The sequence below is a fragment of the Paroedura picta genome, chromosome 3 (assembly GCF_049243985.1).
Source record: "Paroedura picta isolate Pp20150507F chromosome 3, Ppicta_v3.0, whole genome shotgun sequence".
Lineage (NCBI taxonomy): Eukaryota > Metazoa > Chordata > Lepidosauria > Squamata > Gekkonidae > Paroedura > Paroedura picta.
Genome location: NC_135371.1, coordinates 146556226 through 146841478, shown reverse-complemented (window position 1 = coordinate 146841478; position 285253 = coordinate 146556226). Strand labels below are relative to the sequence as shown.

The 285253-nt window shown below is 46.9% G+C and overlaps 8 protein-coding genes and 2 long non-coding RNA genes across 21 annotated transcripts; 6 read left to right on the top strand and 4 right to left on the bottom strand.

The window, feature by feature from the left end:
- Positions 1 to 23855: 23855 nt before the first annotated feature.
- On the bottom strand, positions 23856 to 45539 carry WNT1 (Wnt family member 1). The gene is made up of 4 exons (XM_077328506.1): positions 44738 to 45539; positions 39074 to 39327; positions 28890 to 29155; positions 23856 to 25676 (listed from the first exon to the last, which is right to left on the bottom strand). Exons 1-4 carry the CDS (start codon positions 44836 to 44838, stop codon positions 25188 to 25190), a joined length of 1110 nt encoding a protein of 369 aa, XP_077184621.1. The 5' UTR covers positions 44839 to 45539; the 3' UTR covers positions 23856 to 25187.
- Positions 45540 to 69404: 23865 nt separating this feature from the next.
- Positions 69405 to 99303, top strand: WNT10B (Wnt family member 10B). 2 transcript variants are annotated; one of them, XM_077328504.1, is made up of 5 exons: positions 69405 to 69648; positions 70342 to 70527; positions 81484 to 81746; positions 91512 to 91864; positions 97521 to 99303. In XM_077328504.1, exons 2-5 carry the CDS (start codon positions 70463 to 70465, stop codon positions 97977 to 97979), a joined length of 1140 nt encoding a protein of 379 aa, XP_077184619.1. In that variant the 5' UTR covers positions 69405 to 69648; positions 70342 to 70462; the 3' UTR covers positions 97980 to 99303. The 2 variants fall into 2 exon arrangements, with proteins under 2 accessions (XP_077184619.1, XP_077184620.1); XM_077328505.1 differs by lacking the exon at positions 69405 to 69648 and adding an exon at positions 69959 to 70084.
- A 9564-nt stretch (positions 99304 to 108867) lies between these two features.
- ARF3 (ARF GTPase 3) lies at positions 108868 to 126814 on the top strand. 2 transcript variants are annotated; one of them, XM_077328502.1, is made up of 5 exons: positions 108868 to 109041; positions 112815 to 113024; positions 115127 to 115237; positions 120800 to 120924; positions 125012 to 126814. In XM_077328502.1, the coding sequence occupies exons 2-5, from the start codon at positions 112877 to 112879 to the stop codon at positions 125171 to 125173; spliced, it is 546 nt and encodes a 181-aa protein (XP_077184617.1). In that variant the 5' UTR covers positions 108868 to 109041; positions 112815 to 112876; the 3' UTR covers positions 125174 to 126814. The 2 variants fall into 2 exon arrangements, with proteins under 2 accessions (XP_077184617.1, XP_077184616.1); XM_077328501.1 differs by lacking the exon at positions 108868 to 109041 and adding an exon at positions 109114 to 109209.
- An 18924-nt stretch (positions 126815 to 145738) lies between these two features.
- On the top strand, positions 145739 to 153230 carry FKBP11 (FKBP prolyl isomerase 11). The gene is made up of 6 exons (XM_077328500.1): positions 145739 to 146041; positions 146404 to 146469; positions 148266 to 148353; positions 149375 to 149408; positions 151415 to 151485; positions 152992 to 153230. Exons 1-6 carry the CDS (start codon positions 145901 to 145903, stop codon positions 153207 to 153209), a joined length of 618 nt encoding a protein of 205 aa, XP_077184615.1. The 5' UTR covers positions 145739 to 145900; the 3' UTR covers positions 153210 to 153230.
- Positions 153231 to 154586: 1356 nt separating this feature from the next.
- Positions 154587 to 169004, bottom strand: DRC2 (dynein regulatory complex subunit 2). Of its 5 annotated transcripts, none has more exons than XM_077328496.1 (10): positions 168885 to 169004; positions 166967 to 167051; positions 166071 to 166207; positions 164672 to 164839; positions 162543 to 162712; positions 162309 to 162447; positions 159567 to 159764; positions 157627 to 157845; positions 155685 to 155837; positions 154587 to 155005 (listed from the first exon to the last, which is right to left on the bottom strand). In XM_077328496.1, the coding sequence occupies exons 3-10, from the start codon at positions 166197 to 166199 to the stop codon at positions 154691 to 154693; spliced, it is 1491 nt and encodes a 496-aa protein (XP_077184611.1). In that variant the 5' UTR covers positions 166200 to 166207; positions 166967 to 167051; positions 168885 to 169004; the 3' UTR covers positions 154587 to 154690. The 5 variants fall into 5 exon arrangements, with proteins under 5 accessions (XP_077184611.1, XP_077184610.1, XP_077184612.1 ...); XM_077328495.1 differs by lacking the exon at positions 168885 to 169004 and adding an exon at positions 168200 to 168319; XM_077328497.1 differs by lacking the exon at positions 168885 to 169004 and adding an exon at positions 168063 to 168084.
- LOC143833101 (uncharacterized) lies at positions 168267 to 169132 on the top strand. Its single transcript, XR_013229526.1, has 2 exons — positions 168267 to 168388; positions 168897 to 169132. It is a non-coding gene; the product is annotated as an uncharacterized LOC143833101 (long non-coding RNA).
- A 3244-nt stretch (positions 169133 to 172376) lies between these two features.
- Positions 172377 to 200403, bottom strand: LOC143833098 (uncharacterized). 2 transcript variants are annotated; one of them, XR_013229525.1, is made up of 3 exons: positions 200355 to 200403; positions 178666 to 178747; positions 172377 to 173099 (listed from the first exon to the last, which is right to left on the bottom strand). It is a non-coding gene; the product is annotated as an uncharacterized LOC143833098 (long non-coding RNA). The 2 variants fall into 2 exon arrangements; XR_013229524.1 differs by lacking the exon at positions 200355 to 200403 and adding an exon at positions 180401 to 180431.
- Positions 180518 to 190870, top strand: RND1 (Rho family GTPase 1). Its single transcript, XM_077328494.1, has 5 exons — positions 180518 to 180771; positions 181431 to 181518; positions 183466 to 183575; positions 185027 to 185161; positions 187471 to 190870. Exons 1-5 carry the CDS (start codon positions 180652 to 180654, stop codon positions 187714 to 187716), a joined length of 699 nt encoding a protein of 232 aa, XP_077184609.1. The 5' UTR covers positions 180518 to 180651; the 3' UTR covers positions 187717 to 190870.
- A 13-nt stretch (positions 200404 to 200416) lies between the features above and the next one.
- DDX23 (DEAD-box helicase 23) lies at positions 200417 to 221107 on the top strand. The gene is made up of 17 exons (XM_077328487.1): positions 200417 to 200555; positions 202299 to 202507; positions 206343 to 206453; positions 209104 to 209200; positions 209860 to 209925; positions 210067 to 210205; positions 210308 to 210441; positions 212156 to 212268; positions 212840 to 212983; positions 213725 to 213950; positions 214198 to 214343; positions 215812 to 215989; positions 216256 to 216498; positions 217158 to 217309; positions 218412 to 218520; positions 219187 to 219361; positions 219916 to 221107. Exons 2-17 carry the CDS (start codon positions 202299 to 202301, stop codon positions 220137 to 220139), a joined length of 2466 nt encoding a protein of 821 aa, XP_077184602.1. The 5' UTR covers positions 200417 to 200555; the 3' UTR covers positions 220140 to 221107.
- A 1048-nt stretch (positions 221108 to 222155) lies between these two features.
- On the bottom strand, positions 222156 to 261403 carry CACNB3 (calcium voltage-gated channel auxiliary subunit beta 3). 5 transcript variants are annotated; one of them, XM_077328491.1, is made up of 13 exons: positions 261306 to 261403; positions 245846 to 245968; positions 243910 to 244032; positions 238837 to 238952; positions 236849 to 236904; positions 235805 to 235824; positions 235264 to 235344; positions 235096 to 235154; positions 234905 to 235014; positions 231684 to 231835; positions 229271 to 229366; positions 227868 to 228026; positions 222156 to 225381 (listed from the first exon to the last, which is right to left on the bottom strand). In XM_077328491.1, the coding sequence occupies exons 1-13, from the start codon at positions 261342 to 261344 to the stop codon at positions 225067 to 225069; spliced, it is 1449 nt and encodes a 482-aa protein (XP_077184606.1). In that variant the 5' UTR covers positions 261345 to 261403; the 3' UTR covers positions 222156 to 225066. The 5 variants fall into 5 exon arrangements, with proteins under 5 accessions (XP_077184606.1, XP_077184604.1, XP_077184605.1 ...); XM_077328489.1 differs by lacking the exon at positions 261306 to 261403 and adding an exon at positions 260106 to 260685; XM_077328490.1 differs by lacking the exon at positions 261306 to 261403 and adding an exon at positions 258504 to 258737 and having other exon boundaries at positions 236849 to 236901.
- Between the last annotated feature and the right edge of the window lie 23850 nt (positions 261404 to 285253).

Sequence of the window (285253 nt, the reverse complement as noted above, 5' to 3'; positions counted from 1 at the left end):
ACTACTCTTCTAAATGGCAGATTATCCCAGGAAAAACAGAATGCTCCTGTTTCCATCTCAATGACAATCTTGCCCACTGTGAACTGAATGTCTAACTCAATGGTGCCCAATTCACACACAACTATACAACTAATTACCTTGGCATTACCCTGGTCATGACCTTAAACAATAAACACCATCTTACCAATGCAGTAGCCAAAATGCACATGCAAAACAACATTCTCCAGACATTTTGTGGGACAACATGGACAACATGTGGTGTGTCCGCTACAGCACTGAGATACTCAACTTTTGAGGTTGGTGTATACTCCTGTGGAATATGGTGCTTCCCTGTGGATCAACAGCCCCCATATCCATAAACTATATTAATCCCATTAAACCTATTAGCTACCCAAGTTATGCTACATTGCTCCCCACATCTCCGAAGACAAGATGCTCTTCTTCAAGAATATAGAAAAGTCATTGAAAACAGAGTTGCCTGGCTGACAAAAGTCTATCCAGACTAAGGTCCCGATACCCAGCAATAAGATCTGGAAAATCCTGTAAGCACAATATTTTGACCTAGGGAATGAATGGTTGCAAGTATGGATGAAATCAGTTCTACCTGATGTCCATAACCTGATAAACACCAGTGCGAGTATTTGACTTGCCACATAAAGTATGGAGGATGGCTAATAGAATCTGAACAGACTTTGACAATTGTGCAGACTTGTTTTTAAATGGGGCAAAATACCAGGACCCAAATGCGATTGTGGTGTAGCTGGTCATACCATTTCCCATCTATCACAGGAATGTGAACATTGTGCTTTCCAGGGTGATGCGATGGAGCACTGTGTACTCTCCCCAGCTGCAACTGAGTGGAGTGAAAATTTAGATATTCGTATTTAGGGGAACTGCCCAATCTGACTGCATAACAATAAACTTGGTTACATATTATTATTATTAGCTTCCTCTGCCATAGAAAAAATAATCAATACAGAAATAATACCTAGTAGAAACACAGAAGCAGGGAATGGCAAAATGGAGAGGGCATGTTTCACTTATGAGTGTGCAGTCATGTCCGTGATGACAAGGCATATTTGTGATTGTGTGTTCAAGCATACATGTTAAGTCATAAGTACATGTCAATTCCTTTAAGACAGAACATTGTGGCGTTCCCTCATACTCCTTGCCCACATGCCGCAAACGCCACAGGTCCTGGCACAGCACAGACCACCCAGCCTTTGGAAGAGAGGTGAGCGGGCGGGTTGCCCAGAGCCTCCCCCACCTCGGAAGCTTTGCCGTCATCCTTGTGGCTTTGGCACTGGGCTCAACTTCGACCTCCCTGCTCACTGAAGCACTGGTTAGGGGAGGAAATCGAATGGGAAACGGGGAGTGTAACCAGTTGTGCAGCCAAGGCCTCCACCTCAGTCCTCCTTGGCCTGGCAGCCCTGTTATCTGTGGCTGGGTCACTGGGGGAACAGGAAATTTCTCCACCAGGCCTTCTCTGTCACTATAGCAACAGAAACATGTGCTACCTGACAGTGCTGGCTTCCTTCTCTACAGCTAGGCAGTCCTGTCTGAGCACGTGTGAGGGGAGATGATTTCACTCCTAGGCAAACAGGGATCTTGAGTAGGGATGAACGTTATCTATATTTCTTACCCCTACTGTCTTTCTTGGGGCACTTGAGGAAGAAGATGGGGGTGTTGCGTCCTGCCTCTTTGAGCCTAACCCAGAAGAACTTTGTGCGAGCAGGAAGGACACAATTTCATTTTCTTGTTCGTATCCTGCTGGAGTGCGGGGCCTAAACAAACTGTTCAGAGTCAGGCCAGGCCAATTATGGGCCTAGTAGGAAACAGCTTTTTATATTGTTATATGTCCTTTTTCTGCCAGGACGTTCCAGTGTTAACTGCTTAGAAGTTTCAATGTTAACAAATGAACCATTCAGTTATGAAAACTGGGTGTTTTTTGTTGCTGTATTCTGCAGTATTTGGCTATGATCACCTGTTTCCAAAACACCTAGAAGACTAAATCTTTCCATATTACTCTGGGGTCACTACAGAAATGGCTGTAGTGGCCGTACAGAGGCATTTGATGTTAGCTAACCGCCTTTGAGGCTGATATGCACAAAAGATATTTTACTTTGTGGAAGTTAATACAACTAAAGAGGTGGGGAGGGGGGAGAGAAGCATGCAGTTTTGCTTACTATCTGTGGAGCAAAAATTTCTGATATTGTCCATTTTCTAACAGCATCTGCTGAACTAAATACTAAAACCTAGGATAAATTGGTAGCTCGGTTGATGACATGTATCTGTCCATCTGCCTTTGAAAGGTTTCATTTTTAAAAGTATCATCAGACAGCCAGGAAAAATATAGCAGAGCTTGCTGAATATTGTGAATCTGGAGATGTCCTAGAGGGCTTGCTATGAGATGAACTCATCTGTGGATTTAAGGATGACTTTTATTACAGCATACCAACAAGCACTAGCGGCTGAAGGAGCTTCATATAATATCAGAGACATTTGCAGTGTTCGCATACCACTGATGTCCATGCACACCGACGAAACCTACAATCAACTCATGAGCATATACAAAGGAGCACACCTACATTAACTGGATAATGCAAGCCAAGTAATGCATCAACATGTTTAAGATTAAGAAGACAACAAAAACAAAGCAAGTGCAGATTTAGGAAAGCTGAACATCACACCTATGTAAGAATCACAAGGGTTTAAAGAACAAAGTTTTGAGTCCAGTGGCACCTTTAAGTCAAACAATTTTATTCAAGATATAAGCTTTCCTGTGCATGCCCACTTCCTCAGATACAATGAAATGGAAGTTACCAGTCCTTTCTTATAGGTAAAGAGTGAGCAGTAAATTAACATACAGCATAATGAAAATGTTTAGCACATCCCAGAACTAAACAGGAATTACAAGCTTAGTTTATTAATTTGCCATTTGTTTGGGTTTAATTCCAAGGGATAACATAGTGGCAGGAATAAATGTGTCAAAAATGGGAGAGTGATGAGCAGATTTATCTTTAATTGTGGGATGCTGAGAGCAATTAGCTGAGATCCTGCCATTGTGCTCCATTTATCTGCTCTCACGCAAAGAGGCAACTTTACAGTGTCTTCTTCTCTGAAGACCAGACCAGAAAAAAACATATCAATTTAACATTCCAAATTACATTATAATATTAACTAGGGGCCAAGCCTGTTGCCTTCATGAATAGAACAGGTGCTAGATTGGGGGTGGTGGTGGAAGAACTCTGTGGATGGCCTCTCCCTCCACCAGGACCTGGAAAGGCTTCAGGCCCCCGGGAAGGGAACTCACCGGCAGGTGCAGCTATCACGCAGCAGGTATCTGTAGCCTCTGAGCCTCGGAGGGAAGTGGAAGGAGGAGGGGGTAGTCAGGGATGGGGGACAGAAGGTGATTGGCTGGCCACTGTACAGACAGGCAGCCAGTTGGAGGAGGAGGCACTCAGGGGTGGGACAGCTGCCCTGAGTGGGTGTTAAGTGGCACTTAAGCCATGAGACATGCTCCTCCTTCAAGGCCTTACCAGAAATATATCATGTGGAATAGCTTATATTACATTGCAATCTAATATTAAAATTATTATTCCAAATAAGAGGTAACCTAATAAAGAGGACATATGGTTCTTCTGAAGAATTGTTAAGAATACAAATGGTAAAAAGGTTGGGGACCACTGTTCTAAGGAGCAACACATGGATCAACTCGGAAACATTCTGCAGAAGTTTGATATTTCAGGTATCTAGCTCAGAAAGTGGAAGGGCCAGCTGGGAATTTCTGGCATCAGTTTTCTGGGATACCAGACCGATACAATTGGTGTCTACCCAACAAAGACAATGCATAATGTTCCTAGACCAAAAGGTAGGTGAGATCTTTATATATTTCATGGACTCCTAAATTGAAGCACACTTTCTTTAAAAAAAAAAAGCCAAGGCATGCACCTGCTGGACGCAAGGGGAAGCTGCCTTAAACTTTCCCCATGTAAGGGTTGCCAACCTCCAGGTGAGGCTTGGAGAATTAAAAAATACTGATCTCTAGATGACAGCGATCTGTTCCCCTGGAGAAAACAGCTGCTTTTGAGGGTGGAATTGGTGGACCCTATGGCATTATATATCACGCTCATCCCTAAACACTGCCCTGCCCAATCTCCCAGAATTTCCTATTCTTGAGTTGGCAACCTTAACTGGAGTATTACAGAAAAAGGCTGCAGACTGGAGGCCCTCGGGCAGAGAACTTACTGGCAGGGGCGGCTCTCGTGCAGCAGGGATCTGCAGCCTCTAAGCCTGGGAAGGAAGTGGAAGGAGGATGGGGTGGTCGGAGTGGGGGGGGGGACAGAAGGCAATTGGCTGGCTGCTGGACTGACAGGCAAGCTGGTTGGAGGAGGAGGAGGCACTCAGGGGCGGGACAGCTGCCCTGAGTGGGTGTTAAGTGCTGAGTGTCACTTAAGTCATGAGACCAGCTCCTCCTCCTAGGCCTTACCAGAAATATTAAGTGGAACAAACTGCTGGAACTCACTTGCAAGCTCAATCTCTGGTTGCACAATAGTGAATGAGAAGTCATTATTATGAGAGGCTATGTGCTGCAATGTTACACACTGACATATGCCTGGAGAGACTAAGATTTAAATTCTAGTTCTGCTATGAAGTTATGGTTGTCTCAGCCTAACATTCCTCACAGGACTGCTGTAAAGATAAATAGGGAACACGGATCATTTAATAGAAATACGGTAGACATGTGTCATTACTCCCGACATGTGTCATTTCAGGCCAAGCACAGTATAAAAATAAGAATGGGCTTAGTCCTGATTTTTTGTTGGTCGCTACAGCATCTTGCAGAGCACAACTGCTTGAATCACAAGGGTTTGTCTGTACATTGTTAAAGTTCATCCTATGTAATTCAAAGAAGCATTGTATGCTAACTCAGATCTCATAATCTGTGCAGTTCCCCTTGTATCATGAACTGGTCCAGGATATTGCATTTGTGGCATATGCAACAGGTAATAAAGGACTAGTGGTATGAATATAAAAGTGTCACGTCAATTCACCTGAAGATATTTTTGGTTACTGCTGGGAAAGCTTTAATCCTGTTCATTGATTAAACTAGCCCTTAGCACTGATTCACACAAACCCACATATCCCTCAATTAATCTTGACTTGCAGCTAAATGTATGAAATTATTCTACTGCTGTTAATACTACTGGTGGAAAAGATCTAGATCAGCCTTTCTCAACTTTTTTGCTGTTAAGAAGCCCCTGAAAAATTCTTCAGGCTTTGAAAAACCCCAGAAATGGTGCAATTGTACAGAATATGGTTGGAAAGCAAAGCTATGTACACTCTCACCAGGGGCCCTCCCCTCCCCACCCCCTCCAGGCCCATCATTGGCAATTTTGGAAGGGGGACGGGTCAACATGGCCATATATCATGCTTTCTCAATTAGGGTTTCGTGAAACCCTGGGGTTTCTTGACAGCACTGGAAGGGTTTCCTGAATGGGTGGAGGTTAATTAATTTTCTATATATATATTTAAATTTGTTAAATTTGATGGGCCTGGAGGGGCTGGGAAAGGGCCCCAGGTGGATGTGTACACAGCTGTGCTTCCCATCCATATTCTGCATGATCATGTTACTTCTGGGGTTTCTCGAAGCTTGAAGAATGGTTGAGGGGGTTCTGAACAGTAAAAAGGTTGAGAAAGGCTGCCATAAACTGATAAATGTTTGACAATTTTTTAAAATATATATAAAAATTAACTCTCGCCCATTCAGGAATCCCTTCCAGGGACATCAGGACACTCCAGGGTTTCATGAAACTCTGGTTGAGAAAGCCTGCGCTAGGTGATCACCCCAGTTCATGATTAAAATTTCACACACAAAGAATAAAACAGCGTGGAATCGCTTCAAGAGGAAGTGGCTCTCACATGGCTGCAGTTGTGTGTGAAGGGGCCACAGCAGGTAATACCAGGTCCTGCATGAAGTTTCTAATGAATGCACCCAATCACTGTGTTCAGTCCTCTTGAGGTCCTCTTCAAGCAATAGAATTCTAATAATCTGTTCAACTTAATATTTCTGCTAAGGCCTTGGAGGAGGAGCATGTCTCATGGCTTAAGCGCCACTCAGCACTTAACACCCACTCAGGGTGGCTATCCTTCCCCTGAGTGCCTCCTCCTCCAACCAGCTTGCCTTCCTGCCCAGCAGCCAGCCAGTCACCTTCCATCCCCCACCCCTGACCACCCCCTCGTATCTCCACTTCCCTCTAAGGAGGTTGCAGATCCCTGCCGCGTGAGAGCTGCCCCTGCCTGTAAGTTCTCTAATAGCTGCCTGCAGCTTTTCCAGGTCCTGGGGAGAGGGGGAGGCCATCCATAGAGTTCTTCCACTCCACCCACCTAATCTAGTGTCTGTTGTACTCCTGAATGCAATGGGCTTGGCCCCTAGTTTACTATATTAGTCAGGACACATAGTAGGTAAATTCAGCTTTGAGTTCCCAACATTGTCACAATGAGAATATAAAGGATTAGAATAGATGGTTGAGGGTATGCTTGGGGCAGATTGTTATGCTTTGCAAAATGTAACATTCCACAGGATGTGGTGATAGCCACTAGTTTAGAATTGGCTTTTACAAAGGGAATTAGACACATTCATGGAGGATAGGTCCATCACTGGCTATTAGCTATGAAAACGAAATGGAGCTTCCAGTTCAAGAGACAATATGCCTTAATGACAGGAGGAGGTTTTGGTCTCCAAGCCCTCCTTGAAGGCCTTCTGGCTGGCCACTGTATGGATGCTGGACTTAGATGGACTATTCATTTGATCTAGCAGGGCAGACACTTCATTTTGCAAATCTCTGATGACTTGCCCTGCCCTTTGGAGAGCCTGATGCCAACTATGCCTGATGAAGGCACCTCAATCTGATCTGATTGGACTTGATGTGCTGTAGGCAAACCGTCGTTGCTGGGAGATGTCATTTTGGGGGGTGTTGTCCACTGAGCAAGGGACAGAATAACTGCACCTAGAAAGAGTTGAATTTCAACTCACAACAGCTTATCATGGTGTGATTTTGAATAAAGCTGAGTGACAGGGCAAACTAAGCTTTTGGCAAGACGAATCCTTCACAAAGGCCTGCAAAGAGAAAAATCTGCATGGTTTTAGATGGAGCCACATCTCCAGTTGAGTGAGAAAAATGGGAATCAGCATCACGGGATGCTTCTGCCATGGTTTGACCTTGTAATTTATCTGTTTATTCATTCCATCCATTTGCAGGGTCATTTCTACACTTCTGCACTGTATTTCCGTAAGCTGTTCACCATCTGCAGTGGGGATTTAGAACACACCTTTGCTACTCCAAGATGCGTTACCTGTGGTGGAAAGCATATAACATTTGCCTTTTGCCAACTATACCATTTGTACAGTAGAAAACAGTTACTATGTTGATTCCAGAGGACACAACATATGTGAAGTAATATGTAGAAGGGATGCAAGCTTTCAAGTTTTGCAGAACATTGTGGAGAATGCAAGCTAAATCAATGTCCATCTGGGGGAAAGACCAAAGGAATTGGGTGATTATCACTGACACAAGTTCCTAATGTGGTCATTTACCTCTTTTGGACTAGTGGGAGAAAAGGATATAGGATCAGGCTCACCAGTACAAGCTGAGACAAGGCTTGTGTGGGAAAGAGCTGGACTCTTCTTCCTAGATTATTCACCATCAGCTTTAGCTGAGCCTGTCCCATATTAATCCTCGGAAGTGATTTCGCCGTCGCTGCCTGCGGCCCCTTGCCTGGCTTCTAATTAACTCCTTGTGCCTCTGGTTTTGTGTTTGGCAAGTACCCCACCTTGTTGGAACGCCCCTCTGTTTCCCCCCACCCTCCCCGGGGGCATTCCTCTCCCAGCTGGCCAGCTCACCAAGGCAACGTGGCAAGCATCCCCCCTAATCCCCGGGCGCTTCAGTCCGTCACCTACTGGCTGTTAGGTGGCCCATGCCTGGGAGAGACAATTAGGGACAAAGCGCTGAGCCCCAGGGGTCTAACACAAACCTTCATGGGTAGGTTGTGTGGCATTTGGGGAGTTTAATGAATTGTCCATCATGTCTTTCAGTGTTGCTCGGCCGGGCTGGATTAATCTGAGAAGACCCAGTGGGGTAGAAGACACTAAGCCTGTATTTATTACTCTTCCATTGTAACTAATTGAGGTAATTATCTGTGACTCCAGCCCGGCGTGACAATGCGGCATTCACTCCACCAAAGCTGCCATGCCGGGAGAGCTCAGCCTCCACAACCTGCATGGGGAGACGGAGCCCATGGCATCATGGGAGAGTGGGCAGCTTCCCATAAACCCGTGTGTCCATCCAGAAGGGAAATCATTATTCAGAAGGATTCCATCACCGAGTGATTGAGAAGATAGATGAATAGATAGATGGATGGATGATCTGCAGATACTCCATTGAGCTCCCTTGACACAGGGTGAATGAATGCTAATGTTGGAATTAAGCACAATCATTCCCATAAAGACTGCTAACACCTGCTACTACCTTATGATCATTTTTAAAAGTTCTCACATTCCCACAGGAAACCCAAGAAGTGTAAATTATGTAGAAGCATCCATCCAAAGACCTGCAAGGAAGGCCAGCTGATATTTTCTGCATGCAACCCTTGTTCCATCTTAACTCAAAGAGCAGTTAGCCCTCCAGTGACGCATCATGTGCCATGGAAATCTGAGGCCAGGTTGTCTCCAATACGGGCCTGTTGTGCCAAGATAAATGACTGTAACAGGGCCTTATTTGCCCTCAACATCTCATACATACTAATCCCAACATTACATTCTTCTGCAGTTAAGAACATGGCTTCTTCTCCCTTGTCATGTGATTTGGATGAATTGCCAAACTGAAGAAGAAGAAGAGTTGGTTCTTATATGCCACTTTTCTCTTTACAATCTCCTTCCCTTTCTTCTCCCCACGGCACACACCCTGTGAGGTGAGTGAGGCTGAGAGAGCCCTGATATTACTGCTCAGTCAGAACAGCTATATCAGTGCTGTAGTAAGCTGGTTGCATGTGAGAGAGAAGTGGGGAATCAAACCCGGTTCGCCAGATTAGAAGTCCACACTCCTAACTACTACACCCAGTTGGCCAAGGCTTCTTATCTGATTATTATGCCTCAGAAGACTGTTGGAAAACTTCAGCTGGTACAAAATCCAGTGGCACATCCACTTTCAGGTGTTCAGTGTAATGAATTTACCACAAATTAACTTGCTTGCCTTCATTGGTTATCAATATGATTCCATCAATATTCATGGTTGTCATGACTTGTACAACTTTCCAGGGGTCTGAGCTCGATGTACTTGAATGAAGCACTAGGCCTTGGAAGTCAGCAGACTCTGTATCCTTCCCTATTTTGAAGGTGATTGGTATATACTGTGATAAGTGGGACCCTCCCCCTTTATGGATTTCTGTTCCAAAACAGACCCTTCCATGGATTTCTGTTCCAAAAGAGACCCTTCCATGTATTCAGAGGTTAGTGTTTCATCTATTTGTCTTATCTGGTGTTTGATGGGGGTTGCCCTTTACGGTGCAGTCTGAAACGGAAAATCCAGAGCTTTTTTTTTGTTTAAAAATGAGAGACAGACGGAGAGCCCTTCAAAAGGTGCCAGTACTCACTGAGTGTCACCATGAAAAACCCCATTGAAATCAGTGGGATTAGAACGGTTTGACTCTGTTTAGGATTGTATTGTTAATGACCAGAAAGCGATCAAGTTACTTCACATTCATTTTATGCTATTCCCTTCCTTTTTAAGTTGATAGTTATTTTTGTGTTTTAGGCTATTAATATTTTGTCTTTTGATTTTAAGTCTTTAAATCTTTGATAAATTAGTACATATCTGAAAGAAGGGACAATAAAATACATAATTCCATTCTTACTATGCAGCTTAATCCAGCCATATACCCATAATTTTAAATTAGCTCGATTTTATCTGAGTTTTAGCTTCAGTTTTTGGGCCCACTTATTTTCAGCTCCTTAGGATAAGGATGTTTTTGCCTTGATTTTGGCTTAGGTTATTGTTGTTCAAAAGTGGGTTCCCCTCCTCCCACCTCCCTGCAGCATTGTAGCACATTCATGTACCTCCTTGGATCCTGCCAGCTTACCTCGAATCTTTCTCCTACTTATTTTTCTCTGAAATTTTGGGGAAGAGGGCTGTTGTGAGGCTGGAAAAAATCAGGTTTTCGTGGTTCTACCCACACTACAGGGAAGTTACAGAAGTCTGTCCCTGCATGGAAGACACCAAGGTCTGATACTGGCTGACTCCTGAAAGTGTCAGCCAGCCCATAAAATCTGCCTATTCTTTGTGAGACATAATTGTAGAGTATATCGGAAAGAACTGCATTCTTGAGCACATCATTATATTTTTACGGGAGTACCTACAGCTTGTGTGAAACAAAACTCCAGTTTTCGGAGGGTAATATGGGGAGGGAACAATGTGACAATCCATCCCTAGTCCTCAAAATGCTCCATTCTGAGATTCTGTAGGTTCTTTGGGGTTTGAGCAGACAGATTTCCTTTTCTTCCTTTTAACTGATGTGCAGCTGTTATCGACATTAGGGCTAGATCCTAATGAAGCAACCCAAGGAAGTCATCTCATAAGATTTTGAATATTGGCAACGTTTTAGCCCAAGATACAGCCCAGTTACTTCTGTCAATCCAACTGCCTCACCTTGCTCCTCCAAGTCTCTGTAAAAGCAGCAAACCAAGCCAGTTTCCCACAAGACTCTTTCTTGAAGTGTGTACCTCTATTCCTAGTTACTTGTTGCCAGTGCAGCCAAATTGATGACTGTACTTTTGCAAGAGGAAGTAATCTTGCAAGAGTTTAAGATGCCCAATCCTGCATGCAGATGGCTGCACTGTTTTTAAAGAGGGCAGCGCAAAGGCAAGAAGAACTGTCTCCTCACGAGCCATTGAACAAAAAAGGCAATGATCTGGCCATTCATTTTTTTAAAAGCTTTGTTAGAGAATGATAATATGGCCAGTTATCTCCCAGTCTCCAATATGTCTTTTCTTGGCAAGATGCTAAGAGCAAGCAGTAACAGAACTACTTTCTAGATTATTCATCTGTCTAGATCCCTTTCAATCTCCTTTTAAACCAGGATCTGAGATGGTGGCTTTACTTGATGATCTCCATTCAGTCATAGACAAGGATCATGATTCTTTGTTGCGCTTATTGGATTTATCAGCAGCATTTGATACTGTGCACCATGCCATCTTATTGGAGCAAGAAGTAGGAATTAAAGGAGGTGTTTTGCATCATCAGTTTAAATAATTCCTTATGGATCAGGTTTAGAAGGTTGCCATTGGAAACCAGTTGTCATCACCATGGGATGTGTCCTGAGCAGTTCCACGGGGCTCAGTCTTAACCTCCATGCTATGGAATATCTATGTAAAGCCCTTAGGAGACAGTATTAATAGTTTTGAAGTAGTTTGTCTTCAATATGCTGATGACACCCAGCTCTATATTTCTTTATCCATATTCTGCAATGATACAGTAAAGGTCCTGGACCACTGCTTAACTGCTTAATTGCTAAGGGTGAGCAAGTTGAAACTGAATCCTAAAGACACTTGTAAAGGTTGAGCTCCTGAAGGACATTGAACTTCCTACATTTGATACGGCCCAGTTGATATGTGCTGATTCTGTTCAAAGCCATTGAGTTATACTGGACCCACTATTATTACTGGTGAAGCAATTTAACATATCTGTAAAAATACTTTCTTCCATTTTCATTTAGCCTGAAGGATGGTGCTGTACCCTATCCCAGCTGATCTGTTCATGTGGATCCATTTCATGGTAACCTCGGTGCAGGACTATTGTAATTCATTTTATCTGGGTTAAAAGTCAACTCAGAAACTTCAGTTAGTACAAAGTTTATTTATTAAGCAATTTATATACCACCTCTCTTGGACATTGCCATCTCAGGTTGATGAACAATGATTTGCAAAAGAATAAAATTGATTCCATAAAGTAAAAAAATAGATAAAACCACTGTCAGCATCAACAATAATTACTGAAATTGATAGCAATTTCAGTGAGCAAAGATGTTGAACATAGGGAAGAGTTGGAGAAAAGGGGGGGAGGTCCAGAATTTAGATGTATTTTCTGGCTGGCCTCATGCCTGGCAAAAGAGCATCTTAAAGGCCCTGCAGAACTCAGCAAGCTCAAACAGAACTCTGATCTCCCCAGGGAGCTCATTCCACCAGGCAGGAGCCAGGGCTGAAATGGCCCTGGCTCTGGTTGAAGCCAGATGTATTCTTTAAGGCCAGATATCCTTATCTGATTGGTATTACTAGATGGAAGAGCTCTCTGGGTAAGTATTAAGAGAGGCCATCCCTCACCTTGTTTACTATCCAGCAGTTTATTTACTGTAGCTTGTTCATTGTCCAGAGTTAGGTTGAGCGTGAACATCATATCCATTCCATTCCATTGGTTACTGATCAGGTACTGAGTTAAATTTTAAGTACTGGTTATCATCTGCAAAGCCCTTAATAACCTTGATCTCACATTCTTCACCAGGTATGTTCTACCACAGCAGCTTTGTTCATTTGAGAAAAGCCTTCTTTGGGGGCCACTCAGCAACCTGTCTGTTCTGGCTCTCACCTTATAGAAAGAAGCACTCATACTTCTATTGTTTTGAAAAATGGACAGAAATGTTCAAGAGGCAATTTTTATAAAAGGGATCAGAATTGCAGTATAGTAGACAGTCCAGTAGGGAACTTTTAAAAGAGAATTATTGTCTATTACTATGTTTGTTGTATGTATCTTGTTCGTTGTTGTTTGTTTTATGTTTGTTGTATGTATCTTGCATCTATCGTATCGATTTGTACCTTTATGAGTTATCATGCTTTAGACAGTTTTCTGTGTCCATTGTTTCCTAATATATGCTATCCTAATTCTGTTGCATAGTACTTCAGGTCTTGTGCTGAGTGAATTACTTTTCTGTATTTTGTAATCCAGTTTAAGTCTCAGTGAGAAAGGCAGGCTATAACTACTAAGTAAATAAATACATACATGGCACAATTATTGCCACTGTCCATATTGATTAAACGCTCTGATATTAATACTGCCATGCTTCTCTTACATATTGTGCTTTGGAGTCATTTTAAACTTGTACATTTCTGAGAATGTTTCCTTAAAGCATCCTTGTTTTATTTTCTAGTGAATAAAAGAATTCTGGTTTTGAGGGAGAAGTTCTAGAAAACTTTGTGATCTGCTGAAGAAATAAGAGCTAACCGTTTCAGTTGTTTATTATTATTGTTGTTGTTGTTGCTGCTGTTGTTGCTGTTGCTGCTGTTGTTACATTCCAAGATTAGCAGTTGAGAATATCAACAATACATAATCCATATTGGATATATATAACAGATATTCTATATAGAAAATCTACAATAAATAGTGATAATAAAATTATTAAAATACTAGACTATATTCTTCTGCCTTGTTAATCATGCAAGAGTGCATAATTTTGCTAGCATAAGGGTAGTTTTGTTTTAAAAGTTGGCAAAAAGAAGCATAAAAATCATTTGATCTACCTGGATATTTGGACATAATGGGGTAACAGAGCTAATAGTAAAACTGGAAGCGCTGCTTTCCATAGATCCATTACTAAGCCCAAGTCTGGAACAAGATCCCTAAATATTGTGGCCAGAATGAATCATAAAAATTAAACTGTGGGTATTTTGTATTATGTATTTTGGCTTCTGGTCTAAAATACTGATTCCTGTCGCTAGCTTATTTAAAAGGGTAGTGAAGAGTTAAATTCATGAACACAATTTAACAGGCTGAAAATTGGGAACTCCCCCCCTTCCGGATTCATCTTTCCCCCACCTCCCCTTAACCAATCTCCTCCTCAACCAGAAAAGTACAGTTTGTGGCTAAAGAATCCAGATGTTGCTCAGCTTCCCAGATGTGATGGGTCTTTCCATTCCAGGCGGGGCTAAGCATGCCTCTTATAATGAAGTGGGGGGGGGGAGGGGAGGGTTGAGCAGGACTATTTTTAAAAAGGCCTCTTCACTTATTTATAATTTGCACCCACTGTGTCTGCTTCTCACAGCAGGCAACTGTGCTGAAGGAGGAAGATCCCATTTTTGTCAGAGATCTGAGATATTTCAGCAACCCCACTGGAAAAGCTGCGTAGTGCAGTGACTTAGGAGAAAGTCATTATCTATATTCTTAACTCTCCACCACAGGAAAAAAAACACCACGTTATTTATTTTCCTGTCCGGGATTTCGTGATAGCTCCTGGCAGACAAAGGTGATACACTAGTTATTTTGAGTGCTTGTGATGTCTCTCTATTTCTAGGGAGTATTTTTCTTTTGCTTTCTCTGGTTCTATTTTACCACATGGGTGACTCCTTTGCACCGTGGCATGAAGGAGTGAGACTCAGCTTTTCCATGTGGTATTTCTGGATGCACAGAGCAAGGGTACTCAAGCATCCTAGATAAGGCTCATTGGCATTTCAGTTTTCCAAAATCTTGAGAAACCAAAAAACAGGCTTTTACTGCATTTTCCACTTTCTGTTTTCCAGAATGATGATTATTCTCTCAATTGCAGTTATCTGACTCCTCTCAACTCACAAATATTACCATCTTTATCCTACAAAGACATTTGAGTTCATTGTCCCCTCTATCCACACTGGGACACCTGCTTCACAGATGAAGGGCATGGCTTAGCCACAGAGGACAAAGAGTTAGGTAGAAAATGGGGTTGCCAAGTGATCAGGAAAAATGGCTGGTTTTGCTTTTGTACTTGTAGCAACTGCTTGATTTGCATAGATCATTACTTGGGTGTAAATCCCAGTATTGACTGCTAATGGCTACTAATCAAGCTGCTACTGAAAGCACTGATTAGTATTTCTAATTAGGAAATACTTGTTCATTTATTTAAAACATTTCTGTCCTACCCAGCCCTCCTAATATGGATTTCAGGGGGAGTCACTGTAAATGTAGAACTGATGTCTTGTGTGCATAGGGTTATATAGAAATCCAATGCATATCTTTAAACAGCACACAGCGCCACGGGCGCCGTGGACTGAATAAAGCTGTAAGGGCTTAGGGGGGGGGAGTTAGGGCGGGCTCTGTCCGGGATGAGGAAGGGTGCCGATTGGCCCCTTCCTCCGGACAGACCATCGGCCGGGCCAATCGGCAGGCGCAAAGCCGATTCCCGCCCTGCCGACAAGAGGGCTCCCTGTGGGGAAAGGCTAGCATACAATGCTAGCCCATTCCGCATACAATGGGCTTTGCCTCTAGTAATAAATAAAATAAGTAATAAATACTGTTTTATATCTCCCCTCACCCATTAAATATAGCAGTATGGAAATGGAGACACATTATTATTATTATTATTATTATTATTATTATTATTATTATTATTATTATTATTATTATTATTAGATTTGTTACCCACTGCTATCAGCAAGCCATATCACAGTGGGTTACATAATAAAATGCACCTAAATACATTTAATAACCCCCATTAAAATACAAACCCTGTATTAAAAAGTTTCTTGAAGTCTGAGGAATGTTTCAGAGGTTTCTCAATGGTAACGAAGTTGAGAAAGGCTGGTTTAATTTCATGAAGAATTCTGCACTCTTTGGTTTACCCTCTGTCAAAATGGCAGTTTTGGCATCCTCAGGGGCCTCAAATAATATTCCTTTAAAACATCCTTTGAGTTTTGGCAACAAAAGGAAGTCTGGAGGGGCAGGATCAGGGCTGTAGTGTGGATGGGATAAGATTTCCCAATTGAATTAGTACAGCCCATGCTGCCCTCTAAGAATGAGCGGATACATTGTCATGATGAAAAAAAATTGCTCAGTGCAATTTTCTCACCAATGCAATTTTTTAAGGTAACCTAACAAGAGAAAGAGACTGAGAGAAGTTGTCTGCAGCCATTCACTGATCACAGATACATGCTTAAACATGTTTTGTTTGGAATAAACCGATCCATGTATAACTGGAACCCTAGTAGAAATACTTTTTGACTTACCGTTATATTTTTTTTGTTGATGCGGAACATCTACTGGCACACTCCCTCAAACGGAAATGTAGATGGAAGTGATGTCCGTCATCCCACTTCAGGGTGCACGCCACTAGATGGACCGCAGCAGCGGCACCAGAACAGTGAGGCGCTCTCATTGCCAGAGATTTTTTTAAATTAGATTTCTTACCCGCCGCTCTCAAGGACATCTTGCAGCAGGTTACAAAAAAAAAACCCCTCACATCAATTAAAACATAAAACATTAAAATAGCATAATCTGGGAGTGACAGAATTAAACCCCATCCCATATGTTCTATGTAAATGTCCCAAAATGTTTTATGTAAACCGCCCAGAGCCGTAGGGAAGGGCGGTATAAAAATATAATTAAACAAACAAACAAACAAACAAACAAATAAATAAATAAATATCCACCCTCCTCCTCATCAACATGGCAGGGCCACAATGTAATTGGTTGAGAGAGCCAGTTTGGTGTAGTGGTTAGGAGTGCGAACTTCTAATCTGGCATGCCAGGTTCGATTCTGCACTCCCCCACATGCAGCCAGCTGGGTGACCTTGGGCTCACCACAGCACTGATAAAACTGTTCTGACCGAGCAGTGATATCAGGGCTCTCTCAGCCTCACCCACCCCACAGGGTGTCTGTTGTGGGGAGAGGAATGGGAAGGCGACTGTAAGCCGCTTTGAGCCTCCTTCGGGTAGGGAAAAGCAGCATATAAGAACCAACTCTTCTTCTTCTTCTTCTTCTTGACACATTTAGAAGAAGAAGAGTTGGTTCTTATATGCCACTTTTATCTACCCGAAGGAGTCTCAATCTGGTTTACAGTCGCCTTCCCTTTCCTCTCCCCACAACAGACATTCTGTCAGGTAGGTGAGGCTGAGAGAGCCCTGATATTACTGAATATTATTTAGAGTATTATTTACTCTATGATCTTATTTAGGAATTGCACATCTTCAAACATTGTCCAAAATACACTAGCAAGATTTTTGTGTCTATGTAATCTCCTAATTCCCATACCAAAGTTTTCTTCCTAAATCCTGTTTCAGTTCTTCCACTATTGCACACTCCTAAAAGTTCTTCTGTATCTGCTGATATTTTAAGTTCTTTACTTTGCTATGGCTTGTCTTGGTGTAAAAGTATAATGGTGGGGTGTTCTATTCCAATACCACATTAGGAAATCCCTGGGGCATTTCCGCACACTGGTAAAAATAGCATTACGGCAGCTGAATGGCATAGTGCTAAATATTATCATGCCTCCTGACCACTCCTCACCTTTTTGCAGTCTCACTCTAGTCTGCCGCCTTTTTGCGCTTCTCACCCTTCACAACTGCTGCTGGAAATGGCAGAAGAGAACAACACGCTTTATACGGGACTCTCTTCCGCCTGTCAATCAAGCCAGGCAACCAGTCCCCTTTCTCCATGTTTTAAAGGTCCCACAATGCCCACTAATTTTTAAAAAATTAATACTTCTCTGTTTAAACACCTATGCATAGATGCATAGTGCTTTTTGAACGCCACCCCTTATGGAATCATGAGTCTTTTGATACTTGTAAACATTAATCTCGTTCCTGAAAAAAAATACTTTTATTTAGAAGGTGAACTGTATGGCATTATACCCTATTGAAGTGCCTTCCCTTCTCAAACACCACCCTCTACCCCCAGTGTCTCCAGGTTTCTCCCACCCAGAGCTGGCAACCCTCCTTGCAGTACTTGGAGAGAAACATTTAAAGAGCAAATGTATAGACTCCAAGCCAAAAATGTTTTCTGATCATTGTGAATGGGGTTGGGCTAAGGCAGGGGACTTACCATGAGCCCACTGGGGAGAGCCACAATTTGGCCACCCCTGGCCTGAGGCGACTGGAGCCAAGGCCTGCAACAAATATTCTTTCAATGTTCCTTCAATGGAGGGAGGTGGGGGGAGATGTCTCCCTAATGGCCCAGGGTGTGTGTATGTGCAGGATCTGAAGTGGGATAGCAGATCTGATGCCTTGCAGAACTATATGTTTGGCTCCACCTGTACTCTTCTTGTGTATTTGTAAATAAAGCAAATGGGTCTCCAATGCACTCTCTTATAATAGAACTGTCAGATGCTGGAAGCCACAAAACAGGCTCGTCTGTTTGTAGATTCAACAGCACCACCAAATTACAGTTCTTTCAAGAGGAGTCCAATCCCAGCTCCTTAATTATCGATCCAAAGGCATTTTAGTCTTGCTTGGGTTGAGCTTTTATTGTCTCATCCCTGCCTGTAGGTAGGTGTTAAGCACAGAGAGCCCTTCAAGTCTCCAGATTATGTGTTCCTCTGGTTTCATATAATGTTACAGAAGCACCGGACAGAACCTGGAACAGTGCAGGATTCCATGGCATATATGTTGAAAAGTCAAGCACTTATCTTCTTATACTGCCTTCAGTTGTTCAGTGTGAGAAAGGAAAAGAATCACTGTTATTTAGTGCCTTTGTTGTTCAGATTGTTTGGGGCTGGGGTGTTTTTCCCCCCAGAAATCTGTCAGGATCCAAAGGACTGATCCAACTCCTATATGAATCCCTGTTCTGGAGGAGAGCTGAACCAGCTCCAGGATCCAGCTGCAAAACAGAACTGTTTACATTTGGAATAGTAGGACCACAGGAAGAATCCTTGTGCAGCATACAAGAACCAACTCTTCTATTGAATGTGTCATCTTGGGGTGGTTTACAGCATTAATGCAACAAACCAGTTAAAACCATTAAAACAATTAAACAGTTAAAATCAACCAAACATTACTAATGATGCTGTAATTGTGTGCCCGGTCTCATTAGCTAAACCAGTCAATAGTTTTAGGTACTTGTACGAGTGGGAATGAAGAGATATTCGTATTGCAGCAGGGGAAACCAGCTGCAGAGCCAGCGTGGTGAGCAGACTTCTAATCTGGTGAGCGGGGTTTGATTCCCCATTCCTCCCCCACATGCAGCCAGCTGGGTGACCTTGGGCTGGCCACAGCACTGATAAATCTGTTCTGACTGAGCAGTAATGTCAGGGCTCTCTCAGCCCCACCTCCCTCACAGGGTGTCTGTTGTGGGGAGAAGAAGGGAAGGCGACTGTAAAGCCTCTTTGAGACTTTGAGTGGCATATAAGAACCAACTCTTCTTCTTCATTGGTGTCTGGCTTATTTGCTTGTCCAAACTAGCCTCATCCATAAGCCTGGTGGAAATGCTCTGACTTGCAGACCCTGTGGAACTGAGGTTAATATAATCGGGATTGTTTCAGAATAAAGCTGCACTAGTGTGCAGCAGAAGAGCTAGTTTGAGTCCAGTAGCCCCTAGTGGCCAACAAGGTTGCTGAGGTCACTGTGAAACATGCAAAAGGCTTACAAAAGGCAGGACAGCTTTCCCATTTCAGGCACTGCATTCAGTCTGGCGATTTCTCCCGGTGCCATCTGAAAACTGTTGAGTGTCTGCATGTTATGTTAGTGTCCAGATTCATGCCTCTTGAGAATAATATTGCCACAGGAGAAGGATGAAAACCAGAGGCATATTTATAACATCAGCATGCAGGCCACCATCCAGCTACAACGCTATCTGTCACGTTTTTATTCTATGCTTCCTCCAAGGATTGAGGGTTCTCCATTTCCCCATCTTACAACACTCATGCGTAGAACCCCGAGAGTAACTATCCCAAATGCATCCACTGAGCTTCAGGACTGTGCAGGGGCTTGAATTCTGATCTTCTAAGTCCTATTCTTGCACTCTAACCACCACACTGTATTGGTGCTCATTGTTCAAACTTGCCTTTCGCATTCATTCCTATTATTCTTTTACTCAGCATATTCACTCAAGACAAGTTGCTTCTCCCTGTATACAAGTGCAAATTCTGGTCTTTTCTCTCTATCCCCTGAGCTCAAATTCTAGCCAACATCTGCCTGAAATGCTCTCTCTGGTCTTCCCTGCAACTTCGTGGCATTACTGTTCCAAGATACAACAGAAACTAGCAAATAAGAGGTCCAGTTACCCCAAACACCAAAGAGGTAAATCAATATGTGCTGGCAGCCAACCTTGATTACCAAATGAATTACCCCTGTGCCCCCCCCCCCCCAACTTTGCTTGTTGTACAGTTGGGAATGGACAGGTCTTGCCTGCAGTATCCACCAGAGATCCTGCTTAGATACAGATATGTATCCTTTCTCCCAGCCTTTAAAGGCACATCTCCATACCTGCAGTTTCCCTCTGCAGTATGTTCAGAACAAAGTAGAAGCTGCCATTGCAACCCAGCTTTTTAAATTTTTGGTTTTATCTGAATGAACCTAGTAATGGCCAAAATGCATGCAATCTTGTGATTCACAGAATCATAGAGTTGGAAGGGGCCATACAGGCCATCTAGTCCAACCCCCTGCTCAACGCAGGATCAGCCCTAAGCACCCTAAAGCATCCAAGAAAAGTGTGTATCCAACCTTTGCTTGAAGACTGCCAGTGAGGGGGAGCTCACCACCTCCTTAGGCAGCCTATTCCACTGCTGAACTAATTCTGATTCCATGATCAGAATTTCAGGTGTGTTATCTCGACAGCGATGTGGATCAGGACTCTGGCAGTGGGGAAGGTGGGGTTAACTCCCCACTTCACATGGGGATTCTGATTTTAAAACATAGCCCACCTGGGCTGCCTTAAGCCCTTGTAGGGAAAAACAATATTCATATTGTGCCTGTATCTGTCCCTCCAAAGGTTTAAAGAAACCCGGCCAGGGTGCTGGTGGTACATTTCCAATCAGAGAAAAAGCATGAGGGGAAGAATGAAACCCTTTCCCCCGGCACTGCAGCTGTAACCCTCGTCACACCCACCTCATGGCTGCTTCTTGGGGCCAAATAAATAATCTGGAGTTCCAGCCAAGGAGCTTCAGTGTCAATCATGGTTTGGGCATCTTGTCCAAAGGATGTGAACTTCCCTGGGCTGTTGCAAATATCCGCAAGAAACCAGGCAACCCAAGTGTGAGACGGTGAGGCAAACAAAAAAGGCAAAATGAAATGAAACAAAAAGGATGATAGTGTAGAATCCCCCCACATGTTTTCTCCATGGTCAGAAATTCCCAGGGCATCAAAGAAACTATGCAGATGGTTCTGAAGCTGAGAAAGGGAATGTTGATGATTTTGGAAACTTTCAATCAATGCCAATTATTGTCACTAAAATCTTGGCATTTTGCAAGGTTGAATGGACATTGTCAAAGTGAATCCTGGACTTGCATTAACTACTTTTAGATCACTGAAGTTCAGTGGCTGGTCAACTGTTGAAAGAGCAGAATACTGTAAGCAGTACAAGACAGCCTTAAGGACATTTGGTGAAAACTCTTTGAGCAGTATAGATAAAAAATGCTATGCTGTTATCCAGAGAGACAATTCAGTAGCTGACCACATGCTTTGCATGCCAAGGGTTCCACATGCAATTCCTGGCATCTTCAGTTAAACAATCATGCAGCTATGGGAAGGCCAATGCTGATAAGAACAGATATTACTAGACTAGCAGTGCAATCCTAAATGGAGTTACTTCAGTTGATTTCAATGGGAAATCTGGGTCACGGACAGAAGGTAGCTATTGGGGAGACACAGTCACAGCTATTAATCCTCCATTGTGGGGTACCTCAAGATGCAATTCTCTCCCCAATACTGTTTATGCACTCTCTTGACCAGCTGGTCTGGGGGTTCGGGCCTGGTTGTCACCAATATGCGGATGACACCCAGCTCTACCTCCTGATGGACAGCTGCTCAAACAACTTTGCCAGTTGCCTGGGAGTGGTGATGGCTCAAGCAGTCACCTGAAATTCAAGGGCCCAAGTGAGGAAGCACACTTGCCCTACTTGGACAGGGTTCAACTTCCAGTTGCTGCCTCAGCCAGGAACTTGGGCATGATCTTCAATGCCTCCTTATCTATGGAGGCACGTCTCAAGAATAGCATGGCTGGCATTCTTCCACCTCTGTGAAGCCAAACTATTAGTATACTACTTGGCCCTAGAACACCTAGCCACAGTCATCCATGTGACGGTCACCTATAGACTGGACTTCTGTAACTCGCTGTACATGGACGTACCCTTATCCTTGCTCTGGAACTTGCTACTGGTCCAGAATGCAGCAGCCAGGGGCCTTATGGGTATACCCTGAAGGGCCAAAATTCAGCCTGTGCTACACTGGCTCCCAGTTGAATTCGGGATCAAGTTTAAGGTTCTTGTACTTACCCACAAGGCCATTTGTAGTCTGGATCCTGTGCATCTGATAGGCAGCTTTCTATCTAGACCCCCCCCCCCCCGAAGAATGCACCACTCTACTAATTCCAACTAGTTGGTTATCCCTGGCCCCAAAGAGGTATGTCAAGACTAAACCAGGGCCATGGCATTTTCCATCCTGGCCCCTACCTGATGGAATGAGCTCCCGGAACACTTCCAGGCCTTGTCAGAACTAGTGCAGTTCCACAGAGCCTGCAAGATGGAGCTCTTCCTCCAGGCTTTTGGTTGGGGCTAATGTCATGGTAACATCTAACAGGCCCCACCCAACAATCATTCATTCCTTACTTACTAGTTTTATTTAACATCACCACAAGAAGCCCCAAAGTTTATCCTGACTCTGATGGGTTGTATTCACTGACTTAGTTGCACTGTTGTCAATTAATTTTTAAATAAATTTTAATCTATTTTACTTAATTTTATTGACTATATTATTATTACATCTGGTTGTACACCACCCTGAGCCAGCCTTGGTGGGAGGACAGTACAGAAATCAAGTAGGTAACTAAATAAGTAAATATTGTATTGTCCTGCCAAAGGACTAATGATCTGACTCAAGATAAAGTGACTATATTCAGAAATCAATATAATTTTTTAAAATGGCAATATGCTAATTTGTAGATGATTGACAGGTGAAGCTCACTGAGTGACCTTGGACCAATCACTAACTTGGATCCAACAGAATATTTCTATAGATGGAAGAATTTCCATCAATAGAGCATAGTTTTCTTGTCTCTCCACTCCAACTACAGCCCAGAATACCCCATAAAATGCCTCCATTCATGGAAATGTTCTGTTGGATTCAATCCACTTGGTGCTCCTTCATGGGGAGAACACTGGATGCCACTTTGAGCGCCTTGGAAGGAAGGATAAAAGTCTGGTAGACAGACAGACAGGCTCATTTGAGTGGCTTGCAATCTGTCTCCACCTTTTAAACAAAGCAAAGGTTGGCCTGCCCGTGAATTGTTGATTTGCATACTAGTAAATTCAATGCAAGTTGTTATTTCAACACCAGTTATGAATGATTAATTATGGATCATGGTCTCCAGGGAAATTCTTCTTTGTTTTCTGCTTTCATCAGAAAACCCTGTTGCTATTTCTTGGTGGGAGATGGCTTTTGAACATAGCAGACCAAGGCCTAACAAGTTCCAGCAGCTGGAAGTTTGCAGTGAGATGAATTCAAGCTGGGAAGTGAGATGCGGCTTTTTAATAGGGTGGGTAACATTGGAACAGATGAGTGAAGGATGTGGTAAATTATCCAACACTTGGAGACGTTAAATGGAGATTGGCTGACTTCCCAAAAGATATGTTGTCATTCAGCTGCAAATAATTGGGCTTAGTGTGTGGAGTGCCAAGCAAAACTCCATGACCTGTGCTAGACAGGTCAAGTGAGATGTTTAGGTATTCAGATCCATACCCTCCTCAATCACTTCTTTTGCAAAACTGACAATGGACACACCTCACCTGACCTCTGAATTAGACACCTGCACACTCAACTCTTCTGCGTAATGTAGTAAACCCACTATATTCTGATGACTTGATAAAATATATATTTTATTCTTCTCTGGAATGCTGAAAAATATGCTTTCTCAATCAAACAACTGCATCATCAAGGAGCAGGAACAGTGGGCCAGGTCTACAAGACTACGAAACAGGCAACAATAAATATTTTATTTACACACATATGCAAAATACTCAGCCACCCCCATCTACTTTTTCAGTGCATATTACTTACAGGATTCACCAAGTGAGCAGGTGAGAGAGGAGTAGAATGGGGGGGAAAATGTACAACTATAAAAAAATAAAAAAACTTATAATATTTCTATGGACACTGTTTTCTTGACAAAGTGATAAGGCCAAAAGGTATGCACACACACCCCCACACAAAGTACCCATGGGAATAGTTATAGACGTAACCTGTAATTTAGGGGGAGATACCAGCCACCCTGGGAACTTGACAAGCATTTGCCAAATTGACACCAGTGGCTGTGGATGGATCAAGTCACATTGTTGTGCACAGTGGAGGCAGCAAAGGACAGAACCAGGGGCCTTGCCCACTAACCAACATGGGGGTGCAACTGACTAGAATGATCTCCTGCTTATGAACAGGACCTGATCCAAAGCACAGTCATGTTCTTGTGAAACTTCCATTCATTTTGATTGGGTTTGCATGGAGAATATTGCTCATTATACGTCAACCATTTTTAAAAGTCAGTTATTAAAATCATGACTCCACAGATGGATTAGAATATTTGTTCCAGTGATTCTCCATTGAACTGATACCTAGGATTGCTTTCCTCAGGGATACAACCCGCCCCCCATAATAAAGCAGTATATAAAATATGTCCCCTCCAAGCTTTAGTGATCATCTCATCTCATCAGTGAAACAGACAGTCCATATAGGCAGTGCTATGGAAGATTCCTTCTCTGTTCCGGAAGATCCTAACTTTAAACGTGCATGGAAACTGGCAGTGGTGAGGGAAAGGCAATCCACACATGTTTCAAGGCACTACCTGTATCCCTGCCCCTCTGCAGGGATGGGGAACCAAAAGAGCAACTAATGCTACTCAGGCGGGAGAAGTTCTTAAGCTTTCACCTAGCAAATGAAGTATTTTCTCAGAATCTCAACAATCAGGCAGGAACTGAGAGATTGCCTGGCACAGAAAACAATACAGGCTGCTGAGGAGTCCATTTGCAAGTGTTGACACACAGCCATTCTTGCAGCCATGCCAACTCAGTTGAGTCTCCACACAGGCTACGGACTGAGCCCGAAGTCCTCCTTTCTGGGCCGCAGGGTGCTGTGCTCTTGCCAAGGGGCACAGGGAAGGCTGTGGGCTTGCCGGTGAGGCTGGTTTTGGGATCCTGACATTTGACGAAGAGCATTTGCTGTCTCCAGAGAGGATGCTCTTTGCTTCCCCTTCGTTGCTCACAAGCACTCATGCAAGATTTGCATGTTGGTGCAGTTCAAGCAGCTGACGTGGCAACACCAGTGGAACGTGCAGTTGCAGCGCTCTGTGACCTGTTGGGTCCGGGTCCTGTACCCCCGCCCGCAGCACAGCAGCTCACAGCCGTCCAGGGCCGGGGAGGAGCTGTTGCAGAAGCGGCCAGCTGTGCCTGATGTGCCTGTCTTGCCACTGTAGGTGCAGAAGTTGGGAGATTTCTCAAAGTAGACCAAGTCATGGGGGGAAGGAGGTTTGTGGGCAGGGTTTTCAGGCTCCAGGTGGTGCACCTCCACGCGGGAAGCTCGGTTGCTACCTTTGTTGCCATAGATGACCCGTGAGGCGCCATCAAAGCGATCCTTGAGGAAGTCCCCCACAGTTCGGAAAGTGGGCAGCCGCATCCAGCAGGTCTTGACAGTGCACGATCCCGACATCCCGTGACACTTACATTCCTGACGCATTTCAGTGAAGACTGTCTGAAAAACACAGAGAAAGACAGACCTGTTAAGAGACCAAAATGGCCTCTCAGCACTGCAGTGGCCTGCATTGTATGTTGCGTGCAATTCCTAAGATTGCTCAACTCATGTAGCCCAGTGGTTAAACTAAGTTCTCACGGTGAGGACAAGGCACCCCCCTGCCCATTCACAGTATAATTATAACCATAAAGGTAAAGGTAAAGGTATCCCCTGTGCAAGCACCGAGTCATGTCTGACCCTTGGGGTGACGCCCTCTATACTGACCTGCTATACAGGGCATTGTGAGGATCATACATGTGAAGCACTCTGGCCAATTGAAAATAATGAGCTTCACCCCGTGGGCCATGAGCCCTGCTGAGCTGCCATTTCTGCTGCCTTTTGGAAGGGCCTGCTGCATAGCTAGCAAGGGTACCTAGTTGCCGGCCTCTCTTTGCATGCGGCCTACAGCAGAACATGCATAGTGAGATCACTCAGTGTTGGAGAAGATTCTTCCATGTCTCTTGACTTGTGGCTTGCTGTTCACTATGTACATTTCCTAGTGTCTGGCTCTTCCTGTCATGGCAGGGTAGCAGCCTTCCAGGTCTGGAAAGGCCAAAGACTGCTGCTCTTAAGCACTGTCATTCCTCTTTTTCCTGGGGTTCTGGCTTTCTGTTATCAAATTTCATTTCCCCAAGCCTAGCAGGAGTGATTGGAGATGGTCATCTACTGTTGCTTCCCAATAGTCCTTTATGCTGCTTCTTTCTCTCCATGATCTGCTGGGACCCCCTTCCAGCCACCAGCAGGTCCATCTCTCTTTCTCTGTCTTTCTCTCCCTCACTTGCTAGTGAGAACTGTTCCCCTGGCGCACTGTGGGCCCCTCCCACCCATGGAATGTGGATGCATCTCTCCAAGCCCAGAGCCTTCCCTTCCAAAGGGGTTTTACTGCAATTAGAAGAATTGGAACCATTTCCTTCCAGATGTGTAGGAGCCCACATAGCAGCTCAGCTTGTGGTTCTGGGCTTGGCTAACATGCATACGTTCTGCCTGCTTCAGGGCTGCCTCCCCCCCTTTCTTCTGCCATCCCGTCCCCACAGCCTACCCCTCCCATACTGCCACCCTCATCGCCCATCTCACAGCCTACTCCTGCAAAAGCAAACGAGGGGACAGGTTTCCATTAACAGAAGTTCACATAGGCCGGGCTGCACAGATAAACATAAACATGTGTCTTCACGTGCCAGATATCTCTTTCAACACATATGTTTATAAAGCAGAAGCAACTCGGCCATAAATAAGGTAGCAGATTTGGGAAGCCGTTACGGGTATCTATGTGGGAAACAGGACGCCTGAAGTGCAAACCACCATTCTGGTATAGTTCCTGCTCATCTCAATAAGGCCTGTGCAGAGAATTTCTGGGGCACTGTGCCTCCATGCTAAGTGGTCCAGCAGGGAAGTGCATCAAGGTTTTCTGCCAGTCAGTATACTAAAGTCTGCAGACGAAGGGCTCCTGAGGGCAAAGTATGCTTTTCCTGAGTCTGGGTCCAGTTGACAGATGAGTCCTGGGACTTCCATGTTCAGAACGCAGTTCCCTGTCAAGTACTGGCTGGATTTGGATGGGAACCATAGCTACTGAGGTGCCTCGCCTCCTGAAACTCTATCATCCCCAAATCGCCAGGGATTTCCCAACCCAGAATTGCCACCCCTAATGGTACATGTGGTGAGAGGGCATAAGCCCTCCCCCTATATCATTTTCCTGATCAAAAATAGCCACAGTGAGCCACTATTTGTTCCACTGGGGAAATTTGCTGTGTACTGATGGGCTGCACGTGAATTGCAAGAGCCAGCTTGGGGTAGTGGTTAGGAGTGCGGACTTCTAATCCGGTGAGCTGGGTTTGATTCCCCGCTCCTGCTCCACATGCAACCAGCTGGGTGACCTTGGACTTGCCACAGCACTGATAGAGCTGTTCTGACCAAGCAGTCTTATCAGGGCTCTCTCAGCCTCACCTACCTCACAGGGTGTCTTTTGTGGGGAGAGGAAAGGGAAGGTGACTGTTAGCCGCTTTGAGACTCTTTCAGGTTGAGAAAAGCGGCCTATAAGAACCAACTCTTCCTCATCATCCCCAATGGGGAAACGGTGGCTCCCTAAGATTGTCCCAGGTTGGGAAAATGGTGCACAAGGGAGAAAGATATGAACCCCTCTCTATAAAACTAGAGTCCAATAGCACCTTTAAGACCAACAAAGATTTATTCACGGTGTGTGGTTGAAATGATTGAAAATAAAAGCAGTTGGGGATAAAGAGGCTTCATTTATGCATCGTTCGGGATACTGTGTATAAATCAGATCATTCCAGCTCTAAAAGGTTATCTCAGAACTGGAAAAGACTGAGAAAAAAAGCAGCAAAAATAACCAAGGAGTTAAAGCACCCTCTTTAGAAGGAAAGGAATATGGGGCTTTTTAGTTTACAAGAAAGATGATTCCATATGCTACTTCTGAGTAGACTTGTGTTGAATAGTCTACATTCACAAATAATTCCCAGTCACAAAGCCCTGACTTGGATCAGGATCTTAGTGTCTAGGGAGGCAGGAATTAAGCCTCCCACTCTTCTAACCTGAAATGGCCCCAGGGAGCTCACTGAGCAGGCTCATGACTAGGGGTAGTGCATTGTCTTTGCATGCCATTGATCCCAGGTTCAATCTCTGGCATCTCCATTTTTAGAAGGACCAGCCGGTAGATGACATGCAGACTCGCTATTGGAGACTCTGGGAAGTCGCTGTCAGTCAGAGTAGACCTTGCTAGATCAATGGTCTGATTTTCTATGTGGCATTTCCAAGTGCTTGCAATGGGGACAGTCCATACACTACAAAGTCCTTGTGGCCAACATGAGGACTTTTGTTCAGATGCATACTGGTAGTTCTGTGATACCTAAGTGTATGGGGGTTTGATTCAGCCTGGAACCATGGCATGCAAAGCTTAAGACTCCCCCTATGCCACTTTTCTGACCTCAAGTGGACTCCAGGGAGCCGCTAATCATCCCGTTTGGGGGTAATGGACATGGTTCGATGACTACAAAATCCTTTCTCCAGTGTAGCAGAAGTGGAGCCATTTCAAGTTAGGAAAATAGCACTAGGAAGGAGGAAGACTTGTGACATGTGAAGACATGTGAATCACACACACAATACCATGCACACAGATTCCTTTGCATACACTTCTTGGATCACCGTTTGCTCATATCCTACCAGACGTCCTGCCTCATTGTTGTGCAAATTCATCAGAAAACGCAGGTCTCGCCCTTTCTCGTTCGAGTCAACAAATTCTCGTCCAAAGACCCTGCCGAAGTCGACGTTGTCACTGCAGCCACCCCAGTGCCAATCAGGACCCCCTGGGCCCCGCCGACGGTAGTCACAAGTACACGATTCAATGGAGCCTTCGGAGCAAGAACGGGCCACGGAGTGGGTCACACCAGCACTAGTGATGGCAAAGATGAAAGCAGTCTCCCGGCAACCTGTAGTGTGGGGAAGGGGGAAGAATGTTATTGCAAGCCAATGAGTAGCATCCAGATCCATCCCTCAACAATCCCAAGCCCCCACTGAGCACAGAGCTGGGGTCACACCAAATGTTTGGTACAAACAACAGCAACGTCATTATTCATCAAGTTCCTTCTCCTTGTTCCCTGCTGGAAAAATTAAACTGTAGGGACATACCCAGGTGAAACCAGGACCCTGGGCATGAACAATACAACATGTAGGCTTGTAACATCCTGCTGCCTTCCATGACCAGAAGAGATCTCTGCCATTGCCCAGTGTTAATGACAAGAAACATAAGCTTACAAAGGCCCAAACTGCTTGGAACTCTTCCTCACAACACACACACGTATTCATCTATCTGCCAGCCTCTGTCTCAGCTGACCTTACACAATCTGAACACAGACTGCCACACGTTGACAGCTGGCACCCTGCATAAACAATAATCATGTGCTGATAGATCACCTCCCACAAGGAAGCCAAGCCAAAGTGAGGGACAACTCAAGATCACAAGTGAGGGGATGGGCAGGGGGAGATGTGCTTCACTGGTTCTTGTCCTACCCCAATCCTATTGTTTATGTTCCCCTAATTGCTTTTCATTTCCAATAGGCTCTGGCCTATAATGAATATATAAATTTCTATAGTATTTCAGATTAAGGGTAGCAATAACCATAGTGAAAATAAAGGCGGATCTGCTACATTATCTGATTGTTAGGGAGATGAGTTTAGTACACTATTGGGTTTGCCTGCTAAAATGGATACTATTTTCAACTTGGTGAAAGATCTCTGGTTAAACAAGAAGAATAAATCATGTGTTCTTATGCATGCTGTTATTAGCAGATTCTTGCTCTATGCAAGTACCAGAACTAGATAGCAGCCATCTGAATATGCAAATCTTTAGTTTTGCTCTTCACAGGTAAAGTATGGGAGGAAATATTGAGAGTTAAATCTTCTTCTGAAGCTCTCTGGCTCCCCTACTGGTGGGAACAAGAAGACATTCCCATCTTGACAGGCCCAACTGACATTTTGAAATAACCGTTTTATGTGAATCTGATATCTTAGATCAGGGGTAGTCAAACTATGGCCTTCCAGATGTCCATGGCCTACAATTTCCATGAGCCCCTGCCTGCGAATGCTGTCTTGTCTTAGATTAATCATGGGGGAAGGGGAATATGACTTGCCCTGTGAATTTAGGCTACAATGACTCTGCAGTCTCTCAACCCAGTCCCTAACACTGCTGTCCAAAGGGGCAGCCGAGCATCTGCATCTCTTAGGATTTGGGATTTGCTGAGTCACCTGCTGTGGTTTTCCTATCCATGATCTGTTATGTCAGACCTGGTTCTCACAGCATGGTTCAGGTCCCTTGGATCTGCAATTGCAAAACTCCCTCCCCATGCTATGAGTTTCCAATACTATTGATTGATGATTGACAACTGGGGCAAAGCCATTAGGAGAACTCGTCAGTGATTGAAGACGGGTGGGACTGTTGCCAGGGTCTCTATGGGACTGGCCTAGTTGCTGCCTTTGCTATGGCTACATTTGCAATTAAATTACTGTTGACAACAAAGGACACCAATTACATTTGCATTAGTGTAAGTCACAGTGTAGCCTGGGAGCCAGCTTAGTGCAGTGGTTAAGAGAAGCAGTTCTCTGATCCAGAGAACTGGGTTTGATCCCCTGCTACTCCACATGCAGCCAGCTGGGTGACCTTGGACATTACAGTTCTCTCAGAGCTCTCTCAGCACCATCTGCCTCACAAGTGTCTGCTGTGGACAGAGGAAGGGTAGGCGATTGTAAGCCTTTTAGAGATTCCTTTGGGTAATAAAAAGTGGGTACAAAAAGCCAGCTCTTATTCTCTTCTTTAAGCATCTCAGCTAGATCATTGGATCAGGCTATCTGGATCAGTCTTTTCATTGCCCTGTAACCTCCTTTAGCATGGTGTGCAATTTGCCTTTACGTTGTCTGCTTATGACATAGTAGTTTACTAATCTCAGTCAGTATCTCAGGTGACAGTGTGCGCTTTCCTTGGTGCAATGATCTAGGTGACCTTAGACTTTATTTCAACAGCCATGGTTTTATTATTTTTGTGAACAACTTATGCAGAGTTAGATATTTAAGATATCCTTTTACCCTTTTACACAAATCTGTATAAGACACAGATTAAATCCACTCATTCTACTTATTCTAACAAAACAAAAATAGCTTTACATGTGTATTACATTTTTTTCTGCCTCTCTTCCAAGGAGTTCATGGTGATGTCCATGGTCTGCCCTTCCCCCATCTTCATCACAAAGGCTTCTGTTCTTCAGAAGCCACACCATGTGAACTATAGGGCTTTAAGGCAAGATCTGAACTCCAAGTAGAAACCCTGGACTTTCTTGGTAGTTTCCCATCCAAGTACTAATCAAGTCCAGCCCCGCCTAGCTTCCAAGATCTGATGAGATCAGGCTAGCCTGAAACATACAGGTAGAAGTTATAACCGCATCAGATATTTAACATATGCAAAGGCCATCAATCTGTTAAAATCTCAGCATTCATTTTTCACTGATATGCATCCTAAGCTGTCAAGGGCTCAGTCACTGAATGGCCACTGAAACAATCAGAATAATAGTTCTGCTCCACAGTGTTGATAAAAACTCATTTGTGGGGTAGCGGTGGTGGGAATGTAGGGCTGAAGTCAATTATCAGTGCCATCCTGAACACATTTATACCCTTTTAAATCCACTGCCATCAGTGGGCCATAAATCCATTGCCATCAGTGATGCAAGGTTGGCTCTGCATCAGTATGAGTTTTTAATTAATGGAATCTGCATAAATTTGTATGCAAATAAAGCAATAGTTCTGAAAAATGCTCTCTGTTTTTAGACTGTGCATATACCTATCACAGAAAGACCCAATCTGGAAAATGGAGCTCTTCTGCCAGACATTTGGTTGTGGTTCAACAGAAGCAACAACATCTACTGGGCCCCAGAACCCCTCCCCTCACACAGATGTGCCCTTGGAGTAAACAAAAGGACTGGCCAACTTATGGGATCCAGTTAACTATTAATGTTACTGTTTCAATTCAGAAAAAAAATCATTAACACAAAATGTTCCTACTGTTATCATTATGTTGTTCTAGGGTTGGGTGCTTCGGATGCCAAAGCACCCAACCCTAGTTGTAATTGTACTAGGATTTCCAAGTTTTTTGTAAACTGCCCTGAGCTGCGAAGGGAGGGCGGTATATAAATATAATAAATAAATAAACAAGCAAAACATATTCCCTCCCTCCAGTGTGAGAGAGAAATAGAATACCTTTTCAAAGAGACTGCCTCCCATTTGCATTCTTTTTTAGCTTTGTAAATCTGCCACCTAATTAATCATGGGCATTAAAACATTAATCTAGCTAATATTGCTGCCCTTTATGATGAAGTCCATGATTATTTATGGGGATCAGAAGGGAAAAGGGAGTAAGAAGAGGACCTATTATGGCAACAGAATCTCAGAGTTTGTGGGAAAGGAATGTCTTTCCTCTTCACGTGGGGGGGGGGAATAATAATAACTGACTATAAAAACAAAAATAATACATGATGCCTAGTGTACAAATCCCATCTGTGAGTGTTTGGGCTTTATGTTTTGCTGTGTTACGTGCTGGCTGCAGAAATAAACCTCTTGCACATAGGAGTTGTCTGTACACGCTGCCTCTTCTGCACCATACAAGCAAGCCCAGCCCTTTCCAAGAGCTCCTCCTCCTTGTTTCTAAACACACAAAGCAGCCAGTTGCTTCTTCATTAGGAAGAGAGAGACAGGATGGACACAGCAAAGCTGTAACTAGTTGCGTCTATTTCCAGGGCAGGTGCCTAATGCTTTGTGGTGCTTCCCAAATCCTAACCTCCACAGGACACTTCTGGGACTTTGCAGAGCTTTGTATGCCCCTAGTTCCTTCAGCAGGAAGAAGTTCTGAAGCATTTGTTGCAAGATCATTCCTATGAGGAGAAAGTACCAGAGACTGTGTTTTTGTACTGCCTCGTCATTTCCACCGAGCATGGGGAAGCATACATACGCGCGCATGCACACACACACAGACAATGTTAGTCTGTATGGCAGCATCAGGTCCTCCAAAAGCAAAGAGAATTGCTGTGAAGCTTAGACTCATTTCTCCTCCCGCTTCCCTGACAAGTCCCAGCTGCCTCTACAGCTCAAGCTGGAGCATAAAGGAGATATCCTAGCTCAAGAGATACCAGTCGTCAGTGCTCAGTCCAGAAACATCTTTCACCCATTACCTATAAATACAGATAGAGCCTCTTGTGGTGCAGAGTGGTAAGGCAGCAGACATGCAGTCTGAAAGCTCTGCCCATGAGGCTGGGAGTTCAACCCCAGCAACTGGCTCAAGGTTGACTCAGCTTTCCATCCTTCCGAGGTCGGTAAAATGAGTACCCAGCTTGCTGGGGGGTAAACGGTGATGACTGGGGAAGACACTGGCAAACCGCCCCATATTGAGTCTGCCATGAAAACGCTAGAGGGCGTCACCCCAAGGGTCAGGCATGACTCGGTGCTTGTACAGGAGATACCTTTACCTATAAATACAGATAAACAGATAAAGAGTAGAATCAACAAGAGCAAGACCTGCAAGGACTCAAGGGAAAGGGAAATCCCATCCCTTTGACAGCCCCTGCTTTCTCCACTCTTGTTTCTGCCTTTATGAGAGCTGGTGTGGTGAAGTAGTTGGTGTCAGACAAAGATCTGGGAGACCAGATTTGAATTTCCACTCTGTCATGGAAGTGATCTTGGGCCAGTCACACAGTCTCAGCCTAACCTACCTCACAAGGTTGTTGTGATGATAAAATGGAAGAAGGGAGCATTATGTAAACTGCTTTGGGCCCCCTTTGGGGAGAAAGGTGTATTAAAGAAGTAAATATCCACCCCTTATGCCCAGCTTCCTAACATCCTGCCAACCCAACCCATTGCCTTATTTCTTCCCTCCTTCCAAACCACCTAACCAATCCATCTTCTACATCCTTATCCTTCCACCCAACTGGCTATTGAGCCAATGATTTTCCCCTCTTATACAATTGCTTTTTAAATTTTGTGCACAGTATTGTAAGTTACTATACATGCTAGGAATCTCAACTAAAGGCTGAGCTGCAAAAAACAGTTTTTGTTCAGAATACAAATATTTATTATAATTATGTGCACATAATAAAAGTTAAAAACACTGATAAAATCTCAGTTGTGTAATGCAATCAACAATAACACCTGAAACATAGGAGGAGCAAAGACCAGACTCGTTTTAATCGCTAAGGGTCTTCCTCAGTGGTCAAGTAATTTAAAATGCACTTATACAATAAAATAATATGACATGAAGGCTTGCTAGGTGGTAAAATGGCTATAAAGCAATGTTCCAACTGATACGTGTGGCATATAAAGCTATTATGGAGCCCACATTCTGAAATATTGTTCAAAGACCACCACTTTCAGTGTTGCCTGACTCTGATTCAAAGTGCATTCTCATGTGTTAAGCAGGAAAACGTGTTGGGCAAGTTTTTTTCATTTGTAACTTCTGGATGGTAGCAGTCAATCCCCACTAATTTTTACCCCAGGATTTAGAGGGGGGGGATCTGTAATGCTTTGTGGACTGCCCCTTGCAATTTTTTAAAATCTACATGGCAGCACCACCTATTGTTATCTGGCACATGTTGATAAGTGAACATTATTTTGATATCAGCAGGTGTGTTACCAACCTCTTGGTCCTATGCTGCATCCATTCACTTTTGAGGCCATGCCTGGACCAGGTACTCCTGGGTCTGCACCTTAGATATCTGCTTGGCATCTGTGGCCACAGCTTGTCAATTTAAATAAATTATTGAAAGATTCCTCATGGAAATGAAAAGACAGTGCCAGATCCTGTGGTTTACTATGGACGCTCAACAACAGAGTTTGAGGTCAAGGCCTTACCCCAGTATTACCTCCTGGCTTTTGTATTAAGAGGTTTTCTGATCTTAGAGGCTCCCTTCAGTCACCATGTCTAATAGCCATTAATGGAATTATCCACTATGAATGTGTTCAATTTGCTCTTATAGCCATCACTACATCTTCTGGCATGACCAACCATGATCTCCTGATTCCTTGCTACCACTCCTTAGGACAATGGAGGAGGGTGGGATGGCCACAGTGGCACGACAACATCACTTCCAGCACAAACTGGAAGTGACATCATAATGTTGATGCGATACTCTAGGATTTATCCAAAACTCTGTGGTTAAGCACTTTCGGTGAAGAGTGTTGCAGCATCATGATGCCATCACTTTTAGTTTTTTTCTGGAAGTGACATGGCAGCATGGGTGCAATACCAACCATGTAGGTCCCCACCCCTGCAATCTGCCACTGAGTGCCACTGTCAGGCTAGCAAACCTATCTGGCCATGAGTTCCACATTTCATTCTCTCATTGTGTGGAGAAGTACTTCCTTTTGCCTGCTCTGAACCTATTTCCCGCCAACTTCACTAGATGCCCTTGAGTTCCATTATAGCAGTGGTCCCCAACCTTTATTAGGCTGGGGACCGGCAGGGCATCGGACCGCGCCCGCGCGGGCCACGCCCACGATTCTGGCCGTGCCCACGGGCCGCGCCCGCGAGCCGCACCCGCGGATCGGGCCGCGCCCGCGAATCGGGCCGCGCCCGCGAGCCACGCCCGCGGATCGGGCCGCGCCCGCGGATTGGGCCGCGCGGGCGCAGCCCGGCCCTGATTCCCTCTTCCCGCCCTCCCGCAGTAAGTAGCTTCCCGGGCCACAAGCTTGCGGCCTGGGAAGTTTTTTACTGCGGGAGGGGGGCGGGGAGAGGGAGCTGCGGCCCGGCGCCATGGCCGGGCCGCGGCCCGCAGGTTGGGGACCACTGCATTATAGGACTGGAGAAAAACCTCTCCTTTCCTACTGTCTCTCCTCCATGTATAATGTTATAAACCTCTACCATGTCCCCAACTAAACTGTCTTTTTTCTAAACCCTTTCCTCATAAGAAAAGTATTCCAGCCTTAATCTCCTCATCCCAGTTCAAGATGATAAATTACAATAAAACTACCACTTTAACAATTTTATCATTTGAGGTTTGTTTTCTCCCTGTATGTTGAACACTTGTTAAAAGCAGGATATACAGTTTTAAAGTGTATATTTTCCATGCAAAGTCTGTCATCCTGTAAAAAGTGCTTAGATCCTAAGCATGTCTACTCAGAATCCTATTCAAATGTATTCAGTGAGACTTACAGGGAAAATGTTCTTAAGCCTGTACTCTGACACACTAGATTCAATTTTTGTTTTAAAAATGTGTATGCCACTTAAATATCCCACCAAATTTAATTTTAATGTTTACACTTTATATGCCATTTATTATATATCCCATTGCATTTAATCTTTAAATATTTCTATAAGATCATTCCCAAGCAGGTCTATTCAATAGATTTTACTCTGAGGAAAGCATCCTTGGAATGACACAGTATGTCACTTGCGTATCACAATGGAATTAAGCAGCTTATGTGTGCAGCTTTTATATTTAAGCAGACCAACAGGGTTCAAGATGAATGCATGTTTTCACTTTTAAATCAGCAAGTTCAGGTTCTTAACAAATACATTTTCTGCTTTAAACAAATAAATGGACAAATCGTAGACCTAATTTAATCTCACTCTTCTCCCAGAAAGTTCAAAATGATACCGTCTTGATTTTATTGTTCTCTAATGTTGTAATCCAGTTTTATCGCACCATTTATTTATTGTGCTGGCTTTACGGCATTGTTTTTATAACCCTGTAATCCATTTTGCATCTCAATGACAATAGCAGACTACAAATGAGGCAAGTAAATAAAATAGCTTACATGGGGCTTGCAGACAACCTCTCACCCAGAGATGGAATGCACTGAATTTTGCTTAACTTTGTCTTTTCAGAACTCGTTTCAGAACCAGAGTGAGGAGTAATAAGGGGATTAAGGTGGGAAACAGGATCATGCTATGTCAGACAGCAAGGCAGGAGGGGTTACATTTTAAAGTTCCTTTACATTAACAAGTCACTGTAAGGCCGTTTATGCCCTGAGAACTTCACTGCCCCAGTTCCCATGCAGGAGCACAAATTTGGGGGGGATGAGGCGTACCAGGCCAAATGCTCCCCCGTGTGGGTGCAGGAAGAGGTGGGGCAACCTGCCACAACTAAAACTCCAGCCTGCAGCCCGGCATGAAACCTCCAGTGCATAAACAGTCTAAATGAAAACTACTAGCACATACCAAGAACTGGTCTAGAACCTCTCTCCTTGATGTGACATTTTTCCTGTTTGCAAGATGTTGTTACAGGGGGAACTATTACAAATGTGACTTTGTTTACCTACAGTCTCAAGTGGTACATCCCATTCTACCACCTCAAAATTCTACCTCTTTAGTCTGTTGTATATGTGGGCTGGGCCTCAGTTGATTAGTTCCCAAGCCAGGTACCCGAGATGATTCATAGGCACAAATATCCAGGGGTACAAATCCAACACTGAATTCCTTGCCTAAACAAAAACGTACTCCACTAATTATTATTACCTAGAATAGTCTTATCCCGCCTTTCCACCAAATAGCTCAGAGCAGCATACAGCATTCACCCTTCTTCACTGTATCCTCACAACAACCCTGTGAAAGAACTTCAGCTAAGTATGAATGACTGGTCCAAGGTCAGCCAGTGGAAAGGGGATATGACCCTGACACTCCCAAATTCTCATCTGACCTTCTAGTCACTCTACCATATATCTGAGGTGTGTATAACTATGTATAATGGGGCCAAATAAAAATCCCAAGTAGGTCATCACTAAATATGTCACCAGGAGGGGCATGAAACAGCACAGGAAAACTGACTTCATAGAAATTGAGGAATATATGGATTAGCCAACAAAATGTATCATTTTTAATAATTTCTCAAGGTCAATGTGGCCCCAGTTTTTGGTTAAGCATCCCCCCTTCGCCCCCCCAAGGAAAAAAACAAAAATCATTCTAATCCTAAAAGAGGATTGTGAGATACTGGATAGGAAGAGGAATAATACAAGACTGCTTTTCAACAGTGCAAACAGTTGTATCCTTTTCTAAGTACACACTTATGCACCACAATGCAGTCTATCCTACCTCCACACATGATCTCTTCTACTGCAGACATAGCAAATCTCCTTGTCTGGAACTATCATTTGATTGTGAGATGGAACAGGCAACCTTTTTAGCCTGATTCAAATGGGTAGCCATGTTGGTCTGAAGTAGCACAATAAAATCAGAGTCCAATAGCACCTTTAAGACCAACAAAGATTTATTCAATGCGTGAGCTTTTGAGGGCAAGCACTTGAAAGTTTGAGGAAGAGTGCTTGCCCTTGAAAGCTCACACCTTGAATAAATCTTTGTTGGTCTTAAAGTTGCTACTGGACTCTGATTTTATTTTTTTAGCCTGAGTACCACTTACAAAGTGTGGGGGGGGGGGGAGGTGAGGACAGAGATTGTATATGGCCAGAAACACATTTCCAACACACAAAGGACCCACCACAAACCTGGCATGGATCTGGGCGTTGATGGTGGGCATAAGCCATGCATTCTGCTTGTCTGTTGGCCCCAACAGCACTGCCAGCACCTCAGAACCAGCCTTGCATGTTAAACAAAATGGGCTGGCATGCTACTGTTTGACATGTGCTCTAGAGCTTGCCTACTGCTGCTCTGGTGCAAAGGAGAAAATAGCCATTCATTGAACCCATCTGGGTCCTTTGGAATTTCAGCTAACCAATGAGGGCCAGGTGGCTGGGCTTCCTTATTCTCTTGTTACATTGCATGGACATGACCAAGGTCTCAGTTGTGATAGACTTCTCTTGGAGAACAGAAAGGGTCTCCAGCCCAGGGCCCCCTTTCCAGTCTCCTCTTCCTGCTTCCTTACCCCTGTTGACAATCTTGCCAAAAATGTTGGGCCCTGGCATGGTGGGGCAATTCCATCGGCGGTTGCGGAACTGCCACTTGCATTCCTTGATGGCACTTTGCAGACCGCTGCTGATGCTGTGCAGGATGCCTGGGTTCTGGCGGATGAGCTTGCGCTGCTTGCGGCTCAGCAGCTGCAGAGAAGGATCCAGCACCAGCTGCACATTCTTGGAGTCAGTCAGCAGGTTGGTGGAGGAGGCCACATTGATGATTCCCCTGCAGGCCGAGAAGTGCCGGAAGTTAAACACAGACAGAGACGAGAATTTGCATCAAATCTCAATTAAATATGATAATGCAATATAATTTTATATCACGTTGCCTTGCTATATGATTATAAAGTTTTTTTCTAATTTTGCCACACACGCTCCGGAATGTGCAGTTTCAAATTCAAAATGGGAACTTACAATTTAAATATGGAATTGTACGTCAAAATTAAAAATGTGGGTGCTTGAAACTTGTTAAGCATGTCTTCATTGCAGGCATGAGGCAGACAAGCAATAGGATGCCTCATTAGTTGTCCTCTCTGAATTGCCAGATCCCACTGAATTTCCATAGTTGCATGGCACAAGGAACTAAATGCTGCTGCTCTCAAATGCAGGCGTATATTGGATTTGATTGTATGGCAAGATGGAATGCTAGATGGGGGAGTCATGCTTCTCTTGAAGCATACAGATGAACAATTAAGAAACTGTATCAGCTCTTGAATCTCTGAAATATCCTGGTGGCATTTGGGCTCAGTCTAATTATTAATACAATACTTTCAGTGCTCAGGGCACTTCACAGGCATTATGTTGCTCCAGCCTTCACAACAGCCCTGTCAAGTGGGCCAGCTTTATTATCCCTACCTTATTGCAGGTGGTTTGCCTAAGGGGAATTCATGACAGAGATGGTAGTTGAACCAGACTGCCCAGCTCATTCGCTGCTGTACCACATTACCTCTTAAACAGAAGGAAATCAAAGTATTCCAATTCCAAGCCAAAACCATCCCCAAAATACCAAATAAAGTAAAGAAAATGTTATACATATTCAGATCCTAGTGAATTGGCATTTTTGAAAAACCAGATTTGTAAGGACTTTGAGATGGAATTTTTCTGGGGCAGGGCCACAATGTTGAATCAGTCTTTTGACTTGACCTGCCATCTTACTTCATTGTACAGTTTTAAAGTTCAGAACGTTTTTTGTTTGGTCAGTCAACATAATAAGCTGGGATCCAAAGGACAGGGCTGAATGTTTTGCACTCACATGTTGGTTTTTCAGCTTCTCATTCCTCTAAGGCTCTCCCTCCCCCAGACCAAGGGCCACGAGAACAGTGTCCTACAAACGATGCAAAGCTGCCAATGGGAATAACACAGGGTCCACTTGACCTCCACGTACAGAGCCCTCTGGGTCCTAGCCATGGCATTTATCTATACAATGTCTTCTATGGAATTTTTCAATAACTGTTTTATGTATCAGACAAGGCTGAAAACTCCCTTGTGCCAGGATTGGAGGAGCGAAGCACCAGAAGAGCATCAACAAATCTGGAACCTAAAACACCACAACCATCTTTAAAATTAATATAATATTTAAAAATTAATATTTCAACCACTGGACATTTGAGAACTGATTTCAACCTCCCACCCCCGATTTCTTCCCGCTCTTGAAGCAACAAACATTCTTGGTCAGAAAATTGCCGGGCTGTGCAAGTATAACCCCCTCCAAGGGGCTCATTGCTTGTTCTATTGGTTTCATTAAAGTTCCTTCATCCCCAAAAATATGCTTGGGAGTACTTATGTACAAAGAGCCTCTTGTGGCACAGAGTGGTAAGGCAGCAGACATGCAGTCTGAAGCTCTGCCCATGAGGCTAGGAGTTCAATCCCAGCAGCCGGCTCAAGGTTGACTCAGCCTTCCATCCTTCCGAGGTCGGTAAAATGAGTACCCAGCTTGCTGCTGGGGGGTAAACGATCATGACTGGGGAAGGCACTGGCAAACCACCCCGTATTGAGTCTGCCATGAAAACGCTGGAGGGCGTCACCCCAAGGGTCAGACATGACCTAGTGCTTGCACAGGGGATACCTTTACCTTTTTACTTATGTACAGCTTGAATATTGGCCTTATATAAATCTCTCTTCTTTGCGGGGTCCCCATTCTCCTGCTCTTCCAACTATAGTTTCTTCAGAGAACGTGTTAGGAGAGTCTCTAAGGCTCAAGGAAGAATTACCAACATTCAGCCTGCTCCTGATTCATCTCTATGTCTCAGTCTGTCATTACATGCTCTCTTTCTTCTATAAACATTACATTAGACACAAATAGAAATGATGCCTAAGATCAGCAGTAAACCACCTGTGATTTTAATCTCTCATATCTGAACAACACACCAGCTGTCTAGTGCTGGGAGCCACCTATACCAGGTAACTGGTGCAGGTGATTGGTTCTCGTGACATATGAATAGTCAAAAGCGGACATGGGAAGGTCTGATTTGCATCAGCTCTGGCGTATGGTTATTTATTCATTTGTTTACTTCATTTATACTCTGCTCTTTACCCCAGTGGCTCAGGTTGTTCTTCATATTATCCTCCTAACAACTGGTGAGATGATTTAGGCTGAGAGTATATGACTAGCCCAAAGTCATCCAGCAAGTTTCCATGAAAGGAGAGGGGGGGGGAGAGAATATAAAACAAACAGCTCTCCTATGTCATTTTCTCACCAGAATCCTCCCCACCTCACAACTTACTATTAGTAGGCAGAAAAGCCAGATATAATGAGGGTTACCTGTCTGTTTTTTCTTACAGTGACTAACAGCTCCTCTTCAAATGGGGGCAAGAGGGGAAAGACTTTGCACAGCACTGTGGTCTCCCCCTTCATGCCTTTGCTTTATCCCACTCCACACACATACATTTTAAGTCACTTGATCTAGTGGCCAGGGCTACATCCTGAGTCAGTCAGTCAGTTCCACACATTCCTTGGGAGTTCCTCCAACCCATCCTGGAACGGCGGCCTATCAACTTGCTCGGGTGACTATTATGAGGGGGGAAGCAAAAAGGACTCCCTTACTGCCATTTATCATTTCAATAAGCCATGAGTGTTTGATACTGAACATAAATAATATATTTCGTAAGAACTGTAGGATTGAAACCAGAATGATAACAGAGCCCGATCGAGTCTAAGCATTCTACCTGTGCCCACACTTCATGCCCCACCTAGTGGAGAATGCTGGGAACCGCACCTGTGTGGTGGCTTCTCCACACAGTGGCTGTAATGTGACTGGTGCCACTTCCAAGCCGCATTGTGTGGAGCGTCTCCACAGCAACACCACACATTTCTATCACCCGCTAGTCCTGGTCTAGATATTCTCTGCCCACAGGTTGAAGAACAGAAGAGAGGCAAGAAGTGCCACTCCTCACACAGAAAAAGACTATCGCAGACTTCAGCTATTTCAAGAGTGTCATTTTAACACGGTATTTTTAAAAATGGCTGTTAGCTACCTGGGGAAGGAGGCTGCCTGAAAGGTAGGACAGAAATAAAATGAAATAAGTGGCAATTGGTGCGGCTCGTCCTTTGCTGTGAATAAGTCTCTCTCTCATGCGGAGTCATTGCTCCCTTTTCCATTTCATTGGCTGACAGGCAGGCAAGTGGAGGTACCACAATTGTTAAGATGTTTTCTGAGGAGCTCTGAACTCACTACGCTCTAAGGACCCCCTCTAATTGCTAGAGAAATCTGCTCCGTTTTTCTCTCCCTCAAAACGGGGAATTCATACCACCCGAGGCATGCAGATTGACAGGAAAGTATTAAAGAGAGACACTTGCCAGTCTAGAAATGGAGTTAGTCAGATTAATCTGTCACCTACAGGCCACCAGAAACCTAGAATTTGATCCACAGGGAGCTTGGAGGAGGCTGATTCTTTTGAAAAGCCTGAAAAGGGGACATTTTTATGCCTCCCAGTCAAATTGTGAGGCATGACATTTACCTCATGCTAGAAGCTTGAATTCCAGCACGGAGCCAGCCAAGCCGCACGCTGGATGGAATGTTGGGCCATGCATCTTCCGATCTGGATTTGGGGAGGGGGGCACTTGCACCAAGAGGCACAGATCCAGGCATGCAGAAGGCAAGCTTTGTTGACTAATATTACTGAGCATGCTTGGACCCCTCCCCCACCGACTCATTCCTGGGGGGAGTGAATTGAAATTTCTGTGGCACTTTCTGACGAACCAGGCTCTTGATCTTTGTCACTATCATTTCTAGAAAATCTGAATTTGGTGCACTGTGTACACCTTGCTCCTAAAATGGGATGCCCAAGGTGAACCCCAGATGCTCCATTTCACACAGAAAGGTAAGAGTTGCCCAAAATATGCTGATTACTGGTAAAGGGAGAAATTTGCGGAGACACGTGGGTATCTCATAAAAGCAAAAGTTGCATCCCCAAACAGTCAAGGTATTATCAGGCTAGTCAGAAAGCAGAAATAAAAGTTACATTTTCACACCATCTCTCCATACTGAGATATATGCAACCCAATGGATTTTGCAGCACTAAGCCCCTGTCCCTTGGGGTCCCAGAGTACTTGCCCCTTACAACATTGCTGATGCTTTTAAGGCCATGTGCTATCCCATTAATACCTCCAAAACGACTGATGTCTCAAGTACTTAGTTGGTTAATTTGTGTGGTTAAGCCGGCCATACCAAGCTCATAGACTGACCAATTAATAGATATAGAGAAGCAATGAAATGGATTAGAGCACTGCACTTGGGTGTACCCACACACAAAACCATTTCAACCATGTCTATGAAGGGAATGTAAAGCTTCCCAGAATACTCTACTTCAGGGATAGTCAACCTGTGGCTCATGGACTACAATTCCCATGAGCCCCTGCCAGCAAATGCTCTACTTCACTTTCATTCACATAAAGATCATGGGGCATAGTGAAGGGGCGACTTAATGCCCTGAAGCGTCTTGCAGACCTGGGCTTCTATTGCCCTCCTCCCTCAAGGTCTCGCCGCGGGGAACCTTCCGCCAGCCTCTCAGTCCCGCAACACGGGAACCAAAGTCCCCTTCCCCCGAGGGTGCTCCTCAACGCCGTGGGTTAACAGGGTCCTAAAACAGGATTGTTTTAAGAAGGGGCAGGCTAAACATCTGTCTAAATGGGAATAAGGCAGAGGAACTGCTAAAAAAAAGTCCGTAAAAGTCTGCCCCAGTAATGCCGCAAGAAAGAACTCGCTAATATTAAACTGCCAAAAATAAAAATACCCTAGAAAGAGTCAAGACGTGCTGGTAATAATTAAGGTAGGCGTTCTGATTGGTCAGCAGCTGACTAGCGGCTTTTCTGCCGCAGGCTTGTCCCGCCGGCCGAGGGTCCCGGGCGCCCTGGCGGCTCCTGGCCCGGCGACGGCACCTGGGCAGAAGCAGCGGGCGAGCCCTCCGTGGCCCTTCCCAGGCGAGGCCCGCGGGACCGATGCATGCCGCCCGGGGCTGCCGGTGCCGGCGGGTGCGCCCCTTCCGCGCGCGCGCGCGGGGCTCCTGCCGCTGCTGGGCTGGCGGCGCGGCGCTGGAGGAGCGGCCACCTGAGGGCCGGCGCGGTGCCTTGGCGTCTCCCGCACTTCGCCGAGGCCAACCCCCCGCCCGCCCGCCCGCCCGCCCGAGAGCCCACTCACCACCATCGGCCGCTGTTGTTCACCGCCAGCGTGTTGGAAAGAGCGGAGCACGCCAGAAGCCACAAAGTCTTCAAGCCTAGCATTAATGCCACGGGGCTCATCGCGTCGCCGGCCCGGCCTGCCTGCTCGGCGGACCACAAGAAGGGGGGAAAAGGAAAAAGGCGGGCGGGGGGACGGGGACGGGCACGGAGCGGAGGAGAGGCGCGGGCGGGCGGGCGGGCCGGCTGGGTGGGGAGAGGTGGGGCGGCGACCTCGGAGGCGCTGGCCGGCGAGGCGCTCGGGGCAGAGGCTTCCTCCGCTTGTGGCGCGAAGCGGCGGCGGGCCGAGGGCGAGAGTCTCCCGAGGCGCGGCCCCTGGCGCGGCGCTCGTCTCCTGGCGTGGTGCGGCTGGCTGGCCCCTCGGCCGCTCTGCCCGTCCCTGGCCCCGGGCGCCCTCTTATAGCGGCGCGGTGGCGGCTGCGTCGAGGAGGGTCGCCACGGCCAGGACCCGGCGCGCCACGGCGCTCCCGCCAGCCACGCGCCCGCGCCCCAACGCAGAAGCGCATCACCGCCCGGCGGGCAGGGGCAGGCGACGGCGACGGCGCGGGGGGGACGGGGGGCGGCGGCCGCTCCCCTGCCCTGCCTTGTCCTGCCCGTCAGAGGGAATCCCCGGAGCCCCCAGCCTGCCAGCCAGCCAGCCAGCGCCTCTCACGCCCGCCCTCGTGACCCGGAGCAGCAGGGACCGGCTCCCCAAGGCCAGTGGCTGGCAGAGCCCGGGAGCAGCAGCAGCCGCCTTCGGCCCCAACGACCCCCGGCCGCGACTCTCGCCCAGCGGCGGCTCCTCCATGGCGCGCGCGGGGCCCGCCTCCGGCCCTGGCACTCCCGCCGCTGCCGCTTTTCTCTCCGGAGGCTTTGGGCGGCCGCCGCCCAGACGTCATCCCCTGGCTGGGGCTCGGCCCGCCCGGAGCGTCCCAGCGCCGCAGACGGAGCGCAGGCCAGTCCCTCGCCGGGCGATCCGCTCCGACGGCGCGCTCCCAGCGGCGGGCCGAAGGCGCGAGGGGGCGGCGCAGCACGGCCAGGCCCGGCCACCCGAGGGACCGCCAGCCAGCCGCGGAAGCGCTCTCTGCCCTCCGGCCGGCGCGGCACTCAGCCTGCCCGAGGAGCCTGGCTGGGACGAGCCGGGCCGCCGTCTGCATGGGCCGCCACGGGCCACACTCGCGCCTCTGCCGGCCCCGCCGAGCTGTCTTTGGGCCAGGCCACGGCCCGGGCGGGATCGAGGCTCGTCAGGGACCTGGAGCCTTGGGGCCCCGCGAAGACTTTTGCTTTGCGTTTCCATGCGCCGCAGCCCTCCCCTTCAGGCACAAGGAGTGGATCTTTGCTGTGTTTCATTTTACGTGGGAGGGGAGAACAGCACCGTTAGCGCCATGAAATACCCAAAGTACAGATAAATTGTCATTGTGTCAAATTCGAATCAAGACGATTTATCTTGATTTGTTATACTAAGCTAGTTTGCACTTGTAATGGATGAGGATTCCCCAGTTTTCTTTTTAAGTTGGCATCCTGTCCTTAACCCTGGCCTGCCCACCTGCCTGCTTCTGCTTCCCCAGGCTGTTCAGATGACCCTTGCCAAGTTCTTCCCAGGGATGAAAAATCAGCACATCCAGTAGACTTGGAGGTTTCAGACATGAAGCATTTATATCCATCTTCCACAAATGTCCAAAATTCTCTTAGAGACTGGTGCTCATTTGAAAACGGAGGTTGGTCTTCTTGAGTTTGTACAATTGTTTCTTCTCAACAAAACATAGAATCCAGTGGCACCTTTAAGACTAACAAAGATTTATTCAAGGTGTGAGCTTTTGTGTGCGTGCACACTTCCTCAGACAATGGAACAGGGAGTCCAAGGAAGTGTGCATGCACATGAAAGCTCACGTCTTGAATAAATCTTTGTTGATCTTAAAGGTGCCATTGGACTCAAATTTTGTTGTGTTACTTCATACCAACATCCAGTTGTTTTCTTCTGTACAGGACAGAAAGACAAGCACGGAGCTAAAATGTTATTTCATGGATACTCTCCAGTTTTAAGAAATAACTCTAATAGATACCGCCCCCACCCATTTTAAAATAGTGTCCTGTCGCTCTTTTAAATTAGTGCCATGCATTTTGCCTAATTAAAATATGAGAGCACTCTCTTACCTACGCATTTGAGAAAGTGCAAAGTTAACAAACACACAATCAAAAGTATACAATTTAAAAATAAGAAGCCATCTACTTCTTAAGAGCCTTTAACATGACAAGAGCCGTATAAACAAACTCTACGAGTGAATACTTCCCATTTTGCTTGCATCATGCATAAACTATGCTTAAGAACACTCCACCCACCACTTCTACTGTTACTAGCATCCATTTAGTTGGGACAGAACATAAGAGGTGCTGTATTGGATCAGAAGAGTAGTCTGTCTACTCTAGCATCCCTTTTTTTGCACAAGGTGGGCCAAAGGCTTCCTCCTGATGTTGCCTCCTAACACTGTTTTGCAGATGTGAAAGTTCCTTTCTCATCATCTTTATTATCTCAGCCTTTGATGGAGCCGTCTTCCATAAATCTGTCTAATTCCCTTTTAATACCATCTTTGCTAGTGGCCATCTCTAGTGGCAGTGAATTCAGGATGGACAAAATCCTGAATCTACTGTCCAACAACTTAATTAGGCACTTCTATAATCATTTTTATTTATTAGCTGCTTTTCTACCTTTCAGGAACTCAAGGCATCTTTCAATGTAAACAGCAACAAAACAGAGTAAAATACACACAGCCACTTATTTAAAGTCAATAATTCAAATCTACTGGTAGGCAGAAAAGCTAAAATTAACTGAATGCCATCCTGAATAAAAACCCTCTTCAGCTGCCTTCTAAAGGTTGAAAGGGAGAAGGCCAGGCACCCTTCCCTGGGGAAAGTTGAAAAGGCCATCTCTCATGTAGCCATCAGAGAAGCTTCTCTGGTTGATGGGACAGTCAAGAGGGCCTCTCCCTGTGATCTTAGTACCCAGACAGGAGCATATGGAAGAAGATGGACCTTCAGATACCCTGGTCCCAAGCAGCATGGGGTTTTAAAGGGTGAGACCAATACCTTGGGCCATTCCGCACCAGGATCTATGTAGCAAATTGGTTGCGGAACGAAAAAACGCCATTTTAAATAGTGGAATTCATCGTTATCCATACCTGCCTTTGTAGTGGAATCCAGTTGTGTTTCTATCGTTTCCCACAGGTTTCCGGTCTCGGCAAAAATCGCTAGCCAGGAAGCAATACTGCCGAGCTTTGTCCCACCCCTGGCCGTCAAGCAGCCAATGGGCAGCTGTTATCATGCTCCCAAAAAGCCCCTTTCCCTTTAAGGAAGGTTTAAAAAAAACCACACACACACGTTGCAACAAATCTGCGTTGATTCGTTGCAACTGAGAGACCCATCTAGCTAGCAGGCGGTGTTTGAGCTGCTGTTTCATTGTTGCCACGTTCCCCCCAGTGAAAAAAAAATCCCCCCGGCACGGGCGCGATTTTCGGCCGAAAATACAGTGAAAAATAAAGGTAAAATAAACCACCAAACGGGGCTGTGTGTTGCTTTGTGCTTGGTGACTTAAAAGAGCTCTGGGGAGGGACTGCAGCCAAGGAAGCCTCGCTGGGTAAACGACAGCTCGCCGGTGCATTGATCTCCCCTAGCTCCGAGAAAAAAAATGGCGATCGCTTCGCTGGAAGATCAGAGGAGAGAGCTAGGGGGAGGGACTTTGCAGAAACCGCAACAATGGTAACGCACAGAACTTTCCCGCTAGTGTTGCAGATTGGTTGCAAGAGTGTAGCACTTTCGGGAGGGTGAATCCACTTTTTGGGATTTCCCTGAAAGCGCTACAACAAAGCGCTTTTTGTGGATCGGTTTCAGGAGTGTTGCAGATTGTCAACGACGTTGTGCATAACAGCAAAACAATAGCGATTTCAATTTGCAACCATTGTGCAATTTTGAACGAGTGCGGAATGGCTCCTGGAAGTGGGCTCAGGAACAGACCAGAAGCCAGTGTACCTGTTATAATATTGAGGACACATGATCCTGATGCTGTTCCCAACCAGCACTCTAGTCAAAGCATTCTGCATTACCTGCAGCTTCAGAAAATTCTCCAAAGGTAGTCCCAAGCAGAGTACATCGCAGTAGTCAAGTTTAGATGTAATGAATAACTGACTAGATCAGACTGAAACAGGAACAAGAGTAGCACTCCTAACCATAGCAGCTACTAGTTGTACCAAGCAGTACTCCAAGTTCCAAGGTTGACTTTTCAAGGCGGGTGGAACCCCATCCAAGACTTTCTACTAACCCAGAGTACCTGCCCTGTCAGGATTAAATATAAGCCTTTTCACTCTCTATTGCTGATTTCAAACATGTTTTTAGAACATTCCTTAGAATTAGGTAGAAAAGAAAGGCAGACCACATGGGTATCATCCACATACTGGTGAGGATGCAGCCCAAACCTCCTGATGACCTCTCCCAGTGACTTCATGTAGAAAGTAAATAGCACACGGGATACTACTGAAGCCTGCAGAATTCCACAGGCCAAATTGGGTCTTGGGGTAGAGCATGAGTCCTCTAGCACTGCCTTCAGGGATCAACCTCCCAGATAGGACTCGAACCACTTAACACGACGGTCCTTAATCCCAAAGCCATGAGACAGCTCTGTAGTATACCATTAGTGCTACTAATCTCCAGGTGGGAAATGGTGTTCTCCCAGAATTTTAAGTAATTTCCAGACAACAGAACTCAGTTCCCCCAAAGAAAATGGCTTCGTTAATTGATGGACTTTATACTCTGCTGACATCCTTTCCCTCTCCAAATACCACTCTCCTCTGGCCCCACCACAATCAAATATCCCGGAATTTCCCAACTAAGATTTGGCAACCCTTGATTCCATCGTCAATAGTATTTATGCCAATAAAGGTACTCTGAATCTGAATCAGGGTCAATAGTACTGAAGGCTGCTGAGGGACCTGGGAGAACAGGTAGGGCCATACTCCCCCTGTCTAGTTCTCAGTAGAGCTCATCAACGAGGGCACTGCAGCCTCTGTTCCAAAATGGAACCAGAAAATCATTCTCTTCCAAGAGCCCCCAGAACTGAGCAGCAATCACCCCCTCAAGCCCTTGCCCAAGCATGGAAGACTGGAGACAGGCCAGAAGTTCTCCAGTACAATTGGGCTCAGGAAGAACAGGTCTAGTGACTGCCTCGTGAGCATGGGGGGGGGGGCACCACAATTCTTGCCCTCAGGGAAGCATTCACCATTCCTCTTACCCACTTGGCAACCCCCATATTACAAGAGGAGGAGTAAAAATCTTGTATGGTGCTATACAGCAGGGGTTTGCTGGCAGGGGCTCATGGGAATTGTAGTCCATGAACATCTGGAGGACCACAGGTTGACTACCCCTGCTATACAGGGTAAAGAACAGGCATAAGCCTGCACAGAAGATTCACAGTGCAACCCTACACGTGTCTATGTTCAATGAGGCTTATTCCGAAGTAATCGTGCCCTGTTGTGACACTGTCTATGCCCTTTCAATGACAGTAGTTACCGGAAGATGTGAAGAGCCAGGTTGCCAAGCTAGGCAGGCACTTAGGAGTCACCTTTTCCAGGATTGTCATCATTGTGAAACTACTCCTTCTCCTCCTCCGCTCCCTAAAGATGAGTAACTTCATTTTAAGGCACTGAGTTATCATTCCCAGAATATGCCCTTTTCCTTTTATGTTCAGCAAAGAAGGCGCCAAAGACTTTTTGAAATGAAAGCTGGGAACTCAGAGAACATTCTCAACCTATCATTACAATGCCATATTGATTAGTTCATGCAAGCATGTGCAAAACCTAAAAAGGGGGGTGCTGTGATGCCACCAATGACAAACCCCCCCCCCCTATGAAAAGCCTGGTTATTTAAGGCTTATGCCAGAAAAAAGCTAACTGACTCCACCACAGTGAAAAAGCAGGGGGAAGAGGCAGATTTGCAGAAGAATTCTGCCCGAACCAATTCTAATAGTTGTGGATGGACTGCCAAGAAAATCAGGAGTAAGTCAAGCATATGGGAAGGCCCATAGTTAAAAGTTGCTGCACTTTAGCAGAAGTGTATCAAAAGGAGACTTCAGCAAGAAGTTGCTGAGTAGGAATTTATTATGATCAGATTCAGCCTCAATAGGAATGTTTGGCTCACTACAGAAAGTAATTTCCTCTCCTTGCAAGCTTGTGATGTGCATTATTCATCCTGCTTTGCTAATTCATCAACAGTAATGGTCCACTCTGCACGGATCTGGATCTGGTTATAATCTGTTGTCTGCAATGTAATGTTACCCTCTTCAACCCGTGAAAATGGGCCTTCTCATCTTCTTTAACAACTCTCTTTCTCTGGGCCTCCTTGTTTGTAGGTCTGGGTACAAACACACACACATATCTAGCAGCGAAATAAAGTTCCTCATCTATCTCACAATTACGCTCTGCCCCAGGAAATCTGCTGTTATAAATTCAGATCAGTGTGGCGGAGATTTCAGGAACATCTTGTTGTCTCCCTCCCACCAAAAACATTACTGGTTTCTCTACTGATCTAAGTTCTTTGAGCCGTAACTCTACTTATGATAATTTCCTTGCTCACGAATCCCTCTTTCCCTAAACTCAAAGCCAAGCCTGAACTTTAAAAAAGCACTTTCTTCCTTCTCTGTCAGTCTTAGATGGTAAGGCTACAGTTTGGTTCAATTAAGCTGCCTAATCCTATTGATTTCAAAGGATTTAGTCCCAGAGATGTAGCCAAACGGAACTGCTGCAGCCAAAAGAAGCCCCACGGCACTTTAAAGACCAAGACATTTATTATGGCAGATGATTTCCTGAGACCCTCACCTCAGGCACTCAGAGTGCATTTCACACACCGCCTTCCACTGCAATGCGGAGTACTCATCTACCACGGAAGTTTGTTCTAGGAGTTACAAGATAATTATGCAAATCTGAACACTTGAGATTGCTGTACTAATGCTGAGTACTCTACGTAAAAAACACAATGTGAAAGGAGGACAAATTCCTCACATGTCCGTCATGGGCCAATTATTACCCTTTGGTTGCCACCTCCTGATCATCCACCCCCCTATATAAGAATACCCTGGGCTCAGCATTAGAGCACCTGCTTGACCTTGATGGAGCAAGGGTCTGGTTCGGCTTCATGTTTTCATTTGGAATTTACTAGAGGACATTCCTTCCTTACAGTAGCTTCAGCTTTTGGGAATGGGCTTCTATTTTGGAGGTTTAATAGCTCTGATCTGCAACAATTTCTTGGGTTTTAATTTTAGTTTTTTATTGAAATTGCATCGTTTGGATGACGCATTATAAATCACCCGTAGATTCAAGTACTGAATACAAATAAGAGATATAAATAAATATTTAAATATTGGGAATATTTAAATCAATCAACTGCATAAGCAAAATGCAGCAATGCTAGTGAGGAAGATTCCCAATCAAGTCCAGAGAACAAGATCCAGGACAGATGCCTTCCGAAGAACATTTGGGGCTGAACCTGACATCCAGACCATAAAACCCCAAGTTCAGAGACTGCAGTAAGGAAGTGGAATGGTAGATGGGGAAAGAAAGGGCATGGACTGATCGGTTCTACTTTCCCAAGTCAGTGAGGCCTCAGAGGTCATTGCTGGGTCCAGCCAGCAGGGGCTGTTGCAGGACTGGTTATTATGACAGTTCTGTTTTGCATGGGAAGGGTACTGGATGGTGTCCACTGCCAAACACAGGTTCAAAATGCATGCCTGTAACAGAAGTCCAAATGTCCTGCTTCAAGAGGGAAAGCCACTTCTCCTGAGGGAATTGGGAACACCCTCTTCAAGCATTTAAAAGTTGAAAGTGAAACTTGCCGTTTGCCCCAGACTCCCTGCTGTGCTATTACCTTCCCACCACAGTAGTGGGAGGCAACAGAATCTCCTAGGGGTTCTCCCTGAAGTTGCACTTAACAGCAGCCAAGAGGGTGGGCCGGCGGAGAAACTGCTCTCAGCTGCCTCCCTCAGCAGGTGGCAGCTGCAGTCCACAAGGGGCACTCTTCACTTTTGGTCTATATGTTTTCCACACAATGCAACAAATGCTGCCAGCCTAAACAGTATCCCACCTTTCTAAGCCCATTCAATGGGCTTGTCCATTTAGGATTGCCTCCTTTCTATCCATTCATTCTTTTGCACTTGAAAAAGTCTCTTTTAAGATAGAGTTTTATTAAGTACTAGGAATTAAGCCCGCTGTCGTCTAAATACAACGGGCGCTAGCTGGGGGAGAACGTGGCCACGGGCGGCTGGTTGATGGGGCCTGCCTTGGGGGGGGATGGTGCCTGTCGTTGTGTGCCCCCCCCCCTTCCCGTGCAGGAGACTCACCGGGGCTCGGGCGGGTGGCAACGTCCAGGAGCGGAGGTGGTCAGCGGGAGGGCAGGCGGCTCAGGGCGGCGTCCGATGGCTCGGCGGGGCTCGGGTGGGCGGCAGCGTCCAGGAGCCAAGTTGGGTGTCCGATGGCTTGGCGTGGTGGGTTCACAGCAGCAGCTCTGCGGCGGTCCCCAGTGCAGCGGCGCCAATTTAGGGTGGGCGTGGGAGGCTTCGGTGGGCCGGTGGGTCCGGAGCAGTTGGCTGGTGTTGTCTCAGTCAGCAGCGCCATCTTGTCTGTGTGAAATTGGCCGCAGCAGCGGCGGCCAATTCCGGGGGAAGCGGCGAAGTGGGGAAGCGTGGCTTGAAGCTTTGGTGTGGCCGCAGCAGTGGCAAATTCTGGGGCCGGTCGGCCAAGCGGCTGTGTGTAAGTGTGGGTTTGGGGGTGGGAAGAGCGCGAGCGTCAGCGGGCGGGGATGGACGTTGTAGATGAGGGTGGGAAGGGCGCGGTCTGGGGTGGGCGGGTATGGACGCTGGGGGTGGGGGTGAAGGGGTCGGGTGGCGGCTGGTGGGGTAGGCCATCATGGAGGTCCATTTGTGGAGAAGGGCAATCGCTGGGCGGAGGGAAAGAAGTTTCCCCGGAGCCCAGCGGCATGGGGCAAGGTTCCTGCCCGGTGGCCATCCGGCAAGGATAGTGGCTCGGGAGGAGTGTAGAGTTAGCGCCGGGCCGTTCAGGAGACGGGCCGGGAGACGGGCCAAGTGACCAATAGGGAGCCACTTGGCCCTGGATTGCCACTGGATTACTTCGCGGCTCCTGATTCGCTCCTCAGAGTTTTTATCCCGGACAGGGCCTGCCCTAACTCCTCCCCAACAGCCCTTAGCCTTTTAATTAATCCGCTCCGCAGGAGCGGATTAAAGACTAGAAATTAAGCTTGCTGTTGCTGAAATACAGCGGGCTCTAGAGGAGGGGTAGTCGACCTGTGGTCCTCCAGATGTTTATGGACTACAATTCCCATGAGGCCCTGCCAGCAAATGCTGGCAGGGGCTCATGGGAATTGCAGGCCATGGACATCTGGAGGACCACAGGTTGACTACCCCTGTGCTAGAGCATAGGGAAGCATAAGGGAGGAAAGGAAGGTCTAAGAGGGAAGGAGGGATGGGAGTGAGAAAGGAGGGAAAGGAGTGGGTGAAGGGATGAATAGAAGGAAGGCAGGAAGTTTGTTAGAGAGAAAGGGGGGAAGAGAGCAAGTGAGAGGGAGAAAGAGATAGGCAGGAAGTAGATGGAGAAGTAGAGGAAGTCAGGAAGGAAAGAAGGAAAGGAAGAAGGAAGGCAGGCAGGGAGGTAGGTTGACTTGGAGGGGAGTGGGGGGAAAGGAGGGGGTTATTTCAAGTGTCCATAGGGGGGAATCGCGAGGGGGGGCGAATTGGGAGGGGGAGTTGGGGGGAAGAGATCGTGAGACAGAGGAAGCAAGGGAGAAGGAAGGAAGGCAGCCAGGGAGGCAGGTGGACTTGGAGGGGAGTGGGGGAAAAGGTGGGGGGTATTTGAAGGGTCCGTGGAGGGGGAGTCACGAGGGGGAGCGAATTGAGAGAGGGATTGGGGGGCCGGGAGAAGGCTCTTGGCCGGGGGGGTGGCACGGCATTCTGCCTGCCCCAGTAGCTCCCTAGCAGCATCGAGGACGCTGTGAGGGAGTGCCCGGGCCCACCAGAAGGCTTGCTGCGGAGGCGGCAGGTGGCGCGGCCTTCTGCCAGGCCCAGGCGCTCCCCCGCTGCGTCGCAGAGGCTGAGAGGGAGTGGCTGGGGCTGGCAGAAGGCTTTTTGCGGTGGTGGGGGGTGGCGTGGCCTTCTGCCGGTCCCAGGTGCACCCATGCAGTGTCCTGGACGCTGCGAAGGTGGGCTGGGGCCGGCAGAAGGCTCCAGAGCAAGTGACCTGGGGAGGGAAAGGAGAAGGGAGGCTGTGTCTTCCCTGCTCCTTTCCCTAGTGGGAGGAGAACCCAGGCGGAGGTCTCACCGTGCAGCCATCCTTCTGTGTCTGTGCGGTGACTCCCTGGCCAGGCCAGGCGAGGCTGGGCTAAGTAGCGCGGCTCTCCATTGGCTGCTTGGCCCTGGATGGACACTCAGAGGGCCCAATCAGGAGTCGTTTCGTGGCTCCTGATTGGGCCCTCCGAGTTTTTATCCAGGACAGAGCCCGCCCTTTCTCCTCCCACATTGCCCTTACCCTTTTATTTAATACCGTGGGAACAGTTACAGATGTTTAATGCAGAAAAATAAAGATACAGAGAGAAGATTAAAAGAATGGAAGAAAAAGTCTAGCCATCTCTGAAAGTTCCAGCCTCTTTAAGAGCCAGCCTTCTGCCATAAGTATTCTTGCAGATTTCCAGTTCTGAGCATATAATAATCTCACAAAATTCCATGGCTGTTTTCAAGCTATCTATCTGTCCCAAAAGAAAAGCTTCTGGTTCCATTTGTATATTAATCTTCAACATCTTCTGCATCAATATATGTATTTATGTCCAAAACATTTTTGCTTTGCTGCAAGTCCACAACGTATGGCAAAAAGTATCTTTATGTTTTTCACATTTCCAACATTTGTTTGATGTGAATTTTACCTGATTTATCTGGAGTCACATACCACCTATACATACTTTTTCTTTAAGATTAGAATCTAAAGTAATCCCCTTCATATAGTTTCCTCACTGCTGCTTCAGCTGCAGGTATAGAGTAACAGCAATGGAGCTTCCACCTGGCAGGTTTCCCGTCATTTTTCCAGCCCCAGTTCCCTAGCAGTGCCCCTACCATGCACCACTTTATTACTTTTCAAGGTTTTTAAATTCAGCTGGTGAATACTGTTAAAATGCTATAACTAGCTGTCACCAGCCAGCTTGGTGTAGTGGTTAGGAGAGCCGATTTCTAATCTGGCAAACTGGGTTTGATTCCGCGCTCCCCCCCATGCAGCCAGCTGGGTGACCTTGGGCTCGCCACAGCACTGACCGAACAGTGATATCAGGGCTCTCTCAGCCTCACCCACCTCACAGGGTGTCTGTTGTGGGGAGAAGAAAGAGAACACAACTGTAAGCCACTTTGAGAGTCCGTCTAGTAGAGAAAAGTGGCATATAAGAACAACTCTTCTTCCTTTTCTATCATGTTCCCTGAATCCCCAGGTTTCATTCAGTATAGATCCTTTCATTGTGGAAATAAAAGTGAAAAGGCATACATCTGTAGTAAGAGACTTGCTTAAAAAAATGAAAGCAGGGAACATCAAAGAGTATAGACAGATTGGTATATGTTTATAACACTCAGTAGCTGAAGCGGCGGGGGGAGGGGGGAGCCCTCAACTGACAGAGGTAGGAATGTCTGCCATAGGGGACTGGGGCAGGAAGATGGTACAGATGTGGGTAGTGCAAGGAAGATATGAACTGTCCCATCCACATGGACTCCACCCTGGCTTTGCTGAAATCTTTTCCAAAGCACTATCACCAAATAGATAGGAGGGAAGACAGGGAAAGCCTGGGAAGAAATTTTCCACAATGCACCACAATGCTCTGGGGAAATGAGAAGAAAAACCCTACTTTCCAACCTGTATATTAGTGCTCATGGTGGAAAAAGAGACACATCTGTGGAAGAGGCAAAAAGCCTATGACAAGTACCATCTGCCAGTTTCAGGTCCCTGGAGCGTGGCTGTCATGTGTCATCAGAATACAAAACGTCTACCGACTGCAACAACATTTCCCGTGCAATGTGTGGACTGGGTGCAGGCCACGTATGAGGACATACAGGTCAGCATTCCCAGATTCTTGTACTTATCTAATAGCTCACTTAAAACCTACAGATTTATTATAACCCTTTATGGATGACAATTTACTTCTTCAGGTACACAAAGTGTAGTACCCAATTTATACAGCCACACATGCTGATTTTATGAACTTAGACAGATTGTGAGTGGGTGGGTAGGAAGGGATGCACTAGTGTTTGTCTCTGAAAGCCAGCTTGGTGTAGTGGTTAGGAGTGTGAACTTCTAATCATCCCGGGTTCGATTCTGCTCTCCCCCACATGCAGCCAGCTGGGTGGCCTTGGGCTCGCCACAGCACTGAGAAAACTGCTCTGACCTGGCAGTGATATCAGGGCTCTCTCAGCCTCCCCTACCTCAGAGTGTTTGTTGTGGGGAGAGGAAAGGGAAGGCGACTGTAAGCCGCTTTGAACCTCCTTGGGGATATAGAAAAGGGGCATGTAGAAACCAATTCTCTTCTTCTTCTTGCCCTTCCTTGTACACACAGGGAATTGCTAATTGCCACTGTGGGGTGGTAGGCGAATTTCCTCCAGGCCAGGCTGGATTCTGGAGATTTTTGGTGGAGGGATCATTTGGCAATGAAATTGGGGTTACAGTGGGTGGGCAGGTAGTTGTGAATTCCTGCATTGTGCAGGGGGTTGTACTAGATGACCCTGGAGGTCCATTCCAATTCTATGATTCTATACACAAGCATAATTTAAAAACAAAGAAATAATGGAGAGTGAGATCCAAGGGTCCCGAAATATAAGACATTTCTATGCAGCTCTAGCTGTACATCGAGTTCAGTGCCCATTCATGACAGCTGATGGTAACAGTCTTCCCAGCCTGCATCTGCACAGTGTTTGATATTCCACTATCATTTGCACCAAGACTGTTTTGTCTATGAAGTAACATCCAGTTACTAATGATAGTGCAGCAATGGCAGAAGATCTAACAATATCTGGATGGAGCCTAAGACTTGCCAAACTAATTTAACTCCTGTACTGTGAGAGGGAACCATTACTGCAATTGAGGCCATATTAGAGCTGTTTTTCTGGCAAAAACAGCAAGATTCTGATTTTAATTTTGCTGTAGAACATGGCCACCCATGTGAAGACAGCCTTGGGGCCTAACTGCACCAAGCATTTACAGGTCTGTCCAAATTCTGTTCCCCAGAGGTGAGCTAGGAGTTCCCTGTAGAAATTTAAGATTATCAGGAATGTGGGGACCCAATTCAAACTGGGACTATAGCATGTGTGGGGAGAGGGGTTTAAGACAGCATGCTTCCCCCCCACACACACACACACCCTGGTGTCCAGACTTGCAATGGGCCAAAGCAGCTGCTATTTTCCTCCTTGAGTTAAATAACATTTAGCCCAGCAATACATACATGTTTCTCCATGACAGCAAGCAATCGTTCCCTAGGTCTGTTTTAGGTTAGGAAAGCAGTATGGAAAGGAAGGTGTAAGCCCCACAAAGACAAGATGCCTGATGAACTGTAGCAGGAAATTTAGTCAACTGTTGTTGAAACAGCAGTTAAACACATACTGCAAAAGAAGCCAGAAAAAAGATCAGAAGACTCTAAGATAAAACTGTAAGAATAGCTGAAAGTAGAAAAGCAGCAAAAGCTGCAGGCAAAAGGGAGGAAGCAAGAAAATTAAATGAGGATTTTCAAAGGGGAGCAAGAATAGACAGTGATTATAAAAAGGGACACACAAGAAATGCTTTCATACAAGAGGATACAAATGCCACTTGCTGCTCAGAAAAACATTATCAAAGTTAAACAAGGGAAGGAACTGATTGATCAACAGAGCATCAAGAACAGGTAGCTGGAATACACAGAAGAAATGCATGCATGCAGAAAGGAAGTTTGCTCTCTTCAAAATGAAAAGGAAATAGAAATAGGGCTTGAACTGGCCACTTTTGAGAATGAAATTGAATAGGCCTTGAGTCAATTGTCAAACAATAAGATCCCAGGAATTGACATTATACCTATGGAACTGCTGATATGTGTACTAATCAAAACCATTATAAGTTTGTACCAGAAAATCTGGGAAACTAATAACTGGCCAGAGGAGTGGAAATCATCCCACCACCGAAAAAGGGTGACTTAAAAAACTGTTCCAATGAACGTACAATAGTCCTAATTTCTCATGCTAGTAAGATCCTGCTTAAAATCATACAACAACGCATCGCAACAACCATTGAAAGGGAATTACCAGATGTTCAAGCTGGCTTACAACAGGGGCATGGCACTCATGACCACATAGCAAATCTGAGCTGGGTTTTGGAAAAGTCATGGGAATATCAGAAAGATGTCTACATCTGTTTTATTGACTACAAGAATCTTTGGATTGTGTGGATCACAGCACATTGTGGAAAGCCCTGCAAAATTTGGGGGTGCCAGTGCATTTGATCAAACTGATGCAATCCCTCTATGCAAATCAAGAAGCCACTGTACATACAACATTTGGTGACATTAAGAAGAGTTGGTTCTTATATGCTGCTTTTCTCTACTCGAAGGAGGCTCAAAGCGGCTTACAGTTGCCTTCCCTCCCCTCTCCCCACAACAGACACCCTGTGGGGTGGGTGAGGCTGAGAGAGCCCTGATATCACTGCCCGGTCAGAACAGTTTTATCAGTGCCATGGCGAGTCCAAGGTCACCTAGCTGGCTGCATGTGGGGGAGTGCAGAATCGAATCCGGCATGCCAGATTAGAAGTCCGCACTCCTAACCACTACACTAAACTGGTTCAAAATAGAGAAAGGATTGCATCAAAGTTGTATTCTTTTCCCCTTCCTGTTTAATTTGTATGCTGAGATCATGAGAGAGACTGAACTCAAAGAATCAAATACTGGAATTAAGATTGGAGGAAGGAATATAAATACTCTTTGGTATGCTGATGACGCTACTCTCCTATCAGAAACTAAGGAAGGCCTAGAACAGTTGATTACAAAGGTCAATGAAGTAAGCAAGAAATCTGGCCTTGTCTTAAAGGCAAAAATAATGACCACTGCAAAAAACAGACATATCACAATAACAATTGATGGCAAAGAGATGGAATTGTAGTCCATGGACATCTGGAGGGCCGTAGTTTGACTACCCCTGGCTAAGATCGTCAAACCCCCCACTGCCTGTGGTCCTGATCAATGCACATGCATCCTTAACAGGATAGACCTGCAAGTTGTATAATGATCCCACAAGCAACTTTTCCTTGTGATCTGAGGGTTCAGTAAGATTCCTCCTAGTATCTTTTCTAGTCATCAAAGATGAACTAGCCTCAGGTAAAGGCTGCATTGGGGAGCAGATAAAACAAGAAAGAGAGCAAGTCTTGGTTGAGGCTTGCAACCATAACTGGGGTCCTTTGGCTCAGGAGAAGTCAAGGAGTTTAGTCAGCAATTTCTTTTTCTCAGAGGGATTCTCCCACGTGATCAGTGCAGCACTTCAGCTATTCCCTGTATCAAAGCTATTACACTTGATAATGATAATGGTAACAGAGGGCTCACCTTCAACATCCGGGAATTCTGGTCCTTACACAACAAAGCTTGCGGTGGTAAATATTCTGATTTGGCCCCAAGGGGCACCATCTGGTCACTCACCCATCTTCCTAACCCAGCCAACAGCACCTCTTCACACAGCCTGTTTCTTCCCCGGGTGGTTAAAGAGGGGAGTTCCTCACGGCTGCAGCAAGTTGAGGCACATCTGTTCCAGATGCCGAACCACATAAAACCTGGGAGAATGGCGGCAGGATGTCTTTGCATCCAGGGGGTTGTCTCAACATAAAAAGCTTCCCTGGTAGTTATGGAGTATGTTGCCAGAGGTGTTAGGGGCACATCTACAGCAACACTTTTGTCAAGAGGTAACCCTGCTTATGAGGCATAATGAGACAGTTACCGCAGGCTTCTGGGTTCTTCAAAGGGCTAACAGGATCCATGGAGCCAAACATACTGAGATGTACCAGTACAAATCCCAGCTGAAATGAGAGTTGCACAAATGTATTTAACAGGGCTTGAGGAGGATGTTGCAACTGTGTATTATACATTTTTAAAGCAATATTTGTTGACATATGTATCCCCTACTTTTTGACATATGTATACCCCAATAGGAACTGGAAACAGTTGGCAACAGTATTCTTCCGCTCTCCCTTTTAATTTCACAATCATGTGAGGTAGGTTAAGCTGAGACACAGTGACTGGCCCAACATCAGCAGCAGCGATTTGAATTCAGGTCTTCCAGACTGTTGTTCACAAACAAATCCATCTACTTACCAATACAGAAAAATCCTTTAAAATAAAAGAGCAGATTTTTTGTTACCTTTTCCTGGATTTTTTAGAGGAATCACAAGCTACTCTGCTGCAGCTGGAAAGCCAATGGCTTAATATCTACCTCTTACCAATACATTTTGCTTTTGGCAACCAAATTTGTTTGTTTTACTTCACAAACTCTTACAGTGCAAGGCAAGCAGACACAGAACTATGCATAGACTAATTGATTTCAATAGATTTGTTGTTGTTAGGTGCAAAGTTGTGTCCGATGCATCTTGACCCCATGGACAATGATCCCCCAGGCCTTCCTGTCCTCTACCATTCCCCAGAGTCCATTTATGTTTGCACCGACTGCTTCAGTGACTCCATCCAGCCACCTCATTCTCTGTCCTCCCCTTCTTCTTTTGCCCTCAATTGCTCCTAGCATTAGGCTCTTCTCCAGGGAGTCCTTCCTTCTCATGAGGTGGCCAAAGTATTTGAGTTTCATCTTCAGGATCTGGCCTTCTAAGGAGCAGGCAGGGCTGATCTCCTCTAGGACTGGCCGGTTTGTTCGCCTTGTGAGTTATCAGGGATGTTAAGCTCACTCTTGCATAGTTCTTCTGTATACTTTTGCCACCTTTTTAAATCTCTTCTGCTTCTGTTAGGTCCTTACCATTTTGGTCCTTTATCATACCCATCTTTGCATGAAATGTTCTCTTCATATCTCCAGTTTTTTTAAAGAGATCTCTAGTCTTCCCTATTCTATTGTTTTCTTCTATTAGTTTGCACTGTTCATTTAAGAAGGCATTCTTATCTCTTCTAGCTATTCTCTGGAATTCAGCATTCAGTTGGGTGTATCTTTCTCTTTCTCCCTTGCCTTGCATTTCCCTTCTCTCCTCAACTATTTGTAAAGCTTCCTCAGACAGCCATTTTGCTTTCTTGCATTTCTTTTTCTTTGGGATGATTTTAGTTGCTACCTCTCGTACAATGTTGCGAAACTAGAATCATAGAGTTGGAAGGGGCCATACAGGCCATCTAGTCCAACCCCCTGCTCAATGCAGGATCAGCCAAAGCATCCTAAAGCATCCATAGAACCTCTATAGAACCTACGTCCATAGTTCTTCTGGCACTCTTTCTATCAGATCTAATTCCTTAAATCTATTTGTCACCTCTACTGTATATTTGTCGGGGATATGATTTAGTTCATACCTGAGTGGCCTACTGCTTTTCTCTACTTTCTTCAATTTGAGCCTAAATTTTGCAACAAGAAGCTGATGATCTGGACTACAATCGACTCCTGGTCTTGTTTTTACTTACTGTATAGAACTTCTCCATCTTTGGCTGCAGAGCAAATAGTCAATCTGATTTCTGTGTTGACCATCTGATGTTGTCCATGTGTAAGTCATCTCTTGGGTGGTTGGAAAAGAGTGTTTGCTATGACCATTGTATTCTCTTGACAAAATTCTACTAGCCCGCGCCCTGCTTCATTTTGTACTCCAAGGCCAAACTTGCCTGTTATCCCGGTAATCTTTTGGCTTCCTACTTTAGCATTCCAATCACGCATGATGATAAGCACATCATTTTTTGGCGTTGCTTCTAGAAGGTGTTGTAGGGCCTTCATAGAACTGGTCAACTTCATCCTCTTCAGCAGCAGTGGTTGGGGTATAGACCTGGATTACTGTGATGTTGAATGGTTTGCCTTGGATTCGAACTGAGATCATTCTGTCATTTTGGGGATTGTATCCCAAAACTGCTTTTCCTACTCTCTTATTGATTATGAAGGCTACTCCATTTCTTCTGAGAGATTCTTGCCCACAGTAGTATACCCGATGGTCATCTAAATTAAATTCACCCATTCCTGTCCATTTTAGTTCACTGATTCCTAAAATGTAGATGTTCAGTCTTGTCATCTCTTGTTTAACCACGTCCAGCTTGCCTTGATTCATGGATCTGATGTTCCAGGTTCCTATGGAATAAAAGTCTTTACAGCATCGGACTGTCTTTTTGCTACCAGTTCCCTCCACAACTGAGCGTCATTTTGGCTTTGGCCCAGTTGCTTCATTCATTCTGGTGCTACTCATACTAGCCGTCTGCTCATCCCCAGTAGCATATTGGACACCTTCCAATCTGAGGGGCTCATCTTCTGGCGTCATATTGTTTTGCCTTTTGGAACTGTCCATAGAGTTTTCATAGCAAAGATACTGGAGTGGTTTGCCATTTCCTTCTCCCGTGTATCACCTTTTGTCAGAGCTCTCTGCTATGACCTGTCCGTCTTCAGTGGCTCTGCACGGCATAGCTCATAGCTTCACTGAGCTACGCAAGCCCCTTTGCCACGACAAGGCAGCGATCCTTGAAGGGGTAATGGTTTTAGACAGGGTTAATTCTGATTCTGCATAAGATTGAACTGTGAGTTTATCACCAAATAAAGTCCCTGTGACTGTTAAAGCAAAGAATAATCAATTACGATATTTTATTTTTAAAAATCATCCAAGTGCCTATGTAAACAAAAAGGACATATAGAACTGTTCAAACTGTGCCCTGAAGAAGCTGCTTTGAGTGAATGCCACAGTCAAGGTTCCACTATAGAAATAGCTGGTCCCGAGATAAGCACTCACTTCCACTTCAAAAGGGAGGCATGGAAAACAGGCCAGTTTTTCAATGGAAAGTAGGGCTGAATCTGCACGGAGCTTTTATTCCAATCCCAGGTCAATTCAATCCCTGGCATCTACACTGAATGTAATTTCCATTTTTTGGGGAGGGGGGGGACGATTTAAATTTTTCCTCTGCAATAAGCATGACTAATCTGGAGTGACCCTACCTTTCCCCCACAATATCCTGGGGTGAATATAACCCTCAATATTTGAAAAATCAGCATAAGTAAAGGTGCAGCAGCGTTCTGCTTTTCCCGAACTAACTTGCTGCCTTGAGCCTCCAATGCTGTAGAAAAGTCCTGATTGGCCAGGGTGTCAGTTCAAAGGCTTCCTCCTTCACATGTTGCAAGGCTTCCCTTAAAGGGGAAGCCTTAACTTCTCTCAGCAGAGGCTACAGAAGTCCTAACTTCTCTCGGCAGAGATTTGCCTCTTGGATTTATTCCCCCTCCTCTGCTGTCTCCAGTCCTCTTCCCCCCTCCCTGTTCAAGAAAAGAAAGTGGCTCTTGCTGCGCTTGGCTCCCCCTCCTTTTGAGCTCCCCTAATCACATGCAGAACACTTTTCTGTTTCAATGGGGGGGGGGGGATAGAGGAAGACCCAAGTTCAAATCGATCTGAATTCAGCAGGATCCACAATGGAATAAACAAAGTAAGTGCAGAATCAGCCTAGGTACACTTGGTAGCAAGCAAGCTGTTAATACCTGTAAATGTAAATAAGCAACACTTTGAACTGCACCTGGTAACAAAAAAGCAAATAGAGCAGGTATTTTTGTAAAGGGATGAGATGGGTTCCCAACAGCTAATACCAGACAGCAACTTCCTAGCATCATGTGTAATTTGCCAAATAACTCTCAGATTACACAGAATCTCTCCAAATGAATGAATGAAATCCTGAGACTACAATTAAAATTTAGGAAACTCATGCATGTACTCTCTTAATCCCATGAATTAACCTTATAAAGAAAATATATACATAAAATAAAGACAAAGAAGTTTCTATAATCTATTTCCAAATATCTGTAACATAAATAACATACGACTGGGGTTATGGGAGGAGTTGTGACTGACTCATCACTTACCTGATTGGCTGTCCATCCAACAAACAGCCAATAGGTTGTCCTGCCCCTGGCCGCCACCCCCCAACTTCTTGAGCAGGAAGAACTGCCAGCCCGCTGTACTGGCCTGACTGTAGAAGGTGAGCCAGCGAGAGAGATTGAGCAGGGAGGGAAGGAGGCCCAGGGATGCCAGTCGGCCCCTGCCATGGTACGGACCCACCATGGCCTCACCAGGCTTTGGCAGAGCCAGCCTGGGTGAGGGGAGAAGCAAGAATGCCCCGCCAGTGCTCCCCGCCCCGCCCCAAGCAGCCCCGCTGCGGCCTTGCCAGGCCTTGGTGGTGCCTGCTTGCGGAGGGAGTGGGTTAGAGCCCATTGTATTTTTTGTTTTGGCAATGGGCTTTTTTGTTAGTCTAAAAATTCAGCAGAAGGTGGATTACCTAGGCCTCAGCTCAGAAGATGGCAAAAACATCATCATAACCAGCGTTTCCTCTAAGCTGCACGCTCATTAACACAGGAAGTCCGTCTCAGTAGCAGTCATAATCGGGCACTTCCCATTGCCCATTTTAAGATTACAACAGTTATATATATCCTGCTCCACTCAATAGAGGGAAAAAAATCAGAGAGAACGTTTATCATAATTGGCCCAACATTAAAATCCTCCTACCAGTCCGAACTTTGAATAAAAAAGATCCCCCTCAATTTTTAGATCTGGATTGGCCCATAATATTAATTTAGCATTTGAAAATGGATCCAATTGGTATTTTCATGCCTTTATACAGCATTGTTTCTTTGTTGTAGAAGTTGAAGGAGAAATGGGCTCCACTCTAGCATACCTAAGTAGACCCTAATGCAGGGTTGGCCAAACTGTGGCCGTACAGAATTGTAGTCCATGGACATCTGGAGAGCCACAGTTTGGCTACCCTTGCCCTACTACATTCCACTCGTAGAGGGTCACCGAACAAGAAGCTTCCAAAAGACCCCAAGATCAACAGCTGAGGTGCAAGAAGCAATCCCAGGAATTAGTACAGATTAACAAATTTGCCTGATGGTATAAAGGTAAAGGTAAAGGTATCCCCTGTGCAAGCACCGAGTCATGTCTGACCCTTGGGGTGACGCCCTCTAGCGTTTTCATGGCAGACTCAATACGGGGTGGTTTGCCAGTGCCTTCCCCAGTCATGACCGTTTACCCCCCAGCAAGCTGGGTACTCATTTTACCGACCTCGGAAGGATGGTAGGCTGAGTCAACCTTGAGCCGGCTGCTAGGATTGAACTCCCAGCCTTATGGGCAAAGCTTTCAGACGGCTGCCTTACCACTCTGCGCCACAAGAGGCCTGATGGTATACATGGAGCCAAATACTCCTTCATTAAATGGCAGTTGCATCCTCTTTAAATCCAATTATTATTATTATTATTAGATTTATAGCCTGCTTGTGGCTTAGTGAGCAACTCCACATACATTTTGGAAACAAAGCATTAATTTTATGGATATATAGCTATATCTGCAAGGTATAGAGGAAGGAACAGCACATAAAATATAAATAATCCTAATCAATTCATCTTGAGTGTAATAAAATCAGAGTCCAGTAGCACCTTTAAGACCAACAAAGATTTATTCAGGCTGTGAGCTTTCGTCTGACGAAGAGTGCTTGCACTCGAAAGCTCACGCCCTGAATAAATCTTTGTTGGTCTTAAAGGTGCTACTGGACTCTGATTTTATTGTGCTACTTCAGACCAACACAGCTACCCAATTGTATCCATCTCGAGTGTGTTCACTTTGCCCCAACGAGACAAGTTTAAGTTGCCTATCTGACCAAACCCAAAGATTGGCTCCCTTATCTTGAGGTTCTTCCTAGCCACCTGCGGCCAGAGCAGCATAATTCATTTCCATCCAGATTCCAGGTGAAGTAGCATGGAATACAATTATGTGATGATGTGCATGCAAAGCAGACATCTTGAATCCCTGACTCTCTCCATCACACCATGGTGTTGTTCCCCTGCTCTCAGTGTGCATGACTGGTTCACATAGGCAGGAGAATGGGACATGAAAACAGAACGTACTCCTTCAAACTATGTGTGGCCAGCTTTAATTGTTCCTTGTCATAAAAACATCCAACAAAAACAGGCATGAGGGAGAAAGTTGCTTCCATCTCCTCTTTCCTTGCCGTGCTGGTTTTCTGCCTGCAGGGAGATTTCAGCACCAGGGAGAATGCTATACCATGATCTGCTTCCTGCAATCTAAAGTGGTATGATATATTTGGCCACCTCATCCTCCTGCAAGCATGAATCAGGTTGCAAAAATGAGAAGGCGGAACGGAGTAAACTAGCCTGGAAATGTTACCCCTATTCCTAATTCTAGATGTGCAGCAGCTATAGGGCTTTCTTCCCTGGCAGAAGGAAGTGAATTTCCCACCATTGTCTCCATCTTTTTATCTGATGTTTCTGGAGAAGGTCCTGCAATTACAGGCATCAAGACCTTTCCAGGGCCAAAAATAAAGCAACAAGTGGAAGAAGCAGAGGAGAGGCATTGAACATTCTCAAACACATGCTCTGTAAGGGAGGGGGGGGGGCTGCTACTTCTTTGGCTTTGAAAACAGGCTTTCTGTTCAACACTCTCTAACCCTGCCTCACATTCTACCGGCAAATGGAGGAAAAGGAGAACATTATTGTAGGTCTCTTTGGGGCCCAAGAAAAACATTGTATAAATGTCTAAATAAACAGATCTGGACATTCCACGGGATGTCCCCCAATGGAGAAAAAGTTTGTCTCTTTCCCAATCTCATACTCATGTGCTCACCCTCATTTTCCTCCCAGGGATGGAAATAGGCCTGACGCCCGAGGCCTGGCGGACACCCACCCACGGACCGAGGGATAGCCCGTCCGTCGCTCGATCCCACCCTCAGCTTCACCTTCCCCTCTGACTCATACATAATCGTCCCTTCCAGCCAAGATAAACGGGCGGGGAAAGGGGCGGCTGCGCGGCAGGAACCGCGGCGAGCTCCGCACTGGAGTCGAGCGGCCTCCTGCAAGCCTGGCTAGGGAAGGTCCCGGCTCCTGGGGAACGGGCACAGGCCAAGCCCACCAAGCCTGCGGTTCAGTCGACCCGCCCTGGAAAGTCCCTCTCGTGCCGGGCCGGGTAGCTCTCCCGGCAGGCGAGGGGCTTGGGTCGGGACTCATCGTGGGCCAGGCGAGCGCCTGCCGGTTGAGACAGGCAGCTGCGTCAGCTTTGCACTCGAGGAATAGAAACCGGCTTCAGGCGCCGCTTCCTCCCGCGCAATGCTGCGCAGAGTCGTTATTTGGCTCGCTAGCCTGAATCACCCAAGAGCTAGCTCTTCAGAGCCCTCCTCACTCCCCCCACCCCCCTTTAAGGTGCCTTTTGTAGCTCTTTTAGAAATTATTTTTGACGTCGATATGTGCGAGTTGTTGGAATACTCCCGTGCAGGAGGGGACAGAGGTGGGAGAAATCGCTTTTGGATTAGTTTCTCTCTGCAAACAACCGACGGACTGTGTTACACACAGTTACACACAGTCCGTGTAGTTACATTCTTCCTGCAATTACGGAATGCAAATGTATACTTTCTTTGCTCCAGCATGCATAAATGCGCCAAAGCGGTGCTGTGATATTTTGTGCAATTCTATCCATTGTCCAGCTCTTTGCCGTTCAGGGCGAGCCGGAGAGGTTTGCTCTCCCCAGTGCAATACTGCACCCGGATCCTGGGCATACTGCAGAGAGATTCCTTTGAAGGCGAGGCATTTCTGACCTCTGCGGCTACTAATGTTCTAATTTCCCAACAGGGCCTATGGTTGGACGCCAGTTAGCCTCGCGGTGGGTCGTGCAGGTTATTCTCATAGGAAAGTGCCCTCCAACTGCAGCACCCAACCCTTGTCTAAGTGGAGAAGCGGGCGCGGTAGGAGCGGATATTTGACGTTTAGAAATTCTAGGGCAACCCGCGCGATTATACCCGACTGATCCATGCAGTGGGAACATGGTGGGGAGAACGGCGGGGCGCGCCACTTCCGACTGCGAAGCACCCCCACCTCGCAAACAGGCAACATGCAGAGACGGAGAGGGAGAAGGGGGCAGAACCTTCCTGCTGGCTCTGCTACCTTTCTACGGGCACGGAGGGTTTCTTCCCGCACTCCACGTTGGGGCCCATCACCTAGCGCTGAAAACAGCGCCGCGCTTTCTGCCGCCTCAGTTCTCTGGCACCGACGAACCCGGGAAAGGCCAGAGCCCGAGTGCCTCTGCCCAGGTCTGGGTATTCAGCCAAACTCCCGCCTCGTTTGGGGAAGCGCACCTGCCACGTTCTCGGGGCCTACGGCGGCCACGTGCGGAGGGGAGGCGACGCGGGGCTCCTCTTCGGCCACTGCCTCACTTCTCCAGGCCGCCGCGCAGAAGGAGGAGGGGAAGCGAGGATGGCCGAGGCGAGCGTGAGGCTGGCGGCCGCCCCGGGCGGGAGGAACTGCGGAGGAGCCCAGGAAAGGGGCGCGCCGAGTCGGGGGGAGAGAGTGAGAGAGGCAAGCGCGAGGCAAGACGCCGGAGGGGGGGCGTAGGGGGCGTCTTCCTATGAGGGGAGCCGCCGCAGCAGGCAGGTGTAGCGGCCAGAAGGCGGAGGCGCCGTTTGGAGGGGAACGGATGAGGCGCTGGATGCTGCCCGTGGGACCCACGGCGGGATAGCGTTCCCGCCCGTGGGTGTGGGCACTGCAACCGCACCCGAGCTGAACAGCTGCTTCCCGGCTCCAGCTGCCCCCGGATGGGGAGGGGAAAACCTCGCCCGGGCGAGGCGCGAGCGGCCGCGGAGAGAGGGAGACGGCGCGAGAAGGGGCAGGTACACTGGGGAGGGGGCGAGGAGAGACGGGCCGGGGGTTCCCGGCCGGGAAGGAAAGCCCTTTGGTCTTGCAAACCGAGGAAGAGCGAGGGGGACGGGATGATTTCGCTTCACGGGGCAGAAAATGTGGGAGCTGGGCTGTGGGCACGGGAGGCTGAGGTGCTGTGGGGGGTAGGGGGCTCTGACCTGGCTTAAGCTGCGCAAAAGAGACTGGGCAGAGGGCGACCAAGGACTGCTGGGTTGGGTCTAGTGCCACTTGTCACCCGCACCTTGCATCGTGCTTGGAGAGGCAGACATTCAACAGGTAATGCCTTAAGGAGTTGCTGTCTGGCTCGGTACTGGAGTGCGCTGCACCGCCTAAGTTTCTGATCGTCAACACAATGTGCAAGTGGGCCAGGAAAGGAGCTGACAAGCCTAGTTTGACAGCCTGCTCTGTGTGAGTTTGGGTTCTGGCTGTGGGAGCCGGTTTCATGTCTAGTGGCGAGGAGAGCTTGGGGGCTCACTCAGGGCGAGTGCTTCATAGTTCTGTCTGATCTGTGTTATTCTCCTTTCCTGCATATACAACAAAATACATAATAATGGCTTGATACAGTGTGAGTTGGGTGGACTGTTGGGGGAGGGGGGTGCATCTGTTGGAGGAAAAGTGTTCTGCTGGGGAAGGGTTATTCAGTGGCCTCCCTTGACTCCCCACAGGTATATCCTTTCTCCTCTGCTGGCGTCTGTCCCTGTGCCTCCCTGGCAGGGACATGAGGAAGGAGGTGTCATCTAACCAAGCCCAAGGTCAGCCTGCTACCCACGCCAGCCGGAGCTCAGCATGGCTCCAAGGAGCCCCCGTGTGAACACTTGTCTCTTTGCTGCCTGCCTGTGTCTTTGGAGAGGGTAAGTGTGGGGAGGGGGCTAGAATGGGGGAACCGAGCCTGGCCTAGAAGGCACAGACCCCTATTGGATGGCATAGGCTGGGACGGTCCACAAAGAATGGCTTTGTTGTCATTGTGGGTGGGTGGGTATCGCTGGTGTTTGCTTTGCTTTGGAAGGCTATCCCACTACCCATTAGGCAAGTTCTCCATGGCTGCGTTGCCACCCCCACATTGCCTGCGATGTGCTTGGAACAGCTTGTACAGCTTCCGCCCATCCTTGCTTACCCGTGGATTGTCTCTGAGCACGAGGACGAGTTCTGAATTTCTTGGAAGGCACTGAGCTGTAAGGGTTGCAGCTGGGGATGCCAGGGAACAGGGCTCAGAAGGAGAGGACTCCTAAAGCACATCCTTTGCGTTTTCTCATGGATTCCCATGAGTAGCTGTGTTGGTCTGAAGTAGCACAATAAAATCAGAGTCCAGTAGCACCTTTAAGACCAACAAAGATTTATTCAAGGTGCAAGCACTCGAAAGCTCACACCTTGTATAAATCTTCGTTGGTCTTAAAGGTGCTACTGGACTCTGATTTTATTTTCTTTAGATATATTACCCGTTTGCGCACTTCAACGCATATTTGTGGATGGGGCAGGGATTGCAAATGATTCTGTATCAAACCCAGGGTGGCAGTTACTCCAGTCCTCTGCAGAAAAAGGGTGTGGGTCTTGTGTTTTGATGCACAAGATGATGCTCGCTGTTGCTAGGGATCATATTTGTGCTGGCAAAAACACATCTCACAAGAGCCTCCCATTTAATAATTTAGGGGGTGGTCATGCACCCTTTATTCCTCTCGCCTGCCTCATTGGCCTCTCCCTGTCCTCTCATCTTAATGGGAGGAGGGAGCTGGGATGTGGGGCTGCCCTGATCCATGTGCCATGGAAACACAGAGCAGCATGGAGGCAGGTGCCATTTTGTCTTTAAGCTGCAGACACTCATAGTTCTGAGACTACAAGCAAGAAAATGAGCACCCCCCCCACACACACACACACAAATGTTTTGGAGGTGGCTGTGAGGAGCTCTTCTCACTTTTATCTTCTGACCTGTATCTCCCCCCCCCCCCCGCTGCCATATTGGGGGGGGGGTTTATGTTCTATTTTGTGTGGTTTCATTGGGGTTATTGTTATGGGGCTTTTTGTATTATAACCCACCAGGAGCCAGTATGCCAAGAGTGGCGGGTAAGAAATATAATAATAATAATCTTCTGCTGACGGAAGAGCCCCTTCAAGTTGGAGGAGGCTTCTTAGGCTGGAGAAAGGCCTAAAGAGGATATGACCTAATAGCTCTTCTGCTGGCAGAAGGAACCAATGGTTGGAGGAAGCCTCCTTATAGTTTACACATTCCTGAGAACCCAAGCTGGGATAGGGGCCCCTGTGCTGTGTCTTGTGTAGCATGAATTGCTCAGTTACCACTCCTGTGTTGCATGATGAATGACTGCAGCACCCAAGGGATTTCAGCTTCTGGGAGACAGAGGACTGCTTGGTTTGTTGGGGAAACCCACAAATGTGTGAAGTCTTCAAACTTAGCTTAATGGAGTGATGTGGTACGTTTCATTGGTTCTTTAAAGCTAGAAAGAAGACGAAGAGAACCACCTGTTTACCTGCAGGCAGTTTTCATGTCAAACACATGATCTAGGGTCTGTAACCGGCCCATTACCAGGGCTCTTACTAGGCCTGCAAGCAACTGGGAGGAAACCAGTTCACATGTAGACTAGAGAGGCCTATATTAGGGTATGATACCCCCTTCCCCAAATGCAGGCCCTCCCCAGGGCCTTCTCCCAGATCTCCAGGGATTGCCAAATGAGGAGTAGGCAACCATAAGAGTTGAGGAGGGTTGGTTTGGCCCGAAGCTCTGTGCAGCAAGTTCCTTTGAGGTCTGCCTGTAGCCCTTGGTTGAAGTACCGGGCCAGGAAGTGTTGCCTAGTGGCCGCCTCCTGCTGTGTGCATTGGGCTCCTGCCTCTCCCGACTGTGCTGTTGGAAAGACTGCTGGTGGTTCATGTACAGCAGGCAGAATCTCCTTGGCCCCACCTCCCTGAGCCCAGCCAAGCAGCTTCCTACTTGCAGGCAGCCTGGGAAAGGCACTCATGGGCACAGGGGCAAAGCTGCTGGCTAGCTCACCAGACATGCCTGCTTAGGTAGGCATGTGAATGGAGAAACCGACCAGGCACACTGAGCTGCAGCCTAGATGAGAGAGAAAAGCCTGGCACTTATTGAGGGGTGCAGCACATGCTGAATGCCAAGGATTGGGGTGGAGGGGGGCCCTCTGCCTCAGATGGCTGGAGCCTGCTAACCCACTGACCCAGATGTGCACAGATCCTCTCTTGCTTCCCTCCCTCAGCAGCATGGGGAGGATTAAATAAGAGGAAAAGCTGAAGCATACGCATGCTCCGTGCTCTGTGGGCTCCCTGCATGCAAGCCCTCCCTTATGTAGCAGTCTGAATGGAAGTGGGGTGAGGCAAAGGTCAGGGACAGGAGCAAGCATTGAGAAAAGCATACCGGGGTTCACATGGCAGAGTCGGGTACTGGATGTGCATCTGTGCTTGCACATGGGGAGTAATGTTTTGGATGGTTGGATAATGCCCTGAAAGTCTACAAAAAGCAATTTAAGTGGAGCTGGCATATTTGGAGAATGACAGCGCTTGAAGATTGCTTGAGCATCGTATTTCCCCTTGTGGTTCAAGCTTGTTGCTGAATTTGGGATGATCATAGCAGTTTCTGTAAGGCAGGGCTTATTGGGTTCCCTTGGTTGATGCTGCTTGACTCCTTGTCCATGGCAACAAAATGCAGCACTTCTTGCTCTAGTTCAGGGGCTCATGGGAATTGTAGTCCATGGACATCTGGAGGGCCGCAGTTTGACTACCCTTGCTCTAGTTCATGCAAGGCTTCTGAAATGTGTTAGTCTTCAAAGACCTCAAGAGTCTCTGGTTGTAGCACCCTGATTGTCAGGCAGTCGCTCTCTGTGTTGTGCATATTGAGAGAAGGGTGGTTAGTTAGTTGCTGAGAAGGGATGTGGGTCACAGTCAATGGCAAAATATCTCTGGCACCTGGCATTGCATTTTATGGCACACACGGCCCAATTCAACAAAGTGATGTTTATGTCAGATCTGGCCTTCATAACAGATGCGAGTGACACCTCTGCTCTAGGTGATTGGGTGAAGCAACAGGGTGCTGGGTAGTGTCTCCCGTTTGGGCTGTCTGCGTACATGGCCGCTGTCCATGACATGAGAACTTATATGTTCTCACCCTTTAAGGCTCAGTTTGCTGCGTCTTCATGGGGCAAATACTCTGGAGATTTCTTTATGACAAGTTGTGACATTTTATGTTTCAGTGTCATCCAGTGTGTATGTTAGTAGGTGGAGTGTTGCTTTAACTGGAGCAGTGTGTTCAGGTTAATGTGCCAATATGTGTTCCTGATTTTCTCAGCAATGCCTGCCCTTTGGGAGGTTCATCATTGGTACATTAAGTGGGTAAGAGCTTAACACATTCCCAGGGTGGCATAGAGGCTGCAGCCAAGCCGTATTTACAGTTGTCATGAGAGTTCTGTGAGGAAATCGATATTTGCCTACAAAGGACCACTACAGGTCACAAATATTCAGTTTATTAATTCTGTTTCTTATATTTGTATACCGCCCTTCTCTGCAGCTCAGGGCAGTTTACATGGAACATGGGGGGAACAATAGAAGTTAACAAGAAGTGTAATGGTTAGAATTTAGATGCAGGGAGATCTAAATCCCTTTGCTGATATGAGGTCTATGGGGGGGGGGGAAAGAAAATAGATTTTGGGCCAGGCAGTCTGACATCATAGGATTGGTCCAAATGTAAAATGAGAAGGGAGGATCAGATTGGTGTGGAGAACCAGCTTGGTGTAGTGGTTAAGAGCAGCAGCCTCTGATCTGGAGAGCTGGGTTTGATTCCCCACTCCTCCACAGGCAGCCAGCTGGGTGACATTGGGCTAATCACAGTCCTGTTAGGGCTGTTCTCATAGCGCAGTTCTCATACCTCTCTCAGCCCTACCTACCTCATGTGATGTCTGTTTATAAGCTATTTTGAGGCTTTGGGTAGTGAAAAGTAAAAAGGTAAAGGTATCCCCTGTGCATGTCTGACCCTTGGGGTGACGCCCTCTAGCGTTTTCATGGCAGACTCAATACGGGGTGGTTTGCCAGTGCCTTCCCCAGTCATTACCGTTTACCCCCCAGCAAGCTGGGTAGTCATTTTACCGACCTCGGAAGGATGGAAGGCTGAGTCAACCTTGAGCCGGCTGCTGGGATCGAACTCCCAACCTCATGGGTAGAGCTTCAAACAGCATGTCAGCTGCCTTACCACTCTGCGCCACAAGAGACTCTTGAAAAGCGAGTAGTGAAAAAAGCAGGTAGTGAAAAGCGAGATATAAAAACCAATTTTTCTTTTATATTTCACCCTGAGCTCCTTGGAGGATCAGGAGAATAAATATGTATTAGATGTATTTTATTTATTTATTACATTTTTATGCTGCCCTCCATTGCCACTCTTTACAGTGAATTGTCTGTCTTTACCAACCTTTCTCAACCTTTTTACCATTGAGAAACCCCTGAAACATCCTTCAGGCCTTGAGAAACCCCAGAAATGGTGCAATCATACAGAATATAGTTGGGAAGCATAGCTGTATATTTGCCCAGTAGGGGCCCCTCCTCTTCCCACCCCCTCCAGGCCCATCAATGGCCATTTTTTGGGGCAGGGTGGATTGACATGACCATACATGGTAATATCACCTGATAACTGTTTAACAAATTTAAAAAAAATATATTAACAAATTATTTAACTCCATCAATTCGGGAAACCCTTATAGTTCTTCAAGAAACCCCAGGGTTGAAGGGCTTAAGGCGGCAGTGGTGTGCCCTGTCTTGGAAAAAGCCATTGCTGGACCCATGGGATCCCGCCATCTACTGCCTGGACTTGCATCTTGAGTTTCTGGGAAAGGTAGTTGAATGGGCTGCAACGGACCAGCTCCTGGCATTTTTGGAAGAAACTTCAGCCCTAGATCCATACCAGTCTGGCTTTCATCCTGGTCATGGAGTGGAGACTGCCCTGGTCGCCCTGATGGATGATATTTGGCCCCAGTTGGACCAGGGCAATTTGGCCACCCTCATGCTCTTAGAAGATTGACTATGTGCTCTGCAGCCAAAGATGGAAAAGTTCTATCCAGTCAATAAAAACAAGACCAGGAGCTGATTGTGGTTCAGATCATGAGCTTCTTGTTGCAAAATTTAGGCTTAAATTGAAGAAAGTAGGGAAAAGCACTAGGCCACTCAGGTATGAACTAAATCATATCCCTGACGAATACACAGTGGAGGTGACAAATAGATTTAAGGAATTAGATCTGATAGACAGAGTGCCTGAAGAACTATGGACGGAGGTTCGCAACATTGTACAAGAGGTAGCAACTAAAACCATCCCAAAGAAAAAGAAATGCAAGAAATCAAAATGGCTGTCTGAGGAAGCTTTACAAATAGCTAAGGAGAGAAGGGAAGTGAAAGGCAAGGGAGAAAGAGAAAGATACACCCAACTGAATGCAGAATTCCAGAGAAAAGCTAGAAGAGATAAGAATGCCTTCTTAAATGAACAGTGCAAACAAATAGAAGAAAACAATAGAATGGGGAGGACCAGAGATCTTTTCAAGAAAATTGGAGATATGAAGAGAACGTTTCATGCAAAGATGGGTATGATAAGGGACCAAAATGGTAGGGACCTCACAGAAGCAGAAGAGATCAAACAAAGGTGGCAAAATTATACAGAAGAACTATACAAGAGCGAGCTTAACATCCCTGATGACCACAATGGGGTAGTTACTGACCTGGAGCCAGACATCCTGGAATGTGAAGTCAAATGGGCCTTAGGAAGTCTGAGCAACAATAAAGCTAGTGGTAGTGACAGCATTCCAGTTGAACTATTCAAAATCTTAAAGGACGATGCAGTAAAAGTGCTACACTCAATATGCCAGCAAATTTGGAAAACTCAACAATGGCCACAGGATTGGAAAAGGTCAGTTTACATTCCAATCCCAAAGAAGGGCAATGCCAAAGAATGTTCAAACTACCGTACCATCGCACTAATTTCTCATGCTAGCAAAGTTATGCTCAAAATCCTACAAGCTAGGCTCCAGCAATATGTGGACCGAGAACTTCCAGACGTACAGGCAGGATTTCGAAGAGGCAGAGGAACTAGAGATCAAATTGCCAACATACGCTGGATCATGGAGAAAGCTAGGGAGTACCAGAAGAACGTCTACTTCTGCTTCATTGACTATGCTAAGGCCTTTGATTGTGTGGAGCACAACAAATTGTGGCAAGTTCTTAAAGAGATGGGAATACCAGAGCATCTTATTTGTCTCTTGAGAAATTTATATGCAGGTCAAGAAGCAACAGTGAGAACTGAACATGGAATCACTGACTGGTTCAAAATTGAGAAAGGTGTTCGGCAAGGCTGTATACTGTCGCCTTGCCTATTTAACTTGTATGCAGAGCACATCATGAGAAATGCGGGATTAGAGGAGTCACAAATTGGGATCAAGATTGCAGGGAGAAATATCAACAACCTCAGATATGCAGATGATACCACTCTAATGGCAGAAAGTGAAGAGGAACTAAAGAGCCTGTTGATGCGGGTGAAGGAGGAGAGTGCCAAAGTTGGCTTGAAACTCAACATCAAGAAAACAAAGATCATGGCATCCGGCCCTCTCAATTCCTGGCAAATAGAAGGGGAAGAAATGGAGATAGTGACAGATTTTATTTTCCTGGGCTCCAAGATCACTGCAGATGAGGACTGCAGCAAAGAAATTAAAAGACGCTTGCTCCTGGGGAGGAAAGCTATGGCAAATCTAGACAGCATCCTAAAAAGCAGAGACATCACCCTGCCAACAAAAGTGCGTTTAGTCAAGGCTATGGTCTTCCCAGTTGCAATGTATGGCTGCGAAAGTTGGACCATAAGGAAGGCCGAGCGTCAAAGAATTGAGGCTTTTGAACTCTGGTGCTGGAGAAGACTCTTGCGAGTCCCTTGGACTGCAAGGCGAACAAACCAGTCAGTCCTAGAGGAGATCAGCCCTGACTGCTCTTTAGAAGGCCAGATCCTGAAGATGAAACTCAAATATTTTGGCCACCTCATGAGAAGGAAGGACTCCCTGGAGAAGAGCCTAATGCTGGGAGAGATCGAGGGCAAAAGAAGAAGGGGACGACAGAGAATGAGGTGGATGGATGGAGTCACTGAAGCAGTAGGTGCAAACTTAAATGGACTCCGGGGAATGGTAGAGGACAGGAAGGCCTGGAGGATCATTGTCCATGGGGTCGCGATGGGTCGGACACGACTTCGCACATAACAACAACAACAACAAATGCTCTTAGATCTATCAGCTGCATTTGATGTGCTCAGTCATGAGCTGTTGGCCCACTACCTCGCTGGGGCCTGGATTAAGGGACTGCACTGAAATGGCTGGTCTCTATTCTTCAGAACCGGACTCAGGAGGAGTTGTTTATCCCCTTTGTGCTCCCATGTGGGGTACCACAGGGGCAATATTCTTCCCCACACTTTTTAAAATCTGTGTGCACCCTCTAGCCCAGCTGGTCCAGAGCTTTGGACTGGGATGTCACCAATATGCAGATGACACCAAGCTCTACCTCCTAATGGACAGACTGATGGACTCCCCCCTGGAAACATTTGCCAGTTGTTTGGAAGCAGTGGCTGGATGGCTCAGGCAAAGTTGTCTGAAACTCAACCCATCCAAGATGGAGGTCCTGTGGCTGGATAGAAGGGGGGAGGACTAGGAAGCGCATCTCCCCTGCCTGGACTGGGTGCAATTGACATCAGTTGCCAGTTGGGAATGATTTTTGATGCCTTCGTTTCAATGGAGGCTCAGATCACAAAAGTTGCCCGAATGGCATTTATCCCTCTGTGCCAAGCACGGCTACTAGTGCCCTACCTACCTATCCTCAGAACACTTGGCCACAACAATCTATGGAACGGTCACTTCCAGATTAGACTTCTGTAACAGGCTCTACACGGGCCTACCCTTGTCTTTGACTCAGAAACTGCAACTGATACAAAATGCGAGGGTCCTCACTCTGACATCTTGGAGGGCCCATATTCAACCGGTGCTCCATCAACTGCACTGGCTACCAGTCTGCTTCCAGGGATTCTCTCTTTGTAATTATGCCACCATTTATTGCTCTGTTTTGTAATTTTATTGGGGGATTATGGGGTTTTATTGTGATTTTTATTACTTTTATATTGTAAGCCACCATTGATTGGCAGTATATAAATTAAAAAAGTAAATACATAAGTGATACATGTTGAACTTTTCTTCACCATTCTGTATTCTGAAGGAAGTTAGATTGATAGACAGTTTGTCTCAAGGTCACCCTGTTAGTTTCTTGGCTGACTTGTGATTTGAACTATCCTCTTCAGTCCTAGCCCAACGCCCTAACGGCTAACCACTACACCAAACTGGGGACCAGTTCACCTTGTCTTCTTGCCGATGTAATCCTCATCGCATATGAGCAGAATGGCTGAAGGGGCATTCCTTACCTCACATCCTGCTTCTGTGTTTCTGTTCTGGGGGTGATAAAGACCACCATTGCAGCAGCTGTCGGGTTATGAGTCAGGGCCTTGAAACAGTTTCTTAACTTCTGGAAAGTTCTTGCATGAGTTCGTTGAGGAAATATGCTTATTCAAATGGGATATTATACCAAGTGGTAGTGGGGGAAGAAGAATGGACCCTTAGACCATTTAGGAGCAATTGCTAGTGTTGAGGATATCCCATCTCCATTGGGTGGCTGCTATGGTGGCCTCTTCCCCTCAGGAAACTTGGCTCTATTTCCTTTTTCCTCATCAACATGCCTCCATCTGCCACTGCCCAAGTTATTTCTGCTCCTCCTCCTGTTGCCACAGAGACACCCTGCTTCAGAACTGGGAGGGGCCCTCCTTTTGTTAGATGAACACCCTCACCCCTACCCCAACGCCTCCCTCTTTGGGTGCTGAGCTGCAGGGCAAGGCTTTTGATCTTCCACCTTGCTTTCATCTGGTTCCAGTGGCAGGGGGGAGGGGGCAGGCAGGGAATTTCCCCCTGGAAACTCACCCACCCAGGTGCAGAGATCGACCTGGGGGGCGGGGGGCCAGGATGAGTGGCCATAAGGACTTTGCACACCATACTGCAAATTTACTGGTTGCAGTTCTGTGGAGCAATGTGGCTTAAAATGACTCATGACTCCTGTTTCCTGGGAATTCGCAAGAGAATGGAGTGAGATTGAGAAGGTTCAGGGCAGGAATCATGGAGTAGGAGCTATGATTCCAGGCTTTTCTCTCTAGACCTGGAAAAAAGAGCGATCCTTAAAGGGCTGGAGAGGAGGGGGAAAATAGGAAATTTTACTCCCAGTTCTAGGACAGACAATGGAAAGGCAAAGAGATGAGCAAATTCTCGTCAGGTCATTTTGTTTCAAGTATGCATTATTGTGTATACAGTCAGTTAGTCAGTCAGTCAGTAACCTTTTATTGGCATAAAATGTATAAGACATATAAAAGTAGGGTTTAAAATTTCAACAAAATAGTAAAATGGGGTTACATAACCAAACAGATCTTAAAATGATTAAATAAACTATAAAAGATAAAATACAAGGTAGGCAGCATATTATAAAAGCATCTTAGTTAAAACTCTGACAACTAAAATGGTTATCTCTGGGTCTTTGTCAGAGAGCAGAAATTGCAAGGTCATAGATTTACTTACAGAAGGCTTGTTTCCCAGCAAGGCAACAAAGCTGTCATGCTCATATAAGGGGCAATCTAACAAAATGTGTGAGACAGAGTCAGGGCAACCAGAACCACACGGACAGAGTCTCGCATGGTATGGGATATGGTGGAATCTTCCCTCTAAGACCTTTGAGGGGAAAGCATTCATTCGTGCCAGGAGAAAAGCTCTTCTCAGGGGTGGGACATCAAGGAGATGCAAATATGTAGGCATAATATTTCTCTGCATAATGATGCCAAAGAATGCTGCTGAGCAGACTCGAGGCTGGGTAGGTATGAGTTCCTGCTGCTCATGGTCTAATATTCTCTGTTTAATAATCCGGAAGATACATTTTTCTTCCAGAGGTAGTAGGGAGTTCAGATCGATGCCAATGGAGGCTAATTTTTGTTCAATAGCCTGGAACCATTGAAATTTAAGAGGGTCACTTTTTAGACAAGTTAAAAGGCTGCCTTTTGTGTATACAAAGTATTGGCAGGACAGGATTGATCAGATTTGAAATGTGAGGTACAAAGGCAATGTCGCCACAAAATATCTGGTTTCACAAAATATCTACCAGCCCCCCTCCAAAATCTTTTGAATCTGCATTTGAGCAAAGGGACATAGATCTTAAATTCTATGCATCGCCCTCATTTGGTCAGGCTCATTGATGAGTAATTTATTCAGCCCTTGACCAGTTTGAGTTGATTTTGTATAGCTGGGAGTGTTGTCCTTGCTTTAATGGGTAGCTAAGAGGAAGAGCCTCTTGTGGCGCAGAGTGGTAAGGCAGCTGTCTGAAAGCTTTGCCCATAAGGCTGGGAGTTCAATCCCAGCAGCCAGCTCAAGGCTGACTCAGCCTTCCATCCTTTCGAGGTCGATAAAATGAGTGCCCAGCTTGCTGGGGGGGTAAACGGTGATGACTGGGGAAGGGAATGGCAAACCACCCCATATTGAATCTGCCATGAAAACGCTAGAGGACGTCACCCCAAGGATCAGACATGACTCGGTGCTTGCACAGGGGATACTTTTACCTTTACCTTTAATGCAGGAGTCAAAGTCTAGGTAGGAATTTGTTCTCTCTCCAGCACTGGAAGGCACTTCCCAGCTCTGCCGTTCCCACTTTCTGTCTGTCAACTCCATTTCTAGGTAACCTGCCATTTCCTTCTCTCCTTCCTTGAACAGGACTTTGAGTCATGATTTCCTAGGAACGAAGGTGCTGGCGGAACCTGCGCTGACTCCTAACACAGTGTGCATGACCCTTCCCTGGCTGAGCCGGCGCCAGCTTGGACTCTGTGCCCGCAGCCCAGAAGCAATGGCCTCCGCTCTGCAGGGCATCCACCTCGCCCTCCATGAGTGCTACCACCAGCTGCAGGAGAGGCGTTGGGATTGCTCCGACTTGAGCAGCAGTGGCACTGTGCTTCTCAACAGTGCCATCCTTAAGAGAGGTAAGGAGGTTTTTGGAGGATGTGCTGGCCCTGAGGTTGGCACCATCCTTATTCACAATTGGGGTCTGTGGGCAACAAAATCAGAACTTGCTTGCATCACCTTTACCCTTCTTTCCTCCCCACCCATATCAGTTTAGAAAGTTGGCTCCTTGGGGCAGGAACTCATCCTTTGTCTATGAAGGAGAGACAGTAGGGTATAGTGATTAGAGAGTTGGACTAGGATCTCAGAGACTCAGGTTCCAATCCCTACTCACTGGGAGACCTGGGGCTTGTCACTGGAGAATCTGGGACAAGCCCCAATGGGACAGGTGTCCAGAAGCAGTGTAGGAAGCAGAGTGAAAAAGAATCCTGGACCGTTTCCATACTGGAGGCTGGGCTGCAGGTTGGAGTTTGATTTGGGGTAGGTTGTCCTACCTCTTCCTGCTCCCACACAGGGGAACATTTGGCCCGGTGCAGCTCATTCTTCCCAGATTTGTGCTCCCACATGGGAGAAGGAAGGACTCCCTAGAGAAGATCCTAATGCTGGGAGCGATTGAGGGCAAAAGAAGAAGGGGACGACAGAGAATGAGGTGACTGGATGGAGTCACTGAAGCAGTCGGTGCAAACTTAAATGGACTCTGGGGAATGGTAGAGGACAGGAAGGCCTGGAGGATCATTGTCCATGGGGTCACAATGGGTTGGACACAACTTCACACCTAACAACAACAACAACATGGGAGCCTGGCAGTGAAGTTCCCAGTGCGGAAATGGTCATACTCTGCTGCTACTCCCCCCCCCCCCTGTGTCTCTCCCCACCAAGCCAGAGAGCTCAGCCACAATGCAGTGATTCTTCCTTGCAAAGATGCCAAACTCTGTGCCTTCCAGCATAGCTGGAATCAGGAGAGGGAAAGGCAGCAGAAGTACTGGGGAGGGGAGGAACAGAGCCACGTTTAGGGAGTGGAAGTGTGGTAAGGGGGAAAGTAGTCATGAATAGCACCGTGCTTACCCCATGCCCAAGAGTACAGCCGGCCTTACATTTCTCTAATCCCGTTTTTTGCTACACCATCTGCTGTAAATTCTTCTTCCCATGGGCATTTGGGCCCAGCAAGGTCAGGATTCACAAGAAACGAATCTTGGGGTTAAGAAAAGGATGGGCACCAGAAGAGCTGTGCTGATTTCCAGATCCTTCTTTTCAAATTCCACTCTCCCCTCCTGCCCCCCTTCAGCCTAATCCAACCTTCTCTCTCTAGGTGTACGCAAAGTGGCCAACACCTGACCCTAGAGGCAACTTGGCAAGGTGCTCCTCTCTTTGCAGTTTGGATCTCCTTTATTGTATACAGCTTTGAAGGAGCTGGCTCTAAATTTAAACCCCACATCAAAGCTAGGCCCTTGTTCAGACAGGCGCTGGAGCAAACTGCAGCCTCAGTACCTGGGTTGAACAGTTGCTTGCTGTATAATGGCTGTGATGGGGCTCGTCCTAAACTGGAATCAGATGGAATAACATGGAGGATACACCTCAGTAGATGTTGGGAGGCCAAGGAAGAAATGAAACTGAACGTGCATCCTAAATCCATTAGGCTTAGAAGGGTGTGACTTTTCTTAGAAATTACACTTGTTGAAATGTGAGTTGTAATGGATGAGGGTTAGGGATTAGAAAACATGGACTTGAAGCTTGAAATTTGGGGGCAGGAGAGAATAGGAGAGCAGTGGATCAGGTTAGAGGAGTATTACCAGAGGTGCAGGGCAAACAGAATATCAGTAGAGGAGATGACCTGCACAAGTGAATCAATGTTATGTAGAGTTTTCCCAGTGAGCAAAAAGAACTCACTGGGATATATTATGTAATCATGAAGCATGTGCCTGCAGTTGGGTATTGGGTACAGAATTCAGCAACCTAAAAGTCACACCTTTCAGTTTTTATTTTTTAAGGGAGGCTTCTAGCCCTTAAGGCACGCTTTCTTAACCAGGTTTTTATGAAACCCTGGGGTTTCTTAACAACTCTGGAAAGGTTTCATGAATAGGTGGGAGTTAATTACTTTTATATAAAAGTTAATTAATATAAAATTTACTAATCAGGTTATATGACCATATATGGTCCTGTTGACCCCCCAATGCCCATGATGGACGTGTAGAGGGTAGGGAGGGGAGGAGCCCTGGGTGGGCGTGTGCATAGCTATACTTCCCAACCATATTCTGCACAATTGCACCACTTCCAGAGTTTCTCAAAGCTTGAAGAATATTTCAAGGGTTTCTCAAGGGTAAAAAGTTGAGAACAGCTGTCTTAAAGCTTCATAACTGACTAGAGACTAGACAGCACCTGATGAAATCCTAAAAACTAAAGACTGGGGATGGATAGAAGGGGCTGAGCAAAAGGCTTAGTGATTATGTAGGGAGAATGTCAGTGCCATCAATCTGGATATAGTCTTTACCTCACTCAGAACTAGGAAAAACAATCTACATCTTATTTATTTATTACACTTTTCTTCAAAAAAGACCCAAAGCAGCTTACAGCAATAAAACAATATGTAAAGAATCAGAGCACAGTAAGCAAAAAGCAAAACAAGTATACATCATTGGCAGACTTGATTTAAGTCACGGGCTCCGAGCCTGTCCAGGCTTTGGAAGGTGTCTGATACAGAAAAGGAGAAAGCAGGCCTCAGCAAAAAAAGCTCCTTCTCTTACTTGTTCCGATCCTGCAAATAAACAAACATGCCAATTTGATTTGTATATGATTCAGGTTGCAGAATTTGGTGTTCTTTGAAACAGAATTTGGGTTAACTTGATGTAAGACCCTGATGTTAGCTTGATGTAACTTTTAAAAAGTGCAGCGTATTTCCAGATTTGATAGCAGTTTGTTTATAAGTTGCAAGGATTTATGAATCCTTAAAGTTGTTTCAACAGCAGAGAATATGGCTTAATTAACGTAGAATTACTGTAATAGGGAGAAAGATCCTTTCCCTCGATTCTGCTGACTTGACTTCTTCTGTGCTCCATGTACTCAAGAGTAAAAGTCTCTGCTAGATTTATCCACTGCAAAAGAGTAGTTTTATCTGTCGTAGCAAAATAAAAGTGGCTTCTTAATGATGAGCAGGATTTGTTTCCTTTCCATAGTAATCCATGTCAGCTTGAGTTGCTTCCAAACACTGAATTGGTGTTTGGCCCCCAAGAGGGCCAATAGCAGCTTGATTGGAAGGGACAATTGAGTATGGGAAGATGATAGATGGGCAAGGGTTAAAAGGGTAGGTTTCTGGCCCAGGGCTGTTTATGAGGCAGAAGGTCTCAGATTCAATCCTAACCCTGGATAGCCGTTGTCAGACAGAATAGACCAATGGTTTAAGGTAGCTACGTGTGTGAGCTTCTGATTAAGATCTCAAGAAAAAAAATGATTTCTTCCAGTTAAGGATAGGATAATAGAGTTTAACTCTCTAATAAGCAGATCCCTAGCATAATCTTGCTGATTGTATAATTACAGGAGACAGCAATGTAAAATCTTGGTGGGATCACCTCTCCCAAGTACATTTATAGTTCCTTAGATAAGCATGAGCAGCTAGAACTTAAACTTGGAATTTTCCAGAGAAATTGACTTCTTAATATATTGTTTTTGCACCTTGATCCAGACCAGTTAGTTCTAGTTTGGAGATCATGTACCTGTCTTAATGTTAGCAGTCACAGCACATTCCACCCTAGTCTACATGACTTCACCATTCTAATATGTCTCCAGTCTGGTTCATTTTCACTTCCACTGTCCTCCCTTTGTGAATTCTATGGCCCCCATCTGCAGACACTTAAATCCATGGATTAGGGCTGCACAATTGATAAACAGACACCCCAAGTTTATAGAAAAATCTGAAATTACAAAATGGGGGGGGGGATTGATGGAACCACCTAGGAGCCACCTGAGCTTAGCATCAGCTGTGCTGGATGTGCTGCTGCCAGCAGCATGACCCAGGGGTTGTGCTGGGTCTGCTGGTGGTGGAGGGGCAGGTCTGGGAGTTGCTCTGGGTGTGGACCCAGTGATAAAGGGGAGGGGGAATCTTCCTCCTTGAGGATCATGGGCTGGGCGTGGCTTGGCTTCCAGCATCATCTCCGAGTATTAATTGGATAGTTTTCACATGGCACATTTACAGCGACAGAAAACAAGTTAACCAGCATGTATATAACCATACATAGGAATATATGACCATGTTTCTTTATAGTCTTAAGCAAGTTTCAAATCAATCCTCCTATATCAGTAAACCACCCTTATCAGGCAATGGGCAATTTTATGGGAAATGTTTACTGCATTTTTAACAGATGGTAATAACTAGCAAGTAAACTTTTCCTTGGGTAGCCAGTGAGTAATTTAAAACCATATGCTTCTGTACTCTGACTTAGGATAAACTTTTATTTTCTTTTTGCAGAACATGTGCAGAGACATTGCCAAGATCTTCCATGACTCTGGATATATATATTATATATTATAGCAGTATTTAATTCTGAAACTTCTAGCCCTGGCAGTAGCAGACCCTAACCCTGTAATTCTACCAAGGGGCAATTTACTTTTTTAGGCAGGTAAGAAGATTCTGGGCCTGGTGGTGGTAAACAGTATGATGCCAGGTAACACCAGGGGCCAAATACTCTATGATGTAAATTACAATCCAATTGTAAGGTAGTTTATTTGCTTTATTTTATTTATCTTTGTACTTGTATTCCGTCCTTTCCCAAAGACACAGGGCAGATTACAGTAATTTGAAATCCATTTTTAAAAACCTACAATATTTGTAGGCTACCTCCCACATAGCCTGTATAATCCAGGAGCCATTATTTTAAGGTACACTTTTGCAGTTCTATTTCAGCAAACATGGAAGGGGCAAAAATAAACCCAGACTTTTACACACACCCAATATCAGCTTTTGTTGGTTTGGCTAATAAGGTTCGAGTGATCTTTAAAAATGAATTTCAAGTCCAAGCAGAGCCAACAGCTGATACTTGCTACAAGCAAAGGAACGGCAACAACTTCATTGTGTAAGAGTATTCTTTTGCTTGCCTCTACAGGCAATTCTTCAAGATTTTGTAGTCTGATCTGCACTCAGTTGAAACAATGCCTTAATGAGGCAGGCTCCACAAAAGGAGTCCTGTGGGTGCCGTTACAGCAAATAAGGCTTCACTAGTCACTGGCAGTCTTGGGCTAGCATTCTCTTAATTCAGACCTTCTCAGCCAGGGTTTCGTGAAGACTTCTTGAAGGCCCTGGAAGGGTTTCCTGAATGGGTGGGAGTTAATTAAAGTTTTGTATATTTTTAAAACTTATTAAACGTTTATCGGGTGATACGACCATCTAAGGTCATGTCAACCTGCCCCTCCCCAGTATGGCCAGTGATGGGCCTGGAGGGAGTGGGAAGGGGCGAGTACTCAGCTATGCTTCCCACCATATTCTGCATGATATACATGCCACTTCTGGAGTTTCTCGAAGCCTGAAGAATGTTTCTCAATGGTAAAAAAGTTGAGAAAGGCTGACTTAACCCATTCAGTGTTCTAAATAGCCAAATGGCCCACACAGCATTAGTGCCTGGACAGGCAAGAGCTAGACTCACTACCCTTTTAAAGGGTATGAGCTCTGACACCTAAATGGAAACCAGAATAACTTCCCACCATAGCATGAGAAATCTCACAATCAGGACACACATGCTCTGGCAGGCTCCTGGACTCATCTGCTTCTGGGGGTGTGGCAACTTTTTCTTTTTGCAAAGCTACATGTGGACTTTGCTGTTACAACCTTCAGCCTTCACAGCTGTGTGAGTGATAAGGGCAGGCTTGGTATTGAAAATCCAGTCCAAGAAGCAGACTGTGTGACTCACAGTGACTCACATTTTTAGGTATGAACTTTAAAATATAATGTGTGATTGCACCCAGCACATGTTTGCAAACTTGTGTATTAAAGAAATACCTTTTTCAGAAATCTAGACCTAACCTTGGCTCCTTCCCAGGTGTACTCTTTGGGCCAGTTCTGTGCTTGCTGCATAATGTGCAAAAAGACTTGGGTGGTTTGGTTCTAATTCTGGGAATATTAGCTTTCATTCCAAGAGATTTCAAGTTTCTATCCCTCATGACAGCACAGACAAATCTGAAAATTGGAACACGTCAAATATTTAAGAGAGAAATTGTAAGTAATTCTTGTTAAGCATTGCTTTTAAAAATAACTGAATTCCCCTCTTTCACCTTATTCTAGAGAGCTGATTGAAAAAGCATTATTACTGAAAAAGAATACTGGAAAATACAGCATGCCTGTACATCAGCTGATATATTATACCTTTAAGTGCTAAAAAAGTACCCAAACTATGCTAAATGCAAGTAACCGAAGGATGCTGAGTACTCAAACTGATTTCACAGTTGTTCCTTTGCAGGGGACTTCTGCTGGGGAAGGGCGCTGGGGATATGTAGTTTGGTGGCAGGGAAATGAGGTGGCAGAGATCTGAGGTAGAAAGGACTGTACCATTTCAGACAACAAATGGGAGAACATATATTGCAGTGTTCCTAGTATTGCCGACAGGCTTGGAGAAAAATATACTCTTGAATCAAGAGAAAGACATGGGAGGTCAATAGGATCACCGGGTACTTATTGTTTCATTAAGCTAAGGTGACCAGATTGTCCCACTTTTGGAGGGACATCTGGGGGCACCTGGCAAATTGTACTTATGTTGAAATTAAAAATATATATATTACAATACTATTTTTGCATTCTATGCGTTCTATGAAACTTTTTGTTGCTCCATATAGACCAAATTTTTAATCAAGAACCGCCCCGGTCAATGGTGTTCCGCTTTACCAATGTTAAAATCTGGTCACCTTACTAAGCCCCTGTTAAAAGGAGAAGAGTATTTTTTTCCCCTCCAGGCAGCTGCCAACCGTACATGTCCCCCTATATTAAAATCCTAGGAGACAGAAAAGCAGCACAGCAAGCCCAAAAAGAGATTATCCTTCCCTCCTGCTAATAGCTATGGAGAGGTAGTTCTGTCAATTGCAGTTAAAAGTATATAGGAGGACACTGTGTATTAGTAACATTACTTTGACAGAGTAGACTCCAGTTCATGAAAACGTCTCCTAGGATAAAGACCTGTTACTATTTAAGGTGCCAAAAGATTACCTTTGGGCCCTGCTGTGCTGCTTTTCTATCTCTGTGCAAATATTTCAGGAGAAGGAACATTCCAAGCTGCCGTTCAACACGGGATGGCCCATCTTCCTGCCTCATTCTCCTGTGTATGGGAACCAGGCCCGAAGCTGTCTCTGCAACTCAGTAATCAGTGATTCCCTGGGCTCTGTGTAAAGCTGTGGTAGTCAGTAAAGCAAAACGGGAAGTTTGAAGAGTAAGCAGGGCCTACAATCAGCTTCAACCCTGCCCCTTAGGATCGATGTCTATGTGTTCGTGGTCTACTCACAGCTCTCTTTCATTTTAAATTATTCTGTATCCTAAAGGGTGGTCCTGATAGTTGTGTAGACCTGTCAAGGACTGAGCTTGAGGTCCAAGGCAGGATCATAATTGTGAGTACGCGATTGCCAGCGCAAAGTTGGATCCAGTCAGTTTAAAGTGCAACGGACCAATGGTGCATGCTGGCGGGAAGATCCTTTTGTTCCTTTGTTTATATAAGTTGTAGGTTTGTGTGGGCTTCTCAGTTCAGTTTGGCTCTTGTACCTTAGAGCTGAAATGAACTCCCAGTGTCCTGGCCTTTGAACCCACGGATCCAACACTGACAACTTTTATTAAATATTAAATAAATAAAAAATATTATTAAATATGGGCATAAATGTAACAGTTTTGAAAGAAAAATCCCTATCTCAGCCACCAAAGCCAAACTAATTTGAAATCCTTCATGATGTGCTGAAATATATGTTTGCCTTTGGCCGCATGCCAAGAGAAGGGCATTCTTGAGTCAGCTGCTCAGAAAGCCTCTCCACATGCGGGTGGCAGGCTGACTTGGCATGGAGAAGAAAGGACTAAGATGACGATCTCCACTGAGCTCAGGCAGGGCTGTGTGTACACTGCTGTTTCGCTGCACGAGCACTAGGTTGCCAGGAAGCCTGGAGAAAAACATCTTTCCCCTTTAACTGAGGCTTAATACGTGAAAATGGTCAGTTGAAGCTTTTGGTGACCTAAAGCAGGGGCAGTCAACCTGTGGTCCTCCAGATGTCCATGGACTACAATTCCCATGAGCCCCTGCCTGCATTTTCTGGCAGGGACTCATGGGAATTGTAGACCATGAACATCTGGAGGGCCACAGGTTGACTACCCCTGACATAAAGGAAACAGCAGCACCTAGTAAATAAACCGGATCAGGCTAGCCTGGAAGCTAAGTAGGGTCAGCCCTGGCTACTGTCGGGATGAGAGACTCCCGAGGAATTCCGGGTTCATGACAGAGGCCCTGGAAGTCAGCTGTGACTTGACAGCAGTGTCTGCCACCACCAAGTGACCAAAACTTGACTCCAGGGGCACCTTTATTCGAGGAATCAGCTTCTGTATGCAAGCACACTTCTTCAGATCCCACTGCCAAATGACAGCTTATGAAGCCTCTATTAAAGCCTTCATTTTTATCCAGGCCTCAGAGCTCCTAAGCACCACATTCAGGGGTGGATTGAGCATTAGATTTACCAGGAAATTTCCCAATGGACCACTGCTGTAAAGGACTGCTGGTGGTAATCATTGTCAGCTCACCAATTGTCTTTTCCTGCCGCTTTGAGAGATGAGAGTGAGCCGATGTCTACTGTGGGTGCTACTGAGGGCTTCTTCCAATGCCATTTTCACTTTCCAGTCCATACCTGACAAAACTGTATCCTGGATGTTTTTTTTTTAAGCCCAGTTTCTTGCCCACAAGAGTGTAAAAACAGGATCAGGATTGCAACTGCTAATGAAAGAAGCCAGAAGAGTCATTGGACAGGCTAAGGGAGGAGCTGGAGGCTGCAATCCTTTCCTGGGGCACTTTCCCCATTGAAAATATAGGAATTACTTTTGAGTAGATCTGTTTTGGAGAAAAGAAATCCTTCCCTTTAATAGAGTCTTAATGGGATTTTATTTTCCAAGTGATGTTTTTTACCTCCATGCTATGAAAACCTTCAGCTGTCCATTTCCACAAATCAAGCCTCCATGAAAATTTTATCCTTTCTGTGAATAACATAAGCAGAATGAGAAATAAATACACACAAATATGCTTCATTTGCACAGTTTAAAATTAGTGTACAGAGTTTGTTTCTTCATGGCACAAAATTTGAATGATCTCAGCACAGAACATTGAGAAGTTCAGTGCAGAACTGCTGTCGCATAACGGCTATGAGGGATGCAATCCAGGAGGTCTCTGATTCAAATCTCACTTCAAAACCCCTTCTGCAATACCCGGATAGTGATATTGACCTCCTTTGTCTTGGCCCTGGCCTGGATGGCCCAGGTTAGCCAGATCTGTTCAGATCTTGGAAGCTTTGCAGGGTCCCTCCTGGTTAGTGCTAGGATGGAAGGCCACCATGGAAGCCCAGGGTCTACACAGAGGCAAGCAAGAGCAAACTACCTCTTTGTTTCTTGCACTGGAAGCCCCACAGGGTCACCATAAGTTGGCTGTGACTTGACAGCTCTGTCCACCATCACCACCTAATGATGTAAGCTGCCTTGGATTCCTGTGGAGAAGAAAAGCTGGGGCTAAATAAATAAATTGGCATTGGAGTTCACACACATGTTTTCTTGCAAATGTTCCCTGTCAGAGTTCTTTGAGAGGCAGGTCTATAGAAGCATTTCCAACTCACCATGTTCCTTCCTCTGTCCCCTACAGGCTTCCGGGAAAGTGCCTTTGCCTTCTCCCTGCTGGCGGCTGGTGTGACTCATGCAGTAGCCACAGCTTGTAGCCTTGGTGAGCTGCCAAGCTGTGGCTGTGCCAATCCAGGTTCCAAGAACCAAAAGCTGAAGCTTAGTCAACTGCAGACGCTAAGCCAGGGCAAGGGCTGGACCCCTATAGCAACCTCCATGTGGGGGGATCCTGGTCTCCAGGACACCTGGGAATGGGGTGGCTGCAGCACAGACTTCAACTATGCCCAGAGATTTGCCAGACACTTCTTGGACCCTCTAGGGAAACCTCGCGATGTCCATGCCCGGATGCAGCTACACAGTCACCGTATGGGAAGGAAGGTAGGAGCTGTCTCTAGGGCGTGGGTATGGGATTGCCAGCCGCCAAAGTGCCTGAGCTAGTAAAGGACTGGATGGTGTTTTATTGAAGTGACAAGTTGGCATGCCAATAGATAGACTGATTGATAGTTTAATACCTAGTTAGATAGTTTGACAGACAGACAGATAGTTAAATACTTTACACTGGTATTCCCAATTTATCTTCCAAGGTCATTAGGTTATTTTATAAGACTTGAATGTGATAAATTAAATAACTGAAGTCTCCTGTGAACCCAAATTACCCAGTTGTAATGGCCAGCCAACTTGTTTTAGCGGTGGGTGACTCAGTTGTGCTTTGACTTGGATGACCCAAGCAAGCCCCATCCTGTCAACTCTCGAAATTAAGCAGGATTTGCTCTGGTTTGTATTTGGATGGGAGACTACCAGGAAGTCCAGGGTCTCTGTTCAGAGGAAGGCAATGACAAACCACCTCTGTTTATCTCCTGCCTTGAAAACCACATGAGGGATTGACTGCAACTTGACAGCACTTTACATCCATAATTTTGTTGTATCTCTGAGTTGGTTGTGACTGGGTTCAACCATTTCTAAGGCAGAGATTTACTAGACTTTCACAGTCTCAGAGAAGGTTGATAATTGAGTCTCTGTGTGTTTGGGCATCCATATTTGTGATTCATACAGAAACTCTTAGATGGCTTCCTCTATACATGGGTATTTCTTCCTTTTTCAAAAAGTATATGACTCTGTCTGAGTGTGTGTGCAAAGGTATCCCCTGTGCAAGCACTGGGTCATGTCTGACCCTTGTGGTGACGCCCTCTAGCATGTGTGTATATGTATATGTATATGTATTCCCCAAATCTCCCCCCCCTGAAAAAATTATGTCTTGGCGGAAAAAAATATGGGAAAGAAGACTGAACACCTCCTAAGTCCAAAACTATTCCATACAGGAAATGTTTCAATTCAGATCTGGAGGCAAGAAATTCAACTTTCAAAAAACAATCAAGTTTGAGATAAGAGAACTTGCTTGCGGGCAAGGTTCTCCCCAGATTCGTTCCTGCTCTTGTTTATTTGCTCCGTGGGCACAAGGGGGCAGTTGTGCGTGGGATCTTGACTTGATAAGCAACTCTAGAGCAGCATGGACTTCGACTAAGATAAAAGCCACCATTGTAGGAATAAAGTCAGGAGAGTTCCTCTAGCTCTGTTCTTGTGGTAAGAGTTGCAGGTGCCTGCCTTTGACAATGACAATGCAATCGTAAACAGTTGCATTCTTCCATGCCCGTTGTCTTCAGTGCACTCTGAAGGGTGTTGCTCTATTTAGGATTGCACAGTCAAGAGTAGAAGCCAGTGAGCAGAAGCTTAGATAGCAAACAGGACCCTTTGAGATTAGTAATATAGGTGGCATGATCTACTCATTTATTTATTTAAAATGTATACCCTGTAGAGTGCTAACTGGAGGAATAAAGGTCTTGTCCCCTGAACAGAGACATAATGGGATATTATTTACCAAGTAATGCTGTTTACCTCTATGCCCTGAAAAACCTCAGCTGCTCATTTCCATGCATTAAGTCTCTATGAAAGATACAGGACATATTTTTTTGCGAGGCTCAGTGGTCAGCCTTAGCACCATGTCTTTCCACGGTCGAACAGTGGCTCAAGCTTCCTGATGAAGATGTAAACCATACTGCACAAACATATAAATATAAAAATGAAAGGACAGAGAAAAATGGCTTCAAACCCATTTCTGCCACACATACTCAACTATGCAAACTTAAGTTTAATAGCCCTAAGAAGCCTCCAGAATTATGCCAGGATTAGAAATTAAGCCCACTGTAGGGCAAATACAGCGGGCGCTAGCTGGGCCGTCCTGGTGTTGCGGGGGTCTCTGCGGATTGGGCGCCCCCCAACACAGCGGCGGCTGGTCGTGGGGCAGGCTGGGGCTGGGTTGAGGTTAGGGTGGGTGGGCAGTCCCCTCCCCCCCCATGGCGGCGCCTACCATCCAGTGTTGCCGGGCAGGCCGGTCGCCGTGGAAGGGTGGCCACTGGCGGGTGCGGTGGGCGAAATGAGGCAGCGCGTGGTGCGGTTGCGGGGTGAGTGGGCGAGGAGGATGGGACCAGGCATGTGCTGGAGTAGCTCGCTGCAGGCGGGTGGTAGCGGCGGTGGCAGGTCATCCGGGAATCACATCCTGGGGAGGAGGCCTGTGAGGAGGCGTCGGCAGGCGGGGCGGCCTTGCGGTGAAGGCTGATAGGTGGCCTCATCGGTGATGCGGCAGCCCTGCTCTGACCGTGGACTGCCTTCCTGCAGGCAAGGGTGATGGTTCGCCGGCGGGAAAGAAGCAGGGCGGCTGTGTCTTCGACACGGCCTCCCTGCTCCTTTCCCGGCGGTGAACCATCTGGACAGCCAGTCTAGGGCAGGCTAAGTGGCCAATAGGGAGGCACGCTCTCCGAGTTTTTATCCTGGACAGGTCCCGCCCTAACTCCTCCCCATTAGGCCTTACCCTTTTATTTAATCCGCTCCGCAGGAGCGGCTAAAGATAGGGATCCTTCTCACTTCCCCAGGAAGGCCATTCCAAAAAGCAGCTGAGAAAAAAATGTACTTGATGCTAGTAGTTCTTGTGGACTGGAAATTGGCTACTCCTGGAGAAAATCTTGGGAAGGACTAAGTTGGGACATATTATATCCAAATGACATTCATTCATTTGGAACATTTACATGCCTCCTTTCCAGAGGCCTAGGGTTACCCCCACTGCCTGGAGAAAAGAAATGTCTTGTTCCTTTAATAGAGGCAAAGGGATGTTATTTGTTAGGTGATATTATTCCATGCCATGAAAAACTTCCTCTGCTCATTTCTGCACATTAAGGAGACAGGACATTTTTTTTCCAGATCTGTTAGCAACCCTGGATTTGCTCAAGTTGGCTTACGAAGTTAAAACAATACAATAAAAAATACAATACAATACAATAAAAACAGCAGCATAAAATCAATAATGAAACAAGTTGTAAAAACCAACTAAAGGCATAAAAATAGCATAAAAGCCTTAAAATGTGATATTTATAAAACCGTCCTCCTGCTATTAAAAACAGACAAAAAGATGGAATCTTTGAGTAAAATTAAATATTTCATTTTTAATGGACTGGTTATCCACAAGTGAAAGGAAATCAGATAAAATCTTTGCACATAGGTTGGGAAACTCAGAGTGGGGAGAGGAGCCAAGCGCAGCTGGAGTCTTTCTTTTCTTGAATGAGGGGGGGGGGGAGGATTGGAGACAGCAGAAGACGGGGAATAAATCCAAGAGGCAAATCTCTGCTGAGAGAAGTTAGGGCTTCTGGAGCACATTAAGACAAGTGTTGCAACCGGGAACCATGAAGTCTTTGAACTGGCGCCCTGGAAAGACTGCTTTGCTACAAAAGCATTCAAGGCACAAGGCAGGAAGTTAATTTGCAAAAAAACGAGATCTGTACATTTACTGATGCTGATTTTTTTAGATATTGAGAGTTATATTCAATTCTGGATGTTGCAGGGGAAAGGTAGGGTCACTCCGGATCAATCATGCATGTTGCAGGGGGGAAATTTAAAGCACTCAAAATGAAAGTGGAAATCGAATTCAGTGTAGACGGCAGGGATTTATTTGGCCTTGGAGTGGATAAAAAGCCCATGCAGACTACACCCTTAAGAGCTCTAAGTGACCTTTTTAATAAGAAGCAAGTATCCAATTTGTATGTAAACCTCTGGAATAATATTCAGTTATAGGTTATGGTCAAACTGCAAAAGGTATCTAGAAGATACCAATCTAGAAGATACCAATACCGAATTAGTAAAACATAAAAATGTGCTGAATAATCATGCTTAGAAGTAGGCTGATTTTGTCCTGAAATTAAAGTCCTGATTATTATTATTCATTGTATTTATTACCCAAGAGCCTCTTGTGGCGCAGAGTGGTAAGGCAGCCGTCTGAAAAGCTTTGCCCATAAGGCTGGGAGTTCAATCCCAGCAGCCGGCTCAAGGTTGACTCAGCCTTCCATCCTTCCGAGGTCGGTAAAATGAGTACCCAGCTTGCTGGGGGGTAAACGGTCATGACTGGGGAAGGCGCTGGCAAACCACCCCGTATTGAGTCTGCCATGAAAACGCTAGAGGGCGTCACCCCAAGGGTCAGACATGACTCGGTGCTTGCACAGGGGATACCTTTACCTTTATTTATTACCCACCCTTCCTTTCTCTTTGGACTCAGGGCTGGGTACATCTTAATAAACACATACAGGAGAATAAAACATATAAATATACATACAATAAAGGTCTAAAACATCTAAAAACAATTTGATCCATAATTGACTATTCTCGATTCTAGTGGCTAGGAAGGAGAGAGGGGTAGAGGAGTCTCTCTCTTTCACACGCACACGCATGCACACACACAACCTTCTTCCCAGAAAGCATAGTTTCACATGCAAATTAAGTATTTTCTTTGTGGCCAATTTGGTTTGTGCAGTCCACTCTCTCCCAGTTTGGCAGGTTAAGAGAGTCCTCTTTTGGTTACCTGCCAGAAGAACAGGGTGGATTTCTAAAGTGAGACCTGAATCTGCTTCCACCAGAATTTTCTCCTTAGCACAGAAAAGGGAGGTATTTTAAAATAATTTCATCTCTCTCTCTCTGTTTAAAAAGAATTCACAAGACAGCATAAGCTACTGGAAGGGATCTTGTTCTCCTCCATTGCTTTAAAAATACCTTACTGCAGGGGGGTCACATACAAGACAAAGGAAAAAAATCAAAGATGTTTACACTGCAATGCAATCAAGGATTCTGTACTTCCTTCAAGTACAGAATCCTTGACTGCATGTTTCCATGTAGAAGACATGTTTCCATGTAGAAGACATGAGTATCTAGAGCATTGGTTCTTAACCTGGGGGTTGGGACCCCTTGTCGAACGACCCTTTCACAGGGGTCGAGGCAGGGTGAGCAGCTCGGTTGGGGGGGTACTGCCACTGTTGCCACTCCTCTTGATGGTGCCCGCCAATTTATATACAATTTATAACCAATTTATATACAATCACGAACAATCGATCTTCACACCTTTGGTCAGTTTTGGTTTAATTTCTGTGAAAGAACACTTGCATAATGTTATGGCTGGGGGTCCCCACAACATGAGGAACTGTATTAAAAAATCGTGACATTAGGAAGGTTGAGAACCACTGGACTAGAATAAGCCATATTTCAATAGAAGAGCAACTATGGGAAAAAATATTGCCAACTACTGAATAACACATGATTTATTGTGATAGCTGTTTACAATTCCAGTGTACAGCTGATTTAAGACCTGTGGTGCTTTTCATAGGTTGCTGAGGGTCATCCTGGGCAGGGATCCTCAACCTGTGGTCCTCCAGATGTTCATGGACTACAATTCCCATGAGCCCCTGCCAGCATTTGCTGGCAGGGGCTCATGGAAATTGTAGTCCATGAATATCTGGAGGACCATAGGTTGAGGATCCCTGATCCTGGGGAAGGTGGGTTTGGTTTCCAAGACATTCTTGCTTAGAATGAACAGACACATCTTTTACTGAGAACACCATTGTAGCATAGTGGCAACAGTGCAAAGCTAATTCCATGAAACTGGGAGTTCCACAGTTTCCTGTAGCTCACACTTCTCTCTCTCTCTCTCTCTCTCTCTTGACAGGTTGTGTCTGAGCTGGGTCAGCGGAGATGCAAATGTCACGGCCCCTCTGGCAGCTGTCAGTTCCGGACATGCTGGTTGGCAGCACCTGAGTTTCGGACTGTGGCTTCAAATTTGAGGGAGCGAATGGACCATGCCATACTTCTTAGGCCACACAACAGCAACTCAGGAGCGTTCCGCCCACGTCTCCACAGTTCCCGCCTGGCCAAGCATCTCATTTTCTATGAGCCATCACCTGATTTTTGTGAAGCTGACCCAAGCCTGGGTTCCCGAGGCACCCACGGCCGCCCTTGCATCAAGGGCAGCCCTTGGCCAAGTGGCTGCAGCAGCTTATGCTGTGGGCGTGGCCACAACGTGCTGCAGGAGATGCAGCCCCAGCGTTGCCATTGCCGCTTCCACTGGTGCTGCCATGTGCAATGTGAGGAATGCCCTGCCACCCAGCTGATCAGCATTTGCAAATGAATTTGATAGGGCAGATGCTCTAAAGACGCAGGCCACATCTGCAGGGCCATGTCCCAAGCAGGCCACATTTCGTGGCCTGACAAAGTCAGGCAGCATCTGTAAGCAAGGAGATTTTGGACAGCACCTGCAGAGACTATTCCTGTCTAGTCTACACATTCTGTGGCTTTGCCACATGTCATGCAAGGTGCACAATGACATTAATGGGTTATTGGCTACAAAGCGGAATATTTCCTACCAATGAGTGGGAATTGGACGGCAGTGTGGAACTGGCTGTAAGATGCTATCACCTTATGTGGACCATATTTTTCATGGCTATATTACATGCATCGTGTGTTGGGGTTGGCTTCACAGTCAAACCACCATTTAAGAATACTTGTGGAAGGCTCAGTCAGTAAATGCCATGACCTGGATAGCCTAGACTAACCTGATCCAAGGAATACCAGGGTCGTGACACGGAGGCAGGAAATGGCAAACTGAACGTCTCCTGCCTTGAAAACCCTGTGGGGTCTCCAGAAGTCAGCAGTGATGCATACACACACAGGCAATAAATTCTCCAGGCTGTGTGCCCTACTGTTCGCCTCCTCAAACACCTGTGGCAGAATAAGGATCAGGAAAAATATATTAGCGGCAAAAAGTTGTGGACGAGGGCTGGTACTCCGAGGATGTCAGAGCGAATGTGCAGACCCCCATTTGGGTTGCTACAGGTTCCAGAGCCCCAGTGATTCTAACACAGAGGAATTTGGGATAGTGAATCTTTAGCAGGCAGACGCATTCTGATTTCCTTTTACGAACAGGAAATCTGGAGATAAGTTTGTAAATGTCGCAGCTGTTTGGAATAATAACAGCAGCCCATTTTGCAATAGCAACACCAGCAAAACAGCACTGAGGTATTTGCTTCAGGATTAATTTATTCCTTTGACCTTTTATTTAACTTATGTGGGTGATAGGAGAGGTGTGGCTTCTTTCCTCCATGCCCTGTTCAGTGCAAGCTGATGGGGTTGTGTGTGTGTGTGTGAGAGAGAAAGAGTGCATAGTTGGTTCTCCTCACTCTGCATCTTCTTGTTTGGGATAGACCAAAAGGAGATTTTATCATTCCTGTCATTGCACTTTGGCAATTCCCTGTAACATTTCAAAAGCCCTCAGAAAAGCTGTAATCATCAAGGGTCCTCAACCCCCGGGTCCATGGGGCAGACGGTCCTGGGGCAGACGGACGGACTTCAGTTTTTCACATTAAATACCGATCTACACAATAAAGCATTTAAACATGTTGACAGGTACTGATGTTTGTCCACATAAACGATGCAGTCAATAAAATTGGTTTATTTATAGGCTATCAGTTCACATGAAATTTTAAAAAAATAGAAGAAAGTGGATGTTTCTTAAAATCTGGGTCTCCATACACAACCCCACCTGACCAGGGCTTAAGGGTGTGTGTGCTAATAGTGGAACAGAAAGGTGAAAATTTACACCCCCCTCTTCCCCAGCATGTGTGGGTGTGAGAGGGGGAGCAATTTAGCCTCTACTGCTGGTATAAGGACAGATAGTAATGACAGATTTGCTTTAGGATGCTTTGGGCTGATCCTGCGTTGAGCAGGGGGTTGGACTAGATGGCCTGTATGGTCCCTTCCAACTCTATGATTCTATGATAGTAATTTCCTAATCTGAGGTAAATGCCACCACAAGTATGAGCGTTCAACAAGCAGCATATTTCGGTGCAACAGAGCCACCAGATGGGGCGGGTCTTTGGAGTTAGACATGCTCCAGTAAATATGGGATGTACATGTGATTGACTGATCAGTATGACAGTTGTGCGTGTGATTGCAGTTGTGAGGGGGGGGGTGTCTGTCAGTGCTAGAATGTCTCTTTCCAGTGCAAACCGCAGCCTCTGGAAATTCCTGTTGACTTCTGTCAGGCCCTGGCTCTGGTCTCCCGGAAAGATGCTTGCTGCAGCCAGTTCCATGGGGTGATTTACTATGTGGCCACTGCAGGGTTGCTGCAGTTTACATCGGCCCAGTGATGACGAGGCCTCTTTCCAGATGGCACTGATGCACAGAGATGATTATAATGAAAGTAACTGAAACAAGGCACCACTCCCATTCCCTATAAACATTTTTTTTGTGGGGGGGGGGGTGAAAGATTTTGCCACAACTGCGAGCTGCAAGTTAGGAAGAAAGGGCAGTTGACAAAGGGGGGGAAGGGAGTTAAATCTCACCCCAGTGCATCAATGATGTATATCTTCCCTGCTGAAGATGCTTTCCATGCATCTAATAGGTGCAAGGCTGGAAGAAGACCTAAGATACTGGGGATTCTATTCCTTGGGATTATGCACCAGGGAGCTCTACACAAGGCTTATTGAGATGAATGGCTGTGCCCTGTCCTACTCATTTCAAGAGGCTGTCCAGGAGCCCTCTCCCCAAGTCTCCTTCAATGGCACCTCCAATCTGCCAGTCAACTGAGCCACTTGCCTCCCCAGTTTCAAGTAGTGCTGCTTGCGAACAACAATGAGGATTGTTCCAAGTCACACCTGCTTTCTGTATTGGTGGGCTTAACAAAACTTCGGGCAATTCTGCACATTGAAAAAATAGTGTTATGCCAGCGAAATGGCATAGCACTAAAAATAATCATGCCTCTGCCCATTCCTTACCTTCTGGCTCTCTTGCTTTCAACTGCCGCCTTCTCACGCTCCTTACACTCTGCATGCCTGCTTGAAATGACAGAAGATAGCAACGCGCTTTATATGCAACTCTCTTCTGCCTGTCAATCAAGCCAGGCAGCCAATCCCCTTTCTCCGTGCTTTAAGAGCCCGCGGTGCCAGCTAATTTTTTTAAAGTAAGACTTCTCAATTGAAATGTCTATGCATCTAAGATGCATAGTGCTTTTTATAACGTCACCCCTTATGGAATCACAAGTCTGTAATCTATTAAAAAAAAAATCTCATTCCTGATCGGGGGGGGGGGAGGGCAAACTTTAGAGAGGCATGCTTTGTGTTTAAACTGTGGGGAAATTTTTTTTTTTTGCTTTGCCTGCATGATTCAACACCTATTTTTTGCTCCAGGCAGTCTCCTTTAAAAAAAAAAACCCACATCTCCGGGAGAAGGGAGAGGGAGGCAGATGTGAGGGTGGGAAATTGGAGGCAGAGATAGCACTATTTCTCCTCCATACATTTCCTTAGCATGTGGCTTGCTGATTGCTCTCCTATAGCTTGTGCTATGTAGGTTGTGGAATGCACTTTATGCGATTCCCCAGCTCGTGCTTTAAAAGTGAGGATGTTGCTTGAGGTTTGCTGGATGGATATGGGAGGTTGGCGATGTCGTGCAAAACACCCAAAATATGGTATCTTCATAAGGTAAGCATTTCATTATATTTATCGGGTGCGGAATGGCCCTTCCTTTCTGCCCGTGAGCTTTCAGTTCTATCATTCAGGAGGCTTTTTGAATTACTAAGCAGAGGGAAGCAGCACTCCAGAGTTCTGCAATTCCTCTTTCTATCAGCTAAATGCTTCTAGGCTGAGCTTACTAAGTGCTGATGAAAAGGTACTTTCCACATGCTCAGAGGCATTACTTTATACATACTGTGGTGTTAAACCACAGCAATAAAAACAGTTTCTGTGAATGAATCCCAGTCCATACTGGGATTATTCCCCCCCCCCACACACACACACACACACTTTTCAACACTGTGAGTTTCTTTGGAACAGCAAGCAGTCTCTAGACTATTGTCCTGAAAATAACTAACAAAATGAATAGGGTGTCTAGATGGTCATAAAAGTACAATGGAGCAAATTTGGCCTTCAAAAAAAAAATCATTGCATAATATTCCTTTCCTAATCTGGTCCAAATTGCTGCTCTTATTCTCTGTGGCTTTTGTATGGGAAACAAAGCAAAAAAAATGAGAAGTGGAAAGCAAAGAATGCTAGAATATGGCCTGTGTTGCGGACCAGACCACCTTATGCAATTTATCTACAGCAGCTGTTCTCAATCTTTTTTTTAGGCATGACCCCTTTAATAACTCTCCTCAGGTTCCAGGACCCCCTGTAGTAGGCTGGCTTCTTGCGAATGAGCTAGGGCTAAAAAAGGCCTAAGCTAAGGGTGAACGAACTATACTTAACGAACCTTGTCATATATATGCAAGACAGGTTTCTAGAACATTTGACCAAGAGAAGCATGTGCTTTATTTTTTTCTTGAATGCATTAATTCAAGCACACACAATGGAACAGATTACAGTATTTCTTTTCTGCCCCTTGATCCAGGTCGAACATTCTAGCAATTACTGACCTCATATGTGACAAAACAGGTATTTCATAGGTTCAGTTACCAGGACCCCCCATGAATCCTTTGGGCTCCCCTTCTCCCATTTTTCAGTCTGTGGTCCCCTTCAAATGTTCCAGGGCCCCTCCAGGGGCCATATGGTTCCCATTGAGAACGGCTGATTGACAGCAACAACCAACTCACATGAGGCTGAACACATTCTTCAATCCAGTTGGGGGTGTGCCCACTCAGTATAATGTCCAGCATCTGCTGTTCAACACTATAATTAGGGAAATAAAAAATAAAAACAAAGCAGGTACCCAGATACCCCCACAGTGATGGCTGAAGGCATAGAAGCACAGGTCTCGGTCAGAAAGGCTGCACCTCTTCCTCCCAGCCCCCTACTAATGGGGATTGTGTACTGGGAAGTTCATCTACACAAGGCTTACCGAAATGAATGGCTGTGCTCTGCCATGCTCAATCCCCATTGGGCATGCTGACCTGGAGGACGATGGACAGCCAGGGGCATAGTGATCCCTGCCACCTGCCAAGATCTGGCCCAATCAGGCTGAAGACTGGGGCTGATACTGCTTGCTTGTCCCAATATGTTTTAACATCCTAATCAGGCCTTGGGATCAGTGGCAACAGAATTTGCTTGCAGACAGGGTTTGGGATGGAGGTAGAAACCTTGACCCATTACACCTCATTCATCCCCTAAAGAAACACTAATTGCCAATTTGGACTTTAAATTAAAGGCGTCATTGTTCTCCTGGTGCATCCTGTCCTGAAGGCTGTAGCAGCTGAGCTCCTTAAGAAACCTCTGGAAAGCTCATTCTGTGACCCAAAGGCTGAGATCCCTGCCGGTCCCAGCCCAAGAGGGACCCCAAGCTGTGAGTCAAGCTGGACCAGGTCCCCTTGCTGAACTCAGCAGGCCTCCACCCACAGTGATGACTTCACTGCATGAGGTTTGTAACCAAGCATCTCCTTCTCTCTCTCAGCACTTCAGCAGGGAGTGGCTCTGCATGAACACAGCGAAAGCTCAGCCAAGTATGTGAGTGAGCGTGGAGAAGGGCAGGGCTAGCATATTGCCATGCAGGATGGTTTTCACAACCATCTCAACCTATGGAGGGGGGAGCATCTTGTAGCAAGGTGTCTCGGAGTATCTGACATTACCTCTGCACCAGCAGGAAGGTTTAGATTTGGCATGTTATCCAAGGCCACCCTGTATATGTGTTAGTGGCATAGCAAATACCACACCCCAGTGTGATCTTGCTTGTATTAGGAGCCTCGCCACAGAACTATTCTACTGTCTGGCTTAGTCCTGCAGTTATCAAGGGCTCAGATAACAGTGACTTTTCCTACATGGATGATTGTCTCTGCTTTGGCTTTCTTAGTAAAGCTGCTTTGGGGAGTGCATGTATCACATCATCATTTTGTCCTGCTTCTTCGGTTTCTCCTGCATTGGTGCAATCTTTTGTAAACTTGGTTTGGAACAAAGAAATTGGGGGGGGGGGAATATCATAGTCCAAGTGCATTTGGATGCTGTGCGTATGGGAAGGTATGCATTTCTGCAAGCCCAACCCAAATTGGTATCCTTTTGCTTATGTCAATTCCCATAGCTTTAATTTCTTCCATTCCTACTACAAGGATTTTGTAGGATTTTTTTCTCCTGAATTGGAAATTGATAGGAATATTGCTAAAGTGATCTATTTCAACAACACGCTAGTTTCCAGCTGTCATTAAAGGACTCTGTAGTCCATTTCCTTGTGGAAATTTATATATTTTCCTTGTGGCAAAATATATAGCCTTCATGCTTCCTCTTATAACTTCAGAATGAAAAGGGCTGAAAATACCTTAAAAATAAAGGTGGAAACTGTAGCAATAATTTAGCCAATCAAGTACCCATGGAGCTAGAAGGTCCCTACATTGTAGCAATAATTATAAAACGATAATACTATAGTAATATGTTTATTCCTGGGTTTTTAACCCTTCTAGAAAGGTGAAAGAAATGTAGCCTATGAAAATCTAAGACAAGGAAAGTACAAATAAAACTGCTGTGTGTGTGCTCTGTTGCCACTACTGAAGCCTACATGATTTGAGCCTCCATGGTTAAGGAGGTGTCAAAAATAATTTCCAGGTCGATTGTACAGCGGTAAGTTGCACTTAGTCCAACCTGGGGAGATGTGCTTCCTGGTCTGGTCGTTTCTTCCCCAACATCCATCTTTGTAGGGTTCAGTTTCAGGTGGCTTACGCCTTGAAGCACTGGACGAATGAGCTCAAAGAGGTGTCCATCTGACCATCCATCAGGCAATAGAGCTGGGCGTCATCTGCATATTAATGGCACCTGATCTCAAAACTCCAGACTAGCTTGGTGAGAGTGCACATGCAGATGTTAAATAATGTTGGGGAGAGAACTGGCCCTTGTGGAATCCTGCAGGGGAATTGGCAATGGTGAGACTGATTCTCCCTGATGGCGGCTCTCTCTTTGACTGCAGAGAAATGAGGTCAGGCATTGGAGGTCCCTAAATCCCTGTATTGATGATGCTGAAAGCAAAAAGCTCATGATCTACCATGTCAAATGCTGTTGTGAGATTGAGCAACACTAGCAACACTGACCTTCAGTCCTGCTGTCTCCAGAGGTAATCCATCAGGGTGACCAGAGTTGTCTCCACCCCATGGCTGGAGGTGGAAGCCTGACAGGAATGGATCCAAAACCAGTGTTTCATTCATGAATGCTAAATGTTGGTCTGCAGCAGCTCTTTAATTCACCTTCCCCAGAAATACTAGGAGAAAAATAGAATGGTAAATGACCAGGTCCTGTGAGCCGGGGGGGGGGGGGGGACAGGGACAGGGAACTAGAGGACAAGTGGTAGCCCTTATTGAAGCTAGCAGCCTGTGCAAGATATCTGAAACTGTCAAAACACTCCTCCAAAGACAGTCAAAGGGCCTCCAATTCCTTTACTGCATTAATTGTTGGAGGGAGGTTGTGGTGGAGTGATGAGATTTTATCTACGAAGTAGCTCACAAAGCCTCACAGCTGATCTCCCATTGGCTACTATTTGCGTGCCCTTTGTGCAGGGCAGAAAGAGACCATATTATTACACTAAATAACTGTGCTGGGCGTGAACTAGCATTTGTAATGGGGGCGGCATAAAACTCACATTTAGCCACCTTTACTACCATCTCATAGGTTCTCATGAATGTCCTACAAGATGTTCTAGAAGCTTCATTGCGAGTCTGCTTCCAACCTCACTCTAGCTGTCTTAGCTCCTGCTTTTTTTTGCACAGCTCATCATGTACCAAGGAACTGGTATGGAACGGAGGGGAGAGGGCCAGCAACTTGGAGAGAAATGTCTTGTCCCTTTAACAGAGGCTCCTGAATGCCCCCCAACCCCATTTGTCAGTCCTAGGCCAAGGGCCAATGGGCTCCTTTCCTCATCCTGGACTGGGCCCACCCAAACCCCCCTTACTGCTTTATTAATACCACTTCCAGAGCAGTATAAAGATTGGTTGGTGAGAAAATTTTCCCTTCTTTTTTTAAATAATAGCCCAGAAAGCTTTATTTTTAAAGTGCATCAGGTGTGGTGCAAAAATTACCCAGACAGATGATCATGATGCCTGCTTATTCTGTCTGGGAGAAGAACATTTGTTGCCCACATGTAAGATCTGCCAAAGATTTACCCGTGTGGCCATACGGGTCCAGGCTAGTAATCTCAAGACAGCATTGTGGTAGAAAGCACTTAAAGTTTCTGAACCCACAGCGAAGTCAGCTCCCCCAAAAGTCAGCTTTATTCTAATTCTCTGAGGATCATAACATTCCTAATCCTGGAAGGCCTTGAGGATTTGGCTCAAGAGATCAACTCCTGAACAACCCACTTAAAGGATGGTTGAATATTTCTACAAAAAGGAACCTAATTATCTCTCCACACCCTCTACCCACACACAGCATCCTCCCTCATAACAGAGGAAATCTAACCCAAAGATCACCAAGGGTACCATGCTGCACTCACTGATCCTGAGGGGAAGAAATTGGAAGTCCTTGGTACAAAGCTGTAATTATCAGCAGCACTAGGTTTTAAAACAGCAAATGATCAAATAATAATGTCCAGATAACAATTGTTTTTTTGGGAGCAGATGATCTGATTTATTGAGGCCTTTAGCAATAGTCAACTCAGTGGTGTTGCAGTGTCATTAGCGGCAGCGATTAACTGCCCCTATTGGAGATGAAGCACAAGGTCAAGGATCTTCCATTTGAAAAGTCTACTCTATTCTCCATGAAAACAGATAAGGCATTATTATCCTTAACACGCCCGCGGCGCTGCGGGCGCCACGGACTAAATAATTTGGTAAGAGCTTGGTGGGAGGAGTTAGGGCGGGCTTTGTCCGTGATGAGGAAGGGGCCTGATTGGCCCCTTCCTCCAGACAGACCATCGGCCAGGCCAATCGGCAGGCGCAAAGCGCCTGCTGATTGGCCTGGCCGATTCCCGCCCTGCTGACAAGGAAGCAACTGCGAGCCGCGCTCTGCGCGGCTCGCAGTTGCTCCCTTGATGGCGGCCTGACGCTGCCTGGGGCTCCCTGCCCGGCGGCCTGACGCGGCCAGAGGCGCAAAGCGCCTCTAGCCGCATTAGCCCGCCGGCAAACGGAACCCCCAGCAGCCGCACAGAGCGCGGCTGCCGGGGGCTCCCTGGCCGATGGCCAGACGCGAAGTGCCTCTTGCCGCATCAGCCCGCCGACAAAGGGAGCCCTCGGCAGCCGCACTCCGCCCGACTGCCAGGGGCTCCCTGGCCTAGCGCCCGCTGTATTTAAATTACAGCGGGCTTGATTACTAGTTGACTATAAAAGAGAACAAGCAAACTGCAAAGTTCCTGATGTCAGAACCAGAAACATACATTACAAGCAGAGGACTTTCCCCTACCGACCTTGGCACCATTTTAGAGGACAAAAAGATGCAATGACACTCAAAGAGGGTAGTATCCTTCACCTAAACTGTCTACCCCACAAAAGGGCATATCCAAGAAGGGTCTTGAGTTGTTCCAGGCCTGTGGCTCTGATCTTCTCAGAAAAATTGGTTTTCTACTAGATCTGGTTCTTGTGACTTTTAAATTTGGGGATAAGCTGGTTGCTTATGTATCTGCATGGCAGGCCATCACCTTGGCCCAGTGGGCTCTTGCTGTTTTTAGAGTCAGTTGCACATTAGAATTTAAAGTTATACCACCCTGTTCTTTAGTTTACAGTATAGGGCAGGGATTCCCAACCAGGGGTCTGTGGCCCTTCTCCTCCTATCTTAATGGGCTTGGCCACAAACTGAGGAATGGGTTGCCTCTGTCCAGAGTGTAAAAATCAAAGTGGGGGAGTTGGTTCTGGTATGGTATGGGGGTCCGGGCTGTCTTCTCAGCTCCTGCCCTTCTTTCCAGCCCAAGTGAGGCAGAGCTGCTGTAACAATAAAGTTGAGGGGGGAGGGAGTGAAAGGAGGGTCACTTCTGGTAACATGTCACTTGTAAGGGGCATGGGAGGGAGGCGTGGCCAGCTGACATCACTTCTGGGGGTCCTTGAAACCTGAAATTTTATTTCAGGGCCTCCTCCACAGTCAGAAGGTTGAAAAAGGCAGGTCAAGAGTCTTCTCCAGCACCAGAGTTCAAAAGCCTCAATTCTTTGACACTCGGCCTTCCTTATGGTCCAACTTTTGCAGCCATACATTGCAACTGGGAATACCATAGCTTTGACTAAACGTACTTTTGTTGACAGGGTGATGTCTCTGCTTTTTAGGATGCTGTCTAGATTTGCCATAGCTTTCCTCCCCAGGAGCAAGCGTCTTTTAATTTCTTTGCTGCAGTCCCCATCTGCAGTGATCTTGGAGCCCAGGAAAATAAAATCTGTCACTATCTCCATTTCTTCCCCATCTATTTGCCAGGAATTGAGAGGGCCGGATGCCATGATTTTTGTCTTCTTGATGTTGAGTTTCAAGCCAACTTTTGCACTCTCCTCCTTCACCTACATCAGCAGGCTCTTTAGTTCCTCTTCACTTTCTGGTATTGGAGACGTATAAAAAAGTGCGTCTCCTGGTAAACTGGGAAAAGTCTCATGTAGTCCCAACCCAGAACGTTCAATTTAGGGGCGTGACAACGGGAGGGTGGTAGCAATTTTATGCACATTGTCCTCCCCCACTATCACATTGCACCATTAATAAAGGACAAAGCCAGTTCCACTTCAAGCTGGATTAAAACAGTAACCTCAACGACAATACATTCAATATATGACAATCATCCTCGAGGGATGAGCCGCTTTATTCCGTTGTAGCAATATAGTAGCACATTTCATTCAGCATAAGCTTTTGCGGGTCACAGCTCGTATCCTCCAAGTGCATTGGAATGTCTTTCGGCGTATACTTGCATTTGAGGAAGTGAGCTCTAACTCAGAAAAGCTTATTTTCTGGCATGAAAAGCGTTAGCCTTTAAGGTGCTACTAAACTCCTCTTTAATTCCCCCTGAACGAAAAGTCCCCTCTAGCGCTAACGCTGCAGCTCCTCTCCCTCTCCCCCCACCCCATTGCTGCAGCTGCTGCTACTGCTGCCATGGAGATGACGGCTTGGGTGTTCTCGCGAGATTCCCTCCCCCGCCCCGGCGTTTTGAGGGGGCGTCAAGTTCTCGCGAGAGCGTCGTGTCCGCGGGCCTGCCGGATTCCTGCTCGCTCTGCCTGGCTCAGCTGCTGCCGCCGCCGCCGCCGCTGCTTCCGGCTCGAGGGGGACTCGCAGTGCAGAGTCAGCTGGGCAGGTGGCACAGGGGGAGGCGGAGGCGGCGCGCGCGCAGGAGAGCAGGTGGGTGCCCAGGCCCGGCAGGTCCCACGGGGGCGGCAGAAGCAAATGGCCCAAAGCGAGGGGGGGGGGGGGGAGGCGCTGCAGCGCGAGAAGTGCAGCAGGTCGGGAGACGAGGGCCGTGGGGGGCAATTGGGAACCGAAGAGGACAGTTAAGCTGCAGCGGGATATGTGTGTCTATATACCCATTGTGCATTATCTAGGATTATTATTTATTATTAATGCCAGGAGGCTCGACTGGGAGCTTGCCCCGCAGGAGGGAGGCAGGGAGCGGCAGCGTTGGGCGGTGCTGGGCATGAGCGTGGGATTTTGGGGTGCAGCCTCGCGGGGCAGGCGGTGTGGGGGGTGGTTCGCGTGGGCGTGGGGGAGGTGATTGCACCGCTCGCGTGGGCGTGGGGGAGGTGATTGCACCGGTGATGCGTCGGGGAGCAGCCGGAGCCCAGAGACCCGGGAGCCATTCGAGAGGGGGAGGGAAGCTGCCGAAGACGAACCTCCGTGCGCTGCAGCGAGGGTGTGGGTGGACGGCTCCTGGGTGGGAGGCCGCAACTTGGGAGCGGGGAGGAAGGGAAGAGGGAGAGTCGAAGCAAGGGTAAATGGCGCGCTCGCGGCTCTCTTTGATTAAAAGACCAAAAAGTGTGGTTTGTCGGGGCCTGGGTCCTCCCCCCTCCCCCCCCCCAAAGGCAGGGCCTGCAAATCGAATCGGGCCTTGGGAAGGCTACAGGGAAATGTGTGCATAAGAGGCACTTTTTGCTTATGTGCTGAAGGGGGCGCCAGGAGCACCCAACGCAAAAGAGAACCTCTGAAGGCTGGGCCGTGTCGGTGCTTCCCCCAGCTGGGGCTGAATCAGGGCGAGGTGTGTGGGATCCAAGAAATCTAGACTGCTTGGACGGCGAGACCAGTTTGCTGTTTGGACCCAGCTCCTTGGCTTTTGTTCTCTGGGCTGTAATCAGAGACGCCAGGTGTTATTTTGGGGGGTTGCCTTGACCCTTTGGATTTGGCTCTGAGGCCTGCCTGAGCTCCGTGGCACTCAAAACCCTGCACTTTGGGGCTTGCCTGGCAGACTGAGCGTGACAGGCAGTGCCTGGCTCAGGTCCCCCTGCCTCTCTCTGTTTTCCTTTTGTTATTGTGACGCAGGAGAAAGGATCCATTATAGGTCCTGCTTGACTACGTGATCTGTCGCTGGTACTCGCTCTGGATAGTGATATTGTTTTGCTTACAGACGTAGGCTGTATTCGAGTTCCTTCCATCACAAGATGTGACTTAACTTTCTAGGGCTCCAGTCAGTCGATACCAAGACAAGTGCTTAATCTAGCTTGAGGGGCACAGCACAGTGCAAGCTGGTCTGTGTCCCTCCGGGAAACACAACCATGTCATGTGAGATCGGTGGTTCAGATACTTTACTTCCCATCCTCCTGGATTTCATACTTCTGTGTGCTGAAGGCATGCTGGGAATTGTAGTGTCCCACACTTAAAGCACTCAGGTGTAGCAATGCTGAGTAAAGGCTGCTGCCTGTTTAACTCTGAATTCTCTTGAACCACTGAGAAACTGGGATTATGGGTTGGTCTAGTCCTATGTCATTTAGAAGTTTAGGGACACCAGGAGACAATGTTGATGTCGTTGTCATTATTTTCACTCAGAGCACTCAATTTTTACTGGAAGCTGCACGAAGCAGGATGGCCAGTGTGTTTCCACAGGTCTGCCATCCTTGAGAAATTGTGAAGATTGTAGTGGGGCTTGAGAAAAGTACAATGTAGACAAAGGCAGCTGTCCTCCTTCGACAGCGCTAGAATTTAAAGTGGTCCTTGAACAAGTGGTTCCCACCACTGCGAGACTCACTGTACTGCCTGTAACGTTGATTTGGGGGCAGTATGTATGTTTCCTGCAAGTGATGTCTAATGGGGTTCATGTAGTGAATAGGTTGCTGGATCCTCTTGGAACCAAGCTACTGGCTTCCACACCATATGTAATGGCATTCTTCAGACCAGGGGTAACCAAACTGTGGCTCTCCGGGTGTCCATGGACTACAATTCCATGAACCTCTGCCAGCATGTGCTTGCAAAGGCTCATGGGAATTGTAGCCCATGGACATCCGGAGAGCCACAGCTTGGCCAGCCTTGGTCTATAGACTAATCACAATATATTTTGTAGGGCAGGGGGGAATCTAGGCCTCTGCTTACATTATTAATATCTGTGGATATGGATGAAGTAAGATTAGAATTAATGTTTTTTCGAATGCTCCATCTGCACCTCAGTTTATAACTTCCTTGTCCGAAACTAGTTTTGCCCAAGGCCTCCTGAGAGGTTACACTGGTGGGAACATCCCAAACCTAGCCATGAAGCGGCCTGCCGGCAAGATCTGGTTTCTAAGGAAGTGGTGATCTCCCCCTCACTGGCAGTCTTCAAGCAGAGTCTGGACAGATACTTATCCTGAATGCTTTAGGCTGATCCTGTGTTGAGCAGGATGGCCTGGATGGCCCTTTCCTACTCGAGGAATCTATGATTCTCTCTTTTAAGTTGTAAGGTTAATTTTAAACTATCTGGAGAAAAAAATCAAAGACAAAATGGGGGGAAACTAGATGAAATCACTTGACTCTGGTTCGGCCTCATTTGGAGTACTGTGTTCAGTTTTGGGCCCCCCCCATTGAAGAGGGATGTTGACAAACTGGAGCGTGCCCAGAGAAGGGCAACAAAGATAGTGAGGGGTTTGGAGACCCAGACTATTAAGTAAGGTTGGAGGAGCTTGCTCTGTTTAGCCTGGAGAGGAGACGACTGAAAGGGAATTTGTTAACCATCTTCAAATATTTAAAAGGCTGCCATATAGAGGATGGAGCAGAGTTCTTTTCTCTTGCCCCGGAGGGATGGACCAGAACCAATGGGATGAAATTAATTTAAAAGAAATTTGGTCTCAACATCAGGAAGAAGTTCCTGCCAGTTAGAGCGGGTTCTCAGTGGAACAGGCTTCCTCGGGAGGTGGTGGGTTCTCAATCTTTAGAAATTTTTTAACAGAGGCTGTGGATACCCATCTGACAGAGAGGCTGATTCTGTGAAGGTTCAAGGGGGTGGCAGGTTACAGTGGATGAGCAATAGGATTGTGAGTGTTCTGCATAGTGCAGGGGATTGGACTAGATGACCCATGAGCTCCCTTCCAATTCTATTATTCTATGATTCTAACTACTTTGAGTATGTCTATTTACCTGAATCTATGTGAGATGCTGGAAAAATGCGACACTAAACTTTTGTAGGTTTCCTTGGTTTTAGTTCTAGCAGAACCCTCTGCTTGAAAGAAAGGGTCCCTTTGGACAGACATTTCCTTGAGTGTTGATTGTACATATGTGATCATCACATGGTAATTGAATTCTCAAATAAAACCTGGCGAGAATGAATGGGACTTTACAGATGAAAGGTGCCCTATAACATTGCATATCTTTCTGCATCACCTTGAGCACCTTTTGGTTTTTCAATGGAAACAGCTTCTTATGTGCCTGATGGCTGGCAGCTGAATGTGTAGCCAAATGTTGTGTACATGTGTGGGTGAAGCAAGACTTAGTCATTAGACAACTACAAATCATCATCCTGATGATCCCTTTGCTCTCAGGTTCCTAATCTAAGATTAAATGCATCACACCACGAGTCTAGGCTTTCCTTTTGAGAGGGACCTCCTAGCTCCATGGGTACTTGATGGGCTAAAACTGTTCCTCTGGTCACATTTAACTTCCTTGCAAGACAAGCTGGGGGCTGTCATTCCTCCCATTCATAGTCCTTTCCACCTTTGTAGGCCTTGCCCAACACCCACTGAACAGAGAAGGAGCAAAGCACTGCACAGCTGAACCTACCGCTATGGGGAACATTTTTGGCAATCTGCTGAAGAGCCTGATTGGCAAGAAGGAGATGCGCATTCTTATGGTGGGCCTGGATGCTGCTGGGAAGACCACTATTCTCTACAAGCTCAAACTAGGAGAGATTGTCACCACCATCCCAACTATTGGTATGGTCTCTGTTCTTTTAAGTACTATAAGTGCATTCTTCAGGGTTAAAGTCGTATAAGGGCTGCGTGATGCAAATCATCATATGGTTTTCCACTTTAGGGGTAACAGTGTTTTCTCCCTGGGAACCTTTTCCATTCCATTTCCCCTAGTACATCTGAGAGGCATCCCTGCCTTGATGGGGGTGGGCTGTTCTAGAGCAGGCATTCTCAACACTTTTTTTGTGTGTGGCCAATACCCTTTTAGGAGCACTCCTCAGATTTAAAGGCTTAAGTGAACAGTAAACTAACTATACTTGATGTACCTTTTTTTACGGCAGATTACTAGAACATTTGAGGAAGAGAAGCATGTGCATTCTTTTTTTTTTCTTGAATGCATTAAAAAGCATCGAATTTGACAAAAAGGGTATTTCATCATTCATAAACGTTTTGGGCTTCCCTTCTCACATTTTTTAGTCTTTTGCCCCCTTCAAATATGCCAGGACCTCCCCAGAGGACCATATCGCCCCCATGGAGAATGGTGATTGTAGAGGGCTATGGCAGTTTTTCTAACAGCTAGTCTGGTGTTCCCTCCCTGATGGGGCATGCAGCGGGTGTAATTATGGTGACTCAGAATTGGGAGCAGTTAGATCAGAAGTAGAATTTAAAAATCACTTGCAACAACAACAGCAAAAGCCCATGATACCAGTAGTTCATGTCCATCGGACTTACTGGTGTTCCAAGATTTTCACCCTGGCCTTGGTAGGTAGGTGCAATGAGGCAGAGGATGTCTCATACTTGGGATGTCTGGTTTCTGCTCTCGGTTAAGAGTGGAATGGCTGGTAGACTGTAAACTGAGAAGGCTGCCACTCGAATTCTGCAAGCACACCTTTGCCCTGTGCCATATTGTAAGCAGAAGCCAATTTAACGTAAGAAGGCCTGGCATCTTGTTTCCTTCAGTAGCCAGGCAGATACTTCTGGAAATGCTCACATGCAGGCCATGAAGGCCTTCCCACTGTTAAAGGTGTACTTTCTCAGGACATGGAGGTATCATTTTAGCCATCAAGACTAAACTGCTGATAGGCTTGCTTTTTAGAACATAACGTGCTAATTAGAATCCTGGAATTATCTGCTACATTTAAAAAAAATAAACAGAAAGAAATTTCCAAGCTGGCGATGGCAAAAAGCTTTATTCAGAATGAGTTCCTAGGTATAAAACCTCGTTTTCATATATTACTTCCTCAGTAAACTTATTTCTGAATTGTTTTTTTCCCCAGGGATACAAACAAAGTCTTCAATCCACTATCTAATTCTTATATTTTATATACCTGATATTTTATATTTTAAGCCATATAATTTGGATCTATTAGTATCAAAGGTCCATAAAGGCATAAAGGTGATCTGACCCCTTTTTCCTTTTTAACGACACATTTCCCTTTTCAAAGTTCATTTTTCTATTTGGAAGCTTGCTAGCCTCATTCTAAAGGTTCAGAAGCCAGAAGAACAGAACGTTTTTCTGAAGGCATTTTGATAGCAAGCCATGTGCACTGTTGTTGTGAAACATCCATTTGTTTTAGGGACGGGGTGCTTGCGACAGAACCCTCTGGAAAGGAACAGGTTGCGTTGTACCTTCTGATTTCCCATTCATATGATTTTTGTCTGATTATATTGAAGATGACTCATTGTTGTGAGTATTTGAGGTTAGTAATGCTAGAGCCCATGGTTTCTTGAAGCTGTGATTCTGCTTGTGTTGAAAAAGGGTGAAATATGACAATTTGATGCAAGGTGTGCTTAATTCGGTGAAATATGACAATTTGATGCAAGGTGTGCTTAAATTCGGCTTCTTCATGGCAACATATTCACTAGTGGGAACTGTTTCCTAATGAGCCTGAAATGCAAATTAAGGCCCACTTCTAACTTGTGGTTGACAAAAGAAAATTGTATCTCACCTATGGTATTCTGGAGACTAGCGATGGCCATATGAATTTTATGCACCTGTGACTCTTGGGCTTGTGGAATGGCTATCTGTGGTTATGCCCCTTGAATGTCTTGTCTCTTTGGCTGATAGGAAGGACTAGTCTCCTGCTGTGTAAAACTGTGTTCTCACCTTTCTTCTTTTCTTTTAGGGTTCAATGTGGAAACGGTTGAGTACAAGAACATCAGCTTTACTGTGTGGGATGTGGGTGGCCAGGACAAGATACGACCCCTGTGGCGGCACTACTTTCAGAACACCCAGGGTATGGGGACGTGGAAATGGGGGCAGTTGGGGGTTACAAATCTTCTTTGGTCTCTGACCTCATTTCCCTGGCTTCAGGGCAGTGGGTTTTATGACCTATTTGCAATTTACCTTGGGACAAAGGATTTGAAACTTTGACTTGTTTTTCAAGTTTAAGTTGACTCGTTCCACCAGAGCAGCCCTTTTCAACCTTTTGAGCATATTTCAACCTTTTGAAATAAATGGGCATGCTTTGAGGACCCCTGGAATTGATGTCAACTGGCCACACCTCCCTGTCACACCCCTGAAAGTGACATCACCACCACCTGCAACCGTTGCTCTCATTTTGCTCCATTCCCCTAGCTCTGGTACTACTTCAGTAGTTCTGCCTTATGTAGGCTGGAAAGAAGGGAAGGAGTTGAAGAGACAGCCCAGACCCCTCATATCGCAGCACCATAGACTCTCCCACTTTTTTTAAACCCATAGCCTACCCACAGAGCCCCCTGGGCGGAGGCGGCCAGTTCCCTAGCTTGTAGTCCATTAAGGCAGGAGGGGAAAGGCCGCGGACCCCCCCCCTGGAGCTCCTGTTGACCTCTGGGGGGTTCACAGAGGCTCTTGATCCTTGCTTATTTATATCCCGACTTTCCCGGAAAGACCCACCACAACATAAAACATCACTCTCCCCTTCTTGGTTTTTTGTTGAGAATAAAATGAAGTGTATGTAGGCTGAGACACTGAGATTGGCCCAAGGTCACCCGGCGGACTTCCACGGTGGAGTGGGGTTTTGACCTGGCTCTCCCAGATGCTAGTCTGACACCTACAGTGTGCTTCCTAGGAGAAGTTAGCAGGTCAAGAGTAGCAGATGGCCACCCCTTCTGGATTCATCTCACAGTTCCACAGAGTAATAGTGTGATCTTTCATGACCCAAGAGGAGTCAGTAAGGGTGTGTGGCTGAAGCACCGTGGGAAGACTTTGGGGGTTTGACTACCTTTGGAAACTGTGTGGAAAAGAAAAAGGGATGATCTTAACTAGGAGGGAGCATTAAGTAATATTTAATTATAGGGGTACTTTGCCGGTGGCTCATGCTACCTAGAAATGTTGAAGAAATTTGCAAGCAGAAATTGTGTAGGCTGAAATGTCTGTCAGGTGTTGTTTTTAAGAGCAGAAATGGCCGTTGTCTGGTCCTTAAGGGACCAGACAGGAAAGACTTCCCTATTTCTGTCCATAAATGACTTACTTAAATATACATGAAATGATGGGCTAGTAAAAATCTTCTGTGTGTTAGTGTTCACCTTGACTTACTTGCAAGGCTGGCATAAAAACAATTAGTTCTAGGTAGACCTCATATGACCTATACGGGTCTTATCCAGTGCCCGCTGTATAGGGATTCTTGGCATTGCACCTATACGGGTCTTATCCAGCGCCCGCTGTATAAGGATTCTTGGCACAATTTTTTGCGTTTAGCGTCCTGCCTGGAAGGTCTTGGTGCTTCTTGGTAAACAAACCAATAAAGCAAAATTCTGATTTTAACTTGCAAGTTTGAATTTTGTGCTGGTTGAAGGTTAGCTCTTGCTCTAGAACAGGGGTAGTCAACATGTGTTCCTCCAGATGTCCATGGACTACAATTCCCATGAGCCCCTGCCAGCATTTGCTGGCAGGGACTCATGGTAGTCCATGGACATCTGGAGGACCACAGGTTGACTACCCCTGCTCTAGAGTACTCAAAAGAGATCAGTTTGAAAACCAGCCAGTCCACCCATGTGTCTTCTGGGGCAAGAGAGAGTGAAGAAAGAGGGGGGGGGGGATCAGTCCTTTGATGTCTCCAAAACGTTTCTTGCAGCACTCTTGGGGTAAGAGTGTTAATGAGACTTCCCAGTGGCAGGTTCTTTAGTTTAGAACAATGTGATTTTCTACTGACCTTTCCTATTCTTAAGGACAAAAGACTGCTAATTTCCTCAGCACAGCTTCCCTCCCACTTCTTTTGGAAGACATGGGATTGAGATCTACAACCAATTCTTTTTCTTTTTAGATTGCTAGAGGTTTTGAGCTCCTTATCTTTCAGCCAGAAAGCCATTGTGATGTAATGGTTATAGTGTCAGACTATGATCTCAGAGACCTCAGTTCGAATCCCCACTCTGCCATGGAAGCTTCTTCTGGGGCCTTGGGCCAGTCACTTTCTCTCTCTGAACCTAACTTACCTCACAGGGTTGTTGTGAAGATAAAACAGAAAAGAGGAAGACAAGTGGGATATGAATGAACACATTTTAAAACCATTAAAATCAGCCGCCTCCAAATACACACCATTAAAGCAATTAAAAGACAGAATTAAAATATATAAAATACATACAGAACATAAAACTGCAATTAAAACATTGGTTAGGAAGGAGGGATCATTGAGGAAATAACAAATGAAACAAAGTATTCACCAACTGGCAGAAGATGGCAACAGAAGGGGACAGATGAATCTCCCTGGGGAGAGAGTTTGAAAGTAGTGGCATGACCAAGAAGACCCTCTTCCAGTCGTCCCCCCCTAATCTCAGAAGGCTGGGTCGCCCAAAGCAGAACCTCTGAAGAGAATTCAGACAGATTCATAAGGGCCTAAGCCAGGGGTAGTCAAACTGCGGCCCTCTAGATGTCCATGGACTACAATTCCCAGAAGCCCCTGCCAGCATTCCATGGACATCTGGAGGGCCGCAGTTTGACTACCCCTGGCCTAAGCAGTCCATCAGGTATATTGGTCCCAAACTGTACAGGGCATTGAATTGTGCTTGGAAGTAAATAGGGAGCCAGTGCAGATGGGTCAAGACTAATGATATAGTCCCTGTGACCCACTCCAGTCAATATCTTGGCTGAGCTGTTCTGTACCAATTAAAACTTCTGAATACTTTTCAAGGGCAGCCCCATGCAGTGCATATTTCAGTAATCTAATTTAGATGTAATCTGGGTATGCACCATGATGATCAGATCTTTTGTGCCCAAGAATGACTGCAGTTGGCTAACCTTTCAAAGCTAATAAGAGGCACTCCTGGCCACTGCTGCTATCTGCTTAGGCAGAAATAGGCCTGGGTCTAAGAGCACCTGCATATTGGTGATAGCCCAGCCGAGATCGCTGGGTAACTTCAACCAACAGTTTATCATGTTTATTCTCTGCCCTATATCTGGGAACTCATGTGGATGTTAAAGAGCACAGAGGACAAGATGAAACTTTGCGTAGCCCCAAAGGCCAAGGGGATGAGCATCACTTCCCTGGTACCATTTTCTGAAACCCTCCAGATGGGACCAGAACCACCCCAGAACAATGCCTCCCAATCCCAACCCAGATAGGAGCTCTAGAAGGATACCACTGATTGAAAGCTGGAGAATCAAGAGAGTTGTATTCCCTCTGCCCATCTTTCAGTGCAAGGTCATCCACCAGGGTGACCAAGGCTGTTTTAGTCCCACAGCCAGCCTCAATCCGGAGTGTAAGCAGTCTGCCTTGTCCAGGAAAGTTTGCAGTTGTCCAGCCCCCCCCCCCTCCCCCGCTGAATTTCCTTGCTCAAGAATGTAACGGTTGTCACTTCCTTCACAGATCCCATTTAGGCTCCTTCTTGTGCCTAGACCACCTTCCCCCATGGAAGATTTTTCCAAGGCACCTGCACATCCTTAGACCAGATACATTAATAAGTATTGCACACAATTGGTGAAATTGGCACCTTGCCACCATTTCACCTTGTCACTGCTATCGTAGAGTCAAAGTTGGAATGGATCTGGGAGAATTTTTTCACAAACTGCTGAGCAGAACATTCACAGCAGCCATCAAGCAGTGGGCCTCCTGCAGGCCCGATCCCAGCAGGCCTCTGACCACCCAGAACAGCTGCACTGACCTACTCTATGCAGATGCAATGGTGGTGAAAAGGTGTTCGTTTCTCTGCTATCATCACTGTTGTGGAGTTCATTTAAAATGGAACTTTTGCCATGTCTTGACGGATTTGTCCTTAGTCTTTCTCCACTGCCTGTCATCCTTGTCATTCCATTGTTTGTTGCTCTTCAGTAAACAAAGGGACCGCCTGGGATGTAACACTTTAGAGAGGGCACCTGGGAGTGATCGTGTCAACTGCCTGGGTCATTTCCTTATGCCAGAGGTCAAGTAGGGCAGTGGTCCCCAACCTTTCTGAGGTTGGGGACCGGCAGGGCATCGGGGCGCGGCCCGCGGCCCGCGTGGGCCATGCCCACGCATTGGCCGCGCCTGCGGCCCGCGCCTACACATCGGGTTGCGCCCGCGTGCCGCGCCCATGCATCGGGCCGCGCCCACATGGGCGCGGTCGGCCCTGATTCCCTCTCCCCGCCCTCACGCAGTAAGAAGCTTCCCTGGCCGCAAGCTTGCGTCCTGGGAAGTTTTTTACTGCGGGGGGGGGCGGGGAGAAGGAGCCGCGGCCCGGCGCCATGGCCTTCACGTCCCGGCACCGGGCCGCAGCCCGCAGGTTGGGGACCACTGAAGTAGGGCATCAGCAGGAGTACCAGCCATACAACAGGAAAATCGCCTAGAACCATCAAAACAGTCATTTGCATCCATCTGGCTCCGGAATGGATCCGTGTAATAGATGCCCCCCACCCCTGTGAAGTATCCCTGCAAATCCAAACCCAAGCAAGTAATGATCTGTCCGTGTAACTGTTGTCAGTTCCTCTGTCCTCAGATCGCATTCTTCCTGCCCAGAACAAAATACCAGCTCAAGAGTGTGACCTGTGTAATGCATAGGACCACATTGCCTGAGACAGGCCCATGGATGACATGGAGGCCATAAATTTGGAGCCACACCTGACAAGACAGCCTTGGCTTGGATGTTGAAGTTGCCATGGATGACCTACCTAGGGGTCTTCAACACCAGCCTGAGACCAGATTTGTCAGCTTAGGTAGAGAACGTGTTCAGTAGCTGTTCTCAATCTCGACGTTAGGTACAGAGCCTCAGAACCAGTAGTGTCCTGGGTGGGGCACCATGCTAGGGAGGTAGACTCCTCCCTGTCTGCCAGACCTGTACTGACGTATTGCTGAATACCCGGAGGGCTCAACAGGGAGAGACTAACCACTCCTCTAACTGGGTCTCCGTGATACATGCTAGGTCAACCCTCTCCTTCACGATTGAATCCTAGATGGCTGCTGTTTGTTCTGACTCACCTGGCATTTAGCTGCAGGATTTTATAGCCTGGTGGGTTGTTGATATGGTTACCAACATCACTTTGGCTGAGAGAAGAGCCAGAAGGGGCAAGTGCATGCAGTTGTCTGCTGTCATTACCTGGCTGCTCTTCTCCCCCTGCCCCCCGCATTGTGACTCACGGCAGCATCTCCCGCCAGCAAGCAAAGGCACAGAAAATACAAACCCACCTGGGAAAACATAAAACACAGATCCAGACCCACCTTTTATCTGGATCTGAGTAACACAGGCACGTGCAAAACGCAGCTCTCACCAGGTTAAAAAAAAAAGGCGTTCATTTGCCCTCTTTCCTTCCACTCCAAGCCCAGAGACCTGCTTTCTCACTGGGCAGCTCTCCATGCCTGGGTACCCATGGAAACCGCCTCTGTTTCAGAGTCACCGTCTTTCTCTGGCAGGTCTGATATTTGTGGTGGACAGCAACGACCGGGAGCGAGTGAATGAGGCGCGCGAGGAGTTGATGCGGATGCTGGCAGAGGATGAGCTGCGGGATGCCGTTCTTCTTGTCTTCGCTAACAAGCAGGTGAGTCCAGGGTGGGAGACGGCTGGGCTGCTTCTGAGTCTGGGTGGAAGAGGCTGCCAGAGGAGTGGGGGGGGGGGGTCTGGAAGCTGTCTCCAGATGCCCGCTTGCTTTTTCTGTTAGAGGTTTCTGGCTTTTGGAGGGGACCAGTGTAATAGCTTCTCCTTGGCCGGCACCATGGAGCTTACAGTGCTGGAAGACATGAGCCTCTAATCCAGGGGTGCCTCTGGGGGAATTTGGGAGCTTCAGGCATTGCGGCGGTTAGATACGGGAATGCTCACACCCCGTCTAATCTTCATCCCATCCCAAGGAACGATGGTACTGGGGCTAGGACAAGTAACATTGCTTTTTAAAAAACGTGTTTTTTATGTTATACAATATATGCTAACTAGAGGCATAGCCCGTTGATTCCAGGAATACAACGGGTGCTAGACTTCCACCCCCACCCCCTCAGGGTCAGGCAGGCCAGCTAAGGCCTGGAAAGGTACTAGTGAGCAGAGCCCCCCACCTCCACCCCCAAAAGGCTTGCTGAGGACTACAGAGGGCCATTTGGGGCCAGTAGTCAGTGGTGAGCAGTTGTTCCCTGCCCCCCAAAAGGCATGGCGAGGGCTGCACGGGCTACAACAGGGCTTTTGGGGATGGGAGAGAGTCCCTGGCTGGCCATGCATTTGGCTCCACCCCACCCATGAAAAGCTCAAGAAGGGCTGCACAGGTGGTGTTGGGGCAGTTGGAGGGAGAGATAGTGGCAGGCAGGTCGTTCCCCCCCCCCACTGCCCCCAAATGTGCTGTTGAGGGCCAAGCAGGCCGCTCCTGGGCTTTTGGGGGTCGGGGAGGGGGAGTTGCTAGCAGGCAGTTAGTTTTGGGGGGCAGTTTTGGGGGTTCGGCCAGGGCTACACAGACCGCGGTGGGGCTTTGGGGGGCAGGCACTGGTGGGCATAGCCATCATTCTTATACCTTAGTAGCCGTTTACTTGTCTCCAATATGATTTATCCCCAGAAAAACGATTTAAGAAACATGCATGTTTTATTGGGGCTTTTATTGTGATCCTCCGGGAGCCAGCTTGCTGGGAGCTGTGGGATATTAAATAAATAAATAAATAAATAAAACAATTCCAATACATAATCTAAAATGAAAACACATAATTAAAAAACGGAATCTTCTAATGCAAGCTTAAGTTACCACTTTTAATAACTAGAAATACGGTGCCATCCAAATAAAGATTATCTTAAGATATTGCCAGATATACATATATACATAGTGTAGAACAGTGGTCCCCAACCTGCGGGCCGCGGCCCGGCGCCGGGCCGCAAAGGCCATGCCGCCAGGCCGCGGTTCCCTCTCCCCGCCCCCCCCCCCACAGTAAAAAACTTCCCAGGCCGCACGCAAGCTTGCAGCCCGGGAAGCTACTTACTGCGGGAGGGCGGGGAGAGGGAATCAGGGCCGAGCCCGGCCCGATCCGCGGGCGCGGCCCGCAGGTGCGGCCCGATCCACGGGTGCGGCCCGTGGGCGCGGCCGGGTGCGGCTCGCGGGCGCGGCCCGATCCGCAGGTGCGGCTCGCGGGCGCGGCCGGGCGCGGCTCGCGGGCGTGGCCTGAAGCGTGGGCATGGCCCACGCGGTCCCTGCGGGCGCGGCCCGATGCCCTGCCGGTCCCCAGCCTAATAAAGGTTGGGGACCACTGGTGTAGAATACCTGTTATGAAAAAGCCGTTTGAATCTGACTTGTTCATCGGATGTTATTTAAGAGGTAACATGTAATTTATATTATTACATTAACCACTTTACTAGACAATAACTTTTCTCAGTTGTTGGTGCTGTGCAATGCCAAGTCCATAAATAATGAGTCTGCCATCCTGCAAAGTTTCTTTTTGGACCAGGATATGGACCCAGTGTGCATGACTGAGACCTGAGCATGAGAGGCCAAGACAGTCACTCTGAAAGAAATGGTTCCTCCTGTCTACCTTCACCAATTGTGAACAAAGATTGGGGAGGAGAGGAGTTGCAATGCAGATTCAGGAGTCTTTCTCCTTCCGAGCACTCCCTCCTCCAAGGATCCCAGGCACTGAATGTGTGGGCCTCGTGTGGGATGGAAAAGAGCATTCAGCCATCTAGCTGGTGAACCGTCTATCATACCAGCAGATGCCCTACTGAACCTCTTGGAACTGATGGCTGAGTGGGTCTTGTAATTCCCTAGACCAGCCTTTCTCAACTTTTTTGCCATTGAGAAACCCCTGAAATGTTCTTTAGGCTTCAATAAATCCCAGAAGTGGTGAATTGTGCAGACTATGATTGGGGAGTATAGCTGTGTACACACCCATATGGGGTCCCTCCCCTTCCCACCTCCTCCAAGCCCATAATTGGCCATTTTGGTAGGGGTGGGTGGATCTACATGACCATACATGGTCCTGTCACCCCAAAAATGTTGACAAACTTTTAAAATATATAAAAAATTAATTGACTCCCCCCCATTCGGGAAACCCTTCAAGGGAAGTCAAAAAAGCCCAGGGTTTCACGAAACCTCAGTTGAGAAAGCCAGCCCTAGGCAGACAGTTCTGGGGGGATTTCATTGTGCATGCAATAAGTGGCATCTTGCAGGACTCTGACTAGGTGTCAGCCATGGCAATACTAGAATTCTCTCAGTTTGTATCTCATTCTACATATCAAGCAGGGCATACCCTGGATCTGGTCTTTGGGATGGAAGTTCAGATTGGTCTGGTGCAATCTGCAAGAATGCCATAGTCGGGCCATTTTGCTCTGAAGGCCCAAGTCAGTGTCCCGCTCCCTCCTCTGTAACAGGGGTAGTCAACCTGTGGTCCTCCAGATGTCCATGGACTACAATTCCCATGAGCCCCTGCCAACATTTACTGGCAGGAGCTCATGGGAATTGTAGTCCATGGACATCTGGAGGACCACAGGTTGACTACCCCTGCTCTGTAAGATCTATGCATGCCCAAGACGACTTATGGATCCAGGAGGATTCTGGAATGCTCTGAGAGATGCAGTGCCTCCTTTTGACTTAGGTGAGCTAGTGGAAGACTTGCCTAGCTGTCTATGCAAGGCCATCATTGCTTTCCCTCTTTGCTCCCCCCCTCCCAAGTGGCTCTGTGGTATACACTGGAGCTGTGTTGAATGGAAATGGAAACTGAGATAGCTAGAGCGAGACTGGCAGAAAATGTATGACAAGGCCTCAGATAATTTATAAGATGCTTCTAAAAGCTTAGAGGGAATAAAGGCCACAGAAAGAGACTGTTTTATGGCCTCTATTGCATCTGCTAGCTCTTGTCCAGCATAATTATTTAAAATGATGATGATTTGGTCCCTGATATTGTTAACTACAGGACAGTCCAAAGTTGCACAATTAGACATCAGCTGTGAGGCCATTTGTGAGCTTGTTACTCTGCCACAAATCAACTTCTAGAAGAGATGATTGTTCCATTTTGCCACTATTATTATCCTGGCAGTAGCAGTTGCATAAGGGAAGTCTTTTAAATGCTTTGGTAGATTTGATGGAAAGAAGCAAAATAACATGTGCTTAGCATACAATGGAAATGTATATTTCATAATTATCTGCATTGCTCCATGTATTTTAATCCAGAATGTTTGAACCACTTCGCACTTCCACCACATATGATAAAAAGAATCTATTGTTTTTTGATATCTCTAATACCTACTATCTGCATTTGATGATATCTTGCCTGTAACCTTGGGGGTAATATACCATTTGCAAAACTTTTTGAATCAAACTTCCCTTAATGATTGACATTTCTTAGTTTAATTTTTTCCTCATTCGTCTAGCATTATTTTTTGGGCGAAATTCTGCCTTCATTTAATCATGCAGCTTTTAACTTGTTCACTGTCTGTTTCTAATTTAAGTAGGTTCTCATAAATTTGGCCTAACAAATGAGGTTTATGTATTTTTACTAACATTTCAAATTTAGTACAATTACTGGATTGGTTTTCTAAGCCCCCACTTCTGCTTTTAGTCTTGAAATTGTCTGGTTGTCAGCCAATCTAGGTTTGGGATGATATTAAATCTAAATATCTCAATGCACCTAGTTTCATGCTTTCGGTATGTGCCTTGTCTTCCCTCCCAGGACCTCCCCAACGCCATGAACGCAGCAGAAATCACAGACAAGCTGGGCCTGCACTCGCTGCGCCATCGCAACTGGTACATCCAGGCCACCTGCGCCACCAGTGGAGACGGCCTCTACGAAGGCTTGGATTGGCTGGCCAACCAGCTGAAGAACAAGAAATGAGTGTGTGCGTGGGGGAATGGTGGGCTAAGCCCCTCCTTCTCTGTTCCATTTTGGGTTGATCCCCCCCTTCCCCCAGCCCCCTCTTTCTTTCCCTGTTGGGTTTGCTTTTCCCTTGCCGGCACCGGTTGCTGTGGGGTTGGGATTGGGTGGGTTGGGGTTAACTTTTGGTTTCCTCTCTCTCTTTATTTCTCTCTCTCTCTCTTGAGTTCTGGCTCTGCCGGGATTTTTTTTGCACGGTCTCTGTGTGTGCGCGTGTGTGTGTGTGTGTGATAAATATATATATATAGATAATAAAATATATGGGTGTGGTGGGAGGGGTTGGGGCAAGTGGGGGTTGGGTGCCAATTCTGTGGCCTTTCCCCCCACCTTTTTTAATTTCCTTTGGTCAGTTTTGTATTTTCTTGGTGGTCTGTGAAACTTGGCGCTCTAACCAGAGGTGACCAGTACTCAGTGGCAGCTGCTTTCTTCCTTTCATGTGCTGTTGGTGTGGATGGAGCAGGGGAGCCAGGTGAGGAAGCCAGGAGGCAGAGGTGATGCATGGCAAGGTGTATAGCCACCATGTGTGCTGGTAGACAGGGACGGGTGGATTTAGCACACTGCAGGATTGGAGCCCCTCTAGAATCCAGGACTACAGATTAAAACAGGCTCCTTTTCCCGCCTCCTGGGTTTCAGATTTGTGAAGGGGGGCAGAACAATGTCCTTTCCCCCCCCCCCACCCCTGGAATATGTAGTCTTTCCATCCTTTGTATTGGGCAGCACCCCCTGCTGGCAACATGAAGACTGCAATACTGGAAAAGCTGTGAACTTCATGAACAATGCATGTGATTAGCTACTCTGCTGCTAAGAAATTGCGCCCTTTATATCTCGACCCTTAGACCAAATGGCACTGGAATGTCTGATGACTCATTTCTCTTGCCCACATGCATTCCTGCCTTGCTCCCCTTCCTTCATGGATCACCGTTAACGGGCATTGGTATGAGCTGGTGTTGTAGATAAGGGACCACTGCCCTCTCAAGCTGCCCTGCCAGCATGCACCCTCTACTGAATGTGTGTGCATGTGTGTACACATGCACTGTGGCATCCCAATAACTAAATACTTCGATCAAAACCAAGTGTGCAGATTCCTGTCTTGAGAAGCTTCACAAGGGTATATTTTTTCATTCCTACTAACTGCATCGGTGTTGCCTCCCCCTAATGGGTCACATCCTTTCTTTCATTCCCCTGCCCCTCCAACATTTTCTGGCTCTAGTAAGATTATTTTTCCATGTTTGTGAAAGTGGAGGGGTCTTCCCCCCCCTTAATTATTTTGGGGGAAAGTAATGATTGTATTAGGTTCAAACCAGGTCACTGCATGTAACTCTGATCTGCCTCTGGGTAGTGTTGGTACTGTGTGCTCCCTTCCCCATCTTGGCAAATATGTATTTACACCTTCCTCTCTCTTCTCCCCCCATATCCCTCCCCCCCCAAAAAATATATCTCCCTTTGTTGGGTGTAAAGTGCTCCACCTCTTAATGATTTTGTCCATTTTCTCGGCCATAATCCCCCCCCCGCCAGATGTGTGTTTCTCAGCCCCCTAAACAGTTGGATGCACCATGACCTCTGTGCACCCACCCCCATTGGATATTAAACTTGTTTTATGTAGCAGCTGGCTCCAGTCTGGTGCTTAGGGTTCTTTTTTTAAATGTGCCTCTCTTATGATTGGTTTATATATCCTTCCACTGGTGACACTGAGCTATTCTTGCATGGACAAAGGCAAACAGGATTAGGTGCACTGGAGGGTGGGAGGTTATTGTGGGCCTTGTGTCTTCTTTGCTGCCCGTGAGCATGCAGGGAAGGCGTGAGAGGCCGTCCCAGAGTGAAGCCGGACAAGGGAGGTTTCGGTATCACGGTTTGTGATTGTGGCTCTAAACGGGATTTTATTTGGCCATGCTCGCCCTTCTCTTGGGAATGCCATTCAAAAATTACTGTGTTTGTGTGAACAAACGATTTAGTAGTGCAAGATACACATGCTGTGCATGCAAGCCCCTTCTCTGCTCAGATCAGGAGTGAAAGCACTTAAAAGGATGTAAAAATAAAGGACCGTTTTGTGTGCACACGGCTTGGGAGTGAACTGTAAGATCTGCAGTGCATCTGGTTTCACTGCGCGTCAGACTAGACTGAGTCTGCACAGGCCTAGGCTGTTGGCTTGTGGTGTTATGGGGTGACGGTTCAGAAAAGAGACATGATGCTCTTTTCTGAAGATCATATTCTATGATGCTGGGATTCTCTTAGCCTTACCAACAGATGCTTGCTTTCCGCCCCTTTGGTGTCTGACGTGTCCTTTTCAGTTGGGGTTGCTGTAGTTAGCTCTGGAGTGGACGTGGGTATGTCACTACTGACTTTAATTAGAAGCAGCTTAACTGAGCAACACTTAGGCAGGGCAGCTGAGGGGGGGTGTCTTTGATCCAGAGTGGCGTTTAGCCCCCCCTCCCTCTGTACTGAAGAGAGATATTGGATGAGCTACTAAATCCCATTAGCTGCTAATCCAAGGAGGCGGCCTGCCCGCTCTCGGGACCTCAGATCAGACTCTGTTCCACCCGCTGCTCCAGAATGAGAACTGGAAACGTCACCGTTGTTTGTCACAATGCTTCCCAGGCCCAAACTGTTTTGTCTTTGATAGGTGCGATGGAATATTATCGAGGCTGGGCCTGGAAAATGGAAACCATTGGGTTTTAATCTGATGTCTGTGCTTGATGATTTTCCAACCAAAATGGGGACTTCTCTCGTGGGACTTGGTGCCAGTGCTCCTGTTCCTTTGCCTTTTGTGGCAGTTTCATGCATCACTGTGACATTCACACTCCCTATCTCTAAAAGAGCCCTTTCCACATGGATTTATTTATTTTAATTTTATTTATTGTATTTATATACTGGCCTTCCCGAAGGCTCAGGGCGGTTTACATGAAACAACAAAATAGTACAGGTAACATCATTCAAGTAACAGTAAGGTGGTAACAACAGCAATAGCATATACATAATAACAATGGCAACCATAACATTAAAGGAAGGTGAAACTGCAAGAGCCTTAGCTCAACTCATACTGAGATCCAGGTGTTGTTGGGTAGATTTGTTAACAGTGATGGTAGGAGGGGAGGGCTTGGGGGCCAATTGGAAGCGATGGACAGGTCGACCTCAACCAAATGCCTGTTGGAGGAACTCCCTTTTGCAGGCTCTGTGGAACTGCTTTAAGTTTAGTTAGTTTAATTTAGTTTCCTGCCTCAGGAATATACATGAAGTTTACAGGACCCTCCTGCTAGCCGATCAGGCCTCACTGCTTATGTGTGATCACCTCAGCACTCCCTTGAGGCTACATGTTGCAGGTAGAGTTCTGTAGTGCTAAGCAAGCTCTTTCCCATGAAAGGTTTTTTGTGTGCTTGTTTTTACCATTCCTCATCTCACTGGCGGACAGGAATGCTCAACACAGAAGGTGACAGTGAATCCATGGAACATTCTCTGGCCCCCTTTCTTTCATTGGGTGCCTTATTTTATTTCATTTATTTTGCAGCCTAAGAACAATAAATTTGGAAGTCCAGGGAGAGGACATGAGGGAAACTCAGAAATGAGAAAAAATTTCCTCCATTTGGTCTTTCCAGCATTTCCTCAAACACTTGTTAATCTCGGCAAACACTCTGGTTGTTTCAAGTTTAATCATCACGAAGGCTCGAACTTTGTGTTTTTGCTTCAGACTTTAGATTCTGGTGTTCCAGCAGCAAAATTTTCCATCTGCTCCTGCAAGAGAGTACGTGGACAAGGAAGCCCTGGGAATAGGAATGTGCATTCTAGCCAGCAAAGTTCTTACAGAAATGTAACTAAAGAGTGGGTCTGATGGTTCTTGTTCTCACCTCAAGAAACTCCTTGAGGGAATCTGAAAAGTGTGCGTCTGTTAAGGCCACATTTTTTCTCTCTGCTTGTTGACTTCCTTGCCCTTCAAGCATGCAGCTAGAAAAGGCCCTTAAATGTACTATTCTCTTTTATATAGAAAGGAGAGATGTGTCACTTCAAATTATTCACTTGCTAGAAAGCCCCTTTCCAATACCCGTTATGTGGGGAGGAAGCTTTCTTTGTTGGAATCCCTGAGAATTGGGACAAAACTACATATGATGAGCAACTAGTATCTTCTGCTAGAAACAGCAGCCTTGAAGGTTTCTTTCCATCCCCGCTAGGAAATCAAAATGAAGGCTGTGTTGCAGTTCCCCCATCTCACTTGGTTGGTAGTTGTTTGCAGTGATGGGAGGCCAAGTCCAGGAAGATTGAAGACTGTCTTTGAAGGACATTCTTTGTGAGAGTCCCCATTTGGAAGTGAAAAAGGAGCCACACTGATTATGTTTTGATCTCCCTCTTCAAGGACGTTAGGGCGGCATACATGAGCCTCCTTTCTTCCATGTTGTCATCCAAACAACCCAGTATGAGAGATTCAATCTAGCTGGTCTTATCACTTAAAAAAAATATTGGGCCATCTCTGTTGGTTCCTTGGCAGCAGTGCAGACTGTGGTCTGTTAACGTTACTTCCTTGATAAGTCTTGCAAGATTAAAAAGCCCCTTATTTGTATTAGATAGAGATCCGATTTTTCTTCATGATATACATGGAACTGTACATAAGATTCCCAGGAGTCGATCGATCAGTTCTTATTTGTCCCTGCCCATCAACTAATAATCAGCAGGACTGAGGGAAACACCAGCTTGATTTCTGTCTAAATTGGACCGTGCAACAAATTAGGTAAGTTCTAACCGTGGTTTGGATCCACCTGAGTATTTCCATGGACAGAAGGGATTTCCAGCTGCAGAGTAAGACTTCCTTGTCTGCATTATCTGACTAGCCCAAAATGCTGCTGTATGAAAGGGGAAAATATTTCCATTTGCAGAACTGTTTTGATGGATTCAGCTCCATGAGTGCTGCTTTTTTGAACTAAACTGAAGTAATCCCATGTTTGCTTCAGTTTTTCAAATGGTACTTTTTAGGTAAATTTTGCTAATATGCAACTGTATTTGAATGTAATTGGATCAACTGAAAAATCCTGACTCTGTTGACCTGTCTACAAGAAACACAGAGTAGTGGTCTTTGGGTGGGAGGGTAGTATGTGGTGCTCTGAGGCCCAGAGGATTAGAAAAGTGTGGATGATGTTCTATACCTTGGCACATTACAGATGCGAGTTAAAAGGTGTCTATACTCACGAGTACATTTCCCCCCATTTGACTGCAAGTCTCTTCCCTTAAAGTGCGGGGAGGAATGTATGTGAGAGAAATCACACATAGCAAATATCCGCAGGCCTGCAAGATAGAGCTCTTCTACTGGGCATTTGGTTGAGCCTGGGTGATCGCTAAGATCCTGAGCTCTGACTGGGACATCAGACTTTTCCCCCTCTTACATCCTAGGAGCTGGAGAGGGTGATTTCGTAATAGATTGGGGAGGGGGAGTTTCTAACATGCCATTGAAGGAAGAGTAGGTTTTACATGGGGAGATGGTTTTGCATTTTATTGTGGGGGTTTTATTGTTGTAACCTGCTGGGAGCCAGGTTGCTGGGAGTGGCCGGTTAAAAAATCAAATCAATTAAATCCACAAAACGGGATGCTTCAGCAGAGCACTTTCCTCAAGTCATTGTGGTGTTCAGGGGATATTGGGTGCACCTTGGAAGTCTGAAGGGGAGCTTAGAAATGGAGCTCAGCCTAAGGGATCTGCAGGAAAGAAGAAGAAGAGTTGGTTCTTATATGCCGCTTTTCCCTACCCGAAGGAGGCTCAAAGCGGCTTACAGTCGCCTTCCCTTTCCTCTCCCCACAACAGACACCCTGTGGGGTGGGTGAGGCTGAGAGAGCCCTGATATCACTGCTCGGTCAGAACAGTTTTATCAGTGCCGTGGCTAGCCCAAGGTCACCCAGCTGGCTGCATGTGGGGTAGTGCAGAATCTAACCCAGCATGCCAAATTAGAAGTCCGCACTCCTAACCACTACACCAAACTGGCTAGGATGAAACATCAACCAGCTTCTCTGTAAGTCAGTGCTGGTGCTCCAATCAGACCACTGGCTTCCTTCTCGGCCCAGATCCACCTTTCCATGCTTGAAGTGGAAACTGCATCATTTAGCCATTGCTAATTGCCTAATACTGTTGCAGTCTTGACAGGAAAGGTAGGCGGTTGTAAAAAGATGGGAATAAAAGGACCGTAAGAAAGCCATACAAATCTCACGGAAGAATAAAAAACAGAATTTAGATTTCTTTTCAGGACAAAGAAAAGGTCTGGCCCTTGTCCTGTGTAGCATTCCACTTTGTTCAGAGACAAACAAAAATAATTATTTTGGTGAATGGAAAGGGAAAGAAGTTAAGATGGGGCTTAAGATACCAGGCCTTAGTCTGCATTTTATTCCCACTGGTCTGTTCTCATTGAAGACCTAGGAAGGTTAATCTGAGCGTGTGTGACTGGCCCAAGGTCACCCAGCAAGTTTCAGTGGCAGAGTACAGATTTAAGCGATAAAAATAAGGCTGTGCAGATTTAAGCCTGGGTCTCTTAGATCTAAGTCTCATTCCCTGACTGTTATGCTGGTGCGCTAGAAGTTTTCTGTCATTGAGAATTCAATTAGCAAGTGATGAGAAGAGTTGGGTTTTATACCCCACTTTTCTCTACCTGAAGGAGTTTCAAAGCAGCTGACAATCACTTTCTCTTCCTCTCCCACAACAGACACTCTGAGGTGAGGCTGAAAGGGCCCTGATATTACTGCTCCGTCAGAACAGCTTTATCAGGGCTGTGATGGGCCCAAGATCACCCAGCTGGCTGCATGTGGGAGAGGAGCAGAGAATCAAACCTAGCTCACCAGATTAGAAGCTGCAGATCCTAACTACTACACCAAGTTGAATCAGGTTAGAGAGGTGGTGGTGCTCTAAACCGAGTCTCTGGTTGTCTAGTATGATAACAAGATGTAGAACTAGATGTGTCTTCGGTCTAGCTAAAGGTAAAGGTATCCCCTGTGCAAGCACCAGGTCATGTCTGACCCTTGGGGTGACGCCCTCTAGCGTTTTCTTGGCAGACTCAATACAGGGTGGTTTGCCAGTGCCTTCCCCAGTCATTACCGTTTACCCCCCAGCAAGCTGGGTACTCATTTTACCAACCTCGGAAGGATGGAAGGCTAAGTCAACCTTGAGCCGGCTGCTGGGATTGAACTCCCAGCCTCATGGGCAGAGCTTTCAGACTGCATGTCTGCTGCCTTACCACTCTGCGCCACAAGAGGCTCTTCGGTCTAGCTATCTTACGACAATTTTATTAGTCAAACTTTTTCTGGATTAACCTGAAGAGAATCCACCTTCTTGCTCTCAGGCATGACGTTGCCTCTCCTTGTCCCACTAATTTATCAGTAGTCATGTGTGACTGATCACTTTAAATCCATGATTGGTTATGTGGCAGGTTGTGAACCAGAGCCATGTAAGGAAGCAAGATTCTCTGGTCCTTGAATAGGCCACATCTAATTTCAATCAAGTTGTGGAAAAAAATTGCCCATAATGTCAATTGAATGGAAAGGAATATTGGAAAGCTGTGACAGAGATCCCAGAGCTGAATGCTGTATTGTAACATCTTCGTTGAGAGGAGCAGATCCAGATGCAAATCTTTGCCTCACAAGGAACTTATTGGCTGACCAGGGACCAGATACATTCTCTCAGTCTCACCTAAGTTGTATTCTGTTGTAGGGCTCAAAACAGAGGAGGGGAGAGCCATTTAATGCCACCCTGACCATCTGAAGGAAGGATGAGATTAAAATGTACTAAATAAGTAATATTTCTCTTTGGGGTGTGTTGTGCAGTGCTCCCTTCTGACAGCTCTTCAGGCTTCACTATTGTTTGACTGCTGTGGAGAAAATGGCCTTTTGAACTACTTGTGAAGAGCCCTGCTGGATCAAACCAGTGGTCCATCTAGTCCAGCATTCTGCCTCAGTGGTAAATCCGTTAATAAGGAGGTCCAAAAACAGGGCATAAAGACCAGGGCCTTCTGATGTTGCCACCTGGCACTGAGGCTACTGCTTCTGAAGGTGGTGGTTCCTTTTAGTCACCATGATTAGTAGCCTCTGACAAACCCAACCTTCATGGTCTATCTAATCCTATTTTAAAGCCATCTATGCCTGTAGCTGCATCTACATCCTCTTGCCGTGATGTCCACATTTTAATTGTTTGCTGTGTAAAGAAGTTGATTTCAGATGTAAAGAAGTCTTTACTTTTGTCCTGAATATACTGCCTGTCAGCTTAATTGGATGCCTTCAACTTCTGGGAGAGGTTGAAAAAGTTCTATTGTCAACTCTATCCCAGGCATAATTTTATAAACCTCTATATCAGTGGTCCTCAACCTCCAGTCCGGGGACCGGGACCGGTCCGTGGATCAGTCAGTACCGGGCCGCAGCTCCTCCTCATCCTCCTCCCTGGCCACTGCCTTGGGCGCTGCCCTGCCATTCTGCCGCCTTTGGTGCTCTCCAGCGGCCGCCATGGCTGGGGCTCTCCCTTGGTGTGGCACTGCACAGCTGCTGCTGGCAGCACCCCCCAGTAGGTGGTGGGAAGTCAGGGGTACTGGCAGGAAAGCAAGTGGAGCAGGGGCTCAGGTGGCGGTGACATCCCTCGACAAAAGACGACCCCCCCCCCCCGGGCCTCAATAAAATTGTCAAGCGTTGACCGGTCCCCGGTGATAAAAAGGTTAGGGTTAGGGACCACTGCTCTATATCATCTTCCCCCTTAGTTAGACTCTTTTCTAAACTGACTCTTCAGCTTTTCCTGATAGGGAAGGAATACCTTGGTAACCCTCTTTTTCTTCCTGTGGGATATCTTTTTTGAGCTATGAGGACCAGAGCTACAAACATTATTCCAAACTAGTAAATAAGCCCACTGCAGTCAAAATGCATCGGGCGCTAGCAGGGCGTGCCACGAGGGCGGCGGGGCTGTGCGGGCCTGCTTAGCAAGGCCGGGGTCGTCCTGTCGGCCGGGCGCGTACCTGTTTTGTTGGCGGCAGGCTGGATTCGCCGCGGGTGGCGTCTCAGGAGCTGGGCAATGTCCCTGTGGCGGCGGCTTGGCTCCTGTAGCGGCGGGTGCTGGCTGGCGGGGGGGGGGGGGCAAAGTGTTGGCAGCAGCGGCCTGATGCGGCGGGAGGCGCTTTGTGCCTCCCGACTTGCCAGGCCGCCGGCAAAGGAGCAACTGCGAGCCGCGCTCCGCCCGGCTCGCAGTTGCTCGTGGCTGGAAATCGGAGGGACCAATCGGCAGGCGCTTCGCTCCTGCCGATTGGTCCCTCCGATTGTCTCTCCAGAGGAAGGGTCCAATCCGGACCCTTCCTCATCCTGGACACATCCCGCCCCAGAACCCCTTACCGTTTTATTTAGTCCGCAGCGCCCGTGGCGCCGCGGGCGGTGTTAAGATGAGTCAGCACCGTACAGGGGCATTATAATATTTGCCATATTATTCACAATCCCTTTCTCAATAGTCCCTAACAGAGTTTGGCTTTATCACCAGTGCAGCACACTGGGTAGACATTTTCATTGACATGATCCACTATGACCTGCATGTCTTTTCCCCTCACGGTCTCAGCAACTACAGACCCCATTAGCCTATAATTTAAGATGGGTCTTTTTGGCACAACATGCATCTCCTCACACTTACCTATGCTGAACTTCTTTTGCCACATAGTCACGCAAGCACCCAGTTTGTGGAGATCCTCTTGGAGCACTTCCCAGTCAACCTTGGTTTGTTTATTTTATATATTTATATACCGCCCTCCCCTGTGGCTCATGGTGGTTTACATGGGACACGGGGGAACAAGGAACAAGCTAGTATAACTCGGTAACCACACTGAATGAGTAACAGTAATAAGTGTTTAACAACATCAACATATTAACAGTCCCATGGTTAGATAGTTCAGGGTGTTTGCTTCATGGGTTGGGGGTTCTGGGGGCCCAGCAGATGTTGTCAGTTCAGTTGACCTCAACCAGGCAGAAGAGCTCCCTTTTGCAGGCCCTGCGGACTTGATTTAGCTCTGTCAGGGCCCTGATCTCCTCTGGGAGCTCATTCTACCAGGTAGGGGCCAGGACAGAGAAAGCTCTGGTCCTGGTTGAGGTCAGGCAAGTTTAAATCACCCTGAATAATTTTATGTCATCTGCAAAACTGACCTCTGTATTACTAACCCCTAGTTTCAGATCATTCCTGAATAAATTAAATAGTACTGACTCCTGTACAGACCCTTATGGTTCCCCGCTGCTTACTTCCCACCATTGTGAGAACGGTCCATTTATTCCTACTCTTCGCTTCCTGTCATTTAACCAGTTTTCAGTCCATAAGAGAACCCATCCTCATGTCCCTTGCCTGAATATTTACTCAGGAGTCCTTGGTGAGGTACTTTGTCAAAGTATATAATGTCCAAGTATATAATGTCTACCTGATCACTGTTCTCTACATGCATATTTGCTTTCTCAAAGAACTCCCAAAGGTTGGTGAGGCAGGACTTCCCTTTGCAGCTGCCATGCTGATTCTCCCTCAGCAGGCATTGTGCCTCGATGGGCCTACAAATTCTTTGATCACAGTTTCTACTCATTTGTCTGACTAACCTGTAATTTCTTGGTCTCCCTTTGATAAAAGTTGGGCTAACATTTGCTACTCTCCAGTCTTTCTGCTTTGACAGCAGGATTTAGCTATAGGTTTCAGGAGTAGTCAAACTGCGGCCCTCCAGATGTCCATGGACTACAATTCCCATGAGCCCCTGCCAGCATTCGCTGGCAGGGGCTCATGGGAATTGTAGTCCATGGGCATCTGGAGGGCCGCAGTTTGACTACCCCTGGATATACGGATTAGGAGATCAACTCTCTCACATCTGAGTTCCTTAAATGTTACTCTTCTGGACTTCAGGGGTAACTTCCCATTGACATGAATACTGACCTTAGCAGCATTATGTTCCCAATTAGTGTAACAGCCCATACATCACTCCCCAGGTCTTGAGCCCCAGTTTCAACTACAGCTGCCTATTCCTGTCTTTTGCAGCACCTAGTTAAGTACATTGCTAGCACCACGAGGAACTCTTATGAACTTGAGGAGCCAGTTGGGAGCACACATTGAACACATGAAACTGCCTTTACTGAGTTAGGATATTTGTCTATTGAGGTAGGGAAGATTGCCTATTCTGACTGGCAGCAGATATCCAGTGCCCCATGCGGGAGCCTTTCGGATCACTCTCTAGCTGTTCTTTTGGAGAGGGCCAGGGCTGAACCGATGGGCTTCTGCATGCAACCCGAATACTCTACCACTGTGGGGTTGCTGTGGGCATTTCCGTGTGGCACTGCCTGCTTTACTCCGCTGTCATCCCTCTTCAACTCAATAGAGGAGACAAAGAAGAGGCTGACAGCGTTTGGGGGGAGGTGGAACGGAGCCCTTCCCACCCTACCCCACACCACCCCAGACTGGGCTAGAGATTGCCTCTTGTTTCTCACCAGTGCTGGGCTCATCCATCTTGCATTGTCTCTGGCCAGGGGAGGGGGAAGCGCCCATAATCCCATTAGAAGCCGCCAGTCTGTCTTCCTCTCATCACAGCAACCAGGGCTGGTATGTCAGGGTGGAGGGGGACAGCCAAAGCCCTGGAATGGCAGTGGGGGCAGCATCCCAGCGGGGGAAATAGCTAGCATGCCTATCCTGTCACCAGGGGCTCCCAGCCTGCCCTTGCAGGGACTATTTTACAGCTCTTTTACCTTTTCCTCCAAGCACTGCTGCAGCTGGGGCTTGCTGCATTTAACATTATATGGAAGAGGCTACGTGGCACTACAGCCGTCGTGGAATGCAGCAAAACCAGTCTTCAGGGTACACAGCTGGGTGACAGGGACACAGATCCGGCAGGTATAGGTGCGTTGGGATTTGAGTTGCCACCTTCCGGATTTTCCACTGGAACCATTCCTTTGTCAGGAGCTGGATGTTCAAATCCTTTTTTCCCTTTCTGGGCCCTCAAAAGCCCCCTGCTGATTTCTGCATGTAAAGCAGTCCAAAGCACAAAGGCAGTCTGAGATGTTAGACGAGGATCTGGGGAACCCATGTTTAAATCCCTCTTGGGTCACGGAAGCTGACGGGGTGATCTCTGGCTGGTCACATCCTCTCAGCCTGGCCTTCCTCACATGGCTGTTGTTGTGAGGATACAATGGAAGAAAGAATGATGTGAATTATTTTAGGTTCCCACTGGAGGGAAAGGGAGGGCATGCACAATTTAAACAAACAGTCCCCTGGGCATGGACTTTATAGGATACAGCCACCTTGCTGAAACTGAGTAAAGCTGGATCTTATTTTTGCCAGCTTATTTTGGGACCCCTGGTGATGCTGCCTTGAGTTCTGCAGAAAGTAGGACAGACATGTAAATTAAAAAAAAATGTATTTAGATATTTACATCCAAGTTTTCACCCCAGTGAAGAGTCGAAGCAGCTTATCATATTGTTCTCCCTTCCTGCATTTCCTCCACCTCACAATAACCCTGTGAAATATGTGGGCCTGAGAGAAAGTGCCTGGCCCACGGTCAGTCCATGAGCTGCTGTGACAGAATTGAGATTTGAAGCTGGGTCGGCCACCCCCATCCCCTCCAGGTGGCACCCTAGAAATGTCTGGCGATCGGAGAAGGAATTGGGGACTTTTGGGGAGGTCTAGCAGGTTGAACATATGAACACATTAAGCTGACTTATAATGACTCAAACCATTGGCCCACCAAACTTAGTACTGTTCACTCAGATTTGTGGCTGTTCCCCAGGGTCTTGGGCAGAAGTCTTTCACATTACCTATTGCATCTCATTCACTGGAGACTGAACCTGGGACCTTGTGTGCGTCAAGCAGATGCCCTGCCACTGGGCCCCCTTGACTCTTAACTATTCCAGGGGCCCCATCTGTAGAATGGGGGATGGGCCCCATGACTTTGGGCTGCAGCTTGGCAATCAAGAGGGCAAGAAGCTAATGAGTCACAATCTGTGCAGTACAGGCTAATCCCTTTCCCATTGGTGGGGGTGGGTGGCTAATGCTTATACAGCATCTAGTAGAATGGAACTTGGGTTAGTGACTCTTCCACAAGGGCCTTCACAATGCTAAGGCACTGAAGAACCTGTTAATGTTGGTTACCTCCTCTGGTGGTAAGATAGTTCTGTAGTACATGGAAAAGGCCATGGATCAGATGGTCGCAGCTGTTTGCAGCTTCTGCTCGATACAGTCTGGTTGGATGACGGAGGCAAATTGTCACAGACTATGATGTTCTAGAGAGAAAGGGTGGACATGTAACTGTCAGGCTCCCTTTCCAAGAAACCTGGGCCTAGTTCTCAAAAAAGCTAGTGGAGAAATTGTTGGTGTTCTGCTGCCACACAGTGGTGACATCACCATACTGCACTTTAAAGAAACCCTCAGTGTTTGGGGATATTACTGACTCAGTGACAACACAGATCCATTTCTATTCTACTCATGTCTGGCCAAGCGAGCTTTATTTTAATAAGCTTGGACCCTGAGAATCTTGTTGGGGTCTAGGAATCTATTGGGCTCAAATTGAACATGTCTAGCAACAGAACAAAGTTTGCGTTGAATGGCACCTTTAAGAACATAAAAACTTTTGTCAGTCTTAAAGGTGCCCCTGCTGCTTTGCACCAACACGGATACCCACCTAAGTCCAGCAGTGTTGGTCTCCAGTAGTCATATGACTTTACCTCCACCATCTTGAATGACCAATGCTGCCTCAGAACAAAGGATGATGGCCTTTGCAGAGCAATCTTTTCTGAATGTGTTTAACCCCTTTCGAATGCAATGCAAACCGGTGGCCACCACCTCATCTGGTGGTAAGATAATTGTGTGGTGCGTGGAAAAGGCCGTGGAGCAGAGGGTCATGGAACTACCTGGGGAGGCAATCTTGGTCCTAAATAATGCTCAAGACCTGTTGAGATGTCAATGCGATAGCACCACTTAGGAACAGTGACCACAGTGCTACAGGCCAGCGTTTATTTATTTGGATTTTTATACCGCCCTTCCATATGGCTCTGGGTGGTGTACATAGAAATTTAGGTAGCTGTCCCCAAAGGCCACATTTAATTTCAGAAGGGGGAACTTCTCTGAAATGAAGTAGCTTGTGATGAAACTGAAAGGAAAGGTAGGAAATATCAAATGGCTTTAGGAAACTTCTTGGAGACTATTTTAAACTACAATACTGGAAACCGTATGCTAAAGGATAGGAAAGATGAAGATGATGTTGGCCATTCAGACGAGTCTGACTCTTGGCGATGCTGTGGCACAACTGCCGCCATGATTTCCAACCTCGCATAGCTTCTTTCAGTTGTGTAATGTTTTGGCTGGTGTCCATTTTGATCGTACCTAACCACCTTGTTCTTTGTCGGCCTGGTTTCCTTTTTTCACTGATTCATGTCAGCATAATTGCTTTCTCCACTGAACTGGATCGCAAGATATGGCCAAAGTGCCAGCTTGGTGTAGTGGTTAGGTGTGCAGACTTCTAATCTGGCCAGCTGGGTTTGATTCCCCGCTCCTCTCCCACATGCAGCCAGCTGGGTGACCTTGGGCTCACCACAGCACTGATAAAACTGTTCTGACTGAGCAGGAATATCAGGGCTCTCTCAGCCTCACCCACCTCACAGGGTGTCTGTTGTGGGGAGAGGGAAGGGAAGGCGACTGTAAGCCACTTTGAGACTCCTTTGGGCAGAGAAAAGCGGCATGTAAGAACCAACTCTTCTTCTTCTTAGTGAGTCAGAGTTTAATGATTTTGCCTACCAGTGATAGATCAGGCTTTATGCCCTATAGTATTTCCTTGTTTGTGACTTTTACCATATATGGAACCTGCAGAAGCCTTCTCCAACTCCAGAGTTCAAACAAATTGAACACAAATCGGTATTTTAAAAAGGCCTGTGTGGTTAAAATAATAAAAGCAGTAAAAGGTAAGGATTCCTTTAAGTGATCGAAGGCCGATCCAAGTGAGGCTCAAAACAAAGCCCTGGGCTTTGGGCAAATAAAATGTAAGTCAGTGATCAGACTGGCAAAAAGGGACTGTGAGGAACACATTACAAAAAGCATAAAGACCAACAATAAAAATGTATTGAAATCCATTAGAAGCAGGAAACCAGCTAGGGAGGCAGTGGGGCCCTTGGATAAGCAAGGGCTGAAAGGATCACTAAAGGATGATAAAGAAATAGAGGAGCTGAATGCATTTTTGGCCTGTTTTCACTCTAAAAGACTGCAGGTGTCCCCCCACCACCACCGATTTCAAGGCAGCATTTTGAAAGACCAGAGTCAGACCAAGATGATGAGAGGAGGCCCCATGACCAATGGACAAATTAAAAACTGACAAATCAACAGGCCCAGATAGCATACATCCAGTTCTAAAAGAAAATACCCAGTCAATCACTAAAATCTACCTTTATTCCCAAGGACTGGAAGGTCACTAATGTAACCCTTGTCTTTAAAAATGGTTCCAGGCTAGAGTATAATGTTGATATCAATTTAATTGGTGGACTCTATTATTAAAGACAGAATTAGTAGACACCTTTTAAAACCAAAGCTATTAATGAAGAATCATCATGGAATCTGTATGTGAAGAGCTTGTCTCACTAACTCAAGAGTTTTTTGAGGGGGTGAACATCCCTGCGGACAAGGGTGACCCAGTAGATGTTGTTTACCTTCAGAAAGCTTTTGATAAAGCCTCATCAAAGGCTCCTAAGTAAACTCAGCAGTCATAGGATAAGAGGCCAAGTCGTCTTGTAGATTAAAAACTGGTTAATTAACAGGAAACAGAGTGAGTGTGAACAGCATTTTTCACAGTGGAAGCTGGTAAGCAGCAATGTCGGGTACTAGGTCTGGTGCTTTTTAATTTGTTCATTATTGATTTGGAGTTGGGAGTAAACAATGAAGTGGATGAGTTTGCAGATGACACTGAGTTGTTCTGGGTGATGAGGACTGTGAGGAGTTCCAGAGGGATCTGTTGAGGCTGGGCGAGTTGCCATAACATTGCAAATGAGGTGAGTAACTGCAAAGTAATGAACATTGGAACAAAACAGCTTATTAATACACATTGATGGGGTCTGAGCTGGTGATAACTGACCAGATCTTGGAGTCATATAGATCAGTGGTCCCCAACCTCCAGTCCGCGAGAGCCTCGGCAGCGGGCAGCGGCTCCCTCTCCCCGCCCCCCCCCGCAGCGAGAAGCTTGCCAGGCTGAGAGCAAATCGGCCGCTTGTGGCCCAGCAAGCTTCTTGCTGCAGGAGGGAGGGGGGAGGGAAGTGCAGCCGCCAGCATGCCACTGATGCAAACGCGCATGTGCAGACCTGCTGTGCATGCGCATTTGTGCTTGGCAGGGGTGCAAACATGCATGCACTGCAGCCCTGCGCTTGCGCGAAACTGCCATGCGTGTGCATTTACGCCCCTGCAAACACGGGGCTGCCCTCTCCCCCCACCCCTTGGCAGCAGGCTGCAACATTTAAAAGGTTGCGGACCACTGATGTAGATAATTCACTGTACATATTGACTCAGTGTGTGACTACAATAATTTTTAAAACGCAAATGCTATGCTGGGGATTACTATATTTAACCACACCTACAGAGACAGCATGCTACATGGAATCTTACTGTTGTACGATTGCCATTTTGTCTCAACAGAGCACCATGTACACATCTCAGCTTCAGAACCCTGATTTCCCACAAAGGCTGGTATTTGTGCACCAAGGTTGAAATGACGAATGGCAACCACGTGTAATGGGAGAATCAAGTACAGCACATTTTTCCTATATGTGCAGCCAAATGTAACACCTGATACTACCCAATACGCAAATATGTACAGAGTTGGTGATGAAGAATTCAAATATTTCCCCAGTTGCCAATGGCACACTGCAGTAGCTGTTTTCTTGAGGCAGTTCAGAAACTAGAAGTCTCCAATTTCTTGGATTTTGGAAATCACCCCCTCCCCCCAGGTCTTCTATTTTGTATCTACCCTTCAAAGCCCTCCAGGATCAGATCCTTTGACTCCTGTTCTAGAAATTACCTTCTCCTTTTTGGTGACTTCCTTGGTACATTGACAAGGTGACAGTACCCAGCATGTTTACTTTCAACTTCAGCTTTCATAAGATGCCAAATACAACCTGTGTTGTATTTAGACCTTGGGGTCCTTCTAAAGGCGCAGTGCCCCCTGTTGGCCCTAAGGCTTCCTCTGTAGGCTCTCCTGGGCCTCCAGCTTTTCCTCGCCGTTCTTCTCTGGCCGCTTCCCTCTTCTCTCCGGTGTTACTTTCCTTCCTTCCGTCACTTGCCCTCTCTCTCACTGTCTCTTCTCCTCCTCCATCAGTCATTAGCTCTCCTCCTCCTTCCTTGCATCCAATCCCAAACACTCCCCTTATCCCTCCTTTTATACCCAGCTGTCTCCTTTCCCTCCACCCTGTGCTCCAGTTTCTGAGGTTATATAGGGGTGGTTGTGACTGCACCCAACAGCAGGCAGGATGCTGGGTGGTTCGGGCCTTCTGGCCACCAGACCAGAGCCTGTGGCCTCACCCTCACTGCCTGTGCAGTTGCTTGAGTGTGAGATGGGCATGGAGCTTGAGGTTTGCTTGCTGCTGATGAGGGGCTGCTCTTCCTACCAGCCCCATTGAGGGGCTGATTCCATCGCCCAGGGGTCTCTCACCCCTCCTCCCTGTATGGACATGTCTTGCAGGAGCCTCCTTTCTTGTTGCCTTCCCTTTCCTCTCCCCACAACAGACACCCTGTGGGGTAGGTGAGGCTGAGAGATCCCTGATATCACTGCGCAGTCAGAACAGCTTTATCAGTGCTGTAGCAAAGCCAAGGTCACCCAGCTGGCTGCAGGTGGGGTAGCAGGGAATCAAACCTGACTTGCCAGATTAGAAGTTGGCAATCCTAACCACTACACCAAGCTGGCAGGGTCCTGAGCAATCTGCATGTAGTCTACATTGCTAAAAGACAGAAACCTCAACATGCAGAAAGAATGGACATCAGAGAATCCCAGCAAACAGAAGACAAAACTACTAAAAGCACAATGACACGTCTGCAAGAACCAGGAGCCAGATGTTAGATGACCAGCAAGATCAATCGAGACAAACTCACCAAGGAAACTGTCGTATCTGACAAAGGTAGAAGCTATGATGGGATCTTCTACATGGGAAGACATAAAAGAAACCAGAAAATTGAAGAAAGGCAACAGCAGAAAAGATTGAATCTCTAATCAAAAAGCAGACATGGACACTCCATGGAAGAGGGCAGAAGAGAGCAGAAGGATTTTCTAAGAAAAGTTTAATATTATATGGGTAAAGATGAATCTTATGAACTCTGTACACTTGATCTTGAGAAGGGGCGTGGGAATGTGCAAGATCTACTGTCTATATAAACAAAGAAGTTACTGGAAAATCTTGCGGGGGGAGTAAGGGGAACAGCTAGCTAGAAGAGTAAGGTTAGGGACTCCCCTCTATTTCTTCTTGCCTCTGATTCGTCAATTCAGCTTTTACCCTGTTCTCTCTCCAGCAAAAGCAAACAGACAGGCTTTAACTCTTCTCTTTCCTAGACCGTTTGTTCTCTTATTCAAAATAATTATTTTGTTATTAATCAGCACGAACTCAGCTTCTATGCATATTTAGGTTATGCCAGCATTTTTATAAAGAGCGACCATTTAAGACAGGGTTAAATCAGCCCTCTTGGCTTGGAAATTTACTGGGAACCAGGTATAAAACCATAGTGACAAGCTGCATGCAGTCTGGCTCCAGAAACATTTTGACCTTGGACTAACTAGTTTCCATTTGCTTTTCAAAGGCAGTTAGTCCTGTATAGCACGCCCTATGGAAATTTAACAGTGATGACATGAAAATGGACAAGTTTCGGCCAGGTCCCTGGTCTCTGGTCACACTGGCACTTAGCATATCAGATCCTCACCTGACTGAGAATCTCAGGTAAAGGGGGAAAAATGGCCTTTATATTGCATCATATTATTTGTCTATCTAGCACAGGAGGTCTCCTTGGACTGGCAGTCTAACCCAGTGGCTGAAAGGTTATACCCGGAGAGGAAAAAGGAACAGATGCAAAGGAGGAAACAAATGAGAGGCAAAAAAAATCATCAACACTGCATCCAATACCTGCAGAAATCTAACTTCATGGGATACAATTAACTGGTAATCAAGATTCCTATATATGAATATGCACAATGGCATTTGAAGGTTTCTAGTGCAAACTTAAATGGACTCTGGGGAATGGTAGAGGACACGAAGGCCTGGAGGATCATTGTCCATGGGATCGCGATGGGCCGGACATGACTTAGCACCTAACAACAACAACAACTTCACCAAAACATCCTTTCAGCCTCAATCAAGCTTTCTTAAAATACGCACTGCTCTTCCAGCAGATCCTGCAGGGTCTTTTCACAGATTTCCCCGTGGGATGTGTGCCAACCACAAGGTAATTGCTGCTGTTCTTTTTTTTTCACATTCCCATTTCCCATTTGTTGTCCTCCAATGGTTTGTCTTGTAACTTCTCCACTTTTTCTAATCGGGTTGAAGGTGGCTTGAGACAGTACAGAGAAACAACACAGCAAACAGAAAGCCAGCGAATGGGAAATAGGGCTGTGAGGAAACTTGGAGAAAAACTGCTGTAACAAACAGAAATCGTCTCTATGAAAAGTCCCCCAAATCCCACCCAGTTACAGAATTATGTTCATTAGGCTGGAGAACCTTGACGTAAGTGGAGATTAATCTTGTGACACGATAAAGCCTAATACTTTTTTAGTGTATTGTGTTAGGTCCAGAGGTGAAGCCAGCGATCACCAGAGACATGGCTTTCCTGTCATGGATCTGGAAGGTTAGTCACTCTCTCTCAGCCTAACTGACCTCCCAGGGTTGTTGTGAAGTTAAATGAGGGCAGAACCTCTTGGCTCCCCATTACTGAGAAAAGTGGGGTTCACAGATCTAAATAGCACTGAGATGGTGACCCACCCATCCCACAGCCTTTTGCCTGGCACCTATTACCTGGGACCCCGTTTTGATTACTTCTCATTATTTTCTAAAACATTGGATTAATAAACTGCATTAAAAAAACCTTTTGGATTATGAACTACGTTTATTGACTTCCTTTCTTGCTTCATTTGGACACTTGGAGGAATTGACGGTTCTTCTGGCTTTGGCACCTATTCCTGTTAAAAGAAAGCTATACCTAAAACACCTAAAATAGGAATCCCTCCCCCTGCAGAGTTTTGCCTTCACTTTCCCAGAGTAATTAACACAGCTAGTGTACCCAACCTGATTACAGAGTAGATGAAGGTTCATTTAGGAACTAAGGTACTTGATAGGAAAGTGGAGAGCGAGGTTCCTAACCACAACTAGCTGAGAGAGACCTTAGACTGAGTGTGACCCTGGGAGAGGGAATTCTCCCAAGAGTAGCAATCCTGTGATGGACAAGGCAAGAGAAGGTGCCGCCCTCACCTTTTCCAGCACTCCCTCCCCCCGTTGCGACTAAGATCAAAGTCGATAAGCCCGTAGAGCCCCGCACCAGAGTTCTCCCCAGGAAGGGCCTTTCCCGGGGCAAGCCCCGCTCTCTGACGTCCAGCCGGCTCCCCGAGCACCCCCTCCCTGCTCGCTCCGTCCTCCAGGGCGGGGAAGAGGGCAGGAGGCGGCGCCAGAAGGCACCCCGGCTTAGGTGGCAGCCCCGCAGCTGCCGCGGTCTCCGTGCCCCCGTCCTGCCTGCCGCTCCCTGCTGCTCTCACCATGCCTCTTCCCGGCCACCGCCGCAGCCTCTTGGTTTGCCTCCTCCTGCTGCTGGGCTCGGCGGCCACGAGCCGAGGCCAGGAGGAGGCCGAAGAAAGCAAAAGCGAAACTCCGCTCCGAGAGCTGCAGTTGGAAACTTTGGTGAGTCCGCGAGCGGGGCGCGATGAGCCGCCCTCTGGCTGGATGCCCCTGCGCGGGCCGCCGCTCTGCCGCCGAGGGAGCCGTGCGCCCAGACGGCGGCCCACAGCCCCTGGCCGGGCACCCAGCCCTGCCCCAAGCAACCTTTAGGGGGCTCTCCCTCCCGCCCGCGCGCGCGCGCGGCTGCTGCCAAGCTCGAGTGGACAGACGCACGTGGCGCGCAGCTCCCAGGGAAAGCCCGGGGTCCGCCTGCTGCAGCGGTGCGCGGGGCCAGCCAGGGGCGCGCTCCAGTCCCGCGCCGATCCCGGCTGCCGAGGGCGGGAACGAGCTGATGCAATCTCCGCCGCGTTGTCTGCCGCCCGCAGGTGCCGCCCCCCGAGGGTTGCGCGGAGTACTCGGCGACGGGAGATACCCTGCAGATCCACTACACGGTAGGGGGGCGGAGCGGGCTCGCCGGGGAGGAAGGCACAGGCGCACGAACACGTCAGCACTTGTGCCTGCCGCGGGAGGTTGGCGGCGGGGTGGGTCACAGAGGCAGAGAATTCAGGCGCCCCGCGCGGAAGATCAAGGCCCTGCTGGCCTCTCCACTTCTGCCAAGGTTGTGCAGTTGTTAGGGATGCCGCCCGTCCTGGGGAACAAATGTCCTGTCCCTCTAAGTGGCGTTTGAAAAAGCTTCAGTTGCCCTTGTGAACTTACTGTCCCGATATAAAGCATTTTTCAGGCCACCTGGCAACCCCGCTTGTTATGTGCAGAGCAAGTGAAGAGCGGGGTGCGTTTTGGGGTTTGTGCTTTGATCAAGTACGCTGATTTTTAAAAAAATGTATTTATATCACTCCTTTCTCCCTAATAAGGACTCAAAGCAGCTTACAATATCATTCTCTCTTCTCCCCTTCTATTTTCAGAACCACCACCCTGTGAGGTAGGTTAGTTAGACAGTGAGTGTATGATTGGCAAGCTTCTATAGCAGGAGGAGGACATGAACCCAGTTCTCCTGGATTCTCCTCTTACACTCTTTAACCCCTAACTGTGCTGGTTCTGATAGTGACACCTGGTGGGCTCCAGTAGTGGCACAGGTGATATGCCCTTGGGCTCTAGGCACCTGTCATCCACATTTTTTGTGGCATGCTTGGAGAAGGAAAGAGGTTATATGCATTGACAGTCTCAAGGAAAAATGGAGACATGCACCACATAAAACAAGCTGGGGGAAATTACTTTTTGCTCAGGGGAGCAAAATATAGTCCACTGCTTTTAGGACTAGCTGGTTCGTATTACACACTGGTGGTGCAATCTTGATAACGCTTTCCTGAGAGTGAATCCCATTAAATAGAGAATCCTTTCTCAACTTTTTTACCATTGAAAACCCCCTAAAACATTTTTCAGGCTTCAGGAAACCCCAGAAGTGGTGCGATAGCACAGAATATGGTTGGGGGGGGGCATAGCTGTGGACACACCCACCTGGGGTCCTTTCCCTTCCCACCCCCTCCAGGCCCATCACCGGCCATTTTAGGAGAGGGGGCAGATCACAACCACCTGCCCACCCACAGTGTCCCCAGTTCCATGGCCAGATGATGCCCTCCTAAACAAATACAGAACATTTTTCTGTCTCTCTAGATCAGCCTTTCTCAACCTTTTTATCATTGACAAACCCTTGAAATATTCATCAGGCTTCAAGAAATCCCAGATATGGTGTGATCATGTGGAATATGGTTGGGAAGCATAGCTGTGTACATGCCCAACCGCAGCCCCTCCCCACCTCCTCCATGCCCATCACTAGCCAGTTTAGGAGAGGGGGCAGGTCGACATGAATATATATATAGTCATATCACCTGATAAATGTTTAACAAATTTAAAAATATTTTAAAAATAATTAACTCCCACCCATTTAGGAAACCTTTCCAGGGTCGTCGAGAAACCCCAGGGGGGTTTCATGAAACCCAGTGGGCAACCCTGAGTTACTGTCTTGAAATCTTCTATTTGAGAACAAAGAGGGAATCTCTCTTTTAAGGTGAAATCTGCCGCCTACTGCTGTTAGAAGTGTTCCATTTCGAAAAGGATGAACAATTATATATAGTCGAAGGCTTTGATATCCCGTTTAGAACCACAAGCTCTCATGTTCCCTCTTGAATATTTTTTAAATAACAGATGTAAGAGAAGTGGCAGCTAAGAGCAGTGTTAGCGCCTGCTCGAGTTGAATACGAGAGGCGTGTCTAGCGTTGTTCCTTTGCAGGGTTCCCTTGAAGATGGTCGTATCATTGATAGCTCACTTTCCCGTGATCCGCTGCAACTAGAGCTGGGCAAAAGACAAGTCATACCTGGTATGTAACGCCTCCGACACTAGATACATCAAGCAAAGAACTCATGTGTGCATCCAGAAAGGAAGCAGGGTGGCTCCACTCAAGGTGTTAACTAGGGGCTGGGGGCTGCACAATGCTCCTGGGGAGGTCAGGGAGGGAGAAGGTAAGGGGTTGCTGACCAGGAGGGGGGGAAGCGCTGGTTGGTTGGGCGGGTTCCCTCACCTGCCTCGGTGCCCCTCTTCCATTCCTCCCACGTCCTCCCTCCTGTCCTGGCAGAACTGTCCAGGGGCACAGTGGGGCTCAGCAGTGGGATGATGCACTCCCAGTGACAGCTCGGTCTCCAAACCTTCACTGCCAAGCTGTACCTTCTGTACCGCCAGACCCACACTGCAAGTACCTGGTCATAGGGATGGGGGAAGCTGCAGCCCTCGCACTGTAAGGAGGGAGGGAAGGAAGGAAGGAAGAACGGACAGGGAGGTTGTGCCTGTCCTGCTCAGGTCCGCTGTCATGGGGAGGCAGCAGACAGGTGTGCTCCCGTCCTGAAGTCTGTAACCTATGTTGGGTGGCAGCAGGACAGTGAAGCTGGCTGGCTGCATGCCATGAGGAAAAGACTGGAGCTCCTTTACCATCTTCTGCCTCCACCAATAGGAAAAGGGCAGTCCGGTTTCATCAGCGGTTGCTGTGCAGATCCCTCGAGCTGCCTTTATCCTATTGGTGGAATATTTCCCAGTCAGGGCCATTTTTGTCCTATTTTAACAGGTGAGTCGTCAGCCAGTATGGTACGTGTTTTTTAATATGGAAAGCTATATATATACCTTCTGCATAGAAAACACCGAGGGAGAACTTATCTTCGACATAGTGTTTTTCTGTCTTCTTGTGTGTGAAGAAACATTGTCCTCTGACCACCTACCCAAATACAGGTTTATCATCTCAATAAAAACAAGGCCACAGTGGCCCCATGCAAAGGAGCTGAGAGGCCTGAACGCTACAGAAAAATGCCTCTATAACTTGCTTCCTGTGTGTTTCTTTCTCTCTTGATTAGGCTTGGAACAGAGTCTGCTGGGCATGTGTGTTGGGTAAGTAGCCTCTGGTATGCCTGGCTTAGTCCTCAGCTCATCATGCCTGAATCCAGCAGTCTTCCATGGCAACATATTGGTCTGAGCCCAATGCTGTTGCCAGAAGTGGCTTCATAGGGTGGGCTAAAACTGCCCCCCCAGTCACCTCAAGCATGGAAATTGCCTCCCCTCCCGGTGCCTGCTGATCCAGTTAGGCTTAATCACTGCTTATGCAGACTACTTGGGGCTGCTCTTAGAGACAGTTCAGAGTGGAAGTCCCGTTTCCCTCCCCCACTTAATCATGACTCTTCCTTCTTGGAATGACGCTCCTCCGTTGGGCAGGCAGGGTTGCAAACCTTTATGAATCCTTTTGTGGAATCTTCCAAAGTCCCCAGTCCAGGAGCAGTACCAGTGGAAGCAAAACATTTTCCTCTCCCCAAGCCATGGTGAACAAACAACCAAAATGGTACAGCCCCCCCCCCCCAAATAATAAAAAAGTGGAACAAGGAAGTAAAAATCCTTTGCAGTAAAGGATTTGCAGTGGTATAAGGAGATCTCTGACAACTTATAAAAGGCCAATTCAGAACCAGGAGCCAGAGCCCATTCAAAACAATGGGAAAATCAGGTGGGAAAATCCCAATCCTAGACCACCAAGAAGAAAAATTCACAGTAAGGGGGAGGGGGGGACTTCTCCAGTGGTCTGAATTGCAGCAGTCTCCACTCTTGGGTCATAGAAAACCAGTGTGTCCCTGAGAGAGAAGGAACTCCAGCTCCTAGACCAAAGGTGGCTTCAACCACCTTGTCAATGCTGTGAAAGAGTGAACCAGCCGCCAGGTGGTCACCTTACAGATAATCTCCAGAGAGGAAAGGTGTTTGAAGGTGTATGACACAGAAGTAGCTGCCCCTTTAAGGGAATGGGCTGCCACTGCTTCAGGAGCCTCCAGACTGGCTGATTTGTGTGCTAGAAAAGTACAGCCACTAATCCATCTTTTAATGGAGGCCCTTCTAAAGGAAACAAATCAAGAGTCCACTTTACTGAGAGACTTAGTCCAACAAATATCAAAACTCAAAGTCCTTTTACCATATAAAGGTCATTCCCTTTCATGTGGATGTCTGGGATTAGGGCAAAAGGAAGGAAGAACAAACTCTTCCCCCCTGTGGAAGGCTAAATTCACCTTTGTTAACCATATCATTATGTAAAACATAGTGCTCCTTGTCAATCAACAAAGCTCTGAGCTTAGAAACTCTTCTTCAAATGTAATTCCTATTAGAAAGATGGCCTTGAAGGTAAATTCCTTGAGAGGGCAAGTAACCATTGGCTTGAAAGATGCATAAGCAATTGTGTTCATTCCAAGGTATTATTCCTCACCCTTAAAGATTTTCAAGTATGCAAATAACCATCTCTTTAGGAGAGCAGGTTGGAATGCTGAGTATGGGGTTTTGTTTTTTAAAATTATAACGTTTTCATATATTTACCTGTGTTTTGTTTTGTTTGAAGGTGTATTATTGTCCATACGCTGACTTGGATGTGTGTTTTTGCAAGCTGTTGTGAGCCCTCAATGAGGGGAAAAGGCAGGCTATAAGTGTTTCAATAAAATTGCGTATGGTCAGGGTCCATGGAAGAATTCTCTGCATTGATTTTATTCTTTTTTGGAGGATTCTTTAGCATATCCAGGATCCTTTCCCCAAAACTTAATGCAGGTCCTTAATACAAGCTATGATTTCTCCTGTTTCTATTGAAAAAGTCCCCAGCTTTTTGACTTGGGACTGTTGACTGTCATCGTCTAATGGTCTTCCCTGCAGTCACACAAACACAAGCCCCTTCATAAAATAGGGAAATCTAATACCACTAATAGGTCAGACATGTCTAGCTTTTCTATTACCACCTTTGTTATACCCCAAAATAACCCACTGAAAAGCTCTGTGCCCGGGTACTTGTGTCTGAGGGGATTCCCACTGAAGCTGACAGTGTTGTGTGCAAATGTTTAGTCCTCACGTGCTGCTGACACCTTTCCTCTTTGTGGCAGGGAGAAACGGAAAGTTATTATCCCCCCTCACTTGGCATATGGCAAACGAGGGTCCCCGCCTGCTGTCCCAGGTAGTATCCTATCAATGGTATCTGCTCAGTGGCTATTCCGTTCTATTCACTGGTATTTCATTGGCAAGATGTCTTAGTGTGGGATCTCAGAGTATGGCTTATCTGCTTTCAAAGTCTGAGATATTCCGGTGATTGGGAGCCAGTTTGGTGTAGTGGTTAGGAGTGTGGACTTCTAATCTGGCGAGCCGGGTTCGATTCTGCACTCCCCCACATGCAGCCAGCTGGGTGACCTTGGGCTCGCCACGGCACTGATAAAACTGTTCTGACCGAGCAGTGATATCAGGGCTCTCTCAGCCTCACCCACCCCACAGGGTGTCTGTTGTGGGGAGAGGAATGGGAAGGCGACTGTAAGCCGCTTTGAGCCTCCTTCGGGTAGGGAAAAGCGGCATATAAGAACCAACTCTTCTTCTTCTTCTGTTTCCTGGTAGGGGACTGGAGGGGTAGGGAAGGAGAGGCTGATGAAATAGGATGGGATTTCGAAGCAGCAAGTCCCCTGTGATGCTGCAGGATAGCCCCTGGCCTGCTGGCTGGCTGTATGACTCTTGTCTATGCGGGAAGGAGATGGGGAAAAAGAATGGAGTGCTGTTCGCTCACTGTATTCTACGACCACTCTTCTTTGCTAAAACAAAATTCCTTTCAATGGTTCTTTTCCCCATTGCTGAATAAATCAAGCCGCAGAAATGGGGGCAACAGCTATGCTAAAAAGAGATGAGCAGGTTCTAAAGCCTGCCTGGAATCCACAGTCTCCTCTGCCTGAGTATATATACAGACAAATAAAGTTATTCATTGTATGTGTGTGTGTGCTCAGAAACATTCCAAGGCTCAACTAGCCTTTCAGACGTAGTGAAGTCAAAGATGGAGATATTCAGGAACTGGAGCTGGATGGAATAAATGTAGGAAACCAGGGCAGCTGTGATGGCAACTAGGCTTGGGGGAGCAGCACACAGGATTGCTGACAATCAGCTTCAGTCTTGTTTCTTGCCAGTTGGGTTAGGAATGTAAATGCCCTGGCTAGGGTCTGGAGCGGGACAGAAGGAGATGACATTCAGCCTCTGAAGCGAAAGCTGTCCCGTATTTGTCACTCTGCAAATACCATTGCTTCTCGTACCCACCAGCAGTCCTCCTGGGTTGTGTGGCTGAATGCATCTGTGGTTGCGATCTAGTTATCAACTTAGTGGGTGAGGTAAACATACATGCTCACCTTCTGGGAATCAGCTGGGACAGGTGGGTATCACTGCAATTAGACAGTCACCTGTGGCAAACCATAGTAGCCTTCAACCACAAGGGTCATTGGTCAGTGGTTTGGTAGCCTATACGGCCAGTCAAGTCCTACACCCAGTGCAGAAAAGCAGCACTCATCTGTCCCTTGCCAGGTACACATTCTGCTGCAGAGCTTCTCCAGATGAATTAGATTGGAGTGTCAGGTGGCCTGTATCTACGATCTGGCCAGTTTAGCGTGATGCTACATTGCCAGCCCTGCTTCATGGTGCCTCTTCCTCTCCCCAGCTGATGCAGTCCTGCAGTTTGAGGTGGAACTGGTAGGGCTCTCCAGAGCGAGTTACTGGCAGAAGTTGCTGAATGATGTGCTGCCTCTGCTATGCATTGGGCTGGTCCCAGCACTTCTGGGGCTTATCGGCTACCACCTCTATCGGAAGGTCCAGACACCCCCCATCTCCAAGAAGAAACTGAAGGAGGAGAAGAGGAACAAGGCCAAGAAGAAATAAAGCTTCCCTTTTCCAGCATTGCTTTATGGCTGCTTCTGTTGCTGGTGAGATCTGCTCAGACGCTCACAAGGCAGTGGTTAGAGTGGGAGGGGTAGGTTGGACATCTTCTGGCAAAGCACCAGGAAGATGCAAGAATCTGGCAGTTAGAACAGCCTTTAACCAGGGAAGGGGCGCTAGGAGACACTATTATGTTTGATCCATAAGAAGTAAGACGAGTCCTGCTGCATTGGACTGATCCATCCAATCCATCCAAGCTTTCAAACAGGGTATGAAGTCAGTTTCCAGAGGGAAACAACCACTGAATCTGGGATCATTAGATGTCAGTGCTTGTCTCTATGAACATTTATGTTCTGAATCTGCTACCAGTCAGCTTCACTGGATGCTTCTGAGATCTAGTATGATGGGACAGGGACAAAAAGTTCTGTCTCCATACCATGCATAGTTTCATCAATCTTGTCACGCCTCTTCATCATTCTCATTCTGAGCCCCTTGATCATTGGTTATTATTTTCTGGACTTTTTCTAGTTCTATGGAATCCTTTTGGAGACGGGATGGCCAAACCTGTATTTTATATGTACCTTTTCCTGGTCAGTCAGCACCAGTTGAGCTCCCAGGAATGTATATGTGCATATCACTTTGCAGTTACAATGAACTTCATGTGCTCTCTACTCATACTGGCAGATATGATGGTTAAAACATTTCAGTTCTGGAGTGTGAGTGCGCCCAGAGGACTGTGAAAGCATTCCCATTTATCCTGTGTTAGCATAATCCCCGTACGACAGTTCTGTGGTCACTATTTTTAATAATTATTTGATTGTCCCAGGTAATTCTGGAACAGTAATTCTGTCCAGGGATCACTAAAAAAAAAATTCAGTGCCCTTACAGATTATAGGTTTGTGTGTGAATGTGCACATATGTGTGTGTGTGTGGGGGGGGGGGGGCTATGGTGGTTAAACTAGCATTAATAGTCAAATGTCACTCCAGGCTTAGTAGCTCATAGGACCATGATGACAAATTGGACTGCCAGCCCCATTGTCGTGTGCCCAGTACTGCAGGGCCATGCCACCATCTTGATACTGACCCATATATATTCTCTTCTGAACTCTCAGAGGAAGAATGAAATAAAAACGGAGGAAGTAGAAATGGGTTCAAGCCTGAGTAAGTTACCAACCCCCATTACTCTGCAGCAGTCACTTCACAAAAGAGCAAAACCAAATATTTATGCATATTGAGTTTGTTGCAGGATGGATTTAGCCCACCATGAGCTGTAAAATTCTCCCATTGAGCTACCACCCACTACAACCACAAGAGTTTTCCCCTCTCACTCCTCAGTGGCCTGCCAGGCTAGGAAGAAAAAAATTGGATGCATCACTCAGCTATGTTTGACTCTTTAATACCCACTTGTGGGAACAGCCCTGTGAGAGAGATCCCAAAACACAGGCTGCTTGGCGTAAGGACCTATACAAAACCCCCAGAGTGACTCAGAGGATATGCTTGACCTCAAGTGCTGCTTCCACTATGTTGTAGACAGGTCGTTTGATGCGGGATTCACTGACAGGCACTGTGTGTGACAGAGCTGGGGCAACATTATGCTGGTTGACGATCATTAGTGGGTTGATCTGGCTCAGAACCTCATCATTCACAGAGATGCCATCCAGGTACTGCTTGAGCAAGTGTCGCAGCTTTTGGTTGTCTTGAGCCAACGCTGCTTTTGTCCGCTCCAGCGAGAGCTGCTCCAGCCTCACCTTATTGTACCTTTGCCAGAAGCGTTCCAGTCCCACGTAATCGTCCATCATCTGTAAAGGACATGGAGAATATGGAAGTCTGGGCTGGTTGAAAGGATTTATATCACTTTTTTATTTGGGCGATAAATGGGCAGGAATTTTCCAGGGTAGGAATAGTGCCTGCTTGGCATTAGGGGCTGCTGTGTGTGACACTTACAGTTTCTGCACAGATTCCAAATCAAATTAATTGCTACAAAGTCACCAAGCTAGCTATAAAAGTTATTCCCTGAGGCTCAGTGACAGATCACAAAGAAGAGCAGCACTGTATGCAGGAGGGGTCAGGCAAGGATGCTCAGTTCAAGCCCCGGCATCTCCAGTTAAAAGCAGTAGGTAATGTGAAAGAGATCCTGAACAATCACTGTCATCCAGAGCAGATGATCCCGAAATCAATCCTCTAAGTCAGTATAAAGCAATGTGTGTGGTGCGTGTGTGTCTACCTAGACAGAGGAACAAGCAAAATATTATAAGGAAAAACAGATGCAAAGGTAGGGCACGTTTCAGACATCTTAATCCCATCATCCTCCCTACTATTTTGCAAGAAATCAGTAAGCAGCTCCGTTCGATTTCTAACAAACCCCTGAGGCTTCAGTATAGCACACATTCCAGAAGGATTGATCCAGACAATAAACCAAACCAGCACTCCGTATCCTCCCTGTCTGTGGTGTCTACAGATGTACACACTGACCCTCACCTGAGCTAGTGGCTCGGCTGGTTTCTCCAGAGCAATCTTGTCCACAGTCTTCTGTTCCTCCCAGCCCAAGGAACAGGCATAAAATGGCAGCACCTTCTCCTCTTCAGACTCCAATTTGCGGCACATTTCAGCCAGGCGTAGGATCAGTTCAGCCTGTCAAGCCAGGAAACAGCAATCAGATACTTCTTCCCCGTATAATCCTAGCAAAGCATTACACTTTCCAGGACTGCACTGGTACAAAGAGTGGTTTAACAATAATTTCATCTCTTTATGGAATTTGGGAAGTATTTCAGGGAGAATAGGGAGCTCTTAGTGAATTCTCAGGTCCCTTACAGAAGTCCAGTTCCCAGGATTCTTCCGAAGGAGCAATGACAGTCAAATCAGTACACACTTCCAAATGGTTTGTAATGTAGACAAGCCCTTAAAGGTAAAAGGTAAAGGTATCCCCTGTGCAAGCACCGAGTCATGTCTGACCCTTGGGGTGACGCCCTCTAGCGTTTTCATGGCAGACTCAATACGGGGTGGTTTGCCAGTGCCTTCCCCAGTCATGACCGTTTACCCCCCAGCAGCAAGCTGGGTACTCATTTTACTGACCTCGGAAGGATGGAAGGCTGAGTCAACCTTGAGCCGGCTGCTGGGATTGAACTCCCAGCCTCATGGGCAAAGCTTTCAGACGGCTGCCTTACCACTCTGCGCCACAAGAGGCTCTTAGACAAGCCCTTAGAGCAGCCTTTCTCAATCTTTTTATCATTGAGAAACCCTGAAACATTCCTCAGGCTTCGAGAAACCCCGGAAGTAGTGCTACCATGCAGAATATGGTTGGGAAGCATGGCTCTGCACACGCCTACCCAGGGCTTCTCCCTTTCCCACCACATCCAGGGCCAACATTGGCCATTTTGGGAGGAGTAGGTGAGTCTATATGACCGCATATTAGGGATGTGCACCTCAGCTTGATCACCGAAGCCCAAGGCAGTGCGCAGGAGGCCAGCGCTATGGTACGGAGAGCAGGGGCAGCGACAGCCCACTGGCCACACACAGGCGCAGAGCTCTGCACTTGCCAGCTGGCGCACCGCCACCACTGCCACCCCTCCTCACTGCACCGTGGTGCTGGCCTCCTATGTGCCGCCTCAGGCATTGGTGATCGCCAAGGTAGACGACCCGAGGCGCACGTCCCTACCATATATGGTCATATCACCTGATAAATGTTTAACATTTTTTAATATAAAAAATTTCCACCCATTTGGGAAACCCTTCCAGGGCCCTCGAGACCCCAAGGTTTCACGGAAGCCTGTCTTAGAGTCTCCAGCTGCCATATAACCACACACAGTCTATATGGATAAGAAAAGCAACATCCTACAGGATCTGTATAGTGCAGGATTTTGAGTTTCCAGTGTGGGCACCAGAAGGAGAGTGCCAAGGCCACAATTCCGCTACTCTGAGATTATAATCTGTAGAAAAGGAAGCATGCGTGGTCATATAGGTCATGGTGCAACTATCTCTTTTGCCACAGTTGTGCAGTTGTGCAGTTGCTCTGCTCTGCACCATGACTTCCACATGCACAAGGCATCTGAATGTGTATAGTAATAATAAATGTACAATTTTCACATCTGACAGTATACATGGTATACATGTATCATACACATACATGCTTCAGGAAGCAAGAATTGGCTGCAGTTCCTTGATTCGGTCACAAACTTTGGTTCTTGGTGCTTCTCTGCCTTAGAAATCAGAAACCTGAATCCAGTTTGATTTCTAAGCAAGGACTTATCCACTAGTACCCAAATACTGTTTTGGGGGACACTTAAGACTCCCAGAGATGCAGTGACATCTAGAGGCTAGGTTCACATATAGTCTCTTTATCATCAGTTTCCCTACTTTCTGACTCTATGAGTGGAAGGGGTTTTGAACTATGACCACTTAGGAAGGGTCCACCAAACTTCACCTTCTCCACCACATGCTGCAGCACTTTAAGAGTAGAACAACTCTCCATAGTGAGCTTTGCCAGATTGCTGCGGGCCTTGGCTCTTGCCCGGTTCATCTCATTCTTGAGCTTCTGCAGCTGCTTCAACACCACCTCCTTCTCATCACGGATCCGCCGGTTTTGTTCCTCGCTGTCCCGGGCATGAGCTGCAATCTTGTTCTTCAGTGAGAGGATGAGGTCCTGGTGATAATGGAGAAGGAACATTCATGGTACAGGAAAACGCAATGTCCTTGCCACATAAAACTAGTATTTTGAGAGAAGAGACTGGGATCCTGTACAAATGCTTAAATAAATGATCTGTGAAAAATAGGCCCATGAGGCTTTTCTACTTCATGCATACCCATTCTATTTCTCCAGACTCCTACTGGTATAATGGACTTCACTAGCCTAAATCTTATATTTGATAGCCCACTCAAACACAAACAGTTTGATGGCTATCAGTGAGATTATGGCCTGGCTAGGATTTACACATTATCCATAAGGAGGGAGTAGTTCATATTACTATGAAGAGTTTACCTGAAACCACTGCAGTTTGGATAAAGGCAGCAACCAATATGTGAATGACAACTAGTTCTATTTCTCCTCCACATCTGAATCAGGTGAAATAATGAACATTCTCAACAGGTTTTGGAGCCCATAGTGAGCTAGATGAAAACTAATAAAATAAATCTTGGTCCAGACAACATAAACACTTGACACTACTCAAGGTAGTAAAACCATTATTCTAGGTGGGATGCACTACCACTTTCTGAAAATTATGGTTTTTATATCGGTTATATTAGAAAAAGATATTAGGAAAATATCACAGGATCATTGGTGCATGTGATTCTTGTCAAGTAGTAAACATGTGATCCAACTTCTCCCGGATGTCACATTATCTATGGAAGACTTGTATGAACTAGGATGCATCTAGCTAATCGTAGGCAAAAAAATCCCATATTAATTCAGCTGCATACTTTTTGTTGTTATTTTTTGGCTATCCAAAATGGCCGAGCCAAAAATATCCTGAAAATATTAAGGCGTTTTGGGACTACTGTTTTAAAGAACTGTGAGCCCTTTAAATGCCTTTGAAGTTTACTTGTGATACTGCTACAGCTTGCAAAATGTATTTAAATTTTAAGGGGACAGTGTTCTTTAAAGTTTAAATGCCTTCCCCCCCCCCACTCCTTTGGAAACAATGGAGGTTGGAGTACCTTCTCTGAGGACACATAGAACTGGGTCCAAGCTTTTTCAAACTTTTTTTTTCAGGAGACATACCAGCAGTTATGCTGTTTAATGTCTGTACCTCAAAGCACAGCCTCTCCAGAGTCCCAGATTACCCCCTGATTGATTCTCCTTTATAGCCTATGGGGACTGCTAACTATAATGGTTCAAAAAAGCTATAATGGATCCAGAAATATTTGTCATTCCTGAATATTTACCAGATCTGAATAAAATATTGCTATTGCAAAATACCAATATTTTTCAGGTTTAATATACCCAAACCTGAAAACTACTATTTTGGGGTGAGGTTTATTTTGCACATCTGTAATATGAACCTAATCATTGACTAGGAAGCAGTGGAGACCAGAGAAGACTGATTATGGTTTTTGAAGAACATAGCTATGCTGAAGGAACCATTCAGTAGTACCAATCTGCAGGAAGACATACACTTGTGCCTGGATGGCCCATAACCTTTAATATTTTCCCTGACTCAAGCCCCAGAAGACCGTTTATGCACTAGGAACTTCACTGCCCCAGCTTCCATGCAAGAACACAAATTGGGGGCGGATGAGGTGCATCGGGCCAAATGCTCCCCCATATGGGTGCAGGAAGAGGTGGGGCAACCTGCCATGACTAAAACTCCAGCCTGCAGCCCGGCATAAGACCTCCAGTGCGTAAATGGTTGAAGAGCCACTTACCTGCATCTTCTGTAATTTCTTCATCTGCTTCTCTATCTCCTTTGTGCTCTTCTCATCCTTTAATTTGAGGGCTTCAAAAGCGATCTTACGGTCCTCTGTTGCCTCAGTGTAGTTACGCAAAGCCTGCTGGAAGCGTTTCCACAGCTCTTCCACTTTACCCTCTAACTGCATGCGCAGGTAATGCTTCTCTTCCAAGTTCTGGGGAAAAACAAACACATGTCTACTTCATCAGTCTTCTTCCCTACCTGCTTTGGAGTTGTCCAGTCAGCTGTCTCCGTTTGGTCTCAATGAACTTGGTTAGGAGTCTTCTTCCCAAGCACAACAGTTTTCTTACAAGGGGAATAGAGGGTAGTTGTGTTGGTTTGCGGTAGAACAGTTCGATTTGCATCTAGTAGCCCCTCAAAGACCAACAAGATTTCAAGGTATAAGCTTTCAAGAGTCAAAGTTCTGACAAAGGGAGCTTTGACTCTCAAAAGCTTTTGTCCGGAAAATCTTGAGGATCTTTAAGGTGCTGCTGGACTTGAATCTTAATGGGAGAATTGATTAATTGGAGGCTTTAGCATGATTGGGGGTCTTCAGTTACAAGAAGCCTTGTAGCTGGAGAAACATGAGGATGACTTACCCACAGTCTCAGTTCTTCACCTCTTGTAGGGGAGTACTTGAGGACTTAACAGTTGAACTAGACATTACAGAAAACACAGCAAGCTGTGTTATCTAAAGCAGACCTGCTTCCTGAATTTATGATGGGGGAATCAGCAATTCTAGAAGACTAAGTTTTGTGAGAGGAGATAACAAATGGAATGCACCAATAACAAATGGATTCCACCAATTCATATGAGAAGAGGATCGAGCCAAACATCTCAGGTAGAGGCAGACTTAAAATTAACCAAAAAAAGGTTTTATTGAACATTTAAGGTACCTAACACACATTCACACTTACTTAAAGTACATAAACATACAGAAGAAAATAAAGAGTTGAGACAGTGCAAAAGTGGATTAAGTTTTTGGATCAGCAAAAGTTTGAAAAGCTACCTCACTGCAGAATGTCCAATAGAGAGGAAAACAGCAACGGCCAAACCAGCATGCTATGCTAGGTGAGTGTCAGGTCCAAAACACCACACTGACTGAGCCAACTGGACTATTTTTATACCCAAAATGTATCCTGCGGACAGGTTTGGGTGATGAGTTTCTAAGACAATGGGTTTGGATTGGAGACAAAGAGGTAGAGTCTATGCTAGTGAGTGAGCTGGTCTTTGACAAAGATGCCTTAATTGGCTTATTGGGGAAACTCTTGCATTGATGTAACAAAAAGGGAGTCCCTCAGATGTTGGCCACATTTGTATTTAGGCCTGAATGGGTGCCTTAGGTCCCATTCTCAATGGAAGTTTGATATGCCAGTAATAAAGGATAGGGGGAAAACAGCCAGAAGTATGACTTTTTTACATGCCCAGGGAAATGCTGATCGCCATTTTGGGGTCAGGAGGCAAATTTCCTCAAGACCAGACTGGCCACGGATTCTGGTTTTCTGGGGAGGGCATCATCTGGGCGTGAAATTGGGTCACTCTGGGTGGGCAGGTAGTTAATTTTCTGCATAGTGCAGGGGGTTGGACTAGATGACCATGGAGATCTCTTCCATGATTCTATGATTCATTGGGAACAAACATTAAATGGAAACAACACGTTCAAGTGTGAAGTGTCACTGAGGAGATTAGCCACCTGCCAGACACTGTTGATTCCTTTTTCCTCATTGTTCCAGAGTGAAGGAGAATAAATGACCCAGCCCTTCCTTTGTGTAGACTAATTATCATCCCTGTGATATCCAGAAATACTCTTGGATCAGATAGACCTCACATAGAGCCAGGGTTGGCCTACTTCTGATAGGGAAAGATTTAAGGGTAGGCTCCTTAGCCTAAGCATCCTTGCTTAAAGTGTAAAAGGTATCCCCTGTGCAAGCACCGGGTCATGTCTGACCCTTGGGGTGACGCCCCCCAGCGTTTTCATGGCAGACTCAATACGGGGTGGTTTGCCAGTGCCTTCCCCAGTCATGACCGTTTACCCCCCAGCAAGCTGGGTACTCATTTTACTGACCTCGGAAGGATGGAAGGCTGAGTCAACCTTGAGCCGGCTGCTGTGATTGAACTCCCAGCCTCATGGGCAAAGCTTTCAAACGGCTGCCTTACCACTCTGCGCCACAAGAGGCTTAAAGTGTATCAGAAATATAAATGGAAGCTTGCAGCTGCATTTCTCCTAGTGCACAGCACAAGGGGCTGTAACAGCTGCCTTTCTGTTCATTTTCTGGTCACATGTAGTACAATGTAAGGCATGTCACTGGCCTCCCCAGTCAGCCAAACCAGTATGCAGCACTGGGGAATTGTGGTCCATGTTGCCATGGGATACGGAGTGGAAGCAGTTCCATATTTCTTGTAGTCTAGTTCTGCATTAAAAGGAACTGTATGACAACCCATCCAGTGATTATAGTCACACGTGTAGGAATTGACAGGAAAATCTCTGTATTTATTGAGCATACTGATCAGGATGTGGCCCACACCTCTCTATGTTGACAAATCTCTGGAAAGCTACCCAAGCAGAGATTATATACTGTTAAGCAGGCAAAAGGCTGCAAACAACGAGGGTTATAGTGGGAATAGTTAGTGATGCCTGAGAATCAAGTATATGAAACAATGAATTTCCTGAGAAATCTCTGAATTCACTAATGCTTATTCAAACATCTCATCCCCTTACCTTGTTCTTGACATCGTCCCTTGTGCTCTGAAAGTCAAGCTTGGCTTCATATTCACTCTCCCCAAAGTTTTGTTCCATAGCCATCAGCACATCCTGGAGGTAACGGGTCTCCTGTTCATGATATTCTATAATCTTCTTCCTGGCAGAAATGGAACCTATGACATTTATCATGTCTGTAAATCCACCTGCCCATAGTCCTTCCCACACTAACACACAGCCCTCCTTCCCTCCTACCTCTCTGTGTCAAACTCCTTCTGCAGTACCTCTAGCTCAGTGTGGTAATCTTCCTCTAGATAGCCCAGGCGGCAACGCTGCAGCTGCAACAGCTGATCTATGCTGTGCAAGTGACTGCGCAAGGCATGTGCATACTGTGCCTCTGCTTCAGCAAGGTCCTTGGCAAGGGACTGGAGGGATGAACAGAAGGAAAAGCACCCATTAATGGGTATCTCAGCCAGGGATGATCAAGCATGGTGGAGGATTAAAATGTGCATCTCTCCTGCGTATTCACCCAGCTATATGTTGCGTTTCGGCAGTTAAATTAATTAGTAACATTTCAATGATATAAAGCCAACAAAGTAGCACCTGGCTACTGTGATTCATGCAAAGGTCACTGCCAGACTTAATTACTGTTTACTGTGACTCGCTCTATGTGTGTCTTCCCTTGACTCTGATCCAGAAACTGCAGCTGGTCCAAAACGCAGCTGCCCAGGTTCTCACACAGACAACCTTGGAGAGCCCATATAAGACCAGTCGTCCAGCACCTATACTGGCTCCCAGTTGAATTGCAGATCCGGTTGAAGGTTTGGTACTGACTTTCAAGCCCATATGCAGTCTGGGCCCTGCATATCTGAGGGACTGCCTTTCTGAATGCATCCCCCGGAGAGCGTTGCAATCAGCCAGTGCCAACTGGCTGAGGATCCTCACGCCCAAGAAAGTATGCTTTGCCTCAACCAGGGCCAGGGCCATCTTGGCCTTGGCCCTTGTGTGATGGAAAGAGCGCCCAGAGGAGATCAGGTCCCTGACAGAACTCACTGAGTTCCATAAAGACTGCAAGATGGTTCAGGCTAGTGGAAATATACTTAACACACTCAATTGGGCCTCCCTCACCCTGTCTTCCCTGATCCTCAGTGGGGCTATTGCTAACTGGTCGGTTGCTGATTAGAACTGAGGTTTTAAATGGTTTTAAAGTTTTATTGAACATTCATGTTATTTTATTCATGATAGCACAGTGATGTATATTGTTAAAGGAGGTATACCTCCCTGAGACAAGTGGTTCGAGCGAGGTGGCACAGAAACAGGAGAAATTAATTAATTTAAAAATGGTGCTAACCCCCCCAAACTCAACTTAGTTCCATGTTGTGATGCAACAAAACAGGACAAACACTGACCGGGGTAAATATTTTTGCAAGCCCCTGTATTTCTGCTGACCTGGCCTGGCTGCTTCAAAGTCAGCTCATATGTACCAGGGTGATAGTTAGACTTTTGCCTTGCCATTGAAGTTCTGCCACATTTTTCTGTTACCCACCTGCTCTCCCTGCATCACCAGATGCCAGAGTTACTATCTATCTGACTGCCCTGCATCCTTGTTCTAATCCCATCCAGTCAGACTTCCAGGCCTCCAGTTTCTTCTGCTGCTAAAATGATTCTTGAATAGCTACCTTTGTATTCCGGCTAAAATTACTTTTCCAACAGCAAGGTCTTGCAAGTCTAATAGTGACAGACATATTCATCGCACCTTGGCAAACTGCAGTCACTAAAAAGTTATGCTACTATGGTCTCTCATATCAATTGTTTTTGTCTATGGGTTATGACAAGGCATCTTGTTAAGACAAGAGTGATAGAAGTAGAGAAGCAACATGATCTCAACAATATTCAGGACCCACTTTTTAGGAAAGATCTTTTAAACAGGAACACCCTGATGCAATATCATATGTCATAACTTCACCTAACAGCAATAAAGCCAATAGAAACTGCATAAAACTTCCTCTCCAGTCTCTTGCTGTCTCAAGTAGATGAGAGGAATATGGTAGGTCTTATTCCCATCAAATATCTGCCTCTGAACCATGAAGGGACAGGAAAGAATCCTCACCCTTTTTGCTGTTTGAAACAAAGCTTCTATGAAAAAAGACGCTAATGTTTTCCTTTAAAGTGTGACCAGTAAAGCAGGGAGTCTGAACTCCACAGCAAAGAAGTAGTAGAAGAGTTAAACACCCTCTCTCTTCCCTGCATGGCCTGGAGGCAGACTGAGACTGCTCCAGCCAACAGTTTGTGTTTTATGGAGAAACACAACAATGTTTATCTCTGTCAGAGCTCGAAGAGAACCACCCATTGTTTCATGATTCCCTTTAGAAGTCGCAGCTCACCTTAATCACACTGTCCTTGCAGTCCACTACTCGCTCAAAGGTTTGACTCAGTATCTCAATATCCTTGCGAAGCTCCCTGGCCTTGACTTCCCGGAGCACCATGCGCCACTGTAGGGTGATCTTGTTCATGTTCAGAATGCTGTTATGCTCCTCCTTAGCCAGCTTGTCCTGTATTGCAGGCCACAAAGTTACACTGGAAATTCATAGACACAGGCCAGGCATTGCTAGAAAAGGAATCAGACAGCAGCCCAAAGAACAGGGGAAGGGCTTGAGCTACTAACTATGAGGATCAAAGAAATGGTCGATCTCATTAATTAAAGAACATAAATACACAAACCAATTGCAGCAAGGCAAAATTAGGGCACTTCAGTTGACAGCTTGTTTCACCAGCAATGCACAGTCTATTGGTTCTGAAGTTCCCACTGTGTCTGGCCTGTAGCTATTGGCTGCACTGAAACAACAAATGTTAACCCTTGTCACAGACAGATGAGAACGCTTTTAGATGGGGAACGAAAATAAGCCAGATCACTACAACAAACTATCTGGGGACCTTGTGGGATTTCCTCAGAAGTATTTGTGGAAACTGTATATGGCCACTTATCAGTGATGATTTAATAAACGGTAGAAATTCCGACACTGTTCAATTTTCAGTTTTATGGTCATTTTTACTACAAGCTGCTTTTGCATTTCCCAGTTCTAGTTTCTTATTCACTGCACAGCTGTTGGGGGAAAGGGAGGGGAGTGGCATACAAGTTGAGCTTCTGATACCTGAAATTCACTGTGCAGATAGGAATGTGTGGCTCTTTCCCTGCATCTATATAGTAAAAAAGCCCTTGTGTTCCTGGCATTGGCAATCTGAGTGGCAACTAATTCAACTGAATACTAGAAATACCGCAAGGTATTCTATACCTCTTAGAGCAGAATCTTCCTCAGTTAAGGAGATCGGTGCTCAGGAGGAACCAACCACATCCTACTTCATATATAGCCACAAGGCCTCCTGCTGTTGTTGTATGATGAACAATTTTACTCTGAGGATACTCATTTAGTGCCTGCATTGTGTCTGGTAATCCACTGCCTTCCCTCCTTACTAACTGTGCCTATATACTTGTATTCTCTTATCTGCATTGTTAGGCAATGAAGACAAGCTCATGCCTATATTCATTTTCTCATTCAATTTTATTTAAAACATTTACAGTACTATCCTAAGGGAAGGAGAGTGCTCAGAAGCCAACTGACAGTTATGCCAGCATATCTCTGAGATACTGCATAGTGGGGCTACTGTACTTCCTGTAGCCCCAATGCCTCCACTGCTCTCCTTGCAGCATAATACAGCCATTTATCTTCATGCTTCCCTGCCCTTAGACCTGGTGCTCCTTAGGTCCAAGTAAACCAGTGGTACCTTTAGGAACTGGGCCAGCATATCCTCCTTTTTCTTATTGCGCTCCTCTTCAGCCAGTTGCTTCTGTTGCATCATGAGCAGTCGCTCTTCTTCAGTCAGAAGAACTCGTTTGCGTGCCTTCTTCGGCATGGCTGCACCTAAACAAGGACAGGAAGAGTGATATGATAAAGCCTATTAAAAAGACATGTTCAATCTAAGCCCAATATCAGCATCAAATATCACATGCCAATATGAGTAGACCTTAGATTCAATTCATTGAGCACTATAAATTCTTTATTTAACCTCCTCCTCCAAACTCAGCATTGTATACATAGTCCCCCACAGCTTCAAAACTGGTATACATTGTGTCCGCCCCCCCCCCCACATTCTCACTATGTAGGTTGACATAGTGAGCTTCAAATATGCCATTAGATTTAAACCTCACTTTCTTTATTTAAGTTCATGGGTTTCTCTTCCCTCACTTTTAGTTTTTCTTACTATCTCACTGCTGCTGGATTTCTAACCTTCTGTTTCAGGCGAGACATTTAGATCAGACTTCCGTCTGTCATATACAATGCTTGATAGTTTTTCTACTATGCCACCAGAGGTCTGTGACTCTGCAAAGAGGTCACGTCTGATGAGACTTTGACAGCCAGAAATACCGAATTGAGAGGGGTGTGTGTGGAGATGAAGCCACTTTGCCAACAAAAACAAATACAGCCAAACAAACAATTTATAAAGCCTGGTCATAAAACAACATAAAACTAAATTTTAAGCTGCTTAAAATGATATTTACAGAACAGCCCTCTGGCTAGAAACAGCTCATAAACCCTCTAAAGAAGAGAGAACATCCGAGTTAAAATCCTGTGTGAAAAGAAACATTTTGCCCTGAATCCTATGGAAGGCAAAGTACATACCCAGTGAGTTCCAAACAGAGGGTGTTCCAAAGGCAAGGTGGCACCACTGAAATAGCCCTTTCTCTGGTCAGCACTAACCTCACTTCTGCAAGCAGAGGAAGACAAAGGAATGTCTCAGTAATCAATCCTAACTTGCAAGCAGTATGAGAGGAGGTGATACCCTGTCCCCAGATTGTTATGGCCTTAAAAGATTATCAGCAGCAACTGGCACATGCAATATGGGCCTAACCTGGCAGTCCTTTTGGGAAGGGCCAGAGGGTCTGAGTTTTATTAGCTACCCATTGGACAGAAACTGACAGGGGAAACGTTTCCCTTCATGGCATTTTCACACCTTTATATGCTAATTTCTACCTGTCACAAAGTTGTCACAAAGCATGTAAAAGGACATCTCTCTGTTAAGCGTGTTTCATTCTCTGTAGGAAGGAACCCTCCTGTGATCATGTTCTCCTGCTGTCTCGCCCTTTTGAAATTACCTATCAGTACAACTATGCTAGACTTGCCAGCTGCCTATATACTAATTCTCAAACAGTGTGCCACGAGAGAACTGTTAATGTACAATGAGAAACAGATTAAATAATTGAAAATTTCTTTGAAACAAAATGGCCCACTGGGAGAACAGGCTGCCTATCATTTAACTTCCATTCAGTCTACACTGAAGGAAGGCAATTTTGCCATGTTTCCACTTCAGGTGCGACTGGCTTGTTATTCATTCACAGTGCAGAGATGCTGCAAAATTATCAGTCTTCAGAGAAGGCTGCCTATTGTGTCCACATTCTGGTCTATGAAAAAAGAGAAGGCAGGAGAGATAGGATCCTCTGGGACGGACAGTTTTAATCTCACCCCGTTCTTCATGCTTTCCAGGTGTGGGATTCAAATAGGCTTTTTGAATGCGCAATGAAAACCTGTCTGTCAGGAGTCTGGGAAGCACCTTGATTCCAGACTGCAAAATATCTCCACGTCTTTTGAATAAAATACAAATCCTTTATTATGGAAATGCCCGTGACATAATCTTTTTGTACATTTCAAAATGTTGATGTAGCAACACCTTAAAGACAGGCAGACGTCGTCCCCCTCTTTCTCGCTCACACAAACATACCTGACTTTCTCCTAGGAAATGGCATTAAATCTGAACAGCATGGGTCTTACCCCACCCTTGGATTTCCCATATCATGATCTGAACTACCTCCTTCCCTCATGCACCCCCTCCTCGCCCCACACCACCGTCATTCATACCTCTCTGTATTTCCAGGCCGAGTCCTTTTGGTCTCCTAGCAACAGCCTTTCCTGGTAAGAGAGCCAGTAGGGCCCAGCCAGCCTGTGAGGATCAGAGCGCCCTCTTGGTGGCACTACTGCGTGCAGAGCACTGGAGGGAAGGACTAGAGGCCTGAGTTTAGAGAGGGATGCAGGAACATCACTGCTCAGGTAGAGCCAGGTCCTCATCCTTCTCCTCCCCTTTTCACAGCAGATGTGAAGGGCAATATGGTCCTAACCAAAAGAATGATGCTGAGCTGATTGTTGTCTTACCGAGGTTTTAATATCTCAGTGTCACCATTCTTGGTTTTCAGAAAGGCAGGACAGAAATGCTTTAGACTAGTCTAGATAAATCAAATGAGTGCTGCAGCTCCCAGAACACCAGCTTTTGCAGCCTGCTTGGCTTTATTTCTTAAACAGGGTTTGGAATTATCTGGAAGTCATACTAACCCCCCACTCTGGAATCCCATAGCCCCAATACTAGGATTTATTTCCGATTATTCTGTGATGAGGGGAAAATACAGGATATCTTCCAAGGCTGAACCTGGGTACTGAAAACCAAGTTTTGAGGCAAAGATCTGGCTTCAGTATTTCCAGCCCACCACAAACATTTGGCAAGGGTATGAATTCCCACCCCTGCTTGTCTTCCTCAGATACTAATTGTTACCTTCTGAATTAGAGCCTCTTTGGAGATGAGAAGACTGCAGTTACCATGACAACAGAAGCTGGTACCCAGTACTGGATATCTAGACACTGTCCAGCCCCCACTGAAACAGCAGCAGTCTAAATATAGCTGGGGATCCTCCTGTCACTGTCAGGCCAAACCCCAGACATCCCAGCTTAGAAGCCTCTACATTTCAGCAGAATGTACAATCCGTAAAGGCACCTGAGTAAAATGGAAGGGTTTAGAGTTAAGAGTATTGCTTTGTCTTTCATGAACAGGATACGATTGGTCTGCACATCATCCTAAGGCAGTGGATTCCACAGGTCAATTGTGGGTAGCATATACAGTTATATGGTTTCTATATGATGCTAGACAATAGCTGTACAACATATTGGAGGCTTAATTTTGAACTAGAAATTATCATAATAACTAACAGTATTAAAATTATTTTCAAAACTCTTACAAATTAATAGGCAAGAATAAATAATTCATAGTGTGTTTAAATAATAATATTTTGCTAAACTGTGTATTCATATTTTGTCAAATCAACACAAGAAAATAATTTCCTTATTTTAGTTTTATATTGGGGGAGGGGGAAAGCCTTCAAACATCCACTTTATGCTCCCAACTTCCAGTTGCAAAATATAAATATTGAGCATGTTAGGAAACCCCCTTTCTCCTTCACATTATTCAATTGTTATACACTTTAATATCTGAAAAATAAGCCTGTGAACATCTACAAAGCAAGAACTTAAAATCAACTGATTTATGTTTTAAAAAAAACTTTACTTTGAAAAAATACCTCAGTGCCATTCTGACAAGGGGTTTTAAAAGTAAAGATGGCAATGCACCTTCCCAGGGTTAAATAAAGCCAAAGAGATCAAACTATGACTAGATGGGACCATGAGCTTCTTTTGGGAGGAAAATGTACCTCAGTGTGGAGAACGGTGCAGAGAGATATTCATCATAGCTGCTCTTATTCAAATGAAAGAAATTTCTACCAGAGGATAAGGGGTCAAGTAAGTAACTGGGCTTTCCTTAGTGAGTTTGTAGTTGCCTTCATGCTTTCCTTCTTCCCATAGGTTCCAAAAGAATTTCTGTACTAGAAATTCTATAATATGTTAATTTTGCATGTGCTTAAAACAACATTGATCACCATGCACCACATAATAATTCCAAACAAATGTGATTTAATGACTGTATCATATGCATCTACTCTCCCCTATAAAAGATTCATGGTTAGGGTGTTCTTTTCAAAACATAAAAGTATCTGTAAAGCCAAATTCTAAGGGTCAGGGTTGCTAGAACTAACCACTCCTGAGAAACTAAAAATGAAGGCCACCAGCATTCTCTGATTCCGTCCCCTGTCACCTTTCTAGCAGTGGTAGAAATTCATGCTAAGATAAAAGCATGGAGGTAATGGGTCACCAGGTTTTCTGAAAGATTCTGTCACGGCAAGTCTATGCCTTCCCTTCCCTATTTCCCAGTGCTGACAGAGTTTAAATTTGCAAAGAAGTGTAAAGCACCAGCCTGCTTAAAATAATAAAGTAGTTTTATTGTGAGGAGAAACAAACTTTGTACAGCAAAATGAGAGGAGAGTCCTAGCAATCTAACTGTTCTGTTCATTCTGGAAGCAAGCAGGAAGTGTGCTCAAAAGAGCAGGAAAGCTCCAAAAGAGCCAATCAGGACATAGGAGACTATTTGAAAAATATCAGGAAGTTTCTATTCCAACTATGCTAAATACACATCTCCTCTCATGCCCCCCTGCAGGGCACTCTGCATATTCTGTTCAGTCATGCACATTGCAGGTCTTGCATATCCCAACACCCAGAGCCCTGTGACGGCCCTACAGGAGCATCAAAAGTGGCTGGGTCATTTCCCCACACACTTACCAAAGGAGACCTTGAAATGTTATAAGGCATGTTTTTGAGATGTTATAGTGCTATTCACAGAGTTCCAGATTTCTTTGACAAATGTGCAGATAAACTTTAGCAACAATCTTTCTGCCAAGTAGGTTTTGGCAGAAACTACGTAAGACCACAAGGTGGCAGCAATTTGAAAGACTCAATTGGATGACAGATTTGGGTAAAGAAGAGAAACAAAGTACACGGTTGAGTCAGATTCCTTTAGATCGGCCAAGCTGTTCCTATCTTATCCAGGTCAGGTGTCCTTAGGTGCCTGCCAGAAAATTTTTTAAAAGGACAACTCTGTTCAGAGTAATTCCTTCTTTCTGCCATAGTCTGCTGAAATTCTCTCCTGCTGTAGTCTGCTATTCCTGGAGGTCAGTGCATCCTCAGGAGGCCAAGTGAGATCCTGCAGGGATTGGTACAAAGGTATCTGAAAGGAAGGCCTAATTCTTATTGATTTGCTTAAAGTGTTTAGACTGTAGGTTGGAGTTCATACAATTGACTGATTCTGCACACCGCAAAATTTGCTCAGGGCCCGATCTCTGAGCATCCCAGCACAAATCTGTCTGCTAAGGTACATTTCCAATAATATAGGCATACCGTACAATAAATGTCATTGTCGAACATTAGCATATTTTAATTTTAGTTTAGAACTATTTTGCAGCACATTTTGCCATGGTAACAGGTGAGAATTTTAATTAGCTAAGTCATCCATTTCTTACTCTCTATCATAAATTTTAAAATCATTGCTTGAGTGTTCCATATGTTCTGCCTTGCCTCTCTTTGGGTTCTTTTCTATTTTTAAAATCACTGATATTACATTTTATCTCAGCTGGTACAGTTATGGATAAGTTTAGAATAGAATGTTGTTGTTTTTATTATTATCTTTAAACCGCTCCTGTGGATCGTCGGTCTAAATAAAACGCTAAGGGCTAAAGGGGAGGAGAAAGGGGCGGTCCATGTCCGGGATAAAATCTCGGAGGGGCCAATCAGGGCCAAATGGTCAATCGGGAGCCACGCATAGCGCAGCTCCCCATTGGCTACTTGGCCCGTCCTTGGCTCGGCCGTCCGGGGAGTCGCCGCGGAAGAAAAGCCTTCTCCGCTGGTTCGTCGCCTGAGGGAGGCCGCTAAAAGGAGCAGGCCCGATGCGGCGGCCCTGCTCCGTTCCCACTGGCCACGCAGCCGCGTTGGCCAGGGGGCCGTGGGAAAGGAGCAGGGCCGCCGCATCAAAGACACGGCGGCCCTGCTCCTTTCCCGCCCACAAGGCAGGGCCCATGGCCCTGTTCCATGTGGATTTAGTTCTGGAGGGAGAAAAGGCAGAACTAATAACAGCCTAGCAGAGAGATAGTTCAGTGAAATTACTTAGAAAGGTCTTTATGATTTTGATCCAGACTGATGCCTTACACAGCTGGGTTTTTTTTTGGGGGGGGGGTTAATACTGGGGGAATCTTCTAGCATCCTGCCAATTTTGACTCTTAGCTGAACATTTTAGGTATCATAACACATTAGTCTCCAAGCAGAATGTAAGGGTTAAAACAAGAGGGCTCAACCTTTCCTTAAGAAGAATACTTAACCATTTCATCAGGAAGCCACAACCTGTAATCTCAAAAGTGTGTCTGGTGAGGACAAGTCATATTGACCAGTTCACCTATGCCACAAGTTCTAGAGCTTTGTCTTGGCATGGCTAGGTGATTGCAGGGCCCTAGAAAGTGGATTCTATTATTGGTATGGAATTTCAAACATGTAAGAAACTCCAGTGCTGATGTTGTATAACGCCAGGTCAATTAACAAGTCCTCAAGTCTTTATTGTTTATTGAATTTAATTGTTTTATCAAATTGTTGCAAACTGTCGAAAGATGGGTATGCTGAGAGAGGTGGTCAAAGAAATCAAATTATTAACAAACAAATAAATACATGAGAAGCCAAGACTATGAAATTATGTTCTTTAACTGAAGGAAGAAAATGATAAATGGGAAAGTATAGAACACTCTATCCTTGAGATCTCTTTTGTACTCTTGAAAGGGAGCAGGAGCGGTGATTTAGAGCTAGCAGCTGATTCCTGACAGGATAGCCAAGAAGACACCCTAGGGATACACAATTCCAGAATACAAGGTCACCATGGGGCAAGGTGCCGTGGGAGCAAAGTAGCAGTGTACCTCTCCTTCCAATTGACCATCTTGTCTGTGATTCTTCTGAATGTGAAGAGTGCAGAGAGAAACTGGATTCTCTTCTTAGTCTGGGTGATAGGTTTGACAGCTCCAGGCAGAGAAGATGGCCTCTGTATAATAGTTGCAATTGGTTACCTGTGACACTGAAAAATGACACTTTATTGTTTTGTTTCTTAAATTAAATCACAGGAGAAGTGTTATTTTCCATTCCTTTCCCCAAGGAATGCAGGATGGCATACATTCACTCTGTTCCTTTTATCCTGGCCACACTGCAAGGGAGACTAGGCTACAACATACTGTCTGATTATTTTGTCCCATGGAACCACAGGGGCTGTGGTTGTTCAGTGCTGAATAGCACTAAATAAACCCTTTTTAGCCCCTCCTTCATCTAAACCAGAAACAGTGTTAAATGTTAATAATAGGAAATTGATCAGTTAATGTGTATAATGGAAAATGAAAGCCTCACATACAACCTTGACAAGTTTGCTTACATAAGGACCAAATATATTATCAGTAGCTTTCAAAAATAGCTTGATCTAAGGATGGTATTTACCAATTCATTTTATTTGGTTGATGATGATTTACCCCCTTTCCATTTCTTAATGATCTGTAATTATTTTAGAAGAAGAATTGGCTTTTATAACCCACTTTTCACTACCCAAAGGAGTCTCAAAGTGGCTTACAAACACTTTTCCTTCCTCTAGCCACAACAGAGACCCAGTGAGGTAGTTGAGGCTGAGAGAGCTCTAAGAGAACTGCTCAACTAGTTGCATCTGGAAGAGTGGGGAATCTGCACTTTGTTTTTCCCATTGTCAAATCTGCTGAATTCACATCGATTTGAACCTGAGTCTTCCTCCTATCCCCCCCCCTGAATTGAAACACTTGATTGGGGAAGCTCAGAGGAGGGAGGGGAGCCAAGTGCAGCAGGAGGCTCTTTCTTTCTTTTCCTGAATGGGGGGGAGGGGGGAGGTTTGGAGACAGCAGCCTCACTGAGAACCAGGAGGGAAAAATAAATCCAAGAGGCAAATCTTTACTGAGAAGTGTGAGCTTCTTGAGTGCAGTCACTTTTAAACAGGGCAAAAATAAGTCTTGGGACTTGCAACCAGGAACAAGGAAGTCTTTGAACTGACGCCCTGGCCAATCAGGGAAGACTGCTTTGCTTGATCAGCATTGCAGGCACAAGGCAGGAAGTTAATCCGTAAAACAGAGAACATTTACACTATCCTGGGCCTTTAAAAGCCAGGTCTTCAAATATAACAATTTATATCTGCTCCTAAATATTATGGGGGAAAGGTAGGGTCACTGCAGATCAATCATGGATGTTGTAGAGGGAAAATTTAAAGCGCCCCAAATCAAAATGGAAATCGAATGCAGTGCAGAGGGGAGGGCTTTATTTGGGCTGGGAGAGGATAAAAAGCAAAGTGCAGACTCGACCCAGTTTAGAGGTTGTTGCTCTTAACCACTACATCATGGTGGCTTAATGAATGTTGAAAATGAATTTTAAATGGTTGCTATATTTTTTTATTATTTACAATGCTTTAAATCGAAAAAAGCAGAGCACAAATTAAAACTAAGTAATAATGCAGTAGCTAGCATAGTGTCTTCTTTCTGATGGATTGTTCTTTGTATGCTTCTGAGCCTAAGATAGCAAATTAATTCCTACTTGGTTCCATGTGGTGTCCCAGATGGGCTCTCACTCGTAAATGTGTCCATCCTCCTCAACAATCCTAAAATTATATCAGTTGAAGTTCATTTCAGCTTCACAGTTTCATGCAATCAAGGGGTAAATATGACTGAAGAGGCTCTGTGCTTGACAGTGAGGCACCCAAATTAATTCTTTATGTTTTTATACTGAAACTAGAAGTAAAGCCCGGTGTGTTCAGGAATAAACCAGGCACTAGGTAGGGGCTTGAGCAGGCACAGAGAAGCTTCACTCTGAACCCAGAGTAGGTGGGGGAGTTAAAGAGACAGCCAACATTACCCCCTTTGAGAGAGGTGCTCGTTGGCTTCTCTCTGAACCCAGAGGGGGCAGGGGACTTAAGGAGCCAGGAAGTGTTTCTCCCCATTGGGAGAGGTGCTGCCCCAGCTCCCTGGCCCTCTCTGCACCCTGTGGGGTTGGGGGCCTTCTCCCGGCATACCGAAAATTCAGAAGTCTCCTGGTGGGCGGGACATGCTCTGCAGTCTTTCGAACATTCAGCATGTCTTGAAAGGTATCAATCACTCGTTATATAGAGAGATATTTTACCTTCTGAAGGTTGCACTGAAAGGGCTTTGGTTGTCTTTGAATTGTGACCATTATTTCTCTGTTCAGACAGACTGCCTGCTCCTGGCCATATGCTTAAGCTCCCCTCTGTACTCCTGACCCCACAATGTAACGACAGGTACTTCGCTAATAAATAATGTGATTGTGCAGGACAATGGGAATACTGTTGAGTCTTTGTCTCAAGGGCAGTGACACAAAGCAAACTGGAAGGGAGTTGCCTGTTTCAACACAAGGAGCAAGTCTCTAATCAGAGAAAAGCCAAAGGCCTAAGGGGTGGGTAGGTGAGGGTGACCAAACTCAAACTCTGGCACTTAGCTAACATTTTCCCAAGAGGGCTTATTGATACTGCATGTCTCATAGTATCACTGGCTTCCAATCTGTTCTCTTTCTCAGATTGAGGTTGCTTCTACATGGAAGTAATTCTCTGTTGTCCTCTGTTTGGCACCATGAATGCAAAAGCATATGCAGCAGCGATGGGGAGGAAACTTTGTGATATCCTCTCACACTTCCATTCCCCCCTCCTTTTACTGTGGGATGGCTTTTTGCTAACTTTAAAATTGGATGGAAATGACACTATAGTGATCTGCCTACTAAAACATTAACACTTCATACATGTAAGTAACCTTGAGTTTGTGTAATCGATTACTTGACAATTTATTTCAACTTTCCAGAGCAACAGAGTAACAGAACATGTGTCAGGCAGACAAACCCAGATTTCATCCCTGGAATCTCTAATTTTTGAAAAGAATCTCTGGTATAGGACCACAGCTATTCACAATACACAAAGCTAGGGCCAGCGGACCAGTAACCTGACTTGATATACAGGAGCATCGTATATGAATCTCCATTTAGATTCTAGTGAAGCAGCAGCAGCATTTTAGGGGTAGATGTAATGATTCTGCTCCAAAATATCTGTCCAAATTCACCCCTTCCCTTTAAAACTAGGGTCATCACCATCAGGTTTTGATTACTTAGTTTAGTGAGCGCTCACCATAGACGCATTTAAGCAAACATAAATCCAGTTAACGTCAGAGTTAACTTCCTTAAGCAAAGCTGTTTACTTAGAGCAGGGATTCCCAGCCAGGGGTCCATAGACCCCTGGAGGTCTACAGCTTTCCCCTCCTATCTTAATGGGCTCAGCCACAAGCTAGGGAACTGGCTGCTTCTGTTGCCCCCATCCCCAGCATGAGTGATTTCTCTTGTGGTTTCTGCATTGGGAGGGGGCAAAACTTGCATTCTTACTCCCGCCTTAAACTGCGTCCTTTCTCTCCCCACCCTAATCCTCCTTGAGCCTGCCTGTTAACGCAGATGGTGACGTGTCATTTCCTGGGGGGTGTGGTAGTATGGCCAGCTGACTTCTGAGGCTCTTTGAAGCCTGAAAAAGGCTCCTACACGGCCAAAAGGTTGAAAAATGCTGATTTAGAGCCTTATTTTCATTTTACCTTTAATTCTGTGTATGAACTCTTGTTGAAACTCATATTCCATTTGGAGTGATGGTTAAAGGCAAAAGGGTCATTGGGTTTTTTTTTTATATCTCTCAATATACATGACAAAACTGTTTTTTTTTTAGGGCTCCTGATCCCAACAGAGAGTACCCTCTGTGTAGACCATGGAGAGCCAATAGAGAGTGACAGACTCTAATCTGCAGAACTGTGTTTGATTCCACATGCAGCCAGCTGAGTGACTATGGCCTACTCACAGTTCTCTCAGAGCTCTCTCAGCCTCACCTACCTCACAGGGTGTCTGTTGGAGCGAGAAAGGGAAGATGACTGTAAACCACTTTGAGACACCTTTGGGTAGTAAAAAACAGAGTACAAAAAACCCAGTTCTTCATATGCATAAAAAAGAACCTGCCATCACAATTCTACTACCCGACTCCATAAATGACAGATCGTACCCAGAGGGTACTTGTTAATGGTTCAGCATCTTCTTGGAAAAGAGTGACAAGTGGAGTACCCCAAGGATCTGTCCTGGGGCCTGTGTTGTTCAACATATTTATAAATGATTTGGATGAAGGATTAGAGGGGATACTTATTACATTTGCAGATGATACTAAACTGGGAGGGGCAGCAGATACAACTGAATACAGCAACAAAATACAGGATGATCTTGATAAGCTCGAGAAGTGGGCTAAACTGAATAAAATGAAGTTCCATAGGGACAAATGTAAAGTTCTGCATTTAGGTAGGAAAAACCAAATACACCAATATAAGATGGGGGAGACTTGTCTTGGCAGAAGCACGTGCGAAAAGGATCTAGGAGTCTTAGTAGACCATATATTGAACATGAGTCAGCAGTGTGACTCAGTGACTAAAATGGCAAATGGGATTTTGGGCTGTATCAAATGGAGTATTGTGTCCAGATCATGGGACGTGATGGTACCACTTTACTCTGCTGTGGTTTGGCCTCACTTGGAGTACTGTGTTCAGTTTTGGGCACCCCAGTTGAAGAGGGATGTTTACAAACTGGAACGTGTCCAGAGGAGGGCATCAAAGATGGTGAGGGGTTTGGAGACCAAGACATATGGAGAAAGATTGGGGGAGCTTGGTCTGTTTAGTCTGGAGAGGAGACAACTGAGAGGGGATCTGATAACCATCTTCAAGTATTTAAAAGGGTGCCATATGGAGAATGGAGCAGAATTGTTCTCTCTTGCCCCAGAGGGACAGACCAGAACGAATGGGATGAAATTAATTCAAACCTGAAGAGTAACCTCCGCTCCTGGCGCTCTTTCTGCAAGTAGGCGCACCAGTAGCAGTCAGAGGCATATAATTAATTCAAAAGAAATTCCATCTAAATAAAATTAGAAAATTTAAAAAATTATGCCTAAGAAATTCCGGAAGAAGTCCCTGCCAGTTAGAGTGGTTTCTCAGTGGAACAGGCTTCCTCGGGAGGTGGTGAGTTCTCCGTCTTTGGAAATTTTTAAACAGAGGCTAGATAGCCATCTGATGGAGAGGCTGATTCTTTGAAGGCAAAGGAGTGGCAGGTTACAGTAGATGAGCGATTGGGATGTGAGTGTCCTGCATAGTGTACTCACATCCCATAGTGGAGTAGATCACCTATGAGGTCTCTTCCAACTCTATGATTCTATGATTCTACCTAACATTTTGAGAGGCAGCATGACTGTGGTTAGTGTGCTGGAGAAGGATCAGGAAGACCTAGGTTCAAATCCCCATTCTGCCCTAGAAGCTTGCTGTGTGACCTGGAGCCAGTCTAACCTACCTCACAGGCCTTTTGTGAAGATAAAATGGAGAAGAGGAGAATGGGGAAACCAGGGAAACAGGAGGGATATAAAGTAAATATTAAAAATCTATGCAATGTCACATGAAAACAGCATGTAGACCCTGTATCTTGAGTTTGAATTCATGCAGCCTTACACAGTTTCAAGATAGGCTCTGTGGACAGAATGCTGAGCCCTTATTCTCTTGTTCTTTCCGTACTAGGCCTACCTTCCCTTGCTTGGCACCGGATTCAGGAATGCTTAAGGGAGGCTTGACTGCTGTCTCCACTGCCTCTGATGTCTTCGGCAGTCTAGGAATAACATGTTTTCCAAATTAATATCAGATTTGCTAATGTAACATTTTGTACGTTATTATTGGTTTTCTAGACCGCCCCTCCCTGCAAGCAAGCTTGGGGCGGTTCACAGCATATATTCGACATACATACAGTAGACTGATAAAATCACAGTTAAAACCATAGCCATGCTGAATTCCCACTCTCACCATTTTGCACCTGGTTGACATTAGAATACCATCTATGTGGTCCCAGGCACAATAGGAGGAGATATTTTAATGGCGCATGCAAACTATTTTTAAAATGATGAGTTTTAAAATTTTAGTTAGGTTATATATTGTGCGGGTGTAAAACTGTTGAATTGCTGTAAGCTGCCCCCAAGACCATTTGGAGAGGGGTGGCTTAGAAGCCTAAAAATAAATAAGATAAACAGTAAAAACTTTATAAGGCTCTGCTTCTTGCCTATTTATTAATCAATCCCCCTCCTTCTACGTTGTACCTTGAGTATTGAGTTTAGTGGCGGGGATGACCCAGAGGCGAATGAAGGGAGGTTCAAAGATTTTATTGGGTATACTGGCTGGTATTATTCCTCCCAGCGCAATGTCTAAATGGCAGACCTGGGAAAGATATTTTTAAAATACCTGGAGAGATACTGCTGGTCAGGATGAAGTGTTGTCCCTGGCTGGGCCATTAGCCTGACTTAATAAAGAACGAGTTGAGTAGAAGACTTCCACCGTTTTAGTCCCCCCATGTACTTTACCCGCAAATGGGCATGCCAAGACTAGGTTCTAGAGACAGAGTGCAGGGTTAGTCTCCTGTTTCATCGTGTTTCCTACAGAGGGCACTACTTTCCCGGGCCATCTTGTTTTAGAGCTAACATGAACTTTTGCATATATTAGTCAGAATGTTGGGGGAAAGGAGGATGATACGAAAACATTTAACCACTTGGGGAAGCCACTGGCAAACCACCCCGTATTGAGTCTGCCATGAAAACGCTAGAGGGCGTCACCCCAAGGGTCAAACATGACCATGTGCTTGCACAGGGGATACCTTTACCTTACAAATATCTACAAATCGTATTTATAAAAAAAACAGACGTTTGATTCCTGGGAACATGCGGTGCTTGGGGTGGGTGGGAATGATACCGCTTGAAATCCCCCAAGATGAAACTGTGTCACCAAATTAGACCACTGACACACAAGCAGGAATTCCTCCGCAGAAGGAAATACCCCAATCTAAAAAAAGGGCAGCATTTACGTGTCTCAAAATCGAGGTCACGAGAAAAAAAATCGCCCATTGATGCCCATTTGACACTTTCCTCCTGTCATCAAACAGCCCCCCCCCCCGGGTTCCTTTGAAGAGCCATGCTCTGTGGAAGAGGGCTGCCTGCTGTTCCTGGCCCTTGGCTCAACCATCTTAGCCCTCGAGCGGAGTGACCAAAGGGCGACTGCAGAGGAAGCCGCCGGGATGTTCCCAGAAGGCTTCCATCCCGTTCTCAGGCTCTGGGCTACGCGGGAATGCAAGCCCGGGAGGGCCTCCTTAATTGATTTACAGTCGAGCTTCGCGCTCCTCCCTCCCGTTTGGCTTAATCTGCGCCAAAGAAGCGAGAGTCCCTTCCAGGCATCGGAATGTCGCTTTAAAAGCGGCGGCGCGGCCAGGCGGGGGGCAGACCTGTGACTCAGCCAGCCGGCTCAGACGCCGGTCATCGAGCAAGAGTCTCCCTTCTCCGATTGGTGGCACGAAGTCCCGCCCCTGCCTTCCATTGGCTTCTCGCATTATCTATAAGAGCCGCTTTCGCTGCCCCCCTCCCCTTTCCCAGCCCCAGGCTCGTTTTAGCCTGCGAAAGAGACCGTGTCTCGTGAGGACTATTTTGGGTCTTGCTGCAGCATCTCCGTGGTGCATCAAGAGACGCCGAAGCCGCTATGAGGGAGAGGAGAGCTCTGCAGCCCGCGGTGGCCAGGTGCAAACTGGTTCTCGTAGGGGATGTACACTGTGGGAAGACTGCCATGTTGCAAGTGCTGGCGAAAGACTGCTACCCGGAGGTGAGTGGAGTCGAATCTGAAAGGAAGTCCTCTGGATCTGTGCCCTCCGATGCGGAAGGGAACAGGCGTGGAGCAGAAAATGCCCCTGACCGGCTTCTTAAGGTGGAGCTGCTTGTTCACGCCGATCTGCCATCCGAAAGCTCGGGGTCGGGGCTGGGGAGGGTCTCCTGAGCAAGCGGAGGCTCCCTCCTCTTTTTCCAGCATCCTGTCTCTTCAGGTCTCCCTGGGGCCGTTACCCTGGGGCTGGATCTCTGGCCTGCCACAGTCCTCAGTTGCTCTGTTCTCTCTGCCCTCCCTCCCCAAAGCTGTGTGAGGGAGGCCGGGCGAGGGGAGCGGGTCGGCAGGGTGTTCATACAATTTTTTTCATTGCTTGCTTCTGCCCAAGAGTCAATATGGCTTCTGCCTTTCTGTGGCATGGACTTGATGCGCAGAGCCGTGCACCAAAGTGCCTCACTCAATCAACTTCTGGTGGCCTCTTCGGACTGTGTGCTGATGGGTGGCTCTAAGCTAGTGTGTGCCCCCTTATCAGAAGAACTTGGTGATGGGGAGATCTTTCTCTTTCTTGAGATGCCTTCACGCCCTCCCTAAAGTAGGTCACACCATTTTAAAAGTTCTGGCTAATGACCCCCGGGCTGTCTCTCTCTCTCTCTTCATTGCAGACCTACGTCCCCACGGTTTTTGAGAACTACACAGCGTGCTTAGAGACAGACGAGCAGCGGGTGGAGCTCAGTCTATGGGATACATCTGGTGAGACATCTTCCTCCTTCGGCCTCCGTCTGCCAGCTGTGCTGCAGTGAAGGTGGCTGGGTAGAATAACTTGTAGAACCCCACCCCAAGGGGTGCATCTGTACTGAATGCCTGTGGCTGGAGGTGATGGGACCCACATTTCTCAGCGGCTCTGGGTCTGTGTTGGGGCGAGAGAGGGCATCTGGATAACAGCAGCTATGGTCAGGGCTTGTTTGGTTCTTCCTGCTAGATCCACCTTAGCTTTGGGTACAGGAGAAGGTACTGCGGATGGGTGTAAATTAAATTCCTCTTTACCCAGCTTGGCGGCCGTAAGGACCAGAAAAAGGTTGGGCTAACCAGAATGGAAGGTTTGGAGATGAGAGGGTGTGTATTTCCTCGGTCTTTTCAGATGGTATGTTGCACGATGCAGTGCAGTCCTGAGCTCTGAGACTGGAAATGGGGACATCAAAGAATCGGTATGCAGAGCCAATGGCTCCTCCTAAGAGAGTGGGGAGGGGGATCTGCAGAGGGCAGGAAGAACAGAGACTTGAGACCATAACAGTTGGCCTTCAGGCCAAATGGACACAGTCCTGGGAGATTTCCCCTAGAATTGCTTACTTTAGCTTTAAGGTTAGAACATCTGTAAAGAGATGCTCTGCTGCTGATGTTCCTTTATTGCAGGGGTAGTCAACCTGTGGTCCTCCAGATGTTCATGGACTACAATTCCCATGAGCCCCTGCCAGCATTAGCTCATGGGAATTGTAGTCCATGAACATCTGGAGGACCACAGGTTGACTACCCCTGCTTTATTGCCTTCCCCCAACTTGAGTCTGAATGAAAACCTGGTGGCTAATTTTTTGTAAAGGTATTATAAAAAAACAAACCTTCCCTTCAAGATTTTTGGGATCTTGAAAGCTATGAAAGGTACTTGGTATTCCTAGGTTTAATTTTTGCTCCTTTCCTTTATTTCTCCTTTGGAATGCAAAAGGGAGGGACTTGCCCATTGTGTGTGCACTGGGGAGGAATGGGTGGGGGGGGGAGGCTCAATGGACTTTGCTGGAGAAATTTGGGGTGGGGAAAGGAGGAATGGGGAAACAAGGCACTCACAATAAGGGGCTCTTGAAGGTCTCGTGTGTGTGGAGGGGGTACAAAGGAGTTACCCTAGCAACTGGGATTGACTGGGGCAGGCAATGGAAGCTCCTGTTGCTTCTGCATCCCCTCTTTTAAAAGGGGCCAGAGGTGGGGGTCCCTGGCTACTTGGATCCCCTTTGTTGCCATGGTGATTGTGCTGGTGCAGGGAGGCAGGGGCTGCTTGCTATTCTACGCACGCAGTGTCTGGACTGCAGAAGCATTTTTGGTTACTGCTGCTTCTCACAGCCCCTCTCCCTCGGATCCAGTTGCCTCTTCTTCCCCATGCACCTATGCAGCAATGTTCCCCTCAGCTCTGGACAATTCCCCCCTCCCATTTTGCAAGCATGTCATCCCTTGCACATCTGCAGCCCCCTTTTTCTCTACTCACTGGTGACAGAGACGTTGCTAAGCAACCCCCATTCCTCCCTGTAAGTTACATATCCCTTTCTATACCTAGATAGTGGGGGCATTGTACTCCTCCTACTCTCAATATTGCTTTGTGGGGAGCTAAGGGGGGGGGAGAAGAAGATGGCTTTGATTTATATAGCCCTGGCTAAGCTGTTTCCTCTCTTCAGAGAAGACTGAATACTGAAGCGTGGGTGGGTATGAATGAGGAATGCCCTGCAAGGAAGCAGCTAGGGGTGGCTTTAGAAACTATTGACCGACTTATTTTTGCTATTCTTTTGGTAGTAGATAAGCAGAGAAGAGTCTGATTCATCTGTAAAATGCACTGTTTTATCCTACTCTATCGGATGGCTTTTAATTTCCTTGATTCTTTTGGCCAGAGAATGAGGGCTTTGAGCAGGTGTGTAACTTTCTCATCCCCTTTTTCTACAGGATCTCCCTACTATGACAATGTGCGCCCTCTGTGTTACAGTGACTCAGATGCTGTCCTGCTGTGCTTTGACGTCAGCCGCCCTGAGACCATGGACAGTGCTCTGAAGAAGGTGAGATCTGTGCACCTGTCCTAGACTAAGTAATGCTTGCCTATAAGGCTGCCCTTTGTATAGTGGCTTGACTGAATGTTTAAAGAACCAGGCTGGAGACATACTGGAAAACAAGGCTACTCCTTAATAAAAAAGTAGTGGTCACACATGTTCAAGGGATTTCCCATTGGGTCACAAAAGCGTGTCAGCTCCCAGAGGCGACTGCCAGCACTACCGACACATAACTTCTAAGGGCAGGGGGGCTCAGTGACATTCCACAGTCTCGAAAAGGCTCCAGTACATTTTTATCTGCCCCCTACCTAGTTTTTATCAAAATATGGTAGCAAAAGAGAATGTATTTTTGCATTTAAAGCGATTGACTCACATTTTCATTTCTCAAATTTTGCTTGTGCATTTGTGAATGTGTACCCCTGCATGGGCAATATTTGTTAGTCATAATTCTGGTGGCTTTGTACATGCTCTTCATTCTGAATTTTTGTGGAAATTTTTTGAACATCTTGTGCACTGAAATGGTAATGTGGTTAGTCCTGGAAGTGACTGTGTCCTCTGGGTCAAAATGTCAGGCCAGGTTATTATTGATTCCCTGGTATTGGTGGTCATGTGTTGCAGTGGGCTGTAGTAGTTAGGATGCTGCTAGATAGAGAGCCGAGAGACTTAGTTCAAATCCTCCTGCTGCCATGATGCTTGCTGAGTGACCCTGACCCAGCTGTTCTCTAGATCTAAGATACTTCACGGGGTCATTGAGGGTAAAATGAGGAGAGGGGTGTATGCTGACTTGGGCTGCTTTGAAGACATGTAGGATAAAAATGCAATCGGCGAACACTGAAATTCTGGAGGGAGGGTTGATCAAACCTGCATTTACCTGTAACTTGGTAGTTACTGCTGTAGTTGGCATTGGTTTCCCTAAAATAAAAATTGCATGTTAATTGATCATAACCCTGAAGAAGCCCATGGTATTCTTGCCAAAGGAAAGGGGGAATAGTATAGAATGTAAATAAATTTGCTAATAGCACCAAACCAATACTGTGCTTAGAATGTGTCTTCTAATATCAAATAACATTGTCTTCAGACATTCTAGTGTGTGTTTCAAGATCTAAGGCTGTCTCCCTGTTATTTTTTTTGCAAAGAATGAATTCTTGTCATTTTTAACATGGGCCAGATATAGAGGCATTAAGGGTATGTGGAATGTAAGTATTCTTCTCAGTGCATCAAATCTCCTTGTGGAACTGAGAGTTCTTGAGGTTTTCTTCAGAACTCTTCCTTCAAATCTCACTCCCATCATGGGTCATTATCAGACAGGAGGTGATAGTGATCTGGAATCCAGTTCGGGATGCAGATGTTAGATGAGCCCAGAAGGGCGGGATGACTCGTATTGTGATGTCATGGAAACCTCTATACTTGTTGGAACCTTGGGGGTTCAAATCACTTCCAAGACGTTTCTCCCTTTCCAGTGGAAGACAGAAATTTTGGACTACTGCCCAAGCACCCGTGTGTTGCTGATTGGCTGCAAGACAGACCTTCGTACTGACCTCAGCACCCTGATGGAGTTGTCCCATCAAAAGCAAGCTCCCATCTCTTATGAACAGGTAAGCAATTCAATGTACTGATGCAGATCTGTCACTCAAAATGAAACGTTTTCTCTGGATGCACAATTGTCTTAATTTTTATGTGGTCAAATGATGCTCCATGGTGGCATACTTGCACTTTGATTATGGTAGCAACTTTTATAAAATTCAAAAAATTCCTCACATGTTCTAGATGCCAGAATTCTTAGCAGAGATCACTCCTATGTGAAACACAAAATGGTATTTTGAACAACTTCAAAAAGAAAAAGGGATCCTGGCCCAGGCTGTCTCTTTAAAACCATATATATTGTTACAGGAATCATATAGTGAATAGAATAACACTACTTCATATGGATGAGTTGCAGATTTTAAACGCGTCTTCAAATCCCGTAGGTTTATGCCTATATTTAACCTTGCTTCAGAACTAGGTTGGCCCTGGCTCTTAGCACATACGCACCTCTAATGTATGTTTAGTCGATGCATGCCATGCAAGACAGTATCCTGATGCTTGCAACAGGTGCGTAACCTGTGCATATTTCATAGGTGCATCCAAAATTTATTTATTTGTTCAATCGATTTATATACTGCCTTCCTGGTGAGCCGGCTCAGGGCAATGGAAAACATCAGTAACAGTAATATGGATTAAACAGTTAAAACATTTTAAAATCATACAAATTCAGCATCTGTATCCAGTAACCACCACCATTATACTATCATTCTAACACGGGGCCCATCATATCGACTTCCCGTTAATATTTTCAGAGGGTGTTTTTGTGGAGGGGGCATTGGATATTATAAATCACTGGCCCCAACCAAAATCTTAGCGGAAGAGCTTTGTCTTGCAGGCCCTCTGGAACTGAACCAGCTCTGTCAGGGCCCAGATATCCTCCAGGATCTAATTGCTTGACTCTGGTTGAGGCCAGGGAACACAAATTACTTGGTTTTTTTGCAGAACAGATGACCTTATGCAGACCCCAGAGCGTGAATGGCCTTAAAAGTGGGTGCCAGTATCTTAAACTTGATCTGGAATTCAACTGGAAGCCAGTGCAGCTGCCAAAGCATAGGCCAAACATGGGCCCTCCTAGGTGTTACTGTGAAGACCTGGGCAGCTGTGTTCTGGACCAGTTGAAATTTCTGTGTCAGGGATAAGGGTAGGCCTGCATAGAGCCAGTTACAGAAGTCCAGTCTAGAGGTGACCATTGCATAGATCACTGTGGCTAGGTACTCTGGGGCCAGGTAAGCACTAGTCGTTTGGCTTAGGAGAGGTAGAAAATTTCTAGCTGTGCTACACTTGTGATCTGCGCCTCCATGGGAAGGCAGGCATTGATGATCATGCCCAGAGCTCTACACCATCCAGACAGTAAGCGCTTTCTCACATGTTTTCATCCTACTCAACCACAAGGCCTCGGTCTTTAAAGGGCTAGGTTTCATGCGACTCTGCTTGATCCATCACATCACTGCTTCCAGGCATCTTGCAAATGACCCTGGAGGTGAATCCGAACAGCAGTCCAGAAGAAGGTAGAGCTGGGTGTCATTGGCATATTGATGACATCTCAACCCAAACCTTCAGATGAGCTGGGCCAGAGGGCACATAATGATGTTGGACACAGTTGGGGAGAGAACTGCACCTTGCACAAGGAAATTGACAGCGGTGTGATTGATTCTCCCCATTTGCGACCCTTTGTCCGTGACCATGGAGAAAGGAGATCAGCCACTGTAGAGTTGTCTCCTGTGTTCTTGCATCGGCAAGGTGGTGAGCCAGAAGCTCATGGTCGACTGTGTCGAACACTGCCATGAGATCTAGCATCATGAGCAGTGCTGACCTGTCTTGACCCAGCTGTTGTCAGAAGTCATCCATCAGGGTGACAAGTGGTGTCCCCACCCCACGGTCAGGCCGGAAGCCAGGCTGGAATGGGTCTAAGACCCAAGCTTCCTCTGGGTATGCAAGTAATTGGTCCGCAGTGACCCTTTCAACTACTTTTCCCAGAAACGCCAAGTGCAAGATGGGATGGTAGCTGGCCAGGTCCTGCCGATCCAGAGATGTTTTTTCCAGCAAGGGAAGAACCACTGACTCCTTTAGCCGTCCCCTATTGAACTGCCTTAGCAGTAGTGAATGGTCCTGCTGGTGCTTCTCTCTCATAAATAAATGAATCACGTTCCCCATGTGAAGGTATCATGTGGACACTGATTGGTGTAGGCACAAGAATTGCTACCAAGAGATTTTCAGGTGTGCCGAAAACAATTTTCTGTGTCAAATATGTTGTCTGGTTATGCTGTCTTCCTTTTACAGCTGCAGGCTTGTTCTTATGTCCTTTGCTCTCTCTTTGCAGGGTTGTGCTGTGGCCAAGCAGCTTGGAGCAGAGACCTATCTGGAGTGCTCTGCATTCACGTCGGAGAAGAGCGTGCACAGCATCTTCCGGACAGCGGCCTCTCTCTGCCTCACCAAGCCCAGCACCCAACCTCCCAAAAGCCCAGCCCGAAGCTTTCCCAAGAGACTCCTCCGCTTACCCAGCCGATCTGAGCTCATCTCTTCCACTTTCAAAAAAGAGAAAGCAAAGAGCTGCTCTGTCATGTGAAGGGCCAACCCGGTTCTGGGAACAGAGGGTAGTGGTGGTGGTAGAACAGTTGTGAACTTCGGGCCTTCCGGTTGGCCCTTTTGGGGCAGGGAGGGGGCTGCCTGGTTTCCCTGGACCAGGCCTGAAGAATCCAGAAAGATCAAATTCCCCACCCCACCACCACCACCACCACTCCGACTTCAGCAGACCTGTCCATCCTTTCCACATTGCAAACGCTTCCCCACCTTGCAGCTGCAATGTGCGCTTCCAGATAGACATGAAAGGGAAACCAGAGTTTGGCTGGACAGTGAGGGTGAAGGCTGGCCCAGGGCACAGCCTGCTTGTGAAAGCCCTTATGAAGGTTGGCGTTGCACCATCTTGGACAATAATGGCTCCACTGGCTGTTCCACATGTCTGAGGGTTTCAAAAGTATCCCCCCACCTTCCCACGCACAGTTAATAATCTCCCATTGGTCCCAGTCCCTTTCTCCATCTGCTGCTTGTCTCATTTGCCTGTCTGAAGCAGGCTGATTGCAGATACCTTTCCCTCCCCCTCCCTTTGCGTGCCCCCATCCTTTCATCTCCGCTGGAGGAGAGGGGTCTGTGTGTTCTCCTCCTCAGGAGACGAGAAGGGGTGGGTGGGAGAAGGGAGCGACTGTTTTATAGAAATTGTCTCTTTGTGTGTGGAAGAAACATGGGGGTGGGAAGGGGAGGGAAAATCTGTTTAAATGTTCAGTGTTATTAAAAGGAAACCTTATTTATTAATGAAAAATATAATGCAGATTAACAGCCTGTTTGAAAGGGTTTTGTATTTGTCATTTTCACTCTTGGACTTTCCCAGGAGTGGGGAGTGTAGAAGAAAGGGGCTTGCAGATACCAGGCCAAGAGGAGCCTTGGACTTTCAACTACCCCCACCACCTTTAAGAAACCTGGCTTACATCCAAAAATGTTTACAATGGCCATCCTGCAGTGGAAGTGGGCATGCTTTGCATGTAGAAGTCCCCCAAGTTCAGTTCTTGGCTTTTCCGGTTAAAGAATTCTTGAGGGGTGTAACTAGCAATGATATCTTCCTAAGGCTTTGCAGAAGCACTGCCAAGTATCATGATCCCGTCTAGTGCAGTTTTGTGAGTTAATGTCCAACCCTTTTGTTACTTTCTTGCTCTGAGTCTACATCTACACGGCAGTTTCTCACACTCTGCCATGTGAACCTCACTGATTAGAACTGAAAACTACCCCTGGAGTATAACTCTAGTCATCTTGGACTGAATTTGCTCAGGTGTTAAGTTGGCAATGCTAAACATCGGCATTAAGACAATATGCAAAAGAGACAGAGAATCTTGAAATCTGAGACGGATGATTAAGTTCTTGCGGGGTGGGAGTTGCCCATGCGACAACATTACTGCCTTGTGCCTTCCTGCAAGATGAGAATGGAAGATGGTGTGGTGAAGGCACAGATTTAGTATGTGAAAAGTGAAGGCCATATCTGGCTTCCCAGGTAGCCCTATTTGCTGATTAGCTTCATATGTCTACTGGTGTGTGTATGTGTACATGTGCACACTTGCATAGCCAGGTCTAATCTCTATTTTATTTGCTATATGCCTGTTTATTGGTGGCAGTTGGGAAAAGTCAATGGAGGGTTTCCTTGGTAGCTGCCACTGTCTGTCCTAACTTCTTTCCTGCAAAAAAAATGTTAGGGTGCAATGCATCGGAAAATGGCTTGCTCACGGCTTTCAATCAATCTGCTTCCACCTTGCCTTCTGTGCAGTAGAACCTGGGTTATACTGGATTCTGGGGTCTGTTTTAGGGTGCACAATAAATTCAAGTGACCAGGCTGATGGGGCATTATCGCTGCTAGTGGTAAGGTACCCTAGAATGTTCGCAACTATCTCCTGTTCCTGGAAGATCACTACTGATGGATACGCTTCTAGTGAATCGTTTCTGCCACTACTAGTCTACAATTAGGGATCTGGAAACAGTTTAATTCTGTTGCCTGACTAAGGTTCCAAAATGATTGGACTGAGCAGAGAATGGAGATTGGAAATGTTACTCTCCAGATTGCATGGCATATCTATCAGCAAAACCATTTCTGTAGCCCAAAACAAAGGCTCTTTGCCTTGTAAGCAGGCTTGAAAAGGCATCCCTTTGCTAGGTTTTGCCCTTTTACAATCAGTTGACTCACACTAGGCAGGGTTGCTACTAGGCTGGGGAGGTGGCAATGGTCTAGAGCCTGTTTTACTGTTGAGAACCCCCTGAAACATTCTTCAGGCTTTGAGAAACCCCAGAAGTGGTGCGATCATGCAGAATATGGTTGGGAAGCATAGTTGCTTACACCCTCACCCAGGGCCTCTCCACTGCGCACCTCCTCCATCATTGGCCATTTTGGATAGGGGGTGTGTGTCAACATGACCATATATGGTCATATCACCCAATAAATCTTTAATGAATTTTTAAAATATATAAACAATTAACTCCTATCCATTTGGGAAGCCCTTGCAGAGTTGTCAAGAAACATCAGGGTTTCACAAAACCCTAGTTGAGAAAAAGTGGTCTAGGCAGCTTTTGAGCATCAGCTTTTGAAACAATTATGTCATGTAACATTGACATACAAGATCCCACGCTTTCCTTCTGGTGGTTGCTGTATAAGGAAACCATCGTTCTGCATTCAGGGACATTTCTCCTATTTTTGTTTAGTGGTGCCTAGGGAATAGTCAAGAACTGCACTAGACCTCCGGCTTCTCATATCAGCAGTTCTGTTAACAAAATACCTTAAGGATTCTAACAAAGGTTGCACCATTTTAAGTGGGGTGGAATGCCTTGGACAAAGGAGATTTATCAAAAAGTGTTACTGTTGTACTTGGCCAAAGGAATATGTTTTTTGCCTGGAAATATTAACAACTGCTGGGATATAATTACTCACTCTGCTTTTTAAAATATATATTTATTTTAATTTTTAGAGAATAGAATACAGAATAGTAAATAAAACTTGTATTGTAACATTAATTATTACATTTTTCCTCTCCATCCATTCAACAATTGGTTTTGAAAAGGAAGGAGAAAAAAACAGAGACAAAGGAGAAACAAAATAAAATTAACCAGCAATGCTTTACATTCTAAGATAAGCTACCATTAATCATTTACCATATAACTTAATAAAAGGAAATTTTTTATCATTGTTATATTTTCATATAATTTTATTTGTCAATATTTTTGCCCGATAAGAGTTGAGGGAGCTAAATGAAAAAGCTCCCTCTAGCCTGTCACCATTACTCCTCCTCACTATGCTTGAAAGGGTGAATGAGCCTTTCTTCTCTTGTGGGCATTGACACATCAGTTCAGTTGTCCTGGTATTAACAGTGTAGAAGCGACTGGGCAGCAACACTGTCTTCAACTGAAGTGTCTGCGGGTGGTGCTAGCTTTTTGGAATTCTAGCTTTTCTAATAGAAGAAGTAGTAGAAGAGCTGGTTCTTATGTGCCGCTTTTCTCTACCCGAAGGAGGCTCAAAGCAGCTTACATTCGCTTTCCCTTTCCTCTCCCCACAACAGACACCCTGTGAGGTGGGTGAGGCTGAGAGAGCCCTGATTTCACTGCTCGGTCAGAACAGCTTTAGCAGTGCAGTGACGAGCCCAAGGTCACCCAGCTGGCTGCATGTGGGGGAGAGCAGAATCAAACCCAGCTGGCCAGGTTAGAAGTCCACACCCCTAACTACTACACCAAACTGGTAGAAGATTCGTTATAATGGTGATAAAAACAAGCTACCATCTACCACTACACGTTAGGATTTCAGTCTTGCCCCACCAAGGACTGAGCCTGTATCCTTTTACTACCAAAAATCTCTTCTGCTGGTGTGCTCATTCTGCAGCTAGGATAACACCTAATCCATGGAGGTATAATTCAATAAGTTTTCACTTTCATAGATGCTCAACAGAGTTGTGCATAATAAATAAAAACGGGGTTCCTTAGATAAAAGCAGCAGATATTTCACAAAACATGTATCTGACATTTTACCTTTTTTATGGTTTAATTACAGTTTAATTTTACTGAGGGCTCTAGCTTTGTTAGTAGTTTAAGCCTGGCTTATGACTGAAGATTCTGCAACCATTCTGCGTGTTTAAAGACGGTCTTTCTGGAATCTCTGTAGTTCTAGAACAGAAGCAGTCATGAGTGTGTTTTCCTCCCTGATAGGGTTGCTGTAGATCCGCCTCTCTGAGTAAGAGAGGGAGACACAGGAAGTGTGATATATTGCCAACCTCACCTCTGTTGATTTAAGAGTCTGTCTCCATTATGTTGCTACTCGACATATGCTGAACTAACTGCTTTGTTGGACTTCACCCCCTGACTAAATAGATGCCTGGTGTCATATCCAGCCTACACATTCTTTCATGGGGCAAGGAATCTGTTTGCACAAATGACCACGTAGGAACTGACCACATCACCAAAGAAGACGACTTTTATTTGTTGGGAGTGGCAAAGGACTTCTACGGGCCTTCTTCCTGCCACAGCTCAGGGTGGGTGGGTGGGAGGGAATGTTCTCTGCTACCAGTCACCCTTGGTTTCAGAGGGGGCACGGACAATTTGGAGTAGCTCCTTGCTCTGAGTTTAAGACAGCTATTGACAGTATATCTGATACAAGGTTTTTTTAAGACAATGTGCAGAAAGAAAAAAGAGAGCCCAATGTGTGTGCTATGGCTGTATGTACAAAGGACTAGGACCCATTGATTATTCTGACAGCAGATTTTCTGTCAGCCAGTTCCCAATGTGTCTCTGTAGCATGACCAAGAAATATAACCCATTATGGTCTACTATGCAAACGGGTGCAGGCTTGATTCCTCAGGGGCTGGGGCTAGTAAGGGAAGGAAGAATTTCAGTTTCTTCCTCCACAGTATACCCAACAGAAGCCTTTCACTTCCCTACAGATTTAGTGGCTGTTATTCATTCTTAGTGGGAGAAGTAAAGTACTGCACTTGGGGATGCTGCTATGTTTAGGGCAATCCTTGCCACTTGGTGACCCAGCTGCCACTAAAGGAAACCAACTTGCGTCTGCTTTGAGAGACACATGTATTAAACACACCCTAAATAGGGTCTTGCATAGATGTACATGTCTATGCATGAAATGAATTAAAGAGAATTATCCCTTTGCTTGTGTCCTTCCACTTTCATGTTTCTTTTCAATTTAGAGCAGCTCTCTGTGTGACTTGCTATTTGCCCCTCATACTGTGCTTTTGAGAGGGAGACCTTAAAACCCAGTTTTGTCTTTTTAAAAATTGCACTCGCCCCAAAACACCAAGTCTGTATTACCATAACCCAGATAAAGTTGTTGTTGTTGTTGTTAGGTGCGAAGTCGTGCCCGACCCATCACGGCCCCATGGACAATGAACCTCCAGGCCATCCTGTCCTCTACCATTCTCCGGAGTCTATTCTCCAGAGTCCACCGACTGCTTCAGTGACTCCATCCAGCCACCTCATTCTCTGTCATCTCCTTCTTCTTTTACCCTCAATCGCTCCCAGCATTAGGCTCTTCTCCAGGGAGTCCTTCTTTTTCATGAGGTGGCCAAATTATTTGAGTTTCATGTTCAGGATCTGGCCTTCTAAGGAGCAGTCAGGGCTGATCTCCTCTAGGACTGACCGGTTTGTTTGGCTTGCAGTCCAAGGGATTCACAAGAGTCTTCTCCAGCACCAGAGTTCAAAAGCCTCAATTCTTTGATGCTCAGCCTTCCTTATGGTCCAACTTTCACAGTCATACTTTGCAACTGGGAAGACCTTAGCCTTGACTAGACGCACTTTAGTTGGCAGGGTGATGTCTCTGCTTTTTAGGATGCTGTCTAGATTTGCCATAGCTTTCCTCCCCAGGAGCAAGCGTCTTTTAATTTCTTTGCTGCAGTCCCCCTCTGCAGTGATCTTGGAGCCCAGGAAAATAAAATCTATCACTACCTCCATTTCTTCTATACATTTCTTCTACAGAGAAAGTATATGTGTAATTAAGGTTGAGACAGATATAGGGAAAGGGCTTGAGAGCACAGTGGGTTTCAAACTCAAGAGTTGCTTGTCAAATTTTGCCCTGGCAAATCCCCAGCCACCCTAGCTTGGATAGTCCAGGTTAGCCTGAGCTTGTCAGATTTCAGAAGCTAAGCCAAAGCAAAGTATTTGGATGAGATTTCTCCAGGGAATACCAAAGTTGTGAAGCAGAGGAGGCAATGGCAAGCCACCTCTGAGTAGCTCTTGCCTTGAAAATCCTATGAGGTCACCATGAGTCAGCTGTGACTTGCCTACAAAAAAAAAAGAGTCTCCAGCCACCTGTGGGGTTAGTAGCAGTAACTCAATACTAGGGCTTTTAGCCATGAGCATGGGCACAGAAAAGGAAGAGGCAAATTCACTTGGGGGCCCACAATGACTTTTTGGAATTATAGGCCTAGAACTAAGAAAGTAAAACATCTCTGCAAGTACAGGCTGCTGGTAGCTGTGGTTATTTATAATTTGCACAGATCCATATTGTAAGTAGTAATTAAAACAACATACAAATATCAGAGTGCTGTAATTGACTCACTTTCACATGTACGTTTAAAAGCTCACTCAGAACATTTCTAATAAACCCTGACCGTCTGTCAAGACAGCTGACCCTCCGGTGGCAATTAAGTCTATAAATGTAGGATATGGAATTAATTGAGCATTCTGGGCTCCCAAAACTGCAGCAGAGATTTGTTACAGAGCCTGCCAGTGATTAGGAAAATGTATATGTCTCAAATCTGGGCTATATTGTCCTTTGAATATCAGGAAAAAATGGTAATTATCTGATACAAAGAACACATCAGTTTTCTTACTGTGTTCCTCCTTTAGGAGCTCTTCCAAGTGGCAACCCTAAGCCCAGATTTAGATAAGATTCTTGCTAAGGCCCCTGGGGCATTGCACCTTCCCACACACAGCTGTTTGTTCCAGCACAACACCTGCCCAGGCCCCCAGCCTATGACCGATTTTAAGTTAGGAATATGGGGCTGGTTTGTTGCTGCCATAGGGGTTTTTAATGGGTGTTTTAATGGGTCAGTATTGTATTTTTATTGGGGGTTTTAGTGTGACCCACCATGATCCAGCTTTATATCACACTATTGGCAAAAAATAGTGAAGACTTGAAAAGACTGCTGGAGGTTAGAGCAGAACTACTAAAGCAAAATCATTGCTGAATATTATGAAGACAAAAGTAATGATGACTAGGCAATTACACAACTTTAAGACTGAGAATTAAGAAACTGCAGTTATTCAAGATTTTGTATTCCTTGGATCCATCATCAACCAAAAGGAAAACTGCAACAAAGAAATCAGAAGACGACTCAGACTGTGCCAACTTGCCATTGAGTCACAGAAAGTTTCCTTTTGTTGGCTAACATTAATCTTGCAGCTTCACAATCTTTGGCCAAATTATTGTCAGTTATAATATCTTCGAGACACTTTTCTGCTAAGTATTAATGTAACAATTTTCCAGTTTTACTAGTGGCATAATTTTCTTTTATCTTCATCTTGCAATTGTTATTGATATTTGCATTGTGGTTTTATGGTACGGCTCAAGAACACTGGTGATAGGAGCTTTATTGTTAATAAAGGAATCCGTGGGTTCCAGAACAAGTCAAGCCTGAACTCTCCCTAGAAGCTAAAATGACTAAGCCGAAGCTATTGTGCTTTGACAACATGATAAGATGACAAATGTCACGGGAAAGACAACAGTGCTAGGAAAAGTTGAAGGCAAGAAAAAGACCCCAAAATATAAATTTACCCAACCAAGGAAGTCACGGCTTTCAGTTTGCAAGACCAGATAGGATGTTTTACAACAAGACATTTTGGAGGTCATGAATTCATACAGCTGCTATAAGAAGCAACTTGATGACAGATAGCACACACAGACATCAGTACTCAGTTCAATTGTAATGAGTCATTCATCTATGACAACAGAATCAATAACAGATGGATCCTGAGACCATCTACCACCAGTTCAGAACATTTGTAGAGTGTCCTGCAGTGTGCCTTGAATTAGACCTGTCAGTTTACTTTCTAAGTGATAAGCAAGTACAGTTTCAAGTGGGCAGCTGTGTTGGTCTAAAGCAGCAGAACAAAGTTTGAGTCCAGTGGCACCTTTAAGACCAACAAAGTTGTATTCTTGTGCAAGCACACTTCTTCAGATACAGTGAAACAGAATTTCCCCAGCCATTACAGATTGGGGTGGGGGTGTCTTTGCCAGGAAGGACTAGTTAGAGTCAAGATGCATAAATAACTGGGCGATTATAGTCGAGATTGGATTAAGGGGGTTCATAAGGTCTGTGAATGACAATAAGTTAACATACAAAGACAGGAGTTAACAAATGTGAGGAGTCTAGGTGTATGTAGCAGCAAAATTGGTGTCTGAGTTTATTTATCAAATACTGCTTTTTACAAACAGCTGGACTAGACCCCTCATAAAAATCCAAAAACAAACTAAGCAAGATTGTAACAGAATTACCCCTGCACATTCAAGAAGAAATCCTTTCAGACAGAATCTTGACCACCTGGTCATCTTCTACCCAAAACAAAATACACAAACTCAACAACCCATTGTCTCAGGCATAGGCCCTATCACTACGGCCTATGGGGAGAATCTGGCTATATGGACCAATGGCAAGACAGGGCCAAAAAGACAATAACAGAACCACACCAGTGTTCACATACTTCTCTCAACTCAAAACATTTCAATACATTATCAGGGAGGGACTTACAACCTCTACTGAATAATGACAGTTCTTTTTCACAAATACTGGGGAGACCTTTCATGTGCACACACAGCCCCTCAATCTCAAAGAACTCTTCACCCACATCTAATTTGAACAGATACACTGGTACAAGTGCTTGCAATAAATTAAGATGCCAGCTTTGCTGCCATGAACACCCAGGCAACACAATCACTGGACCTAACAGCATAAACTATACCATCTCTGGCTTATTCACATGCTCATCTTCCAACGTGGTAAAGGTAAAGGTATCCCCTGTGCAAGCACCGAGTCATGTCTGACCCTTGGGGTGACGCCCTCTAGTATTTTCATGGCAAACTCAATAACGGGGTGGTTTGCCAGTGCCTTCCCCAGACCGTTTATGCACTGGAGGTTTCATGCTGGGCTACAGGCTGGAGTTTTAGTCGTGGCAGGTTGCCTCACCTCTTCCTGCACCCACATGGGGGAGCATTTGGCCTGATGAACCTCATCCACCCCCTATCTGTCCTCCTGATAGGTGGGTAGGGCAGTGAAGTTCCCAGTGCATAAACGGTCCCAGTCATTACCGTTTACCCCCCAGCAAGCTGGGTAACACTGTATAAGCCATTAAATGCCCACAATGCCCTTCAATTCTCTACATAGGGCAAACAAGTCAAACGCTCCACCAAAGGATAAATAGACACAAATCTGACATAAAGAATCACAAGACTGAGAAACCTATAGCAGAACACTTAAGCCTTCCTGGGCATTCAATAGGTGACCACAAAGTAGCAAAGGAATTTCAGGAACAGACTTGAAAGGGGAATGGCTGAGTTGCAAGATATTACAACACTCAAAACAATGGAATCTCCAGGACTTGACAGGGACATAGGTTTCTTTTCTCACTATATATGTCAACCTCATTCAGCACTAACATCTGCATTCTTAACAATCCCCCAGAAGGGCAATATATCCACCTAATAATTTTATTTCTTATTTGGATTGGAATAATAGATTAGAATAATAGAATGTACTGAATAGTAGAATGAAATATAATTTGGAATGCTAGATTGGAATGCATTTTTATGGGATCAGGGGAGATACTTTTAGCTGTATTTATTGCTCAGTTACTTACACATCTTGGCTCTAATTAGCCCTTCTGGGCAACTAATGTGCCCCCCCCATGTAACTTTTGAGAAAATCTGTTTCAATATAACTGAAGGAGTTTGCATCTATGTATGCTGAGTCTTTCAGTACTCATTTATACCCAAAATTGAACTTTATTATCTTGGAGATGCCACTGGACTCAAACTTTGGCCTCACCTCTGTTTGTCAGCTCTTGTATTTGTATACTAATGTATTGCAATTCACAGATCTTATTCACTGCCTTAATCCAATCTCAGCTATAATCTCTCTGTTACTTAAATATCTTGACTCTAGATAACCCTAGATAGCAACTAACCCTCCCTCTTCCTATATGTAATGGTTAATAAAATTCTGAAGAAGTGTGCATGCCCAGAACGTTCATACTTTGAATAAAACTTTATTGGTCTTAAATATGCCCTGGACTGAAACTTTGTTAAGAATTTAACTCTCTGGTCTCAGGACAAGATAGTTGCCAACACAGCTTTTCACTTGTAGGAATGTTTCACACTTGGGTGGTGACTGATGGGGCCAGCAACAAATGGTAAAGTGAAAGCCATTAATCACCAACATAGACAAGGAATGATCATATCTAGAATGGAGGGATAATGGAGCTTGACTGTGAACTGACCATGCATGGAGAAATGACAGCAGAGTCCACTTCAAGCCAATTTGAATGGGGGGGAGGATGTTGTGTTCATTCCTTGAAGCCCATGACAGCTTCTATTGCCATTTATTTGCCTCCAATTACTTATTATTTGCCCTAGCATGGGGATGGTCCAGGTTAGCCCAATGTTCTGGGTTGGCACTGGGTATGATTTGCATGGGAGACCACTAAGGAATTTCGGGTTTGCAATGCAGAGATAGGCAATGACAAACCACTTCAGAACATCTGCCTTTAGAATCCTACAGGGTTGCCATGAGGTGTGATTTAACAGCCCTTTTTAGCTGCTCATAGTTTTTATCTAGATCCTTGTATCAGTTTTATTCCCACCTTGTCCATCTAATTTTGCCATTTTCTATGCAGTTTTAAAGAGCCTCTTGTGGCACAGATTGGTAAGGCAGCAGATTAAGGCACTAACATAGACAGTTTTATTTCTCCTATGTTTTTGTGAACTACAACTGAATTCGAGGGGAATGATTGGCTGTTATAGCAAAGAATTATCATATGGCTGTATTTGGATGTTGTTGCACAGTTTACTAATTTAACAGAATTAACTATTGCTTTATATTCCCACGGTCATGATGGAAGTTCATAGTCTGAGGAAGAGTGCTTGCACTTGAAAGTTCACGCCTTGAATACATCTTTGTTGGTCTTAAAGGTGCCACTGGACTGTGATTTTGTTGTGCTACTTCAGACCAATACGGGTACCCACTTGAATTTATCTTTGTTAAGAAAGTTAAGGATAGTTTAGATCAGTGGCCCCCAACCTTTTTATCACTGGGGACCGGTCAATGCTTGACAATTTTACTGAGGCCCGGGGGAGGGGGTAGTCTTTTGCCGAGGGATGTTGCCGCCGCCTGAGCCCCTGCTCCACTTGCTTTCCTGCCGGCGCCCCTGACTTCCCACCACCCGCTGGAGGGCGCTGCCAGCAGCAGCTGCACAGTGCCACACCGAGGGGGAGCCCCAGCCCTGGCAGACGCTGGAGAGCAGCAAAGGTGAGCCGGCGGCAGAGTGGCAGGGCAGCCTCTGAGGCCGCAGCCAGGGAGGTGAACGAAGAGGAGCTGCGGCCCGGTACCGAACGATCCACGGACTGGTACCAGTACCGGTTCCCGGACCGGGGGTTGGGGACCACTGGTTTAGATATTGGTTAGCTACAAGTCTGGGCTGGAGATTGATTTTAAAAATATAGTCTATTTTCTGTAACACTTAAGTTTTAAGACATCTTCTAGGGTTATTCTTTCAGGGCTGCTGCGCCCTCTAATGCTCATTGTACAGATTTGCAACTGGACAGCATTAACTCTCCCTGGATCTGAAACAACTTAGGTTTACCACTTTGGTTCTCCAGTCACTATCATACCTGATATAGAGCAAAATCCAACAATTATAGTGTGTTTGAAATGTGTGAGGTGAAGGGGCAATTTAAAATTAAGTGAAATATAAATTCCAGGCTCTGGTTGGACAACCCATCTGGACCACGTCAAAAATTCATGGGCCCTTGCAGTCCCAGAGCATTTCCCAGCAGTCCGTACTAGCCTGAAATCCCCACTAATGTGAAACCCTTGGGAATTCTCGGAGTTGGTGATCCTTCTTGAGATTCCTGTTCTTTTCTGGGTTTGATTCTAATTTAACTTGACTCCATTTCCGCACTGGAGGCTTCATGCGGGGCTGCAGGCTGGAGTTTGAGCTGGGGCAGGCTGTCATGCCTCCTCTTGTTCTGGCCCGGCGCACCTCATCTGCCCCAGATTTGTGCTCCCCCACAAAGTTCCCAGTGCAGAAACGGTCCATGTCACCTGTACTGCATGGCCCTACTACACCCCCCCCCCCCAAAAAAAAAATCTTCTACATAAAAGTCCCGGTGAGAAGCCGCCGCATTGCACCTGAAACATAATTCACGAAAGTTTAAGCTTGAATAAAATGTGTTCGTCTTTAAAGGAACCTCCTGCTGTTTTTCTCTTCTTTGCAGAAGACTAATTGCAATCCTATCGAGAGAGACTGTAGTCTAACCCTTGGGCTTACATTAAAATAACTTCCCTAGGACAATGCAGCAACATTGAGAATCTCTCTCTCTTTCTCCACCCCCGTTTTGTTTTTTAACCCCCGTCACCTCCGGTGTATTTCGAGCGCTAAGCTATGACGCAAACTAACATGTACCTGCCGCCTTCCTCGCACTCCCTACTGGGATTTGTAGTCCTTAATCTAGGCACGGAGGCGGGCGGACTTGGATGAATGGACTCGCTTTCCCATGATGCTGGTCGGAAAGGCCCGGTTGTGTTGTGGCCGGAATAAGCGCCACTAAGATGGCGGCGATTGTGGGAAGCGAGTGAGCGGCGCTGACGTCCAGAAACGTTTCAGGTGAGGTGTCTCCCCCGCATTCCTTGGTACTGTGGGCGAGCACTGGGAGACACGGGTTGGTAACAGGTGGGGGCAACAATTTCGGGTCAGACAGAAACCTGGGGCGAGGAGGCTCCGATTGTATCCGCTCTGTTTGCCCTCGTCAATTTTTGCTAGGACTCAGCTCTGGCATCTGTTCCATATATATGCAATTAACATAAGACTAGTAGAGAACGTGTCTGAGCAAGTGCAGAGGACAATTACCTCTTGGCTGGGCGACTAAGAATCCCCACGCATTAAGAATTAGGGGCATGTTTGAGTCGAAGGGTCCGGTCCCGTCCCCGTCCCCCCCCCCCGTGTCCTCTCGAAAAAATCTCAGGGTTGGATGCAGATCTCTTGAGCGCCATTCGACTAATGGAAGGAGAGTGAGGCACGAGTTTGCTCAGATGGCCCTGGTGACCCTGATTTGCCAGAAACATGACTTACAAATCTTATAAGTAGATAAATTCCTAAATTTGGTTTTGAGCGGTTGAGGCTGTTACTTTATTTCCTGTGTAGGAAGTATAAACAATCACGTGTGTAGAGAGTGCAATGTGTAGTAAACCATGACTTTTAGAGGGCCGGTATACGGTACAACTGCAGACTAGAATTATAATGATCAAAGTGGCAAGTCTATAAACAAACCATATACATTCTTTATTGTTTCTGGAGGACAATAGTGGGGGAGTGGGAATTAGTGCTCTCGGGCAGGGGTAGTCAACCTGTGGTCCTCCAGATGTTCATGGACTACAATTCCCATGAGCCCCTGCCAGCAAATGCTGGCAGGAGCTCATGGGAATTGTAGTCCATGGACATCTGGAGGACCACAGGTTGACTACCCCTGCTCTAGGGCTATGCCTCTGCCGGCTCTGAACAGATGGCTAGCAAATCCTTCATGAGATACACTCTTCTTTCATGACATGAATTGTAAGGGTGGAGGGGAGAAGAAGAGGATGGCATACCTCAAGGGACTTATTTTGCCCTGGGAATCTACCATTGCTAATTTGTAGCTTTACAAACCCTGAAAATGGATTCTGGTATTGTAAAATAGCTGATGTGGCATTTATAGAGGAAGGACTTCAGTTTATCTACTGCAGTGGTCCCAGCATTGGTCCATGAACTACCCACCTTGTGTCAACAACGGCAGGAGTTTTCTCAGTAGTGGCCCCTTTCCTGTGCAACCGGCTGCCTGGAGAATTGAGTGACCTGCTGGACCTCTCTAGGTTCCACGGGACATGCAAGGCTGCTCATTTTGGGGCAATCTTGGGTGATCGTGATCCACCAGGCAGCTGGTATGCTTCAGCTGTGTCTTTATTATCGACACATCCTACCCTGCTTGATAGGAGGTAGATTATAATGGGGATAAAATTTTATTTGTTTTATATTTTAAAGATTAATTATTGTATATTTATATCATTTTTATTGGGTGCATTTTATATGCTGTTAGCCACCCTGAGTTCTGTTTTGGGGAAAGGTGGTGGGATATAAACTTGATAAATAAATAAATGTGTGATTCTGTTTCCTGTGACAGCTATTTTGTGACGCTGTCCACCATCCTGTATCAAAATCGCAAAAATGCCCAAAAACTCAAAAAGATCTGTGATCTATTAGGTTATATGTAGGAATTATTGAGATATTTTTACACAGAAAAGAATGTTTTGTTTTTGTTGTTTTCTGATGGGAATCTTTCCTTTTCCACAAATGAACATGCCTATCCTTATCAAGATGGCTGGGGAAACTGTTGAAAAGAGAGAGCGGGATTCTTCACCCATCAAAGAAGAGCGAAGACGCTCACGCTCACCAGATCGGGAACGTGACCGAGATCGCGATAGGAAAGGTTCCCCTATTGCCAAGGACAGGAAGCGACACCGTTCCCGTGAGAGGAGGAGAGGCAGTAGGTCAAGAACCCGATCCCGGTCCAAGTCAACAGAGAGGTAACGCTAGAGTGGTGTTATCCTGGTCATAGAAAGTAACTTGTCCGTCTGTTTGAAATCAGTCAGCGTTGAATCGTGAGGTAACTGTGAGTGGTGAACTTGATTTGCGATGGTGTGGTGGCAAAGGGGATCCGACAGTTTGGCACAGAAGTATAGTTGTAAGCCAAGCTAATTCAAACCCAGGTGGTGTGGTTTTGTGTTTTCTCATGGCTGCCCAGGTCATGTGTTACTATTGCATTTAACAACTATGGTTTGTTTCATTCCCATAAGATTCTTGCAGAGCTTTAGGGTGACATTGTGGATGTTTTGGTGTATATGCAGTTATATGCCTTAGACAGGATACATTCTGTGTTGTAAAAAGAAAGAAAATCTGTGCAAAAGTATTCCAAACAGTGTACTAATTTCTAATTTCTTAGATAGACTCTCACTACATCTAATTTCTTAGATCTGCTTAAATTATGCAGATATAAAATTTGTCTGGGTTGATTCCACATGAAGGAATTTTTCTGTGGCAGTCATGTTGCTAGTTGTGATTTTTGGTCAAATTACACTTGCAGTTGAGATTCCAGACAGCATGGGTTACTCTGCATTTTCATCATTGTTACCTGTGGTTTCTCTCTCATGCCAGATGTTCACTGCATCCCCCCACCTCACTGACCTCATAATTCTCTGCCTTCCCTTAAAAAAAAAGTGTATGCATAAGCACAGATCAAGAATATTGCAATTCTAAACAGCTTTTTAAAAATCCCTGCATTCTTTTGGTTGCAGTGCTAAACATGATGCTAGGACAGATCTCTGCCCAATCTTATTACCTAATATATTTTTCTTCTTGTTAATTGGGCTCTGCTGAAGTGCTGATCAAGACACTAGAGAGGATTCTTTCCCCTCCCTGTCTCCCTTTGGGCTTAATGTCAGTGCCGGGTGGAACAAGCCACTGGTACTGCAATGATACTGTTGCCTTGACACCTCCCCCCCCAGTTATCTCCTCCTCTTTTCCCTATATAGAATCATAGAGTTGGAAGGGACTTCCAGGGCCATCTAGTCCAATCCCTTGCACAGAGCAGTAACTCACAACTACCTGCCTACCCACAGTTCACTCTCCCATGCACGTACTGGTGCCATTTCCCCCTCCCCCTGGTTTTGATTTGCTGTACTCTAGCTAACTGCACTGTAATATTGCCTTGACATTATCTGATGCCCCCCCCAAAAAAAAAATAACCCATCCTTGGACAGGAATTTATTGTCCAAGGGAAGAAGGTATCTCTTTCCACTCAACCAAAAGGTATACCTTTTTTTGAAAACAAGAAAAAAAAATGTTCTGACATTTATGTGTCTTCTTTAGAGTGGAGATGGGGATTGGGGTTTTATTCTGCTACCAAAATGTAACATGCCTGTGTTCACATATGTATGTGTATATGGGAAGGTAGACTTCGTTTTTTAATTGCACCTGCTTATTCTTGCTTATGTTTTAGCCTGAATGACTTTTAACGTTTCTTTCAATAAAGCCTGTTTTTATTGACTTGTCCTCCTGCATGTGTGAGAGTCCCCACCCAGTTTTGGTCATTTATTCCAGGGTCCCAGGTGTGTGGACAGGGGAATCAAGATAAATCCATAAGCAAGAATTCCATCACTGTATGTAGCTGTGAAGAACTGTATCAATATTTCTATAGTGAAAAATGATTCCTCCAATTTTTCCAGTTGCATCCTTGGTCCTTTATTAACTTCTATACAAACCTCACGGTGTAGACCTTATCCATTCCATCCACCCAATGTGTCAGATAGATGTCTCCACTATTATATGCAGATGACACAGTTATTCTATCTTACACTGAAGCAGAGCTCAGAAGAGCCCTGTGAGCACTTATAGCATACTATACAGAACAGCATTTAGTAATCAATCTTTCAAAGTCCAAAATTCTTGATTTCTCTGAAAGGTTTATCAAACCCAGGTGGCAGGTGAATGGGCATGAGATCAAGCAAGTTCAAATGTTCAGATTTTTAGGTGTAGTGTTATGTCTAGCTCGTGTACAGCTCACCTTTCCCCTGTAACTGGATCTGCCCCAAAAGCCCCAGCTTATTTATGGCTCCCCAGCTTACATATGGGTCACAGACATGTCTATACAATGACTACCGTAAACTAAAAGCAATCCAGTCCAGATTCCTTGGATCCATATTTGGAGTACTTCATTTTGTACCCAATGCATTTCTTAGAGTTGGTTCTTATATGCCACTTTTCTCTATCCCGAAGGAGTCTCCGCCAGGTTTATGGTTGAGGCCGGTGCACCAGGGAGAGCAGGACCCCCCTGGGTCAATCTGTGGCGGGTTGTTGGTTACCACCCCTTCTCTTCCCCTTGGCAGAGAGTGTGTGAATTGGTATTTTAGTCTGCTGTCAGATACTTGGGTTATGTTCTAATTATATATTGTTTTATTGGGTTTTTTATTTGGGTTTTTATTGTTGTAACCTGCCACAAGCCCTTATAGGGAGTGGCGGGCTAAAAGTCTAAATAATAATAATAACAATAATAACAATAATAACAATAATAACAATAATAACAATAATAATAATAATAATAATAATAATAATAATAATACAAGAAGCAGGGTTGGTTCCACTAGAAGTATATGCCTGGTTTTAAGCTGCATGCTTCAGATTCAAGTCCTTCCTGTTCCCCCATTTCCGGATTAACTTATTTGTTTCAGACAGTTTTCCCTCAAGGTGGGTGAGAGCAATTGAGGACAAATTGGTTTCCTCTGTACAGCTTTACTGTATCTTGGTACTAAGGGGCCAGAATACTAAGATTATAGGACACGGCCGTTCACGTCGATAGATCACAGGCCCACTTTGCTCTGGCAGTGGAGAACTGTAACACTTTAGTTCTATCAAGCTACCTTTATACATTAGAATTCCTCCAGCAATGCAGAACCTTCAATCTGGCCCATTTTAATGCCCTCCAATCTGCCCTTCTTGAAGGGAGACATGTGCAACATCTTTGCCCGTGTCAGGCTGTACAGAATAGTTATTCTTAACCCAGTGTGTACTATGCGTTGATATGCTTGACTACTGATCTTAGATTGTAATAATAAACAATTGCTATTGGTGTCCTATTTGGGGGAGGCGGTTGCTGCCTGTCATGTGGCAGAAGTTAAGATATAGGTGGCAAGGTAACCTTGGGTGCAGCAGTTTGCAACTGTTTCTCAGGCATTGTGTATACTCACAACTTTTCTTACAAAAATGAAGACATTTATACTTTCAGATTCCATAAATATGTCAAAAGTTATGATGTTAAATCAGAATATGTTTAGTTTTAATAGGGAAGTAAATGCTACCTATATTTCAGGTTTTTCCACCCATCTCCCCATAGTGTATGTTTTTGTGGCTTCAAAATTTCAGGAAATTTTACATCTCTGTATAGTTTCATCTACAAGGAATCATGTTCCCAATCAGTCTTTTTTTGCAAGGTGTTTCAGAGATGAAGCAGGTGCTGGTTAGATGCTAATTTGCAAGCTAATACCTGCAATCCTGGTGACTAGGCATCCACTTTAAATAAAAACCCCTGAGATTCTTAGGAGCAAAAATGTTTCAAAAGGAAATTCAGCATTTCTGTTGTGCTATCAGAGAAGTGTGGAAACATGTTTCCTTGATGACATTCAGTGGGCCTTTCTGCTATAATTTTAAGCTTCAGTGGGTTTCGGTAGATAAACTCTATATGATGATGTTGAGGGAATGGACTTTTTGAACTAGATGGTGTAATTGGATAGCCAACTGAATTATTTTATGCTGGTCTTTAATCAGTATGCATTGAATTATGCATGCCATTTCTTTGTCCATTTGTAGGGAACGGCGGTATAAAGAGAGGGAACGAGACAAAGAACGGGAGCGCAACAAGAAGGACCGGGAGCGAGACAAAGATGGGCACCGAAGAGACAAGGACAGGAAACGTTCCAGGTAAAATACTATTCTCTTGTAGGGAGTGCAATGGATGAGGCAGCCGGAAGGAGTTGTTACTCAGATTACTGGGTATGTGAAGGCTCTGTGACTAGCAAGCACATCCCCTTGCTAGCACAGAGAAAATACATTAATTAATGTATTATATTTCTATACCGCCCTCCCATAAGGCTCAGGGCAATTTACATAAAACATGGAGATATATGTTGAATCATGATAACAATAATAACAATAATCATAACAGTAGGTTTCAAGTTAACAACACATTTACAACAATTTATAATACAGTGATAACTTTTATAACTTCTAACATGAACCCTTAGGGAGGTCGGTTTGGATTCAGATCATTACTCAGCCATTTGAGGGCTAACATCCATATCCTGGCGTCAGCTCATATCCCAGCACATGATCGGCTGTGTCAAACTCTGCTGACAGATCTAATAGTACAAGCAGCACTGACCCTCCTCGGTCCAGCTGGCAGCAGAGGTAGTCTGTTAGGGCGACTGGCACTGTTTCTACCCTATGGCCAGGCTGGAAGCCCAACTGGAATGGGTCAAGGGCTGAAGTTGCAGGGCCCGCAAGACGGAGCTCTTCCGCCAGGTTTATGGTTGAGGCCGGCACACTAGGAAGAGCTGGACTCCCTTGGGTCAATCTTAGGTGAGATATTGATCAATGACCCCTGCCCCCTTGGAGGAGAGTGGGTGAGTTTGGTATTAGTCCGCCATCTTGGACATCATTGGAACTGTGTGGTATTTGATTTATAATTTTATTAGGGTTTTTTACTGTAGTGTTGTAATTTATTGGGGGTTTTATTGTTGTAACTCACCACCAGCCACTGGGAGTGGCAGGATAGAAATCTAATAAATAAATATAAATAAATAAGTTTTCTCCAGGAATGTTGCTATTAGGTCCGCAGCAGCCCCTTCAACCAATTACCTCATAAATGCTAAGTGTGAGATGGGGTAGTAGTTGTCAGGCTTCTGAGGGTCCAGTTTTTTTCAGCAACGGGCGCACCACTGCCTCTTAATCTTCTTGTTTGCATTAAATGTATAAAAAATGTTCCCTTAGTCTTCCTTGTTTGCATTAAATGTATCAAAAATGTTCCCTTGGAGAAATTTGGAAGTTAGATACGTAGGTATCCATGATGGGGCACTTGACATAATTGGAGAAGGGCAATATTTATTTATTTATTTGATTTACTAGAAAATAAGGCCGCTGTAGTGTGAATACAGCAGGCGCTAGGGAAGCTGGGCAGTTGGTGGCGTAGGTTGTGTGGGTTCACCGGGCGGACCCAACGACTGGAGGAGCGTTCCAGCCAGTGGGCGTCCTACCTGGAGGCGGCGTCGATGGCAGGAGCTCCAAGGGCGGCCGGCAAGGTTGTTGCTCCGGGTGAGCGGGGTGGCTGGTTGCGGTGGGCTGGTGCAGGGCTGCGGCCGTGGCCGGGAGGTGCCATGTTTTGAAGCGCGGCTGCTGGCGGCGGCAGGAAGGCGTTGCGGCGGCGGGATGGCAACGGGCGCGTCCGTTGGGCCCTCCTGGGCGTCGGGGTGGGCGGCAAGTGGCGTGGGTGACAGGGCCGGAGGTAATGGTGGCGGCGGCTTGCAGGATGCGGGTGAAGTCGGGGGGGCAGATCGGGAGCCGCTTCGTGCCTCCCGCAGCATCAGGGTGGCGGGAGAAGGTGGCCGGCGACGTCGTTCCCGCGGCAATGCCCATGGTCCCCGAGGGTGGGAAAGGAGCAGGGACGCCGCGTCTTCGACACGGAGTCCCTGCTCCTTTCCAAAGATGGAGAAGTGGGGGGGCCGGAGGACTTGCAGAGTCCCCGGCTGACCAGGCGAGGCCGGGCCAAGCTGCCAATGGGGAGCCGCTCAAAGCACGGCTCCCCATTGGTGGCTTGGCCCTGGATGGACACACGGAGGGCCCAATCAGGAGCCGCTTCACGGCTCCTGATTGGGCCCTCCGAGTTTTTATCCCGGACAGGGCCCGCCCTAACTCTTCCCCGACAGCCCTTACTCTTTTATTTAATCCGCTCCACAGGAGCGGATTAAAGATATGCTCCCCTTCTGGCAGAGCTGGCTCAGGGCAGTATACAACATTATATATAGCACAATAATACAAAATGGAAATTAATAACAATTTAAAACATTTTAAACGTATTAGATCGTTAAAATCACATCTGTAATTAGCAGCAGCTTCAGTTATAGCATTGATTCTAGTACAGTCCCTTTCCATGGGTCTAATTCCAGACTGAGATGTTGTTCTGGGGGGTGGTTTTGTAGATGTTATAGGATCCTGTGCCCAACCTAAAGCTTGGCGGCAGAGCTCCATCTTGCAGGCCCTATTGAACTGTGCCAGTTTCCATCAGGGCCCAGATCTCCTCCTGGAGCTCATTCCACCAAGTGGTTTCCTATCCAGTTATTAAAATATGGGACAAACTTCTGGAGTCAGACTGTTTGTGATTGTTGTGGAGATCTGGATTGGTCGCTGTCAGGCAGGAGGCTCCAAGGTCCTTGGGGAAAATGGCATCCAATTGGCTCCCTTTTAGGATTAAGTAGCCTGCAGCCTTTCATTGAGATAAAGTAACGTGGAGTGTTGGGGAGAGCTGTGCTGATGGGCTGCTTGCGTCACTTCTGACACTCTCTTCCCTCTTGAACAGAAGCATCTCTCCAGGTCGCAACAAGGACTCCAAATCCAGGAAAGACCGAGATTCTCGCAAAGATGAAGAGGATGATGCAGGGGGCAAGAGGGAAAAGGTGCTGCAAATACTATCAGGGGCTACAGTACTTGCCCTCTTCCTTGTCTCAAGAACCAAATGACAGCTGAGCTGAATGAGCTGATCTTCTCCGTTACCCAGACTGCTTAGATCCTAGTTGTGTATCCAGGAGATCTAGGAATTGTCTGGCAGGAAGGCAAGGGACATTTGGAGGTGGTTTGCCATTGTCTGCCTCTGCGCCATGATCTCTAGTGTTCTTTGGAGGAACTACCATCCAAATCCTTGGATGTCTCCCATACACATACTAGCCAGGGTCAGCCATATTTATCTTTCAGGCTCTGATGGGATTGAGCTTTCCTGGGCTATCCAGGTTAGAGGAATGAGAGTAGCTGATGTATTTTAGAAGTGTTTTCTCTGAGTCTCTCAGGTGGGGTCTTGTTTCTTGGTTACGAAGTCTCAATGCCATTTTGCAATTATTTTCTCAGCCATCTTTATGTTCTTATTGGCATTGTGCATCTAGGAAGTGTACATGGTGAGCTGAACGGAGAGAACTTCTTGCTATTGCCTGCATGGGGAAAGCTGCACAGATTCCCTGTCGGCCTTGCTGCTCTGGAATTCTGTGGCATTGTTTGTGAGGTAGCAGTTTGTGAATTTAGAGGACTTCTCTAGGATCCTGATCAGCATCTCTTTTACTTGCAGGCACAGCCATTGTCCCTGGAGGAGCTGCTGGCTAAGAAAAAAGCCGAGGAAGAGGCTGAAGCCAAGGTGAGTATGTGAGGCCAGCTAGCATGTGCAGCAGCTGCAGCAAGAAGACGACCAAATATGCACACTCCATTCGGCACTTTTCCTAACGGAGACAAAGAAAGTACACTTGTAGCCTTACTAGCTCATGCTTATTTCTTGCAGCCCAAGTTCCTTTCCAAGGCTGAACGAGAAGCTGAGGCCTTGAAGCGCCGGCAGCAGGAGGTGGAGGAACGGCAGCGGCTGCTGGAGGATGAGAGGAAGAAAAGAAAGCAATTCCAAGAGATGGGCAGGAAGATGCTGGGTAAGGCTTCCTTTCCTTCCCAGCTAGAATGATTTTTGTGAATTCCTTGGGAGACATGGATGTCCCACTTCCCTGACAATTTGCTCTTTTATATCCTTGCAGAGGACCCCCAGGAGAGAGAGCGGAGGGAACGGAGGGAACGGATGGAACGGGAGACCAATGGCAATGAAGATGAGGAAGGGCGGCAGAAGATCCGCGAAGAGAAAGATAAGAGCAAGGAACTGCATGCCATCAAGGTAAAGGTTACCAGACTGGGCAAAGTGCCAGGCCTCCATGGAGATCCACAGGTCCATGGAGATGAATGGAGATCCACAGGTTAAAGCAGGAAAGCTGGGATTGGAGGGTGTCTTGGATGTACATCTGATTGGATGGGTCTCCACTTAAAAATCTGGGCCAAGATGCACTAGGATGTTGTAGTAGAGTGAAGTTATCGCAACTTGGCCATCACTAATCTATGTTGGAATCAGTTTTAAAATGCCTCAGCAAGCATCCAGATCACGATTTGACATATCATGAAAAAGACAGATTTATGATTGGGCATCATAATTGAGCCCCATATATGTGCAAGATCAGTCTAATGTGTTCCAATGGTGTTAGCCCATTGGTTTCAGCATGGAGGAAAACCATTCTGGGAATCTAGTCATAATATGTGGATTACATGATCAGCACCTATTTTACCCTGACACTTCTGCAATGTAATGGCTAGCCTGTTGGCAGTCTTAAGGCTGGTCTATTACAGTGAATTTCCTGTGGTCTTCCTGAATATTTTTGGAATGCATGGCTAAAGAGGAAAGTCTGTTGCAGCTCTCAGAACAGCAGGAGCATCTCCTTAGAACCAACAGCTTCCTACTTTAGGACACAGGACTCCAAAGTAGTGCTCAGATCTGCTGGGAAAAAGTCCAGGACTGTAACAAGTTATCCTGCTATTTATGGTAAGGGTGAGCAGAAGCTCTGCTCAAGAAAGTTACAGTATCACACACCCCTTTTTTCTGGAATAACAGCTGTGCCAGTGATAGAGAAAAAAAGGATTTTTTTTCTTGGAACTTCTCACTAAAACCAAAAATCTCAGAATACACAGTAAACTTAGTTTCCTGGCATGTTTTTTTTTCAGTACCTTCACCAGTTGTTATTTAAGGTAGCCTTTCTTAACTTTTTTACCATTGAGAAACCCCTGAAACATTCTCCAGGCTTCAAGAAACTCGAAAAGTGGTGCCAGAATATAATTGGAAAACATAGCTGTGTACATGCCCACCCAGGGCCCCTCCTCTTGTCACTATCACCAGGCCCATCATTGGTCGTTTTGGTAGGGGGGGGGGGTCAGCATTACCATATATGGTCATATCATCCAATAACAAATTGCTTGAGAAAGCCTGCTCTAAGGAAACACAAGATACTACTCCATTCCTGCCTTTCCACAGACCCCTAAGCCCCACATGCCTAACTAAAGATGTCTGGGACCTTTTTTTCCTAACTGGTAAAGCCTCACAACCCAACTATTCTTCTGGTAGATGTCCTTGTTTCTTTGTTGCTATCTGATACAATGACAGAGTTTCCCTTCACCTAACTCACTCCCACCCACGCACCCCCGAAAAACGTCACAGCCTCTCACTGACTGAAAGCACTCATTATCTGCCTATGCCCACACACACATAAGCAGGGATTTGCTGGGGTGCCTGGAGGGCGGACCTAGAGGCCATCCATGATTTGGTTAAGGGGATCCTCAGTTTACAAGGCCTTGGTCAGGTAGGGTTTTTTCAGAAATGCTCGTATAGGTATGAAAAGAGACTTGAGACAAACACAAAACAAGTGAAGCAGACTGAGAGATAGTGCTGGGTAGTGGCTGTGAGTCTGAGGTTTTTGGATGGTGTTAGCTGTCTTGAGTTACAATTTGAGAGAGAATGAATAAGGAACAGACATTGTTCCCTTGTTGTCCCCTTCTTCCCTTGCCAGGAACGATACTTGGGTGGAGTCAAAAAGCGGAGGCGCACCCGGCACTTGAATGACCGCAAGTTTGTATTTGAGTGGGATGCCTCAGAGGACACTTCCATTGACTATAATCCATTGTGAGTATCACTTTGGGAAGGAGATCCAGAAAGGAGCCAGTTGTTTCAAAGTCTTTGTTCCACAGCATGGGGGAGAGATGTTCATGCTTACATAATTTCTCCAGGGAAGATCTAAATGCCCAATATCCTTATTGAGGTGTGATGCAAAAGAACCAGGAGATGCCAGGCTCCCTGAGGAGAAGATCACTCAAAGTCTATGATTTGGCATTTTTAAAAGTGATGTGCAGATTTATAAACACTGTTTTTCATTAATGCTTTATTTGAGTTGGACAGTTTATTAGTTATCAACTTCTTTTGTTCTACTTTCTTTGATTAGGGAGGGGCCTAAATCAGAACTGTCTACCTTGCTAATATTCTAGGTGCCAATGTCAACTGAGACAGAGTCCTCCTGGCTCACCTTACTGTGTATCTTTTTAAAGTCAATTAATTTTTAAGTCTTATGCAGTCTTTCAGTTTGTGGGCTTAAAGCTTGTTATTTGTTTGTTTTTTAATAAAAAAGAGTGCTTGAGATTCAGAGCAGTTTGTCAGGTTCTCGAACTCTCTCATGGCTGTTGGACTCTCTGTTCCTCAGGTACAAGGAGCGACACCAGGTTCAGCTGCTGGGGCGCGGTTTCATTGCTGGCATCGATTTAAAGCAGCAGAAACGGGAACAGTCCCGCTTCTATGGAGACCTGATGGAGAAGCGGCGCACGCTAGAGGAAAAAGAGCAAGAAGAGTAAGTTACAAAGCGGACAGGAAAGAACGACTCCGATGGGGTTTACAACTCATGCGGATAGTAAGGTTCACCTGACATCCGTGTGGTTTTTCTGGAATTGCTGTACTGTGGAAGTGTTCCCTGCTGTCTGTCTTAGTTCACTGCAGACCAGCAACCAACACTCTGAATGCTCATTATGAGAAAAAAAGTTCTGCATATTACTAACATGCACAGGCTTTATGTGAATTGTTGGGTTTATTAGCCTCATGTGCCTTCTCAGTACCCAGCAAGAAAGGCATAAATTACTTGCCAGGATAAGGGCGTTAATATGAACCCCTGCAAAATATTGCAGTAATGGGAGGTGATGGGGAAATCGGAGGACAATAATACTTAATCAAGCATCCGTTCTTTGCTTATGGAAATCCCAGCCGTTCTTTTCTTTTGTTGCTATTCAAACCAGACACCTTCACAATGATAAGGCCTGGAAATTTGCAGCTGGGTGTGTGTGTGTGTGTGTGTGTGAATATACTAAATATCCTGGTAGTCAACTCCCATTTACCTATGAAAGGACATATGCAGGAAATCTGCAATTATGTTCTTGAAAAAAAACCATAATTGCAGATTTCCTGCATATTTCCTTTCATAGGTAAGTAGAAAAAACCCTGTGTTGGCTTGCTGCCTATTCATCCAAGGGTTTTGGCCCCTGGAATCACTGCCACTGACTCTTCTGACTTCTCCACGTGTGGTTTTCCCGCTGCACAGGGCACGTCTGCGCAAGCTGCGTAAAAAGGAGGCCAAGCAGCGCTGGGATGATCGTCACTGGTCTCAAAAGAAACTGGATGAGATGACTGACAGAGACTGGCGAATCTTCCGGGAGGATTACAGCATCACAACCAAGGGAGGCAAGATCCCCAACCCCATCCGCTCCTGGAAGGACTCCTCGCTGCCCCCTCACATCTTGGAGGTTATCGACAAATGCGGCTACAAGGTGAGGCCAAGTCATTAATCCCCTGTTGTGCAGTCTGACTTACTGCATAAATATTTGAGTCGGGGAAGGTCAAGAATCAGGGCTTTGGGGTGATCGAACCGGGTCTTGCAAGGACATATTGTCTAGTGGATGCGGGGATGGCTCAGAGCCAGAGATTACTGCATTTTGTTACGGTCTCCTTGAACTCCCTAGAACTCTCCAGAAGTTCAGCCCCATTCTCACAAGTTTTGTCCCTTGGTCTACACAGGAACCTACTCCTATCCAGCGTCAAGCCATCCCTATTGGTCTGCAGAACCGTGATATCATTGGTGTGGCCGAGACTGGCAGTGGTAAAACTGCTGCCTTCCTTATCCCACTCCTGGTATGGATCACCACCCTGCCCAAGATTGACAGGTAATGGGACAGTTGTGTGTCGACAGGGCATTCAGGTAGCCTGAGGGATGTCTTAGAGATGAGGATAGGCTCCCTCTGACAAAGTTTGGTCATGTGGACTGGCCAAGCTTAAACTTGAACCTGGGTCTTATTCATATTCTTCATTGTTGCATTGGGTGAGAGTCAATGCATGTTCTTATCCAAAACTTGTGAGCAAGGCTTCCACAGGGTAGCATTGACTGAGGAGAGCCCACAGCCATGGAATAACCTTTCTGGATCATACCAAGGTTGGTCTGGTTAGCTAAGCTAGCAAGCAGAGTATGATGCAGAGAGCCATCCACTAGGCTCTTTTATATGCTCTGCGGGGACCATATGGAGAGTATCTTGCTTTATTCTGACCCAAGTCAGTATTTGCCTTGAAAAAACCCTGGTTCATTTGGAACCCACTGACTTAATTGGGCCTGCATCCCAGGGGGTGCCCTGGTCAGAAGCCTCCACTTGTACAAACCCTCACTGCCACTGCTGTTCTTCAAATGAGTAGCCGTGTTGGTCTGAAGTAGCACCTTTAAGACCAGACCCTGAGGAAGAGTGCTTGCACTCGAAAGCTCACACCTTGAATAAATCTTTGTTGGTCTTAAACAGAGGGTAGTCAAATCGCGGCCCTCCAGATGTCCATGGACTACAATTCCCATGAGCCCCTGCCTGCCAATGCCTCTTGTGGCGCAGGGTGGTAAGGCAGCCGAATGCTGGCAGGGGCTCATGGGAATTGTAGTTCATGGACATCTGGAGAGCCACAGTTTGACTACCTCTGGTCTTAAAGGTGTTACTGGACTGCTGTTCTTGTTAGCTAGATCCTAGTCACAGCCACACACATGTCCCTGAGTGTCTGAAGTCACCCCTTAATTTTATGAGTACTAGAAGTTCTTTGGGTGGGAACCTGGGGGAGTCTCTTAGGATACAAAGGGAACAGTTCCACTTTATTTCACTGATCCTGATTCCGTATCAGCGGTGCTGCTGTGGGTTGCCACTGGTGTGTTGCTGTGGAGCACCATGCCCCACTGCTTCCTCTGTTACCATGCGGGACCGATTTCGATGGCAGACCCTGCCAGCCTGAGATTTCTGTGTCCCCGTGACACAGCTGGGGTGAAAAACTTTTGGTGTGCAGGGGCAGAGCAGGATTTAAAATAAAAATCTACAGTTTTTTAAAGCCCCATTCAGCCCTGTGGTGCTGCAAATCGCCACGGAGCCAAATGAAGCATTTCTTGTCTCTGCCAGGATACCGTAGGCTCTTCCCTGTCCTGGCTTGGAATGGCTGCCAATGGTGCCTGCAGGCAAAAAGGGAACGCGGGGCAACGGAGGGCCTAAAGCGGGGCAGGGCTGAGAGGGTGCCAGGCCAGTGATGATGTCCTGTGGATGCAGGGATACAAGTGCCTTTTTTGCCTGTGTGGAATTAGTCTGAGAACTGGCATGCGCTTTTTTTCCATTTCAGGATTGAGGAGTCAGATCAGGGCCCCTATGCCATCATCCTGGCCCCAACCCGTGAATTGGCTCAGCAGATTGAGGAAGAGACTATCAAATTTGGAAAGCCTCTGGGAATCCGCACAGTGGCTGTTATTGGTGGCATCTCTCGTGAGGACCAAGGCTTCCGACTGCGCATGGGCTGTGAGGTAAGGGAGGGGCGATTGACCTCAAATATTGCTCCTTTTCCAGGCACAAAAGCCGACCTCGTATATTGACAGTGCACTGCAGGAATGGTAAATTTTAACCCTCATTGTCTTTTACTTCATAAGCAGTTTTCTGCTTAGGTAGGGTTGCATCAAATGTGGTTGCTTTATGGGTAGGATAAGGGAAGAGTACTAGACTGTGGTTGCAAGGGCGAACACAAGTTCATTTCGGCCGCACTAACCCTGTTACTTCCATCCAAACGCTGCAGATTGTTATTGCCACTCCTGGCCGTCTCATTGACGTGCTGGAGAACCGTTACCTGGTGCTGAGTCGCTGCACCTACGTGGTATTGGATGAGGCCGACCGCATGATCGACATGGGCTTTGAGCCTGATGTGCAGAAGATCTTAGAACACATGCCTGTCACCAACCAGAAGCCCGACACTGATGAGGCTGAGGACCCTGAGAAGATGCTGGCCAATTTTGAATCGGGCAAACACAAATACCGACAGGTCAGTGGGGCTCTGAGCACTTCCTGTCCGGCACTTTAGCCTGTAGAAAGGAAAGTTCCTGGGTTCAAGTTGACTGGCACTTTTCTTAATCCAAGCTGGTCAAGTCATTATGTGATTAATATTTGAATGGGTGGCCTGTGGGGGAGGTTACTTTTATAACTCAGAACTTGGGTTTTCAGGAAGCCGATTCCAGAGCTGTGAATTGTATTCACTAATAAAGAAGAAGTTAAGAGGAAGCTTGATGGAAATTATTCTGTCCTTTGGAAAGAGGAGAAATGAGTTCTTTGAATCATAGTTTAATTGAGAAAGAGGAAAGCAGAACAAAGATAAAATTAAAGTTGGCCACATTTGGGGCAGAAAAGAAAAATCGTTGCTTAGGCACTGGGACATAAAATGGTGGGATAATTGGCACATGGAGAATAAGGATTTCCAGAAAGAAAAACTGGATTTTTCTTTTAAATGAATATGTCTTTCTTAACCAGATATAGGTATGGACACTGTGTCTGGTAATAGTTGGAGGGAATTTCCTGAGCAGGCATTCCCTACAAGGCCTGCTATAAGCGTATATGCTACTTCTCCACCTACCTGAGATCCTGGGGAGCTCCCCAGTGGGAGGAGAGAGAGGGCCAACTGTCATTTTGTTTTTGCCTCCCTGGCAGACGGTGATGTTCACGGCCACTATGCCACCTGCCGTGGAGCGTCTGGCCCGCAGTTACTTGCGCCGACCGGCCGTGGTCTACATTGGCTCAGCTGGGAAACCACACGAGCGCGTGGAGCAGAAAGTCTTCCTCATGTCAGAATCGGAGAAGAGGTACTGATTGACTAGGCAGCTTCATATGGGAGGTTTTGCTAGTTCAGGCATGGCAGTGGGGTAGGGGAGTGCTTTGGGAGATGTAATGGAGTAGTAGAGGTTCAACTTGGATTAGCTTCTATGAACAGGGCTGCACTCAAATGTGTTCTGTCCTTAAAGGTAAAGGTATCCCCTGTGCAAGCACCGAGTCATGTCTGACCCTTGGGTGACGCCCTCTAGCGTTTTCATGGCAGACTCAATACGGGGTGGTTTGCCAGTGCCTTCCCCAGTCATTACCATTTACCCCCCAGCAAGCTGGGTACTCATTTTACCGACCTCGGAAGGATGGAAGGCTGAGTCAATCTTGAGCCGGCTGCTGGGATCAAACTCCCAGCCTCATGGTCAGAGCTTCAAATAGCCTGTCGGCTGCCTTACCACCCTGCGCCACAAGAGGCTTAGGCAGTTGTAAACCTAGCATGGTGTCATGAGCTTCTTTTGCATTCTTCCAGCGTTTGTGGCATAAGCGTAGCCCTGGTTATAGAATAGAACTCCCAGCCCAACCGAGGATAACCTGAATGGGATCCGTGGGATGGGCTTCCTGTGCTTCTCTTTCAAATTCCTTATGGCCCAGAATATGTAACTGTTCCCAAATCATGCTAAGAGGAGCCGTATTATCGAGAAAAATGAACTACTGATGGCGTGGACAGCATGAAGAGCAGCAAGGCTGTGGGTGCGAGGGGCTGGAGGATAAGCAGAACAGTGTTGGCATGATGTCCTTCACATGAATGGACACCGTGGCAGGTGGCTCAGAAATGCAGATGGGCCACAGAATGCAGCTCATCCTAGGCCTCCCTCTCCCTGATTCATTTAAGGATGGTGCTATGGCAAATGGAAGTTTCAGGCAACCTTTTGATTTGGGGTGCTGGGTATCGCCTCTGCTTTTTTCTGAACGGTGGAGCATTAAATTATCCCAAAGGGCATAGGAAAGATGAGGAAAGTCTTTTGTTTGGGGTGAGGAATCATTCCTTCTAGGAATAAGTGGGGAACATCTCTACTTAAGGGACATCATCCCTGGTGCCTACGTATTTGCTTACTCCTTGTCTTCCTTCCTCTCCCTGTACAGGAAGAAATTGCTGGCTATTTTGGAGCAAGGCTTTGACCCACCTATTATTATCTTTGTCAACCAAAAGAAGGGCTGTGATGTACTGGCCAAATCTCTGGAGAAGATGGGGGTAAGTGGTGGTCCCTCATAGCCAGATGAAATGCAGAGTTGTTTATGGAAGTACTGAAGGCCTTTGTAGGGTTTACCTTCCCATCTTTTGAAGCATCTAAATGCCATGAATACAATCCCTGCTGCATGCTAAGGAGCTGTCTTTATCCCCCCCATGCACACACAGTAAACAGCTTATTTATTTTTATTTTTGGATTGATATCCTGCCCCTCTCAGCAATGCTGGCTCATGATGGGCTACAGCTAGAATGGCAAGTACAGCAGTTGAGCTCATAGCATAGGGGTGGCCAAACTGGCAGCAGTGGCTCATGGTAATTGTATTCCATGGACCTCTGGAGAGCCCCAGTTTGGTGAACCTGGTCATAGCAGCTGCTGGTTCTGCATAGCTCTGTCTGCAGAAGCCTGCATTTGGGAGCCCTAGTGCTCCTTGCCAGTACTTAGCTTGGCAGTTTTCCCTTTGGCATCCCGTGAAGTAATCAGCTTGGTTTGTCTTGCGAGAGTAGCACTAGGGTGCTTGAGAATGGTAGACTGCTCTGCTGCGTTGTGTCTGGTTGAAATTCCTGATGAACTTTGCCCTTGGAAAGAACTCCAGTTAGCCTGTGCCTGCCTAACTCCCATCCCACCCAGCTATGTCCCAATTTAATTTGTCACCCTCCCTGTTTCTACAGTACAATGCCTGCACACTGCACGGTGGCAAAGGTCAGGAGCAGCGAGAGTTCGCACTCTCCAACTTGAAGGCTGGTGCCAAGGACATTCTGGTGGCGACAGATGTGGCTGGGCGTGGTATCGACATCCAGGACGTGTCCATGGTGGTGAACTATGACATGGCTAAGAACATAGAAGGTGAGACGATATCCTTAGACATCTCTGTTGCCTTGGAAATCTTTTAGGCATCCCCACCCTCCTTTCTACGAGACATAGCTCTGGTAGTTCTTACTGCTGAATTGATGTTTAGAAATGAGATGGGATGCTTAATGCTTGCTGCTAGCTGCTCAGCTAAATTGTTTGCCTCTGTTAGATCTCAGTGATTTGGATTACCAAAGAACAGAGAGATCTGTTCTCTCTCTTTCTCTCTCTCTCAAGAACACATGCACACGCCGTTTCAGCCAAGTTGGCCATGGACTATCCACTCTCATTTGTGACATGTGAATAATACAGATTTACCTTGCTAGAGTGATAATTCATGATTACTGACATTGTACATGAAATGGTTTGAACGCTGACAAATCTGGTGAAGACATCGGTGGCTATAACCTATTCTATGCAACTGTTACATGGTGGCTAAATTCTGTCTGTATCTGGCACTTGATGGCCCTTAGCTGCTGCAGTGTCCCACAGCAAAGGTAGCTATGGTGTGTGTCTTTGTCCCTCATTCTGCTCTCCTTCCGTCCTTGCAGATTATATCCATCGTATTGGTCGAACGGGAAGAGCCGGCAAGAGTGGTGTGGCTATCTCATTCGTCACCAAGGAGGACTCTGCTGTCTTCTATGACCTCAAGCAGGCCATCCTTGAGAGCCCAGTATCCTCCTGCCCACCAGAACTGGCCAACCACCCTGATGCCCAGCACAAGCCAGGAACCATCCTCACCAAGAAGCGGCGGGAGGAGACGATCTTTGCCTGAGTCTGGTAGAAATGCCACGACAACAGGCTCTCTGACTGTGGTGATGGGAGGAGCTCCCTCCTTCATGTCCTGGAGCGTAAGCCAGATTGACTGTGAAGCGGTCCTTCGGTCCCACAACCCTCGCCCTCACAAAGGCAGTGGTTTGCATTCCTCTTCTACAAAGGAGCTCACGCTTCCCCTTGTGCTGCTGACCAAACAGTGGGGAGCTGCAGCTGAGGGGGAGAGGGGGGGAGACGTATTGTCTCAAATTCTAATCTCTTCACTTTGTTATTGTCGGATCCAATGTTTAGATTTTCCTCCGGGCGAACTTCTTTCATCCTTGAGTTAAGAAGCTGAACTCAAGCTCTGGCCAGCCCTCTTACCTTCTTTGCTGCCACTGTGCGTTCAGCCCCAATGACTGTGCGCTAGGCTGCGGCATTTGTTCTGCCCCTTTCTCCCCTGTACTATAACTGAGAGCAACTGCTGCAGGTCCTAAGCACTGCAAGTGCTCTTCATGTGATCCAGGGAACACTTCACCCTCCCCTAATTCCAGACTGCTGGGTTTCGGCCTGATAGTCTTCTGGGGAGGTGTGTATGCGTGCCGAAAGCTGGTTTATCCAGTAGAAATGGGGATAGGAGGTTAACATATAGAAAGGCTCTCTCATATTTTTTAATGATGATTAAAACTATAAAACTATGAAATGTTGCTCAGGCCTTTTGTCACGAACAAGGACAGGCACTCAAGCTCAGGCAGTGAGGTGGTCTTGTGAAATGCTGTGCGACTGCTGTCTTTAGACTCCAGCAGCGGACTTTTAAAAACTAAGAAGACCACACCCAAAAGAAGCAAGAAAAGTTGGGCTTTGAGTGTGCGGGTGAGAAAAAAGCAGCAGCATGTCTTGGAAGTGTGACAAAGTGTGTGTGGGGGAAATAAAAGAGCAGCTTATTTTTGTTGTTATTGTTGTTTTAAAAATCTATATTCAGATCCTCTATGCCTGGAGTTTCTCATTTTTCCAGTGCCAAGCCCAGGGAATGGCAGAATTCAGGCTATAAAACTGCTCCTTGCTGATGCTCACACCCTCCTCTGCAGTGGTGAAGAATGCAAGTATCACTTGGGAAAAGTAGCCCTTCTTTGGGGTTACTTCCCACTGGGTGGCTTGTAACTGCTACACTGACCAAGGTGTAAAATCAGTGTCCACCTCATGTCAGGTCTGATGGACGAGGGCTTTTTAAATGGACGTTTTCCTCCCGTGTATCATTCTAGAGCATGTCCTATAATCCTCTGTCTTGGTGTGCTTCTGCCTGGTCTGCAGGCGCTGCTGACCTGGTCTGACTATGGTAGAGCCATGTGGGCAGCCTTCCCTGGCCCCAGTCTGCTACCTGGCCACTCACATTGTAACCAGATTGGGCCAGGGTGGAACATGTGCTACGTGTGAGAAAAGATCTATGGGCCTCTATTGGGGAGAAAATTAAGCAAATACAAATTTCTATCAGAAAATCAGTGGGCTACTTAGGATCGTCTTGAGTGACCTTAGCCACCGGGCAGGTAGGGCAGCCATCCCAGTCCCTGCACTCCCCCTCCCCCATGAACTACCCTGGCCTCCTGCTGCAGGCAAGGATGGCAATAGGCTCTCAGCACCAGGAACATGGTGGTCAGTGGGTCACCCAGCTTGTTAGGCACCTAGTGGGACTCAAGCACGGGGTACTGTGGGATTATGGGGCTCCCCTTTGAGCTTTGCCCAGTGCCTCAGAATCAGTAAGACCATCCTTGAGGACAGGTGCTTCCTGAAGCCCATCTATTAGGTTGCCCACCCCAGTTCTTGTTCCGGGGAGCTGAAATTCCCAGAGCCGTTGTTAATTGTACTCTTCCAGGAAACAGCCAGCCCTGCCTATGTTGTCCCTAAGGCTGTGCCCTGCACGGGCCGTGGGAAAAGGAGGGTCCTCATTTACTCCTTCTGACTTGCCGAAGCCCAATTGCCTCCCAGGCCCAGCCCTCCAGCATCCTGGATCCCAAAGGCAGACAGGCAGGCAAAAACCACATTCTGTAAACAGCAAACGCTTGTTGTTTCAAACCGCTTACAAGTTGTCAGGGAAATAAGTGCTCTCTACAAAAGAACAGTAACAAAGCCGGTGCTGCTGCCAACTTACCAGCGACAGCAGAGACAGACCCCAGGTTTCCTCTGCCTGCCCCTGAAACCGCCTAAGCCAGGGGGAGGAAGAGCCCGTTCCTTTGGCTCTGGGCAGCCCAAAGCCTAGGACAGAGAGTTTCAAAGAATGGCAGAGGTGTGCAGTATTTACAGGCTGGTTTCTAGTAGGTGTACGTGCTTTGAGGGGCAAAGGGGGTGGTGGGGGTGTCATCCACTGCCCAGCGACGTGTCCAAGGCGCTTTGGGGGAGGCAAGGTAGAACAGCTGGGCATTTAGGGCTCGGGGGCTGGTGCATGAGACGAAGCAGGAAATGGGAGGAGGGGTGGCTCCAATCCTGCACCTTTTCCTTCAAGGCAGAGTCCAAACACAAGGGTGGGGGGCTGTCACTGCCAAGGTGTTGCACGTAGGACTTTCCCCTCTGAAATGGGCTGGAAACGGAAGATCGAGGCCTCATGCAATTAGCAAAGAAGCTGTAGGGGTGGGGGTGGGCGAGCGTGAGAATAAAAACTAGAACTGGCCTTGTGGCTTTACAAGCTTGGTGGTTCCCCCTCGCTAATAGTGAAGCAGCAGCATTGCCCTGCACAGAGAGAGAGAGAGGAAGGGCCAGGATCCAGCCCTCCTTTTGTGGGAATGAGAGCTCCTGTGCCCCTTAAAGGCTTTTCACCCTCTTCGGACAAACGGCCCTTGGCCTCATTCAGCTTTTAAACTTACATTAAAAAACAGGCTCAGGGGGTGACAGTTTCACTGGGCAGAGCAGCAAATGCCAAAGGGAGCTTTGTCATGTGCCGGTGGGCATTTCTTGCTCCCAACAGCCCCCTTCCTTCCATAGGCCTGGAATCCCCCTGGGGAAAAGCAGCCTGTGGGGGATTTTGAGTGCAGAGGAATGGCTTGGAGAGGGTTGAACACCCCCTGCCCTGCAGCTGCTTTTCCCAGAGCTGCTTCTCATTTGTAAGGATCTGTCCTTCCTTAGAGTCATTCTTTGCCCCTCCACTTCCTGAGAATCAGTAAGATACTTCCTCTTAGTGGAAGCCAAAGTGGAGGCAGCAGGGAAAGAGGGATTTAGGGCAGTTCTGGAGCAGAGTTCTGGAGCAGCTGTTTGCACGTGGTCACATGGTCTCTATGTCTGCATTCACAGGAGGAATGTAAGACGACGGGCATAGCAGCATCAGGATATCCACACACAAACACACATCCACATCAGAAGGCTCTCTTCAGGTGGCAGGAGTCCCTGTGGGGAAGCCTCTCACCATGGTGACTATCGTGGTGGATGCTCTGATGTGCCCCAGATAAAGTGCACAGTGGTGACTTGGAGGTGCACACCTAAACCTGCAGTGAAGACTGGCTACATGTGATGTGAGCTGGTGCTATGGCAGAATGATCTTCCCATTTTAAAAACGTTATGCTCTCTGCATCCACAAAATAAGACTTCGGTGAGAAGCCAAGGCTTCTCCCTGATGTGCTAGCATTCTAAGTGCAGGGAATTCCCTCCCATGGGGGAAGCATTGAAGAACGTATTTGTTTCTACTTGCAGTAGTAGAGTGCAGGGATCATTTTACCAACTCAGCAGGCATTCCAGAAGGTGACACGCCACAATTTCATGTCTTTTTCGTGGAATGCGCTTGAGCAAATATTCCCCATTCTCATAAAACTTCCACCCATGACTCAGTTATTCCTCTGAATGGACTTAAAGTCTGCAGCAGAATCCAGAGTCAATACGCCAGAGCAGGCTTTCTCACCAGGGTTTTGGGGGGAAACCCTGAGGTTTCTTGAGGGCCTTGGAAGGGTTTCCTGAAGGGGGTGAGGGCTAATTAATTATATATATTTTAAAAGGTGTTAAATATAAGGTGACATGACCTTATATGGTCATGTTGGCCCTCCCCACTCTTCCAAAGTGGCCAATGATGGGCCCGGAGGGGGCGGGAAGCAGAGCCCCGATGGGCGTGTATACACACAGCTATGCCTCCCAACCACATTCTGCATGATTGCACCACTCCTGGGGTTTCTTGGAGCCTGAGGAATGTTTCCGGGGTTTCACTATGGTAAAGAAATTGAGGAAGGCTGCTCTGGACTACTAACTGCACCATGCTATGCTGCATCCATGAATGCAGATGTGTGTGTGTGGGGGGGCATACTTGTGTGTCTGATCAACCTGCATCCAACCAGCCTGAAGCAAGCAACAGACTGATGCCTAGTCCTCAAATGGACAGGACCAGAAGCTTTGGCTCGTCACCTTGCAAAACTATTTAACTCACTAGAAGAAACAGCTTAATGGTCCTGGCTGCCCATACACTTTGGTCCTAACATACAGCTCTGCTTCCCTACGAGCTAGAAAAGAGAGCCCAACTTCCTGGGGCCCTGGTCTCTCCCTCACACACTCACAGACACACACACTGCCTGCCTCGCGGGGCCGCCCACAGCTCCTCCTCCGCCCCCCCTCCCACCGTCAATGGGGCTGGGATGCAAAGCCGCCAATGTAATTTACCCTGCAAGGACGTGATCGTGGCCCTCGTAACCCAAAGCAGAGGTGGGGGAGCAAGTCCACCCGACCTGTATGTAGGAATCAGGCAGCTGTGGTTGTGTCCGGGGTTCCATAGATAGCACCTGTATAGTGGGGCACCTGTATAGTGGGGCAGAACCTGTCTACGGGGGAGGGGGAGGGCTCGGCTAGGAGGGGAAAGACAGAAAGGCTTGATACCAAGCAAGACGGGCCAATCAACAGAGTCCGAGAGGAGGCAGCCCGAGCCCACACTGATGGCTGCCCTGGCCCAGGAGTGGGGGGGGACAGGTGGCCGGCCCACCGTGGTCTCAGTAGCTGTCCTTGGCCCAGGGCCGGTTGCGCTGCCAGTTCCTCTCGTTGTGGTTGTGCTCAGAGTCGCGCTCCAGAAGGCGGTCTTGTGAGTCGTGGCCGTTGGTGCTGTGGAGGCCGCTGTTGTGATTGCGGTGCGGCTGGTACAGGTCGGTGTAGGCATCCGAATACTCGTCCTCCAGGTGCCGGGAGCTGCGCTGAGATGACACCGTCCACGTCTTGCGGGAGGCGTCGCTGGCTTCGTCCGACGGCATCAGGCTGTCGTGCTCGACCGGGGAGTGCTCGTTGCCGCGCTCGCCCTGCGGGGCCTGGGTCTGACGGGAGAAGAGGCGCAAAACAGAGCGGCTCACAAAAAGCTCCAAGCCACATTGCACATACCGTAGCCCGGCAGCAGTTGAGTTTTCGTCCAGAAGCACAGCTGTCCTGATACATGCGGGGGCTCCAACCAAAGTAAAAGAAGCAGGAGCCTTCTGGCACCTCACAGCACTAAGAGGTTTGTGTTCAAGTAGACGCTTCCATGGAACTGGAGCCCACTTTCTTCGGATGCAGGGAGCAACAGACGCGGGGACTTGGGTTATTTAGCCGTTTTGCTATCTGCATGCCATTTTTCTCCCCGCTGAGGTCCCAAGTGGCTTACAGCAGTGGTCCCCAACCTTTTTATCAACGGGGACCGGGCAACGCTTGACAATTTTACTGAGGCCCGGGGGGGGGGTAGTCTTTTGCTGAGGGAGGTTGCTGCCGCCTGAGCCCCTGCTCCACTTGCTTTCACGCCAGCACCTGACTTCCCGCCGCCCACTGGGGGGCGCTGCCAGCAGCAGCTGCGCAGTGCCATGCCAAGGGGGAGCCCCAGCCATGGCAGCTGCTGGAGAGCACCAAAGGTGAGCTGGCGGCAGAGTGGCAGGGCAGCCCCCAAGGCAGCAGCCGGGGAGGAGGACGAGGAGGAGCCGCGGCCCGGTACCAACTGATCCACGGACCAGACCCGGTCTCCAGACCAGGGGTTGGGAACCACTGGCTTTACAGCATGGGTTGCCTCTCCTCCGTTTCATCCTCAGGACCACAACTCTGAGAGGTCGGTTAGCCTAAGACAGCAACTGGCCCAAGGCGACCCAGCGAGCTTCCATAGCAGAGGGTGGACGTGAACCAGGCGTCTCCCAGATCCTAGTTTGCCACCATCATTGGTTCCCCCCCTGCCAGTGTAACTGACCCTGGGCCAGTTACACGCAAGCACACTCAGCCGAGCCTACCTCATGACAAAATGGCAGAGAGGAGACCAGTGTAAGCTGCTTTGGGTCCCCATTGGGGAGAAAGTCAGAGATGTACCTGGTGACTGGAGCAAGGGATGGGGCTTGGTGATGCAGGGGCAGGGTCCTGTAGCTGCCCCAGAGAGACTGCCTGCCTGCCTGATGCCCCGCCACCTTCCCCGTGGGCAGTGGCAGAGGAGCCAGCTGCCTTAGGCTGCGAGTCCCCTGCCTTGGGACTGCGGCATCTGGGGTGGAGCAGCCCAGCCGAGCAGCCTGGCCCCAGGACACCCTTGGGTGGGAGCCAGTTGGAGCCAGCCCCATCGAGCACTCCATGCTGGGCACCCTGGCCCTGACAAACGCTTCCTCATGGGAGGACCCAGCAGTTGGGGGGCGATGGTGGGCCTCGTGCTCCTCTTAAGAAGAGCTCCCGATGGATGGCTGCACCTTAGGAAAGGAGGACTGTCTCTTCATGGGCACCACCCACCATCATCCTCCCACAGGGCCAGGCATGGGGGGTGGGGTTGCCCAAGGCTCCTGGGGGGGTCCCCTGCACAGAGCAGAGCATGGGGCAATCCCTCCCGCGTCCCCCGTGTGAGGCCAGGGGCTTGTGCCCCAGTTGCCACCCCCTAGAAACGCCTCTGGAGAAAGGTGGGGTATAAGTGAAGTAAAATGATCTCATTCAGTATAATACAATCTAAAAATTAGTTTTTAAGTAGAGAGTTGGGTGTTGAAACCAAAGGAAGAAAAAGAGCACAAGGGAAGGGACTTAAGTACTCTCTGATGTGTGCTCCCACACAGCTGTTCTTAGAGGCAAAGCCTGTCCATCTCAACAGCTCCATTTCTCAGAATTGCCCTGCATGGCAGGACAGTTTCATTCTCCACATAAAGCAGATTAGTGGGGGGAGTGGCTGAGGGTGTACGGTCTACCGAAGGCCGTTTCATAAGTTTGTGGTGGAGGTGAGATTCGAACTGAGGACCTCTTGTTTTCACTCTTTTCATCTGTTAGCTCAGTGGTCCCCAACCCCCGATCCACGGTCCAGTGCCAGGCCATGAGAGCTTCGGCAACGGGCCACAGCTCCCCCCCCCCCCCGCAGCGAGAAGCTCACCAGGCCACGAGCAAATTGGCCACCGAAGCAGCCGATTAGCTTGCGGCCCAGCATCCTTCTTGCTGCAGGAGGGGGGGAGAGGGAAGCACGGCTGGGGGCACAAACGCGCATGTGCGTACCTGCCGCGTGTGCGTGTTTGTGCCCGACAGGTGCAAATGTGCACGTGCGGCGGCCGTGCGCATGTATGTATGCGCAGAGATGCCGCACATGAGCATTTGCACACCATTGGGAGCGCAAAAGTGCATGCGCGGCAGCCCCATGCATGCACGAAACTGTCGCGCATGCACACAAACACCCTAGTCCAGATGTCCCAAGGAAGTCTGTTACTTTCTGGCCCTGCTTCTGAGCTTCCCAGAAATATCTGGTTGGTCACTGATGAACAGGACAGACCTATACTCTGACCCAATAAGACATTCTTTAAGGGTTTTTTTATGGGGGGGGGGAGGTTTGTACCTGTAGGCCTGGAATGGCAGTAGAAGGTGTCAGGAGGTTCTGGCTGCCAAGAGTATGCAAAGGGTGGTGGGTTGCTCGCCAGTAGACCTCCAGGTACTCAGCCAGGTGTTCACAGGCATCTTCCAACTGGTTTTCATCCAGGATCACATCAAAGAGTTCCTAGAGCAAGGCAACAAGCCACAGGGTGAAAAAGAGAGGCCAGATCCTCAGAAGAGCAACCCCAGCAGAGGACAGGTAGTGAACACTCCAGAAGCTGAGGCACAGGGGAAAGATATGGTCTGATATGATGTTTACTGGGGCCATAGAAAAGACACCATAAGTGATAAGACTTAGTTCCCAGTTGTTTTTAGATGGCAGTGTGAGTCAAAGGTAAAGGTAAAGGTATCCCCTGTGCAAGCACCGAGTCATGTCTGACCCTTGGGGTGACGCCCTCTAGCGTTTTCATGGCAGACTCAATACGGGGTGGTTTGCCAGTGCCTTCCCCAGTCATGACCGTTTACCCCCCAGCAAGCTGGGTACTCATTTTACCGACCTCGGAAGGATGGAAGGCTGAGTCAACCTTGAGCCGGCTGCTGGGATTGAACTCCCAGCCTTATGGGCAAAGCTTTCAGACGGCTGCCTTACCACTCTGTGCCACAAGAGGCTCTTAGTGTGAGTCAAGGGAAATGCTTATTTTTAAAAGAGGGTCAGAGGTCAGTCCTTCAGAGGCTCAAACCCTGCTGGTCTGTCCTGGAAGGAAGGCCTATTCCTTCATCCTAAATGTCTGAGGACAGGCTGCTACTGCTCAGGGAAGAGGGGGGGGGGGGGAAGCGCTCTGCACATGGTCAAATGGCACTTTTCATTAAGCAAGATTCCCAGAGGGGTCTGCCCATTTCAGCTGTCCCTGGCAGCCAGCCCCAAAACGTGTGCGTCATCTCCCATTGTGCTGAGCCTCAGGGGGACTCCGGGCGCTTCCAAAGCCCAGCAGGACTGTGAGGATTGCTCCGGAGTGAGCAGGAGGAGAGAAGCAGCTCGTGCTGAGCCTTCAGGGCTGGTCTCCAGTGCTTTTGAAGTCTGACCTTTTCCACATTCAGAGCAAGATCTGGAGAGATGACTCTGTTCTCCTCCAGGCCTGAGAGGACAGGGAAGGCTCGCCAGAGTCTTTAAAGACAGGTGGTAGCCAGAAGCACGGTTGCAGCCTCCCTGGAATAGCACTTCGGATCAGTCTCACTGAAGGACAGCACATCGTGGTTACCGCTCTTTAAACCACTGCAAGTGGTCTGAGCAGGCATGGTGCTGAAGGGAAAGAAGCCAAACACACGGTGGGGCTGTGAAGTCAAGAGGTTGCCTCCGGGGTCCGGAAAGAGAAAGAGGGAGGGAAGGCACAGTGGGGCAGGGTGGGGGTGTCCCCTTTCAACACTCACCGGAGGGCACTGCACAAGCTTGTCCGCAGCCATCATCTGGACACTGAGGTGCTTCACCTGTGATTTTCCTCTGGACTTGATCAGTCGTTGCAGCACCTTCCACGGGGGGCGGAAGGAGAGAAAAACACAGTCAGCAGCGGCCCAACAGACCATCTAGAGCTAGGTGAGAGTGGACAGCTAATCAGGAACCGGGGAACTCCACAGGCACCCTCCCTGTCTGCCCCACTTAGCTCCAGGACAGAATTGGCTGCTTCTAGAGAAGGGCAGGAACTCCAGGGCCCTCAGTGAGAAGCTAGTGGCCTAATTTTGTGTCTCTTGTTGTAAAGGGGGGGGGGTGTTGGTGAGCCCCAGGCCACAGCTCTGTCCCTGAAGGCCAGGAGGCTGGGCAGGTCCAGAGGGACCGCTCAGTGGGATGACAGGCTCTGGGTCACAGGCCTTTATGTCGGCCCTCTCCATCCCCCTTTCCCGGCCTGGGCCTGTGGAGTGACATCTCTGGAGCCCTGCACAGGGCAAAGGCAGTGCTCTGACTCAGTGGGGACTGGTCACTGGGGTGCAGCCTGGCAACCCTTGAAGGGACCCATCTGGAGTGTGTTACTAACTTTGTGCTTTGGGGGATATTTTTTTTTTAATGGAAAAAAGGTTTTAAAAATTAGGTAGTTCCCTGTGGCATACACTTGTTCCCCTGTCCTTTTAGGGAAAAGGTGAAACTCTAAGCAGAAACTCACTTCAGGATTTAGCCAGATGAGGCAAAGATCACACTTAAGTAAGATAAAAATTGCTGATTTGTTCTGCATCTATTTGCCTTGGGAGAGGGCTGGGCATGGCAAGGAATTAGTACCCCTAGTATTTTAAAGAAGAAAATGTGCGTTTGTTAAAACCACTATTTACTAACACTACCCTTCCTCCCCCTAAATTACTAATATCAAAGCAGGCAGCTCAGTTTTGATTAGCAAAACAAATGTATTTACTTTGTTTACTTCCTAGTGAAGTACAGAATCTGAAGACCATGCAATAAGGTAGAGGTTTTCAAGTGGAGGCTAAAGAGTTAAATATCCTTTCCTTCATCTACAAAGCCCTGAGCCTACAAAGCCCTAAGATCGCAAGAGGCTGCAAACGGCACATTATCATTACAACGTCTCTTCTGATCGAACTACCGGCTCTGTATTGAGCAGAAGGAACTGATACCACAGCCCACCACGAGGAGGCACTACCGCATACAATAGGGCAGTGGTCCCCAACCCCCGGTCCGGGGACCGGTACCAGTCCGTAGCTCCTCCCCATCCTCCTCCCCGGCTGCTGCCTTGGGGGCTGCCCTGCCACTCTGCAGCCAGCTCACCTTTGGTGCTCTCCAGCGGCCACCATGGCTGTGGCTCCCCCTCAGTGTGGCACTGCACAGCTGCTGCTGGCAGTGGCCCCTAGCGGGCAGCGGGAAGTCAGGGACACCGGCAGGAAAGCAAGCGGAGCAGGGGCTCAGGCGCCGATGTTCCTTGGCAAAAGACTACCCCCTCCCCCGGGCCTCAGTAAAATTGTCATGCGTTGACCGGTCCCCGGTGATAAAAAGGTTGGGGACCACTGCAATAGGGGCAACGGCATCTATGGATTTAATAGTGATGTTGCCCCCATCTGCGGATACCTAAATCCGCATATCAAGCCCAAACTGACACTAAACAGACTTTTCTGTAAACTAGGTTTGAAGAAAAACCTAAAATCTTTTAAATAATACTTTGGGGCTTTAAATTATCCCCACCCCCAATGGCAGTGATGGGGGCCAGGGTCCTCAGTGGCAGTGTTGGTGGCCAGGATCTAACAGTGGCAGTGAGCAGTGCCAGGCAGAGCAGCAGCGGTGCTGACGGGTGGGAGAGAAAGCCAGGCTCAGAGGTGAGAACAGTGAAGCCATTGCAGGAGGGGAGCCACACTGGCCCAGTAGCAGCAGCTGAGCAGCTGCAGTCATGGGCAGCGGGGGGGGGGGGGGAGAGGGGCCACCCTGGCTAAGCAGTGGAGGCTAAAAGCCGTGATGGGGGAGTGGTGAGGGCAGCTGTGCTGGGGCCGCTGGAGTGTTGGCAATCGGAGAGGCACCTTAGTGGCCTCATCAGCAGGCTGGGCAGTGGAGGCTGAGAGGCACTCAAGGTCCAGCGAGGGTTGTGGCAATGGGTGCGAAGGGAGCCAGGGCAGCCCCAGAATCAGCAGTGGCAATGAAGGGAGAGAAGCTGCAGTAGGCTGAGAACTGATGCTGGTGGTGGTGGGGAAGTCACAGTGACCTCAAGGCTGCATTGGCCATGGGGGTGTAATTAAGACTGGGAGAGGGATTCCCCCTGTGAGTGTCGCCAGTCCCCACTTGTTCATACCTAATGATGATTCAGGCGTCATAAAGAGGAAAACTGTACCTAGACAGGCCATCTTGTCCCCCACTCACCTTTGGGGAGGAGACCTTGACGTACACAATGATGGGGGCCAGCGAGGTTTTGGCCAGTTGTGCTGGGTGGTTGATGGTGTCGGCATCTAACACAACCAACTGTAATGACTTTGCCAGTTCAAAAATCCGCTCTATCTCACTCTGGACTTCAGCTGGGGAGGAAACAGAAGGGGTGTGAGTGGGATGTCCCCCTGCTGCGTCAACGCAAGAAAGAGAGGGGCTCTCTCTGCCCCCACACTGCCCAGTTTTTCACCCACTCATTGCTCCTCACCATTATTCAAAAGGTGGACTTGACTGAAGCTGGGAGGAGGTGGACATAACAGTCCCGTGAAGAAACTGGAATTTTTTAGCATTGCAGAAGAGAGATTGGGGCAAAGGTGCACATTAGAGAGGGAGAGCTTGGAGGGATGCAATAGAGATCGGGAACAATTGGATGGGGGCCCAAAGGGAATGATCAGGGATCAGATTCTGAGAACAAAGCAAGAGTAGGGGGAGAATTGCTGGCTGGGATTCTAAAAATTCATTTAAAGCTGTTGGCAGACAAACAATAGCTTCTAAGAAACGTGAACATTGATTGGAGCAAGTTTCACTTCCTATGATGTATACTCAGGCTCCTATCCTCTCTGGTCAAAACAGGTTTTGCATGTGACTGTATTTACTGAAAAGTAAGAGGCGGGTACAGACAAACTATGAGCAGGGATTCCTCATTCAAACTGCTCTCCACTCTGCAAAAACCTGCCCATTGCTACCCTGAACTGGAGACACGTCGCTCTTGTCAATCTCATCTGTTTGCACACAACTATCCCTTCGGAGCTTGTACAGGCTGTGCTACGAACCAAATAGTTCTTGGCTGAACCTGGCTGAAATCTCACCTCTGCCATCTGCTCACTAGGTGGTCTCTAGCAACCCACAATCTCTCCACCTCATCTCTTATTTTGATCTTCTTGGAGAAGCAGGGTGGGGGAAGATGAAACTGAGATGGATAGACAGTGGCTTCATTATGTGTGTGAGAGTTCCTTCTGAAAACACTGCAAAGCCCCCCCCCCTCCCCGGAGGTACAAAATGCCTATATATAAGTCCTATTTCTTGGTAGGTGAAGACACTTGAGATGATGGGCACTTTCAAGGAGACTGACAAAGCAAGAGATCCAGTTTTACTACATAATGTCAACACAAGGTGATCAAAGCTATCCGGTGCTTCCAAGTTTTCCTTTTTTGATCACTGCGATCCTCACAGGGTGACCCACATGACATTTCTCTGTGCAGAGAGAGGTTTTTTGGGATGAGCATGAGAAGAAGGAGGAGGAAGATCTTATAAGCCACTTTTCTCTACCCGAAAGAGTCTCAAAGTGGCCTACAGCAGCCTTCCCTTTCCTCTCCCCACAACAGACACCCTGAGAGATAGGTGAGGCTGAGAGAGCCCTGATATTCTTGCTCAGTCAGAACAGCACTACCAGGGCTGTGATGAGCCCAAGGTCACCCAGCTGGCTGCCTGTGGAGGAGCATGGAATCAAACCCAGCTCACCAGATTATGTCAGTGCTCCTAACAACATTCCACCACTCCACCAACCACTCCATCAGGGCTGAATCTGCACGGAGCTTTTATTCCAATCCCAGGTCGATTCTATCCCGGCCATCCACACTGAATACGATTTCCATTTTGATGTTGGACAATTTAAATTTTCCCTCTGCAACAAGCATGATTGATCCGGAGTGACCCCACCTTTCCCCTGCAATATCTGAAAAGCCAGCATGACTAAAGGTTCAGCTCTCTGCTTGGTTCTGAACTAACTAGCTGCCTAGAGCCTCCAATGTTGTAGAAAAGCCCAGATTGGCAAGGGCATGAGTTCAAAGGATTCCTCATTCCCAAGCTGCAAGGTTTCTCTTAAAGGGAAAGTCCTAACTTCTCCCATCAGAGGCTCCAGAAGTCCTAACTTCTCTCTGCAGAGATTTGCCTCTTGTTCTTTCCCCTCCTCTGCTGTCTTCAATCCTCTCCCCCACTTCAAGAAAAGTGGATGCCCCCCCCTTCTGAGCTTCCCTAATCATGTGCAGAACACTATTCTGTTTCAATGGGGGGGGGTAGAGGAAGACCCGAGTTCAAATCGATCTGAATTCAGCAGGATCCACAATGAAATAAACAAAGTAAGTGCAGAATCAGCCCAGGAAAATTTGCTTTTCCCCTCCTGCTTTTCATTCTTTTTTTTCTCTTCACTCCTCAACTGTGTTCAGTTGTTACTGTGTTAAGTTGTGGACACCACAATTGAAGAACAAACAGGAGCAAGTCCAGAGAAGGGCGACAAAGATGGTGAGGAGTCTGAAGACCAAGATGATTGAGGAAAGGTTGAGGGAGCTTAGTCTGTTTAGCCTGGAGAGAAGATGACTAAGAGGTGACACGATAGCCATCTTCAAGTACTTGAAGGGCTGTCATATAGCAGATGGAGCAGAGTTGTTTTCTGTTGCCCCAGAGGGTCAGACCAGAACCAGTGGGATGAGATTAATTCAGAAGAATTTTCAGCTAAACATCCGGAAGAAGTTCCTTACATTTAGAGCTGTCAGTGGAACAGGCTTCCTTGGGAGGTGGTAGGTTCTCTTCTTTGGAAGTTCTTAAGCAGAAGCTAGACAGCCACCTCACAGAAATGCTAATTCTGCGAACTTAGGCAGATTGCAAGTGGCTGGACAGAAGGGATTGTGTAGGTACTTGCCTCTTGTGGCCGTTTCCTGCAGGGGGTTGAACTAGATGACCCTGGAGGTCCCTTCCAACTCTGTGATTCTATGATTCTATTATTCTAACTGCACTCAACATTTTGTGCCTTCTAGAGGTCAGTTAATGTGCTCAGAACTTTTAGAGCCAGGGAAAGGAGTACTCTTAACATTTACAAACTAATATTTTTGGCAAAACTAAAGAGTTGCCCCTGATCCTGAGAATGAAAAAAACCCTCCCTTCTCTGTGGATGACCCCATTTCCCCATCCTGCTAGAGCCATCAAATTCATCCACAGAAAAAGTTATATTCAGATTTGACTATGGCAAACTCTTGGATATCTGATTCACTTGGCCACTGACCTTCTGGCTTGTCAATAACTTGCCAGACTAAAAGGTGGCAGCCAAAAGACCCTTGTCTTTAGGAATTCAACACTTGCTAAATTCCGCCACTGTTTTACTGCCATGCCCACCTGCTTGTCTGCTAGTTCCTGTCACCTTTTCAAGACCTGTTGGGACTCACCAATGGTGGAGCGTGTGGTAGAACGTTCGATGATGGCCCGTTTGCCCGGGTTGTTGAGCACGGAGCGTTTGGCCAGGGAGAGGTCAGCTGTGACACGTGTAATTGAGATCCTGAAGGAAGATGACAGGCAGTAAACAAACCAGAATGTGGGAATGGGGGAGGAGGAACTCTTCAGAGGTAGAGGGCCTTACCTGCCATCAAATCTGTGCTTGAGGAAATCAAAGAGAGCCTTCTGCATCATGTCAGTCACCTGCAAAAAACCCCAACGGGATGGGGGAGGGTGGTCAGAAGAGCTGCTGTCACAAATGCAGCTGGGGTCAGTGGTGGGTCCCATCTCTTCCCTTCCCAGCTCCCCATACCTCATATCCTTTCAATGAGGGTCCCACCAGCACCACTGGTCTCATGGAGGGCACGACATCATAGGGAGGGATGTGCTCTGCCTAGAAAAGGGAGAGCATCAAAAAATGGCTGCTTCCTCACTTTGTAGCCCAGGCAGAAGACAGCAGTCACAAAGTCTGTGCTAATTCTCTGCCAATACCAGAAACACACATAATTCAAACCCATGACTGTAGCCCTCAGCCCTTCACAATCCCTTTCATTGCTTGTTTTTGCTGCAATCGCAGGCCAGAACAACAGGATGCCAACTTCTTAAAAAGTGATGGATGCCCTCCCACACACACACACACTGCATGTTTCTGTCACCCCCAACTTAATGTCCTGTTGATCAGATGTGCCCACCCTGGCAGCTGCCTATCAGCATCAGAAGCTTTGTTCTAATTTTGTTTGACAGCACAAGTCACTCTGCTTTTCCTGTTGGGAAATGGAATGAGTGCACCACAAACAACTGGGAATTTCCCCCATGCCCTTTGCCACAGACAGCCCCCGAAAGAAAGTCCTTACCTGTTTTTGCTTCTGTTTGGCTTTTGGCAAGAGAAAGAAAACATGGAGGTGTCAGCAGTAAAGCACCAATGAGCAGCAGGAAAGAGCAGGACTCTACAGTGTAAGGTTCTTTGTTCCTTTACAACTGCAGTGGCCTGGATTCTGATTTCAGCCCCTTCTCTGGCCTTATTCGCCCAGTGTGTGTCCAGCATCACTTATCATCTCTCGGGGGTATTTTGCATCATCTGCCACCTGTCAGAATGCATCTAGCAAATAGCCCCTTACCTTTCTCTAAGGAGTATGTATGGGGGGGGGGGGGGAGAGATGACAAAGAGAACCTTTCCTCCCTCTCCCCAAATACTAGAACTCAAGAGCATCCAAAGAAGTAGATGGGCAGTAGATTCAGGATGGACCAAAGGAAATACTCCTTTACACATCAAATAATTAAAATGTGAAATTCATGTGGATGTAGTGATGGCCACAAGCATAGACAACTTTAAAAGAAGATTAGGCAGATTCATGGAGAATCGACCCATCAGCAGCTACTAGTTATGGTGAGTGACTAAAGTGAACCTCCATGTTCAGAGCCAGCAAACCTCTGAATACCAGCATCAGGAGTCACAATCAGAGGAAAATCTCAGCTCTATGCCCTGTTGTTGGATCTCGAACTGGTTGGCCAGTGAGTGAGACAAGATGCTGGACTAGATGGATCACTGTGCTGATCCAGCAGGGCTCTTCTTATGTTCTCACCATTGGGGCTAGTTAATCAGCTTCCTTTCCAACTATCTGTGCTAGAGGAGCATTTACATGACAGCACTCAGGGTTGGCTGAGTGAGTAGGAAGTTACTCATTCAGTCCTAAAAATCAAGCATTCATAGCAACAATTTTTACCCCCTTTCACCTGGGAGCACCCTAAGATTCCAACTGGCACTTTAAAGCACATCACGGTTATCATAAGGACTAGAAACGTGCTCCCTTTTCAAAACAACAACAAAAATAATAAGTGGAATCTCTAGAAACTGGTCCAGCAGCCACATTTTCAAGGAACAAGCCACATGCCTTTACCTAGAGATGGGGGAGGAGATCGCCGGTTGCTGACGGCAGGATTCCCAGATTGCCTACTTGGGGTAGAAGAGAGAGAAATTTAGAACGATTGTGGATGGGGGGTGTGGACAAGAGAGAGATAAAAGCATTCATGGCATGGCTGTGTGTTCACTCCTGGCAGAAAAGCAAAGTTTGGAAAGTTCAGCAGTCACCTGCAAAAGCATCCTCTCTCAGCCGCCAGCAGGTTACCAAAAAACAGACAGACAGGTGGGTAAACTCAGTTCCTTTTCTAGGTTTTTTAAATAAGGAACGGGGAATTGACCTCAGCCTTTTAAAAGAAAATCAGCTGCCCTGGGAAAGCACTTCTAAAGCTACTTTTCTGTCTTCCACACATTAGAATCCTGGTCCAGGGCACTGAGAAGTATCTTTCTCACATGTGGAACTTACTCACCAGGGCAAGGGTTGATGGCCACTCAAGATGGCATCACAAGGGGGTAAGCAAATCCATGCAGGAAAGGTTCATCCACAGCTAGCAGCCACCATGGCTAGAATGGAGTCTCCCCATGCAGAGGCTGACACAACCCCTGGATACCAGTGGCTGGAATCCAGCCCCAAGAGCAGCTCTGGCTTCTGAACTCCTGCTGGTGGGCCTCAGGGGGCCCCTGGGTGGCCCTTATGGGAAACAGGATCCGTCCCTGTTTAAGGCTTTACGAGGCCCATAGCACCAGACCCAGTTTAAGGATTGGCAGGGCCCCAATATCTAAGGGGACAATTGTATAAAATGGATTTATAAGCTGACCAGGCGTCCCAGGTTCCGCAGGACAATCCTGAAAGTTCAGGATTTGTCCCGTGTCTCGGGGCATCCTTGAAAAATCCCGCTTTTGACAGTGCAAAGCGGCTGCCAATGCGGCCGTTCCTGCTTGCTGCTGCGCCGCCACCCGTGCCTCTCGCTGGCTTCGACGGGCAGGAACGGCCACATCAGCAGCCACTTCGCACACTCTCCACTCACCCTGAATATACGAGTCAAAGTTGTGAGTCTGACTATCGCCCGCTTCCCCCTCTTGCTAGGAGTGGTTTCCCGTGGCGCCACGCATACGCAGAACGAACCCCGCCCTCTTCCCATGCGCATGCGCATTCATTTGGTGCCAGTTTCGGGCTGCTGAGGGGGCAGGAGCGGGTCCGGCTGCGAGGGGGACAGGCGGTGCCAGAGGACCCTTCCTCCCCCCTCCTCCTTTTCCTCCTGGGCTGCAGCGCTGCTTCCCGCCCCCGGGGAAGAGAAGCTGCTCTCCTTCGCAGCGGGGCCAGGCAGGAAGCGGAGCTGCTCTCTGGAGCCAGGTGAGAGCATCCAGGTAAGGTGGAAGGGGGAGGGAGCAGAGGACCCCCCACCAGCAAAGCCCACCCGCCTGCGCCTCCCCCCCCCCCCCCCCGTGTCCCGCTTTACCATTTTGATAATCTGGTCACCTTAACCTTCACACTTATGCACCTTGTGATCTGCACGCAGGCTCAGTGAGTGAAGTACATGCTCAGTTACTAACAAAGCATAAATATCATGCCTTTTTCTGGTCTGCAAGCTGTGTAAACCAACCATACAGCACCATGGGGCCTCTGGAACAGCAGGGCACTACTGAGACAAACCGCTTCTGAACAGGATGCTGGACTAGATGGACTGGGGTTCTGATCCAGTAAGCCTCTTACGGGAACAGCAACAGGAGAAGGGCTTGAAAGAGCTCCAAGTGGCACATGTGGATCTGGTCCAAGTGCTTGGTCGGGCAGGGGTCACCAAAGACAAATACTGGATTTCCAACCATTTATTTTTATGGATGCCAACCCTCAAATTAGTATCACTATCACAGGGACATGCAAATTAAAGAGATTCACTTCCCCCCCCCCTACAATGGAAACTCTTTAGATTAAGGGGTGGCAACCCAGTTTCATCCCAGAGTTTCATGCCCCCAGCCTCCCCCCATCCCTAAAGTAAGGTCCCTTCTCCCGCCACTGTTCTCTCTCACCTGGCCTTCTGCTCCTGCTTCAGCCGTATAGCCTCCAGCCGCTGTGGGCTGGGGATGAAGGCAATGTCTCCCCCCTCCTTTACTAGCCGCCCGATCCACCATTCGTTGTTGTACTTCTGAAGAGACAATACAGGAGATGGTAATTTACATAACGGTGGGGTAGAACAATTAAAGAATTCCTTTTTCTTGTCCACCCTTGCAAAACAGTCTCTCTCTCTCTCTCTTTCTGCCTAGTAATATATGGATATTTTATTTTCTCTGACTGATATGGAGCCCACTTTGTCCCAAACACTCACATTCAGTAACATATACACACACTGCACAACTCTTGATTTATAGTCATTACTAGCAAGAAAGCCCATTGCAAGCAGGAATGCAATGGGCACTAGGACCCAGGGAACACCGGGAGTTGCAGATCTGTATGTGTGTGTGTCTCTCTCTTGCTGCCTGTAGTGTGCCTCACAGCAGGAGATAGAGCAGGTAATGAGGGCTGGTTTGTAGGAGGGAAGCAGGGCTGGTGTGAAGTTTGGGGCAGCTGTCCCTGTGTCTCTCTCTGCCTCACTCACAGCAGGACCAATAGGAGGGAATGACGGCTTGTGTTCGGTCTGGCAGGGCTCTGTGTGTCTCTGTCTCTGGCGTGTCTGAGAGGAACGTCGCTAGCATCCAGGGAGGGAGGGCAGGAGCTGTAGGGGCAGGGCCAATCAGGGTGCAGCCAGCAATGCTGGCTGCACCCGGATTGCCCTATTCCCTGATTGCCCTATTCCAATTTGGGCAGCCGGACACGTCCCACTCTCCAGGCTGTTTCACAAATATATAGAGGAACCATAGATAAGAATACCTCCTTGCTCTATCCCACACTATTCCTGTGTAATTCCTATTCAGGATTTCTTTTTTTATAAACATGTAGTATATATATATATATTTATTTAGAGTGAATCAAAGAAGCAAAAACTACTGCATATTACATATTACAAAATTGCTGTTTAGAAAAAGGATATACATCAAGCTTATCTTGTTCATTTATAGCATCTTATAACATAGAGAGCCAGCTTGGTGTAGTAGTTAGGAGTGCGGACTTCTAATCTGGTGAGCTCGGTTTGAATCTGCGCTCCCCCAAATGCAGCCAGCTGGGTGACCTTGGGCTCACCACAATACAGGGCTCTCTCAGCCTCACCCACCCCACAGGGTGTCTGTTGTGGGGAGAGGAAAGAGAAGACGACTGTAAGCCGCTTTGAGCCTCCTTCAGGTAGAGAAAAGCGGCATGTAAGAAGCAACCCTTCTTCTTCTTAAAGTTACAGACTTCATGCTGCATTTTCCCCTTAGTTAGCATATACAGTTCCATATTCCATCAATTTATTTATCCAATCTGTAATATCTGATGGTGATTCTTTTTTCCCCATCTTGATGCATTATAAATACACTAGTTTCAAAGCCCATTTATAAAAATGGCGATAAGGGGGAAGGGGGAAGGAGAGAGGAGGGCCGCGGCAGCTTACCTGTTTGTCCGGCGGGCCGTTGGCCAGGCGCGCAGCCTGCTCCGTCGGGCAGTTGGGCAGGCTTGTAGCGGGGAGGCCCCGGCAGCCGCGCTCCGCGCGAATGCCAGGGGCTCGTTGGGGCGGCGGCCTGTTGCGGTGAGAGGCGCTTTGCGCCTCTCGCCGTGTCAGGCCGCCGGGCCTTGGAGGGAGTCCCCAGCAGCCGCTCTGCGCGCGACTGCCAGGGGCTCCCCCGGGCAGCGGTCTGACACATCGGAGGCGCTTCGCACCTCCAACGCACCAGGCCAGCGGCTAAGGGAGCAACTGCGAGCCGCGCTGCGCGCGGCTCGCAGTTGCTGGGGCTGGGAATCGGAGGGACCAATCGGCAGGCGCTGCGCGCCTGCCGATTGGTCCCTCTGATTGTCTGTTCGGAGGAAGGGTCCAATCCTTCCTCATCACGGACACATCCTGCTCTAGAACCCCTTAGCCTTTTATTTAGTCCGTGGCGCCCGCGGCGCCACAGGCGGTTTAAAGATAATGATATATTTTTATTTCTATCCTGCCCTTCCATATCACTCAGAGCCAATAACAATAAAAACAACATACACGTTAAGAAGTTAAAATTATTTACAATTTTTCTAATGTCCCCCAACTAAAATTCCCAGAATGGTGGGCAACAGTTGGGAAGAAGACAATCTTCCAACTCTCCTGGTCCTCCCAGCACTTCTTGGAGAATGTTATTTTAGGCCTTGACCATAAACCTGGTGGAATAGATCCATCTTGCAGGCCCTAGCAGCTGTTACCATATTTAACACATTCATTATATATTTTAATATTTGCTTTCATATTTAATAACATACATTTTGGATCCAACACAAATTTAACTTTCAATATCTTTTGCATCATGAATCACAGTCCAATATTTCCTTGCCTTTTGGCAGGTCCACCACATATGGTAAAATGATGCATTTATATTTTGACATTTCCAAAAATTGCCATTATAATTCTTGCAATGTCTTGATGGGCAATATAGCACCTGAAAAACATTTTATATCAATTTTCTTTTAACATATGGCATTCAGTAAATTTCATCTCATTAACCCACAATCCCTCCCAGTGGTCTATGCTTATATTCTTTCGAATATTTTGAGCCCATTTTATAGTACAATATTTAATTTGTTTTATTTTAAAACCATACTTGAATAACAGTATGTAAATTTTACCTAACAAATGTTTTATAGCACCCGTTATCAGTTTTTCAGAAGCATTTTTTCCTCCTAGCTGTCCGTATTCTTTCATGAGTTGTTCTTTACATTCTGATAATAAATTAGCCAAGGGATATTCCTTCCTTGTTTCTCAACCATTTGCCACTTGTTTATTTTCTCTTGTTTGCCAAAAGTTAAATTACCTATTTTCTTCCTTGTAAAATGAAAATGAACATTTATTAAAGAGGTCAGTGGCAAAAGTGATAAGACTTAATCTCTCTCTACACTTAAACTATATACTTAGCAAGCTGTCTCTTACATTTACCTACTGGTTTCTGGATCATTCTGAGCTATTTCCTTTCCCATCAATAATTACGAATTCATTCTTTAGTATTCACTGTCTCTAATGTAGAATTACTTCCTTGAGGGTTGATGATCCAGTCTTGTTTATGTAAATGAATACTTGGGGATGAAAGGCCTCTGCATTCGTTTTGCTATCTTGTAGTACCTCAAATCTTCCTCTTGGTTTTTTTGCTCCATTTTATATGCATTTATTTATTGATCTTTGCCAAGATTCGATAATCATATCTTCAATATGTATCAGTAACATCTGAAACATTTTTCCCTATTTTGGCATTATATTCATTTTAACTGTTACTATCCTTCCTAACCGAGAGATGAAAAATTTTTCTCATCCCTGTATATCTTCAGTTATCTTTATCCAAATTTTCTTTAAATTTGTCACTTTGATGTGTCACATTCACTCTCAGATATTTCATTGTTTTTTTAACTATTGTGCATTCCATTGATTTTTCTATTAATTCTTCCTCTTCCTTTGCCATGTTTCTGTTCAGGAATTCCAAAAGCTACCAAAGGTCCCTAATTCCCTATCTCACTTTTCTCAACTTTTCAGATACAAAACGCTTGATCAGAGGCCAGCTTTGCTTCTACAACTCCTTGCCCACAATCTTGCACTACTAGTCACTCCTTCCCACCCCACCCCCAGCCTGATCCCTATGACATTGTAGAACGCAGGGCTAGTAAAGCACAGTCATGTCGGGAAATGACAGCTTGAAACCTCTGGAGGAAGAGAAGACACCAAGGAGAAACCAGAAGAAGGATGAGGAAAAGAAGAGCATAAATCCCCTGACACATCTAAAAGAGGAGCAAAAGCAAACTCATGATCTGAATCTGTTGAGATAGGGCAGAATAAAAGTCTAAATGATAAATAATGCTGCCTTATACAGAGTCAGATCACCAGTCTACCTATGACAGTATGGTCCTCACTTGACTATCAGTGGCTCTTGGACCAGAAGCCTGGAGGTTCATAAAGAAACAGCAGCAGGGAATGAGCTTGGGAAAGAAGCAGCTTGGTTGCTAGAGAAATGCAGGAGGGGGGGGGGAGCTGTCCCTCTGGCCTGCCAGCTCCCCTGATGGCTTTTCCCTACAGAGAGGAAGGGGCCTTCCCAGGACTGGTGGGGCTGCTTGACTGCCCCTCCATATGTACAGGAGGGCTCCATCATCCTCTTTCTCAGGAGTGAAAAGGCAGCTTGACCCCTGCCTTGAACAAGACTCCTCAGGAATAATCATAGAAACATAGAGTTGAAAGGGACTTCCAGGGTCATCTAGTCCAACCCCCTGCACAGTGCAGGACACTCACAACTACTGCCCACCCACAGTGACCCCAATTTCATGCCCATGTGATCCCTCCACCAAAAATCTCCAGAATTCAGCCTGGCCTGGAGGAAATTCACCTACCACCCCACAGTGGCAATTAGCAAATCCATGAGTATGCGAGGAAGGGCTACAAGAGACAAACATTGGCACATCCGTTCCTTCCCACCCACCCACAATCTACCTGTTCATAAAATCAGCATTTCTGACAGATGACTGTCTAGCCTCTGCTTAAAAACTTCCAAAGAAGGAGAACCCACCACCTCCCGAGGAAGCCTGTTCCACTGAGGAACCGCTCTAACTGGGCTGGGGAAAGTTCAGAGCCCAAGAGAAGAACTTTCCCCAGCCCAGTTCCAAAGCGTCACTCAGCAGGCTAGAAGCCCAAGGCAAAATGCTCCTCTCCACGGTAGCCTCTCCAAATGTTTCTGGAGTCAGTCAATGTGGTGGTGGTGGAGAACACAACCAGACACCCCCACCTGATTACAGCAATAAGGCTGTCCACTCTGGGTTGGGAAATTCATGGACAATTTGGAAGTGGAGCCAAGGATGTGTGGAAAGCAAATTCCAAACCGAGAACATACTGTTATTCCCTATTGCAGTGGAGACACATAGACAAAACCCCCACCAGTGGTACTCTATCATGGAAATGGTAGTGCCAGACATGCATGTCGCTGCTTGAAACCCAGGCATCCTTCTAGTCCCCAGATTTAGGCATGTCCCACCTCTTTGATGTGCAAGAAATCTTTGGCTTCAAAGTTGATGGCAGATCCCTGCATGGGACACTCCTCATCCAATGCACCACAGTAGCTGACATTGGTACGAACGGCAAATGCGACTGGCTTGTGCTTGGGGTAAGAAAACAGAGATGGGTGTCAGTCCCAGGTAGACAGCTGGCTTTTGCACATTTCATCCCAAGCACAAATGTCAAAACTCGATCATCAACATCATGGGTGGCCCCAGAGAGCACAGCACAACACAGCCCCCTACAACCCCTGTCCCCTTACACTGAACTAGGCTGGCTATTCCGCTTAGCTGAAGAAAGAGGTGCCAGTTTTGTATATTAACTGCTGGGTTAATGTGCCATTTAGCAGTAGGGTGTAGCTTGCTTGAAGGAGTCATCTGAGCAAAGGATTCTGGGAGGCTCCCACACCCTGACTCAGCCTGACCTACCTCATAGGGCTGTCGTTGCAAGGATAACAAGGGGGAGAGCAGAATGATGTGGTAAGTCACTTTGGGTCCCCGTCAGGGGAAAAGGGAGTATAAATATATAATTTTCCAATCTAATCTAGCTAATGGGGGAGGAGGCTGGGATTATTTTTTGCCATCAGGTTTGATTTTTGAATCAGGAGGTTGAGAAAGATTTAATTTTAATTTTAATATATGCGGGGTTTGCCAAGAGCAGCAGGGAATCAATCAGTCAAATAAACGGATAAACAAAATCAGAACTGTCTACCAGACTATATGCCCCTCCCCCATTCCTCAAAAGCCCTCTTCAGCAATCCCACTTTATGTGCCCTCCTGGAAGGCGGCAAGGCAGGCAAGTGACTAATGTTCAATAGGAGAGCTCCTTACAAGGCTGGAGTTTGGGCTGAGCCTTTTAGAGCTGTACTTAGTGGGGTGGGACCACAAGCAGGTGTCGTTAGGAGAAACGTAACTGGGGTTCATGCTTTCAGAGCATGCATTGAGGAACCCCCCTCCATAACAATGGTTCTCTCGCTCGCTCGCTCTCCTTCCTCCACTGATGAATACCATTCCAGTGTATTAGAGAAAGGAGCCAATCAGGGATGAGACAAAATTGCCCCCAGCCCCAATTTTTGCGGTTTCAAGAAAGGGAGACCAATACGGAACCAGCCCGAAGCAGCTGAAAAGCAAACCGACCCTTCCACAAACAGCCAAAGGAGTTGTCATCTCCCCTTGGTAGTAAAGACGTCTCATTTCTGAGTGGCACATGACCAAACATGGATGTATGTTCTGAAAGATAACCTTCAACTTACTTTTTGGAATGTGGGATGACCAATTTATGGTGGTGGGAAGCGCCATCAAATCACAGCTGACTTATGGCGGCCTCATAGGGCTTTCGAGGCAAGAGATGAACAAATTGGGTTGCTTGCTCCTGGTTGCAAAATGCCTAGCCATTTTGTGGGTGGAGCCTGAGGAGGGCAGGGTTAGGGGATTGGGAGGGAGGGAGTTTAGCAGGATACCATGCCACCAAGTCTACCCTCCAAGGCAGCCATTTTCTCCAGGAGAACTGATCTCTGTAGTCTGGAGATCATTTGCAGTTCCAGGAGATCTCCAGGCCCCACCTGGAGAATGGCAACCCAAAGGACGGAGGTGGTCTGCCATTGCCTGCCTCCACACAGCCACCCTGGACTTCCTTGGTACCTCTGAAGTACTGGCCAGGGCAGACCCTACTCGGCTCTGAAGATATGATGAGACGGCACTAGCCTGGGTCATCCAGGTCAGGGCAATCCACTTTTTTGCCACCTGTATGAATATTCTTTACTTCTTCTCCATACAAGTTTTTCAGAAATCCCCCATTAATTAAAAATCATCAGAGCTCCTCAGCAAGGAGCTCCTTCATATGCCCAACTCTGTTTCATACTGCAGAACCCTCTACCTGCCCAACCAACACCAAGATCACATCCTTCTCCTCCGTACCTTGGCCTTCTCGAGCTGCTGCTGGGCTTGGCTCTCCACTTCCCGCTTCACACCCTCACGTTCCTCCTCTAGCGACACGTCAGAGTCCAACGACGGACGGCTGGTATAGGAATCAGCTGAGCCCTGAAGAGATGGTGAAAACAGACTCCTGATTGTGCTTTTTGGTATTGGGAGGACCAGAAGCATCTCCTCAAGCATCACTAGCTGGGATTCAGTCATCAGTTCTCCCCAGCCGATCAAAAGGATTCACAGCTACAAAGGCAGTTTTCACCAGGAATTTAAACCCTGTACATTTGGACTTCAGATACTTCCTACCTGCATCACCTGCAAGCCACAACCCAGCCCAGTAGGATCCATCTGGTGGCCCAGACCAGGAAGCACCTGTAGTGTTCATAGGGCTGCCAGGTCTGGGTTGGGATTCTGTGGGTGGGGCCCGGAGAGGTTGGGGTGTGGGGAAGGGAGGGGGGAACTCAGCAGAGTAGATTTGCCATAGACCCCACCCTCCAAAACAGCCATTTTCTTCAAAGGAACACATCTAAGTCATCCAGAGATCAACCACAATAGCCAGAGATTCCCAGGTGCTACCTGGAAGTTGGCAACTCTAAATTCTAAACCCTGTACCCTATGCAGCTTACCTTAGGCCTAGCAGCTTACAGCCACCCTGAAATGCCAACTATGAGGATATTAAATCTGAACTTAAGTAATGTACTGCACAAGCCTAACCTTGGAAGGCAGGTCTAAATCGAAGCCATATGACCGGCCCAAGATCATCCAGCAGGCTTTACGGGGAAGAATGTCTAAGCAAACCTGATTGAGCATGCTAATGCTGGGGCGGGAAAGGCATCCCCAAATCTTTCCTCTCCCCCAAAAAGCAAAAGAGAAACAGGAATGCCCCAGGGATAGGTCAACAGAGAAAGCTGATGCACGTGAAATTAGAACACCCCTACAGTATCAGAGAGCCTATGGCCAAGAACATTTTGTTCTCCATCTGGGCCGTACTCCTATTACATTTAACAGCAACTGGACACCAAGAAACAGAGCCAAGGAATCTTTCCCTTTCACATACCTCTAAGTTAGGTAAAGATTCCACCTTGAAATTTCTTGGTGTCATGCTGCTCTTAAAGGCACAGTCACCACCAAGATAAAACTCAGTAAATTACAAAGTGCCCAGGTTCAAATCTCACTTTGGCTATGAACTCACTAGATGGCCTCAGTGCGCATGCGTGCACCCACACTCCTCCCCTAGGTCTACAATAGGCATACAAACAACCTGACTTACCCTTCAGGAATGCTGCAAGGTTTACTGAGGCAACATATGTGCGAAAAACACTGAATACTGGAGCAGTGCCACAGAAATGCTAAATCTCACAATATTGCTGGGGTCTCAGCCTCCCCCACCCCCATTCCTACCATACCACGATCTTTTACCAATTGTATTGTCTAAACCAGTGGGCCCCAACCTTTTTATCACCGGGGACCAGTCAACGCTTGACGATTTTACTGAGGCCTGGGGGGGGGGTAGTCACCACCGCCTGAGCCCCTGCTCCGCTTGCTTTCCCGCCAGCGCCCCTTGACTTCCCACTGCCCACTGAGGGGCGCTGGCAGCAGCAGCTGCGCAGTGCCACGCTGAGGGGGAGCCCCAGCCAGTGGCAGAGTGGCAGGGCAGCCCCCGAGGCAGCAGCCGGGGAGGACGAGGAAGAGCCGCAGCCCAGTACCAACTGATCCATGGACCACTTTAGCCCTCACTCCCCACTGTTAATGGCAGCTCAGTCCTCACATGAGCATTTCCTGACATTCAGCCTAACCTCCTCTTTGTCCACTTTTGGGAAGCCAGCCACAGCCTGTACTGATTTTTTAAAAGCCTATAAGGCTCCCTATATTTGAGCAGGAATGGTAAAGTGCTGCTGCCAGCAGGACTAGGCAGGGAATGTCCATCCCTTTCCTAGAGAATTAATGTGCTGAGAGGGAGAACTGAAGCTTTTCATGGCACAGAGAGAAACACAGAAAGCACAGAGAGAAACAGTGTCACCTGATAAATGACATCCCGTCACACCTCTAGCAAAGGGACAGGCCAGTTTTCTTCAGGGTTGTCGGCAATCCCACTCTGCCAAAAATGGCAAAGCTGTTGGGGTCTCCTGACTCGAGTCTGCCTCTGAAGCCCAACAGGACACCGGCGTAGGATCATGAGGGAGTTTAAAGAAGTGACAGGGTTGTGATCCAGAAGGGGAAGAGTTAAGGAGTAAGCAGCATTCTCCTGCCTGCCCTGTCAAAACTGCTGACAATGGGATTGCTAGTCTTGAAACCTGAGCCAGAGCGATTGCTGAGATTGAGCCTGCAGTGGATGCAGCGGCAGTAACAGCACCTTCAGGGGATGCAGCAGGTGCCAAGGGCCCAAAGCACTTCACCCACACTGTGCCCATAATCCCCATTACAGCCGTATAAAGTGCGATTGGAGTGGACTGGCTCTTCCAGAAAGGGAAGTTCTCTCTTGGCAACTCTAAATGGGGCCCCAAAGGATTCTGGGAAGGGGCCATTCAGGAAGGCCAAGCCAAACCCTTTGCAGACCCTTGCTGCTGCTATATTATACAAGGCAGACTGCTGTTGTGCTTTCTAATTATTGCACAAGAGGGAGAGCTGAGCCAGTTGCAGGGGCAGCCTCTCTCTTCTCTGCAGGGCAAAATGCCTCTGCCTTGTGCAAATCTATTGCAAATCTATTGAAACGCTTCTGAAAATCCACTGAAAGCTCCTGCTGCACTTGGAACCTGACGGTTTGTCTCAGATGCCCGTAATCCATTGCAAAGAAACAGGATAGGGGGTTGTTGAAGGCAGAAGTCACAGCCGTATTCCCTCTGCTTTTCCTGTTGTCATAGATTAAGATTCCCAGCCCCAGAAACATTGACAGCTGAAGGATAATGTTTCCTCCTCATGTTGGTGCTCATTCCAGCTTACCAGCAGGCCACCACAAAGGTCTATCTCCTCTTGGAAACAAGTGTTTTCTTGGACAACTCAAAATTCAGAAAACTCAGGACCTGAGATTCCTAAGACTTTACTGATCCAGAGGCAGCAGGAAGATGTTTCATATTCTTAAAGTCTCCTCCCATGAAGTCCACTTCTTTGCCCCCCTCCCTCCAACACCTTGGCAGCCCAGTGTGATGCTGAGCCAGTGCAGGGGCTGAACACCAGACTTGGCATCCCCTCCCCTCTGCTGCGAGGATGGTGGCGCTCTCCAAGGAGGGAGGGGAATAGGAGACAGCACCACAGCAACGCGAACTACAGGGCGGGTGCGCCAGTATCAGGGACTGAGTAAACACACTGGCTCTTCGGCACAAAAGCAGCAAAGCCACAGGGAGGGGCTGACACACTCCAAATGGGTGTGGGGAAGGAGAGATGCTAGAAAGCACAGTGTTGGTGCAAGTCCTTCCCATGAAACAGCATGAATTCTTACAAACGATGGCCACAGACAGGTGCATGTACACCCACCAGAAAGAGAACACCAAATATGGATGAAACAGACAATGCACACGGCATGGATAGGAATGAGGTGTGTGCCAAGTGGGAAATCAAGTGTGGAAGGGAAGGGTGCAAATGGCAGACAGTCCTTTGCCTCTAAGAGCATTCGCTCCAATCCATCGGCCAGGAGTTCGGAAAATCTTTTATTCAACCCAGTGGTCTGTCCACAAAAGGGGCAAGTGCTCTCTGAGGATGACACGGCCACATATCCCACAAGGTGGAAGCATGAAGAAACTTCTCTCTGCTTTGGAGAAGTCGCTGCAGGTCAAGAAGGGTCCTCTGAGGTCAGGAGGGACCTCGCCCCCTCACACCGAACAAAAGAAGTGAATAAATGGGGAGGGGATGTAGCTGGAGGGAAGGAAAGGGGGCTCCTGCATACCCCTGGTGTAGATAAACATTTGGCCCTCTCTCTCTTGCCAGGTTTAAAATTTTTAAAGGAAGGGGCACAGTCTGCCTGGAAACTCTTTTTACTAATCCCATATATGATTCAGCTCAGGTTACAGAAAGACACTTTGTATATAGTTTAAAGTTCTCATAATTGTGTAAGCTTCATGTTTTTAATTTCTTAGCCATCTTAATGACTTTGATGAGGGCAGAAACGTACATTATACATTTTGTAAATTAGTTACATTGTAGGGACCCATAATCTGCTTTTTAATACAGTATAATGTTTACATTATTATTTCCCAAGAGAGTTAAATATAAAAGGTCAAAACATTTGAACTGGCCCATGTGCCAAAAAACTTCACAAGCAAATTCCACCTGGGCAGAGGAAATATTGTCCGTCCTCTTGCTCCCACTAGGCACTCCTGCCATTGTTATGATTGATACCATGACCAACGTTCCCTCTAAGTCTTTGTTCTTACTGAACAGAGCAGTTCGCAACCTGAGTAGAATATAACTGGTCTAATCTTAGAATGGGAAATGCAAGAGCCTCCCTGGCTCCAGATTGCTGCTGAGCAGGACATCCTGTGTTAATGAGCACACAAAGAGCAGGGATTCCCAACCAGGGATCCATGGGAGCTCAAGAGGGAGGTCTACAGCTTTTCCCTCTTGCCTTAATGCAGGGGTAGTCAACCTGTGGTCCTCCAGATGTCCATGGACTACAATTCCCTGCCGCTGGCAGGGGCTCATGGGAATTGTAGTCCATGGACATCTGGAGGACCACAGGTTGACTACCCCTGCCTTAATGGACTTGTCCACAAGCTAGGGAACTAGCCACCTCTGCCCAGAGGGCTCAGCAGGTAGGTAGTGGGTGTAAAAATGAAAAGGGGGGGGAGTTGGTTGTGACGTGGTATGGAGGGTCCAGGCTGTCTTCTCCGCTCCTGCCCTTCTTTCTGGCATACATGAGGCAGAGCTACTGTAGTAGTAGTAAAGGTCGGGGGAGGGAGCAAAATAAGGGTCCCTTCTGGTGAAGTCACCTCCGGGGGGGGGGGGGGTGGCAGGGAGGCATGACCAGCTGACATCACTTCCAGGAGTCCTCAAAGCCTAAAAATATTTCAGGGGCTTCTCCACAGTCAAAAGATTGAAAAAGGCTGGCTCAGGGGGACGAAGTCCTTGTATTCTGAAGCAGTTTTGGAGATCCTGGTTGAAGTGACATCCTGCCATGCACCCTCTGCAAATCATAACATCTCCAGCAGCCCTCCCCCTCCCCCGCACCCCCATTGTGGTGCTGTGGGTGCCATAGCCCCACCAACACCATTCTGGTGCTTGCCAAGTGTTTTTATAGGAAGTGGACAAAGCCAGGTAGAGCTTCTGCCCAGCAAGGTTCCCGATTGCTATTAGAGATTTGATTGGCTGTGCCAATTTTGTTTTAAAGTGTTGCTCTAGCCATAGTTGCCACCAGGAAACAAAGATCTGCTCCGGGTTACTAACGTTAAGCTGTGGCAGTCGCGTTGTGGCTTGCTCTGCCTCCTAAGACAGAAGTTTTGTGGCAGCCATTTTATTTCTGTGCCCACTCTGCTGTGGCAGGATCCCCAGAGTGCCTGCAGGCTCAAAAGGACTGGAGACCCCGACCTACAGGATCAGCAGGGCATTTTTAGAGCAGGGTTCATCACTAGGCAACCCCAAGGGAAGCATGGAAAGCGGTGGGGGTATCTAGCATTGTGGCTGGCTCAGCAGCAGATGGAAGGGCCTTTTCCTTCCCGGTGGTACTCCAACACCCATGCTTCTTTCTGCTGGGGAGATGAAGGAAGGATCACACCGTGCTGGAAGGAGCCAGGTGTGAGGCATAGGAAATATAAACAGCTGCAATGTCTGGAAAGTAAGGGGGAAGAGAGATATAAGGGGGGCGGGGGAATGGGGCACCGTCATGAAAGCCAGCAGGTGGGAACAGAAGGCAGCCTTACTGGAATGTGATATGTTGTGGGGACAGGTTAGACAACAGTCACGGGAGCTCTAGAATCCAGTGCCAGAGGGCGGTACACAATTCCCTGAAATACATCACTTGGGAGAATAATGAAAACTGGCCACGGCAGCAGCTGCAACCAATGCTCAAAATGCACCCTTTCACATTGAACAAAAGAAAGGGGAAGAGCCCAAAGTGATCAGGAACAAAAAGAAGAGATTATTACTACCTGCTTACTTTCTGTTTTCTTTCCTTGATGCAGCACACTTAGATCACAGTTTTGGAGCTTCCCAGCATCCCAATCTCAAACAAATATTCTTTAATCCTCCTACATGAAGCCTTTCTTTAGACTCAGTGTAGTCTGCAGTCAGTTCATGGCTACTGAAACAATGTTCCCAGGCAGCCATGAAGTGATGCGTCCTGGCCTCCTGGGGTGGCGGTTCAAACACATGTTGTCTACGGAGAAACACTAGGTTTAGTTGCAGATGTGCAGATCTGCTTTTTGGTCAGAAGCCGCAGGTGGAGGGGCTGCTGCTTTCGTGTTTCAAAATGGCTGGTGGGGAAAGGATCAAGTGTTTCCTTTCCACCACTGCTCTGCAGCTCTCAAAGCATGTCCTTTAAAGTCAGAGTCTCTTTACTCACATTTGTACGTATCATATTGTTTGCCCTCATTGTAAAGATGGTCTGCCAGAACCAGACTCCCTCAATCCCTAAGGTTTCCTGACGGCTGGAAGGGTTTCCCAAATGAGAGTGAGTCAATTATTTTAAAATATATTTTTAAAATTTGTAAAACATTTATGGAGTGGCATGACCATATATGGCAGTGGTTCTCAACCTTCCTAATGCTGCGACCCTTTAATACAGTTTCTCATGACCCAACCATAAAATCATGCAAGTGTTCTTTCACAGAAATTAAACTGAAACTGACCAATGGCGTGAAGATCCATTGTTCATGACTGTATATAATTTTTTTCCCCGGGGTTTCTCAGTTCAGCTCTGCCTCTTGTCCCACCATGCTGATCTCACTCTTTTCCGCTGGTCCAGACAGATGAACCGATCTACCCTGCAAGGCTGTTGTGTGGATGAGATGGATGAGGAGCCATGTTGGCCACTTTGGGACCCCTGTGAAAGGGTTGTTCGACCCCCAAAGGGGTCCCAACCCCAGGTTGAGAACCACTGATATATGGTCATGTAGACCTCCCATCCTCCCAAAATGGCCAAGGATGGGCCTGTAGGAGGTGTGCAGGGAGAGGCCCTGGGTGGGTGTGTACACAGCTATCCTTCTCAACTATATTCTGCATGATCTTGCCACGTCTGGGGCTTCTCAAAGCCTGAAGAATGTTTCTAGAGTTTCTGAATGGTAAAAAAGTTGAGAAAGTAAAAGAGCAACAACATAGATGCATTTAATTCCGAGGTACCTAGATGTTTGCAGCTTAGCACTACCTGCTGTATGCTTGCTTCTATACCCTTATAAGTCTGCTCAGCTTGTACAATATCACATTAAAAGGTTGCAAAGTGTCAGGCGACATTAAAAAAAGAAAAAACTGTCTACGGCTATGAAAACTATATCCCTGAAATTATTAACAACAGTATTCTGTTACCTGTGTCACAAAAGTAACACACAAATAACAGAATAATATATGACTATTATTAATAGGTTTGGGGATATTATTTCCACAGCCGTAGGCAGTTTTACTTTTTTATTGTTGCTCAACTTTTACAAGCAGCATACATGCATTTATTATGGAAAAATCCGCAGGTATGCATGGAGTGGCCTTACGCTCAATCAGGTCTCTGGCCCATCATGGCCAGTTTTGTGCACTCAAACTGGCAACAGCTCTCCATGGTCTTCAGCTCAGATCTTTCACATCACCTGATTCCCTAAACTGGAGACGCCAGGGACTGAACCTGGGACCTTCTGTTAACCAAGCAGAGGCTGTTGAACCACGCCCCCCTCCAAATCAGGACACAATGCCAAGTATGATAGATCTATGAAGTCACCCAGAACTCAGTACACCAAACTGAATGTTGAACTGGTTGAGGGGTAGATATATACTTTCTTAGGAATAAGCTCCACTGTAAGTCTTCTGCACTATCTTTCTCTAAAAGAAAAAGGCAATTTTTGACTCGCTACTGTTTGGGAAGGGCAGGGACTGGAGAATATAAGGCAAAATATAAAAATACACGTATAATAAGCCTCATTGCCTCTCATGCTTTAATCTGGCCTTTGGCTTGAAATAATGGAGGTAGAGAGAGTGAGAAATATCTCTAATGATACCATAGATCATTTCTACTTGGATCATTTCTAAAATGTATGATCTAGACTAGCGATCCCCAACCTGTGGGCTGCGGACCACATGTGGCCCTTCGACTAATTGGAGCTGGGCCCTGAAGGACACCTTCTCCCCTCCCCCCCGGCCCTTTACTTCATCCCCCCCAGCCCTTTACAACACACTTCATTGTTGTGGCATGTCTGTATCTTATTTTGAAGGGATGTTTAAACATTACCATAGCAATCAGAGAGCGCTAGAGCAGTGGTTGAGAGTAGAGGAGTAAGTACCCTCCTACCGGGCCTCAGTAAAAGGCGTTGAGTGGTCCCCGGTGAGTGGTCCCCGATGTTGAGTGGTCCCCGATGATAAAAAGGTTGGGGACCACTGATCTAGACTACAAACTCATCTTAAAACCAAGCCAATTGTTCTAATATCAGGTCACACTATAGATGTGAAGGCCCAGGAAAAAATGGGAGGGGACATTTTTTCCAATAAAAGGGAAATTTGTAGGAACAATAAAAAAAAATTCTCTTCTAGAATGAGAGAAATGCTTTAAAAGATGAGGTTTAATTTATTTAAAATCTATGGCAAGAAAGTTTTATGAGGCTCATCTATAGCAGTGGTCCCCAACCCCCGGTCCGGGGACCGGTCCCAGTCCATGGATTGGTCAGTACCGGGCCGTGACTCTTCCTCATCCTCCTTCCCAGCTGCTGCCTCGGGGGCTGCCCTGCCACTCTGCCGCCGGCTCACCTTTGGTGCTCTCCTGCGGCCACCATGGCTGGAGTTCCCTCTCAGCGTGGCACTGTGCAGCTGCTGCTGGCAGCACCCCCCAGCGGGCAGCAGGAAGTCAGGGGCGCCGGCGGGAAAGCAAGTGGAGCAGGGGCTCTGACGGCGGTGATGTCTCTCGACAAAAGACTACCCCCCCCCCGGGCCTCAGTAAAATTGTCAAGCATTGACCAGTCCCTGGTGATAAAAAGGTTGGGGACCACTGATCTATAGCATTACTCAAATAATTTCTGTCTTCCGTAGACATGTATATTTTCAAGAATATAGTTTCTTATTTAAATGTAAGTAATCAGGGTTACAATAAATATGCTATAATTTTTAAATGTTAATACATTATTAAAGAATTCAATGTTTTCAAAGTTATCACTTGGTATTAAAAAGGATGATAGTTCTATTGAAACTGGTTTGAAATTTTTTCTTTTCCAACAATACAGTTTCTTAGGTTTACTACAAAATTCCCCTCTGCCTTTCAGATGGCAAAAACTAAGGTGCACGTGCTCCGGCCACAGAGGGTGGAGCATTTTTCATCTGTCCTTCATGTACCGGGCATATTTGCAGTTTTGCTTTTAGAAAACTAAGGCCAGCATCCTAAGAACACTTTCTAGGTAGTAAGCCCCACGGAATAATATGGGACTTGCTTTAGACTAAATCTTCTTAAGACTGCAGGTATACTTTATTACTAAATTTAATATATGTCAATTTTTATATGCTAACAGAGTTATAAATTATACAGTGTTGTTAAAGCTATAAATTTAGGTTTGATAAGAAAATATTGCATATATTTCTATTTTCCTCAAATTCCCCCTTTTTAATGGAAAAAGACAATTATTTTCCGTGGCTTCAAAGTTTCTGGAAATTTTGCATCTCTAGATCAGGTGCACAGGGACTAGCTATGGTTACTCAGTAATGAGGGAAACACTCTGCACATAGACAATATCTGCCTGTCCGTCTCTCCTTTGTCACTACTTCACATGTTCCAATATTGTTATAGGTACAAGGGCTCCTGCCTTGTTGCCATTAAGCCTGCCTTATACTGGTCCATCAAATTTAATATTGTCTGCTCACACTGGCAGCAGCTGTCCAGCCTGAGATCTTGCACATCACCTCCTAGCTGATCCTTTCAAGGGGATTGCTGGGGATTGAACCTGGGACTTTCTGCTAAAAAGCCACAGCCACTCTCCAAGATGGCCTGAACAAAACTGGACTTGAAGCCATAAATGCCAGACCCTTACAAGCCCCCATCCTCTGTCCAGTGTAGCTTTCTGGTCCAGTTTGTGTAATCACGCCTGCAACTACAGTCCTCGTGAGAAGAAGATGGAACTCAGTCAAAGAGCTTAAAATACAAGCTGCCAGTGAGCAGCAAACCACCCCTCTGCCTCCACAAGTCCTTCCCAACGTGGTCGTCTCACTCGTCACACCAGTCAACCTAAACGCTTTGAGACTGTGCACATGTAATGACATTTTCCCTGTCCATCAACTGCAAGGGATGTTGTGGGCCACGGTGTGTAGCAAGAAGGTGGGCATATTGCGGTTGTCTCAGTTGGATTTGCAGAGTCAAGCACTGAGGGCAGGAAAGAAGGGAAAGCCACAAGTATCTAGTATCTCAAGGCTAAACTACACATGACATTGAAGGTTCATGAGTGGATCCCCAGACATGTAATCTGCTGCAGAAAGCAACTAAGGGAGGGGAAGAAAGATACAGATTAAGGCCACAGCTCCGTGAGAGGGAGGGAGCTTTTATCCCGCTATGCCTTCCCCAAGCAGAAATGGTCCCCATTGGGGGGGGGGAGAGGACAGGCACATTATAGATGCCTGTCTTGTTCCCTGTTGGGGCCCAGAAGAGGCATTTCTGACCAGAGAACCGTCAGGGGGGAGGGAGTATTACCCTCCTGCCCCCTAGCCTCAGTCTATGTCAGACCCCTCATGGCTCCTTTCAGCAGATAAATCACATGTCAGGAAATCTGATTATAGATTCCTGGTGCCACAGAATATTTTTGCTCTCCATCTAGAGATGAGATGCTGATGGCCCTTCCTCCTTTATCAGACACTTTATTTGAATGGTCTTCAGATCCTTTTACAACAAGTGACCTGAAGACCAAAATGGGAATTAGGCCACGATTAAGATCCTTGTTTCTCCTTCAGCTGGCTCTTGGCCCCTTTCAGTCCCTGAGAAGTGGCACAACCAGCTTTCCTAGGCCAGGAAACAAGGTTGGAAAAGGGGGTGGCAAAGAAGGTCTGTAAGAATCCCTAGTTGGCCCTTAGGGACATGGGATCTGGAATGTTACTTCCTGCCTCTGCATTAACTACCCCCATTCATCTATCCTGCTTCCCTCCCTTTTCATACCGAGCATATGATGCATAGCCACGAAGAAAAGAAAAAACTGCAATAGTCTTTAAGAAAGTGTTTATGACTGAGATAAGAGGTGCTAAAATGGGAGGGGAGAGAATGGAATAAACCATCCTCCTAGGTGTGGGCACACATAGCATGTTGCCATTTCTGCATACCCCCCCCCTCCCGGCTCAGGCAGACTCTGAGAAATGCCAGGCCCCCCCATGGCCCAGTTCCATCAAGTCATCTGATCCTCCTCCTCCTCCTCCTTCTGCTGGCACCCACCCATGCATTTCAAAGCAGAGCAGCTGTGCCCGTGGTGGAGGCCTGACCCCAACCAGGTAGGCAGGAAGTATCAGGTCCAGGCATGATCAGTCCTCCTGCAGCATCATGCAGGGCACCCCAGACCTGTCTTATTATTGATGGACCCCCATAGAGGTTGGCAAAGAGGTTCAGTCCAGACCTTGCTCAAGTGGCTTGCAGGAGGTTTCCACAGCCATTTACCTCCTCCCCGCCCACTGATTGCCCCATGGCTTCTTTGACCCCCGTCCAACCAACCCCCTTGCAAAATTTCCCCAGGGTTTCTGCAGCGACAATTTGGGTGAAAGCCACAAGGAACACGACTGAAACACTACCTCTTCTTTCAGGATAGCATTATTTTGGAGATCCCACGTCAAGGAATATCTGCATTTTTCCTTGGTCAGTTCCCAACAGGAGTAGGAGGCGCTCCAGTCAGAAATCTGTTGCACAAGGGTTAGCTGAACTAGGCTGCATTACATACGGCTTGATCCTGCACACTCCTCGCTGCTCCTGGCTCAAGAAAGCAAGAAGCGTGATCTTGACAAGAAGCAGATACTGCATGGGGGGAATGGGATGTCAGGATTGGCCACAAAAAGGACATATCACACATGGGGCTCCCCAGCCAGCAGGGGGTGCTGTTAAGTGAACAGCCACTGTCATGGGAAACCCTCCGGCCAGCCATAACCAATGAATCCCCATCAGCGCCAGAAACACTTCTCAAATCCTTGAGGAGAACTTAAAGCTCTCGCTTGTCTCAACTGAAAGCAAAGTCACAGAAAACAACCCCTTTACCATCATCACCCATAGCTCTGGGATTCCCTCAACATACCTTACTGCTCCCTATTCAACAGATTTTTGTCTCTCCCCTCAACATACCTTACTGCTCCTCTATCGGAGACGTCCCAAATACATACAAGGAGCCAGCTGTGTTTGTGCCATAAACCAATACATGCTTCTGCCCCCCAGGACCTCCCTGGACACTTTGCCCCCAACCTGGGCACATCCCCTCAGCAGTCTCAAAACTCGTCGCCCTGATGAGAAAACGCACTGCCGGGTTCTTCTAGGGTGGGTGGCGCCCATGCCTAAAATAACCCCTTCTACAGCCTGTCGACTCACCACCTCGGAGTCTTCGAATCCATGGAGATAAGAGTCGTCATACATGGGGGAAACAAGAAACGTTCAGAAGCCGGAGGAGGGGAGGGGAGGACAGAGAAAGCGCCTCCAAAGGGAAGGTTGTCCAGTGCTGTGCCCCCCGCCCCAGCTGGGTTGGGGGCTGCAGACGGCACAGAGTCACGAAGCTTCCTCAGTCCGCTGTGTGCTGGATCCCCACCCTGGATGCTCTCGAGCTCTTAGCTCAGCTGCAACGGAAAAAACAATAGTGCCCACCCACCAGCCCTCCCCTGGGGGCAGGCACAGAGATGGGCAAGTGCGGGAGGGAGCCAGGCACTGCTCCTGGGCTGTCTGGATCTGCCGGCACCTTTTAGCGGGGAGACCAAAGGGACAGGGCAGTGGAGTGCCAGGGGGCCTGGGACAGAGAGCAGGAAGGCCATGAAAAGAAGAAGGGAAGAACTGGAAGTCTTGCGGGGCCATCCACACTGGTGGGATGCGTGGAGAGGACTCTCGGCACCTCCCAACCATTGCCCCTGACTGTGACTCCAAACTGGCTGGGGAGCATCAAGACAATCCAGTCAGGCAGACACTCGACAGACGCCCTAAGCAAGGGATGCAGGAGGGGAAACCCTTTGTGGCCATGGGACCACTACAGCCAGAGAACCAGCAGGAATTGGGGTGCGAGTCACAAGTGAACAGAAGACAAAGAAGACGACGAAGAAGAGGCCAAACCAGCTGGATCTTTCCTTGGCACTTCTGTTCCCCAGTCCTCTTCCCACTGGCTTCCCTTTGGGGTCCAGATGTCCCAAACATCCCTTAACTAGTCAACTTGAGCCCCAGCATAGACGCTACCAGCTGCCCTCGGCAGGGTTTGAAGGACACAGCCCACTCCCTTGCCCCCTGCCCCAACATATCCTGCCCCATCCTTTCATTCACCCATGTAAGCTCAACTTTACCCCATCCCTAAGCCAGCTCTTCCCTGGCCCACTTCCGCTGGGACGGGCACTGCCTTCTGGTTAAGGCCACTCTTCTGAATACGGGCCATGTTGCCAGGGAACAGGAGGGGGCAGTGGGAAGGAAGTGGCTTTGCAGGAAATGGGGCCAGATGGGGATTTCCCCCCTGCTCGGCCTCCCCAGGCCTGCCGGAGCTCCGTGTCTGAAGGGGCGCCAGGGGCACTCCACCACTCCCCCTTTCCCATCCACACTTGGGGCGATGCCCAGCAATTCCAGCCCATCGGTTTTTTACCCCGACAGAAAACAATATCGCGCACACACAGGATTTGCGAAACGGATCGACTTCTGCGTCCTCTCGGCAGACGATCCCAGCTCTGACTCCACAGAATCGGGGGGGGGGGTAGATGAAAGGATGCCGAGCAGCCCGCCTCTCCCCCCTCCCTCCCTCCCTCCCCGCCTCCCTCCCCTCGATCTGCCAGGAATCGCCATGGGGGCGGGGGGAGGAGACGGGGAAGGAGCGATGCTGGCGAGGCCCCGCATTTCGCCGGAGTGTTGCTGGGGAGTGGGGCGGGGAAGGAGGGGGGCTGAGCTCGCGTGGCGGGAGGCGGCGGGAGGCGGCGGCGGCGGCATCTGCGCGCTTGCCTGTTAAGTTACCTCGTTGAGCAGGAAGGTTGCGCTGGAGTCAGAAAAAGACATAGACGGGCGGGGAGGGAGCCGGCCGGCCGGCGGGGCCCGGGGTGCGATGCCAGCTGGGAAGGAAGGAAGGAGGGGTGGGAGCGCCCCCCGCCCTCGCCGCTCTCCCTGCCGCGCCGCTTCCAAGCGCCTGCCTCGCGCTGCCTTGGCCGCTGGCTCTCCTCCTGCCGACGATCGCTGTGCGCGCCGCCGCCGCCGCCGCCGCGCATCCCTCTCCGCTCCCCTCCACCGCCGCCGCCTCCTCCTCCGCCGCCGCCGCCGCCTCCTCCCGCTACGCGCCCTTCGGATAATGGACTCGGGGACGTGCCAGGCGCGAGATAATCACATTAGACGGGGATGCGCCGCGCGGGGGAGCCTCCTCCGGCGGCTGGCTCGGCCCCTCGCTCCCCCCCCCCGCGCCCTCTCCCCCGGCCTGGAGGGGGGAGGAGGAGGCGGAGGCGGAGGCGGGAAGAGGCCAAGGACGACCCCCGCCCCAGCGCCGCCGCGCGCGCCATGGAGAGCTCCCCGCAGGAGAAAGCGCGCCGGGGACGGACAGCCCCGGCAGCCGCCGAGCCGATGCAGAGCGCATGGCAGGCCCGAGGGAGGAGGGCTGCCCGCCGGATCAGGAGGAGCGTTGCCGCTTGAGGGCCGCCAGGGGTTGGCGACCGGGCGAGGGGGGGCGGTGGGGGTGGGGTTGTAACTTTGCCTTGCCGCTGGGCCCCAGAGGCTCCGGAGAGCCGCCCAAGCCGTGGAGACGCTCCACAGGCAGGCAGGACGGGAGCGGCAGATTTGGGGCGCTGCTAACCTGTGAGGAGGAAGGGGGGCCTGCGTGGGGGCTATGCGCCTGAGCCTTTCCAGGAGTGGGGTGCCCCCAGCCATGTCAGTCCTTACTTTACCCAGAAGGGAGCATCGCAGCGGGGGGGGGGGGGCGCACATGCTCCTCTGCTGCTCAGCTCAGCCCCTGTGGCCAGTGCCCTCACAGCTGCATGGAAGACTTAACTGTTCTCGCAGCACTGGCTCACCCAAGGACTCAGCCCAAGCCACTGCCATAACTTTTCCCAGCCACAGCTCTCTGTCCCCTGGGTCCACTGCCCAGGTCCCCTTCAGGCTCTCCCGCTGGACCCATCCCATCCCATCCCCCAGAGTCCCATGCAGCCAAGCAGCCTGACAGTGCCCCATTACCTCATTGAGCAGGAAAGCACTGGAGTTGGAGAGAGACATGCAGGGTGTCTGTTTTGCTGGAGGAGACTGGCACTGACTGGCTTGCTGCCTACCTTCCTCGTGAACCCAGCTCAGCTCACAGGGCAGACGGGAAGCCCGGCCCACAGGGGCTCTCGTGGGATGGGGAGCGAGCAGCCTGCAGACTCAGGGGCACGAGCAAATGGAGAAAGGGTGCACGAGCAGGAGAGGTTCTTCCCTACACTCATGGTACTCTGTGCCCGCTCTGCATGAGCTCCCAGGCTCTGGTGCGACAGAGTGCCTGCCTTGTAAAGTTTGCTATGAACCACCATCACATAGTCCGAGGCACAAACAGGCATTTAGAGTCCAGTGGCTCCTTTAAGACCAACACAGTTTTATTCAAGCTATGACCTTTCATGTGCACGCACACTTCCTCAGATACCATCAGCATCCCACAGGCTTATCACAGACGCCTTCAGCTTATGGCTCACGAGTTCTTGTGATACTTGTGAGAAAGATTGCAGTGGCACAATACTGGGCCCTGCTTGTGGAAGTGGGTCAGTGGAGCTTTGTGCATATCCTTCTAAGGTGGCTAAAGCAGAGATCCCACAGCACATTGATCACTTCCAGGTCAAGGGTTGAAACCAATAGTGATATATGTGGGGGATCTCCCAGGCTTTCCGAAATGCTGCTTTATGGGACATGCATAGTGGCCCAGTCTCCCCATCCAGTACATAAGGTCCAGCTGGCCCCACATGGGTTCCCTCACTAGGCAAGCATGTGTCCTCCATGCCTGGCCTGGCCTCACCTTCAAGGCTCTTATGGAAACTTATCGTCCTCCATAGGAACTGTGGCTCAGGGGCAGAGCAGCTGCTTTGCACACAAAAGGCCCTAAGTTCAAAGGCCAGCCTTCCAGGTAAATGGATGAGGTAGTGGGTAATTAGACCCCACTGCTAATCAGAGTAGATCACATTGACTGTGATAGATCAGTGGTTTCACTTAGAAGAAATTAGCCGGGGGTGTTCTTTCTTCATTTTATCTCACAATAGCCCTGTGAGGTATTTTGAGCTTCCTGCCCAAGGTCCCCCCACTCCCGTCTCTGCATGCAGAAAGTCCCAAATTCAGTCTCCAGTTAAAAGGACCAGATGAAGGCTGATGCCAAAAAACTCAGCCTGAGACCACGGATAGTTGCTGGCAGGTCAAAGCAAGTGGCGCAGACTTTGGTAGACCAATGGGCTTGACTCAGAATAAGGCAGCTTCCCGTGTTCCAAGAGAGGCAGCTCATGAGCTGTACTCCATGCTAGGCCAATGCAGGACCCATCTATCCATGTAGCACGTGCTGCGGGCCCTGTGCTTCCAGGGGCCCCACAGGATGCCTTCCCCCCCCCCATGGATGAGGACAGCAACCTCTCCCTTCCCCCTTTCCCCTTTTTAAGGACACGGAGTGAAAACCCTTTACACTGTGAGGAGCCCTCCCCCCCCCAGTCTGGGCCTGTTAGGGTCTCACGAATTCTTAACCTGGCTGTGGTGATACAGGCCCCCGTTTATCCTTAAACCACTCCTGCTAATTTAGCTGATCCTGAATCAAGTCACCTATTGAGGGAGCAGACTGGGTATGGGGGAAGGAGGGGAGAGAGGCTGGCTTCCTTCCCCCACCCCCTCCTCTTTCTGGGACTCTCCAAACTAGCACCAAATGTCACTTGAATTGCGATGACATCCTTTTCTGCCCAGCTGCTGGAAGCTTAATGTGACCAATTATCAGAAGTTCAAAACCCCCATGAAGTATCACAGGAGGGAGGGCAGGCTGTCTCCAGGCTCTATACCAGGGGTAGTCAAACTGCGGCCCTCCAGATGTCCATGGACTACAATTCCCAGGAGCCCCTGCCCGCGAATGCGGGCAGGGGCTTCTGGGAATTGTAGTCCACGGACATCTGGAGGGCCACAGTTTGACTACCCCTGCTCTATACTGTTCTTTACTCTGCCTTCCTATCCCTCCTTACTAAAAAATATTGTTCTGCCTTGCAACTCGAGTCTGCTGATAGATTTCCCCTCCCCTATATAACCTCTGGCTGCCCCCCACCCCAGCTCTTGACACCATCCGTCTCTCCAGTGTCCCCCTGTCTCTCTTCCCCACAATCACCCTAAAGTTCTATTTCTCTCTAATTACAACACTGTACTTCTCTCCCTCCCCCCCCCCTTAGGAATTATTGGCAACCATTCCTTTGGTAGGAAAAAATAACGGAACCTACCCAGGAGAACAGCTAGAGCTAAATCTGTTCCTTGCCCCTTGGTGAGCCTGGCTTTTAAAGAGCCAGGCCTTCTTCTATTAATGCATCCCCACTGTGGGTTCTCCTCTTTGGTCACTGCTAAGGGTGATGAGATGTTGGGCATGGGGACATATCAATAGCCTCCAAACAAAGATAGAAGTGATTATGCTTAGGTAGAAGATAACATTCAAAATCCAAAGCAGGACACCAGAATCCCCCCCCCCTCCGGCCACCCAGAGCCTGGAAAAGCCAAGAAAACTATGCCCCAGCTGCCCCAGCTTTATGCTCAATTAGCTGGAGATGGAAGAGGCAAGATAGTCAGCTATTCATCCTGCACCAGTTCCCCTTTTCTTAGAACATCCTCAGTCACAACCCAAATATTATCGTTGTCATCCCACCCCACAACTTCTGCCACAGTGTTTTATGTCTCTGGGCTTCTTATGTCCCGATTGCCCCTGTTAAATTCTACTGCACATCTGACTACTGAGCATAGCGATGAACAGTGGGAAAAGAATCCATCTCGGTAGGCAGCATATGCTACCCTCTCCTCAGCCACAGTAAGGTGGAGGTTGATACCTTGACCAACGTCCTGCAGGAAAGGGATGCTGCGGTACAGGAATGTAGAGCTCCACTCAGCAGCAGAAGAATTCAAGGGGCTGCCTCTTATTACTCCACATTTATTAAGGGGTTGCCTCTTATCACTTCACATTTATTAACTACCACAGGGACACACATATGTGGTATCAGTTGTGGTTGAGGGTCCTCCTTGAAATTCTTCTGCCTTATCACCCCCATTATGAGTCAGTCAGCTTGGAGGAGGCAATACAGAAGAGAGTGAATGCATGCGGGGAATCCTTCCATTTGGCTGCCTCAAAACAGCTTCATAAATAAGAAAACACAGCCTGGAAGGGGCGTGGGTCAGAGTGGCTGCTAATGGATGCTCCTGGATGCCAGCGAGAGCCCTGGGGATGCAAGAAGTATCTTCACTTTCCGAAAGAAGAGGGAGGAGGGGATGGGTGAAGAGGGGAGGCAGGGAGGGAATTTCTTCAGACTCTTAGTATTGGGGGAAGGCAGATCCTACGCCTCGGCTCACTTCTGGGAGGGGTTTGAATCCTCCAAGATGATCGTCTGCCAGGTTTTTCTTCTTGCAGGTGATGGCGCCACCTGTCCTACAGAGGCTGGGGTCCATGGCACATGTGCACCTACAAAGGAAAGAGAAAGAAATCCCCTGGCTCCTGACCCAGAAACAGTTCCCCATTGTGTTAACTGTGGATAGGCACTTTCCCCTTTTTGTTTTGAACCACTGTTTTTCAGGAGCGCATGTTTCCTCTGGTTATTAGAAGGTACTAAATTAACTGCAGCACAGAGTCTAGAAATACATTTGTTTCTTGGCAATGAAATCTTGAATCTTATCTCAGTATTTGGGCCTTGCTGTGAACTGGATGCCAACTGACCAGGTTAAAAACTGCTCTTGTGTCACTGCTATGGCCTCTGCCACTTTCTCTGGCAAGAGATACATATGCTCTGAGAGGCGGGGTTAGTTGGGATGGACATGAACATTGTGCCTTTGCTAAGATGACCCTTTGGGTTCCAGTCAGGCAAAGGATTCAGGCTGCCGGACCCAGCTGGACCAGGCTGCAAGAGACGGCTCAGAGAGGAAAGGCCGTCAGGCTCGCCGCGTGGCACAGCAGATGTTATGCAGGCAGAAGGTCCCCTATTCATTCCCCCTGGAGCAAAGTTTGGCAGACTTCCATGCGGGGGCTTGCAGAATGGCTGCCAGTCAGAGCAGACAGCAGTCAGCTAAATGGGGCCAGTGGTTGGATTCCGAATAAAGCATCTTTAGGATGCGTGACTGGAGAAGAAGCGTCATTTTAACAACCCACTGAATTTGCTAAATAATCTTATTGCTGCTCAGAAGATACTGTGACTAAATGCTCCAATGCAGTTCCCCCACCCAGTGACATTTTGATGGTAACGCCAGAGGTCCAACACGGGCTCCTCCCCTCTCGTCTATATCCAGCTGTGCCGAGAACAATTGCCCACCTTGTCATCCTGCTAGCTGGTCTTTCAGAAGGCTCAGCATCTCCGGAAACCGTCCTCTGACACAGCATTTGCTTGATACAAAAATAGGCAGATCCAAGCAGCACTCGCTGGCCGGCACACTTCGTGCTGACTCTGGCTAGCCTTGACAGATGCCACAAAGTCCTGCTTAGCTCTGACGTGTGCTTAGCAAAACCAACAGCTGAGCCTGCCTAGCCAACAGTTCTTTCCTTTAGATTCCCCTTACCCCAGAGTCTTTGGGGAGGAGTGTATTTTCTTGGCAGCTCCAGCCAGTGTATCAGTGTCATCGTAAGGAGAGTTAAACAACTGACTTCAACTGACTGGCCTTCAGTGTGGGACTGACACCAAAGCCTATTGATTTCAAGGGACTTAGAAGGTTATAACCCTTTAGGATTTTACCAGAATTGGACTGAAAGACGGAAATAAGATTCAGAACTCCTCGGGCCTGTTGCTAGAGCTGTCAACAGATCTGGAGGAAAGTGTCCTGTCCCTTTAATAAATGCTTAATGGGATGTTATTTACCTTCCACAGGTCCAGAAAGGGTGATAGGTCGAGGTTCTGGAGGGCTGGCTAAAGAAGGCTGGGAACAGAATCTTCGAAAGAACAGGAAACAAGGATGTGTTACATGCCATCTTCTGTCTTCAGCAGGTTCTCCTGATGTTTCTCCATCTTCCAGGGCATGTTGGAAAGGGAAGGGGAAGAAGGAGCAACTCTTCCTGCGGGATTGGCCAGAAGTGATGTACAATCCAAAAAGACTCTATGTGCACTTGCCAAAGAAAGGAGCAAAATGAGGGAAGTAACTAGGTGGAATAAACTAGGTAGAGTGTGTCAAGTAAATAGTTGATCTAGCACTTGAGGGCTTGGTATTCAAGCCCTCCTGCTACTGTAGATTAACAGAATGACCTTGAGAAGTCCCTAAGCTTTAATTCTGTCAAAAGCAAACCCTTCTTACCTACCATATAGCAAAGGGCTTTTCAAATTAGGAAGAGAGATGGATTGGCTTCCGTAAGGAGGTGGGGCTCATGCTTTCCTTTCCTAAGGGCTGTTGCACACTCTACAAGAGCCTTTCATAAACACCACTCCACAATGGAGAACTGGAGCTCAGCCTTCACATGCCAGGGCTACACACCTGCATTTCCCCATGTCAACAGAACAGTGCAATTAGCTTGATTCTCTCCCAGCCCATGAGGCACACTTGCAGTTCCTCACACCAGTGCCACATGCAGTTCCTCACACCAGTGCCACATGCAGATTGTGTGTTATTTCGTATAAATTTAGTATTATTTAGTGGCCTCAACACGGGAGTATGATCTACAGCAGTGGTCCCCAACCTTTTTATCACTGGGGACCGGTCAACACTTGACAATTTTACTGAGGCCCAGGGGTGGGGGTAGTCTTTTGCCGAGGGACGTCGCTGCCACCGCCTGAGCCCCTGCTCCACTTGCTTTCCCACCGGCGCCCCTGACTTCCCGGCGCCCACTCGGAGGCGCTGCCAGCAGCAGCTGCACAGTGCCATGCCGAGGGGGGAGCCCCAGCCATGGTGGCCGCTGGAGAGCACCAAAGGTGAGCCGGCAGCAGAGTGGCAGGGCAGCCCCCAAGGCAGCAGCCGGGGAGGAGGACGAGGAGAAGCCGCGGTCCAGTACCGACTGATCCACGGACTTTTGGGAATATATTTGGGAGTGTATGTCTTGAACATATTAAGCCCGAAACCAGCCTGATCAGCTGGTCAACAATGTCTTCCAGGTAGCTTGCGGTCAAGGAATGGCTGGAAAGGGAAAGGCAAGAAAGGCCATGGGAGGATTAGGGAGTATTGCAAGAGGGAAAGAAGCAAGGGCTAATGAAAATGGCTTTCTTCCCCCCTATAAATCCCTGAGGGTTCCTTGCTTATAACTGTAGGAAAAGATAAATAGGTAATTATTTTCTTTCAGAGCATGCCCAGCCAGAAAGCTTAATAAAATCTTGAATACCATCTTGATACAGCTGATCTACAGGGTTCAAACCATTAAGGGTTCAAACCAGGAATCTAGATGGCTAGCTTGTTTGGATCCCTAGCTCAGTCCCAGAACCACATTCTGCTCACTCATCTGGCTTGGTGAGTCCAGGTGGCAAAGGAGGCTTGGGCTTTCACAGGTGGGAAACAGGCTCTAGCCAACTAGGAGTTTACAAAATGAAGAGTGCAACTCTGTTCTTACCAGTAAGACAACCAAGTATGAAGTAGTGTAGAGTTCCTATACCTTTTATAGATGTGTGGAAGCAGGACTTCCAAGGAGTGCAGCTCCCCCCCCCCAATACTCACACTCTTGTGCAAGTTCTTTTTGCTGCAAACCTATTAACATATGCCCCCTTTGTCATCTTGGCCACCCACCTGCAAGTCCCAAGCTGTGATCTGGGAACCTTGAACCCAGCCTAATAAGATTACCAAAATAATATCTGGCGATTCTTTGTAGTGATCCTTCCTTAGTGCCTGTCATATTCTGGGGTTGCAACCTGGGATTGAAAAGAAGCGCCAATGTCAAATGAAGGTGACCAACAGACCAGAAATGAACAGCCCAGCCTGTTCTTGGGCCCTTAACAACAGCTTGATGTGCAAAAATTGGCAGGTGATGCTTTTCTTAGCACTATTACAAGCTTCTGTTCCAGCATCAAGTGGCTGTTAAAAGCTTCTATGAAAGGCGTGGCTACCATGGCCAGTTAAGAAGTTGGCAACTCCAGAAGAGCTGAACTTAAGTGCTGGCAATGTCAGCGGGCTAAAAATGGAACTCCCTCCACTCCTCATAAAAATGCCTTGTTTTTGTTTTCCACTTTCCTTTTTAGAGTTCTGCTAAGTGTTTGCTTTCCTGACTTGGATGCATTGGATTCTGCCTGGCCACACCCATAGCAGAATTCCAATATTCTGGATCTGGGCCCCTGCCACCAGTGCAGGATCAGGCCCACAGGATGCTAGAGCATTACACGCCCACCCCAATGCAGCAAAGCCCATCACAGAAATGACAGGGACTTGTGTGTGCGCGCGTGTGTGCGCGCGTGCCTGCATGCGTAACATCGCTTGTTTTCACTTTCCTATCTCATTATGTTCAACAGAGTCCCCTTATATTTTCCCTGCAGTGTGTGGGGGTGTAGAAGGGGAAAGGGTGGGGAGGGGCCCTTCCCCAAACCAAGAGAGTCTAAAATAAAATTAGGACGTCTTGCAAAACAGCTCCAGCAGCACATGAATTATTGAGGAGTGTGCAGAAGGCTGCCAGGTGGCTTGGGGAAAATACATGGGGGAGGGTGGGAGAAGCAGGCAAGGGGTTACCTCGGGGCAGAAGCAGAACAGAGTTGGATATAGGGAAAAGGGCCAGGGATTCTGGCTCTTCAGATGGCTCCACATAGAGTGGGACCAGCTCAATTGCAGCTGCTGGGCACGGCAGGATTTCAAGGGGATTGAGCCTAACTGGAAGAATCTGCTAGGGATGCACAAACCACAGTGGAAGAGCCCTGCTCGAGCTGACCATTAGTTAATGTAGCTCAGCATCCTGTTTCACACAGTGGTCAACAAATAGGGCTCAGAGGGCCAGGGCTTCTCCTGGGGTTGCCTCCAGGTGGTGACATTGTAAGGTTTACTACCTATTAGCCACTGAGCTGTTGTAGCAGCCAGAGTGCTGAAGACTCAAAGTCCCCCTCTGCTATGAAACTCACAGGATGTCTTTGGGCCAGTTGCCCTCTCTTGGCTTGACCTACCTTGCATGGTGGTTGTTGCTGGAATAAAACGGGTAGAAAGCCAGAATAAAAGCTAGGATTTAATGGGTAGTCCTTGGAAAAAACGTATGACTAGCTCTCACTGCAGTCACTTTCCTTTCGTCCCATAGAACTGAACAGAGTAAAACCCTGAATGGCTCTCGTGAGCCACTACTGTATGTAACCAAAACACATGTGCCATCTAGAAAAGGGGGAGGGGGCATCTCACATTCATGTTCCAGTGGCCAATATGCACAATAATTTTGAACACTCTTTTAGAAATGTACAGCATTTGTTGTTTTCTATTCAGAGTCCTCATTCTTTTAACCAGGAAGGATATGTATGAGTAACATTGGCTGACTCTGTCTACTTGGGACAGAAGGTCATATATGTAAGACTTCCATGGGGCGATGTTGTGGGTGGGATGAGGCTATATTCTCTCTCCCCGCAGCACTCTGAAGGTTCATCACTCAGGGATTCCATGAAACATTGCATTGAGAAGTCGTCTGCCTTGTTTGGAACAACAGCCCCTCTGTTGTCAGCCTCTGATGTGTAGATCAGGATGATACATCAAAGCCAAGGAGGACCATCCTGCAGAGTTAAGATTGTAGCACAAACAATACCTCCTTGTTCAGGATATTATGCTGGGCAGAACAGCAGAAACAGTCTATTGTTAAAACTCTAGTTTTGGTCTTGTGACCGTACATAAGAAGAAGAAAAAGAAGAGTTGGTTCTTATATGCCACGTTTCTCTACCCAAAGGAGGCTCAAAGCGGCTCACGGTCGCCTTCCCTTTCCTCTCCCCACAACAGACACCATGTGAGGTGGGTGAGGCTTAGAGAGCCCTGATATCACTGCTTGGTCAGAACAGTTTTCTCAGTGCTGTGACGAGCCCAAGTTCACCCAGCTGCCTGCATGTGGGGGAGTGCAGAATCAAACCGCATGCCAGATTAGAAGTCTGCATTCCTAACCACTACACCAAACAAGGGACTATGGAATTTTATCTAAACCAGAAACTTAGAAAAAGAGTTGGTTTTTATACTCTGCTTTTCACTGCCCGAAGGAGTCTCAAAGAGGCATACAATCGCCTTCCCTTTCCTCTCCCCACAACAAACACCCTGTGAGGTAGGTGGGACTGAGAGAGACCTGGTATTACTGCTCCATCAGAGCAGCATTATCAGAGCTGTGACAAGCCCAAGATCACCCAGCAGGCTGCATATGGAGGATCCTAAGACTCCTACCCCCCTTCAAGGATCGCTGCCTTGTTGTGGCAAGGGGGCTTGCGTAGTTCAGTGAAGCTATGAGCTATGCCGTGCAGGGCCACCCAAGACGGACAGGTCATAGCTGAGAGCTCTGACAAAAGGTGATCCACTGGAGAAGGCAATGGCAAACCACTCCAGTATCTTTGCCATGAAAACTCTATGGACAGTTCCAATAGGCATAACGATATGACGCTGGAAGATGAGCCCCTCAGGTCGGAAGGTGTCCAATATGCTACTGGGGATGAGCAGACGGCTAGTACGAGTAGCGCCAGAATGAATGAAGCGGCTGGGCCAAAGCCGAAAGGACGCTCAGTTGTGGAAGTAACTGGTGGCGAAAAGACAGTCCGATGCTGTAAAGATTTTTATTCCATAGGAACCTGGAACGTCAGATCCATGAATCAAGGCAAGCTGGACGTGGTTAAACAAGAAATGAGAAGACTGAACATTGACATTTTAGGAATCAGTGAACTAAAATGGACAGGAATGGGTGAATTTAATTCAGATGACCATCAGGTATACTACTATGGACAAGAATCTCGCAGAAGAAATGGAGTAGCATTCATAATCAATAAGAGAGTAGGAAAAGCAGTCTTGGGATACAATCCCCAAAATGACAGAATGATCTCAGTTTGAATCCAAGGCAAACCATTCAACATCACAGTGATCCAGGTCTACGCCCCAACCACTGCTGCTGAAGAGGATGAAGTTGATCAGTTCTATGAAGCCCTACAACACCTTCTAGAAGCAACGCCCAAAAATGATATGCTTATCATCATGGGGGATTGGAATGCTAAAGTAGGAAGCCAAAAGATAACTGGGATAACAGGCAAGTTTGGCCTTGGAGTACAAAATGAAGCAGGGCACAGGCTGGTAGAATTTTGTCAAGAGAATACAATGGTCATAGCAAACACTCTTTTCCAGCAACCCAAGAGACGACTCTACACATGGACATCACCAGACGGTCAACACAGAAATCAGATTGACTATGTGCTCTGCAGCCAAAGATGGAAAAGTTCTATCCAGTCAATAAAAACAAGACCAGGAGCTGATTGTGGTTCAGATCATGAGCTTCTTGTTGCAAAATTTAGGCTTAAATTGAAGAAAGTAGGGAAAAGCACTAGGCCACTCAGGTATGAACTAAATCATATCCCTGACGAATACACAGTGGAGGTGACAAATAGATTTAAGGAATTAGATCTGATAGACAGAGTGCCTGAAGAACTATGGACGGAGGTTCACAACATTGTACAAGAGGTAGCAACTAAAACCATCCCAAAGAAAAAGAAATGCAAGAAATCAAAATGGCTGTCTGAGGAAGCTTTACAAATAGCTAAGGAGAGAAGGGAAGTGAAAGGCAAGGGAGAAAGAGAAAGATACACCCAATTGAATGCAGAATTCCAGAGAAAAGCTAGAAGAGATAAGAATGCCTTCTTAAATGAACAGTGCAAACAAATAGAAGAAAACAATAGAATGGGGAGGACCAGAGATCTTTTCAAGAAAATTGGAGATATGAAGAGAACGTTTCATGCAAAGATGGGTATGATAAGGGACCAAAATGGTAGGGACCTCACAGAAGCAGAAGAGATCAAACAAAGGTGGCAAAATTATACAGAAGAACTATACAAGAGCGAGCTTAACATCCCTGATGACCACAATGGGGTAGTTACTGACCTGGAGCCAGACATCCTGGAATGTGAAGTCAAATGGGCCTTAGGAAGTCTGAGCAACAATAAAGCTAGTGGTAGTGACAGCATTCCAGTTGAACTATTCAAAATCTTAAAGGACGATGCAGTAAAAGTGCTACACTCAATATGCCAGCAAATTTGGAAAACTCAACAATGGCCACATGATTGGAAAAGTTCAGTTTACATTCCAATCCCAAAGAAGGGCAATGCCAAAGAATGTTCAAACTACCGCACCATCGCACTAATTTCTCATGCTAGCAAAGTTATGCTCAAAATCCTACAAGCTAGGCTCCAGCAATATGTGGACCGAGAACTTCCAGAAGTACAGGCAGGATTTCGAAGAGGCAGAGGAACTAGAGATCAAATTGCCAACATACACTGGATCATGGAGAAAGCTAGGGAGTACCAGAAGAACGTCTACTTCTGCTTCATTGACTATGCTAAAGCCTTTGATTGTGTGGAGCACAACAAATTGTGGCAAGTTCTTAAAGAGATGGGAATACCAGAGCATCTTATTTGTCTCTTGAGAAATTTATATGCAGGTCAAGAAGCAACAGTGAGAACTGAACATGGAATCACTGACTGGTTCAAAATTGAGAAAGGAGTTCGGCAAGGCTGTATACTGTCGCCTTGCCTATTTAACTTGTATGCAGAGCACATCATGAGAAATGCGGGATTAGAGGAGTCACAAATTGGGATCAAGATTGCAGGGAGAAATATCAACAACCTCAGATATGCAGATGATACCACTCTAATGGCAGAAAGTGAAGAGGAACTAAAGAGCCTGTTGATGCGGGTGAAGGAGGAGAGTGCAAAAGTTGGCTTGAAACTCAACATCAAGAAAACAAAGATCATGGCATCCGGCCCTCTCAATTCCTGGCAAATAGAAGGGGAAGAAATGGAGATAGTGACAGATTTTATTTTCCTGGGCTCCAAGATCACTGCAGATGGGGACTGCAGCAAAGAAATTAAAAGACGCTTGCTCCTGGGGAGGAAAGCTATGGCAAATCTAGACAGCATCCTAAAAAGCAGAGACATCACCCTGCCAACAAAAGTGCGTTTAGTCAAGGCTATGGTCTTCCCAGTTGCAATGTATGGCTGCGAAAGTTGGACCATAAGGAAGGCCGAGCGTCAAAGAATTGAGGCTTTTGAACTCTGGTGCTGGAGAAGACTCTTGCGAGTCCCTTGGACTGCAAGGCGAACAAACCAGTCAGTCCTAGAGGAGATCAGCCCTGACTGCTCTTTAGAAGGCCAGATCCTGAAGATGAAACTCAAATATTTTGGCCACCTCATGAGAAGGAAGGACTCCCTGGAGAAGAGCCTAATGCTGGGAGAGATCGAGGGCAAAAGAAGAAGGGGACGACAGAGAATGAGGTGGATGGATGGAGTCACTGAAGCAGTAGGTGCAAACTTAAATGGACTCCGGGGAATGGTAGAGGACAGGAAGGCCTGGAGGATCATTGTCCATGGGGTCACGATGGGTCGGACACGACTTCGCACATAACAACAATAACAAAGACTCCTACAGTCCTTTTAAAACCAGTATATGAACAGTGTCCTTCCTCACTCCTGGCCATAGCTCTCTTTTCTTTTTACCTAGTTTTCTCCTCCAGTTTCCCTTCACTTCCCCATAATTCCTATAGACCACTATCACTTCTAAGCGTCCTTCCTGAGTACATTGCTGCCCTTCCTTTTTAGCTTCTTTCTAGCTCTCCCTTCCTCTGTCCTCCATTGCCTACCTTGCCACTCTCTGGGATCACAGTGATTATCAGAAACTTTTCAGCCTGGCACACTCCATGGTGACATCAGGACAGCCTAGCCAATTGCAATCTGAAGCTTCACAGAATTGTTTTAGTGTATGACAGCACAGTTCTAAAGGCAATAGGACAAAGCAATTTTAGAAGAAGAAGAAGAAGAAGAAGAAGAAGAAGAAGAAGAAGAAGAAGAAGAAGAAGAAGAAGAAGAAGAAGAAGAAGAAGAAGAGTTGGTTCTTATATGCCGCTTTTCCCTACCCGAAGGAGGCTCAAAGCGGCTTATGGTCGCCTTCCCGTTCCTCTCCCCACAACAGACACCCTGTGGGGTGGGTGAGGCTGAGAGAGCACTGATATCACTGCCCGGTCAGAAGAGTTTTATCAGTGCCGTGGCGAGCCCAAGGTCACCCAGCTGGCTGCATGTGGGGGAGCGCAGAAGTCTGCACTCCTAACCACTACACCAAACTGGCTCTCCAGTAATGGACGTAACTCTGCAGCAGAGCAAGTGGTACTAGATCAGTTCCCTTACATAGACTCCTAGTGCAATCCCCCCTCACTAGCGAGTAGCTGGATTCCAAATTCTTACTGAAAACTGCCTTGGGAACCTTTTAAAACTGAGAATAGTGGGTTATAAATTGCTCCAATAAATGTGGCTTGAGTGAATGCTCCTTTTTCTTGCCAGCAGCTTTGGCTTGGTGAGTTGGCACTGATTTGCTCTGGGCTCCAGGGTTAGCCTGTGACAAGGTGAAGCCAAACCCACAGGGGCTAACATAGGTCAGAGTCACTGGGGACAGATGTGAGGTTGGTTGGTTGTAGCCGGGAACACATGAAGCTGCTTTATAACGATTCAGACTATTAGTCTATCAACACGGGGGTTGTCTTCTCTGGCTGGAGTCTCAGGTTGAGGTCTTTCACCTCACCCAACATCCGGCTGGAGATATCAGTGACTGAAGCAAGGACCTTCATCATGCACTCTTCTGCCACTTAGCCACAGCCCCTCCACACTCCTCCCCTGAGAAGGTAGTAGTGATTTACTCCCTGGGAACTGTAGTGATTTACTCCCTGGGAACTGGTTGTGGGCAATGGCCTAGCTAGGATTTGGTCAAGGCATGTCCGAGGGACCCTTTGCAAACACGTTTCTGTCCACACAAAGTAAATCCACACACCTCAGTGTTGCCACTGAGTGTTGCCACTATATCGCCTTGGGTTGAATCCCAAGCTGATGCTCTGACATTGTGGCATCCCTTCTGCAAAGGGGCATTTATTTGGGGAGATTTTTTTCTTGAATTCAGATCCGACCCTCCCCATGTGTTCTGCGCTTCCTCTGAAAAGGGGTTGTGTGACCCTGTTGTCATGTACTTTATCAGCGACCAAAGTTCCTTTTTCCCCCTTTTTGGAACATGTGCAGCGATGTTATAGCATCATAACCCTGTACAAAAGGCTGTATTGTTGGGGGGAGGGGGGAGCACAGTTGCTACCATTTCAAAGGTCCCCCATTCTTCCTTGGCTGCCAACTATGAAAATGGCTGGCCTTCATCCAACTGGATATGCTAAATGTGTCCTCATGTGCTTGGTTAGTGATGGACCCTCCCTTTTTTTTCTTTTCTTTTTTTGCTTATACTGTGATGCTATAACATTGTAAAGAAAAAGGCTGAATGTATTCTGGGGGAAGCATGGTTGCTGTAACTTCAATGCTCCCCTGCTCCTCCTGGCGATAGTTGAACTGGATACACCAATTCAATAATTATGAAGCATGCTAAATTTATCCTCATGTACTTTGTCAGCAAAAGAACCTCATTTTTTGGCATATGCAGTAATGATATAACATCATAACATGATTTAAAAAAGAAAACACAGTAGGTACTATAAAGGAAGAGAGGGACAGGGAAGAATTAAGAAATAATACAAGTGTATCACATCAAAACCTACCCTTCCCAAACAAAAAGAACAAGAAAGGAAAGGAACTTTATTATTTATATTTATTTATTCATTTGATTTGTAGCCCACCACCCCCACACTGTGGCTCGTGGAGGGTGACAACATAAATAATACCCACAATAAAATCCCATTAAAATCCCTTTAAAGATAAACCCAATTAACTCACCTGTAGCGGCCACAATAACCCCCCCCCCACACTCCACAAGCTTCAATCCAGTACCTTGGGGTAAACCTGATAACCTGGCTTCAGGGAGGGGCTCAGATCTAATTGCCTGGTGGAAGAGTTTCATTTTATATGCCCTGTGGATCTGGGAAAGTTCTATCAGGGCCTTCAGCTCTCCTGGGAGCTCATTCCACCAGGTCGGGGCCAGGACTGAGAAGGCCCTGGCCCTGGTCAAGGCCAGGCGCACTTCCCTTGGGCCAGGGACCTCTGACAGATTTGCACCTGGAGAGTAAAGTGCCCTGTGGGAGGCATAAGGAGAAAGGCAGTCCCACAGGTATGTGTGACCCAGACAGGTAATTGCACAAGGAAGGTAACACACGAAGAAGGTAACACAAAACCTAACTGCCTGTTGCTATATTATAATGGGGGGGAGGATCATGTTGTAACGCATGTCATCAATATTAGACTAAAAAAATCAGATTGCTCAGGGAACAACCTGGGGGTGTGTGGGAGAGTGGTAGGTGGAGTGAACATGTGACAATGATGACACAACTTGGTGGCATGGCGGGAAACCAAATTTGATTTTGTGGATTTCTCACTGGAAAACGGTGACTTAAGATCTGGCAGGGGGGAAATCATTGGGGCTTTACGCACCGGGATCTTTGTTGCAAATTGGTCACTGAATGAAAAATCGCCATTTAAAATAGTGGAATTCGTCGTTATGCATACCTGCCTTTGTAGTGGAATCCAGTTGCGTTTTGTAGCGTTTCCCACAGGCTTCCGGTCTCGGCAGAAAAGGAAGCGCTATTGCCAAGCTCGTCCCGCCCCTGGCCGTCAAGCAGCCAATGGGCAGCCGTTAGCATGCTCCCAAACAGCCCCTTTCCCTTTAAGAGAGGTTTAAAAAAAAAAAAAAAACAGACCCATTGTAACGAATCTGTGTAGATTCGTTGCAACGGAGAGACCCATCCAGCTGCCTAATGTGAGCTGTCGTTTGATCGTATGATCATTGCCACGCTGCCTCGAGTGATAAAAAAAAATCCCCCCCCCCTCTCACGGGCCCGATTTTCGGCTGAATTAATGTGTAAAAAATAAAGGGACTTTATTTCAGCAAACGGGCTTTTATGTGGTTTGTGCTTAGTGACTAAAGGTGAAGGACTGAAGCCAGGGAAGCCTCTAAACAGAAAGAGGCTCGCTGGTGCGTTTATCCCCGCTCGCTCGGAGAAAAAAAAATGGCGATCGCTTCGCCGGAAGTTTGGAGGACAGGCTCAGGAGGAGGGACTTTGAAGAAACCGCAACAATGTTAACGCACAGGTCTTTTTCGCTAGTGTTGCAGATTGGTTGCAAGAGTGTAGCGCTTTCCGGAAGGTGAATCCACTTTTTGGGATTCCCCTGAAAGCGCTACAAGGAAGCGCTTTTTGCAGATTGGTTTCAGGTGTGTGGCAGATTGTCTACGACGTCGTGCGTTATGGCAAATCAATAGCGTTTCCAATTGGCAACCATTGTGCGATTTTGAAGCCGTGCAAAAAGCCCCATTGTAAAGGAGGATTTGGAAACTCTGCGATAAGGGGCTGTGAAATTCAGATCCACTCCTGGGGTGGCAAAATTTTGTGCAGAAAGTTTTTCATGGTTTGATTCTTTAAGAATGCCAGTGCAAGGGCTTGCTCTTGCGTGGAAACAGGAAACGCTTGCTGCTGCTGGTCTGCATCTTGCCTTTGCTTTCTGTGGCAGCCAGGACTGGACTCACAGCACCCCCAGTGGCGGGGAAGAGACTCTGCAGAGCAGGGGTGTAGATGTGCTGCCACACTCCAGTTCGGGACAGAGTTCCATCTAGTACAACAGCAGCCTACACCAAAAGCTTGGGACAGGCACCCAGAGGTTGTGAGGCAACCTCCCTGCCTTGCCTCGTGGGAGCTGTGCCATCCCTTTATAAGCAGGTTTCTTTAGTTGAGCTGATGGAGAGTTCAGTGTAGCTGCTAGTCAAACCTGATCCAGGGAAACGTTTTGTGAAATGTTGATCTAAGACAGGGGTGGGCAAACCGTGGCCCTCCAGATGTCCATGGACTACAAGTCCCATGAGCCCCTGCCAGCTAATGCTGGCAGGGGCTCATGGGACTTGTAGTCCATGGACATCTGGAGGGCCACAGTTTGCCCACCTCTGTTCTAAGATATTCTGATGCTTAAGATGGAAAATCCAAATGGCGTTCCCTTCTCCTGCCCATCAGCATTGGGCATAACCCCCAAGCTCTTGTGCAAGTCCCTTTGAAATGCTCTTGGCGCATCTCGGGCTCAAAGGAACAAGGCTTGCAACCATAGAGTCAGAGAACCAGAAGCCAACCAGTCCAGTCACACCACTGCATTGCACTGTATTGACTGACTTTATTTATACCCTGCTTTTCTCCCCAGTGGGAATTGAAAGTGGCTTACATTATTATCTCTTCCTCCATTTTATTGTCATAACAAGCCTGTTTAGGGTTGCCAGCTCTGGGAAATTTCCAGAGATTTGGGTTGGAGTCTGAGGAGGGCAGGTTTTGTGGACAAGTGGGATCTCAGTGGGGTATAATGCCAGACATTCCTCCCTCCAGGGCAGGCATAGAATCATAGAATCATAGAATCATAGAGTTGGAAGGGGCCATACAGGCCATCTAGTCCAACCCCCTGCTCAACGCAGGATTAGCCCTAAGCATCCTAAAGCATCCAAGAAAAGTGTGTATCCAACCTTTGCTTGAAGACTTCCAGTGAGGGGGCGCTCACCACCTCCTTAGGCAGCCTATTCCACTGCTGAACTACTCTGACTGTGAAAAACTTTTTCCTGATATCTAGCCTATATCGTTGTACTTGAAGTTTAAACCCATTACTGCGTGTCCTTTCCTCTGCAGCCAGCAGAAACAGCATCCTGCCCTCCTCCAAGTGACAACCTTTCAAATACTTAAAGAGGGCTATCATGTCCCCTCTCAACCTCCTTTTCTCCAGGCTGAACATTCCCAAGTCCCTCAACCTATCTTCATAGGGCTTGGTCCCTTGGCCCCAGATCATCTTCGTCGCTCTCCTCTGTACCCTTTCAATTTTATCGATGTCCTTCTCCTCCAGGGGAACTGATCTCTGTAGGCAGGAGAGTTCCAGACCCAACCTGGTGCTGGCAACCTTCTTGTGAGCTAAAGTAGGCTGAGAGTAGTGTGACTGGTCCAAGGTCCGCAGGACACTTCTGTGGCGCTAGAGGGATTCAACCCACATCTCCCAGATTGTAGCCTGACACTCTCATCCAGCCTTTCTCAACTTTTTTACCATTGAGAACCCTCTGAAACATTCTTCAAGCTTCCAAAAACTCTGGAAATGGTGTGATTGTACAGAATATGGTTGGGAAGCATAGATGTGTACACGCCCACCCAAGGCCCCTCCTCTTCCCAATCACCCTAGGTCCATCACTGGCCATTTTGGGAGGGGTGGGTGGGTAGACATGACTATGTATGGTCATATCACCCCATAAATGTTTAACAAATTTAAAATACATATAAAATTAATTAATTCCCACCCATTTGGGAAACTTTCCATGGCCATCAAGAAACTCCAGGGTTTCACAAAGCCCTGTTTGGGAAAGCCTGCTCTAGTCAGTATGCTACACTGGCTCTTGCAATGTCTGCTGTAGGAGGCCACCGTTTCTACATCCTTATGCTAGATATGTGGGGCCACATTCAACCACCCTAGGGTAGCTCCAAGATGAAACAACCAGATTTGTTAACAAGCTGCGTCTCTGGAATGTTCCAAGGGAGGTTCTCCTGTGTAGAGTTTTCCCAGCACGAAAGGGAGGCAAAGGGTGCCTCTGTGTGGTAAAAATATGTAATTGCCACCACAACCGCAAGCCTACGTCAAAACCCAAGGTGTGAACACGCTTGAAATGCTCTTTAATGTGCTCAGGTGTGTATGCACAAAAGCTCTCTGTCCGAAACAAAGGCGATTTCTTTTCTAATACCAATATGGCTCCAATCACCCTCTGAAATCATCCTGTCTGCATTTGAGCAAGGCAAAGCAAAGCCAAGTGTTGAGTAAATACACACATGGACCACCAGGAGGTGATGCTGCTTTAGGAGTGTGACAAAAGCAGCTTCTCCTGCCAGTTAATGTCAACAAAGTTGTTCAAAACCTCATGTGTGCATATTGCAGCTGCCATAAGTTTCTTCAATCTTTTTAGGGACAGACCTTCTGTGCCTTAAAAACTGATGGGGCACAGACATTAGTACCATTTGGTACTGTTTTCAGGTGGACTGTCTGTTTGTTGAGCCATCTTCAGAACCAGAGGAGTCTTGAAAGGGAAACAGGAAACAAAATGGACATCTGACGTCCTCCATAATGCCCCAATATAAGACAATGTGGAAGTTGTGTATGTGGATCTGCTGAGGACCAAACTTGAGGTTCGAGGCAGGATCTATGCAGACATGGAACTGACCAATGCACAGCAAGGATTCTGTCTGTGGGATCCATTCACTTTAGATGAATCATGTTCAATTGAGCCAATTATGTGCACCCGTGGGAAGTTCTTTTGCCTGCCACTTGTATATATGTTGGGGTTTTCGGATGGGGGGGTGGTCACCTACAACATGTATCCACTGCTGAGATCACTAATAAAGAGCTGTTTGTTTGCCCCGTATCCTGGTTTCTTTCTACAAACCACACATATTTAACAGTGGAGTTCATCAGGACTGTGTACAATTAGTTTTTTTGTCAAGAAATCTCTGCAATATTGCTATGTAGTGGAGGGTACAGACAGGAGCCCTCTCCTTGCTTGCCTTTGGACAGGGGGTGCAATGCCCCATCCTTCCTCCAGTCAGGAAAACAAATGAACAAGAAGGTGTTGGCAAAAGTGTCACAGATGGAGGAGAATGTGTTTCGGTGCTCCATCCAGTTTGCTGCAGGTGGACCGGATGGAACCTACCAAGAGGTCAACTGGCCAGCTTGGTGAAATGGCCAATAGGGAGCCAGCGTGGTGTCGTGGTTAAGAACGGTGGTCTCTAATCCAGAGAGCCGGTTTGATTCCCCACTCCTCCATATGCAGCTAAACAGGTGACTTTGGGCCAGTTGCAGTTCTCTCAGTTCTCTCAGGGCTCTCTCAGCCTCGCAGGATGTCTGTTGTAGGGAGTGGAAGGGAATATTATTGTAAACTGTTTTGAGACTCCTTTGGGTCATAAAAAATAAGGTACAGAAAACAGGTCTTCTGATGCTTTTAACTGCAGCTTCCTATGCACAGATAAGTAGGTCAGGGATTTTTGTAGTCTGGAGTTCCCATGCAAATGCCTGCTCATAAAGTTTCTCTTAGAGGCACAGTAACAATGGCCTGTAAAAAAAAACCCTGTCAACTCTATTTGCAATGAGCAGGAGATGACAAATAAAAGCTCTAAATAGAAGAGTCAAGTGTTTCCTATTCTGCAGCTTCCGGGAGGCTTACTCACACGTGGAGGTTTCTTCAAACCACTGCTTCTGTAACCTGTAACCACATTTACCATGTGGTATCTTAATGGGATTAATATGCACATTCTCTTACTGAGGAAGGAAAGAAGGAGCAAGAGACCACTGAAACGGCATCTGTTCATTCTTACTTTTATTGTCCTGTAATTCACTGCCACGCAGTGTGGCCACGGTCACTAGCTTAGATGGCCTTTTAAAAAGGCCACGGTCACTAGCTTAGATGGCCTTTATCATGAGATAAAAGCTCTAGTAATGGGTATTAATATAACAGCTGGCCAGTACCTCCACGTACAGATAGAGTCTATCTGAGTGTTAGATGCTTCAAGACAAACTGCATTTATTTTATTTATTCATGCCGCCACTCCCAGTCCAACAGGGATGTAAAATCTTGCTCCTAAGCACTCAAAGGCATCCCAATTTCTGATACTGCAGATACAATGCAATTAGATGAACCTCTGATGCTCGAAATACAATGCCAACAGAGACACTTCTTATAAATGTATGTTCTCACAGATACCATCCTGTGGCTCTTTTGGCTGATACGCTTTCTTTACTTGTTTGGTGTGATTTGAATTTGTCTGGAAGATCACATTTTTAGTCATTTTGTTAACTTTATAACCCTGGCTGCTGAAAATCCCAATCAATCCCAATCAAATGGACCACCATCCCCGGGCCCGCAGAAGCCTTCTGCAGTCGGGGGAGGGGAGGCATCTAGCGCCCATTTTATTCAAAAATAAAATGGGCTTTTAATCTAGTCTGTTAATAAATTGATACATGTGTCATTCAACATCTTGTCAGGCATAGCTAAATGAAATCTCCATGTTCAGGAGCAGTCTACCTCTGAGGATCACATGCTGGGAACTCAGCAACACAGGAGAGCTGTTGCCTTAACCCATTGCTTGTGACTTGCCAGTGATGTCTGGTGGGCAGCTGCTTGAAACAGAACTAGGTGGACTAATCAGCAAAACTGTTTTGTATAATCCTGTGCAGATCTTATACAAACAACCTGCAGCACAGAAGCAGGATGGCATGCAGATTACAGTGGCCTTCATGTGAACATGGATGCACTGAAAGGGTCTGCCACTGCTGGCTGGGAGCACTCCTGCCAATGTATCACAGGAATACAAGATATCATTGCATTGCTCACCTGTCTGATGTATCGTTGATAGGTGGGCGTTCTACCAAGCCTAGCTGGGTAGCCTGGCAACAATTCCTGAGAATCTTCACATCAGTCATGTACTTTTATAACTGTGATTTATGCATGCAACTTAGACTGAAACGCTAAACGTGGTGTTTTGCTCAGGCTGTGGCTTAAATGCCACATATCAGAATTACAAGCAGCCTAGATAGCCCAGCCTAGCCTGATCTCAGAAGCTAAGCAAGATTGGCCCTGGTTACTGGTTGGGTGAGAGTCCACCAGAGAAATCCGGGGTGGCTATACTGAGTCAGGCAATGTCAAACCCCCTCTGCTCAACTCTTGCCTTCAGAATTCTGACTTGATGGCACTTTCCAGCACTTACTGAAACCATCATCTTGCAGTCTTTGAGATCTTCAGTAGAAATGGTGTTTCTGGTTGGATCCTGCCCTGTTCCTGTGCAGTTTTGCTGATGTGGCCTTTAGTAAATGGAAAGAAATCCAGAGGAGGGTCAACAGAAGCTGACTGTCACGAAGGTTTGTGGTTTACTACCCATGGGGTTTGATCCTGGGACATAATAGATGTTAACGGAGGTCACAAGCCTCACTCACATTCACATAAACTGCTTTGGGCTCACTGCCATATTTACAGGCTCCTGTGCATCTGACAGCTGCTGGGCTGGCAACCATTGGCAGATGCTAATGATGGTCTCCAGGTTGTGAAAAGGCAGAGAAGCAGGCCAGGGCATCTTGACAGCTGGTCACCTGACACTGGAAAGTGCTGTGAAGTTTCAAGTGATTTACAACAATCACACACAGGGGTTTCAAGGCAAGAGATGGTGGTCTGCCATTGCCTACTAAGGCTTAGCAACCTTCCCCTTCCTTGGTGGTCTCTCGGTACTAAGATTAACAATGCTTAGCTTTCAAAATCCAGTGAGATCAGGTTATCCAGGTCAGGGCAAAATGACACTATGGCGGAAGTATTTCTGAAATAACATGGAAAATGTCTCCTGTTAAATGCGAGATGAATGCACATTGGACTCCCCATTTAGACCTCCATCCCCATAATCACTGAAGTCTTAAGCAGAATTACAGCGTTAGAAAACGTACGCACTTAGAAAACCATAGCTCAGTTTAGGATTGGGCTCTAAAATGCCATGCATCCCCCCACATCTTGAAAGGCCCTAAGTATCTAATCAATTTCCCTGCCCGCCTCATGAGACAAGTTGCCAGTATCTGAAAAGTGGGGTACAGCTGCTGTATGGCCAGCCATTAGCTGGGAGTGTGGAGGGACAGATGTTCTGCACTGGGCAGAAGCACAGCTGGACTGAGCTGTTTGGGAGGACAGGGTTTCACAAAGGGCTGCTTCAAAAGAGGGAACCAACAGGTGAAGGGAGACTGCTTGGCCAGTCTCAATGAAGGAGGATTGAGAACAGAATAAAAGCAAAGAGGAGTCAATGTGGTTTGGGGGGGGGTCATCCACACGACATCATGCTCAGTCCAGATGCAGCTCATCAAGCTCCCACATTTCCCCCTGGAAAACAAAAACCTCTTTTAATCGGGCTCATCAGGGAACTGGCTAGGTAGCTATGGTCAACAGTCATGCAGATACTTTGCCCACAGCTGATACTGGAGGGGCCAGTGAAGCTCTGCATTTCCCCCCCCCCACCTTTCCAGCCCTTTAAAAGGCGTTTTAACATTCTGTGTTGAACAGTGTGCAGCGCAAGTCAGTTGGGAAGGAGAAAGTAGAGAGGATGGGGGGGATTTCTGGGCCATGAGGGTCCTCCACAATTTGTCAGTGTAATGTCACTTCTGCAGAACATCCATACTGAGCTTTTACTTTCCTGCCTGTCTCCAGGTATGAAGTCTGGGCGTGACCAGAGGTGTGTACCTTTTGGGGTGAGTTGAAGGGGTCCTGGCCTTTGGCACTCAATCTTTGGCTCCTGAGTGAATTAAAACCTGTGTTGGATGTGATCCTAGGCTTTTTTTTCCACCTTGCTTTTTATTTGATTTATGTTTTGTTTAAATTGTCTGTTGATTTAAATTATACTTAGGTATACTGGTAAGCCCTTTTGGGTTCCCATCAGAGAGAAAAGTGGGATAATAAATGAACTAAACACATTAAAAACTTGTTCTCTTACTGCTCATGTATAATAGTTAGACACACACTATGTCACATGCCACTCACACCGTCGTCTGAGATGAAATAGATATGATTGTGTGTCATGATTTCCCAATAAGACACATTAAAGAAGCAGCTGTGGAAGTTTGTGTACCAGCTCTTATCTGCTTAAAGTTCCTAGATGCACTTAAGTTTGTTTTTGCCTGCCACTGTCTAGTTTGGAATTCATACACCCAATTCAACAGGGTGTGAAGTTCTGCTCATCCCCTGCCACCAATATTGTTGCTCTTTAAGGGACTACTGGACTTTTGCTCTTTTCTATTGCTACAGACAAATTAACACAGCTACTCATCTGGGTCTATGTCCAGTCAAACAAGTTACATTTAAACAAGGCT

Bases quoted from the DNA above. Each gene is read 5' to 3' on its own strand.
- WNT1 (XM_077328506.1), bottom strand. From the start codon at position 44,838: ATGAGCCCCGTGGCATTAATGCTAGGCTTGAAGACTTTGTGGCTTCTG. The intron at 29,156-39,073 runs GTAAGGAAGCAG...CCCACACTACAG, and splicing joins TGGCAAGATTGTCAACAGGG to GTTGCCGGGAGACTGCTTTC. The intron at 25,677-28,889 runs GTAGGATATGAG...TGTGTTTTTCAG, and splicing joins ACAATGAGGCAGGACGTCTG to ACAGTCTTCACTGAAATGCG.
- WNT10B (XM_077328504.1), top strand. From the start codon at position 70,463: ATGGCTCCAAGGAGCCCCCGTGTGAACACTTGTCTCTTTGCTGCCTGC. The intron at 70,528-81,483 runs GTAAGTGTGGGG...TTCCTTGAACAG, and splicing joins TGCCTGTGTCTTTGGAGAGG to GACTTTGAGTCATGATTTCC. The intron at 91,865-97,520 runs GTAGGAGCTGTC...CTCTCTTGACAG, and splicing joins GTCACCGTATGGGAAGGAAG to GTTGTGTCTGAGCTGGGTCA.
- ARF3 (XM_077328502.1), top strand. From the start codon at position 112,877: ATGGGGAACATTTTTGGCAATCTGCTGAAGAGCCTGATTGGCAAGAAG. The intron at 113,025-115,126 runs GTATGGTCTCTG...CTTTTCTTTTAG, and splicing joins CACCACCATCCCAACTATTG to GGTTCAATGTGGAAACGGTT. The intron at 115,238-120,799 runs GTATGGGGACGT...TTTCTCTGGCAG, and splicing joins CTACTTTCAGAACACCCAGG to GTCTGATATTTGTGGTGGAC.
- FKBP11 (XM_077328500.1), top strand. From the start codon at position 145,901: ATGCCTCTTCCCGGCCACCGCCGCAGCCTCTTGGTTTGCCTCCTCCTG. The intron at 146,470-148,265 runs GTAGGGGGGCGG...GTTCCTTTGCAG, and splicing joins CCCTGCAGATCCACTACACG to GGTTCCCTTGAAGATGGTCG. The intron at 148,354-149,374 runs GTATGTAACGCC...TCTCTTGATTAG, and splicing joins CAAAAGACAAGTCATACCTG to GCTTGGAACAGAGTCTGCTG.
- DRC2 (XM_077328496.1), bottom strand. From the start codon at position 166,199: ATGCCGAAGAAGGCACGCAAACGAGTTCTTCTGACTGAAGAAGAGCGA. The intron at 164,840-166,070 runs GTACCACTGGTT...CCTGCAATACAG, and splicing joins TGCTGGCCCAGTTCCTAAAG to GACAAGCTGGCTAAGGAGGA. The intron at 159,765-162,308 runs GTAAGGGGATGA...GTTTTTCCCCAG, and splicing joins GGGACGATGTCAAGAACAAG to AACTTGGAAGAGAAGCATTA.
- RND1 (XM_077328494.1), top strand. From the start codon at position 180,652: ATGAGGGAGAGGAGAGCTCTGCAGCCCGCGGTGGCCAGGTGCAAACTG. The intron at 183,576-185,026 runs GTGAGATCTGTG...CTCCCTTTCCAG, and splicing joins TGGACAGTGCTCTGAAGAAG to TGGAAGACAGAAATTTTGGA. The intron at 185,162-187,470 runs GTAAGCAATTCA...CTCTCTTTGCAG, and splicing joins CTCCCATCTCTTATGAACAG to GGTTGTGCTGTGGCCAAGCA.
- DDX23 (XM_077328487.1), top strand. From the start codon at position 202,299: ATGGCTGGGGAAACTGTTGAAAAGAGAGAGCGGGATTCTTCACCCATC. The intron at 213,951-214,197 runs GTGAGGCCAAGT...TGGTCTACACAG, and splicing joins TCGACAAATGCGGCTACAAG to GAACCTACTCCTATCCAGCG. The intron at 217,310-218,411 runs GTACTGATTGAC...CTCCCTGTACAG, and splicing joins ATGTCAGAATCGGAGAAGAG to GAAGAAATTGCTGGCTATTT.
- CACNB3 (XM_077328488.1), bottom strand. From the start codon at position 258,548: ATGTATGACGACTCTTATCTCCATGGATTCGAAGACTCCGAGGTG. The intron at 238,953-243,909 runs GTGGGACATGCC...TTGTCTCTTCAG, and splicing joins ATTTCTTGCACATCAAAGAG to AAGTACAACAACGAATGGTG. The intron at 229,367-231,683 runs GTGAGTGGGGGA...CCCCCGTGGAAG, and splicing joins TCAAGGTCTCCTCCCCAAAG to GTGCTGCAACGACTGATCAA.